Source organism: Sminthopsis crassicaudata, chromosome 5 (genome assembly GCF_048593235.1).
Source record: "Sminthopsis crassicaudata isolate SCR6 chromosome 5, ASM4859323v1, whole genome shotgun sequence".
Taxonomy (NCBI): domain Eukaryota; kingdom Metazoa; phylum Chordata; class Mammalia; order Dasyuromorphia; family Dasyuridae; genus Sminthopsis; species Sminthopsis crassicaudata.
The window spans coordinates 271,731,224-271,994,355 of NC_133621.1; the positions used below are offsets into that span (position 1 = coordinate 271,731,224).

General features: G+C 34.4%; 1 protein-coding gene and 3 long non-coding RNA genes across 14 annotated transcripts; 2 read left to right on the forward strand and 2 right to left on the reverse strand.

Annotated features, from left to right (window-relative positions):
* The first annotated feature begins 1,678 nt into the window (after positions 1 to 1,678).
* Positions 1,679 to 73,114, forward strand: LOC141544660 (uncharacterized). The gene is made up of 3 exons (XR_012482743.1): positions 1,679 to 1,766; positions 68,760 to 68,807; positions 73,030 to 73,114. It is a non-coding gene; the product is annotated as an uncharacterized LOC141544660 (long non-coding RNA).
* A 26,490-nt stretch (positions 73,115 to 99,604) lies between these two features.
* Positions 99,605 to 100,272, reverse strand: LOC141544662 (uncharacterized). The gene is made up of 2 exons (XR_012482744.1): positions 100,054 to 100,272; positions 99,605 to 99,846 (listed from the first exon to the last, which is right to left on the reverse strand). It is a non-coding gene; the product is annotated as an uncharacterized LOC141544662 (long non-coding RNA).
* Positions 100,273 to 100,313: 41 nt separating this feature from the next.
* On the forward strand, positions 100,314 to 170,959 carry LOC141544663 (uncharacterized). Of its 4 annotated transcripts, none has more exons than XR_012482747.1 (6): positions 100,314 to 100,399; positions 106,610 to 106,704; positions 157,332 to 157,565; positions 162,494 to 162,584; positions 166,978 to 167,079; positions 170,786 to 170,959. It is a non-coding gene; the product is annotated as an uncharacterized LOC141544663 (long non-coding RNA). The 4 variants fall into 4 exon arrangements; XR_012482748.1 differs by having other exon boundaries at positions 100,392 to 100,474; positions 170,783 to 170,959; XR_012482745.1 differs by having other exon boundaries at positions 100,392 to 100,474.
* Positions 106,183 to 228,675, reverse strand: LOC141544661 (ankyrin repeat domain-containing protein 26-like). Of its 8 annotated transcripts, XM_074271056.1 has the most exons (29): positions 228,607 to 228,675; positions 227,734 to 227,860; positions 222,351 to 222,465; positions 222,018 to 222,188; positions 220,408 to 220,514; positions 195,204 to 195,341; positions 193,585 to 193,700; positions 193,251 to 193,290; positions 187,364 to 187,433; positions 183,083 to 183,143; positions 182,791 to 182,990; positions 181,851 to 181,998; positions 170,747 to 170,902; positions 169,158 to 169,234; positions 161,255 to 161,466; positions 155,661 to 155,694; positions 154,443 to 154,542; positions 151,832 to 152,045; positions 139,865 to 140,480; positions 137,518 to 137,634; positions 134,976 to 135,092; positions 132,391 to 132,531; positions 130,122 to 130,204; positions 128,365 to 128,458; positions 116,201 to 116,443; positions 114,879 to 114,949; positions 114,255 to 114,393; positions 107,266 to 107,308; positions 106,183 to 106,538 (listed from the first exon to the last, which is right to left on the reverse strand). In XM_074271056.1, exons 2-29 carry the CDS (start codon positions 227,853 to 227,855, stop codon positions 106,411 to 106,413), a joined length of 3,873 nt encoding a protein of 1,290 aa, XP_074127157.1. In that variant the 5' UTR covers positions 227,856 to 227,860; positions 228,607 to 228,675; the 3' UTR covers positions 106,183 to 106,410. The 8 variants fall into 8 exon arrangements, with proteins under 8 accessions (XP_074127157.1, XP_074127156.1, XP_074127163.1 ...); XM_074271055.1 differs by lacking the exon at positions 228,607 to 228,675 and having other exon boundaries at positions 227,734 to 228,591; XM_074271062.1 differs by lacking the exons at positions 227,734 to 227,860; positions 228,607 to 228,675 and adding an exon at positions 227,239 to 227,500.
* Between the last annotated feature and the right edge of the window lie 34,457 nt (positions 228,676 to 263,132).

The window sequence follows — 263,132 nt, forward strand, 5'->3', positions numbered from 1 at the left end:
TCATTCCAGCTCCCAGCTGCCTAACTCTGTCCTGCCTCAGTCTACCCCCTGAGTCTGAGCCACCTCACTATATGTCAGTGAGAACTCATATTATTTGCTGTATTCTTGGAGACAATAGTCGCACTCAGCCCTGGGACCAAATCATGGATTCCTTTGGCCCCAGTAAATCTCTCCCTTCTAAATAAATTATTAAATACTCTCTCATCTCTATCTCAGTTTCTCCAACATTACACCACTTCAGCTTATAAGCATCTGGTTTATACTTGTTTTTCAACATTACTTTTTACTCCCTGAAAACCCCTCACTTTACATTTCCTCAACTTCCTCATTTTATACAGCCTTGAATAGTGATTCAATGCCCTTTGTTGCCTTTGCCCACATACACATGCTGCTAAATAAAGGTAGAGAAAATCATGCAACTGTGCTTACTAGGACCACTACAAATTTGGACTCTCATTGATACAAGACTATTCTTTTATATCTCCCTCATTTACTTTGCCACTTACCACAGAAGCTCTTCAAAACCATTTCATCCCTCCTCAAACCTTCCATGATTCATTTTGAACTTTCTCAACTAAAAATCTTGGTCTCAGGGGCAATTGGAAGGCGAAGAAGATAAAGCACCTGCCCTGGAATTAGGAGGATTTAAGTTCAAATTTGGCTTCAGACCCTTAACACTTCCTTGTTGTGTTACCCTAGGCAAGTCACTTAACTCCAAATGCCAGCCAAAAAAGTAAAAACAAAACAAAGCCAAACAAAAACAGATACTTACAGTTGTGTGAGGCTGGGCAGGTCACTTAAGCCAGTTTACCTCAATTTCCTCTTTTGTGAAAATGAACTTAAGGAAACACAAAGCATTCCACTGACTTTGCCAATTAAATTCTCTTCAAACAGTCGTTTTAGACTGTTCTGTTTTTCAGCAAAACAGAATAGTGTTTGCTCCCATGTTGCCACTGATTTGAGCAGTCAGTTGGGCCCCAGCTAAAAGTAGAAAGGAGTTTCCTGTTCATTAAAAATGAATAGGCAGGAGGGAGAAGTGATGCCAGCTTTCAGGACTTGCTATCTAATATCCAGGAGGCAAAGTCTGACCCTGATCCTGATGCTGAGGGGAATGATTTTCCAAGGGTTAGCTCAGGCCTGGGGGTCAAGGATTTAAAGACGGGGGTGCCTTAGCTTCCTCCTGTGAGGACCTTCCCTTCTCCGCCCCCTCCCCCAAACTTTCTTCTTACGTAATCATTTTTTATAGATCATTCACGTTGTGCTTTCCGAGCAGCAGCAGCTGCTGCTCTTTCGCCATGTCCCCATCGAGTCAGCTTTTACTTCCCGAGATTCTTTTCCTGGATCAGGTATCCTGCCCTGGAGTCGGTCTCCGAGGCTTCTAAGTAACTCCGCAGGGCCGGAGAAGTAAACTGCCCTTTCTTGTCCAAGTTGAAAATCTTCATCCTGGAGGCCGGCTTCAAGACCAGACATGAGACGTCCCGGGGGCAGTCCTCTCCTGGGCCTTCAGCCTACTCGGAAGGGGAATTGAAGCGGAAAATGTCTATAACCCGCAGAGGGAGGTTTAGAGATCTGTGAGGCCCCAGCAGTTAAAACCGATTCCGCCCGATTGTAACCCTGGCAACAACATGAGGGGAACTGAACTGCACGTGCTTTTGTCGGGTCCCTGGCTCCCGCGAATGCTGGAGTCATACACTGATGAGTGCGCAAGTGCTGGCTCCGTTTGACTTTCAGTGCCAGCGGTCCAAGGCTCCAGATCACGAGATTGGGTGAGCTCCAGGACTTTTGTTCACATCTCGGGACCCGCTCTGTTGCTTACCTTTGTGATGTGGGAAAAGTATTTCCTCTCCGAGACTCCATTTCTTCTTTTGTAAACTGAAGATATTCTAATGTAAAGTAGAAACTAGAAACATTTTGATTTATTTTGGATTTAATCCCCAATCCGTAAAGAAAATTCTGCCAACTGAAACAGTACAGGCTATTACCCATCTGCCTTTGTTCTTCACCAGCCTCCCACCAAGTTTTTGTTTTTTGTTTTGTTTTGGTTTGATTTGTTTGTTTGGTTTGGTTTGGTTTGGTTTATTTGATTTGGTTTAGTTTGTTTTGGTTTGGTTTGGTTTGTTTGTTTTGGTTTGTTTGGTTTGGTTTTGTTTGTTTGTTTGGTTTTGGTTTAGTTTGTTTTGTTTTGTTTTGTTTTGTTTGTTTTGTTTTGTTTTGGTTTAGTTTGGTTTGGTTTGGTTTGTTTGTTTTGTTGGTTTTGTTGGTTTGGTTTGGTTTGGTTTGGTTTGGTTTGGTGTAATTTGGTTTGGTTTGTTTTGGTTGGTTTGTTTGGTTTGGTTTGTTTCTTTGTTTGGTTTGGTTTGGTTTGGTTTGTTTGTTTGGTTTTGGTTTAGTTTGTTTTGTTTTGTTTTGGTTTTGTTTGTTTGTTTTGTTTTGGTTTAGTTTGGTTTGGTTTGGTTTGTTTGTTTTGTTGGTTTTGTTGGTTTGGTTTGGTTTGGTTTGGTGTAATTTGGTTTGGTTTGTTTTGGTTGGTTGGTTTGGTTTGGTTTGTTTCTTTGTTTGGTTTGGTTTGGTTTGGTTTGGTTTGGTTTGTTTTGTTTGGTTTGGTTTGTTTTTTCTCCTCTCCTGCTACTCATTCATTCATCACAAGCTCATATGATTTCTTATTTCAGTTCCAGGACCATTGAACTTTAGAATACAGAAATGTATATGCATCCTGATGACCCACTGCTACAACTGCTGCTAGTTTACCCTCCTCATCTTGACCTTCCTCCTTATCTTTTCTGTCCCCCTTTTTCCCTCTTTTCCTCCTCCCTTCTGTTTCTTCTCCATTCCTCCCGTTTACCCCCCTCTTCTTTTTTCTTTTCTTCTAACTTCTCCTCCCTCTTTTGATTGCTCCTGCATTTCCTTCTCCTATCCCTTCTTTCCTTTCCCCTCACCTTCTTTTTCTCTCTTTTCCTCCTTTTGTCCAAATAACCAAAATGTAAGCTGATTCTGTACGGTTTTTGGTCTCAGTCTGTATGTTGTTGGGTATTTTTGTGACATGACTTGTCAATACCTCCGCAAGGGATAGATGTTCTATATTATATCTGCCATGCCTAATGATATCCTGTAAAACTTCAATACTCTCTCTAAATGGCATGAGATGTTATGTAATATGTTTCATTATCTACCACCTAAGATTCAAATACAAGTTCTAAAGGCCTAATACTTGGGCTTCTTGATCTAATAGCTTGAATATATTTAGCTTTTGGCTTGCCTAGTTATGTGTCTTATGGAGCAAATAATATTATACACAGTATTATATATACATATATCCATTATTATATACATATTATATTTGTATTATTTGTGGAGAGTTGATGAATTGTATACTTTTAGAAATACTTGAATTTGAAATATACTTATTAGGAAGAGGATCAGTGTATATAAAGAATAAGTAAATTAAATTTGATAATATTTCATCTACTGAAGCAAATCATTATTTAAAAACCTCATGGCTTAGTTACAGATATTTGGATTTGCCAAAGGTGACCTTGTAAGTCTTAAAAGTTCATGAGGTCCTAGAAGGCCACTAAAGCTGTAGGTTGTAGGGTTTAGTGAAGTAGTCAATAATGCCAAAAACAACTGGCTGGATAAAAAGGAAGAATTCACCCCTTTCCCTTCCTTCTTGCCTCCCTCTTCCCCCCTCCCCTCCTCCCTCTCTCTCTCTCTCTCTCTCTCTCTCTCTCTCTCTCTCTCTCTCTCTCTCTCTCTCTCTCTCTCTCTCTCTCTCTCTCTCTCTCTCTGTCACACTCATAAACAAAACAATGGTTGACTGCAGCTTGCTAATGAAAAATATGAAACTGCTTATTAGATGAATTGTCTAACTGAATTATTTGTCAAGACTTCCTCTTGATCTCCTTGCAGATTAACTTCTGACAAATCGTATTAGTTATTCCTAAAAGTCCTATTAGTTATTCCTAAAAGTTTTTTTTTTAAACATACACTATAATTCACTTATGCTAATTATTGCTTTCTACATGGGAAGAAGCAATTTGTCCTATAATCCAATGTATGGGGTAACATTTTTATTTCCTCTTTTTTGTGAAAATTGTAGTAAAGCAAAAGTGAGTGGGAATTGATAGGTGTTTTAATAGCTAACAAATTTTATTGCTTGATCCTGCTATTTGAAAGTTAGGCTTTACTCAGAACTGAACCATTGGAAAGGGTGGTAGGTAAAGGAAAAAAAATTGTGGAGCTTGAATATCTTTGTAGTTTCAGCCAAGGGGAAAGAAGCTAGCCATTGCACTTAATGTGGGGACTTTGACATCATTTTTGAATCCTTTACATTAATAACTTTATTTTCAAAATGTTTGCAAAGATATTTGTCAACATTCACCCTTGCAAAACCTTGTGTTTCAGATTTTTCAACCTTCCTTCCCTAGACAGCAAGCAATCCAATATATGTTGAACATATACACTTCATATATATATATATATATATATATATATATATATATATATATATACATACATATATATATATATATATATATACATATATATATATGTCCATATTTATCATGCTCCACAAGAAAAATCAAATCAAAAAGGGAAAACCCTGAAAGAATAAAAGAAAATGAAAAAAAAAACATAATGAAAGTACTATGCTGTGATCCACATTCAGTCCACAGAGTCTTTCTGGATATAAATGTCTCTCTTCATCACAAGTCTATTGGAAATGGCCTGAATCACTCATTGTGGAAAAGAGTCACATTCATCACAGTTGGTTATCATATAATCTTTTGTTGCTGTGTATAATGTTCCTTTTTTTAAAAATATTTTAATTTTCAAAATATATGTACAGATCATTTGACAGTGTTGACCCTTGCATAGCCTTCTGTTTCAGATTTTCTCCTCTTCCCACCCCCCATCCCTTCCCCTAGATGACAAGCAATTCAGTATATTTTAAACATGTTAAATCCAATATGTATAAATACATTTATACAATTGTCTTGGTGTACAAGAGAAACCAGATAAAAAAATAAAGTAAATGTGCAGGAAAACAAAATGCAAGTGAACCACAACAAAAAGAGTGAAAATGGTATGTTGTAATCCACATTCAGTTCCTACAGTCCTCTCTCTGGGTGTAGATGGCTCTCTTCATTAGACTATCATTGGAACTGGCATCAGTCATCTAGTTTTTGGAAAGAGTCATCAGAATTGATTATCGTATAACATTGATGTTGTCATGTACAATGATCTCCTTGTTCTGCTCATTTCATTTAGCATCAGTTCATGTAAATCTCTCCAGGCCTTTCTAAAATCATTCTCTCTCTTGATCATTTCTTTTAGAACAATAATATTCCATAGCATTCATATACCATAACATAGTCAACCATTCTCCAACTGATGGGCATCCACCCAATTCCCAGTTTATTGTCACTACAAAAAGGGCTGCCACAAAAATTTTTGCACATGTAGTTCCCTTTCCTATAAAATCTCTTTGGGATATAGGCCCAATGGAAACACTGCTGGGTCAAAAGGTATGCACAGTTTGATAACTTATTGAACATAGTTCCAAATTGCTCTCCAGAATGGCTGGATCTGTTCACAACTCCACCAACATTATATTAATGTACCAGTGTTCCCACATTCCCTCCAACATTCATTCTTGTCTTTTCCTGTCATCTAGTAATATTACTTGCACAGGAAATGTTATTAATGACTGTGTATTAACAATGTCAGTCACTAATTAGCCACATTCTTCAATTGTACTACCTTTCTGTCTTATAGAATAACTTATTCTTCCTTGATAAATTTCACAGAAATCTCATGACCAATGAGATTATTATTATTTTTAATGTCATTTTCTTTTTATTAGCAGTGTTAAAAAAAAAACTAGTAGATAAAGGGAATATTATTGACAAAATTTGCCTAAGTTTTGACAAAGTCTTTGATAATTCTATCTTCATAAAAATAATTGTTTAGCTCAAATTTGTCAGTGTACTACAGAGGTTTGAGAATTGGTTGAAAGAACAGACCTACATTATAGTCATTAATAGTTAAATGATAACTTTTAATGTATATATATGTATATATATATATTGAAGCTATTTATTTTCAAAACATAAAAAATGATAATTTTTCATCATTGATTCTTGCAAAACCTTGTGTTCCAATTTCTCCCCCTTCCCCCATTTCCTCTCCTAAATGGCAAGTAATCTAATATATATTAAATCTGTTAAAATATGTATGTAAATCTAATATAGGGATACATATTTATACAATTATCTTGCTGCACAGAAAAATCAGATCAAAAAGGGAAAAAAAGTAAAAAGAAAATGAAATACTAGCAAACAACAACAAAAAGAGTGAAAATACTATTGTGTGATCCACATTAAGTTCACAGTCTTCTCTCTAAGTATAGATGGCTCTCTTCATTACAAGAGCTGACCTGAATCATCTCATTATTGAGAGGAGCCACATCCGTCAGAACTGATCATTGTATAATTTTGTTGTTCCTGTGTACAATGATCTCTTGGCTCTGCTTATTTAGCATCAGTTCATATAAATCTCTCCAGGCCTCTCTGAAATTATCCTTCTGATTGTTTCTTATAGAACAATATTTCATAATATTCATGTACCGTAACTTATTCAGCCATTCTCCAACTGATGGGAATCCATTCAGTTTCCAGTTTCTTGCCACTACAAAAGAGGCTGCCACAAACTTTTTTGCACATGTGGGTCTCTTTCCCTCCTTCAAGATCTCTTTGTAATATAAGCCCAGTAGAAATATTTCTGTATCAACATTATGCACAGCTCCATAACCCTTTCTTTTATATAACTTTTTTATTAATTTCTATAACTATAACATTTTCTTTGACAGTACATATGCATAGCAAATTTTTTTTACAACATTATCTCTTGTACTCCCTTCTGTTCCAAGTTTTTCCCCTCCTTCCCTCCACCCCCTCCCCTAGATGGCAGGCATTCCCATACATGTTAAATACCTTATAGTATATCCTAGGTATAATATATATGCAGAACCAAATTGTGTTGTTGTTGTTGTTGTTGCAAAGGAAGGATTGTATTCGAAAGGTAAAAATAATCTGGGAAGAAAAATAAAACAAAACAAAACAAAACAAACAAAAATCAAAACAAAACTAAAACAAAACAATACTCAGAATTTACACTCATTTCCCAATGTTCCTTTTCTGGGTGTAGTTGATTTTGTCTATCATTGATCAATTGGAACTGGATTAGCTCTTCTCTATGTTGAAGATATCCACTTCCATCAGAATACATCCTCATACAGTATCATTGTTGAAATGTATAATGATCCCCTAGTTCTACTCGTTTCACTCAGCATCAGTTGATATAAGTCTCTCCAAGCCTCTCTGTATAACTCCAGATGGTCATTTCTTACAGAACAATAATATTCTATAACATTCATATACCATAATTTACCCAACCATTCTCCAATTGATGGACATCCATTCATTTTCCAGTTTCTAGCCACTATAAAAAGGGCTGCCACAAACATTTTGGCACATACAGGTCTCTTTCCCTTCTTTAGTATTTCCTTGGGATATAAGCCCAGTAGTGGCACTGCTGGGTGAAAGGGTATGCACATTTTGATAACTTTTTGGGCATAATTCCAGATTGCTCTCCAGAATGGTTGGATTCTTTCACAATTCCACCAACAATGCATCAGCGTCCCTGTTTTCCCACAGCCCCTCCAACATTTATTGTTATTTGTTTCTGTCGTCTTAGCCAATCTGACAGGTGTGTAATGATATCTCAGAGTTATCTTAATTTGCATTTCTCTGATCAATAGTGATTTGGAACACATTCATATGAGTGGAAATAGTTTTAATTTCATCATCTGAAAATTGTTCATATCCTTTGACCATTTATCACTTGGAGAATGGCTTGATTTCTTATAAATTAAAGTCAATTCTCTGTATATTTTGGAGATGAGGCCTTTATCAGAACCTTTAACTGTAAAAATGTTTTCCCAATTTGTTACTGCCCTTCTAATCTTGTTTGCATTAGTTTTGTTTGTGCAGAAACTTTTTAATTTGGTGTAATCAAAATTTTCTATTTTGTGATCAATAATAGTCTCTAGTTCTCCCTTGGACACAAACTCCTTCCTCCTCCACAAGTCTGAGAGGAAAACCATCCCATGTTCCTCCAATTTATTTATGATTTCGTTCTTTATGCCTAAATCTTGGACCCATTTTGATCTTATCTTAGTAGTTGGTGTTAAAAACGGGTCCATGCCTAGTTTCTGCCATACTAATTTCCAGTTTTCCCAGCAGTTTTTGTCAAATAATGAATTCTTATCCCAAAATTTGGAATCTTTGCATTTATCAAACACTAGATAGCTATTTTTATTCGCTATCTTGCCCTGTGAACCTAACCTATGCCACTGATCACCTAGTCTATTTCTTAGCGAATACCAAATAGTTTTGGTGACTGTTGCTTTATAATACAGTTCTAGATCAGGTATAGCTAGACCACCTTCGTTTATTTTTTTTTTTCATTACTTCCCTTGAAATTCTCGACCTTTTGTTGTTCCATATGAATTCTGTTGTTATTTTTTCTAGGTCATTAAAATAGTTTCTTGGGAGTCTGATTGGTATAGCACTAAATAAATAGATTAGTTTAGGGAGTATTGTCATCTTAATTATATTCGCTAGGCCTATCCAAAAGCACTGAATGTCTTTCCAATTATTTAAATCTGACTTTATTTTTGTGGCAAGTGTTTTGTAATTTTGCTCATATAATTCCTGACTTTCCTTTGGTAGATATATTCCCAAATATTTTATACTATCGACAGTTATTTTGAATGGAATTTTTCTTTGTATCTCTTGCTGTTGGATTGTGTTGGTAATGTATAAAAATGCTGAGGAGTTATGTGGATTTATTTTGTATCCTGCAACTTTGCTAAAATTCTGAATTATTTCTAATAGCTTTTTAGCAGAGTCTTTGGGTTTCTCTAAGTATACCGTCATGCCATCTTGATAACCCTTTCAACGTAGTTCCAAATTGCTCTACAGAATGATTGGATCTGTTCACGATTCCACCAATAATGTATTAGTGTTCCAGTTTTCCCACATTCCCTCCAAATTCTGTAAGGCAATTATTGAGATAATTATTATCTAAGTTGGATTAGGGATTTTAAAATACTGTTTATAATTTTTATGTATGGTTAAAATATTTATTTTATTTTTAAATTATTATTTATAAATATTTTTGACAGTTTATATGCATGAATAAATTTTTTATAACATTATCCTTTGTAATCATTTTTCCAAATTATCCCCTCTCTCCCTCTAATCCCTCCCCTAGATGACAGGCAATCCCATACATTTTACATGTGTTACAATATAACCTAGATACCATATATGTGTGTAAATCCAATTTTTTTGTTGCACATTAAGTATTAGTTTCCGAATGCGTAAGTAACCTGGATAGATAGACAGTAGTGCTAACAATTTACATTCACTTCCCAGTGTTCCTTCTCTGGGTGTAGTTGTTACTGTCTGTATGGTTGAAATATAATAGTAGTTATTGATGAATAGAATTTCATTTTTTCCTCTTTAAATGCTTGTCACAACAAATTTATGTATATAGCTAGGAATATACTACTTTATAAAGTAATAAAATAAGGAAAAGGGAGGATCAGTTGTGAACTGACTAATAGTGCTAATTTATTTATTGGAAAAGGACATTTTTAGGCAGTAGTAAGATATATTAAAAATGCAATACTTTCTTGTGCATTGTATTTTCATTTCTTCTATAAGGAAAGGTTTGCATAACTCAGCTTTTTCTGACATATATTGTAATGCCTGGTAGTTAAAAGTACATGAACTATTTCCTGTAATCATCTAAACTTTCTGCTTCTTACTTTCATCATCATGTCATCATATTCCTCCCATGGTAATGGATTAGTTGTTTTGAAAAAAAATCTTATTAATGTGAGATGAATTTATTGTTACGAGCCCAGGTCATTTAGATTTCAAATGATCCAAGTAGCAGAATAAAATGTTACGAGTTAATGTTAGGAAAAAATGTTCTCTCTTCTAATGTTTAAGTGCCTGAATAAGGAAATTGCAGTTTTCTAAGGTTCATATTGGAGTTCAGCATGTATAAAAATATCTACTGAAAATCTAGAAACATATTCTTTACCTGCTTCTTTGTACTATGGTCCCATTAACTCCTATGAATTTTTCTCTGTCATTAGTATGTGTGAAGAGAAAGCTGTATGACTACTACAAAATTTTGAAAACATTTAAAACTCATTTCCCAAGCTTGAATAAATGATTTACACAGAGTCTATAAAAGGCGGACAAAAAAAAGAAAGAAAAAAAAAAGAATGAGAACTCTGTTCTCATGCTGTTTTATTGTTCTTTCTATCTATCTATCTATCTATCTATCTATCTATCCATCTATCTATCTATCTATCAGTTTTGATCAGTTGATCTGTGGTTGTGAGTGTGCACACATTACATTTACAGGAGACTCGTGTGTGTGTGTGTGTGTGTGTGTGTGTGTGTGTGTGTGTGTAGAGAGAGAGTTTGTTTTTTTCAGATTTAAAAATTAGAAATGAACAAATTTGTTAAATATAATATATATTTATAATTTTTATTTTATTTACTTAATAGTTCCCCAATAATATTGAGTATACTTTTTTTTTACATTTGTTTTTAAAATTTTTGAGTTCTAGGTTTTTTCCCTTATCCCCACCCATAATTAAGAAATCATAGATAAAAGTCCTCAAGAAAAAGTAAAGAAAAGAGAGATAGAGAGAGAGAGAAACAGAGAATGATTCAATTTGTATTAAGAAACAATCAGTTTCTTCTCTGGGACTGGATAGGATTTTTCATCATAAGTCCTTCAGTGTAGCTGGGGATGATTTTACTACTAGAAGAGCAAAGTAATGGACAATTGGTCATTACAGAACATTGCTGTTACTTTGTATGCAGTACATTTCATTTTGCTTCAGTTCATGAAGGACTTTCCTGATTTTTTTTTCCTCTGAGAGCATACTGTTCATCATTTCCCATAGAAAAAACAATATCACATCAATAACATATACCACAGTTTCTTAAGCCATTCCCTAATTTATAGGCATCCCCCCAGTTTTCTTTTTTTTCCCTGAGAAGAGAGATGCTATGAATATATTGTGTACTTATATCCCATTTCCCATTTTTTAAAATCTCTTTTGATATTCATTCCTAGAAGTGGTATTGTTAGGTCAAAGGATATGCATAAATGTATGGCATTTGTGTGCAGATCATATATTTTGATCATTTACCTATAGGGGCATGGATCCTACTTTTTATAAATTTGACTCAGTTCCCTCTATATTTGAGAAATGAGGGCTAATCAGAGAAACTTGCTTGGAAATTCTTTTTACAATTATTATTGCTAACTCTTCTTCTCCAATTTATTCTTTCCTTTCACCCTGTCCCTCCTCAAAAGTATTTTCATATTGACCACTGCTTCCCCTGATATGCCCTCTTTTGTACAACCTTCCCCGCATTTCCCATTCTTCTCCTATTTTCCTGCAAGGTAAGATAGATTTCTATACCCCATGAGTATGTATGTTTTTAACCCTTTTAGCCAATTATGATGACAGTAAGGTTCACTTACTCACTCCTCTTTTTCTCCCTCTCCCCCTCCAATATAAAAGATTTCTCTTGTCTCTTTTTTTATGACAGATAATTTTCACCATTCCACTTCTCCCTTTTCCTTCCTCCCAGGACATTCCTCTCAAAATCCTTAACTTCATAATTTTTTAAAAAAGATACTATCCTTTCATATTCAATTTGTACTTACACAGAGGTGGCATAGTGAAGCAAGTAACAGTTCCAGCTTTCCCAATTTCCCTTAAAAACCCCATGAAACCAAGCCTCTGACCAGAGTCTGATGGAATGAAACCACGTTCCAGTTAGAGATAAATTGGAAAAACTTATAAAAAGCCAACCTTAATGGGATGAAAAAGGGTTCAGCTCAGCTCAGACAGACTCTGAGAAAACAGATGAGATGATCTTAATCACAGCCAATTTGCAAATAAGAGCTTTGGTCTTGGCTCAGTAGAGGAGCATATCAGTGAGGCAACCTCCAGTCCCAGACCAGAAGGCAAATTCAGGGTGTTTTCTGGAAAGAGCTACACATTACACACTCACCAGTGCTCAAAGCCAAGACTCAGCACTGTCCAGAAAGCTTGGGACAGCATCCCTTACCATAGGAGCAGAACTTGATTATAAAAGTAAAAAAAAAAAAAAAAGGAAAAAGTGAGCAAGAAACAGAAAAGAACCTTGACCATTGAAAGCTACTATGGTGATAGACAAGACCAAAGCAACAACTTGGGTGAGGATGAAGAAATCTCAAAGAGTGATATGAATTGGTCTCAAACCCAAAGAGGCTTCTCGGAAGTACTCATGAAAGACTGTACAAAGGAAATAAGAGAGATAGACCACAAAATGAGAAAAGAAATGAGAGGAAGGCATGAGAGAGTCAACAGCTTAGAAAAGGAAGGAAATTCCTTAAAAATATAATTAAATTCAAATACTTACTGGAGAAAACACCACCTTATAAAGTATAACTAACAAAATGGAAAAAGAGATACAAAAGCTAACTGAAGAAAATCATACATTAAAAACTAGTATGTGGCAAATGGAAGCTATTGAAGAATCAGTCAAAAAAATTAAAGACAAATTAAAGAAAATGTGAAATGCATCATTTAAAAAAAAAGCCAGCCTGGAAAATAGACCTAAAAGAGACCTTTAAAATTTATTAGTCTACTTGAAGGCCATGACAAAAAAAAAAAAAGACATTGGATATCATTCTTCAAGAAATCCTCAAGGAAAGCACCCTTAATATTGAAGAAACAGAAGGGAAAATGCTCATTGAAAGAATCATTCAATCAACAGCTTCAAAAAGAGACCCCACAAGGAATACCCCACTTAACTTACAAAACTCCAATACTATAATTTCAAGAAAAATACTTCAAACTCCCAGGCAAAAAATAATCCAGATATCACAGAGCAACAATCAGGATTAACCAGGATCCAAGCAATTTCTACACTAAAGGATCAAAAAGCCTGGAAAACCATACCAGAGAAGGCAAAGTATCTGGGGTTACAATGAAGAATTAACTATCCAGAGAGACTGAGCATCATCTTTCAAGGGAGAGGATGGATTTTCAATGGATTAAGAGATTTTCAGTCATTTCTATTGAACTAAATAGAACTAAACAGGAAATTTAACCTTAAACACAGAACTCAAGAAAATCAAAAAAGGTAAACAGGGGAAATATATGTTATTTCAAGGTTAAACTGTTTAAATCTCTAGATGGAAAAATGATGTCTGTAACTCTTGGCAACTATTTGTTACTGGGGAAGAAAAAGGGGGAATCACATGGATGGAGGGTATGATTGTGGATGGACTCTGATATGATGATATCAAAGATAAAGACATTAAGGGGTGAACAATGTTCTGTACTGAAAGAAGAGGAAAGGGGAGGTAAAATGGGATAAATGAGATCGCATGAAGAGTACAAAATACCTATTACATTAGAGCGAAAAAAGAAGGGATGTGAAAAGTGTCTGAAGCTTGATCCCAGAAATTTTGGCTCTAAGAGATAATAACTTAATCATTCAATTGGGAATAGAAATCTACCTAACCCTACAAAGAAGTAGGTGAAGAAAGAGGACAGAAAAAGGTAGGGCTGAAAAACTGAGGGAAAAAAGAGAAGGGAAGTAATAAAAGATAAGGTCTGGTCAGGGTGGGTTAAAAAATACTACTAAGAAGAGGAAGAGTGGTGATAGAAGATAAGGTAATGGGTAAGGTGTGTCAAAAACACTACTAAAGATTGTGGAAAGAGAAAATGAAAGTATATGCAATGGAGAAAATAGAATGGAAGAAAATACAGAGCTGGTAATCATAACTGTGAATGTGAGTGGGGTTGAACTCTTCCATAAAATGGAAAATGAAAAGGTATCTACCACAACATGGATAAATGACAGATGACCAAAAGATTTATAATGGGTCACATCCATTTGCAAAATTTCATTTGGCCTCAAACCACAAGGATTCTTCCCTGGAGGGAGTGTAGGAGCCTGGAAAGGAAGGCAAGCTGTACAGGCTTTTACTATGCTCTTAGCTTCTTTTGTTATCTCAAATTGCAAATGTAATGCTTGAGCAGCCTGATTATGTCTAGAATTAAATTTTGGGGCTTCTTGAAATAAAGGAGTATTGACCATCATAATCTGCCTTTAAATTACCATCAAAAATAGGACCTGGAATTCCACTATGAGAGTGGACATGAAAGATATAAATCTTATCTGGATGCTTTCTCACTTGCTCTTGAAGTTCCTGATATATATTAGATCTGATATATATTAGAGGCTACACATTTTATACCTACTGAATAGACTGAATCAGATATTATATTAATATATCCTGCATAATAAGAAAGCTAGAATGATTGCATACATAAAATTCATTCTGCTGAGTGGACTGAAAAGGAGTTCTGACTAATCTCTTTATACTTGTCACGAGAATATACAGCACAAATATTATGTTTGGATGCATCTGTAAAGATAGTTGATCCTTTAAGAGGAATTTTAGAAACCTTTTCTTCAAGAATCCATCTCCAGTTATGTAATAGTCTGGTTATCTTTAATGGAGACCCGTGTGTAAAATGTGGAGCTGTGGCCAATAAAATTTGGCACTCTGGGATGGTTTCACAGCATACATTAATTGTTGCAGTAAGTATAAAAGGTGTATATCTTGTCAGGTCTTATCCCAGATAATTATACTGCTCACTTAATGGCCTTTAATAAAATTCTGGCTACAAGTACTGGGTCAGGAGTAAGGCTTTGTTCTGGTTGTGCCGGGAAGTTCACCTACTCTATCACTATCTCCTTGATGGACTGCTGTGGGTGCTTCTTTTGTAGCAAAAACTGATATTTCCAAGGTTTTTTGAGTGGGTCAGCCACATTTAGATGGCCAGTTCAAGTTCTCTCAAAGCCTCTTGAGCTTCTTTTTTATGGTGGCATGGTGGGTTTAAAGCACTACCTTCTCTTAAAATGTCATATAAGTGTTGATAGTAATTGATAGATAATTAAGCCTAACACTGGATGTATCCATTGGATATCACCTATCAGTTTCAGAAAGTAATTTAAGGTGTTTAGCTTCTTTGTTCTTAAGGAAAATTTTTGTACTGTAAGCACTTTAGGATATACTTCATATCCTAAATATTGAAAAGGAGTGTGTATGTATCTTCAAACTTTTTCTGGAGCTATAAATATATATATATATATATATATATATATATATATATATATATATATATATATATATATATATATATATATATATATATATATATATACATAATTTGTACTTCCTTAGTGTTTTTATGGTCTTTTGTAGGTATGCTTCTAACATTTGCTCCTCAGGTGCTTATCTCAATCCGTGTAATGTAATAACATTACTTTTGGAAATGCTTGACAGTAAGAGCAGCAGCAACATACATTTGACATATTGTAGGGCAATTTTTCATTCCCTGTTGCAAAACTGTCCATATCTTTTATAAAGCTTAGCTAAGTTAACAGTGGGCACTGAAAAGGCAAACCTTAGAAATTTTTTCTTCAAAAATCCACTGGCAATTATGTAATAACTAGGTTATTGTTAATGGAGACATATGTGTAAAATTTGGAGCTGTTGCCAGTAAAATTTTCCAGTCTGGGATGGTTTCACAGCATATATTAATGTATGCATTGGTATAATTGTGCATTGAATAAAGCCAGTTCAACTTCTCTCAAAGCCTCTTGAGCTTCTTTTGTAAGCTGGTGTGATGGGCTTAAAGCACTGTCTCCCCTTAAAATGTCATACAATTGTTGCAAATGATAGGTAGTCAAGCCTAACACTGGACACATCCATTGGATGTCTCTATCAATTTCTGAAAGTCATTTAAGGTGTTTAGCTTCTCTGTTCTTAAGGAAAGTAAATACCTTAGGGTATACTTCATATTCTAAATATTGAAAAGTAGCATGTCTTTGAATTTTTTTCTGGAGCTATATGCAATTTGTAGTTCCTTGGTCTTTTATAGTCTTTTGCAGACATGCTTCTAACATTTGCTCCTCAGGTGCACATCACAATATAACATCCATGTAATATAATAATAAGAGCAGCAGCCTCGTACATTTGACACATAGTAAAGCTTTTTCATTCCCTGTGGCAAAACTGTCCATTCCCATCTTTTATAAGGCTCAGCTTAATTTACACTGGGCACTGAAAAGACAAATCTTTTCATATCCTCCTTATCTAGAGGCATAGAATAGAAACAATCCTTAATGTCTCTAACCCAAAGAGGACATTCTCTAGGCAATTGAGTAGGAGATGGAAGGCCCGGCTGAAGAATTCTCATAGTTTCTAATGTATATTTACTTTTCTTAAATCAGTCAACATCTTCCATTTTTCAGATTTATTTCTTGCAACAAATACAGGGGAGTTCCAAGGACTTAGAGAAGGTTATAAGTGTTCTTGTTCAAGTTGTTCCTGTACTGTATCTAATAAGGCCTGCATTTTATTGCTAGCTAAGGAGCACTGTTCTAAGCACACTGGTGTAGTAGTTTACCATTGAATAAGAACAGGTGAAAGTGTTGGCAGGCCTTCAACAGCAACCCTGCCTAAAAACCCCAAAGTACTCATTTTAATTCTAACTGTTGTAAGATGTCTCTTCTTCACAAATTGATGGGGGATTTTTCAAATTTAAAAGAAGAAAATTTCCTGTTTCATCTTCAAATATCCATCTCAAAGGGTAGCACTAACTTCAGCTGCTATTGTTCCTCCAACACCAGACATATTAATTTTTGGCTAATTGGGACCTCTAATGACTATGCAATCTGCGCCTGTGTCTACCAACCCTTCTAATGGTATGCCATTTATAAATAATGAGCTGTTTAGAGTTAAAATCTGGGCATCTATCTCCAGATTGCCTATTAGGAGTCTGTATCAGTAAACCTGATGCTACTACTTCTCCTGGTTGATAAATCATACATTGTCTACCTGTATTAGTGACTGGGATATTATCTACACATTCCCCAGTTTCCCACATCAATGTATGGATGGATACTAAGTACTCTCGGGAGTCAAGCTTACTGTGCCTGGAGGCAAGAGATCCATAGGCTGGGGAGGAACAGATTTCACCTCTCCAGGGGATATCTCAGTAGTGCCAGCTGTGTACAACTCTATTCTCTCCATTTGTAATCCCTTTCTCCCATCAGATAGCTTCTTGGTCTTGGTCATGTCTAAGTACTGAAATTTTAAAGATACTCTTGGTGTAGCATCGGCTGCCAGCATGCCCCAAGTGTTTTTTGCCTTGGGACTGGGAGCTGGCCCTTCATCTCATTTCCCAGAATCAATCTACATTCTGATGCCCAGTGGAAGCTTTTGTTGCATTTTGGACATGGGGTTTGGGGTCTTGTTCTCTCACCCTGTCTTCTCTGTCTTTATGTCAACATTGAGTTTTCAGATGTCCTACTTTACCACATTGAAAGCATTGACGATCTCTTTGGAAGTCCCTTGCCAAAAGGGACCCTGTCTTCCCATGTTGGGATCTTGGGAAGTCTGCATCATAGCCTGGCTATAAAAGGTGTTTGTGCCAACTGTGGCACTGTGTCTTATGATCTCCTCTAAAGGAGCATCCTTGTGTATTCCTAGTATAATCCTTCTACACACTTCATTGGCATTTTCTTTAACAAGTTGCCTTACCAAAGTGTCTGTTACTGTATTTTCACCATTAGTTCATATGACAGCTGTCTGCAAATGTCCCACAAAATCAGCAAAGGGTTCATTTGATCCTTGTACAATTTTTGTGAAGGCCTTGCCTTTGTTGCTTTTATTGGGGAGAGAAGTCCATGCTTTGTTAGCAGCAGCAGCAATTTGCCACAACAAGTTTTGACCAGGTTCTAAGCATATCCTTTCCAGTCCCTAGTCCTAATATAATTCTTCTACAAACTTCATTAGCATTTTCTTTAGCAAGTTGTTTTATCAAAATTTCTGTTGCTGCATTTTCACCAACAGTTTGTATGACAGCTGTCTGCAGATGTCCAATGAACTCAGCAAAGGGTTTATTTGGACCTTGCTCTATTTTCATGAAGGCTTCCTCCCTATCTTGCCTTCCTGGGAAGGTGCCCCAGGTTTGATAGCAGCAGAAGCAATTTACTCATATGATGCTATGGAGTAATTTATCTGTGCTGAAGCGTTTGCATAAGGATCTACACAGGTATATTAACTCCAGTTTGTCTATTTCTTAGGCTTGTATCCTACAGAGTTCACTATACTCAGAAAGACAGACAAGTTTTGTCCAGGTTCTAAACATGTCCTTGCTATAGATTTCCAATCACTAGGGGTTAAAATTTCATGAACCAAATTATCTGATAACATCTTAACAAAAGATGATGTAGACCCATAAAGATTTGTGCAAGCCTTTTTCAGATCTTTGATAATTTCTAGATTGAAAGGAGTGTATCTTCCTGAAGAGTTAAGCTGTTATCAGAGGATAAGTTTCTGTTCTTAAATCAGCTGTATTCTGCCTTTCCTCTTTGGCTTTAAGTATGTCTTTTGCAATGGAGTCATGGGGAGGGGGTTTCTGGGGGGGAGGTGCTGGTGGTATCACTGCTCTTCCCACTCCTCCTCCTCCCTGAAGTTGATGGGGGAGGGTCAAGAGCCTGCTCCAGTGTAGGAGCTGTCAGAGTGAGAATCAGAGTCAGTTTGTCACTCTACATTATACATAGTTATTTCTGTTCTCTTTGTCCACTGAATGCTTCTCTCCCTTTCCAATACTCCTTCTATAATATTTTTTTCATGTTCAGGTAATCCTTTCATGATATTGCTTATAGGTTCTATGAGTAGTACTCGGACTTCATGCAATATCTTCTCTATTATGCATCTGATCACAGACTCTATTCCAGCTCCCAAGACCCATCCCCTATTTCTTCACCTCCTAGATACCATTATTCTTTCTTTCTTTTTTTTTTTTTAACAGAAAACCCACTATCTACATAATATAATCTTACTTTCACATTGTCCTGATGGAATACTGACTTTTATGTTTTGAAATTTGGATACATGTAGAAGTCTTGCAGCTCTTTCCAGGACACTTCCAGGGGCATACAGCCCACTGATGAAAACACCCCAGAATGTTTTCTGATGATAAATTATTATTTCCAAATAATTAGAAATTAAGTGTTCTTCAGATAATAAAATATTTTCATAACATTTTCTTCAAAAAGGAAAACCTCATGCTTACATTTTGCAAGGTTGCTCTTTTTTTTTCTTTACAGAGAGGTAACTCTGGTAAACATAATGTTGCAGCCAGGAGTATACAATTTTCTCTACAGAAATGGCTAAACTTGTAAGTAATGATAAAATTATAACTCAGGGTATTGTCCTTATAATTATCATGATTATATTACATAATATATATTAAATAATACTTTTCAAAATGCTTTTTAAAAATATTTCAAAATAGTATTATACTGAATAAGAAATAACAGTGACTTCCCACACTATCTCTTTTACAAAAAATAATTTATGTTACTATTATAGGTTCTCTGTCATAATACAGTGTTTACATTACTTGCAAGCATCCATACTTTATTCTGCCTATCTTCTTTTTTTTTTAAATTAAAGCTTTTTATTTTCAAAACATATACATGAACAATTTTTTTAAATTTTTTATTATATATATATATATATATATTTTTATAATATTATCCCTTGTATTCATTTTTCCAAATTATCCCCCCCTCCCTCTATTCCCTCCCCCCAATGACAGGCAATCCCATACATTTTACATGTGTTACAATATAGTCTAGGTACAATACATGTGTGTAAATACCATTTTCTTGTTGCACAATAAACATTAGAATCCGAACGTACATGCAACCTGGGCAGACAAATATTAGTGCTAACAATTTACATTCACTTCCCAGTGTTTCTTCTCTGGGTGTAGCTACCTCTGTCCATCATTGATCAACTGGAAGTGAGTTGGATGTTCTTTATGTTGAAGATTTCCACTTCCATCAGAATACATCCTCATACAGTATTGTTGTTGAAGTGTACAGCGATCTTCTGGTTCTGCTCATTTCACTCAGCATCAGTTGGTTTAAGTCTCTCCAGGCCTCTCTGTATTCCTCCTGCTGGTCATTTCTTACAGAGCAATAATATTCCATAACCTTCATATACCACAATTTACCCAACCATTAACCAACTGAAGGACATCCATTCATCTTCCAGTTTCTAGCTACAACAAAAAGAGCTGCCACAAACATTTTGGCACATATATGTCTCTTTCTGCCCTTTAGTATTTCTTTGGGATATAATCCCAGTAGTAGTGCTGCTGGGTCAAAGGGTATGCACAGTTTGATAACTTTTGGGGCATAATTCCAGATTGCTCTCCAGAATGGCTGGATTCTTTCGCAACTCCACCAGCAATGTATTAGTGTCCCAGTTTCCCCACATCCCCTCCAACATTCATCATTATTTGTTCCTGTCATCTTAGCCAATCTGACAGGTGTGTAGTGGTATCTCAGAGTGGTCTTAATTTGCATTTCTCTGATCAGTAGTGATTTGGAACACTCTTTCATGTGAGTGGATATAGTTTCAATTTCTTCCTCTGAGAATTGTCTGTTCATATCCTTTGACCATTTATCAATTGGAGAATGGTTCGGTTTCTTATAAATTAGGGTCAGTTCTCTATATATTTTGGAAATGAGACCTTTGTCAGAACCTTTGTTTTTAAAAATATTTTCCCAATTTTTACTTCCCTTCTAATCTTGTTTGCATTAGTTTTATTTGTACAGACACTTTTTAGTTTGATGTAATCAAAATCTTCTATTTTGTGATCAATAATGATCTCTAGTTCTCCTCTGGTCATAAATTCCTTCCTCCTCCACAAGTCTGAGAGGTAGATTATCCTTTGTTCCTCTAATCTATTTATGATCTCCCTCTTTATGCCTAAATCATGGACCCATTTTGATCTTATCTTGGTATATGGTGTTAAGTGTGGATCCATATCTACTTTCTGCCATACTAATTTCGAGTTTTCCCAACAGTTTTTTCCAAATAATGAATTTTTATCCCTAATGTTGGTATCTTTGGGTTTGTCAAAGATTAGGTTGCTATATATGTATCCTTTTTTGTCCTTTGTATCTAATCTATTCCACTGCTCTACCAGTCTATTTCTTAGCCAATACCAAATGGTTTTGGTGACTGCTGCTATATAATATAGATTTAGATCAGGTACACTTAGACCACCTTCCTCTGAGTTTTTTTTTTTTTTTTTCATTAGTTCCCTTGCAATTCTCGACCTTTTATTCTTCCATATGAATTTTGTTTTTATTTTTTCTAGGTCATTGAAATAGTTTCTTGGGAGTCTGATTGGTATAGCACTAAATAAATAGATTAGTTTGGGGAGTATTGTCATCTTTATTATATTCGCTCGGCCTATCCAAGAGCACTGAATGTCTTTCCAATTATTTAAATCTGATTTTATTTTTGTGGCAAGTGTTTTGTAATTTTGCTCATATAATTCCTGACTTTCCTTTGGTAGATATATTCCCAAATATTTTATACTATCGACCGTTATTTTGAATGGAATTTCTCTTTGTATCTCTTTCTGTTGCATTTTGTTAGTGATATATAAAAATGCCGAGGATTTATGTGGATTTATTTTGTATCCTGCCACTTTGCTGAAATTTTGAATTATTTCTAGTAGCTTTTTAGCAGAGTCTTTGGGGTTCTCTAAGTATACCATCATGTCATCTGCAAAAAGTGATAGTTTAATTTCCTCATTTCCTACTCTAATTCCTTGAATCTCTTTCTCGGCTCTTATTGCCGAGGCTAGCGTTTCTAGTACTATTTTGAATAGTAATGGTGATAGTTGCCTATCTTCTTTCTTGGAAGATTTTCCTCCTTCTTCTTTCATGAAGTCTTTGCTGATTTATAATACATTTTGCAATTTCCCTTTGAATTGGATTCAATCGAGGTGTATACAATTTGAATAGAAAAAATTGATGTACATACTGGGGCAAAATGTTTTCATAGAATGTCTCCTGAGACAATCTACATGTATCTGTTATTGTGCCATAATTTTAATATGATGTGCCTTCCAAAAGGGTAAAAGAATGACAGCACCCTTACTGAGACATAACAGGTCTCTAGCCTATATTGGTATATCATTATGTTTAAATAGGATAATGGAAACGTGCAATTCAGAGGAAATAAGAGACCATAGAGGTAATTTGTGATTCATATCACAGATTGAACTGCTAAGCAAATGGGAGTATCTGGTTTATAAGAAAGATCATATAAGAAAGAAAGATAATAGTTATCAACTAATTAGGGGCTTAAAATGTGGGGCAAGAGCTTGATTTGTTCTACTTCACTCTTTAAGTCAGAATCATTACCTCAGACTATAAATTGTAGAAAGGTAAATTACTAAATAAGAAAATATCTCCAACTATTAGAACCATTCAAATAAAAACTTGGCCACTTTACTTTTGAGTCACAAAAAGTTTTCAAATAAATTTGGGAGAGACTACAGATAAGATTTGTGAAGTGGGATAAAAATAATTTAGATTAACATTGATCATCAATACTAAGATTTTATTATTAGGCATGCTTTGATACCATATAGTAACATTTATATGCAGTGATATTTTTCTAAAATAACAACTATTTCTGGACATTGAAATTTTAGATTATTATTTTACTATTTGTTAATAAAATTTAGACTGCCTTTAAGAAAGAAGACAGGAAAAAGACACTCCTTCACATGAATCTAGATCCCTAATAATTCTGTTATTACAATAATTTTGCCTACTAAGGGGAAAATAATTATATAATCAAGTAACTTATGTTAGCTTTTTTATCCTATTACAAAGGTGTAAAAATGCCAGCATGAACACTCTCAAGGGACTCCTCTATACTATGTTAATACCCAAGAGGAATTGCTTTCTGCAAAGAAAATTTCATCTTCACAAATAAGACAAAAGATGCATTTCTTTTTTTTTTTAGTTAATTTTATAATTATAACATTTTTTGACAGTACATATGCATGTGTAATTTTTTTTACAACATTATCCCTTGTCCTCACTTCTGTTCCGAGTTTTTCCCCTCCTTCTCTCCACCCTCTCCCCTAGATGGCAGGCATTCCCATACATATTAAATAGCTTATAGTATATCCTAGGTACAATATATATGTGCAGAACCGAATTTTGTTGTTGTTGCAAAGGAATAATTCGATTGGCAAGGTAAAAATAATCTGGGAAGAAAAACAAACAAAAAAAAAATGCTCACAGTTTACACTCATTTCCCAGTGTACCTTTTCTGGATGTAGCTGATTCTGTCCATCATTGATCAATTGGAATTGGATTAGCTCTTCTCTATGTTGAAGCTATCCACTTCCATCAGAATACAGCCTCATACAGTATCATTGTTGAAGTGTATAATGATCTCGTAGTTCTGCTCGTTTCACTCAGCATCAGTTGATGTAAGTCTCTCCAAGCTTCTCTGTATTCCTCATTGGTCATTTCTTACAGAATAATAATATTCCACAACATTCACATACCATAATTTACCCAACCATTCTCCAATTGATGGACATGCATTCATTTTCCAGATTTTAGCCACTACAAAAAGGGCTGCCAGAAATATTTTGGCACATACATGTCCCTTTCCCTTCTTTAGTATTTCCTTGGGATATAAGCCCAGTAGTAGCACTGCTGGGTCAAAGGGTATGCACATTTTGATAACTTTTTCGGCATAATTGCAGATTGCTCTCCAGAATGTTTGGGTTCTTTGACAACTCCACCAACAATGCATCAGTGTCCCAGTTTTCACACAGCCCCTCCAACATTCATCATTATTTGTTCCTGTCATGTTAGCCAATCTGACAGGTTTGTAGTGGTATCTCAGAGTTGTTTTAATTTGCATTTCTTTGAAGAATAGTGATTTGGAATACCCTTTCATATGAGTAAAAATAGTTTTAATTTCATCATTTGAAATTGTCTGTTCATATCCCTTGACCATTTATCACTTGGAGAATGGCTTGATTACTTATAAATTAAAGTCAATTCTCTGTATATTTTGGAGATGAGGGCTTTATCAGAACCTTTAACTGTAAAAATGTTTTCCCAATTTGTTACTTCCCTTCTAATCTTGTTTGCATTAATTTTGTTTGTGCAAAACCTTTTTAATTTGATGTAATCAGCATTTTCTATTTTGTGATCAATAATGATCTCTAGTTTTCCTTTGGACACAAATTCCTTCCACCTCCACAAGTCTGAGAGGTAAACTATCCTTTGTTCCTCTAATTTATTTATAATCTCATTTTTTTATGCCTAAATCTTGGACCCATTTTGATCTTATCTTAGTAGTTGGTGTTAAAAACGGGTCCATGCCTAGTTTCTGCCATACTAATTTCCAGTTTTCCCAGCACTTTTTGTCAAAAAATAAATTCTTATCCCAAAAGTTGGGATCTTAGGGTTTGTCAAACACTAGATTGCGATTTTTAATCACTATCTTGCCCAGTGAACCTAACGTATTCCACTGATCAAGTAGTCTGTTTCTTAGTCAATACCAAATGGTTTAGGTGACTGTTGCTTTATAATATAGTTATAGATCGGGTATAGCTATACCACCTTCATTTATTTTTTTTTTCATTAATTCCCTTGAAATTCTCGACCTTTTATCCTTCTATATGAACTTTGTTGTTATTTTTCCTAGGTCACTAAAATAGTTTCTTGGGAGTTTGATTGGTATAACACTAAATACATAGATTAGTTTGGGGAGTATTGTCATCTTTATTCTATTAGCTCGGCCTATCCACGAGCACTGGATGTCTTTCCAATTATTTAAATCTGACTTTATTATTGTGGCAAGTGCCTTGTAATTTTGTTCATAAAATTCCTGACTTTTCTTTGGTAGATGGATTCCCAAATATTGTATGCTCATGACATTTGTTTGGAATGGAATTTCTCTTTGTTATCTCTTGCTGTTGCAATTTATTGGTGATGTATAAAAATGCTGAGGGTTTATGTGGATTTCTTTTGTACCCACAAACTTTGGTAAAGTTGTGAATTATTTGTAATAACTTTTTATTAGAATATCTGGGGTTTTGTAAGTATGCCATCATATCATCTGCAAAGAGTGACAGTTTGATTTCCTCATTACCTACTCTTATTCCTTTTATCTCTTTCTCAACTCTTATTGCCGAGGCTAGCATTTCTAATACAATATTGAATAGTAATGGTGATAGTGGACAAACTTGTTTCACTCCTGATATTAATGAGAAAGATTCCAGTTTATTTCCATTACCTATTATGCTTATTGATGGTCTTAAATATATGCTCCTGACTATTCTAAGGAAAAGTCCATTTATTCCTATACTCTCAAGAGTTTTTAGTAGGAATGGATGTTGTATTTTATCAAATTATTTTTCTGCATCTATGGAGATGATCATATGTTTTCTATTAATTTGATTATTAATTTGGGCAATTATACTAATAGTTTTCCTAATATTAAACCAGTCCTGCATTCCTGGTATAACTCCTACTTGATCATAGTATATTATCCTGGGGGTGATTTTCTGAAGTCTTTTTGCTAATATTTTATTTAAGATTTTAGCATCAATATTAATTAAGGAAATTGGTCTATAGTTTTCTTTCTCAGTTTTCAATCTTCCTGGTTTAGGTATCAGTACTATGTCTGTGTCATAAAAGGAGTTTGGTAGGATTCCTTCATTCCCTATTTTTTCAAATAGTTTATGTAACATTGGGGCTAATTGTTCTTTAAATGTTTGGTATAATTCACATGTAAATCCATCTGGTCCTGGGGATTTTTTCCTGGGAAGCTGATTAATAGCTTGTTCTATTTCTTTTTCTGAAATGGGACTATTTATGCAATTTATCTCTTCCTCTGTTAATCTAGGAAGCCTATATTTTGGAGGTAGTCATCCATTTCACTTAAGTTATCTAATTTATTGGCAAAAAGTTGGGCAGAATAACTCCTTATTATTTCTCTAATTTCCTCTTCATCTGTAGAAAGATCCCCTTTCATTTGTAAGATTAACAATTTGATTTTCCTCTTTTGTTTTTCTGATCAGATTTACCAAAGGTTGATCTATTTTATTGGCTTTTTCATCAAATCAACTCTTGGTTTTATTTACTGATTCAATAGGTTGTTTGTTTGTTTTTTTTTTTTTTTTACGTTCAATATTATTGATTTCTCCTTTTAATTTTAATATTTCAAGTTTAGTTTTTGGTTGGGGGTTTTTAATTGGTTTTTTTCTAGCTTTTTAAGTTGTAGGCCCAATTCATTAAACTTCCCTTTCTCTATTTTGTTCAAATAAGCCTCTAGAAATATACAATTTCCCTTAATTACCACTTTAGCTGCAACCCACAAATTTTGGTATGATGTCTCATCGTTGTCATTATCTTGGGTAAAATTGTTTCTATAATTTGCTGTTTCACCCAGTCATTCTTTGAAATGATATTGTTCAGTTCCCAATTACTTTTTGTTCTATTTACCCCTAACTTCTTACTGAATGTAGTTTTTATTGCATTGTGATCTGAGAAGTAGGCATTTACTATTTTTGCCTTCCTGAATTTAATTTTGAGATCTTTATGTTCTAATATATGGTAAATTTTTGTATAGGCTCCATGAACTGCTGAGAAGAAAGTATACTCCTTTCTATCACCATTCAGTTTTCTCCAAAGGTCTATCATCTCTAGTTTTTCTAATGTTCTATTTACCTTTTTAATTTCTTTATTTGTTTTGTGGTTTGATTTGTCTAATTCTGAGAGTGCACGGTTGAGATCTCCCACTATTATAGTTTTGCTGTCTATTTCTTCTTGCAACTCTCTTAACATTTCCTTTAGGAAGTTAGATGCTATACCACTTGGTGCATATATGTTTAGTATTGATATGGCTTCATTGTCTATGCTACCTTTTAGCAGGATATAGTTTCCTTTCTTATCTCTTTTAATTAGATCAATTTCTGCTTTTGCTTGATCTGAGACAAGGAGGGCAAAGCCTGCTTTTTTGGCTTTACCTGAAGCATAATAGATTCTGCTCCAACCTTTTACCTTTACTCTGTATGTATCTCTCTGCTTTAAGTGTGTTTCCTGTAAACAACATATTGTAGGGTTCTGACTTTTGATCCAGTCTGCTATCCGCCTTCGTTTAATGGGAGAGTTCATCCCATTCACATTTTCAGTTAAAATTAATAATTCTGTATTTCCTGCCATCATATTATCCCCAGATTATGCTTTTTTCCCCTTGACTCCCCTGAACCTCTTCCCCAATATTTACTTTAGAGACCCCACTTGTGACGCACAGCCCTCCCTTTTTAGTATCCCTCCCCCCTCCTTTTAAGTCCCTTCCCCTTTCTTGTACCCTTCCCTTATTACGCTTTTCCTATTCCATTTTCCTCTCCCCCCTTTTAATGAGGTGAGAGAGGATTCTCTGAAAAACAAATATGTCAATTATTTACTTTTTGAGCCTACTCTGATGAAAGTAAGATTCACACAATGTTTCTCCCCCTCTCTAAATTCCCTCAAATGTGGTATATTTTTCTATGCCTCTTCCTGGGATGTAGTTTCCCTCTTTTTATCTTTCCTTCCCCTTTTTCTTATACTATTCCCTTCCCTTTACTACTTCCTTTTTTTTTTTTTAATATTATATCAGTAAAATCAAAATATCCATGCGGACTTTCCATATATCCACAACAGAGACACAGTTCTCAAAATTTCTTTTTACCTTTTTCTGCTTCTCTTCAATCTTGTGCATGCAGATCAAATTTTTTGTTAAGTCTGATTTTTTTCTTAGAAACAAATGGAATTTCTCTGTTTCATTAAATGTCCATCTTCTTCCATGGAAGAAAATGCTGAACTTGGGGGTAGTTTATTCTTGGTTGCAATCCTTGTTCTTTTGCCTTTCGGAATATCAGGTTCCAGGCCCTTCAATCCTTTAATGTGGAGGCAGCCAGATCTTGCATTACCCTTATTGTGGCCCCTTGATATTTGAATTGTTTTTTCCTCGCTACTTGCAATATTTTTTCCTTAGTATGGTAGGTCTGCAGCTTAGCCACAATATTCCATGGAGTTCTTTTTGTAGGTCTTTTTCAAAAGGTGTTTGATGAATTCTTGCAATGCCTATTGTCCATTCTGTTTCTATTATTTCTGGACAGTTTTCTTTGATAATTTCCTGTAACATATAATCAAGCCTCTTTTTTGATCATAGTTTTTGGGAAGTCCAATGATCTTCAGATTATCTCTCCTAGATCTATTTTCCAGATCTATAGATTTTCCCAGTAAGTATTTGATGTTACTCTCCAGCTTTTCACTTTTTTTTTGTTTTGTTTGACTGATTCTTGGTTTCTCAATGAATCTTTCATTTCTATTTGTTCAATCCTGATTTTTAATGAGTTATTTTCTTCATTCACATTTTTAGTTCTTTTTGTATATTCCCAATTGAGTTTTTAAATGAATTATTTTGCTCTGTTGAATTTTTTTCCATTTTGCTAAATGTTTTTTTAGTGAGTTATTTTCTCTTTCCAATTCAGAAATCCTACTTTCTTGAAACATTTTTATCTTTTCCAATTCAGAAATCCTACTTTCCTGTGATTTTTTAACATTTTCTAATTTACAAATTTTGTTTCCCTATACCTCCTGTGAATTCTTTTTTTTTATTTTCCAACTCAAATTTCAGGACTTTGTTATTCTCTATCATATTTTCTCTTTCCTTTCCCCATTTTTCTTCAAACTCTCTTAGCTTTTTAATAGTCTCTTCTAGGAGAGACTCATGTGATGGGGGTCAGGTATAATTCCCCTTTAGAGTATTATCTGCAGACTCTCTGTTGTTAGCTTCTTTGGGGTTGGATACCTGCTCTTTCTCTGTGTAGAAAGTATCCATCATTCTCTTCTGCTTCTTACTCATTGTTAAAAATCTAATGGGGTCTGCCCTTGGGGGGTGGGGTGGGTAGAATGCAACAACCCTGTGCCTGAGGTGAGAGAGAGAGCTCTGGGAGAGAGTTTCCCCCTCCCCAGAAATGCCTCCGAAGTGTTTAGCACGGCTGCACTGTGAGGAGTGCCCAGGGAAGGACCCTGTTGTGTGGCCTAGCAACTGCCCTGAGGATTAAGGCTAATAGTGAGACCGTCACAAACCCCAGCCAATGCCTCCCTTGGGGCCACAGATATCAGCAGCTGACATGAAAAGCCCCTGGGCTCAAACTGGAAATGTCTGCCCAGAAACTGCAGTCCATACTACAAAGGTTCCGCTTCTCTGGGAGTTCAGCTTTTCTGGGAGTTCTGCTGCTGCTAGAATTCCATTGCCTTAGGCTGATCCCCCCACTATGTGGACTAGAGGCTGCCTAGGGCTGTGTCTAGATGCTAAGGCTCTCAACTACCCCAAGGAGTAGCCCCAGGCAGCAGAAGGCGTCTGAACAATCTGCACAGCCATGAGGAGCTCTATTAGGTCACTTCTGGATTGGGGTGGATTTAGGATCTCGCTCTATATTGTAAAGTAGCTTGACTTCTCTTCTGAATTGCTATTTTATAAGCAGAGAAGAGCTTACAGCCTGTGTCAGATTCCTCTATCTCAGTGGCTTCTCTGATCCCAGGGTTCTCCCCAGCCTGATCAGCACCCAGTTCCACCCTTTCTGTGCTGGCCTCTTTTTTCTTTTTTTTTTTTTTCCCCCTCCCCTTGAAACCGACCTTTTTGTTGAAATTCCAGATTCTCTTCAGCTGGTAAGTTGTGCTTCTAATCCTTGTGGTTTTTATCACTCCAGCGTTAATTTTGAGGCTGATTTAATTAATTGGTAATGAGGGAAGAAGGGAGCTTACAAATTCATGTGTATCTTCTCCGCCATCTTGGCTCCGCCCCTGACCCTCTCTTTCTCTATTTTATCCAAGTAGGCCTCTAGAGATATAAAACTTCTCCTTATTACTGCTTTGGCTGTATCCCACACATTTTGGTATAATGACTCATTATTGTCATTTTCTTGGGTGAAGTTATTATTTATGTCTATTTTTTTTCCTTGGAGTTGTTTGCCTTTTCCAGCTCACTAATCCTGTTTTCCTTGGAGTTGTTTACCTTTTCCAATTCATTAATTTTGTTTCTCAATGATTTGATCTCTTTATCCACTCTGGATAACTTCTCCAGACTCTCTTTCCAAGCTTCCCTTTCCTTTTCCAATTTCTCTTCTAGCTCTTTTGAGAGCTTTTTTGATTTCCTCTATGAGATTCTTTTGTATTAAGGAGCAGATCACATCCCCCTTAGGGGGTTCCTCTGGGGAGAGTCTGTTTTTAGTCTCCTCAGTATTTGAAGTCTGCTCTCTCTCCATACAGAAGATGTCAATAGTTAGAGCCCTTTTGAATGTTTCGTTCATTTTGTCAAGAGCAGAATCAAAGAAAACAAATTGACAAGAGAAACAATTGGTCTGTTTTGGGGGGATGGGGCTGGATGGTGTTAATTGGCTTCCTCTACAGACTGGGGGTAGGGCAGCAGAGAGCCACTAACAGGACAGCGATGGCTGCGCTGAGTCTGGGCTCTGAGAACTCCAGGTGGGGGTTGGGGGGGGCTAGGTTCCGAGAGACGCTAGCTTTCTGGGGTTTTAATCTTCACCTCCGGTGTTTACATCCTCTCTGCTGCTCCTAGCTTGCTGCCAAGAGGAATAGCCACACTGGGGTAAAAGTCTTTTTGCAGAAATGGCAGAGATTGTACCCCTCCCTACTCAGGTCTGAGCTGTGTGAGCTGCCTGTCTTGCTCTGGCTTGCCTGCCCTCAGTCTTTGCCCAGTCTGTTCGACCCTCCCCCAAGCAAACACAGACCTTCTATGGAGAATTTCATGGATTTCTTCTGTTGATGATTATTTGTGGGTTTCTTTTCCCGTCAAGCATTAATTCCGAGGCTTGTCATGAAGTAAGTCCTGAGAGAAAACACGGAGCTCAAGCAGCTGTCTGCCTCCATGCCGCCATCTTGGCCAGAACAATGGACCTTTTCAATAATCAAAAACAAACATCTGGTGATTACTGGCCTTAATATCATTTTGGGAAATAAAGAAGAAAAGAATTGGAAAAGTGGGTAAAACACTGAGATAGCTTAGAAAGTGGATAACATCATGAGGATAGGAACAACACAATAGACTGATAGTTGAGCATACAAGGTTAGTAACACGCACTTCTTTCTGTTTTGTGTCTAAGAAATATTCATTTTTTGAATCGTTCTCCAAGGTCAGAGATATTGGACTCGACTTGTTTGGATTACAAGCCAATTAGAACCAAATTATTTCTTAGTATTTTGAAGATCATAGACCATATGTATCCTTCAAGGGCAATAGATTTCCATACACAAGAATAGAAACATAATTAACAAGAGAATTGGATTTCCAAACTTAATTTATGAGTTGACATATGAATTTTTGAAATAAGTTTAGAGACAAAAAATCATGACATAAGCAGAAATAGCAGAAATAGGATAAAATCAAATTGTAAAAGACAGAATGAAACCTATATTTAAAAACACAGAGAACATCATATGAATGGTAACTGTGAAACTGAAATTTCAAATCAAATTCCAAATCCTAAAGCTATCATTCCAAGGCATCCACTGACACTCTTTTTTTATAGAAAATAATCCATGCCTTTTATTAGTAGACCTCTGAAATAGCTAAATCTCAAGATTTGCATAGTTTGCAACCATCCTTACTATCTTCTCTGTCTCTGTGTGTTTCCCCTCTTCCTTTCTGTCAGTCTAAACATGACCTTATCATTATATTCTAATTGTTACCTTTTCATTAAGTCTTTCCTGAATCAACACAACTAACTCTTCCATTTACCTTTGTACTAGCCTTAGCTCTTGTGTATAGAATTTACACAGAAATTTACTAAGAGTTGTTCATAATATCAACTTATATAGATGCCTTTGTCCTGTCCCCTAATTTATGAGCTGATCATGTAGTAGGGAATTAGGTTTCTATTTGTCCAAAGTGTGTTACTTTACTACAATATATCTTAATACTAGAACAGCATAATATACTATGATACTTGTTCATTGAATGACAGACTGAGAGGCACTTTGAAATTGATAAGGTGATAAGGAGTAGAGTAGAAAGCATGAAGTCCTGAAAGTTAGGACCATTGAATCATCTTCTTAACTCCTCACTAAACTAGTAAGTGAATACATAAATAAGTTAGCTGACTTCTCTGGGGTGGGCCTTCCCCACATCTTAAATGGGTAGTTGTACTAGATTATTTCTGAAATCCCTTCCAACTCTAAAATTCACATTCTAATTCCACCCAAGCAATTGCAGAAATTAGTAAATCAGAAATCTAAAATGTAATTAAAAGTAACAATCAAGATTGCAGTTTCAAAATAACTTAATAGAAAATACTTCTGAATCCCAAGGTGACTCTGTATCTTCTTCCTCTTCCAATTATAATGTTGATAATTATGGCAATAAAATGTAGGTAAATATTCATATTAATAACTGAAATATATCTTAGTGAGAAAATGAAAGCTGTTCAAATATGTCTACTCAGAATTGCTTCAGGAAAAAGTAAATGAAAATGAATGGAGACAAAAATTCCAGAACAAAAATAAGATTGAGAGAGGAACAAACATTTGAATTTAGGAATTATGGACAAAGGAGGGTCTTTCAAAGAAAAAACAAAAACAACAACAGAAGTTAGGGACTCAGTGGTAATTTTACGTGAGTATATGGAATATTTTTTTTAAACATCCTTAACATTTAATAGTATATAAAGGCATTTTACCAAAAGAAAAGTTTGTAGCATATTCTACAACTTGAGTCTAAGCATGAGTGCAAGCACTGCCTAAAGACAGTGGATACTTGGTCAGTTTGGCATTAGGAAGCCCTGTGTTCAATTTCCATTGCTGATATTTTGGTTTTATGACCATAGGCAAGACACTGAACTTCTTAGCCCCTCGGCTTCTTTGGAAGACTCTATGCTGTAGAACAGTAGCCAGTAGGAAGCACTAGAAATTTATTCCTTGTGGATTTCCTAAAATGATGAAATCAGGAGCCCTGTCAAAACAATAACTTACCTTTTCTGGCAGCATATTTCTCAGATGGACTGTGAGCCTGTTGCTTATTGGGAATATTTGGAGTTTCAGAAGTTGTTTCTTTACTTTGTTGTCAATTAACATGTCATTTTTCTTTTCTTCCACCTCTGAATCTTTTGGATATTCCTATAATTAATAAGAATGACATGTACAATATCTTCCAATTTTTTACTTTCATATATGGCTTACATAAATAACATGAAACTCCTACCACTCTCTACTTGCCAGAAGGTAAAGAAACTAACAATCAAATCATGCAAAGAATTAGACGTTTTCAATTAGACATTTGGTTTATAGAAAACCTCTTCTTCATAACAAAAAGTATGAATTTACCAGAGCACATAGGCTGATAAATATTTTAATTATTACTTCAATAAATTCAAATACTAGGAATGGAAAAAATAATAGGATACACAGTTGTTATCCTTAAGTGACAATAATGTAGAAGGTAAGATAAAATACCCTCTGACTGGAGGGAAGAGCCATGAATTTCAAAGGAGGGGACTCAGAATAGACAGACTTGTCATTTCTGACTTTACTGCACTCTTTGGGACTTCTCTGACTTTTCCACCATGTTGCAGCAATATGTGGATTCCACGAACCCACAATTTCTTGGTTTCCTTTCATGTTATTTGTTGTTTATATATTTTGCTTTTTGTTTTTCTATCCATTGAATACTGCTTCTTACATAGTAGCTACTTTTTCATTGTTTACTAAGCTACAAGTATGGGAGAATGAAGAATCTGTGAGATGTTTTACGGAATTGCAAAGAATTTTGAGAGTTTAAAAGGAACAATGAAAGCTTTATCTACATGTTATTGTTTGATGTGAGTTTTGAAATAGTTAGAATTTCAGATGGAAAAAAAATGACTCAGGAAGATATTCCAAACACAGTGAACAATATAAGGAAAGGTACTGAAGGAGATAGAAATAAGGAAGTATTCAGAAAATCGTTTACCTGAAATAGAGATGCATGAAAAGGAAATAGATTTAACTGAATTAATAACTTATTATTCATATAAATTTATTCATTCATTTTATTTAGTATTATGTATTGATAAGTAAAAATTAGTATTTACAAATAGTAAAGTCAGTTTTTATCTGACTTTTTCAATAGTTATAAAAAATACATTTTTTTTTGTGGATACCTTAGATTCCAATTAAATTATACAGTACCAGATGGCAGGACCTGAGTCTTCTTTGTTTATGAATGCTATATAACAAAATACTTTGCATATGAGATTTTATGAAGGTGTTATTGAACTGGATTACTAAAAGATGAGAGGCATTCATATGTAATGGAGAAATAGGAAATTATATTTTAAAATCTAAGGTTACCATTCCTTTTTCCCACTTTTATATGAGGTCACAACATAATGTGTACTAATAAAATTTACTGCATGTAACAGAAATTAAAGTTTTAGAAATCAGATATATTTTTATAAAAAGGTTAGGGCACAGAATTACAATAAGGTTATTATTCATATTCTGATTTAAATTCCTCTCTTGTATGTTAATTATACCTTAGCAGGGGTTCTCAAACTATGGCCCAAAGCTATATGTGGGCCCTGAGGATGTTTATGGGGCAGCCGGGTTATAGCAAATGGGCTGAGGGGCCGAGACAGAGTGTGAATTTTTGTTTTTAGTATAGTCTGGCCCTCCAACTGTCTGAGGGACAGTGAACTGGCCCCTTATTTTAAAAGTTTGAGGACCACTGTCTTAAAGAATTAATGTCTATTTGAAGAACAAAGATAGGTGAGCTTAAAATTGGTGAGAAATAAATAGGAAATTTCTTTTGAAATAACATCTTTTGACTATAATGTACCTTAGCTGCAGGTAATCTTTGATAATGATCACAAAAAGCTTTCCTAAAATATGCTTCAATATATTATTAAATTGCCTAAGGAAAGACTTGATGCAAATCAAATCCCAAATCCTAAAATCTATAATCCAGGGTGTCCATTCACACTCTTTTTATGAAAAATAATTTATGCCTTCTATTAGTGGCCCTCTGTAACAGCTAAACCTCAACATTTGCATTTCTTGCAAGCCCCATTACTATCCTCTCTCTCTGCATGTTTTCCTGCTTCCTCTCTGTCAATCCAAACATGATCCTATCATTATGCCCTAATTATTACCTCTTTCATAAAGTCTTTTCTGATTGAACACAACCAACTCTGCCGTTTACCTTTGTGCTGGCCTCAGCAGTTATATAGAAGTTATACAGAAATTTATTAAGCATTGGCCTTAACATCAACTTATATTGGGCCCTTTGTCCTTTCCCTTAATTTATAAGTAAGCTGATCATATAGTGGGGAAGTAGGCTTTTGTTTGTACCAAGTGTATTACTTTACCGGAATATATCTTAATACTTAGAACAGCATAAAGTGCTATGATACTTGTTTGCTGAATGACTAACTGAAAGGCAATTTGAAACTGATAAGGTGTTAAGGAATAGAGTGGAAAGCTTGAGGTCCTGAAAGGTAAGGCCATTGAATTTTCCTCCTGGCTCTTCACTAAACTAGTAGTGAGAACATAAGCGGTCTTCTCTGGGATGTACCTTCCCCACATCTTAAATGGGTAGTTGTACTAGATTATTTCTGAAAGCTCTTCCAGCTCTAAAGTTCACATTCTAATTTGACCTATGTGATTGAAGTAATTAGAAAATAAGTAAATCGAAAATGTAATTTAAAAGTAACAATATCAAGATTGAAGTTTCAAAATAACTTAATAGAAAATACTTCTGAATCCCAAGGTGACTCTATATCTTCTCCGTCTTCCAATCCTTATGTTGATACCATGGCAATAAAATATGAATAAATACAGTAATAATGGGAACATTTGCTAGTGAGAATATGAAAACTGTTCAAATATATCTATTTTGAATTGTTTTGGGAAAAATTAATTGAACATGATAGGAGATAAAAAATTCCAGGAGAGAAAATCAGATAAAGAGTGTACATTTGCATTTAGGGAATATGTACGTTGTACAGCTCTATGTTATAGAACAGTAGCTAATAGGCATCATTAGAAATGTATTCCTTATTCCCAAATTGATGAAATCAGGTTCTCTGTCAAAATAGTAACTTACCTTTTTTCACAGCACATTTCTCTGATGCGTTGTGAACTTGTAACTGATTGGGAATATTTTGAGTTTCATGAGCTGATTTTTTTTTTTACCAGTAATGTTGTCAACCAATACCTATTTTTTTTCCTTCTCTGAGTCTTTTGAATCTTCCTATAATTAATAAGAACGAAATGTACAGTGTCGTCCAAATTTTCTCTCAAATATATGGCTAGCACAAACAATGTGATCCTATCTACCATATTGCACTTGTCAGAAGGGGATGGACCTACCAATCAGAGAAATGTAAAAATCAACATGAGTTTATTATATCCACTAAAAGGTCCAAAATTACAAATAGGGAGGATTCTGGGAAAATGGAAGAGAAGGTTGATACATTTTAAATTCTCCAGATTTTCCCTATAAATAGAACAAATTTGTGCCTCAGGGTGAACAAAGACTGATGATAAATCAAGGAGACTTGGGGTAGAACAGGGATCCTCCTGATACAACCGGAGAAGATCTGAAATACTTTGGTCTGGAGGTTAACCTGTGTGAAGTACCAACACCTCTGGGCTAACTCTACAGAAACATAAGTCAAGACCCTTCAGCCTGAGTATGGCTGGAACCTGAGTAAGAACTACAGAGACTTTCATCTTCAGGACTGATTGTCATAGGGTTTGGATTCTGGGAAGACCAAATGAAATGTGGTTATTTGGGAATGCCAGGTCAAGTTGTGCTGCTGGCCCTGGATGAGGAGTGCAAAAGCAGTAGGATAGTTATGCTGCTGGCACAGGTGGGCACTGGTAGGAAGGTGGAGCTCTTGGTTTGGTGGATCAGAGTGGAGAGCTCAAAATTTGAGGCACAATCCTTCCACCCAATATTAGAGATGCTTATATTAATACTTCTTATTTTAAAAATGAACCAGCAAAGAAGGAACCCCACCATTAAAACATATTATAGTAACAGGAAAGGCCAGGATTCATCTTAAAAGGAGTGTAATTTACTAAGAAAAGTATTGCCCCGCCTAAAAAAAAGCTAATGTAAAATGTAAAATAACTCCCTGCCCAGAACTCAAAAAAGAAGTTAAAAATCAAATGATAGAGTTTGAGGAAAAATAAAACCATCCAAGAAAAACAATGATTTTGAAAACAAAATTAACGAATGAGGAAAGATGGTACACAGTCTCAGAGTTGAAAATAATTTTTTTTGAAAGTTAGAATTGGAGAGAAATGCAAATTAAGACAACTCTGAGATACCACTACACACCTGTCAGATTGGCTAAGATGACAGGAACAAATAATGATGAATGTTGGAGGGGATGTGGGAAAACTGGGACACTAATACATTGTTGGTGGAGTTGTGAAAGAATCCAACCATTCTGGAGAGCAATTTGGAACTATGCCCAAAAAGTTATATCAACTGTGCATACCCTTTGATCCAGCATTGCTGCTATTGGGCTTATATCCCAAAGAAATACTGAGGAGGGGAAAGGGACCTGTATGTGCCAAAATGTTTGTGACAGCTCTTTTTGTAGTGGCTAGAAACTGGAAAATGAATGGATGTCCATCAATTGGAGAATGGTTGGGTAAATTATGGCATATGAAGGTTATGGAATATTATTGCTGTGTAAGAAATGACCAGCAGGAGGAATACAAAGAGGCATGGAGAGACTTACATCAACTGATGCTGAGTGAAATGAACAGAACCAGAAGATCGCTGTACACATCAATGTTGTATGAAGATGTATTCTGATGGAAGTGGATATCTTCAACATAAAGAAGATCCAACTCACTTCCAGTTGATCAATGATGGACAGAAACAACTACACCTAGAGAAGGAACACTGGGAAGTGAATGTAAATTGTTAGCACTACTGTCTATCTACACAGGTTACTTACACCTTCAGAATCTAATACTTAATGTGCAACAAGAAAATGGGATTTACACACATATATTGTATCTAGGTTATATGGTAACACATGTAAAATGTATGGGATTGTAGAGGGAGGGAGGGGATAATTTGGAAAAATGAATACAAGGGATAATGTTATTTTTAAAAAGTACTCATGCATATATACTGTCAAAAATTTATAAATAAAAAAAAGAAAGTTAGAATTGGGCAAGCCAGCAAAGTTATGAGAGACTAATAAGTAACAAAACAGATTATAAATAATGAGAAAATAGAATAAGATGTAAAGCATCCCTTAGGAAAAATGATAGAAGTAGAAATCAGATCTCTCTCTCTCTCTCTCTCTCTCTCTCTCTCTCTCTCTCTCTCTATATATATATATATATATATATATATATATATATATATATATATATATTTAAGAATCATTGGATTGCTAGAATGTTGTGACGAGAAAGACAACCTTGACCCAATAAGCAGGAACCAATCCAAGAAAATTGTCCTGAAATGACAGAAGAGGAAGGGAAAGTAGAAATAGAAAACAACAAAAAAAAATTTCACTGGTCACCACCTGGAAGAGGTTCTCTGTGGAAAACACACATTATTGCCAATTGTTAAAATCTCCAGATCAAAGAGAAAATTTTGCAAGAAGCAAGGGGAAAAAATCAAATATGTTGCAGCTACAATTATCATTGTACAAGATTCATCAATATTTACAGTAAAAGACCACAATTCCTGAACCATATCTAACCAAAAGCAAAAGACCCAACACCTGAGACCAGCAAAATTATCTGCAATTTTGAATGAGAAAAAAATGGACAATTAATGAACTTGCAGATTTCAAAGATCTATCAATCAATCCTGAATTTCACAGAAAATTTAACATACAAGAACCTATATAAAATATCACATGAAGGAATTATACATGTCTATAAGTCCTAGAAAGAGAGTATATGAATAACAATCACACACATTCCTCCTTTAGTAGACAAGAGATAGTCCAAAACCAATCTATTGTCCATTACTTTATGTGTCAGGGAATCCAACAATTCCTGCAGATTTTGAAATCCCGCAGCATTCTTATTGACAATTTTTGTTGTGCATTGGCAAATGTAGTAAGAGATGGAACTATCTATGTTCCTTGGGTGGTCTTCATTTCAAGGGTCTTTTCTTTTTCTGTCTCTCTTCTCAAGGTAAATATGGCTTGTTGGTATCCATCTGATTCCTTCTCTATCTGTAGAGATATAAGCAAAAACCTCTCCCCCAAGCAGTTAACCTATCTGGTCCCTTCCATTCACCACTTTCTGGATGTCTAAACAGGTGATTATTTAAAGATAGTGGAACTGCTCGCTCTAGACACTGTCCTTCTGGTGGGTTATAAAAACTATCTGCATCTTCATCAAAAATTAAAAAAAAATTAATAATATAAAGAGTTCAATTTAAAAGTTCTCTAGGGCTACCTGTGGCTCCCACTTTTTTTTTGTTTTGTTTTTGGAGGAGCAGCTTGATGTCTCTGATTCTCCTCTCTACTATTGCCTGTCCTTGAGGATTAAAAGGTATTCCAGTGGTGTGTAAAACCTGAGAGTTTGCACAAAAGTGTGCAAAATGTTTAGAAGTATGTGCAAGTCCATTATCTCTCTGTATTGCTTGTGGCACACCTATTAATTGCAAAAGCTTGTATAAGGAATTCAATGATCACTTGGGCTGTCTCTTTTGCTGCTGATATCACAAAAGTAAATCCTGAAAAGATGTCTACTACAACATGGATAAAAGACAGACAACTGAAAGATTTATAATGAGTCACATCCATTGCTGAATTTCACTGGGTCTCAAACCATCAGGTTTCTTCCCTGTAGGGAGCATAGGAGCATGGAATGGAAGGAAAGCTGTACAGATTTTTACTATGCTACTAGGTTCCTCTTTGGTTATCCCAAGTTGCAAATGTAAAGCTCGAGCAGCTTGATATTTAGAATGAGATTTTTGGGATACATGAAATAAAGTAGTATTGGTATCATGGTTAGAAGGTGATCTGCCTTTGAATTTCCATAAAAAATAGGACCTGGACATCCACTATGAGAGTGGACATGCAAGATATAAATCTTACCTGGATGTATTCTCATTTGCTCTTGAAGATCCTTAAAGAGCAGATATATATTAGAAGATACAAATTTTATTTGGGCTGTGGCAATTCTTTGTACAACACCTAATGAAAAGGCTAAATCAGATATATTTACATCTCTTGGATAATAAGACTTAGCATAATTGCATACAATTCATTCTGCCGAATGGACTAAAAGGAAGTTTGGACTACTCTCTTTATAATTGTCATGAGAGTATACAGCACAAATATTATGTTTGTATGCATCTGTAAAGAGGACCCTCAGAAACCTTCAAGAATCCATCTTGGCAGGTTATTGTTAATGGAGATCTGTGTGTAAAATTTGGAACTGTGGCCAATAAATTTGCCATCTTCCATTGCAGATTTTTTTTACAACAAATACAGGGGAAATTCAAGGACTTAGAGAAGGTTGTCAGTGACCTTGATCAAGCTGCTCTTATACTATATCTAATAAGGGCTGAATCTTAGCACTTGCCACTGTATAATATCCACATTGGTGTATAAGTTTTCCATTGAAAAGAAATAGGTGAGAGTGTTGGCAGGCTTTCAACAGCAGCCTTACCTAAAAAGCCAAAGTACTCATTTGTAATCCTAACTGTTGTAATATGTCTCTTCCCCTCAGATTGGTGGGGATTTTTCTTTTTCTTTTTTTTTAATAATTTTTTATTAATTTTTATAATTATAACATTTTTTGACAGTACATATGCATGGGTAATTTTTTTACAACATTACCCCTTGTCCTCCCTTCTGTTCTGAGTTTTTCCCCTCCTTTCCTCCACTCCTTCTCCTAGATGGCAGGCATTCCCACACATATTAAATAGCTTATAGTATATCCTAGGTACAATATATATGTGCAGAACCGAATTTTGTTATTGTTGTTGTTGCAAAGGAATAATTGGATTGGCAAGGTAAAAATAATCTGGGAAGAAAAACAAAAAAAATTCTCACAGTTTACACTCATTTCACAGTATTCCTTTTCTTGATGTAGCTGATTCGGTCCATCATTGATCAATTGGAATTGGATTAGCTCTTCTCTATGTTGAAGATATCCACTTCCATCAGAATACATCCTCATACAGTATCATTGTTGAAGTGTATAATGATCTCCTAGTTCTGCTCATTTCACTCAGCATCAGGTGAAGTAAGTCTCTCCAAGCTTTTCTGTATTCCTCATTGGTCATTTCTTACAGAGCAATAATATTCCATAACATTCATATACCATAATTTACTCAACCATTCTCCAATTGATGGACATCCATTCATTTTCCAGATTCTAGCCATTACAAAAAGGGCTGCCACAAACATTTTGGCACATACAGGTCCCTTTCCCTTCTTTAGTATTTCCTTGGGATATAAGCCCAGTAGTAGCACTGCTGGGTCAAAGGATATGCACATTTTGATAACTTTTTGGGCATAATTCCAGATTGCTCTCCAGAATGCTTGGATTCTTTGACAACTCCACCAACAATGCATCAGTGTTCCAGTTTCCCACAGCCCCTCCAACATTCATCATTATTTGTTCCTGTCATCTTAGCTAATCTGACAGGTGTGTAATGATATCTCAGAGTTGTCTTAATTTGCATTTCTCTGATCAATAGTGATTTGGAACACTCTTTTATATGAGTGGAAATAGTTTTAATTTCATCATCTGAAAATTGTCTGTTCATATCGTTTGACCATTTATCAATTGGAGAATGGCTTGATTTCTTATAAATTAAAGTCAATTCTCTGTATATTTTGGAGATGAGGACTTTATCAGAACCTTTAACTGTAAAGATGTTTTCCCAATTTGTTACTTCCCTTCTAATCTTGTTTGCATTTGTTTTGTTTGTGCAGAAACTTTTTAATTTTGGTGTAATCAAAATTTTTTATTTTGTGATCAATAATGGTCTCTAGTTCTCCTTTGGACACAATTCCTTCCTCCTCCACAAGTCTGAGAGGTAAACTATCCTCTGTTCCTCTAATTTATTTATGATTTCGTTCTTTATGCCTAAATATTGGAAATCTTGGACCCATTTTGATCTTATCTTATTATGTGGTGTTAAATGTGAGTCCATGCCTAGTTTCTGCCATGGTGGGTATTTTTTCAACTATAAAAGGAGTAAAAACTACTGTTTCATCTTCAAACGTCCATCTCAAAGGGGTAGCATTAATTTCAGCTGCTATTGATCCTATTACACCAGACATATAGATGTGTGCCTTAATATTTAGCCAATGACTGGGCTAATTGGCACCTCTAATGACTGTATGTTCTGCACCCATTTCTAACAACCATTCCAGTGGTTATGCCATTTACATTGATAATGGGCATAAGTTGGCCAGCTGTAATAGCTGCAGTCCAGAATATTCCTGGATTCTGTTTTTGGGAGTCAAAATCTGGGCAAATATCACCATATTGCCTTTTATCAGTGAACTTTGTGCTTCTTCTCCTGGTTGATAAGTCACCTATATTACTGACTGGGATGTTAACTACACATTCCCCAACATTCCCCAGTTTCCCACATCAGTTTATGAAAAGACATCTGTTGTGAAATTGTCAAGCTTATTATGCCTGAAGGCAAATGATGCATAGATTAGACAGGGACAGTTTTTCTCTTTTTAGGGGATATCTCAGTAGTCCCAGCTGCATACAACTCTATTCTCCTTAATTGTAAACCCTTTCTCCCATCAGATTGCTACTTGGCTCATTGCTCATGTAATCCTTTTCTCCCTTTCTCATCTGATTGATCATGTTGGGGTATTGAACTTCTAAAGATTCTCTGGATGTAACAGCAGCTGCCATCATGCCCCAGGTGTTTTTTTGCCTGGGGCCCTGGAGCTGGGCCATGCTTCCTGTTTCCCTGAGTCATTCTACATTCTGATGCTCAATGGAAGTCTCTGTTGCATTTTGGACATAGGGTTTTGGTTCTTGTTCTCCCACCCTATCTTCTCATTCCAGCTCTATGCCACCAGTGAGCTTTCAAATGCCGTCCTTTGCCACACTGAAAGCATTGCCGAGTCTCTCTGCAAGTCCCTTGCCAATCTTCCTATGTTTAAATCTTGAGAAGTCTGTATCATAGCCTGGGTGTAAAAGGTATTTGTGCCCACTGTTGTACAGCATCTTATAATCTCATCTAAAGAGGAACATCCTTGTGTAGTCCTAGTATAATTCTTCTATAAACTTCATTAGCATTAACTTTAGCAAGTTTTCATTTTCACTAATATTTTTTTCATTTTCACTAACAGTTCATATGACAGCTGTCTGCAGATGTCCCACAAAATCAGTAAAGGGTTCATTTGGACCTTGTGCTGTTTTCATGAAGGCTTCCCTTCTATCTTGCCTTGCTGGGAGGGTCTCCCATGCTATAATAGAAGTAGCAACAATTTGCTCATATGCTGCTATAGGGTAATTAATCTGCACAAAAGTGTATGCATAAAGACATAGACCTGCTAGTTGATCAAAGATGACTGGCATATTAACTCTAGATTGCCTATTTTGTTGGGCCTGTATTCTATAAGAGTTCAATATACTCCAAAAGCCAGAACAAGTTTTATTCCTTGCTATAGATTTCCAATCACCAGGGGTGAAAATTTCAAAAGCCAAATTCTCTAATATCATCTTAAAATAAGATGATATAGACCTATAAGGAGGGCAAGCCTTTTTCAGATATTTGATAATTTCTAGATTAAAAAGAGTGCATCTTCTTTTTTCTTGACCTGAAGAATTAAACTCTTCAATCAAAGGATGCATTTCTATTCTCAAATTAGATGTATCCTGTCCTTCCCCTTGAAGTTTAATTAACACCTTTTGTAATCATGTCATAGGGGGTAGACAAAATTTCTGTATATTTAGTGCTGGTGGTTTCACTGCCCTTCCCACTCCCCTTCCTCCTTCCACCCATGAAGGGGAAATTGAGGGGGGAGAGTCGAAAGATGGGAAATTCCCTAAGGGTGCCTGCTCAAGTGTAGACAGAGGTGAAACTGAACTAGCATGGTACTTGATTTGGTCTAATTGGCTATACCCTCCAGCTACATTGTTAGCCCCATTCTCCCTCTTCCTCTTTATCCTCACACTTCCTTGTCTGGCTGTACTTATCAGCATAGTACTCAAGATCCAACTCTCCATACTTCAGCTGCTTTCTTAGTACCCTCCCCTCTCCTGATCTTTCTTCTTTTTCCTTATTTTAAAACATATGTAACTCCTTAAAGCCAATTGTATTATATTGTTTGTATAGAATGCTTCTTCAGGAATTGGATCAGGATCATTATTTTCATAATATTAAAATAGTTGTTCTCCTACTACTTTCCACTTCTCTTGTTCTAATCCTTCTTCCTTAGAAAACCAAGGAGATGTATACTTTAATGTTTCTAAGAGCCCAATGATCTGCTTCCAAGTTACAATCAAACCTTGTTTTTTTTTTTTTTTTTTTTTTAATTAACTCAACTATGCATGCTACATACTTCCCTTAGAGTGGGGAAGGCTCTTAGTATTTGCTCCATTTCAGCTGAAAAACAAAAGTGACTAGTTTAGCCCTTACCAAAGTTTCCTGCTTGTCTATTTTTATACTCACCCCGTTTTCCTGGTCACAAGGACTACTCTACTGACCTTATAATCTTGTCAGTTGAGCTGCTGAGTATGGGTTCTTAGTCCATGTTGAGCGCCAGAGTGTAACGTCCAGGCTAGCTCTCTGGAAGACCTCAGGATCAGCCTTGTTCTTTAGGTGGAGAAATGAAGGAGGCAGGAGAGAAGCTACCACTTGGCTGGAAATGGAGTCTGAACTCTAGAATCTAGAACCTGAAGTTTTCCCTGATTGAAAGCTGAGAGCCAAGAGAGCTCCATAATCCTCAGTCCTTAAATTCTTCAGTATGATTTCCTCCATACACCACATTGAGCATGCCCAGCCATAAGGGCCATGTTGTGATTCAAGTATACCTTTTCAGAGTTCAAGCCCTCTACAGGTTTTTATTTTCATTAGGGTGAGAGATCTATGTTTTCTTTTGTGGTGTCTTAATTCAATTTGCATGTGAAATTATGCAAAACAATGAGGATAAGGGAGAGAATTAGAACTCAGAAATCTTCAAACCAAATGTAAATAAAGTTTTGAAATTAAAAAAAGAAAATGATAAGCACACACACATGCATGTATATACAAATGTGTGTTATTTGCATATTGTTTTTGTATTGTATATATGCACCAACGTGTATTTGTACATATATGTGTGTATATATAAACATACATGCATATACACACATGCATATTTGGTGTTTAGTAAACCAATTTTTTTGAAAGATAATGAAGCAAAAAAAAAAAGAAAGAATCAATGTGATAGTGGGAATTGGTTAAATTGAAGATATGTCTTTTAGGGGCATGAGAGTCTGCTTTGCCTTGGAGTGAAAAACCTCTTGAAGACTAGACCATGAGCATTAATTAAAAGAAATGTTAACCCGCTATGAAGCCTACCTACCTGCTTATAGACTCTTCTGTAGAACTTTTTTTGGCTACTGTAAAAAAATTAATACAATCAAAACTAAAATCTTAATATCCTTCATTAATATGAAAAGCATATTTTAAAGCATTGCTACAATGATTTTTTTTTTTTAACAATGATAATGTGATTCAATAGAAAGAGGTGGGTAGAAAGAGATGGCCTTAAAGTATTGGATATCTGTTAGTGATTTAGTTACATTAACTTTGCATGAGCAGGCTGCTTCACACTGACAGCTTATCTCTAGCAGATATTGTGGAAGGAACAAGAAGGAACAAGCTTCCATAAGATGATTCATTTGGATTTTTTTTTTTTATGCAAGTAGATTAAGACCACATTTGTTCAAGCCTGAATTTTTGAGTATTGCCACATTCAGTATGACATCACATGTTTTGTTTGGTGTATTCTGTATATCAGGGCAAATTCAGAGAATGCTCTGTTTAATATGACATTACATTTTTAGCTTTTCTCCATGGGCAAGTGGTCCAAAACAATGTACCTTGTCTAGATCTCTACAATCCCTAAAAGGGGCTGATGAGTTGCAAACCAATATAATTTCTCTTTTCAAGCTTTCCTGTGGAGAGAAGCTAAAAACAAAATTAAAATTTATGATGTATAATGCAATCTATTATTTCTTCTTACCTCCTCCAGCAAAACATATTCAAATGGGCAGTGAAATAAGCATTTTTTTTTTCTTTCAACCATCACATTAGTACAAGGGAAGGAAATAAGAGTTAACGATTTGCTGATTTCACTGGGTATATTATTTTATTATTTGATTTATAACCATTCTCCAAAATTTACTTTCTCCAAAGATGCTGCCAGATTTTTTTTGGACTACTTATATTTAACTAGATTTCATTTGTATGAGAATCATAGTGGTAAAAATTATCTCCACTAATAAGGCAGGCAATTTATCTGCAAATTATATTATAAATAAATTAATAACTTGAGGCACTGAGAGTTAAGCAGGATGTGCAGAATCAATCAGCTAGTATATATTAGAAATAGGTTTTAAACCCATGATTTCTTACTGTAAAGGCCAGATCTTCAGTTTTTTCCAACTGGTTAGGACCTACAAGAGTATTCATTGTATCTACTCAAGCTAAAAATTTAGAGTTCCTAATGTATTTTGGAATTATGTAATAATCTTCTCTTAATTATAATCATTTTCTGTGAGCAGGTTTCTTGGGGAGCTTCTGGAGGCAGCCTTTGTTTCAGTTCAATTCAATAATCGCAAATGCAGCCAAGAGTTAAAGTCCAGATCCTTTACTTTCTCTTTCCAAATCTTATCTCCTTCACTTGGGGCTCAGCTAGTTTTCTGGAGGCCTTCTGAATCTTGCATTCAGTGTTCTCCTGCCACCCCTTCTCTTTCTTCCTTCTTTCTGCCCTACTTGTGAATCTCCTCGACTTGTGAATCCTGGCTCTGAATCTCCCAAAGTCCCCAGCCAGCACACAGGTGGAAGTTGGAATGAATCTTGACTCCTCCTCCCAGGCTTGTGGGTTTCTAACTTGTGAATCTCCCAGAAGTCCAAGAGTGTGCTTGTCCTTTAGAGGGTTTGTGAACTCCTCCTTATATATGCTCTCTAAAGGTGTGAATGTGTGAACTAATGTGTGAACTGTTTTAAAGGTATGAACTACTCCTTTAACTAAATACACAAGCATTAGTACTTTGTTTCAAGTTCTGGCGAATAACAGAATTAGGTTTCAGTATAGAGCATAATACATATTGAGTACCTAGTACTGATTTTGTAAGTAACAAAATTGACTCTTACATTCTTCCTCCCCATTTAAACATAAGTAAGTTAAAAATGTTATGCCATATTTTGTAGGATAAAAGGGTATACCTACATACTTTCCCAAAGGGTGGAGAATCAGAAAAAGTCAGCTCAATTCATATAGAACATGCTTTTCCTTACCTTTGTTCAGGAAATATTATTTTTTAAAAGGATAAAAGTTATAAACCCTTCAAAGCTGGTGGCGCATTGTGTCTAGCCTTATTTCAAACCCCAAACATGATTCCAGGAGGCAGTCTTAAGTTAGGTGGCAAAGTAAAATTTACAGAATAAAGCAAAGTAGAAAAATCATACTCTGTGGGCTTGTAACAGTTTCTTGTGAGACAGGATCTCAAGAAGCTTAAGTTCCATGGTTTAGAATCACATTTTTTTAATTAGAATGTATTCAATTGGTACTATAGAATGATTGAAGCAAAATTTTTGTATAGTTGGCAATTACAAGGACACATTGACAACTGAATCAAGATCAGAGTAAGTGGAAGGTTGATATTCCTTCCCTTAATCACATAAGTAATTAAAATGAATTGGATACATAGGCATACAAAAATTATACAGGCTGCAAAACTATCTTATTAGTTTATCTTTTTATGTATAACAGAGTGTATTTATAACAGGAATATGATAATTAATGAATGGAATATCAATGAATAGAATTAAGTCAAACCAATGATGAATAATTAAAAAAAAAACACTACCAACACAAAATAGTTTTAACAATAGGAATTTCAAACAAAAATCTTTATATTTTAGGTAAAAAGTTAAAACAAGATTTTTTTTTTCAAAAAAATTCTAGAAATGCTAAACAGATTCATTTATTACAATTTTTAATCATTGTTAATAAACTGTTTAAGCTTCTCAACTTCAAAAACTGTACACAACTTTCTACTGGCATTCCAGAGAGAAAATATCAACATGGATCCTGTCCTTTTTTGTTCTATGTAATATTTATGCTAAACAAAAAGTCAGACAACATCCCAAATAAAATTTAAACTAGAGCAAAACCTTGACTAGTTTAATTATTATTTGAACAAACATGTTAATTTGGTTATTTCACATATGTTTCCCTGAAATTTTTGTTCCTAATTTCTGCACTGGAGTTTCCTGCATTTTTGTATCCCTCTAGGAATAGACAGAAATGGGATACAATATGAAACAATGAACTCAGAAAAAAAAATGTGAAGACAAGCAACTCTATCCTAAAAGGAATGTAGGAATTGTTTATACAATCTATTTCATTTACTAAAGCATATTTAGAGCTAATTATTAAAATACTAATTATTAAAGTACATTTACTAAAAGAACATTATTAAAACCTTAATGAGACAGAATCAACTGATTTCCCCTTACTAACTGTGCTTAACTTCCTCATTTCCAAAGTTTATATGCCATTCTGCCAAATAGGATTTCTCTTCAAAAACACATAACTATCAGCCATTCAATTAAACCATTACTTATATGGTTCTCTTTATTTACTTCCAATCTTGTTCCTTATCTAATAACACAATACTAAAAACACAGCAAAGTCAATAAATGCTGTTGTATAAAATCATTACATCTGACTACAAAAAGAGCAGGCAAAAAGTGAAAAGCAATTCACCCTTCCAATACAAGTACAATGACCTCCCCCCCTCCCATGACCATGGGGATATGAAATATTGTTAAATTTAATAGAATTTATCTTTGCTAGGAACAAAATAAGTTTTTTTTTTCATCTTGTATGTTTTCCCATTCCATAAAGAATAAATTGTTGTTTTACATGAAATACATGTAAATAATGAGTTGAAATATATATGTATGTATATATATATATATATATATATGTATAAATATATATTATATAAATTACCAATTATCAAAAAAACTAAAATAAATAGTATTTCACTCTAAAAGTACATTCAATAAAATTTAATTTCTAGAGGATTTATAACATCATCATTTTTATAAGTTATCAGGTATATAAATTATCATTATCATATGGAGATATACATACATGCACACATATATGAAACTGAAATTGATAGAAAGCAACTTTTTTGAGAATATCATTTAGAATCTATAAATAAAATCAATTTAACCAATACAATTAAATATTGTTCATTTTGGCTATGAACTTTGATGATAATTGGAGAACATTTTATTTTATTGTCTTCTCCACCCCTCAAAACATGACATTACTTTAAAATGCCTTGAATACCCAGAATCAGTTTTGCAAGCATGTCATATTCATTGAAGAACTGCACATTTCATTGTGTGGGCAGAAAATACATAGATTTTATTCCCATTAATCTCTTTTAAAATGATGTTTCAAATACACATAAATATTAAACTTTAAAACCATCATTTAATGAGCGATCACTGTCTATCAAATTAAACATGATTTCATAGAAGCATACAATTTAGAACTAAATGACTTAGAAGTTGTCTAAAAGAATTTCTTTGCCTTAGAGATAATAACATTAAAGACTAAATGATATTCCTAAGGAACTCCAGGATGTCCTGACTACAAAGCTAGCTTTTTTACCACTGCAAAATGATGTCCCTTAAATCAAACCAAACCAAACCAAAACAAACCCCAGAAGTATGAAAAGTACATATCTTTTCCCAAGACTGAAGGAAAACTACCGTATTTAATAGTAAATTTTCACAAATGATGGCATTGGATGGGATTGCCTATAAAGTAATTTCCATTCCAAATTTCTGAGTCTGTATTTTGATCATTTTTCATTAAAGGTAAAACATTACTTTAAAAAAATTTCTAGAAATGCCCCCTAATGGATAAATTTCAAAGCTTATAAGTTCAAAAGTAATGTGAAACAAAATAATTTGAAAACATTAAAATACTATTTTAATGTGAGTTATTCCTGTTATACATCAGAGAGAATAAAATACAGAAGAATTAAGAATTAAGCAACTACATATAGCTACATTTTGTAATTTCCAAAAATTTCAGAATATTTGAACTTTCATTTTATGGCTTATGTTCTTTTTCTTTCTTCCTTCCTCCTTTCTTCTCTCTCTCTCTCTCTCTCTCTCTCTCTCTCTCTCTCTCTCTCTCTCTCTCTCTCTCTCTCTCTCTCTCTTTTTAGCAATAAAATACTACAATAGCAAAACTTAAGTTAGAAAGGTACTCAGAGGCCATCTACTCCAACCTTATTATTTTAGAGGACAAAACTGTAGGTGAGAAATGCCAAATCATTTGTCCATAAAGGGAATATGAGGGGTGGGATTTGAACCCAGGAGGTCTGACTTGAATCTGTTTGAATCTGTATTCTTGTTACCATATTTTTTCAAGTTCTCTTAATTTAAAATGCTAAGATTAATAGAATATTCCCAAGTGCTAGGCACATAGCACTCTATCTTCAGTCTTACCCAAAACAGACTAGTGAAAGAAAGTACTGGTCATGTAGGTCTGAGTATGAGTTTAGCAGTGATATTTATGACCAAAGGGTGTTACAAATTATGAATCTCATTAAAAGATTTTCAGGCAATTATGGAGACAAGTTAAGAAATGCTTGAAATGATAAAATGCACAATGAAAGGTGGGTTTTTTTTTTGTTTGCTTTTTTAATGCTATAAGCTAGTATTTATGTGGTATAAAATGTTTTCCAAAGAGGCAAAAAACAATGAGCACTACCATACTTACCTAACCATATTATTCATGATATGAATGAAAAAATAATTCAAATGAAAGATATTGAAATTTTAATTAACAGAGAAATATAATGTTTTAGAATTCAAAAAAAAAAAACCCCAAAAGAAAACATATTCAAAAAGGTGAAAAACCTACTTTGTGGTAGAGCCAGGACTAGAGCATAGGGTCCTAGTTGCCTTCTCTTATCTACATTATGCACTGTCTCAGTTGAAAAGAATATTTTTTATTTGTTGGCATTTGTTATTCAGTGGCTCATAGTATTAGACATGGTGACTTACAGAGGAAGTATGAAATTACACAATTAAAATTATGGTTGTGCACAAAAGAAAACAGTATCTGTTTTCAGAGAGCAGAGAAAGAAAAAGAACTTTTGGAATTAAATATTATGGGCAAATTGTGTTTTTTTAATTAATTTATTTATTAATTTCATAATTATAATTTTTTGACAGTACATATGCATGAGTAATTTTTTATAACATTATCCCTTGTATTCATTTTTCCAAATTTTCCCCTCCCTCCCTCTACTCCTTCCCCTAGATGACAGGCAATCCCATATATTTTACATGTGTTACAGTATAACGTAGATACAATATATATATGTGTAAATCCAATTTTCTTGTTGCATGTTAAGAATTGGATTCCGAAGGTATAAGTAACCTGGGTAGAAAGACAGTAGTGCTAACACGTTACATTCAATTCCCTGTGTTCCTTCTCTGGGTGTAGTTGTTTCTGTCCATCATTCATCAACTGGAAGTGAGTTGGATCTTTTTTATGTTAAAGATATCCACTTCCATCAGAATATATCTTCATACAGTATTGTTGGTGAAGTGTATAGTGATCTTCTGGTTCTGCTCATTTCATTCAGCATCAGTTCATGTAAGTCTCTCCAAACCTCTCTGTGTTCCTCCTGCTGGTCATTTCTTACAGAGCAATAATATTCTATAGCCTTCATATGCCATAATTTACCCAACCATTCTCAATTGATGGACATCCATTCATTTTCTAGTTTCTAGCCACTACAAAAAGAGCTGCCACAAACATTTTGGCACATACAGGTCCCTTTCCCCTCTTTAGTATTTCTTTGGGATATAAGCCCAGTAGTAGCACTGCTGGATCAAAGGGTATGCACAGTTCAGTAAAGAAGTTGTAAAACATCCAACACAAATGTGGAAGATGAAGAGTAAACCCCCAATGGCCGGAGTCTCACAGGACCTGGCCGCACACACACACAGTACTGGGCATGATCCCAGAGCAGTGGTTACCACTTCCGGGTGTCTGTAGAGGAAGCTCACTATCTCCTTACCCTAAAAGCAGATCCCACTTTAAAAAAATGAGTAAAAAGGCAAAGGGAGCTCTAACTATAGACAGCTTTTATAGTGAAAGAGAACAGATTTCATACCCCAAGGATACCAAAAGCAGATTGTCTCCAGATGAAGTAGCAAAGGGGGATATATGCTAGTCCCCACCACACAAGGCTCTCCTAGAAGAAATTAAGAAGGATCTTAAAAGAGAGCTAGAAGAAGAATGAGGAAAGAAAAGCAAGACTCTGCAAGAGAGATTAGAAAAGGCATACAACTCCATAAAAGATAGATTTGATAAAGTGGAAAAAAGGGAAAAAACAACTCTGAAATGTGAAATGAAAAAGGTAAAGAACTCACCCCCCCAAAAAAAAAAGAAAACCAGAATTTGTGAATTGAAAAAAAAAAAACTCCTTTAAAAAGTGTGAAATGGAAAAAAAATATATATTCTGTACAACATGACAACTCATTTAGAAACTCAATTGGACAAATACAAAAAAGAAATTAAAAAAATGAAGAAAAATAATTCATTAAAAATCAAATCTGAACAAATGGAAGTGAATGACTTCATAAGTCATCAAGAATCAGTCAAGCAAAATTAAAAAAAAAAATAGAAAAATAGAAAAAAATGCAAAATACCTACTTGAGAAAACAACAGACCTGGAAAATAGATCTAGGAGAGATAAGCTAAGGATTATGACTCTCTGAAAATTATGTTTAAAAAAAGAGTCTAGATACTATGTATAAGGAAGCGATCATCAAAGTAGAACTGCTTGGATGTCATAGTATCAGAAGGTAAAACAACCCATTGAACAGAATATATCCAACACCTCTTGAAAAAGACCCAAAGGAATATTGTTTCTAAAATTTCAGAACTATGAGACCACAGGAAAAAATTTTACAAGCAGCCATAAAAATAAATACATACGATACATACATACATACATACATAACATACATACATACATCAAAAATAAATAATTCAAATACTGAGGAACCACAATAAGAATTAACTCAGGATCTAACAGCATCCACATTAAAGGATCAAAGGGCCTGGAGATATTCCAAAAGGCAAAGGAACTTGGAATGCAGCCAAGAATAAACTACCCAACTAAACTAGCATTTTCTTCCAGGGAAGAAGATGGGGTATTTAATGAAACAGGTGAATTCTTTTTACTCATAATGAAAAAAAACAGCTAAACAAAACAAAACAAAACAAAAAATTGACCTCCAAACATAGGACTCAAGAGAAATGTAAAAAGGAAAAAAAGAACTCTTCAGAATTGTATTTTTGTTATGAGTATACATAGAGAGTGCATGTATAATTTGAGTTTACTGTTATAATATAAAAAAGGAACTAGAGGTGGCAAGGAGATTGTACCAGAAAAAGGTTAAATTAGAGGTAAAAATAGGGATATTAAATCTCACAAAGAAGCAAAGGAAACATTGTATTTGTGGGAAAAAGAGAGGGTGATTCACACATTTTGTGAATCTTAACTCTCATCAGATTTGGCTCAAAGAGAAAATATTAGGCATATTTGGTATACAGAGAAACTTCTCTCACTTCATGGAAACCTGGGAAGGGAAAAGTGAAAAGGAAAGGGGATAGGTTAAATAAAAGGGAATACAGAAATAGTAGGAGGAAGGTATATGAAAGGGGGAAAGCTGCCTGAGGCAAGTAGTGCTCATAAGTTAAATACTGAGGAAGGGGGTAAGGAGGAAGAAAAGAGAAAATTATAATTTGGAAATAAGATAGCAGGAAATACGGAATTAGGGTTTTTGTTTGTTTGTTTGTTTGTTTTTAATAATAGTTTTTATTTACCAGATATATGCATGGGTAAATTTTACAACATTGACAATTGCCAAACCTCTTGTTCCAATTTTTCCCCTCCTTCCTCCGTACCCAGATGGCAGGTTGACCAATACATGTTAAATATGATAGAGTATAAATTAAATACAATACATGTATACATGACCAAACAGTTGTTTTGCTGCACAAAAAGAATCGGACTTTGAAATATTGTACAATTAACCTGTAAAGGAAATCCAAACTGCAGGCAGACAAAATTAGAGGGATTGGAAATTCTATGTACTGCTTCATAATCATCTCCCAGAGTTCCTTTGCTGGGTGCAGCTGGTTCAGTACATTACTTCTCTATTGGAACTGATTTGCTTCATCTCATTGTTGAAAATGGCCACATCCATCAGAATTGATCATCATATAGTATTGTTGTTGAAGCATACGCCGATTTCCCGGTTCTGCTCATTTCACTCAGCATCAGTCCATGTAAGTCTCTCCAGGCCTCTCTGAAATCATCCTGTTGGTCATTTCTTACAGAACAATAATATTCCATAACATTTATATACCACAATTTATTCAGCCAATCACCAATTGATGGGCATCCACGTAGTTTCCAGTTTCTGGCTACACAAAGAGGGCTGCCACAAACATTCTTGCACATACAGGTCCCTTTCACTTCTTTGGGATACACACCCAGTAGCAACACTGCTGGGTCAAAGGGTATGCACAGTTTGATAATTTTTTGAGCATAGTTCCAAATTGCACTCCAGAAAGACTGGATCCACCAACAATGTATCAGTGTCCCTGTTTTCCCACATCCCTTCCAACATTCTGCATTACCTTTACCTGTCATTCTAGCCAATCTGACAGGTGTGTAATGATTTCTCAGAGTTGTCTTAATTTGCATTTCTCTGATTAAAAATGATTTGGAGCATCTTTTCATATGACTAGAAATAGTTTCAATGTCTTTATCCGAGAATTGTTTGTTCATATCCTTTAACCATTTATCAATTGAAGATTGGCTTGATTTCTTATATATTAGAGTCAATTCTCTATATTTTAGAAATGAGGACTTTATCTGAACCTTTGACTGTAAAAATGTTTTTTGCAGTTTATTGTTTCCCTTCTAATCTTATCTGCATTAGTTTTGTTTGTACAACACTTTTTCAATTTGATATAATCAACGTTTTCTATTTTGTGATCAATAATGATTTCTAGTTCTTCTTTGGACATAAATTCATTCCTTTTCCACAGCTCTGAGAGGTAAACTATCCTATGTTCCTCTAATTTATTTATAATCTCATTCTTTAGAATTAGTAGTTTTAACCATAATTGTGAATGGGGTGAACTCTCCCATAAAGCAAAAGCAGATAGTAGACTGGATTAAAAGTCAGAATCCTACAATATGTTGTTGACAGGAAACACATTTAAAACAGGGCCATACATATTGAGTAAAGGTAAAAGACTGGAGAATAATCTGTTATGTTTCAGGTGAAATCAAAAAAGCAGGGATAACCATCCAGATCTCAGATCAAGAAAAATCAATAATTGATCTAATTAAAAGAGATAAGGAAGGGCACTATATCTTGCTAAAGGGCAGCATAGATAATGAAGCAATATCAATACTAAACATATATGCACTAAGTAGAATAGCATCTAAATTCCTAAAAGAGAAGTTACAGCTGTAAGAAGAAATAGACAGCAAAACTATAACAGTGAGAGATCTCAACCTTGCACTATCAGAAATAGATAAAACAAAGCACAAAATAAATAAGAAGTTAAAGAGGTAAATACAATACTAGTAAAGTTAGGTATTTTAGATCTTTGGAGAAAACTAAATGGAGACAGAAAAGAGAACACTTTCTTTCCAGCAGTTCATGGAACCCATACAAAAATTGACCATACATTAGGACATAAAGACCTCAAAATCAAATGCAGAAAGGCAGAAATGTTAAAGGTTCTCAAAACTTTTTGGTATTGGCTAAGAAATAGACTAGTTGATCAGTGGAATAGGTTAGATTGAAAGGACAAAATAGTCCATAACTTTAATAATTTAGTGTTTGACAAACCCAAAGACCTCTGCTTTTGGGATAAGAACTCACTGTTTGACAAAAACTGCTGGGAAAATTGGAAATTAGTATGGCAGAAACTAGGCATTGCTCCATATTTAATAACATACAGCTAGATAAGGTCAAAATGGATTCATGACCTAAGCATAAAGAATGAGATTATAAATAAATTAGAAGAATATAGTATAGTTTACCTCTCAGATGTGTGGAAGAGGAAGACATTTATGACCAAATAAGAGCTAGAGATCATTATTGATCACAAAATAGAAAATTTTGATTATATCAAATTGAAATATTTTGTACAAGCAAAATAATGCAGACAAGATTAGAAGGGAAGCAATAAACTGGGAAAACATTATTCCAGTCACAAATTCTGATAAAGGCCTCATTTCCAAAATATATAGAGAATGATTCTAATTTATAAGAATTCAAGCCATTCTCCAGTTCATAAATGGTCAAAGGATATAAATAGACAAAGAAATTGAAACTAATTGTAGCCATATGAAAAGATGCTCCAAGTCATTATCAGAGAAATGCAAATTAAAACAACTCTGAGATACCACTACATACCTGTCAGATTGGCTAGGATGACAGGGAAAGGTGATGGTGAATGTTGGAGAGGATGAGGGAAAACTGGGACACTGATACATTGTTAGTGGAATTGTGAATACATCTAGCCATCCTGGAGAGCAATTTAGAACTATGCTCAAAAAGTTATCAACTGTGCATACCCTTTGATCCAGCAGTGTTACTACTGGGCTTATATCCCAAAAAGATCTTAAAAAAGGGAAGGGGACTTGTATCTGCAAGAATATTTGTAACAGCCCTTTTTGTAGTGGCTAGAAACTGAAAATTGAGTGGATGCCCATCAATTGGAGAATGGCTGAATAAATTATGGTATATGAATTTTAAAAAATATCATTATTCTGTTAGAAATGACCAGCAGGATGATTTCAGAAAGGCCTGGAGAGACTTATATGAACTAAAGCTGCGTGAAATGAGAAGTACCAGGAGATCATTATATACTTCAACAACAATATTATATGATAGTCATTTTTTGTTAATCTATTTTATTTCTTTTTTTTTAATAGTTTTTATTTACCAGATGTATGCATAGGTAATTTTACAACACTGACAATTGCCAAAACTTTTGTTCTAATTTTTCCCCTCCCCCCCAACACAGATGGCAGGTTGACCAATACATGTTAAATATGTTAAAGCATAAATTAAATACAATATATGTATACATGTCCAAACAGTTGTTTTGCTTACAAAAAGAATTGGACTTTGAAATAGTGTACAATTAGCCTGTGAAGGAAATCAAAATGCAGGCAGACAAAAATATCAGGATTGGGAATTCTATGTAGTGGTTCATAGTCATCTCCCAGAGTTCTTTCACTGGGTGTAGCTGGTTCAGTTCATTACTGCTCTATTGGATTTGTTCATCTCATTTTTGAAGATGGCCACATCCATCAGAATTGATTATCATATAGTATTGTTGTTGAAGTATATAATGATCTCTTGGTTCTGCTCATTTCACTCAGCATTAGTTCATGTAAGTCTCTCTAGGCCTTTCTGAAATATGATGATCAATTTTGATGGATGTGGCTCTCTTCAACAATGAGATAAACCAAATCAGTTCCAATTATTCAGTAATGACTAGAACCAGTTACTTCCAGTGAAAAGAACTCTGGGAAATGAGAGTGAATCACTACATAGCATTCTTAATTCTTCTTTTTTTGTCCACCTCCATTTTTTATTTCTTTCACAAGTTAATTGAACATTATTTCCAAGTCTGATTCTTCTTGTGCAGCAAAATAACTGTATGGATATGTGTATATACAACATATATATTTAACATATTAACATATACTTTAATATATATTCCATGTATTGGTTCACCTGCCATCTGGGCGAGGGGGTTGGGGAAGGAGGGGAAAATTTGGAATAAAAGGTTTTGCAAATATCACTGCTGAAAAATTACCCATGTATTTATCTATAAATAACTAGCTATAATAAAAGAGGAAAAATAGTTGAGATAAAAAATAAAAAAGGAAAATTATTAGCATAATTTTCTGTATCAATAAAAAAATTAACAAAAACCATAACATTTCAATAGATACAGAAAAACATTTGATAAAATGCAACATCCATTCCTATTAAAAGCACTAGCGAGTATAGAAATAAATAGACTTTTCCTCAAAATAGTCAGTAGCAACTATTTAAAACTATCAATAAGCATCATGTGTGTAATAGGGATAAACTGGAACCATTCCCAGTAAGATCAGGACTGGAATGAGGTTGCCCACTATCATCATTACTATTCAATATTGCATTAGAAATGCTAGCTTCGGCAATAAGAGATGAAAAAGAGAGTAATGGAATTAGAGTAGGTAATGAGGAAACACAATCATCACTCTTTGCAGATGATATGGTGGTATATTTAGAGAACCCCAAAGAATCTACTAAAAGGTATTAGAGATAATCCAAAACTTTAGCAAAGTTGCAGGATACAAAATAAATATACAGAAATCCTCAGAATTTTTATGCATCACTAACAAAATTCAATAGCAAGAGATACAAAAAGAAATTCTATTTAAAATAACTGTTGATACTATAAAATATTTGGGAATCTATCTGCCAAGTGAAAGTCAGGAACTGTATAAGCAAAATTACAAAACTCTTTCCACACAAATAAAGTCAGATCTAAACAATTGGAAAAATGTTAAGTACTCTTGGATGGTCCGAGCAAATATAATAAAGATGACAATACTACCTAAATGAATCTGTTTATTTAGTGCTTTATCAATCAAAGTCCCAAAAACTATTTTACTGAGCAAGAAAAAATAAGAAAATTCATCTGGAGACAAAAGGTCAAGAATTTCAAGGGAACTAATGGAAAAAAAAATCAAATGAAATTGTACCAGATTTACAACTACTTATAAAGAAGCTTCATCAAAACTATTTGGTATTGGCTAAGAAATAGAATAGTTGATCAGTGCAATAGTGTTAAGAAACAAGTCAATTGTTCAACAGCCTCCACAGCTGTGACTCATAAAGTCTGAAAGAGTTGCAGGGCAGCCTTTGTTGACACAGGTGTGGTGGATTGGGATTGAGAAAAATTGGAGGCAGAGGGAAGAGGAAAGAGGTGAGACAATGCATTGGCCTCTTAATCAGAGATTTTCCAACCATTCTGGATAGCAGTTTGGAACTATGCTCAAAAAGTAACCAAACTGAAAAAATAGGACCAGGAGATTATTATACATGCTAACAAGAAGATCTTATGATGATCAGCTATGATGGATGTGATTCTCTTCAGCAATGATATGATTCAAACCAGTTCCAATTGTTGAGTAATGCAGAGAATCAGCTACACTCAGAGAGAGGAACTGAGTGTACACCACAATATAGCATATTCACTCTTTCTGTTATTGTTTGCTTGCAGTTTTGTTTTCCTTCTCAAGTTTTTTCTTTCTTTCTAGATTCGATTTTTCTTTTGCAACAAGATAACTATATACATATGTATACATATAATGGATTTAACATATATTTTAACATGTTTAACATATATTGGACTACCTGCCATCTAGAGGAGAGGTTGGGGGGAGGGAGAAGAAAAGTTGGAACAGAAAGTTTTGCAAGGGTCAATGGTGAAAAAATTACCCCTCCATATGTTTTGTAAATAAAAAAGCTATTTTATTTATTTAGTTTTTATTCATTTTTCCAAATTATCCCCTCCCCTCTTCCACTCCCTCCCCCCGATGGCAGGTAATCCCATACATTTTACATGTGTTACAATATAACCTAGATACAATATATGTGTGTAAATAACATTCTCTTGTTGCACATTAATTATTAGCTTCTGAAGGTATAAGTAACCTGGGTAGATAGACAGTAGTGCTAACAATTTACATTTGCTTCCCAGTGTTCCTTCTCTGGGTATAGTTATTTCTGTCCATCATTGATCAACTGGAAGTGAGTTGGATCTTCTTCATGTTGAAGATTTCCAATTCCATCAGAATACATCCTCATACAGTATTGTTGTTGAAGTGTATAGTAATCTTCTGGTTCTGCTGATTTCACTCAGCAACAGTTGATTTAAGTCTCTCCAAGCCTCTCTATATTCCTCCTGCTGGTCATTACTTACAGAGCAATAATATTCCATAACCTTCATATACCACAATTTACCCAACCATTCTCCAATTGATGGACATCCATTCAACTTCCAGTTTCTAGCTACAACAAAAAGAGCTGCCAAAAACATTTTGTCACATACAGGTCCCTTTCCACTCTTTAGTATTTCTTTGGGATATAATCCCAATAACAGCAATGCTGGGTCAAAGGGTATGCACAGTTTGACAACTTTTTGAGCATAGTTCCAAATTGCTCTCCAGAATGGCTGGATTCTTTCACAACTCCACCAACAATGTATCAGTGTCCCAGTTTTCCCACATCCCCTCCAACATTCATCATTATTTGTTCCTGTCATTTTAGCCAATCTGACAGTTGTGTAGTGGTATCTCAGAGTTGTCTTAATTTGCATTTCTCTGATCAATAGTGATTTGGAATACTCTTTCATATGAGTGGAAATAGTTTCAATTTCATCATCTGAGAATTGTCTGTTCATATCCCTTGACCATTTATCAATTGGAGAATGGTTTGGTTTCCTATAAATCAGGGTCAGTTCTCTATATATTTTGGAAATGAGACCTTTGTCAGAACCTTTCCTTTTAAAAATATTTTCCCAATTTGTTACTTCCCTTCTAATCTTGTTTGCATTAGTATTGTTTGTACAGAAACTTTTTAGTTTGATGTAATCAAAATCTTCTATTTTGTGATCAATAATGATCTCTAGTTCTCCTCTAGTCATAAATTCCTTCCTCCTCCACAGGTCTGATAGGTAGACTATTCTCTGTTACTCTATTCTATTTATGATCTCATTCTTTATGCCTAAATCATGGACCCATTTTGATCTTATCTTGGTATATGGTGTTAAGTGTGGGTCCATATCTAATTTCTGCCATACTAATTTCCAGTTTTCCCAACAGTTTCTTCCGAATAATGAATTTTTGTCCCTAATGTTGGTATCTTTGGGTTTGTCAAAGATAAGATTGCTATAGATGTACCCTTTTTTGTCCTTTGTATCTAATCTATTCCACTGATCTACCGGTCTATTTCTTAGCCGGTACCAAATGGTTTTGGTGACTGCTTCTATATAATATAGCTTTAGATCAGGTACACTTAGACCACCTTCCTCTGACTTTTTTTTCATTAGTTCCCTTGCAATTCTCGACTTTTTATTCTTCCATATGAATTTTGTTGTTATTTTTTCTAGGTCAATAAAATAGTTTCTTGGGAGTCTGATTGGTATAGCACTAAATAAATAGATTAGTTTGGGGAGTATTGTCAACTTTATTATATTCGCTCGGCCTTTCCAAGAGCACTGAATGTCTTTCCAATTATTTAAATCTGACTTTATTTTTGTGGCAAGTGTTTTGTAATTTTTCTCATATAATTCCTGACTATTCTTTGGTAGATGGATTCCCAAATACTTTATACTCTCAACATTTGTTGGGAATGGAATTTCTCTTTGTATCTCTTGCTGTTGCATTTTGTTGGTGATGTATAAGAATGCTGAGGATTTATGTGGATGTATTTTGTATCCTGCTACTTTGGTAAAATTCTGAATTTCTAATAGCTTTTTAGCAGAGTCTTTGGGGTTCTCTAAGTATACCATCATGTCATCTGCAAAGAGTGATAGTTTGATTTCCTCATTTCCTACTCTAATTCCTTGAATCTCTTTCTCGGCTCTTATTGGCGAGGCTAGCGTTTCTAGTACTATATTGAATAGTAATGGTGATAGTGGGCAATCTTGTTTCACTCCTGATCTTACTTGGACAGGTTGCAGTTTATTTCTATTGCATATTATGTTTACTGATGGTCTTAAATATATGCTCCTGATTATTCTAAGGAATAATCCATTTATTCCTATACTCTCAAGAGTTTTTAGTAGGAATGGATGTTGGATTTTGTCAAATGCTTTTTCTGCATCTATTGAGATGATCATTTGGTTCTTATTAATTTGATTATTAATACGGTCAATTATACTAATAATTTTCCTAATATTAAACCAGCCCTGCATTCCTGGAATAAATCCTACTTGATCATAGTGTATTATCCTGGAGATGATTTTCTGAAGTTTTTTTGCTAATATCTTATTTAAGATTTTAGCATCAATATTCATTAAGGAAATTGGTGTATAATTTTCTTTCTCAGTTTTCAATTTACCTGGTTTAGTTATCAGTACCATGTCTGTGTCATAAAAGGAGTTTGGTAGGATTCCTTCATTCCCTATTTTTTCAAATAGTTTATATAGCATTGGGACTAATTGTTCTTTAAATGTTTGGTAGAATTCACATGTAAATCCATCTGGTCCTGGGGATTTTTTTTCCATTTGATCAATTTTATTTTTTAGAGATTTATTTTCTTTTTTCCAACACATTAATCCTGTTTTCCTTGGAGTTGTTTACCTTTTCCAATTCACTAATTTTGTTTCTCAATGATTTGATTTCTGTATCCACTCTGTCTTTAAATGTGTGGGATGACTTCTCTAGACTCTCTTGCCAAGCTTCCCTTTCCTTTTCCCATTTCTCTTCTAGCTCTCTTATGAGAGCCTTTTTGATTTCCTCTATGAGAGTTTTGTGTATTGAAGAGCAGATCATATCCCCCTTTTGGGGATTCTTCTGGAGACAGTCTGCTTTTAGTCTCCTTAGGGTTTGAAGTCTGCTTTCTATCCATACCGAAGCTGTCAAGTATTAGAGCCCTTTTAAATTTTTTGTTCATTTTGTCAGAGCAGAATCAAAGAAAACACATTAATAAGGAAAACAACTGATCTGCTTTTTTGGGGGAGGATGGGGCTGGATGGTGTTACTGGGCTCTCGCTACAGACTGCAGGAGACAGCATCGAAGCACTAACAGGACAGCAATGGCTGTGCTGCATCTGGGCTCTGAGACTCTGAGGCTCTAAGAACAAGTTGAGCCACTCAAGGTGGGGGTGGAGGTGGCCAGGTCCCAAGAGATGCTAGGGGTTTTATTCTTTACCTCCTGTGTTCACACCTTCCCTGTGTATCCTGGCTTGCTGCCAAGACAGAATATTCACACTGGGGTAAAGGTCATTCCACTGAAACAGCAGAGATCACATCCATCCCCCCTCTGGTCTGAGCAGTGTGAGCTGCCTGCCTCGCTCTCACTACTTGCCCTCAGGCTTAGCCCAGTCTGTTTGTCCCCTCCCCTAAGCAAACAGAGACCTTTTCTGATAAATTTAAATGATGTCTTCTGTTGGCAATTATTTGTGTGTTTTTTTTTCCCCATCAAATATTAATTCTGAGGCTTGTCATGCAATAAATTTTGAGAGAAAACATGGAGCTCAAGCATCTGTGTGCCTCCTTTCCACCATCTTGGCCAGAAGTCCAACAAACAATAGCTGTAATGGAGATAATCTCAAAGACTTCCCAGTAAAATCAGAGGTGAAGCCAGGATGTCCATTGTCACCACTATTTTTGACATAGTACTAAAAATGTTATAACAATAAAAAAAATAGAAGACATTAGAACAGGCAATAAGGAAACAAAATGATCACTCTTTGAAGATTATGCATAATTGGATACTTAGAGAAACCTAAATCAACTAAAACTATATTGTAGTAGAGGGCTGAAACTCTAAAAAGGTATGCTTGAATCAGAAAACAGAGCACTTAATTACCTATTTGATGTGAGACAATGACTCTATTAGCATATGTTTCCATAAATGGCTTTTCTCACTATTGAATACTTGGGGTTTGGTATTGAGATAATCATAAGCAAGGATTGGAGGTTTGAAGGCCAGAGGTCAGTGTCACTTTGCAGCAGGAGAGGAAGAGAGAGGCTGGTCCAGGAACCTCATGGCAGGTTGTCTGTCTCCTTCACTTCTCCCCCTGAAAGCCAAGGACTTTAATTTATCCTGACTCTGGTTGGCCCCAAGGCCCTACAAGGAACTAGCCTGTACTTCACACTATATAAAATAACAACTTTAGTAAAGTTGAAGATAAATCCACATTTGCATTTCTTTATATGATCAACAAAGTTCAAAAGCAAGAGGTAGAAAGAAAAATTCGGGAAGTCTCCTGCCAAAACAAATTCATGAACTGTCTGAATACAATTACAAAACACTTTTGACAAAAAAAAAAAAAATTGGCAGTTTTTATCCATGATCGATTGATATTATTGCTTGCATGGATATTGCACAACAATAATGAACTGGTCTCAGCATTATTGGGAAAAGAAGATCCAATAGGATCTCATTTGAGAAACTACACAGCACTTTTCTAATAATTACACTGCCACAAAAGCTTATAAACACCAATATTTTTCAGGAGTGATATTTGGCCACAGTAGATTTTTAAAAATCCAAAACAGAAACACATGATCTCTTACAAATCAAAATTGTAGAGAAACCCCAAAATCCATGGACATATATATGGTGAATATACATAGGTGATTTTGATGACTTTGATGCAGTAAAGTATGGCAAAGACAAAAATGAATAGAAAAAGAGGAAGGCTAATCTCGTATTGCAAATGAAAGCTTGCACTGGTTCTCAAGTATTGAAAGAAGCAAGGGAACAATTCAATGTGTTTTCCTGGATCCTTTATGACAAAAGTCCTGTGGGCTGAGATTGGATGGAAGGATTAATATCTGAATCAGTGGCAAGAGTATTCATCATGATAAGCTCAAGGATCCATATAAGTATTTTATCATATCATTCCTTTATTTGCATTTATCAATGTGCATATTCTTAAGGGAAATTGAAACATGGAACAGAAAATACATGCTACAATCCTTATTAAGATTATTTCATAAAGAGAATCAACTGAATTATGAAAGTTCAAAACTTCTATGGGATAATCTTAACTAATTCAAAATCAATAAAAAAAAAAAAACCTGCAAATCGTAATCACCAATACACAATGGTTAATATGCCCACATGAACTGTTTTTTCTCTTGCAGAGTCATAAATAGGGATTTTTTTTTCTTTTCATACCTGATGTGTGTTGACATTTTTCACCCCTTTTCAATGATGTTCAGATTCAATTACTGTTGTTCACTAAGTGTTCCATGATTTAAATTGTTTTTATTGCTTTTTTTTCTTTTAAAGTTTTAATTACTGTACTTTTTATAGTCATCCAAGGCATTAACATTTATTCCATTCTTTAGGAGAAATTGTGCCATTTCACAATTCTTTGTTCTAATTGCAAAAAAAAAAAAAAAAAAAAAAAAAAAAAAAAAAAAAAAAGTGGTGTTAATCCTTCCTGCAAAGTCACAATAAATATATTGTTATATTAAGTAAGCACTTTATATTTAATTTAATTCAACTTATGACATTTTATAAACATCTTGTGAATTTGCTAATGAAGTGGTAAGAAAGCATGGCACAATGAAACATTAGAGAAGACTAGAGCATAAATCTTATTTCTGTTAGTTAATTTCTATGTGATCAGAAAGCAAATTATTTCAGCTCTCTGGACCATAAGTTTCCTTACATGTAAAATGATAGAATGAAACTAGATATCTTTTGGATTCTTTCTAGTTATTAATATGTATTCACAATTTGTAAGAGACCAATTCCTATTATTTGATGAGTATATTTCCTTTCTTGCCATATTATTGTCCAGATGCAGACAAACTTATTTCCTCAAAACTCTATTAAGATAAAGGCTATATCCTGGCTGGCTTTGAAGTTGACTAGTTATTTTTACCCATTCTCCTCAGATGCAAACAAACTCAACAGTAACACCACCAACAGCAGCAGCAAATAAAACACTTTAAAAAAATATTGCCCTAAGCAAGTTAAACTTGGAAGAAAACGATTTACCTAGCACTTTCCCTCTTTTACCAACCTTCCTAATATATTCTTTGTTTTTTTCTCTCCCAAGTGGCAATGACTAAGAATTAAGACTTTACTGAAAAAAATCAGGAATCATTCAGACTAGAAAAAGAAATTTTTAGTCATTAGGATAAAGAAAACATATATTTAATTTTTTCCTGTGAAAATTCTGTCTCTGTGTAGTTAAGACTCAGTAGGAACAAATTTCAAAAGGTTTTTCCTAAAAAATCATGACATTTCTTCATGACAAATTGACATTGCTAAGTTCTATATAGAAAAGCATTGTAGATAATATCTGCTAATACTAGTTTATCATTCTGGGGAGCAGACCTAATATATCAAGCAGAGAAGATTCTGGAGAGATGGATGTGATAGAATAGTCAGCTAACTAGTAACAAAGTCAGTGAGACCTAGATTCAGGGCCTTCAGCTGACACACACATGCTGACTGGGTGACCCAGCAGCACTCCAGGACTCTCCCTAACATTGGATTTCTTAACATTTTGTTTGTCATGCACTCCTTTTCAAAATAATATTTTTAAATACCTAAAATACATAGAAAACAAACAAAACCAATTACATTGAAATAAGCATAAACATAATGTAGTTTTTTTTTTTTTTAAGTTAATGAATCTCAGTTGAATCCACACTCTAAGATTAAAACATAGAGCAAGCCCTGAGCTAAATCAATAGAGGGAATTTCCTTCTTAGGAATTCCACTGTGAATGAAATCTCTTCCAGTGTCATGTGTACTCTCCCTGACTTCTTCACCCCTCCATCCTACATTAGAAAATTTCAAAGACTAATGAACTTTGATTACAGGATAATTTTAAAGTATTTTCACTAAAGAAATGCTTCCAATTAAAAAATATGTGCATTGGACACTATGATTTTTTTAGCTGATAATCGACTTTATTATACAAGATTGTTAGTTTCTACCTTGTTTTTTGCTTCAATATCAGCTTTATATTGAAGCAGTTTTGCTGCCATGTCTATGCCCTGAAAAAAAGGCAACATAGTGAAGAGCATTGTTACTGCCATCCCTAAGATTAGGATTTGCACCATGTTCAAGCAAGATAGTAGCACACTCCTCCTGCTCACACTGTATTGCCTGTCAGTATAATATATGCAAAGAAATAATAACATAATGTAAAGTTGAGTATATTCAAAAATTATTAGTGTTATATATATAAGTTACTAATTTTTGATTTTCTTAAAGGCAGAAATCTAATTCCTTTTCAATGAACAGCATGGTTAACTAATGCATACCTTCATTAAAGGTGTTTGACTGTCTCTGTCCAACAAATCCAGTTCACATTTTCTCTCTACTAAGAGAGACACAACATCTGGATGTCCATTAGCACAGGCCAGATGAAGAGATGTTCTATAGAAATGAGAGAGCAATGTGATTGTTTGATAATATACTACAGCAATCAATATTGTGCCATTGTTAACTTAATTAAATTAATAATGTATTATTCTTATGCCTAAATTGTAAATCATTTCTAAAGTAAATGGCCACTAATGTCACCCAAATAAATACAAAATATGCATTAACTCTCATAGTTGGACAAAAAATCGCTAGAGCAGGAAAAATATATCTAGCAAATAGATGTAGATTTCACTACAGAATAGCAGGGGAACTTTGCTCAGGTTCTGACCTGGGCTGCTTCACCTCATGAGTTCAAGAGATCTGCTAGCCTCAGCCTCCCTGTAACTGGGATTATAGGTGGACTTCACCATGCCTGGTGGTTAAGTCTATATTTTTTTCCATTAAGATATCCATCCGCAACTACAAAATATTTAGTGAAGCAGCTGCCTCATCAAAATCCCTTACATAGTTACACATTGGATCTTTATACTAGCACATGCACACATGTGTGCATTCTCTACCAATACTTACTGAAATGCACCATTGTAGAGTTGAAATGGCTCTAGGTTGCCACAGGCTATTCTAGCAGGGTAAACATTTTGGCAGTTCTGCCATGGTGGGAAGGGTTTGTAGTAAGGGCCTGGTTTGTCTGTTGTCTGCAGACCAACCTAACTCAGGTCATAAAGATTGGTCAAAGGAGGATGGATTTTTTATGGATGATATATTTCAAAGTACATCTTTGTTGTTTAGTCATCTCAGTCCTGTTTGACTTTATGTCTCCTCATGTTGAGTTTTCTTGCTAAAGATACTGGAATGGTTTGCCATTTCCTTCTCCCAGCTCATTTTACATATGAGGAAACTGAAGCAAACGAGATTGAGAGTCTTGTCCAGAGCCACACAGCTAGTATCTGATACCAGACTTGAGCTCCACAAAGATAAGTCTTCCTGACTCCAAGCCCAGCATTCTATTCATTGAAAACCTTCTGCTCATAGCTGACCTTCTACACCAAGTTGTAAAGAGGTTGTGTTATGTGTTGGTGGAGGAAATATCCATAACAACAAAATCATGCATTACTGAAGTAATGAATGTTCATATAAATTTTCATATAGATATATTTTAATTTTTTCTTGTTTTTCAGAACTCCCTTTTTGCCTTTTCCTTCTGGCCTTCTCTCAGAGCGTCTAAGGTAATCAGAAGGGAAGAGATTTCTTCCTCCCCCATCCTCCCAGCTGCAATGGTGACATGCTTGGATGTATCTTGATAAGAAGGAAAACTAACATGTATTATGTGTCTACTATGGTCCAGAGACTATGTTCAGCATTTTTCAAATATTTTATCATTTGATCTTTGGGAAGTAGGTATTATTATCATCCTCATGCTTGAGGACCCTGAAGAAGCTGATAAACAAATTTGCTCAGGGTCATATAACTAGAAAGTATATATAAATCCAGGTCTTTCTAGTAATTAGTATTTAGCAATAGTACGAACTAGTTCTTAAATCAGTAATCAAACAAAACAGAAAAAATAACACATAAGATATTTGCATCTCTTAAAAAGTTAACTGCTAATGATTTTCAAGCTTATTTAGAAAAGGGAGAGATGAAGCCTTTTATTATTGAGAATATGAAGGGGACTTTTAAAAAATTGAAATTTTTAAAAAAAAATTATTCATTCAGTTTACACTACAAATTTTAACTTTCTTAATCCAGATGTACTCCTTGTTTTACTCAGAAAAGGGATAAGCAAAATTAAAGGAAGACAAGATAAAATGATATTCCAGGGAAGGAGTTGGCAGAAAGGATAATGGAATTATAAAAAGGTGTTTATATTTGTGAAATTGCTTAAGTAGGAAACTAAGTAATGAGTAGTGAAAGAAAGGAAGTAAAGCAGAAAAAAAATTCTCATAATAGAGGAAAAGAGGGTGAAAAAGAAAGATGCTTGGTAAACAGTCATGCTGAGTGGCACCGTGATGGGAGGGCAATTTGATTGCTGTGCATTTTCAGGGGAGAATATAACCATGAAATACAGGGGAAAAGGGAAGACTCTGAGTCAGTTTTCAATGAATTCATAAGCAGCTGATGGTTAGAAATTCAATGTTCATCATTTTGAGGATGTCTCCAGATTAAGTATAGTCAAAACTTCAAACTGGTGGATAATTAAATAGTGACATTCTGTTTAGGCTCATTTGGCAGTGGTTCTCTGACCACTATTGAACAAATTTAAAAGTATCTCAACCTTGAAAAAGGGATTAACATTTTCTTTGAATTGTTATACTGTGTGGCTAAAGGATGTTCATTTTTCTTTAGTTTTAGAAAAAAAAAACATATTAAGCCAAGAGTTACTTATAATAATTTCCATGAACATTACTGTATTTAAATAAAATTTAATAACCACATCAAAAAAGTATGCATGATAATTATTTTATCTATCTATTAATATATTCTGAAAGTAATTCAACTACAAATCAGTATATCCATTAGAAGAAAATAAGTAAGGATAGTCAGCCAATTATTAAGTCAGTCATTTCAGGGAGCCAATACCTCTGTTGCTTTAGCCTATGGATATATTCTCACTTATCCACACTTACTTGTGGCTTTGTAAATGTTAAGCCAGGCACACTGATGTACGGCTGTGCATGCACAAGTACCATGCCAGTACCTTTAGGATACTTGGCTTTTAGGATAAGGGAAAATATTAAGAAAAAAAATCAAAATATAGCCTGTCATTTTTAATTTTTCAAGCTAATGAATAACTGATATTGGAAATGACATGAAAAAATAAGTTTAAATCAGGACAAGACTTTATTGTTTCTAAGAATGCATTTAATTACTTGCATATTTTTACCAATTAAGAAGCAATATAAAATACAATTTGGACAAGTGAATAATGTACTTTGAACCATCAAGTTTCTAGAAAGGACTCCACAAATTTTCAGTATTTAATAAACAACAAAGTCCTTTGAAAAATACATAAGAAATTTAATTTCCCTATGTATGATTTTTGTGATTCGTGGTTAAAGATTCTCTTGCATACATTGTTTCATAAAATCAAGAGTGGTAGCACAGTATGGTGGACAGAAAACTATCCTGGAAGTTTGCAAGACCTACTAGGTGTTATATTTTACATACACTTCCTATATAGGACCTGTGCAGATCAGTTAACCTCTCACTGACCAATACAATTTTCTAAATTCAAAGTTGCAGAAAAGATACTGTCAAGGGAATTCCTTTTTATCAGTAAAACTACTTAAACAGTCCTCATCCCATGAGACACTCTAACATACACTTTTCATTGGAAAGCTATATGAGGTATGCTGAGAGAGTAATAAAGCTGTTTCTATAAACTACACATGAAAAAAGTCTCCTTACATTAGTCATAACTTAAAGCCATTATATTTCTTCAGCATACAGGTTATCACTCCCTCAAACATACTCACTTCATAGTTGCTCAACTTCCGCATTTCATATGATCTACTTCATCTTATCTCAGCCAGATAAAGACAGACCTTTGACCACCCACAAATGCAGCACTGCTGTCCTTTCAAATCCTGTTTCTTTTATCTGATCACAATCTATTGTCAGACCATGTCTTCCTTTGCTTTGCAAACTTGAATTCTGTTTTTCAGCCAGACCATGATTTCTAATCCAAGGCCATCACCCCTGCATTAGCTATACTCTTCTCCTTTCTTTATCTTGACTCCTTAGTGAACCATTCAATATGGCTGTTCAACTCTCCCTTGTCTTCCTTTAAATCTATTGCTCATGTATTATATTGCCAACAATGTTCTTCTAGGCCTCGATCTTTCTATGAAGATGTCAAATAAGGCTGGAAAAAAAATCATGCACCTGTGCTTACTAGGGCCACTGAAAATTTGTCCCATGAGCTCAATTGGGTTCTCCAAGGCAATCCTTTCATATTATACTTCCCTAATTAATTCATTATGCCATTTACCACAATAGCTCTTCCAAACCTTTTCATCTCAAACCTTTCATAGTACACACACACTCTGCTGCATCTTTTCAGCTAAAAATCTTGGCTTATATTTACTGGGGAAAAACAAAACAAAACAGGTCATTCCCCGAAATCTCCCCCTTTTGCCCTCCTCACCTAATTCATCTGGAAATGCCTCCTATGAATATTTTTCCTTCACCTATCTCATTTGAAGAGGTAGCCCTTTCCTCGCCAATGAATTATTCCTCTTCTCACTTATCTCACTCTTTCACTATATCCTATTTCCCTGCTTGCCTACAAACATGCCCTTGTCTTCTCCCCCAATCCTCAAAGAAATTGCCTTTGATCTATCCATCCCTACTATCATTCCACATCTCTCCTGTCTTTTGTAGCTAAATGCCATGAGAGAGGTGTCTCCATTTCCTCTCCTCTCATTTTCTTTTAACACTCACGCTTTCTTCTAAATTCTTCACATGTTAATGGATCTCTTAATTGCCAAATCTAATCGTCTTTTCTCAATTCTCTTTTTGCCTCTCTGAAGCCTTTCAAACTGTAGCCTTTTTCTCCTTGATATTCCCTTCTCCCTAGGTTTTGTGATATTCCCTCCTCTCTAGTTTTTTAATACTACTCTGTCTCCTGGTTCCCAAACATCCTTTCCTCTGCTTCAGAGGCTGCCTTTTTGATTAGCTCCCTTACCTGACTGACCTCCTAGAATGGAGGGGCAATCCATGCTCCCCCATTCCTTTGTATCTGTTGCTGTGAGCCTTGTGCCTGATATACAGAATAGATCTTAATAAAAGCAGCAGTTTTCTGCCTTGAAATTTTTACTCTTCACATATTGCATCCATCTTGGGGCATTTAAGTGGCACAATGAATAAGAGTTCTGGGTTTGGAGTCAGGAAGACATCTTCCTGAGTTCAAATCTGATGTCAAATACTTACAGTTGCGTGATCCTGGGCAGGTTGTTTAACTCTGATTGCCTCAATGTCCTCATCTGTCAAAATGAGCTGCAAGAAGGAAATGGCAAACCATTCCAGTAGCTTTGCCAAGAAAATCCCTCACATATCCTTATGGACAGTCACAGTCGTTTTGGACCTGTCAACATTTCAGCAGAAAAGATTAGTATTTTTTCCCATGTTACTATGATTAAAAATATGCCAGTTGGACCCTGGCTAAAGGCAAAGGAAGGAGTTTCCAATTCATTAAACATGGACAGGCCGGAGGGAGGAGGTGGCCCAGCTTCTGGGACTTGCTATCCAATCTCTAGAGAAGCAAAGTGCTGAGGAGGTTTGATTTCCAGGGGGTTAATTGGGGGGGGGGGTGGCACGGACTCAAGTGGAGGGATGGGGGGCATATCTTAGGTTCCTCGGGTGGGATCTTCTCCTCCCCCCTCCCCCAACCTTTGCTCTTACCGTTTCTCTCTATCCGGATCATTTACATTGTTTTTTTCCGAACAGCAACAGATGCTGCACTGTGGCCACATCCCCTAACAAGGCAGCTTTGTGGATCTTCCGAAGGTCCTTGCTCTGGATCACGTATCCTGGGACGTAGCTGGACGTTTGGACCCCAAAGAAAATCGGCAGCTTGATGGAGGGGCCAGGTGGGAATTGCTCTTTCTTGCCGAAATCAAACATCATCTTCATGCTGGAAGCAGGCTTCAGGGCGGGGAGGGAGAACCCACGGGGGAGTTCTCTCCCGGCCCCTCAGCCTGCTCCGAGGGGGGATTAAAGGGGAATTTGAAGGGGGAATTAAAATGGGAATTAAAGGGGAAAGAAAAGGGAGAAATAACCCGAGGACAGAAGTTTAGAGACCGCTGAGGCCGCAGCAGTTAGAACAGATTTGCCTCTAGAGAGCAACCCTGGCAACCACAAGAGGGGACCTGAACAGCCCGGCTCCTCGCTCACGGGGATGCGATAGTCAAGTCACGCACTGGTGAGTGCTCGGGTGCTGGGTCCCTTAACTCTCAGCTCGAGGAATCCAGAGCTCGAGGCGCTCGAGGGTGGGTGAGCTCCTGGTCTCCCATTCGAATCTCGGCACCTGCTCTGTTGCTTACTTTTGTATTAGGCAAAACTCGTCCTCTCTGAGCGTCGGTTTCTTCTGTAAAATCAGATTCTACTCGGTAATCTGCCAATAATGTCTCTAAATTGCATATGATGTTCTATAATATTTTCTAACATTTAGCACTGATATGTTTTGAAAAGATCTGGACAATGGTTTGGCTAGTTCAAAGCCCCATTGAGCAAGTAACAGACTCCATCATCCTATATGTATTTTAGTGCGTATGGGTTATAAACAGAAAATTGCTCATGGATTAAAAATTATTTGAAAATATATATATACTTCTTATTGGGGAAAAGACCAATGTATATGAAGAATAAACAAGTAAATCTAATTTGTTAATACTCAAAGAGGCAAATCATTAACATTTAATGACTTACAGATACTTGGCTGTAATCTAATATGAAATTTGTGGAAGGTGAAAAGCATTTTCTTGAATTTTTTATAAATACAGATGAACATAAACTAGATGAAAATGGACAATAATTCCTCTTACACTTATTGGTAATCCTAATAACTCCCACATACCTAATATTTTATGATTCATACAGCACTTTATTTCTCTCTATTTTTGATGAACATTTATAAGAAATAGTTGTACTTAAAATAGTTTAAGTACTGTTATCATTTCTGGCTAGGGACACAGTTGATAAATGAAAAGGACAAGATTCGAACCCAGTTCTATTTATGACAGATTTAACAAAGCCATTCTTTTGAAGTTTCTCCTTGAATTTCCTACTTATGGCACACATTTGCATTGTGTGCCCTTCTCTCCAGCTGTTTCTGAGAAGATTATGAAAGATTATGTAGATTATGCCTTCATTTGATTGAGTCTATATATGTAAAATCTTCCCATTGTTTCTCCAGACAGAGCAAAGTTTGGTTCCAATTAATGCAAATACTGAATCTTGTGAATTGGTCACATACATCAGTTGAATTTGCACTAAGTGATTGGATTGGATTAATACCAATACCAATAAGTTTAACTTCAAATAGTGTGATTAAGTGGGCCAATTTTAGAGAAGTCATTATTTGAACTAATTAAGAGTTATCTCTATATCCACAGTAGTAGCTGAAGAACCAATAGAGAGGTTCAATACCCTGTCCCTCTAAACAAATGTTCTTTTTTCCATATGGTTTCTGAACATGAGGCCTCTTCAAAAAGATTCATGGGAAAGTAGAGTGAGGAAACTGTGGAAAATTTATCTTTTCCAAAGTCACTAGGTCACTGAGTCAAAACCTTAAGATGGATGAGCCCAGATCATCTTGTACATTTCAGAAGGTCATGAGGCCCTAGAAGGCCACTAAATCTGTGGCTGCTGTGTTTACTGATGGTCAATTGTAGTGGTAGCAGCAGGCTAGAACAAAAGGAAGAATTGACATTTGAGAAAGAGGAGCCACTGGAAAAAGAAACACACACACACACATACACACAATATTTGATTGATCCTTGTTAATTTGAACAATTTTCAAACTGAATTATGGATGAAGACTTGCATGAAGCCACCTGGAAAATAACTCCACTTACAACTTGGTTACGAATGGAATTACAAGTCGTATTCAAAGTGTTCTTTAAATGCACACTTTAATTCCCCTATGCTCATCATTGTTTTCTATATGGAAAGAAAATACATTGTTCCTATTACCTAAGTCATGGGATAGCATTTTTAATTTCTTTCCATTAGAGAAGACCTAGATTCCCAAAACAAAACTGATGTAAATAGCCATTTTACCTCTGAAGCAGGGTGGCAGTGAGGAGAAGGGGTGGCCGGGAGGAAACAATAAATTTTCTAACTGTTTCCAATTTCATTGCTTTTTTCTGCTGTTTGAATGTCAGGCTTCTCCCAAAATTCAACCTTGGGTAAAGAATGAAGGTAGGTTAAAAACAAAAGTTAATGGAGGTTGAGGTACTTTGTGGCTTTTGCCAAGAGGCATGTAGCTAAACATTGCACTTGATGTGAGAACTTCAGCATACTTTTGAAGCCCTTTGTATTTATAGGACTCAGTGCATTGAGTGCAAGACAGGGAGTGAGAGCAACCTCCAATACTTACTACATATATGATCCTGGACAAGACATTTACCTTCTGCTTGCCTCAGTTTCCTTATCTGTAAAATGGGAAGAATAATAGCAACCACATCCCAAGCATTGCTATGAGGATCAAATCAGATATCATTCACAAAGTGCTTAGCACAAGACCTGACATGTAATAAGCACTATGTAAATGTTAATCATGATGATGATGATGGTGATGATGATGATGATGATGATGATGATGATGATGATGAGGATAATTATTGGAGGGATGCTCCATAGAGAATTCTTGTGAATTTGATGGGAGGCTTACCATATAGAGTCAAGCACAGGCTCCATTGGCTAGATTTCTGGTTGGTCCTCTAGATTTCCTTTGACTTTCTTTGGTATTTGTTTTCTCTAGCACTGACCTTGAGAATATTTTAAAGTGATAGAGATAATGGGTATTGTACTTCGTTTTCAAAGAGGACCAAAATGACATTACTGTCTTCATGTCAAGTTAGCATGTTCAACTGTAGCTCATCAGACCAATATGACCATGGAATCCTGTGACAAAGGGTTAGACCCAAATAGTCCTTATGAACATTTGGGGTGGTTTCTCTAATTGTGTTCATCTTCTGCTTCTTTTGAGCTAATGCAATCCTATTTTGCTCATAGAGCACACATCCAGTGCTGGATGATGCTATGCAAATATCTCCTTTGTCATGCAATTAAATCTAAAGTTTTTAGGAGAAATCTTGAGTGTGTCTCTGTTTTGCTTTTTCTGACCACCTTGTGAGTGCTTACTCTGTATGAGTTTTCCATAAAATAGTCTTTTTGGCAAGTGTCTGTAAGGCATTCAAAATAATGTGATCTTGGCTCCACAGAGCTACACTCTCTGCAGAAGTTTGGGTGTTTGGTAGTTTACTTTGAGAAAGTAAATATCAGTGTCTGATATTTTGTCCTACTTAATGGGAGCTTCAGCATATTTCTAAGACAATTCACATGCAAGTGATTCCATTTCCTGGCATGGTGCTGGTATATTGTCCAAGTTTCACAGACATAGAGCAACGAGGCAAGTGTAACAGCTCTGTAGCCCTTCAATTTGCTATTCAGTACTCATCATCACAGCTCATCTCCCAAGCTTTCCCAAACACTGAGCTAGCCCTGGCAAAGAGTGTGTCAACCTCATAATGGCAAGATAAGAGAATTTATCCATAGCATTCAAAGCTTCTCCATTTGCTGGAACGATGTTTCTCCATATGGATGGTGTGATGCTGGCTGATGGAGCAACTATGTTTTCTTCTTGTTAATTGTTAGGCCAGAAGTTATCAGACCCAGCAGAGAATTGATCCACACTTGGCTGCATTTCAGCTTCACAGACTATATTGAGTGCACAATTATCTGTGAACAAAATAAAAACAAATGCTTATGCCAAGGTGATTGCAAGTACAGCAGCAGTTGTGAGCTGGTACCAATGGAATAGTTTTCATGGAGAGAAGAGGAGAGATGGAAACTATATGGGACAGTGACTCTTACCAAGATGAAAATCAGAGCCTTTCAAGGTCAAAAACTACAAGGATTTATTTAATCTCATGAGAAAAGGCAAGTCCTGCCAAGAACAAGCTGCAAATGCAGTAGTATATGGATCCTAATGCAGAAGCCTCCACCCCTTCTGAACTTTTCTCCCATTGGAAAAGTCTGGGGGAGCCCAGACTTGTATACTAATGTGGAAACCTACCCAGAGCCTAAAACATCTACTCCAGAAATAAAGAAGACTAGCCAGTGACACACTCTTAATGCAAATGAAAAAGAGAGGATAGGAGGCAACAGTAAGAGAATGTAAATTCATTGAAGATAAGCAAACACCTGCAGTTTTTAGCTGTAGCTCAATTCGTTAATCTTCTTTCTCTATTTTCTTCAAATAAACCTCTAAAGACATAAAATTTCCCGTTATTACTGCTTTATCTGCATCCCACAGATTTTGGTATGATGTCTCATCATTGTCATTATATTGGGGGAAATTATTAATTGTTTCTATAATTTGCTGTTTCACCCAGTCATTCTTTAAGATGAGATTGTTCATTTTCCAATTACTTTTTGGTCTATTTACCACTAACTTTTTACTGAATGTAGTTTTTATTGCATTGTGATCTGAGAAGAAGGCATTTATTATTTCTGCCTTCCTACATTTAATTTTGAGATTTTTATGTCCTAATATATGGTCTATTTTTGTATAGGATCCATGAACTGCTGAGAAGAAGGTATATTCCTTTCTATTGCCATTCAGTTTTCTCCAAAGGTCTATCATACCCAGTTTTTCTAATGTTCTATTTACTTTTTTAATTTCTTTCTTGTTTGTTTTGTGGTTTGATTTGTCTAAATCTGAGAGTGCAAGGTTGAGATCTCCCACTATTATAGTTTTACTGTCTATTTCTTCTTGCAATTCTCTTAACTTTTCCTTTAGAAAGTTAGATGCTGGCATTTCTCAAGACTTGAACCAGGGGGGCTGGGCCAAGATGGTGGAGAAGAAACACACGACTCTGTGAACGTCCTCACTCCCTCACAACCAATTAGATAAATTAAGCCTCAGAATAAGCCCAGGACTGATAGATACCACAAGGACTGGAAGCATGACTTACCAGCTGAAGAGAATCTGGAGTTTCAACAGAAAAGGTCAGTTCCCAGGGGAGGAAGAAGAGAGGCCAGCACAGACGGCTGGGTGCTAGCATACTCTGCCAAGCACGCTGGGAAGGGCTCTGGGATCAGAGAAGCCACTGAGATAAAGGAATCTGGCACAGGCTATTAGCTCTTCTCTGCTAATTATTTAGCAGTTCAGAAGAGAAAGCTAAAATACCTTAAAAACTCAGATAGGATCCTGGAGGTGACTCAGCAGATCTCAGCACCAGGGGGTGTGGCCTCAGCTACCACCTGAGAATAGTTAAGAGATTGACAAGTGGGTGGATACGGCCCAAGGCAACACACACTGCCTAGCTTAGCTGGAGGGAGTGGAACTCAGCTCCAGGAAGTCCCAGAGAAGCGGAACCTTTGAACTAGGGACCGAGGTTTCTAGCAGACATTTCCAGTTTGAGCACAGGGGCTTTTCATGTCACCTGCTGCAGACATCCACGCCCCACCGGGATGCATAGGCTGGGCTTTGTGCTGCCTTTACTATTCAGTCTCAACCTCAGGGAAGCCGCTAAAACACAGTGCCCTCGGGGCACAGCAGTGCTAATCACCTCTGAGGCACTTCCAGTGACAGGGGTGGGGAACTCTCTCCCAGAGCTCTATCTTAGCTCAGGCGCAGGAGCCACTGCATCCATCCGGTCTGGGAGGAAGCTGGTAAAGAAGTAAATAAATAATTTCCTACCCCAGGGACAGACCACAAAAGATTTTTTAAATATGAGCTAAAAAGCCAAAAAAAACATAGATTCCTTCTACACAGACAAAGAGCGGGTATCCAACCCCGAGGAAGTTAACAGCAGAGAGACAGCAGATAACAACCTAAAGGGGAACGATTCCTGCCCCCCATCACATAACTCTCTCCTGGAAGACACTTTTAAAAAATTAAGGGAGTTTGAAGAAAATGGGGAAAGGAAAGGGAAGCTATATAGAGAATAACAACGTCCTGAAATTGGAGTTGGGAAAAATAAAGAATTCACAGGAGATGCAGGGAAACAAAATTTATGAATTAGAAAAGGTTAAAAAAACACAGGAAAGTAGGATTTCTGAATTGGAAAAGATAAAAAGTCTCAAGAAAATAGAATTTCTGAATTGGAAAAAGAAAATAATTCTCAAAAAAAAATTAGGGAAATGGAAAAAATTCAATAGAGCAAAATAATTCATTTAAAAACGAAATTGGGCATTTACAAAAAGAACTAAAAACTGTGAAAGAAGAAAATAACTCCTTAAAAGTCAGGATGGAACAAATAGAAATGAATGATTCACAGAGAACCCAAAAATCAGTCAAAAAAAACAAAAAAAAATGAGAAGATGGAGAACAACGTCAAATACTTACTGGGAAAATCTATAGACCTGGAAAATAGATCTAGGAGAGATAATCTGCGGATCATTGGACTTCCAGAAAACTATGACCAAAAAAAGAGCCTAGATTCTATTTTACAGGAAATTATCAAAGAGAACTGTCCAGAGATAATAGAAACAGAGGGGAAAGTAGATGTGGAAAGAATTCATCGAACTCCTTCTGAAATAGACCCTAAAAAAAGAACACCACGGAATATTGTGGCTAAGCTGCAGAATTACCACACAAAGGAGAAAATCTTGCAAGGAGCTAGAAAAAAAAAACAATTTAAATACCAAGGTGCCACAATAAGGGTCACCCAAGATCTGGCTGCCTCCACATTAAAAGATAGAAGGGCCTGGAACCTGATATTCTGTAAGGCAAAAGATCAAGGACTGCAACCAAGAATGAACTACCCAGCTAAGTTTAGCATCTTTTTCCATGGAAGAAGATGGTCATTCAATGAAACAGAGGACTTCTATGTTTCTAAGAAAAAAACCAGATTTAAACAAAAAATTTGATCTACATCCACAAGACTGAAGAGAAACAGAAAAAGGTACACAGAACCCTTGAGAACTGTAACTCTGTTGTGGGTATATAAAAAGTACTCAAGGATAATTTGATTTTACTGATATAAAAGAAAAAAAAGGGGGGTGTAGTAAAGGGAAGGAGGTCAGTTCAGAAAAAGGGGAAGGAATGATAAAAAAGAGGGAAACTACATCCCAGGAAGAGGCATAGAAAATACACCATATCTGAGGGAACTTAGAAAGGGGGAGAATCATTGTGTGAATCTTACTCTCATCAGGAGAGGCTCAAAGAGTAAATAATTAACATATTTGTTTTTCAGAGAATTTTCTCTCACCTCATTAAAAGGGGGGAAGAGGAAAAGGGAAAAGGAAAAGGAGAATAAGTGAAGGGACTTGGAGGGAGGGGGGAGGGATACTAAAAAAAAAAGGGAGGGTTGCGCGTCACAAGGGGGGACTGTAAATTAAATATCAGGGAGGGGGACCAGGGGGGTCAAGGGAAAAAGCATAATCTGGATATAATATGATGGCAGGAAATACAGAATTAGTAATTTTAACTGTAAATGTAAATGGGATGAACGATCCCATCAAATGGAGACGGATAGCAGATTGGATCAAAAAGCAGAACCCTACACATATGTTGTCTACAGGAAACACACTTAAAGCAGGGAGATACATACAGAGTAAAGGTAAAAGGTTGGAACAGAGCCTATTATGCTTCAGGTAAACCAAAAAAGCAGGGGTAGCTATCCTTATCTCAGATCAAGCAAAAGCAGAAGTAGATCTCGTTAAAAAAGATAAGGAAGGAAACTATATCCTGCTGAAAGGTAGCATAAATAATGAAGCCATATCAATACTAAACATATATGCACCAAGTGGTATAGCATCTAACTTTCTAAAGGAAAAGTTAAGAGAGTTGCAAGAAGAAATAGACAGTAAAACTATAATAGTGGGAGATCTCAACCTTGCACTCTCAGATTTAGAGAAATCAAAACACAAAACAAACAAGAAAGAAATTAAAAAAGTAAATAGAACATTAGAAAAACTAGGTATGATAGACCTTTGGAGAAAACTGAATGGCAATAGAAAGGAATATACTTTCTTCTCAGCAGTTCATGGATCCTATACAAAAATAGACCATATATTAGGACATAAAGATCTCAAAATTAAATGTAGGAAGGCAGAAATAATAAATGCCTTCTTCTCAGATCACAATGCAATAAAAGCTACATTCAGTAAAAAGTTAGGGGTAAATAGACCAAAAAGTAATTGGAAACTGAATAATCTCATCTTAAAGAATGACTGGGTGAAAGAGCAAATTATAGAAACAATTAACAATTTCACCCAAGATAATGACAATGATGAGATATCATACCAAAATCTTTGGGATGCAGCTAAAGCAGTAATAAGGGGAAATTTTATATTTTTAGAGACTTATTTGAAGAAAATAGAGAAATAGAAGGTTAATGAATTGGGCTTACAACTTAAAAGGCTAGAAAATGACCAAATAATAAACCCCCAACCAAAAATTAAACTTGAAATACAAAAATTAAAAGGAGAAATCAATAATATTGAAAGTAAAAAAAAACTATCAAATTAATAAGTAAAACCAAGAGTTGGTTTTATGAAAAAGCCAATAAAATAGATAAACCTTTGGTAAATTTGATCAGAAAAATGAAAGAGGAAAATCAAATTGTTAGTCTTACAAATGAAAAGGGGGATCTTTCCACCAATGAAGAGGAAATTAGAGAAATAATGAGTTACTTTGCCCACCTTTATGCCAATAAATTTGATAACTTAAGTGAAATGGATGGCTTCCTCCAAAAATATAGGCTCCCTAGACTAACAGAGGAGGAGATAAATTGCTTAAATAGTCCCATTTCATTAAAAGAAATAGAACAAGCTATTAATCAACTCCCCAGGAAAAAATCCAAAGGACCAGATGGATTTACATGTGAATTCTACCAAACATTTAAAGAACAATTAGCCCCAATGCTATATAAACTATTTGAAAAAATAGGGAATGAAGGAGTCCTACCAAACTCCTTTTATGACACACACATGGTACTGATACCTAAACCAGGTAGATTGAAAACTGAGAAAGAAAATTATAGACCAATTTCCTTAATGAATATTGATGCTAAAATCTTAAATAAGATATTAGCAAAAAGACTTCAGAAAATCATCTCCAGGATAATACACTATGATCAAGTAGGATTTATTCCAGGAATGCAGGGCTGGTTTAATATTAGGAAAACTATTAATATAATTGACCATATTAATAATCAAATTAATAAGAACCATATGATCATCTCAATAGATGCAGAAAAAGCATTTGACAAAATCCAACATCCATTCCTACTAAAAACTCTTGAGAGTATAGGAATAAATGAACTATTCCTTAGAATAATCAGGAGCATATATTTAAGATCTTCAGTAAGCATAATATGCAATAGAAATAAACTGCAACCTTTCCCAGTAAGATCAGGAGTGAAACAAGGTTGCCCACTATCACCATTACTATTCAATATAGTACTAGAAACGCTAGCCTCGGCAATAAGAGCCGAGAAAGAGATTCAAGGAATTAGAGTAGGAAATGAGGAAATTAAACTATCACTTTTTGCAGATGACATGATGGTATACTTAGAGAACCCCAAAGACTCTGCTAAAAAGATAATAGAAATAATTCAAAATTTCAGCAAAGTGGCAGTATACAAAATAAATCCACATAAATCCTCGGCATTTTTATATATCACTAACAAAATGCAACAGCAAGAGATACAAAGAGAAATTCCATTCCAAACAAATGTTGAGAGTATAAAGTATTTGGGAATCCATCTACCAAAGAAAAGTCAGGAATTATATAAGAAAAATTACAAAACACTTGCCACAAAAATAAAATCAGATTTAAATAATTGGAAAGACTTCAGTGTTCTTGGATAGGCCGAGCGAATATAATAAAGATGACAATACTCCCCAAACTAATCTATTTATTTAGTGCTATACCAATCAGACTCCCAAGAAACTATTTCAATGACCTAGAAAAAATAACAACAAAATTCATATGGAAGAATAAAAGGTCGAGAATTGCAAGGGAACTAATGAAAAAAAAGTCAGAGGAAGGTGGTCTAAGTGCACCTGATCTAAAGTTATATTATATAGCAGCAGTCACCAAAACCATTTGGTATTGGCTAAGAAATAGACCGGTAGATTAGTGGAACAGATTAGATAAAAAGGACAAAAAAGGGTACATCTATAGCAATCTAATCTTTGACAAACCCAAAGATACCAGCATTAGGGATAAAAATTCATTATTTGGAAAAAAAAAACTGTTGGGAAAACTGTAAATTAATATGGCAGAAATTAGATATGGATCCACACTTGACACCATATACCAAGATAAGTTCAAAAAGGGTCCATGCTTTAGGCATAAAGAGTGAGATAATAAATAGATTAGAGGAACAGAGGATAGTCTACCTTTCAGACTTGTGGAGGATGAAGAAATTTATGACCAGAGGAGAACTAGAGATCATTAATGATCACAATATAGAAGATTTTGATTACATCAAACTAAAAAGTTTTTGTACAAACAATACTAATGCAAACAAGATTCGAAGGGAAGTACCAAATTGGGAAAATATTTTTAAAAGCAAAGGTTCTGACAAAGGTCTCATTTCCAAAATATATAGAGAACTGACCCTAATTTATAAGAAACCGAACCATTCTCCAATTAATAAATGGTCAAAGGATATGAACAGACCATTCTCAGATGAAGAAATTGAAACTATATCCACTCATATGAAAGTGTTCCAAATCACTACTGATCAGAGAAATGCAAATTAATACAACTCTGAGATACCACTCACTACACACCTTTCAGATTGGCTAAGATGACAGGAACAAATAATGATGAATGTTGGAGGGGATGTGGGAAAACTGGGACAGTGATATATTGCTGGTGGAGTTGTTAAAGAATCCAGCCATTCTGGAGAGCAATTTGGAACTATGCCCAAAAAGTTATCAAACTGTGCATACCCTTTGACCCAGCAGTGCTACTACTGGGCTTATATCCCAAAGAAATACTAAAGAGTGGAAAGAGACCTGTGTGCCAAAATGTTTGTTGCAGCTCTTTTTGTTGTAGCTAGAAACTGGAAGATGAATGGATGTCCATCAGTTGGAGAATGGTTGGGTAAATTATGGTATATGAAGGTTATGGAATATTATTGCTCTGTAAGAAATGACCAGCAGGAGGAATACAGAGAGGCCTGGAGAGATTTACATCAACTGATGCTGAGTGAAATGAGCAGAACTAGAAGATCACTGTACACTTCAACAACAACACTGTATGAGGATGTATTCTGATGGAAGTGGAAATCTTCAACATAAAGAAGAGCCAACTCACTTCCAGTTGATCAATGATGGACAGAGGTAGCTACACCCAGAGAAGAAACACTGGGAAGTGAATGAAAATTGTTAGCACTAATATCTGTCTGCCCAGGTTACATGTACCTTTGGAATCTAATGCTTATTGCGCAACAAGAAAATGGTATTTACATACATGTATTGTATCTACGTTATATTGTAACACATGTAAAATGTATGGGACTGCCTGTCATCAGGGGGAGGGAATAGAGGGAGGGGGGCATAATTTGGAAAAATGAATACAAGGGATAATATTATAAAAATATATAATAAATAAAAAATTATACTTTGATATGTTTAACATGTTTTGGTCAACCTTCCATCTTTGGTGTGGGGAGGGAAAATATACAACAAAAGGTTTGGCAATTGAAAATGTTGTAAAATTACCCATGCATATATCTGGTAAATAAAAACCATTTAAAAAAAAAAGAAAAAGAAAGGTCTGCTAAAAAAGGAAACACTTGAGCTGAGATTTTTAAGGAGCTAGAATTTCTACAAGATAAAAGAGAGTAAGGAATATATTCTAAGATTCCAGAATGAAATAGAACCTTTGGAAAGGTATAATAATGGGAGATCAAATAATATGTACCATGAATAAAAAGAATGAAAATAAAAACAAAAACAAACAAAAAAAAAAAAAAAACAAAACAAACAAAAAAAGAAATCCCTTTTTATGTCACCCAAGAGAAGATCCATTGCTATGCTGTGCAATGGTACAATTTGATGCTGGCTAACACATTTATATCAGGGATGTCATCTAGAACACCAAATACCATCTTTCAAGAGCCAACACATTCTGCCACAAATGGGTTTTAAATGGTTCTCTTACATTTGCTTCCTTCAAGACAGTCATTTCTACCCACACTTCAGTGGAATTCAAAAAAGTTTGAGATAATTTCTGAATCATCATATTTTTTGTTTATAATGCCAGCATTTAAATACAAGAATGGCCTTTCAATCATCCCTCTTAGAACAAATGACCATTCTCACAGAGGTGTGCTAATTTATATGCTCTTGGAAGAGTTGTTTCTGAGGACGGCAATCCACTCTGATTGCTTAACAACTGATGAGAAAATGATTATTACAATGAGAGGCTGGGCAATATCACAGTGAAGATGTTCAGTTACATGATGTGGGTCACTTGACTCCTTGGTCAAAAAGACTTATCAATTTCCCTATCACCTGAATGACAAAAAGGAGAATTAACACAATGTGTAGGAAAACATCCATTACCCTAAATATAGGACTTCTTTTACTGTCTGTCTAGATCTTAGCCTGGGTAACATCTTGGAAAGATTTCTTACAGTACTTGATTTCCGTAAAATGTAAAAGAAAAGGAAAAACAAAAACAAAAACAACCCCCCCAAAACTTTGTTCTGACTAAGTAGTTAATACATGAAATAATTGCTTACAATGTAGTCTAATAGATGATAAAGGTCTCCAGTTTTAATCTATTATGTGCAAATAGAGTCAAAAGAGCCTGCTGCCTTCATTAAGACTCTGGGCAGATGTTGGGTTTTCACACTTTGACTATTGTAACATTATGAGTTTGTGTGTTCTCCTTTGAATCTTTGCCTCAAGCAATAGTCCTACTTTAGAGTTTTGGGGACAATAAAGATCCTTGGTGGGGCCCAGGTTTATTTGTCAATCTTTATTTAGATTCTCTCCACGAGATGCAGGAGGGATTTCCGGAGAATTGTTCAAATTCATTAACTTTTGAGGGTGGCCAGTTCCATTGTAGCAAGCATCATGCCTTACTTATCTCTAAGATCAAGGAAGATCACCTGGAGATGAATCTGTTGTCTCTCCACTTAGTCGAGCTTTAAGTAAATTCATCTTCCAGATACAATGCAAGGGAAAAAATGCATGATACCTTTGGGGATAATATGGTTTTAAACAATTTCTCCCTAGGCATGAATGCAATGAGTGGAAAGACCTGTAAATGTTATCATTTGAAAGAACAGTTGACATCAAATTATATTTGGTAGAGGTTCTCGAACATTTAAATTGGATAAAAATTAAATTGTACTAGTTAAATAGAGCTAGCCTCACTAATAACTATAACACATTGTGGAATATAACACATTCCTTCTCTAGGAATTCTTACTTTATTTAGAGATGGGTTTCAGTTGGTGAGATCTTACTAATCTGGGGCTAATATTTATAAGTATTTTATAAATTTTGCCTGATGGATTAAGGATAGAACATTTGAGTATAGATTAATAGCTCTCTCTTAAATCCAGATAACTCCTTCAGAGGCCTCACTTTTTGTTGACAAGATAATATGGTGAGTAGACAAATAAATGGACTTGGACTCAGGAAGTCTTAAGTTCAAATCATATTTCAATGCTTACTACCTGTGTGATTCTGGACAGATCACTTAACCTTTCTGTGCCTTGGTTTCTCCATCTGTTAACCAAGGAGAGGTAAGACTCAATTAACACCACACTTTGAATTTTCATAAACATTTATTTCAATCTCACCATTGCAAGCACTTTAACATAATTAATTGAATGTATGAATTGGAAGGGACCTCTGTGGCCTTCTAATGGCTTCCTCCCATACCAAAAACGTAAACCCCATTATGATACATTTGATAATTGACTCTCCTGCCTTTGCCCAAACACCATTAATGAAAGAAAATGGACCACCAATTCAATCTAATTTTGCAAAAGTCTCAAGTTAGGAAGAATTTCTTGACATCAAAATTAATTGATTTCATTTCAGCTTAAACTCTTATTCTTGTTTCTGAACTCTTAGGAGTAAACAGATCAAGTTGAAATTCTTCTCCAAATACTTGAATGCAGCTATTCCCCACTGAAACTCATCTTTAGTCATCCTAAACAATTCAAACAATTCAATGAAATGGAATCAAGAAGTTTTTATCATTTTGTTGGATACTTTTTTGGTGGATACTTTCAAGCTTATCAAAATTAGAATAAACTAATACATCAAAAGCCAATAAACAGTCAAAAATGTCTATGATATGATGCACATTCTACTTAATTCTGGGCATCCAACAAATAAAAAGAAAGCCCCTTTCCTCAATGAGCTTACAATCTAAAAGAGGAGACAAGGCAAAAGTCTAGACACGAAAATTAGGAATAAGCAGGGAAAAAATGGGACATGAGGGATGCCACTTTGTGTTCCTGGGAACTGAAATCAGTTAGGCCATCAGATGCAAATATGAGTTATGTGAGAGCCCAGGGCTGCCTTCCCTAAAGAAACGAAGTAGGAAGTGTGGTATTGCATCCTCCGATGCTGCTTTCAGTGGAGAGAGGAGGCTGAAGGCAGAAGCTCGGTGGTGAATTTGGAAGTCATATACTTGTTCTTGTTCTATGGGGTTCAATCCAGGCAGGGCAGCCTATGTAACGATTTTAAAATGTCATCCAGTACTGATTACAAAATGTCAGGTATGAACTGAGTAGGGAAGCATAGAGATGAATGATGCTATTTTTATATTTGTGCTTCCTTACATGAACGTTTTGTTGTGGTGCCATTTTACACAGTTGGCTATTTTGAACCTACTTCAAGTAAATTCTTAGATATTTAAAAACAACTTGCTCTCTTATTATCCTTCTGATCTGACATTTATCACTGGTACATTTCAACTTATCTTTGGTCTAATGTTTTGACCTGTTAAGGATCCCGCCCTTATGAAGTGTGTTAGCTACTCCTCTCAGCTTTGTGTCATATGCAAATTTGATAAGGATGCCATTTCTGCCTTCTCAAGTAGCCAAACACTGATCCACATCCCAATCCAGAATGCAATGAAAATACCACACAACTAATCTGAATGCAGTAAAAATACCACACAACTAATCTCTATGCAGGGCTTTAAGTTTTCAAATACTTGACAGATTTTCTCTCATTTTCTAATCTCAACTTGAGAGGCAGGTCCAAGTGATAACCCTGTTTTACAGGTGAGGCAAAAGAGGAGTAACTGAGGAAGAAGGAGATTAAATGGGTTATCCCACAGCCACTAAGCTCTTGAAGCTAAATGTGAACTTGAGTTTTACTGATTGTAGGTTTATTCTTCTATTCATTATGCCCCCAATTATAAGTATACATTAAATCTTAATGGAAAATACTAACTATATCCCAATCCAACAGATCAATTAATTCAGATACTTGGTTTAATGTTCTTTTTTAAAAAGTAAGTACATTCTGGGATAAGACCTCACTAATTAGTATGGCAGAGACTGGGCACTGACCCACATGAAACACTCCATACCAAGAAAAGGTCTAAACGGGTTCATGATTTAGACATAGTGATATTATAAGCAAATCAGAACAACGAAGGATAGTTGACTCTCCAGACCTGTGGAGATGGAAAGAATTGGTGACCAAAGAAGAATTGTAGTCCATTATGAAATGAAAATAGTCAATTTTGATTACATTAAGTTGAAAAGATTTGTTACAAAGAATATAAGGGAAGCAAGAAAGTGGCAAAGGTGGGGGGATTATATTCAAAGATTCTGATAAAGGCTTCATTTCTAAAATATATGCAGAACTGCCTCACATTTATAAGAATTCAAATAATTCTGCAAATGATAAATGGTTAAAGGATATGAAAAGACAATTTTCTGATGATGATATTGAAACCATTTCTGTTCATATGAAATGGTACTCTATATCAGTATTGTTTAGAAAATTGCAAGTTAAGAGAACTCTGAGCTATCACTACCAATGTGTCAGATTGGTTAAGGGCAGAACAAGATAATAGTGAATGGTGGAAGGGATGTGAGAAAATAAAGACATTCATACATTTTTGGTGGAATTGTGAATTGATTCAGCCATTCTGGAGAAAAATTTGAATCTATGCCCAAAGGATTATCCCACTGTGCATACCATTTGACCCAGAAGTGTCTGTACTGGATCTGTATCTCAAAGAGATCATTAAAAAAGGAAATGGAACTACATGTGTAAAAATCTTTATGACAGCCCTTTTTGTAGTGGCAAGAAACGGGAAATGGAGTGGATGACTATGAGCTGAAGAATGGCTGAAAGGCTGAATAAGTTGTGGTTATATGAATGTTATAGAATATTGGTTTCTATAATAAGTGATCAGCAGAACTTGAACTAATGGTAAGTGAAATGAGTGTACACAGCAACAGCAAGATCTGATGCATGTGGCTTTTGGCTCTTCTCAACAATGAGATGATTCAAACCAGTCGACTGATAATGAAGAAAATCAAAAACACTCAGGGTGAAGACTGTGAGGACTGAGGGCAGACCAAAATTTAGTATTTTTACTCTTTTTCGTTGTTGTTTTCATGCATTTTCTTTTCTTTTTTTCTTTTTCATTTTGATTTTTCTTGTGTAACATGATAATTATGAAAACACACACACACAAACACATGGAAGAATTCTACATCTTTAACATTTATTGGATCGCTTGACATCTAAAGAGGAGTTTGGGTGAAGGGAAAGAGAAAAATGTGTAACACAAGGTTTTGGAAGGATGAATATTGGGAGGTGGAGCCAAGATGGTAGAGAGCAAATCCAACTTTCTGTGACCACCTCTGACTTTCAAACCAACAATAGATTGAACTTCTAAACAGGTCTTGGAATCAAAGAATCTACAAACAATTGGAGTACAACACATTCCCAGAAGAAGATACCTTGGAAGAACTTCAGAACAGGTCTGTTTCAAATGGGCAGGGGGACAGTCTGCCCACCCCAGACTACAGTAAAAGGAGACTGGAGAAAGGAACTGCAGTGGGAAGTCAGAGCTTTGAAGCTTCCACACAACTGGGAATTCTCCTACCAACCTCTTAAGCTACTCTGTCCCAGTTGCAAGCAAGTGGTTTGGTAGATTTGCCAAATTTGGCAAATTTTAAACCAAAGAGCCCTGGAAGAATGCTGGACCTAGCCATCATTACCTAACACTGGAAATCAGCAGAATGGCCCATGGCAAATTAAAGTACCTGCTGCTCTTTTGCATTGAACAGACTTCAAGCCTTAAAAAAATGACTAAAAAATCACAAAGAACTCTCACCATAGACAGCAATTATGGAGAGAGAGAACAGGCTTCAAATCCTGAGGTTCCTAATGGCAAACCAACTCCAGATGAAACCCCAAATGGAGAAATGAGATGGTCTTCATTTCATAAAAGAGAAACTAGAGATGTAAAGGGGATAAAACTGGGAAACGAGGAAAAAGGCAGGTACAATAAAGAAAATTACATCTTCTGAAGAGGCAAAGAAAACCTATTATAATTGAGGGAAAGAAGGGAGGGGGATGAGCATTGTGTAAATGTTATTCTCATCAGGTTTAGCTCTAAGAGAACCAGGTTTAGCTCTAAGAGAACATATTCGACATATTTGATTTCACAGAGAAACTTGTCTCACCTTGCAGGGAAGTGGAAGGGAAAGGGGGGAAAGAAAGGAAAAGACTAATAGAATGGAAAACAGGAATATTAGGGGGAAAGTGTAAAAAAGAGGCACTCTAAAGGGGGAGGACTTTGAGGGAGGTAGCCATCAAAAGGAAAATACGGGGTATGAGGAAAGAAAAGAGAAAAGCATTATAGGGTAAATAAGGTGGCAGGAAATACAGAATGTTATTTTAACTGTGAATGGGAATGGGATTGAATGAGATGAGGTGAGATCATTCAAGACAGTTGTGAAAATCGAGTAACACTTCATCTACTTCAGAGTTTGAGTAGGCCTGAAGGATTTTGAGCATCGATTCAAGGGCATAATTGAGTCCCCTTCCTGCCATCCTCCCATGACACAATTTCCTCCCTATTTCAGTCAAATATGGGCAACTATATACTTATTGGTCAAGTTCAATTTCATGGGTAGATCTTGTGTTTAGAATGTAAGAGTCTCAGCCAATGAGGATGAGGGTCAGTGGTGGGAGGGGGTGTTTTGCATTAGGGATTAAAAGTGCCATCCTGCCCATAGGAGGCACTTCCTCTCTGCTATTGTCTGCTCCAAGGGTGGGACCTTTCCTGAGAATATACAATACACTTTGCTTTATTCTAGAGATCTCTCCAGCTTTTTTTTTTTTAATTAAATGGTGACCCCTCACCATTTCTGTACCACACAGGGTGAACTTCCCCATAAAATGGAAGTGGATAGCAGACTGGATTACAAGCCAGAATTTTACAATATGCTCACAAGAAACACATTTAAAGCAGAACAATTCATATAGAGTGAAGGTAATGGGCTGCACCAGAATCTATTGTGCTTAGGTGAAGTTAAACAAACAAACCAAAAAAAAAAAAAAAAAAAAAAAAAAAACCAAACAAAAAAAACAGGGGTAGGAATCCTAATATCAGATCAAGCAAAAGCAAAGATAGATCTATTTAAAACAGATAAGGAAGGAAACTATATCTTACTAAAGGGTACCATAGATAATGAAGCTACATCAATACTAAATATATAAGCATCAAGAGGTATAGCATTCAAATTCTAGAGAAAAAGTTAAGGAAGATGCAAGAAGAAATAGATAACAAAACTATACTAGTGGGGGATATCGGGGGATTCTCAACCTTACTCTCTCAGAACTAGATAAACTAAATGACAAAATAAATAAGAAAGACATTAAGGAAGTAAACAAAATGTTAGCAATGTTAGGTATGACAGACCATTGATTGGAGACAATTGAATGGAGTCAGAGAGAAATTGACTTTTGCTTCAGTGATTCATGGATCTTTTGCAAAAACTGACCACGTGTTAGGGGATAAAGACCTCAAAATCAAATGCAGAAGGCAGAAATAATAAATTCATTTTTTTCAGATCATGAGGCAGTAACAATCACATGCAACAAAAGGCCAAGGCAAAATAGGCCAAAAATTAATTTGAAACTAAATAATGTAAGCCTAAAGAATGAATGGGTGAAAAAACAAATCATAGGCACAATCACTAACTTCATCCAAGAGAATGACAATAATGTGACAACATACCAAAATTCGTGGGATGCAGCCAAAGCAGAAATTTTATATCTCTAGAGGCTTACTTGCAAAAAAATAGAAAAAGAGAAGATGAATAATTTGGGCTAACAACTAAAAAAAAAAAAACCTCAATTAAATACCAAATTTGAAATTCAAAAGATACAAGGGTGATTAATAAAACTGAAAATTAGAAAACTATTGAATTAAGAAATAAAATGAGGACTTGGTTTTATGGGGAAAAAAACAAAATAAACCTTTAATTTGATTAGAAAAGGGAAAGAAGAAATCAAATTGTTAGCTTCAAAATGAAAAGCTAAAACTTTCCACGAATGAAGAGGAAATTAGAGCAATAATTGGGAGTTATTTTGCCCAACTATATGCAGATAAATTTGATAATGTAAGTAAAATGGAAAAAGACCTGCAAAAGCAAAGATTGCCCAGGATAACAGAAGAGAGAATTATTCAAGTAGTCCCATTTTAGAAAAAGAAATAGAACAAGTTATTAATCAACTCCCTTACAAAAAAATCTCCAGAGGCAGATGGATTTACATGTGAATAGTACCAAATCTTCAAAGGACAATTGATTCCAATACTATATAAACTATTTGAAAAAAATGGGGAAAGAAGAATGCCTAGTAAATTCCTTTTATGACACTGATATGGTGCTGACTGTTAAACCAGGCAAGAAAGAAATAAAATTGTAGACCAATTTTCCTAATGAATATTGATGCAAAAATCTTAAATCAAATATTAGCAATGAGATTATAGAAAATCATCCCCAGGATAATACACTAAGATGAAGTAGGATTTAAACTAGGAATATAAGACTGATTCAATATTAGGAAAACCATCAGCATAATCAAGTAAATCAATAACCAAACTAACAAAAATCGTATGATCATGCAGAAAAAGCATTTCATAAAATCCAACACCCATTCCTATTCAAAACACTGGAGAGTATAGGAATGAATGGACTTTTCCCTGAAATGATCAGTAGATATATTTAAAACCATCAGCAAGAATCCTATGTAATGGGGACAAACTAGAACCATTCCCAATAAGATCAGGAGTTAAATAAGGATGCCACTATCACCATTACTATTTAATATTGTATTAGAAATGTTAACTTTGGCAATAAGAGAAGAAAAAGAAATTACAGTAGGTAATGAGGAAACCAAAGTATCACTCTCTGCAGATGATATGATGGCATACTAGAACCCTAGAGAATCAACTAAAAATGACTAGAAATAATTCACAACTTTAGCAAAACTGCAGGATACAGAATAAACCTACATCAATCATCAGCATTTTTATATATTACCAACAAAGCCCAGAAGCAAGAAATTCCATTCAAAATAATTGCTGATAGTATGAAATAAAACTATACAAACACAACTACAAAACACTTTCCACACAAATGAAGTCATACCTAATCTGTTTGAAAAATATCCAGTGCTCATGGGTAGGTTGAGCAAATATAATAAAAATGACAATGCTACTTAAATTAATCTACTTATTAAGTGCCATAGCAATCAAACTCCCCCAAAATTATTTTACATAACTAGTAAAAATAGTAACACAGTTCATCTGGAAAAACAAAAGGTGAAGAATTTCAAGGGAATTAATGAAAACAATGCTAATGAAGGCCTAGCTATACCAGACCTAAAACTATATTACAAAGCAGTGGTTATCAAAACCGTTTGGTACTGGGTAAGAAATAGACTAGTTGCTCAGTGGAATAGGTTAGGATCACAGGATAAAATAGGTAGTAAGTATAGCAATCTAGTGTTTGACAAACACAAAGACCTCAGCTTTTTGGATAAAAACTCAATATTTCACAAAACTACTGGGAAATTTTAAAACTAGTATGGAAGAAATTAGGTCTTGACCCACACCTGATACTACATATCAAGATAACATCTAAATGGGTTCATGTTTAGACATAAAGAGTGATATAAGTCAATTGGAGGAACATAGGATAATTTGCTTCTCAGATCTGTGAAGAAGGAAAGAATTTGTGTCCAAAGGAGAACTAAAAGTCATAATTAAACACCAGATAGGCAATTTTGATTATATTACATTAACAAGTTTTCTATAAACAAAATTAATACAGACAAGATCAGAAGGGAGGCAGTAAATTGGGAAATCATTTTCACATTTATGTGTTCTGATTAAGGCCTCATTTTTAAATGAGGCCTTAAAAGTGAAACTGATTTTCAAATCATTTTGTCACAGTGGCAACCCTCGTCATAGTGGCAAGAAACCGGAAACTGAGTGGATACCCAATCAGTTGGTGAATGACTAATTAAGTTATGAATGTTATCAAATATTATTGTTATATAAGAAATGATCAAGAGCATGATTTTAGAAAGTACTGGAGGGACTTACATGAACCGATGCTAAATGAAATTAGCAGAACCAGGAGATTACTGTATACAACACATCAATATTATATCACAATCAATTCTAATAAACGTGACTCTTTCCAACAGTGAGATGATTGACGCCAGTTCCAATGATTTTGTGATAAAGAGAACCATTTATACCCAGAGACAAGACCCTAGAACCTGAATGAGCATCACAACTTAACATTCTCACTCTTTTTGTTATTCACTTGCATTTTCTTTTCCTACTCATTTGCTTTCTTTTTGATCTGATTTCTTTTGCACAGCAAGAAAGTTGTATCAATATGTTTATACATATTGAATTGAAAATGTTTAACATATTGAACATGTTTAACATATTTAATTGCTTGCCATCTTGGCGAGAAGATAGGGAAAGGAGAAGAAAATCTGAAACACAAGGTCATGCAAGGGTCAGTGTTGTCAAATTATCTGTGCATATGTTTTGAAAATAAAAAGCTTAAAAAAGATGAATATTAAAAACTATTTTGCATATATTTTAACATAAAAAGTATTATCAAAAACAATTGGTTTAGGACAAATTTCTTAAAAGTTTCTTGTTCTGCTCTCATTTTTTTCATCAGAAATAAATGAAACTAATCTGTTTCAATTAATGTCCATTTTCTTCCCTGAAAGATAAAGCTCAATTTAGCTGGATAATTGATTCTTAGCTACAATATAAATTATTATGTCATTTGGAACAGCAGGTTCCAGGCTCTTTGATCCTTTAAAGTGGAAGCTTCTTTCTGGCTGTTTGCAGTATTTTTTCCTTGGTCCAATAATTCCAAAATTTAGCTAAAATGTTCCTTGTAGTTTTCATTTTGGAGTTTCTTTCAGGTGATTGGTGAATTCTTTCAATGGCTATTTTACCTTCTGATACTAGGACATTAGGGCAGTTTTCCTTGATGATTTTCTACAATATGATGTTTAGGATTTTTTTTTTCATCATAGTTTTTAGGAAATCCAATAATCTTAGATTATCTCTCCTAGATCTATTATACAGGTCAGATGTTTTTTCAATTAGGAAATTTTCTTTTTTTTTTTTTTTTCTTTTTCTATTTTTTGACTGATATTTGATATCTCATTCATTCCCATTTGTTCATTTGTCATTTTTAGTGAATTATTTTCTTCAGTTACTTTTTTAGCTCCTTCTGTATTTGGGTAATTGAATTTTAAAATTTTATTCTATATATTTTTTAAATTTCCATTTTCTCCATTTCCATTTCTCTTTTTTCAAGGAACTGTTTTCTTTTTCTATGCTATAAGATCTATTTTCTAAAGAATGATATGCTTTTTCCATTTCTTTAAATCTATTTTATAAGGAGTTTTCTTCAAATAATTTCTATTTCTTTTCCCAAACCCTCTTGGAAAGTTTTCATTTCCTTTCCTCATTTTTCTTGTTTGAAGATTCTTATTGAATTCTTCCAGGATATCCCTGGGAGATGGGGGCCAATTCACATAAGCCTTTGAGGCTTCATCTGGAGATGCTCTGCTTTTAGTGTCCTCAGGGTTTAAAAATGTATACTCTTTCTCCATAAACTATAGAGTTCTTTTTGCTTTTTTACTCATTTTTTAAAAGGTCAAAGTCTGCTTTTAGGGCAAAGGGGAGATTTTCCAAGCTTCTTCTATAGGCAACAGTCACTGCCTCAGTCAGTGCTGACTAACTTCTGGTGCTGGGTGGGTATGGCCAAGTCTTGATCTTCTGGGGTTTAGGGACTTGGTATTTGACTTTGGAATTTGTGTTGAATGTTTTACAGCTAATCTGCTGATCTACTAGCTTACAATCAGGACAGAGTAGCCAACACTGCCATAGATTCCTCCTGGTAGATTGCTGGAGCACAAAGCTCACACTACTCTAGGTTTTTTGCATTGCCCATACTCAGGTTTCTATGTGACTGCTTGTGCTTGGCCTGCCTTCCTTCATGCCCAATTGAAACAGACCTTCTCTGAAAATTTTCTAAATTATATTTGGCTGGAAATTTGCTTCACTCCAAATATTTGTGGGTTCTGTCACTCCAAAACATGTGCAAAGGCTTAATGTGCTGTTAACTTGAGGGATATGGGAAGATCTCAGAAAAATTCATGTCTTCTCCCACCTTCTTGGCTTAGGGAACATTATTGTTCTATAAGACACAATCAGCAGGATGATTTCAGAGACTTGTTGAGGCCTACAGGAACTGATACTAAGTCAAATGAGTAGAAACAGGAAATTATTGTACATGGCAACAACAATATTATAGGATGATCAATTCTGATGGCTATGACTCTTCTCAACAATGAGATAATTCAGGCCAGTTCCAATGATCTTGTGATAATGAGAGCCATCTGAACCCAGAGAGAGGACTGCTGGAACTGAATGTGGATCATAGCATGGCATTTTCCCTTTTGTTGTTGTTTGCTTGAATTTTATTTTCCTTCTGGTTTTTCTTCCTTTTTGATTGTGTGTGTGTGTGTGTGTGTGTGTGTGTGTGTGTGTGTGTGTGTGTGTGTGCATGTGTGTGGACAGCAAGATAATTGTATAAATATGTATGACTATATGTGATATACATATCTTGTTACCATGTTTAATATATACTGGATTACTTTCCATCTAAGGAAGAGGGACGGGGGGAAGGGGAGAAAAATTGGAATGCAAGGTTTTGCAAAAAGCAATGTTTAAAAACTATCCTTGCATATATTTTGAATATAAAAAGCTGATATATTTTAATATAAAAGAAAAAAATGTTTTTTATAAGAACACAACAAACAAAAATGTTTTATATATCCTTTCTTGCCTTACTTCCCAACAAAATGAGAACTACATATGAAATTTCTTACTGGACCACACATTAACCCTACCAAAGTTTGGTTCCATTAAGTCAAAAGTTAAAATCTGGTTTAAAATGTCTAAAGTTTTCTAAGATGAGACTGAAGAAAAGTCAGAGCTGATTGCTGGTAGAATAAAGGAAGACTGATAGAAAAGCAGTTGGGAAATATGGAATTAAATTGAGTATTTATGGAATGTGTACAAACAGGAAGAATTGAGGAAAAATGGAAGAACTTAGCAAAAAAGTACTTGCTTTTCTTAAATCCTCTTACAAATAATGGCTGAGATTAAATTTTAGAGCAGTGGAAATAAAGTTGCATTAAAATCATAGGGCAGTCTGAGATAACTTTGGAGGACATTAGCAATGATATGACCTACTGGGATAATGATTTGATCTGATTGAAGTGCAGACAGCCAAGAATAGTGACTGCCTATTCAACAAGAACAAGACTTCAAGGAAATTAAATCTGTTGCAATTTTAGTTTAGAAAGGTTGATCCCACAGATAGTGTGGGGATTGGGTGGCTGATGTGGAGAAGATTTTGGAGGCCCTCAAATTCAAAGCCCAGAGTGCTGACAGTTGGAGCTCTCTGCAATGAAGGAACAATAGGATGAGGCCCTGCTATTTGTCATTTGCAAAAGAGTAAAGTTTTAGTTTGAAGGCAGGGGAATTGTAAGGGTTAAAAAGCCTCTAGAAGCAAAGAATGCAGTTCAAGTCATGTGGGAGGACCTGAGGGATGAGAGGTTCTGAGGCACAGGCCAGTCCTATGTGGAGGAGGGGCATAGCCCCAAGAGACAGTGTCTGACTCCAGGTACCACGCCTCCCTCTTTAGTGCTCTCAAAGCCTAGCACGCCTCCTTCCTTCTTCTTGGGCCAATCCCATTATGCCAGGTTCCTAGAAGACCTCCTCCTTTCCCCCATATCATCAGTGGGGTATAAATATGTACTATCTCAGAATAAAATTCTCTTTTGCTTCACCCCTACCTTTTGGTGGTCTGTCTCTGTGGGATCCGGGTTGGGGCCCAAAGACGGGTAAGTGTGGCCTAGCCGTGCCGCCGATGGACGGGCATTAAGAGTAGCTCTACGGGAGCTACCAGGTTAGAGTAATCCATAGGGGTGTAACAGAAATAAATTGGCTCTTCCAGTTGCCTGAGACACTGCAGGGGTACCAGAGTGCTTGGATATTAATGCTGGGTTATCCTCCTCAATGTCAGGAGTGGAGGGGAGTACCTCAGACCACTTATAGAACAAAGCATGAACTGGAAGAGCACTGATCACAGCTGGTCTCAGATTATAAAAAAAGTGGAAGGAATAGTAGGCCCCCTTAAATTCATAAAACAACAACATAGAAAAAAAGGAGTCTGAGATATACCTTACTCTGTGTGGTAAAACCCAGGTATAACATAGTCAACAGCCAGAATACAGATTATCAAAAATGAGTAAAACTAGAGAAATAATCTGGCCATGGAAAACTACTATGATGTTGGAAAAAAAAATCAGGGTACAAACCAAAGTAGTTTTCCAGAAAGCTACAAAGAAAAATTTTAAAAATTAAAAAAGTTCTTGGAAGAGGTTTAAAAAGACTTTAAAAATCAATTAAGCTTCAAATAGTGTGAATCCTGCTCTCTTCTCCCCTGCTACTACTTTGTCTTTTGTGTCTCTTCATGTGATTAAATTCATTTCACTTTACCCCCCTTTTATTCTTCTCCCAGCATCCCTTAATGGTGGAATTGTTTTATTTATCTATTTCTAAAAATATTATTGATTTAAACTAACTTATACCCACACACTGTTTCTAACTGCCCTAATAAAAAATACAATTCTCAAAAGTTAAAAAGTATCATTTTCCCATATAGGAATGTAAACCTTTTAATAAAATGAGATAATATTTTCCCCAATTTATCCTTTAATGCTTTTTTGAAAGTTATGTTTATAGGTCAAAATTGTTTAGTTGTGATCTTTTCAAGAGAAATGATTGAAAAGTCCCTTATTTCATTGGAGGTCCATCTTTGAGCTTGAGAGGTAATGCTGAGTCCCAGTGGGGAGTTGAATCTTTGTTGTACTTCAAGGTCCTTTTTTTACATTTTTTTACAATCCTTATTCTTTTCATTGAATGTTTTCTTTGCAGGTCTAAAAGGCAAGTGATTCTTTTTAGTATGAATAGTACTTTCAATTTTAAGTAAAATACATATAAAATCAGTTATTGGATCTGTTTAACACATATATGTATATACAGTTATATAACAATCATATACTTTTCATATTTCTAATCAATCAAAAAAGATACAGAATACAACAGCAATTAATTTCTTAACCATAATTTGAATAAATGATTACCTTTGCCTCTTGACAAGGTTTAAAAAGAAATTATTAATCTTTATCTTTTTTTGGCCGCATCTTTTTTTTACACTTGCTGTGGTTATCTGCTTTCAGGGATTTTCAACTCCACATTTGTCAATTCACTAGGAATGAAGATGTCAGGTTGATCTGAAATTCAAGAAGTGTGAGGTTTAAGACTTGTAAATGATTAGTGCAGGGAACTTATGGAAAAGATGTGTATCAGAGAGTTGCTAAGAGACACAAGAATTGGCTGACTGCTTGGGGTCATAAATCAATTATGTCATAAAGGGGAACTCAAACCCAGTGTATCTTTATTCTCAGACACACTCCCTGCGCAGTAATGGTAAAGCCCTTCTCTTCTCACCTCTTTAGATTCTATTAGCATGGAGGCACCTTTTTAGTCCTAATTCTGTGATAAGTATGTCCAATTGAGTTACTTTAATTACCTATTCTTTTTTGTTTGTTTAAGTAAGTTTATTTTAAATACATATTGCTTTAAGGATTGTGTTGGGGGAGAGAAATCACAGTGAAAGGGGAAAAAAAACAAAACAAACAACCATGGGAGAGATAAAAAAAAAAGTGAACAAAGCATGGATTGGTTTTCTTTGGATCACTGAACTACTGAAAAGAACCTAGTCTTTCATAGTTAATCATCCCATATTCTTGCTGTTATTGTGTACAATGTATTCCTGGTTCTGCTTGTTTCACTCAGCATTAGTTCCTGTTAATCTTTCTAGGCCTTTCTATAATCAGGTTGTTCATCATTTTTATAGGACAATAATATTCATTACCTTCATGTACCACAACTTGTTCAGCCATTCACCAACTGATGAGCATCCAATTCTTTTCCAATTATTTGCTACCACAAGAAGAGCTGCTAAAAATATTTGTGCTTCTGGCTCCTGCCCGCTCCTTTATGATTTCCTGGGGATATGATTTCCTTCTCAATAATGACATTTCTGGGTCAAAGAATATGTATTTTATAGCCCATTGTCCATAGTTCCAGATTGTTCTCCTGCATGGTTGAACCATTTCACAACTTCACCGATGATGCTTCAGTGTCCCAGTTTTCCCACATGCCCTCCAACATTTCTCATATATTCCTGTCATCTTAGCCAAACTGAGAGGTGTGAGGTGGTACCTCAGAGTTTTAATTTTCATTTCTCTAATCAATAGTGATTTAGAGCATTTTTTCATAGAACTATAAATGCTTTAATTTTGTCATCTGAAAATTTTCTGTTCATAATCTTTGACCACTTATCAATTGGGGAATGACTTGTATTTTTATAAATGTGACACAATTCTTTTTATAATTTGAGAAATGAGATCTTTATTAGAAATACTGTCTGAAAGATTTGTTTCTGTTTGTTTTGTTTGGGCAAAACATTTTTATTTAATGTAATCAATGTAATGTATCTCATGTTCTCCTAATTTGTATATGGTATCATCCTTTATGCCCAAACCATGTTTCCATTTTGACTTTATTTTGTTTTGAGGTGGGTGATGTTGGTTAAATACCTGTTCTTTTAACATGTCTTCTCCTCTTTCATTTGGATTCCATCTCTTCTTCCTCCTTATGTCTACTTTCAATTCTTCCAATACTACTCTTTGGGCTCACTTTCTTTTCCTACTAAAGATGGAATCTTTCTCCTCCAGCTCAAGTCAAATCAATTTCTTAAAGCTTCCTGAATTTCTTTATTATTACCTTTCAAACTTTTCAAAATTCTTTAGAATTTAGACTTCCAAATTTTCTTCACATTTCATTAGCTTCTCCTCCTTGAGTTCATATCCTTCTCCTGCTCCCCTTTTCCCACAATCTTCTAGAGCAAACTTTAAAACAGCTCCAAAAGGGGAATAATAAAAGTAATAAAAATTATCAGGAATACTGTAAATGCTGAAACAAGACCATCAAGTTCTCATTATTAAGCGTAACCTCATGCAAAAAAAGAGGTTCTTTTTTTATGACTGAATTTTTAGCATATCTAAGACAAGAAATCAAGGCATTATGCCTCATGCAACAACTCTTGTAGGCACACGTATGTTTTTTTCCACCTAGGCATCTTCCTGATCCTTCCCTTCATCTTCCTTCGTTCCTCCCTTACTCCATCATTCCAATTTACAGCTAATGCTTTGCAATGTCTAGAAGCTCAAGAAACATTGTGCCCTTTTAATAGACTTGCCACCCCTTCCCAGAGACCTCTAAGACCTCTAATTGGGAACTAGAATACTTCTGTACAAGTCTCAAAGTGACAAGCAGTTTTCTACCACTCTTGTCCACAAGAATTCTAAGAAGAAATCACTCCGCAAAGGCTTTTGTATTTTTTTCTATTGCTGCTCTCCTTGCTGAGAAATTTCCAATACCATTTCCTAGCTATATTGAGGATCCTGGTTCCAGTAACTTATCCCTACCTCGTGTTGATAACTCCTTTGCCTAGTCACTTAGATGAATTTCCACAATTATGAGAGGATACATATTTGCACTGTAGATGTGCCTTAAAAGGCTTTGCAGGAATCTATCTCAGGGTAGCTAATACATGGTGTGGCCATATGGAAGGACATAGCTTGTTCATTCTTCATTCATCTAATAAACATTTCTTAATAATTATATTAAGGTATTATATAGAATAGGTTTTGTAGTAAAAATAAAACATTCAAATTTTACCATTTTCACATACTGGTTTTGTGAGCCCAAGCAAGATTCTTGATCTTTCATAGTTAATAGGCAACTCCCTAAAGCAGAAAAGTTGCTAATCTGCTAAAAACTTCATAAACACACACACATGCATACTTATACATGTGTGCATATATATATACATGTGCATTTATATATATATACATGTGCGTATATATATATATATATATATATATATGTGCATATATATATATATATATATATAATATTGTATACAGTTATTTGCAGATTTATTTTGGATAGCATATATGCTCATAAAATTACATACCTACCTGTGTTTATGTTTCTATATATGTTTATTTATTTGTACAATTTTTACTTTGTATTTGTAATTTGCTTTGATTGTGTATTTCTACACATGTATGTATATAAGCATCATGTATGTTTTAATACACACACATTACTTAAGCTAATTCTGTGCATTGAAGATATGTCTTTTGAGGGGCACAAGAATAGTGTTAGCCTTGGGCAGAAAAAAGTATGGACCATGAGGATTAATTACTTAAAATATTATCCTCCTATGAAGCCTACCTATTTATAGATTCTTTTGAGGAATTTTCTTCCACTATTTCATAAAAATGTAAAACACAATTAAAACACAAATATTAATACATGATGTGCATGTATTAATTATGAAAGTATTATTTATGAAATTTTGCTACACTGTTTTTTTTGAGACCTGACTCGCTTTACATGGAAGTATGCTATAGATAAATGTCTTAAGTATCACATTTCTGATGGTAGAAAAAAAGTTTTTTGTAAAGTCTTAGATATCTGTTAGTGATTCGGTTAAATTAACCTTTTCATTAGCAGGTTGCTTCACACTAACAGAGCACAATCTCTCTTGCAGTTATTATAAAAAGAAAGAACAACCTGACATAACATAATTACTCTGAGTTTTTTATGTAAGTAGATTGAGAAAAAACACATTTCTTTTACATTCCTCAACACACTCTTCCCAGTGCAAATGTTTGTAGGTATAATCCTGCCACATTCAGCATGACATGGTATGAGCTGTTTAGTCCATTTTGTAAATCAGGGCATATCTAAGACTGTTCTGTTTAGGATGAGATAGTTGTAGTTCTCCATGGGCAAGAGGTCCCAAAATAATGTCCCTTTTATACAGATTCTACCGTCCCTAGAAGAAAAAGGCTGATGCAAGCCAGTGTGTTTTCTCTTTTCAAGACTTCCTGGGGAGAAAAGCTGAAAACAAAAACAAAAACAAATTAAGAAGTACAATGCATATCTATTATTTCTTCTGACATTCTCCCCTAAAATATAGTCTAAAGACAATGAGATGAGCAGTGAATTTAGCACTTTTTTCTATCCCATTTCACTGAATACATTATTGTATTATTTGATTCATAACCATTCTCCAAAATTTATTTTCTCCAATCCGTCCAATAACATGTTGCTAGATTTCTTTTGAACTAGGTACATTCAAGTAAGTATGAGATTTCATTTGCCTGGAACTGATAATGCTACAAATCACCTCCCCTGATAGGAAATTTCTTTGCAAATTATATTCTTAGTGAGTTAGACTCTTGAAGCACTAAAGGTTAAGTTCCCTCTATAAAACCTATTAGCCAATGTGTATCAGAAATTGGTTTTAAGTACATGATTTCTTATTATAACGTTCAATTCTGTATCCAGCTTTTTCAACTGTCTAGGACCAGAAAGACTATTCATTTTGATAAACAAACTAAGAATTTGGAGTTCCCTCTATCCCCTGATAAATTTTAAAATAAGACTTAGATATAGAGCACAATGTATACTGCATACCTATTAATAATTTTATGAGTGACAAATATGATTCTTAAAATTTTATCCCCATTAAAATGTAACTAAACTAAAAATGTCATGCCATATTGTGAAGGATAAAACGGTATTCTGTGACACGTTTTCAAAAAGTGGAGGGTCAGAAAAAGTTAACTAAATTCTTACAGAATAAATTATCTACTCCTCCACCTAAGGTGGATAGAGAGAGTCAGGAACGATTTTGCTATGGGGCATTTAAAAAGGCAGAAAAACATTCAATCCCTCAATGCTGAAGAGGTGGCACATTGGCTCCAGTCTCATTTTATATCATAAACATAATTCAAAGAACTTGCCTTATATTATGTGGCAATGGGATCTGTATAGAATAAGACATTGTGGGCTTGTACATTACTACTTGTCCAGTCACTTCTGGGACAGGATCTCAAGCAACATTATATTTCAGGGTTTAGAATCTATTTCTTTTTCTTAAAAATATGAAAAACCATTTAAACTGCACTATGGAATCATTGTAGCAAAACTTCACTACAGTTTTCAATTACATGGCCACATTGAAAATTGAGTCAAGATCAGAGCAGGTTGATATTCCTTCCCTTTTTGTAGCACATAAGTAATTAAGTAGACAGAAAAGCAAAATAGGATAATAGGCAAAATTATCCGTTTAATTTATCTTTTTATAGTAACAAGAAGTGTATTTATAATAGGAATAGGAGGTATTTATTCTGATGAGAAGAATAATTACTTCTTGTCAAATAAATTTAAAGGTAAAAAAAATAATTTTAACCCTACCAACACAAAGTTTCAAAATTAGCTAGCTGGCTGAAAATGAAGAACTGGCAATTCCATTATTGAATATCTCCCCAGACGTAGGAAAATAAAGGGAAAAAAAAGTAGAGTAAAATAACCAATAGTGCACATTTAAAAATTTAAAACGAGGGCCATATAATATTTATAAAAATAGAATGTGAGTGGTCCAAAGGTTATGAATTGAGACAAATAAGGAGCCTTATTAAAAGAAAATGAATTTAGGGTTATTCAAGGGAGACTCTATAATCTGGATGAGACTTACCTCAGGCGCAGAAAATATATGTGCAGATATCAAGGGGTCAGTGCCCATGGACGATCCTTGCATGAAAATGCCACTTTGTGAACATTTCCTTTTTGAGTCCTTGCAGGGATTGGTCAAAAAAGGCTGTGACCCATGCATCACTATCCCACCAGAGGAGCTATCACTATGGAAATTGAGAATATCCCATCTCCACACAAGAACCTAAGATCGAGCTCTGAGCAAAGGAAGTGACTCTGAGCAAAGGAAGGATCCACAGTTCTCTGTGATGAAGAGGATCTCAGCTCTTTCCCACCATCTGAGATTCATCCTCTTTCTAGGGCCAGATTTTTATAAGGCTAGATGTCTAGACATTCAAGAACAGCTATAATAGATATTGAATAATTCCACTGATTGACATGTGATAGTTGAGTGACATCATATGTCAGCAGGGTCGCAAGGTGGGTGAAGTAAGAAATATTCCACAAATGGACAGGCTTCTCCTTAGTGTAGGTGTGAGGAAATGGTGCAAGTCATGAATTGGATGATCTAAGTGGTCATAAGATGATTACCTGTTGCTATTAAACCAGTGATTAATTCAGAGGTACAAGAATTTTGGGGGGGACTTTGCATTTAATTATTAACTCTGTCACACTGAGCTTGATCACTATGAGAAGGAAAAAGAATGGCGGAAGGATGCTAAATTTCTATAATTAAGCTAGTTAGATTGTGCAGGTCAAAGCTCTTGTGTCTTACATACAGAGCTTTGATATCAAATTGATGAATAGTGATGTTAGTAGAGTTCTCGATGTACTTTATTTTTTCCTTTTTTTAAAGTTCATTAATATTTTTTAAAATTTCTTGAGTAATGCTGAGTTGGTCTGGAAACTGGATCCCAATTCAGATTTGGCCTTCTACTGTATACTACTGGTGAAGCCCAGCGAGATGTAGATGGAAGCTCAGAAATATCTGTGGAAAAAAAAAGAAGAAGAAAAAGCAATTTATACATGTGTGTGTATATGCATTTTTTGTATTGGCAGTAATGGTTCATCATATCAAGGAATTTTGGGTGCGAGAATCATGGAAATGGTCATTGGTCCAAGTGAGTCTTAAGAGTTTGCTGAGCATTTTGAAGGTAAGTGACTTGTTCATGGTTTTAAGAACTATATTTCATAGAGAGAACTTCAAGATTTTCTGGAAGTCATCTACCATACAGGATTGTTTGGAATTTCAAATCAGCTAATATATTCAAAATGCAAAGTTTAAGATCCTGAATAAATGTCCATTTCTATTATTGGAGCAACTCATCAGATTGTTCACCTAATATTATCATTTTACCTTCTGAAGTAGCAATCGGTACAGGAACTGCAATTAAAATTATGTTCATAGTAGTCTATTTGCTTGTGTTGTCTATCTGCTCATGCTTATGTTCGAGCTCTATTTCCTATTTATAATATTATTGCCTTCGGGCTCAAAATGAAATGAACTGTGACAATTATTTTATTTGCCTATCAGAAGAAATACAAACCACACTTTGATTTCACTATTACAACAACATCCTCCTCCTCCTCCTCCTCCTCCTCCTCCTTCTTCTTCTTCCCATTGAAATAGCACTTTAGGGGGATTTTAAAGGTATATTCACAAATCAGATAGAGCATAAACGGTGACATTTTACTTATGAATCATTTGAACATACCATCATCACTTTTAGCTACAGAGTTTTCCATCGCCTGCTGAATCTGAAATAACATTAAAATAATATTTCAAAAAAATGAAGTAAATGAAGAATAAGGAACTACAGATAATCCAAACAACTCACAAAATTTGTTTTTATAAATTGCAGGTATCCAAAGAAATTATTAATAAATGTACACATTAATTAAGTTTGACTATTGGTCATTCATCAGAAAATATATAGCTATAAAATAGGGCTTAAATTTTTTCCACTCACAAATCCCTTTTTAATAAAGACTCATTTTTTATCTTACTCCAGATATATAGATATGTGAAACATATACAAATCAGATATTTACCCTTAACAAATTATAACTTTGTGACCCCCCACACTCAGAAATGAGGGCCCATATAGAAGGTGGGATCTAATAAAAGATGATACTATTATTAAGAGCATCAAGAGTTTATCACTATTAATTATATACCAAAAAATATGAACTTTGTTAGCATAGTAGTTATGTCTCAGGTTTGATATATATATATATGCCTTCTACTCTAGGCAAATGTTACCCTTGTTATTATTACTATTATTTTTTTTTTTTGCTGAATATATCATTTTTCTTTAAAAAGAAAATCAACAATGAGCCTATACTTTAAAACAATTGTAAATATTAATACTTCACTAAGCTACAGACAGTCCACATATAAAATGTATATCAATTTACATGGAGCAAAACAGAAAATTAAATACTTGGAAAAAATTAAATATAAATATACACACATATGTACATCCATAACACATAGAAGGGGTGATGAAGAAAAGCCTAATTCACTTGACATGGCAGAAATATAAAGATTTTGTTTTGAATTTGAAGATATCTCCAATATATATGGAGTAAATTTGACCAAAGAGACTGGGTTGAGCATTTTGATCCTACCCTTTTGATAGGCTTGACTAGGTACTTGTTTTATGTGTCCTCTGACACCACAAGGGGGAATCCCAAAGTTTCTGTTTCCCTTTAAAGGCCGAATTCAAGAGAATGGCTCAGATATATACCAGCCACATCTGAAGCAATAATCAATGTGGCAACATCATAAATATCCAGGAAAAAGGAATTCATTACTTGTGAGATATGACTAATGTCCCAAATACGGTATCAGTGAGCACATTCATGCTCTCTGTAGAGGCCAAGTTTCAAAGTCAGAATAAGTATCTAACTCTAAATTTTCTTCTCTATAAGACCTTCTTTTTATACACACACACACACACACACACACGGGTATCATATTTACATACATGTATATGAATGTCTACCTATGCAAATATGTTCAGAGTCATTTGGTGTACAGAGAGTGAGATTTGAATCCAAGTTTTCCTGCTTTTAAATGTAGCAACGATATATTCTTTCAAGGTGGAGCTAAGATGGCAAAATAAAAGCCAGAATTCAGCCAACTCATTCCCCAAATGCTCCAAATTACTTTAAAGAAGGAATCTAAACAAAGTTTAGAGCATCAGAACATCCCCAAAGACAGAGTAGAATATTTTCCAGCTGAAGACAACTTAGAAGAGCAGCAGAAAACATCTGTGACACCAGAATGGAAATTCTGTGCAGCCCTAAACCCAGCCCCAGCATCCACAAGGTGGGCCTTCTCAATCCACAGCACTACTGGTAGCTTCCAGATATCCCAGGACAAAAACACCAAAGAGGACTTAGACGTTCAGCAGAAAAGGGCTGGGGCTCCAGGGTGTAGGAGGCTAGTCACTGGGCCTGCCCTAGCCCTAGTCCTGGCCCTGACAACATCATCACAAGGTGGAAACAGCAGCAGTGCTGGGAGCTCCTGGACATCTCTGCCTGGGTACAACAGGAAGGACATGTTAGTTCACAGAAGAGTGTCTGTGCTACCAGGGGTGGGAGTAGGGCAAGTCGTCCCAGCATAGGTAGTGCTACTGTGACCCCAGTCGCAAACATGGTAACCACAGCATCAGCAAAATAGGACTCTGTTGCTTGAACGCACTAAATCTTACAGCTACAGTGGAGCAAGGACAGTCCAAAAAGCTCCAAGGCAGAAAAGAGTGTTTGTGGTCAGGTTCCTTGAAGAATCTCTGAAAACAGATGCACCAAATCCCTGAAAGTTGGGTCAGAGCACCCTCCACTCTGAAAACAGAACCCTACATTATCAAAGAGGTAAAAGCTGAGCAATAAGTAGCCTAGAGAAATGAGCAGAGAACATAAAAGCTTCTGACCACTGAAAGTTATAGTGGTGGTAAGGAAGATCAAAACACACTCAGAAAATAAAAACGTCAAAGCTCCTACATCCAAAGCCTCCGAGAAAAGTAAGAATTAGACTCAGGACATGGAAGAGCTGAAAAGCTTGAAAATTAAGTAAGAGACTTAGAGAAAAAATTAGGACATGAATTGAGAAAAATACCTAAAAAGGAAATACAAACGGCTAAGGAGGAAAAGAATGCCTTTAGCTTTTTAGCTCAATTGGCCAGTAGGGACAGAAGGTACAAAAACTCACAAAGGAAAAGAATTCCATATAAAAGAGAATTGCACAATGGAAGCTTATGACTTTATGATAAGTCAACATATAATAACGCTTAAACAAGAAAAATAAAAAAAATATGAAATATCTCATTGGAAAAACAACTAACCTGCAAACTAGATTCAGGAGAGATAATTTAAAAATTATTGGTCTACCTGAAAGTCATGACCAAAAATAGAGTCTGGATATCATCTTTCAAGAAAATTATTAAGGAAAACTGTCCTGATATTCTAGTACCCAAGAGTAAAACTGAAATTTAAAAATCCACTGATTACCTCCTGAAAGGAATTCCAAAATGAAAACTCTCTGGAATATTACAGCTAAATTACAGAATTCCAAAGCCAAGGTAAAAATACTTGCAAGCATCCAGAAAAAAACAATTCAAGGACAGGGGAATCACAGTTAGAATAACACACTATTTAGCAACTTCTACCTTTAAGGATTCTACCTTAAGAATATGATATTCTTGATAGCAATGGAGGGAGGATTATAACCAAAATTCACATTTCCAGAATAAGTAACTTATATTAATGTTTCAGAGCAAACAAACAAACAAAAACAAAATAATGGGGGAAAAAAGAAAATGAAAACAACTTGGAAAATAAATCTGGGTAAGGTGTTTTAAAAATTATTGGTGTACCTGAAAGTCATAATGGGAAAAAAAGAGCCTAGAAAAATTTCAAAAATACTACCAAGGAAAACTGTTAGGATATTCTAAAATGAGAAGGCAAAATAAAAATGGAAAGAAACCTCCTAAAACAGATCCCAAAATGAAAACTCCCAGGAATAATAAAAGAAATTTCAAAACTCCCAAATCAAGGAGAAAATATTGCAAGCATCCAGAAAGAAACAATTTATGTATAGTTGAGCCAAAGTCAGATTAATACAAGATTTAGCAGCATCTATATTAAAGGACTGGGGACTTGTAATATGATAATCTCCAGAGTAAAGCACTTAGGATTACAAGAAAGAATTACCTATTCAGCAAAACTAATAATAAGAGGACTTTCAAGAATTCATGACAAAAAGGCTAGAGCTGAATAGAAGATTTGACTTTCAAATACAGGTTTCAGAAAAAGTCCAAGGGCATATTCAATCAAGTAAAATCATAAGAGACTTTGTAAGGTTATTATCTTGTTATTTTTCTACATGGGAAGTTGATTCAGACAGTTTGAAGGAGTTTCTATAGTTAAAGGGCAGAGATATGAGTTGAATATGAAGGGATAATATTTTGAAAACTAAAACTATAAGGAGAAGAGAGGAATACACTAGGGAAAAAGGGAAAGAGAGAGGTGAATGACATAAATTATCTGCCTGAAAAGAGGAAATTAAAAACCTGATTTTACAATGGAGAGGAAGAGAGGAAGAGAACTATCAGAATTGGTTCAAAGAAAAAATACCATACTCGCTCAGGTATAGAAATCTATATTACAGGAAAGGAGGTAGGGAACGGGGTATGAGAAGGATGGAGAGTGATAGAAAGGAGGACATACTAAGGGAGGGGAGGTTAAAAGGCACAACCTTTTAAGGAGGGACAGGGTGATAAGAGAGAGAACAGAATAAACTGAGTGGGGAATAAAATTAGCAATTGTAATTGTGCAACGAATTTTGAGGCAAGTTTATCTGATGAAAGCTTCACTTCTCAAATGTAAGAGTTATAGCCAAATTAAAGAAAAAATAGGAGCCATATTCCTATCTGATAAATCATAAAGATATGAACAGTTTTCAGATGAACTAATCAAGCTATTTATAGTCATATAAAATTTTTCTAACAGTAGATCGGAGAAATTAGACATAAACAACTCTGAGGTACAGTCTTTTAAATTGGCTAATGGGGTAGAAAAGGAAAATGACAAATATTGGAATGAATGTGTGGGGGGGAAGGAGATATTTATGCATTGTTAATGGAATTGTGAGCTTATTCAAACATTCTGTAAAGCAAACTGGAAGTATGTTCTAAGGTTCCTAAAAATCTTATTTACCTTTTGACCTATACCAATATATGGCATGTCTCCTAAATAGAATTATTTTTAAGAAGGGAAAGGAGGCCTATATATTCAAAAATGTTTTATAGCAGTTCATTTTTCAGGACAAAGAATTAGAAATGAAGGGGATGCTCTTCAATTGGGAATGACAGAATACATCATGCTACATATCACTGTTGAAATAATAATTTTATAAGAACATTATATATATATATATATATATATATATATATATATATATATATATATATATATATATATATATTTTATAAAATAACCTATTAGTAGGATGTTTTCAGTGAGATAAGTTCTCTGTGAGATTATGCAAAGTGAAATGTCCTGTGTATAAAGTAGTAGCAAGTTCTCATCAATGCAATGATTGTGCAGGACTTATGATGAAAAATGTTATTCACATCCAGAGAAAGAATTGATTGTGTCATAATACAGATTGAAGCATAAATTTTTATTTTCTTTTTTTTTTTTTTTTTGAGAGGGGAGGGAGAAGATCTGTTTTCTATTGTAGCAACATGACTTTGATAGAAGGTTTTTGCATCACTTCACATGTAGTTTCACTGTGGGGGGCGCTAAGGAAGGGTTATAGTAAGGAGAGAGGAAGGGGGAGAATCTGGAACTCCCAATTATATACATAAATGTAAAGATGACTGACCTGTAATTTTAAAAATATTAAATTTGAAATGGGAAAAATGAGATATATTTTACATAAAACCTTAATGTTGTAGATGAAAATATTATAACCAGAAAAATTAAGTATAATAATCAATGAAAACAAAAGGACATTCAAAACACTATTTTAATTTCAGAATTTTATCTCAAGGAAACCTGGACTTAATAGAAAATTTAACATATAAGAACAATATGAAAAATGAATTTGTGTGTCTCTTATACACGTACAATATGTGTATGTATGTGTGTGTGTGTTATTCTTTCTTGGTATATACACATCAGAAAGGGTACAATATCCTTCAAAATCTCTAAAGAAAATAAGATTGGAAGGAATAGGATAAGGTGGGGTACAGTAGTGTGGGTAATTGAACGGCACTGGGGTAAGGTGTGTAGATTAATATGAATGGGATAAAGAGGAAAGTATGGGATTGGGGGAAAAGATAAAAAAACATATCCATGGTGGTTGGGTAGAGGAGGGGACAGCTGGTAAAGCCTAAGTCAAAAAGAAGAATAAGCAGGGATGGGAAAAATAAGCAATAAATACTAATATAATACCAATGTCCTAAGTAAAATTTATTAGGAAAAAATATAGAAGTAATAATCCCCAAATTCCGATAAAGTCAAAGATTTAATCAAGAAACAAATCTACATTGTTTTTCAGTCATAATAATCTTTTAGAAGTATATGTAAATATGTATATGTGCATGTACTTATATATTTTGTATACATGAATATGTATGTATATAGGTATATATGTACATTATATTCATATATATCAGTAAATATATATATATATATATATATATATATATATATATATATATATATATATATATATATATATATATATATATATATATGATATATGTGTGTATATGTGTACACACACATATATGTATATCTGCAAGCCTCCCTGGAGACATGAGGAAAAGAGTGAAAAGTACCAAGAAAAAAAAAAAAAAAACATAGCAGAGAACAAAAGTAAACCTAGAAGAAATAAAAGAAAAAATGGACTGTTAGGAATATAATGCCTTCTATTATTAAATATGTTTTCTTGAAATTGAAATTTATTCCTGCATATTTTGAATCCTTCACAATGTTTTACTTGGCACATGAAAAGATTCTGCTTTATTTTATTTTACTTGTTTTTATTTTCTTATTTTATGTTTATGTTTTAAGTGACTATATATATATAATACATATATATATATATGTATATATATATATATATGTATGTATAGGAAAGAAAACTATTTTAAGATGCTAAATTATTGAACCCATTGAAAAAGAAAAAATATGTTAAATTGGTTTTCCCAATTCCATTCATCCTAATCCTTTAATTATGGAAACTACAGGATTTTTCTTCCCATCAGCTTTGTGTCATTAGAATAAAAAATGATTACAAAAAAAAAAAAGGCACTAATATGAGGTTACTTTAAAAACAATTAGATTTTGACTAAAGTGTTCCAGGTTACAAAGAGAGAGTCAAAGAGAAGATTAAGCCATGTTGGCTACACACCTTTTCACCATTGAATTATCATTAATTTAAAGGAATGATACTTGTGGATTAAAACAAAACAAAACAAAACAAAACAAACAAACAAAAAAAACAACTTTAATACACAGCCTTTAAACTTTAAAGAACACAAAACTTTAAAAATATCGACATTTTTTATTTATTATTAGGCAAAAAAAATCTTTTTTTTTGAAAAATAAATCCCAAAAATAAATAAGCATGAAATTTTACATTATAACTTTAGGATAAAGAACAAGAAGGTGGGAAAAAATGACTAACCTTTGAAAAGCAGTCTTCAGTAGAACTTTCTGAAGACTCTGTATTTTCAGTAAAATATATTGATCTTCTTCTAGGAAGTACCACAGAAGTATCAACAAATTCATTATTCATTGGCTCCAGAAAGGGACGTGTAGTAAATCTGTTGAGTAAAATTTTATACTTTACTTTTTCATTCATTAGTCTGCAATAAGTAGCCTCTCATTACTTCTGTGAACATTTTACAACACATAAATGGGTAGTAATTTTCTTAATGTTTGGATTTTTTAAAAATACTGTCATAATTGTGATTTTTCCTTAAAAAGTTTCTTGACTCTGAAAACAATGAGATTATGTTATAAAAGTTTTTTATAATTATATGTTATAAAAGTGTTTTTTACATAATTGAATTATTTCTAGTTGACTAGTCTTCTAGTTGACATTAATATATGTATATGTATTTATATATATTTATATATGTATAATCACCCAGTTAACCCACATTTTCCATTGAGGTCATAGATATGATCCTTAATGCTTTGTTATATTCCAAATGGAAATCTTCAAAAGCAATGTAAATTTATATGATTTTTTCTTCCTGTCTGTGTTTAGGTGTACCTGTATTCTTGAGAAAATAATTTTCTGTACCTCTCTTGCTCTGCCTCCAACTCTTCATGTACGGTGTTTCTTTTGCAGAATTTAGCTTTCAGTTGTTGAATCTAAACCAAATGGAAAACAAAGAATAAAGTTCACAAATATGTTTGACTCCATCCTGAAAATTATAAGACTTTTGTTGTCATATTCTGTTAGCTTTCATTTTAATTTCAGACAGTGATTAAGAGGGCACTTCTAAATTGCAAAAAAGTAGATTCTAACTTTGAAATGAGTCATGATCAATATCAGCTGAATTGCATTTCAATTGGAGAAAAACAAATAAAAACAACAACAATAAAAAAAACAACTCTATTTCAATTGGAGATTAGTTCACTAGTTCTCATCCTTCAGTTTTGTCTTCTTAGATTATTATAAACATATCAAATAAAATTTTGAAAAAAATTACCTCCAGACCCTTTCAAAATGTTTTCTTCCAATTCAAATTTTGGTTGAAAAACACACAAAAACTAAAACGACTCACCTTTTTTTTTAATTGAATATTGTACCAATTATTAAAAAAAACACTTGAGAGTATATATGGTTATTTTTGCTTATGATTTCAAAAATGTTATATAGGCACCTTGAGTGGTAAACAGAATAGATTTGGGAGAGAGAGTTGAAACATGAATGATTATATGAAAACTTTAAAATAAAAGTTTTGTTTATTACATAGAGCAACCATGGCTGGACATCCTTCATAGTTTCCAATATTATGCTATTTATTGTATTAATTAACAAGGGGAAATATAATTTTTCTATTAAAAATCACACTTACGTAGGAGGAAAGAACCAATAGAGGGAAGATGCTATGAGGTAGAGAGTACCTCATATGTAGTTTAGTTCAGGAAAGGATTCAGGTTCACATCACATCAGGGAAAGAGGGAACATAAAGGCAGAAACTTTATGGTGTGGAGATTGACTTGAACATAGTAGAAAAGACAGTCTGAGAAAGATTGGGTTCCTATCATAGGTATCTTAAAGATACTAACAAAGTAATCTAAGCACATTATGGTTGCCTTAACTATGGTCATAAAACTATCTGGGAAACAAAAAAACTTTGACATTTTTCTGACAAGGGAAGAGAATAATCTATTTTCAGAATTCACATCAGAAGGCAATATTTTCTTTTCCTCTTTTTCTTTTCTTTTTTTTTTTTTTGTTTTGTTTTGTTTTGTTTTTTAAGTTGATACCAAGCTTAAGGAGAGTAAAAGGCAGAGGGGAAAATTCTAAAGAAAAAGATTCTGAATTTAGAATAGGGGGAAATCTGCATTTACATGTTAATATTTTAAAAATATAAAAGTGATAAATTAAATAACCTTTAATAATGGATTTATTTTTTTCACTTGTTCTTCAGTCTCTTTCTTCACTTTTTCTTTAATCTTTGGTCCATATTGTATTTGTTCCATAGGTATTTCTAAATGATGCTCAAGATCCAGCCTGTCATCATTCTGTTTCAAAGTTTCTATTATTTCTTCTTGAAGATATCTATTTATAGATTCTATATGTCTATTTATTGAATTTTGTGCATCCAATTGTTGGTGAAGCTCTTCCTCATATTTCTATAAAGTATAAGTTTAGCAAAATATAGAAGTAAAAATCTTTCAACTTAAATAATAATTTAACATTAAAATTAAATTATTTTAATTGTAAGCTGTAAGAAAATGTTTCATTATTGTTATCTTACAACTATAAAATATATTTCCTAAAATGATTATTAAAGCAAATTAAGAAATTCAAAACAAAAATAGGATTGAAAGAAGAAACCACAAAATTACATTACTAGCTTTTGTATAAAGTTGGAATAATCCACATTTACTACTTTATTCTATAGTTTTTTTTCTGAGTTATATGTCTTTTCTCTCCAGCTGTAAGTACAGTGAGTAGATACCAAGCCAATTCACAGAAGGTGGATATCAACAAATCCTTTTTAAGTTATCTTAGGCCTAAAGCTACATTAGATCTTAAAAGGAATCTGCAAAGAAATGTCATTCCTTTTTTATTATTCTAACAAGAAGACTGATTCTAAGGGTTATAGACTTGATTGGAAAAGCAAATAAATTTAGACTAATTAGAATGACACCAACATCAGATGTGCAACTGCAGTACCTGAGAAAATAGTTTCATCTAGAAAACTCTTGTAATAGTGCTATCTATATCTATATCTATATCTATATCTATATCTATATCTATATCTATATCTATATGGGTTTTAGTGTGGAGCTGCCCTCTTCATTTTCCTCAAGTGGCTCAAGAATGTAAAGCAATAAACTTAGCAGGATAGCTACCTGTTTTGCTTGAGTCCCAGGGATTACAGGACTGACTGAAATATGTATACAAAAAAAGCATGACATTACTGAGTTCTAAAGAGGCCAATCTATGCATGTTAAGAAGCCAATTCTGTTTGATAAATATTGATGAAAGCTGCAGGATAGTAAATGAATGACAGTAAAATAAAATGTTTTTAGTCACTTGTCATTTTTTAAAACATGATGGGGTGAGTGTAGCAACTCTTAATTTTACATACAAAATCCAAGATACATGTGAAAAATGCATAAGGGCATTCTCTTTGCCAAAAGGTATCTTTATTTATGAGGAGAATTTAAAGATAGAATGAAGTCCTAAAATAGGCACCAAGCGGGGTAAATCTAAATAAATTAGGGAGAGCAATAGAGTTAGTAAAAAAAAAGTTTAGTATTTGGAAGAAACCATTAAAGGAATATTCTAGGAGCCTTCAGTAGACCATTGAATGGCAGGCTAACTCCATAGAGGAATTTAGCAGTCTAACCAGAGTCAGCTATATTAAGGAGAAAGATCAGTAAAAGGAAGTTGCAAAGAGGGAGGGAGAGCCTATCTCCTAGCTGGCTTACTCCTAAAAAGGACTTAGCAGAAATCTTTATAAGTGTTGAGGGCCATGGAATGTTAAGGTATAAGACCCTTTTCTCCATGGAGTACTTTTGGGAATCTAGTCTTGATGAGGAGTAAACTGAGGGTCCAAACCGAGATGGGTCATTTTTTTTCAGGAGGTCTAATAATCTCTTTCTCCTTCCCAAAGTCCCAACAGGCGGTCCGTTAGCAAATGACTTTTGCTACTCAAGGCTGTGTAGAAACAAAGTCTTTATTTATTAAAATAGAAACACCGGAGAGTCGGTGGGCAAAATGGCTGCAAGGTACAAGGCCAGTTTGCAAAGAATAGATTTTTGGGTTCCCTTTTTTATACAAAGCATAATTATTCAAATGTATTGATCTAAGGAGGTTCAGGAGAGTGATGTAGATAAGATAAGGATTCTCTTGTAATCTTTTGAGTAGAGACAGAAGTCTCTTCCCCTGCTGTGACATTTGGTCTGTTTGAGCAGATTAGAATGGGGGGGGCTATAAAACTCCAACCAGTTCAGATAGCCCAAACTGGTTTGACCACATCAAAGTCCAAGTTCCAAATGGAGTTGGAGATCAAACAAAGAATACCAAAGGGGCTACCGCCCTCAACAGTCTGGCTCAGCTTCTCTATCCCTCCTGCTGGTGGATAGAGAGAAGTCAGGAGACATGTCTAACCTTGCTGATTACTAGTATCAGGAATCTTTGGAGGAAGGCATGATTACAGACTTCTAAGAAATTTGTCTGGAGGACATCAGCCAGACATTCTATTATCTGTTACCTGCTATCTGAATACTTTTGTACATGATGCCTTGATTACTGTTCTAATTTAGATGTAGCAAGAATCTAACTGAACACTTAGGCATTTGTAACGGAATAGGTAAACTTTAGGTATATTAACCCTGATGTAATCCTGAATAGATTAAACTCTGCTGAGTCCCTCCTATCCCCTCCTTGTTTATGAATCAGGACAGGGGGCTGACACCTGTAGCTCTCCTATGAGCAGATCTGGACAATAAGCACAACTTTCAAAGAGTAAATATAAACTTGGGTTTTCTCAGGGAAGGAGGACAAGTAATACAGAAGAGTTGGGAAGATAAAAGTTATATATTGAGATATTGGGACTCTTAAAGATATTCTGGGAAAACATGATTCCCATCAGGGCTTTATCAAACTGTCTGGCAAGTTTCCATCATAGGTATCTTAAAGATACTAATTAAAGCAGTCTGGGCCCAACCAAGCTGCCTTAACTATCATAAACAAGACAGTCTGAGAATCTAAGGTCCTAAATTGAGCATTTTAACATTTCCTGAGAAGGAAAGAGTTTCAGAATTCACATGTATAGCATTACTACTATATAATACATACATAGCACCAATTTGCAAATGTTAGCTCATTTCACCACTTATATTTTTCAAAAGCTCTTTAGGTCTTTCCTCCATCTTCTGGTGATGTAAAATATCAGAGTTGGGGAAATGTTTCAATATTATCAAAATCTAGCATCTTAAAAAAAAGCAGTATCTCTACATGTATTCATTTATTTGTTATTCTTTCAGCAGGAGGAAAATCTTTCCTTCCCTAAAATAGAAAAGCAATATATGCAGAATACTATATTGGAAAGATTTTAAACCATTTATTGGTGAAATGAAATAAGAATCTTCCAAGTAGGTCAGCCCTTCCGTCTGAAATAAATTAACATAGTGTTTTCATACAATAAGTTGTTAACTCTAAAATCTATGTAAAGTAATGAAGTTTCTTACTCTTAGTAGTAATCACCCTGCAATCAAACTGTTGCTTTATTTGTTCTATATTCTTTTAAAAATCTCTTAAAGCAATGCTCTTTTCAAATTTTTGGGGGGAGCATTCTGGGAAGATGGCAAAGTAGGATGGTCAATTTCAAGGCCTAATTTACCCCACAAATAAGACAAATCTTTGCCTCAGAGCAAACATAGACTTGTGAAAACCCAAGCTGACTTGGGGACAGAACAGAGTTCCTCTCTTGATACAACAGGACAAGATCTAAAGGAGGACTTTGGGCCAGGATTAACATATCAGAAGTGCAACCATCTCAAGGCTAAATACTCAGGAACATCCAGTGGGGATCCCTCAGGCTAGCAGCTTGTGTGGCTAATGTCTCAGCTGGAACTATGGTCACTTTCACCTGCCCCACTGTTTTGACCTGCCCAAATGTATTGACTCCTCTTGTGGAGTGGGGGTTGGAGTTCAGGAGTGATCCTCGAATGTTTAGGAATACAAGGCCCAGCTGTGCAGCTGAGATGCAGCCCTGGGCGAGAAGGAACCAACATCTGGTGAGTGCAGAAGCAGGTGTGTAGGGGCACTGCTGACTGTAGGCACTTGCAGGAGGGTGGAGTTCTTGATTTTAGGTTCCTGGTCAGAGTGGAGAGCTGAAGGGAAGCTTGAGGCACTATCCCCCACCCAGTGATTGGAGGTACTTAAATTAATACCTACTATTAAAATATGTCTTATTAAAAAAAAAGACAAGAAGAAGTGGCAAAGAAGAAAAAAAAACACCATTGAAATACATTATGGGACACAGTGGATAGAGCACCAGCCTTGAATTCAGGAGGACCCAAGTTCAAATCTGGTCTCAGACACTTAACACTTCCTAGCTGTGTGACTCTGGGCAAGTCACTTAACCCCAGCCTCAGGGAAAAAATATACATATACATATATATATATATATATATATATATATATATATATATATATATATATATATAAAAAATGGGAACAAGGAAGACTGGAATTCATTTTTTAAATGCCTTCCTGCCTAAACAGAATTTATGGAAGAACTCAAAAAAGAATTCAAAACTCAAATGACAGGCATTGAGGAAAAACTTAAAAAAAATAAAAAATAAAAAACTGAAAAGCATCCAAGAAAAACAAGGAGATTATGAAAAAAAAACAGTTAACCGGTTAACAAAGGAGGTACATTGTCTCAAAGATTAAAGAAATTTTTTTAAAAATTATAATTGGGCAACAGGAAACCAATGAAGCTATGAGGGACTAAGAAACAGTACAACAATATAAAGTATGAGATAATAGAACACAATGGGAAACATCTCATAAGAAACATAACAACAAGATCTCATAACAACAGATCCCAAGAATAGATTAAGAAGTGAAAGTATAAAAATAATTGGACTGCCAGAAAGTTGTGATGAAAAAGAGAACCTTGACACAATATAATGCAGTAAATAATCCTAGAAAATTTTCTTGGAGTGATGAAAACATGAGGGGAAAGTAGAAATAGAAAAAAATCCACTCATCACCACCTCAAAGAAATCCTTTGTGGATAATAAGTAGGAATATAATTGCCAGTTTTTAATACTGCCAAATCAAAAAGCAAATTTTGCAAGAAATGAGAAAAAAATAACAAAAATCTGGATCAAAAATTAGAATTGTACAAAATTTATCTATGGCTATAATAAAAGACCACAGGTACTGGAAACATATCTACAGAAAACCAAAAATACCACATCCAGCAATTTACAATTTTTTTATTTACAATTTTCAATTTAAAAAGACCCAGAATTTGAAGGAACTTGCAAATTTTCAGAACTTTTTATCAACTTCATTTGAACTTAATAGAAAATTTAACATGAAAGAGCCAATATCAAAGTGTAATTTTAAGGAAGTTGACATAGACAAACTATTTAAACATGAACAATTTGCTTATGTTTTTTTACACAGACAATGTATACTTTATTTTTAAGATTTCCATCAGTAGCTCAAAAGAAAAATTGGCAGAGTAAGGGTAAAAAGAGTAACCATATTATACAAGTGAGATGCAGAAGATGGCATTAGAGGGACAAGGGCTCATAGTTCTGAAAATCTATTCACCTAGGGAATGGATTCAATTGTTAATACTACATATATACCATGAAGGATATAGTACCTCCAAAAACTATAAGTAAATAAGCAGGGAGGAGTAGGTGAATGGGGAAGCAAAACTCCAGGAAAGAAAACAAAAAAGGAATCCCTGGGTGGGGGGAGTTAAATTATAATAAGCCAACTTATGGAGCAGAATTTAATGAAGGAATCAGCAGTGATAGGAAAGATATGTGGGTATGTGGGATATATGTGTGGGGAGATTACATATCTATATATCTATATCTATATCTATATCTATATCTATATCTATATATGTATATATAGAGAGAAATATAGAAATAAATATATCTTTTTTTAAACTATAGCTTACTTGTTGTCAGGAGAGGGATGAAAGGAAGGTATGTGTTTGTGTCTATTAGTGTGTATGTATTTGTATGATTATATCTACATATGTATATATATAGATATAGATATAGATATAGATATAGATATAGATATAGATATATACACATATATAGATAGATAGATAGATATATACATATACATATATATATATGTATCTCTCTCTCTCTCTCTCTCTCTGTATATATATATATATATAATATAACCTGTTTGGTGTTTGGTGTAGGGTTGGGACTGAAAAAAGATAAAAAAGATAAACGAGGAAAAGTCAAGTTGTTTCTGTCTGTTAATAATTCTTTTCAGGGACATTTTTCATCTTTAGGATTATAGAAGCAGAGTGTCATAAGCTCTGTGGTTCTGAGAGCCTCTGTAAATACTGCCCCTAAATGTTTCAACACTCTGAAAAAAAGTTCTTTGAAACCATCTATTTCTCTTTGGGATCTCTCTGTTAGATTTTTTTTCTTTCTGTCAAAGTTAACTTTGTGTCTTTATTACTTTCATTCATGAAAAAAAATGTCTAATATTTTTGCCACCTGTGAATGCTTTCAAATACTTGAAAAAGTCTATTTAATAGAATATAATCACACACACACAAACACAATAGATTCTTTTTATATGAATTCTATTATGTAAAAGAAGACATTTTTCTAATAGAGAAACCTTTATAGAAAATCTTTGGAGACCAGAATTTTCTGGGAGATGTAAAGTCCTTAAGTGATGAAGTCCTGGGCAGCTAGTTGTGGTAACAGAGAAGTTTGAAGCTAAAATTGTAATATTCATTGAATGTTAGGGAAGATCATTGATGGAGGTCTTTGCAAACTTGAATTTACTGTATTCAATCAGGAAGCCAAGTTATGATGTCAAACCCTCAAGGTTAAATTTCCCCTATAAAAGATGCTCTCGTGGTGTAGAGTTTCTTTCCCTAAATTCTTTTCCGTTAGCCTGCCATGCTTCACCTCATGGTATCTTTCTTTTCAAACCTCACTCATGCATGCTTCATGGAATCTTTCTCCTTCTCATAGGATGCTAAATCCCTTCTGGGGACACTGAATTGCTTCCATTTGAATTGCCTTAAGAAGATTCTGGGAATCACCTAGAAGGATAAAATACCCTACACTGAGGTCCTTTCTCAAAATAACCTGCCAAGCATTCTAACTCTCCTGTAGAAAGCAGAACTCCTTTGGGATGGCTACATTGCTTGAATGCCAAATGAATGCTTACAAAAATTTTTATTTCATGGAGAACTCACATAGGAGAAGTGCTCACAAGGTAGACAGAAATATCAATATAAGAACACTCTTAAGGTGTCTCTTAAGGACTTTAAAATTGATTGTATGACATGGGAGAGACTGGCACAGAACTGCACAGCAAGGCATGCCTTCATCAGTGAAGGTGCTATGTTTTATGAACAAAGTTGAATTGCGTTAGCCCAGAAAACACGGGAGATGCACAAAGGTAGAGATGCCACCCCAAATATTCACAGGGAATATTTGTATCTAAATTGTGGCAGAGTATTCTAAGTTTGTATTTGTCTGATCAGCCACAGACAGACACACTGTACCTTGACTCTTAACATAGTGATGCAGTCTGGGTACTTTTTGAAAATGAAGGACAATACATACTTACATACTTCCTCTAACAAGGGTATAACCCTTTCCCTAACCACTTTCAGTCTCCTAAACTCTTCTGTGGATTTAGCCTGCCAGCCAATCGATTCTCACCTCATAGTATATTCCCATTGCCCTGGTAAATTAAAATTCTACAGGAACTTGTCTTTTTCATTGTTCATTGTTCAAACCCCTTTCCTTGCTAACTATAATATTCTATCTACTGCACTCCTGATCCCATTTCCTGAATATTTTCCACACTTCTCATATCTATTTTACTTCATTTGGTATCTTGCCACAACAATTTCTGCATTCATACATTCTATTTTACTTTTGCCTGTGGCATATGTGGAGCAGACCATTCTAGTTAGTTTTTAATTTTTGTATCATCACCCACTTTAGTACTTTATGATATACTGTACAGAGACATATCTATGATGATAAACTGGACAGGGACATAACAAGCACATATTAAGTATTTTGTAATATTAGATTTGGGAACGATGACTTGATTAGACATTAATAAGAAGAGATTAAAAGATGAGGAAATAAAATACTTTTACATAGTCCCGTTTTAGAAAAAAAGAAGTTGAATAAACCAACAATGGACTCCCCAAGGAAAAATCTCTAGGTCCAGATGGATTTACAAGTAAATTCTACCAAACATTTCAAGAACAATTAATTCCAATACTCCACAAACTATGTGGGAAAATAGGGAAAGTAAGAGTTCTATCACTTTCTTGCCATGACACAAATATGTTACTGAAATCTAAAGTGAGAAGAACCAAAGCAGAAAAAGAAAATTACAGAAGTTTCCCTAATAAATGTTGAAGCAAAAAGATTAATAGAACTTATCATCAGGATAATACACTATCACCAACTGGGCTTTATACCAGAAAGGCTGAGCTGGTTCTGTACTAGGAAAATTACCAGCATAATTGATCTTATTGATGGTTATCTCAATAGATGTTAAAAAACAAAAACAAACAAAAAAACCTTGAGCAAAGTACACCACCCATCCCTATGTGGAGAGCAGAAAAATAAATGGAGTTTTCTTTAAAATGGTTAAATCAGTTAAAGTATTAGATATAATTCAACAAGGTAGAAGCATTCCCAATAAGATCAGTGGTGAAATGAGGTTGCCCATTTTCATCATTATTATTAATATTGTGTTAGAAATGTTAGCTTTAACAGTAAGAAAAGAAATTGAAGGAATTAGAGTAGTTCACAAGGAAACAAAATCATCAGTCTTTGCAGATAATATGATGGTACATTTAGAGAATCCTAGAAAATCAACTAAAAAACCACTAGGAACAATTAACAATTTTAGCAAAGTTGCAGGGTATAAAATAAACCCCTATAAATCATCAGCACTTTTGTATGTCACCAACAAAGCCCAACAGCAAGAGATAGACAGATTTTATATACAAAATGTTTGGGAGCAAAGTAAGCCAGGACACAATTACAAAATACATTTCATGCAAATAAAACTAGATCTAAACAACCGAAAAATATTAAGTGCTCATGAGTAGGCCAATCTAATATCATAAAAATGACAATTCTGCTTAAAATAATTTACTTAGACAGTCTCATACACACTGCCTAGAAATTATACAGCTAGAAAAATAAAAACATAACTTACCTGGTAGAACAAAACATCAAGAATTTCAAAGAACATAGTGAAAGTGAAAAAAAAATGCAAAGAAATGTGGCCTTGCTGTATCAATCACACCTAAAACTATGTTTTAAAGCAGTAATCTTCAAAATCATCTACTACAGGCTAAGCAATAGAGTAGTAGATCAGAGTAAGAGGTTAAATTCACAAGACAAAATAGTCAGTGATTAAGAACACACTATTTGACACAAATTGCTGGCAAAATTGGAAATTAATATGGCAGAACCTAGGTTTTCACCAATATTTAACACTCTATATCAAGGAATCTGAAATGTATTCATGATTTAGATAAAAAGGGTGATAATATAAGCAAATGAGGAGAATAGGGAATAGTCAGCTCTGTGGAGAAAGATGGACAAAGAGAAGTGGAGAACACATTTTGAAACGCAAATTGGATAATTTTGATTATGTTAAGTTTTTTTAAAATCTGCACAACCTTGATAAATGTGGAAATATGTAGAGAAGAATTGTACATGCTTGCATATATTGGAATACTTGCTGTCTAAGTTAGCTAATGAAGAAAGGGAGGGAGAAAAATTTGAACACAAGGTTTTTTATGAGCGAATGTTGGAACCTATCTTTGCATATTTTAATTTTTCTCCAGTTGCATTGTATACAGCTTTTTTTACATTTGTTTTTAATATTTTTGAGTTCAAGGTTCTCTCGATTATCCCCACTTACAATAAAGAAACCACATGTGTATTTATGCAAAACCTTTCCATAAGATTCAGGTTGTGGAAAAAAAAAACATAGATCTCCCACCCTAATGAAAATAAAAATCCTCAAGAAAAATATAGTTACAAAAAGAGAGAGAGATAAAGAGAGTAATAAAGAATGCTTCAATATATAAATAGACTCCATCAGTTCCTTCTCTGAGTATGGATAAGAGTTTGATCATAAGTCCTTCAGGGAAGATGTGGATGATTGTACCACTGAGGAAAATAACATTATCATTAGTTGATCATCCTAGAATATTTACATATAGTATTAATTTGCATACTTTGATTTTGTTCATGGTGAACTTTCCAGGATTGTTTTTTTTTTTATTTGTTTTTTTGTTCGTTTGTTTTGTTTTGTTTTGTTTTGTTTTTTGTTTTTTTTTTTTTTCCTGAGAGCATCCTGCTCATCATTTTCTAGAGAATATTATTTCATCATAGAAGCTTGCTTCAATTTTTTCCAATTGCTGTTTCTATTTTCTCCCATTTATTTACGTTTAATTTATTTACCTTAGCCTTTACCATGTCCCTCATCAAAAGCATCCTGCTACTGACCATTCCCTCCCCCAACATGCCTTCTCTTTTATCATCCTCCCCCTTTCCCATATCCCATTTTCCCTTCTATTTTCCTGTAGGGTAAAATAGATTTCTATACTCTTATTGATATGTTATTTCCTATTTGAATGAATTCTGATGGAAGTAAGGTTCACTCACTCACCTTTTCTTCCCTCACCTCCCTTTCACTATAAAAGCTTTTACTTGGTTCCTTTTTATGGCAGATAATTGGCAGCATTCCATTTCTCCATTCCCTTTTCTCCCTCTACATTTATCATTTTTTCAAAAAGATAGTATCCCTTAGTTTTCAACTCACATCCATATTTTCTGTCTGTATATGCTCTTTGTAACTGCCATAATAATTAGAATAATCTATAGGACTCCCACCCTGGTATCACAGACCTTTTGTACTGAGCTTGCTTCTAAGTTGGATTTGGCTGGAAAATGTTCTACTTTTTGGGTAGTCTAATCCTTTAAGATTTGTTTACAGTCATTATTCAAAGGAGTTTGGAAAAGTCTGGGGAAGCGATTGGACAAATTCCTGCCTTTATTCTGCCATTAAAAAAAAGAAAATAATGTTTTTTCCACACACAAAGCCAATGTAGCCAAGTTTAGGAGGCAAAAAAAGCTGAGAAACAATTTTTCTATCCAGTGTTTTTGATAAAAGCTTCATTTCTAAAATATATAGAGATGAATTCAAATTTATAAGGATATAAAGCATTCCCCAATTGATAAATGATCAAAGGATATGAACAATTTTCAGTTGAACAAATACAAGCCATTTCTAATCATATAAAAAAATGCTGTATTTCACTACTGATTAGAGAAATACAATTAAGGCAATGCTGATGTATCATTTCATAGTGCTTGGTTAAGATTGATTAAGATGTCAGGAAAAGATGATAAATGATGAAGAGGATGTGGGAAAACTAGAATACTATTGCATTGTTTGTGGGGTTTTGAAATGATCTGACCATTCTTGAGAGTAATTTGTAACGATGCCCAAAGAATGATCAAACTCTAAATTCCCTTTTATTCAGCAGTGTCTCTGCTGGGATCTGTAGCCCAAAGAGATCATAAAAGAGGGGAAAGGATCTGCTTGTGCAAAAAAAAATGGTAGCAGCCCTTTTTCTAATTTTGTAGAAACTAGAAATTGGGTAGATGCCCATCATTTGGGGAATGGGTGAATAAATTATGCTATATGAATATAATGGAGTATTATTCTATAAATAAATAATGAACAGGTTGATTTTAGAAAAGCCTGGAAAGATTTATATGAACAGATGTTGAGTGAAGCAAGAACCCCCCAGGGAAAATTGTACACACTAACAAGAAAATTATGTGATGATCAACTGTGATGGACTAGGTTCTTTTTAACAATGAAGAGATTCAAGAAATTGTCAATAGGCTTGTGATGGAAAGTGATATACAAGCACAAAAAGAAAACTGTGGACACTGAATGTAGATGAAACCGTAATATTTTCACCTCTTTTTGGTTGATTTTTATTATTTCTCATATTTTTCCCTTTTGATTTGATTTACTTGCTTAACATGAAGACTATGGAAATATGTTTACAAAGATTGCATGTGTTTCACTTATATTGGATTGCTTGATGTATTAGAGGAGAGGAGGAAGAAAAATGTAGAAGATTATGCAAAGGTGAAAAAGCTATTAAAGGAAAAAAAAGAACAATAGGAAACTCTATTTCCCTCAACTTAGAATTGTTGAAGCAGTGTAATCTACCACTTAAAGAAATTATTTTTCAAATGAGAAAAATTAAATCCCAGAGCTGACTTACGATAAGAAATTCCAAAAACTGTTTGGGAAGTTTTCCAGTTTTGTTCATTTGCTGCTTTATTGCATCTTCAAATGTGGCACTTTTCATTTTAAGCCTATAAAAAAGTTAATATATTGTCAACAATTCAAAGCTTTGAAGAACTTTTTTATAGTTAATTGAATTTAACAGTTTCTTATAAGTTTCAATGCCTTACTTGCAAAGACTGGAAGTTAGATTTAAAGAGAAAAGTAAAAAAAAAAAATTGGCTTCTAAAATATTTCATTTTATTCCAATGAGAACATCATGCACAGGTAAATAAATGAATACAGGATACTGGGAATAAATATAAAGTAATTGAAGAAAGGAATTAAAAAAAGAACACACAGAAAGTCTTATGGGAGACTTATGGGCTTTTTTTGGGGTGAGCTTTTTGACTGGGTGAGCTAGAGATTTCAAGAGGTGTATGTAAATTCCACATTATGGATTATGCAAAGGCATAGGGATCAAAAACAGATACTATTTCGAATCTGGGACACAGTTATGAGGAAAACTTTTAAGAAATCCTTCTAAGATACTTATATTTGCATATAATTACTCCTATCTCCTATCATACAATGATATTATCTAGACAAGTATATCTTTTTTTTTTTTTTTTTTTTTTTTTTAGGATAACTCTCAAACAAACATGATCATGATCTGAAATCGTGTGATTGGGAGTAGTGATTTCCTTGTTGTAGGTAGATATTGTCCACCTATTCAAACTTGCAAGCTTATGCCTTCCAAAGTGTCCTACCAGCACTGAGAGGTTCAGATTTTGACTCAGAGTCACAGACTCAAGGTTTGAACTCTTCTCACTTGACTTAGTTCGCTTACGATTGTTTCTAGAGATCAAAAAGTCGGCCAATTTTCTTTCTTTTTTTTTTTAAAGAAAATCTGTGTTTTGATAATTCTTCAGAAAGAGTTTAACATAAGTATATGCTATATTAGCAACTGGATATGAAAAAAAAAGCTAATTATATAATTCTGGGGAAAAATCCTCATAAGACACAATTAGTCAAGATGCTTTTTGAAGGGACATTTTGTTGGGGGGGTGTAATAAGGGGTGTAATATTTTGACTGAAATAGGGAAATCTTCATGAAGAAACTGCTTCTCTCAGTGTGTACCTGTGGCAGTTCTTCAATGTATACTTTGAGAGTATTTTGTGGGAAACAAAGTGACTGGCCCATGATACACAGCAAATAAGAAGTCAGATATTCAAACCTAACAAAAATTTCCATGATTTGGAAGCAGGTTGTGGATACATTAGATTACACTGCTTCAAGCCTAGATCTTGATGGGAAAAATAATTATTTTCTAGCAGTAATTTATATGGCTTATCCATTGAAATTCTGCTGATGATTTCCATTATGGTTAAAGTGCAACACTTGAATAAAGTGCCAAGATGAACACCAGTATTTTTTGGAACATGTCATCCAATCTACTTTCCTACATTTCTCATCCCGAAAACTCTCAGGACCAAAGTGTCAGTTACTTTATAAAAGGTACATTTTACTTGAAGTCCAAGATACTTTTGATATTTATATTCCCAGTGCTGAGTACAATTTATTTATTTATTCATCTCAAAATAAATTCTACTTAAGCAGATTATTCCTCTTTTCCATTAGAAAAAAGTAGATTTGCATTATGTTCTATTACAAATATATTTTGTCAATTTATTATTTTGATTTGCTCTGCAACGAGACATAACACTAAATTATAAAAATGCTTTGACTCTTACTTTTGTAAAGAATCTTTCCTCTCCTTAAGATACTGAAGATACTCCTTAAAATTCTGCTTATCCTCCTCTCGAGATTTCTGGAACTATAAAAATCCCAAACAAAATGTTTCAAAATTTTCAACTTTAAAAATTAAATCACAATCTTATCCTTAACTCTGAATTAGTGATGCCTGTACATAAGTATTAAAATTTCACAAAATTTTACTAGTCCATCAAGCAGTAGCCCATTGCATAGACACAAAGTTATGTATTCTTATATTCCAAGTGTGACTATATTTAATCCACTTTTTGGCATATACACCCAATATGTAAAATGCACTAAAATGTAGCACAGGGCACTTCATAAATATAGATCACAGCCATCTAGAATAGAAACCCTAAAGAGTTGTCTGAGGTAAATGACCTTAAGAAAGTTTTTAAGGGTATTCTAGCTAGACAATTACAGAGAATGAATTTTCTAATTTTCTCAGTTCCAAACCAATACACTACACCAGAGATGTCTTGTGTAAAATGATCAAGGTTATGCTTGTTGATTATCAAGCTACATAGTGAAATTGCTGCTCAAAGGACAAATACATGTTTTAGAGAAAAAATAATCTTTGGAAAAGTAACTTTCTGATGTAGATTTTTGACAAATTATATTTATGCAATTATCTAAAATATGTTATTAAATTGAGCTATTTGGCAATTGCTCTTTCACCAGAGGTGCTAACTTAGAAATTTTGTGATGGCTATTTTTTTTTCATGTTGGGAAGAAGATTAGATTAAGTGTCACCTGATCTAAGGTAAAAGCACAGTGATCTTTCTTTCTGCCTCTCTGTCTGCCTCCCTCTCTCCTGCCCTCCATTCCTCCTTCTCCCCCTCCACCTTTCCTCTTTCTCTCTCTCTCTCTCTCTCTGTGTCCTTCACTCTTGCTCTCTTAAATAATGCTTACTTTACTTATAACACAAGTCCTTTGGTGCTTTGTTCCATGATACCTTGTATTGTAATGAAATTTTCCCTATTTTGCATTGCCTTCTCAGTGAAACTGCAAATTCTTCAAAGACAAGAGAGCATGGCTTTCCATATTCTTGTGAACCTAATCAGAACCTGTCATAGTATAATTCACAGAACTGACATTCATTAATTAAAGAAAAAAGAAACACAAATTTTACCCAGTTCTAATATAGCTTAGTTACTACCCTAATCAGGGAAAGAAGAAAGGGAAGAAAAGGTGCCAGTTTGCTCTGAATGCATTTTACTGAGTTCATTCATATAGACACAGATTGATGGCTTCCCTGTGATTCCTTATCAAGTTCAGTGCACATCTAGCTCCTTGATGTCATTTCTCAACACAAAGGCTTTTTAAAAAGTTAATATTTGAATCAATATGGTCCAAACAGAATGGGAGGGAAATAAAAGGAATTGAGTGATAGAGGAAAAAATTGATTTGGGAAACAAAATTTATTCCATTCCAATGTTGATTTCTGAAAACCAGAAATATATCTCTAGCATACAAATACGAATGAATAAGTTTTGAAAAAAAAGAAACTAGCAATAAACCAGTTCTTAGTAAAAACCGTTATACTGAAGTTAAGCAAGTAAGGGAACTGGTTCACAACATTCAGAGATGTTACTCAAAATATAAGAGACAATGATTACTTTTATATATAACTGAAAATATTGACTTTTATGTTTCTGGAGCAGAGAAACAAGCATTCCCTAAGTATCTACTATGCATCAGGCACTGTGCTAAGAGCTTTAGAATTCTTTTCTCATTGGATTCTCACAACTATTCTGGGAGGTAGATGCTATGATTATACACATTGTACAGTTAAAGAAGCTAAGAAAGATAAAGTAACTTCCCTATATTGTCTGAGGCCACTTTTGAACCTAGATCTTTCCAACTTTAGATGCAAAGTTCTATTCATATTTCCACCAAGTAGCCTGTGTGTGTGTGTGTGTGTGTGTGTGTGTATAGATCCACTTATCTATACACACACACAAACATACATACATAAGAACATAGTTAAAGTATGATATACTTAATACTCAGGAAAAAAAAACACACCATATCATTCCTTCTGTAAGGATATTATGATTAAATATAATTATCCCAATATAAAATGATATTAAGGGGTACAAAAGGTAGGTGTTATAGATCTCGTTCTGTTAGTTTAAATGACAGGCACAATTATCAAAAAATGTATTATACTATTGGTTAAAAAAAGTATTATAGTGAAAACGTTCCATTAATCAATGACAAATTATGGATTTTTTGCATACATACTTTATGCATGTCTTCATCAATCTTTTCCTGTAGTTTTTGCTTCAAGAATAAAAATCTTTGATGTGACTGAATCTCTTCTAAAGACGTGAGTTGGTTTTTTTGGGAATCTGCAATTTTTTCTCGTAGCTTTCTTGTTGTATCCTGATAGAAATATGTATGTAAAATTTCTATTACTGATTTTATATAGCACCATTAGCTTCTATGAAATAAATATGCTTTTACTTGCCTGAATATATTTATGATTATGATAGCATGGTTTTAGGAAAAGTCTTAGGGACTTTTAATGCAATCACCTCATTTTGCAGTTTGAGGAAAGTTAAGACCCAAGTTAAGTAAGCTGTCATAAAAATAGTCATCAAGAAAAGGATTGGAACTTGGTTCGTAGAACAAAAAATTATTTTCCCTATATCACACATCTTTCATTCAAGCATGGGCCAAATGTTATCCTCTTCCTTGCTCATCACAAACCATTACTTTCATTCTGTCTTCAGAAATAAAACACCTCCAAAGCCATGTAGGAGATAAACTTTTTCATGTGCAATTCACATGGAAGGTGGGGGAATGGTAAAGGTAGACTATATAATTTCTTATATCTGATAGAAACATTAGGTTTTTTACTTTCTATTTTTCAGAAAAAGTGCTTTGCACCTGCCCTTATATGAATAAGAACATTTATGATAAGAAGATGAATTTTCTTTCCTCTCATAGTTTCCCCTGGAGAAAGTTTTTAAGGGTCTTCTAGCTAGAAAATTACAGAGAATGAATTTTCTAATTTTCTCAGTTCCAAACCAATACACTACACCAGAGATTTCTTGTGTAAAATGATCAAGGTTATGCTTGTTGATTATAAAGCTACATAGTGAAATTGCTGCTCAAAGGACAAATACATGTTTTAGAGAAAAATAATCTTTGGAAAAGTAACTTTCTGATGTAGATTTTTGACAAATTATATTTATGCAATTATCTAAAATATGTTATTAAATTGAGCTATTTGGCAATTGCTCTTTCACCAGAGGTGCTAACTTAGAAATTTTGTGATGGCTATTTTTTTTTCATGTTGGGAAAAAGACTAGATTAAGTGTCACCTGATCTAAGGTAAAAGCACAGTGATCTTTCTTTCTGCCTCTCTGTCTGCCTCCCTCTCTCCTGCCCTCCATTCTTCCTTCTCCCCCTCCACCTTCTCTTTCTCTCTCTCTCTCTCTCTGTGTCCTTCACTCTTGCTCTCTTAAATAAATGCTTACTTTACTTATAACACAAGTCCTTTGGTGCTTGTTTCCATGATACCTTGTATTGTAATGAAATTTTCCCTATTTTGCATTGCCTTCTCAGTGAAACTGCAAATTCTTCAAAGACAAGAGAGCATGGCTTTCCCATATTCTTGTTAATCTAATCAGATCCTGTCATAGTATAATTCACAGAACTGACATTCATTAATTAAAGAAAAAAGAAACACAAATTTTACCCAGTTCTAATATAGCTTAGTTACTACCCTAATCAGGGAAAGAAGAAAGGGAAGAGAAGGTGCCAGTTTGCTCTGAATGCATTTTACTGAGTTCATTCATATAGACACAGATTGATTGCTTCCCTGGGATTCCTTATCAAGTTCAGTGCACATCTAGCTCCTTGATGACAGTCTCAACAGAAAAGCTTTTTAAAAAGTTAATATTTGCATCAATATGGTCCAAATAGAATGGGAGGGAAATAAAGGGAATTGAGTGATAGAGGAAAAAATTGATTTGGGAAACAAAATTTATTCCATTCCAATGTTGATTTCTGAAAACCAGAAATATATCTCTAGCATACAAATACGAAAGAATAAGTTTTGAAAAAAAAGAAACTAGCAATAAACCAGTTCTTAGTAAAAACCGTTATACTGAAGTTAAGCAAGTAAGGGAACTGGTTCTCAACATTAAGAGATGTTACTCAAAATATAAGAGACAATGATTACTTTTATATATAACTGAAAATATTGACTTTTATGTTTCTGGAGCAGAGAAACAAGCATTCCCTAAGTATCCACTATGCATCAGGCACTGTGCTAAGAGCTTTAGAATTCTTTTCTCATTGGATTCTCACAACTATTCTGCGAGGTAGATGCTATGATTATACACATTGTACAGTTAAAGAAGCTAAGAAAGATAAAGTAACTTCCCTATATTGTCTGAGGCCACTTTTGAACCTAGATCTTTCCAACTTTAGATGCAAAGTTCTATTCATATTTCCACCAAGTAGCCTGTGTGTGTGTGTGTGTGTGTGAGTGTGTGTGTGTGTATAAATCCACTTATCTATACACACACACAAACATACATACATAAGAACATAGTTAAATTATGATATACTTAATACTCAGGAAAAAAAAAACACAACATATCATTCCTTCTGTAAGGATATTATGAGTAAATATAATTATCCCAATATAAAATGATATTAAGGGGCACAAAAGGTAGGTGTTATAGATCTCGTTCTGTTAGTTTAAATGACAGGCGCAATTATCAGAAAATGTATTATACTATTGGTTAAAAAAAGTATTATACTGAAAACGTTCCATTAATCAATGAGAAATTATGGATTTGTTGCATACATACTTTATGTTGTTTTTGCATCAAGAATAAATCTCTTTGATGTGACTGAATCTCTTGTGAAATCCTGAGTGGGTTTTTTTCGCAATCTGCAATTTTTTCTCGTAGCTTTCTTGTTGTATCCTGATAGAAATATGTATGTAGAATTTCTATTACTGATTTTATATAGCACCATTAGCTTCTATGAAATAAATATGCTTTTACTTGCCTGAATATATTTATGATTATCATAGCATGGTTTTAGGAAATGTCTTGGGACTTTTAATGCAATCACCTCATTATGCAGTTTGAGGAAAGTTAAGACCCAAAGAGGTTAAGTAAGCTGTCATAAAAATAGTCATCAAGAAAAGGATTGGAACTTGGTTCGTAGAACAAAAAATTATTTTCCCTATATCACACATCTTTCATTCAAGCATGGGCCAAATGCTATCCTCTTCCTTGCTCATCACAAACCATTACTTTCATTCTGTCTTCAGAAATAAAACACCTCCAAAGCCATGTAAGAGATAAGCTTTTTCATGTGCAATTCACATGGAAGGTCGGAGAATGGTAAAGGTAGACTATATAATTTCTTATAACTGATAGAAACATTAGGTTTTTTACTTTCTATTTTTCAGAAAAAGTTCTTTACACCTGCCCTTATATGAATAAGAACATTTATGAGAAGAATGTGAATTTTCTTTCCTCTCATAGTTTCCCCTGGAGAAAGTTTTTAAGGGTCTTCTAGCTAGAAAATTACAGAGAATGAATTTTCTAATTTTCTCAGTTCCAAACCAATACACTACACCAGAGATGTCTTGTGTAAAATGATCAAGGTTATGCTTGTTGATTATCAAGCTACATAGTGAAATTGCTGCTCAAAAGACAAATACATGTTTTAGACAAAAATAATCTTTGGAAAAGTAACTTTATGATGTAAATTTTTGACAAATTATATTTATGCAATTATCTAAAATATGTTATTAAATTGAGCTATTTGGCAATTGCTCTTTCACCAGAGGTGCTAACTTAGAAATTTTGTAATGGCTACTTTTTTTTTCATGTTGGGAAGAAGACTAGATTAAGTATCACCTGATCTAAGGTAAAAGCACAGTGATCTTTCTTTCTGCCTCTCTGCCTCCCTCTCTCCTGCCCTCCATTCCTCCTTCTCCCCCTCCACCTTCTCTTTCTCTCTCTCTCTCTCTGTGTGTCCTTCACTCTTGCTCTCTTAAATAAATGCTTACTTTACTTATAACACAAGTCCTTTGGTGCTTGTTTCCATGATACCTTGTATTGTAATGAAATTTTCCCTATTTTGCATTGACTTCTCAGTGAAACTGCAAATTCTTCAAAGACAAGAGAGCATGGCTTTCCCATATACTTGTTAACCTAATCAGATCCTTTCATAGTATAATTCACAGAACTGACATTCATTAATTAAAGAAAAAAGAAACACAATTTTTACCCAGTTCTAATATAGCTTAGTCACTACCCTAATCAGGGAAAGAAGAAAGGGAAGAGAAGGTGCCAGTTTGCTCTGAATGCATTTTACTGAGTTCATTCATATAGACACAGATTGATGGCTTCCCTGGGATTCTTTATCAAGTTCAGTGCACATCTAGCTCCTTGATGTCAGTCTCAACACAAAGGCTTTTTAAAAAGTTAATATTTGCATCAATATGGTCCAAACAGAATGGGAGGGAAATAAAGAGAATTGAGTGATAGAGGAAAAAATTGATTTGGGAAACAAAATTTATTCCATTCCAATGTTGATTTCTGAAAACCAGAAATATTTCTCTAGCATACAAATACGAATGAATAAGTTTTGAAAAAAAAGAAACTAGCAATAAACCAGTTCTTAGTAAAAACCGTTATACTGAAGTTAAGCAAGTAAGGGAACTGGTTCACAACATTCAGAGATGTTACTCAAAATATAAGAGACAATGATTACTTTTATATATAACTGAAAATATTGACTTTTATGTTTCTGGAGCAGAGAAACAAGCATTCCCTAAGTATCCACTATGCATCAGGCACTGTGCTAAGAGCTTTAGAATTCTTTTCTCATTGGATTCTCACAACTATTCTGGGAGGTAGATGCTTTGATTATACACATTGTACAGTTAAAGAAGCTAAGAAAGATAAAGTAACTTCCCTATATTGTCTCAGGCCACTTTTGAACCTAGATCTTTCCAACTTTAGATGCAAAGTTCTATTCATATTTCCACCAAGTAGCCTGTGTATGTGTGTCTGTGTATAGATCCACTTATCTATACACACACACAAACATACATACATAAGAACATAGTTAAAGTATGATATACTTAATACTCAGGAAAAAACACACAACATATCATTCCTTCTGTAAGGATATTATGAGTAAATATAATTATCCCAATATAAAAATGGTATTAAGGGGTACAAATGGTAGATGTTATAGGTCTCGTTCTGTTAGTTTAAATGACAGGCACAATTATCAGAAAATGTATTATACTATTGGTTAAAAAAAGTATTATACTGAAAATGTTCCATTAAACAATGAGAAATTATGGATTTGTTGCATACATACTTTATGTTGTTTTTGCATCAAGAATAAATCTCTTTGTTGTGACTGAATCTCTTGTGAAGTCGTGAGTTGGTTTTTTTGGGAATCTGCCATTTTTTCTCGTAGCTTTCTTATTGTATCCTGATAGAAATATGTATGTAGAATTTCTATTACTGATTTTATATAGCACCTTTATCTTCTATGAAATTAATATGCTTTTACTTGCCTGAATATATTTATGATTATCATAGCATGGTTTTAGTAAATGTCTTAGGGACTTTTAATGCAATCACCTCATTTTGCAGTTTGAGGAAAGTTAAGACCCAAAGAGGTTAAGTAAGCTGTCATAAAAATAGTCATCAAGAAAAGGATTGGAACTTGGTTCGTAGAACAAAAAATTATTTTCCCTATATCACACATCTTTCATTCAGGCATGGGCCAAATGCTATCCTCTTTTCTTGCTCATCATAAACCATTACTTTCATTCTGTCTTCAGAAATAAAACACCTCCAAAGCCATGTAGGAGATAAACTTTTTCATATGCAATTCACATGGAAGGTGGGGGAATGGTAGAGGTAGACTATATAATTTCTTATATCTGATAGAAACATTAGGTTTTTTCCTTTCTCTTTTTCAAAAAAAAGTTCTTTGCACGTGCCCTTATATGAATAAGAACATTTATGATAAGAAGATGAATTTTCTTTCCTCGCATAGTTTCCCCTGGAGAATTATCATCTGATCACTGTTAGGCTTCTCAGGCATGACAAAATTACTTGAAGGGATTGATCTGATTTGATGAAAGCAGAAACAAAAAAAAAAAAAGGGAGGGGGGAAGAAGGAACGGGACAGAGGGGCTGCTGCCCCTGTTAAGTCTTTAAAGCAGTTCCTTTTTATACAAGGTTATAAATTATACTCCTGATTCCAATCTTCCAGTCAATGGACAGAAAATGGGGAAAATTAGAGAAAATATGGTAGCTCTTTCACTTATAGATATACAGTATGGTGCAAGATTACAAAAAAAGGGAAATAAATTCATTTCATTCTCTAACCTAGTAGAAGACCAACATACAAACATATATAAATATACATATACACACAAAATACAAGAATATATATGTGTGTATTAATATTCATGCATTATAAAAAGCCTGTGTAGTTTCATTATAAAGAAAACTATTGCATTTGTGACAATAGTAAGTGTAACTAAAAAGTAAAATGCATTTAACATTTTTATCTCATTAGATACGATTAATTATCTTGTAAAAAGTCAACTAAATTCTAGTAATATTTCAAAAGGAAATAAGGAAGAGATACAAATGTAAAATTGTCTAAAGATAATTGACAAAAATAACTGAATCAGTACAAAAACATTAAATTCCACTATGAAATGAATCTATATCCAACTACCTGATCATAAAAACTAAATATAAAATATAATTTTTTTCATCTGAAATTGCTGCACAGTGCTATAGTTGGTAGTATTCCACTTATTGCAAACGTGATAAGCATCAGAGAAAATGAGACCTGCTATTAGACAGTAAAAAAGCTAAATTTTCAGTAAATGAAAGGCACTGACTGATGCCATAAACTGCAATTCTGGAAATCATGCAAGAAGTATTAGTAAAAACAGTGAAAAAATACTGACATAAACAATAAATATGTAGTAGGGAATCAAAAGCAAACTTTAAAAAATGGCTCTATTACCACACACCAAAATTAATTCTTAATGCACAATCACAGTCTCTTTGAAGAGAACTGTTGTCCTAAATTCTAAAGAAACATAGTTAGTAATCTTTATGATTTTATTAAAAATATGATCAGCTTTTTAATATTTAAAAAATCAGTTCATATTAGTTTGAATTAAAACTATTCAGATTGATAAACATGTTTCAATGGTTATGAATGGTAATGTCCAACAGTATCTCAGTTTAGATGCCTCATTTGAATTGTTACATTATGCCTAGAATATTTTTTCAGGATTTATCTTGTTTCCGTGAGTCAAATGATTTATTCCATTGCAGCATTACATGGAATGCTAGGCAAATTATTAGAACTACAAGTTGATCAGTATCTACTTAAAAGTGCTTAACTCCATCTACACTCACTAACTGCTATAATGCATTTAAAATTTCATGGGCTAACGCACACAATATTTTTTAATCAAAATTAGTCATCTTATCTAAAAAATGGATATTGGCTTGTTTTTTTTTTATCATGAATGCTTTTTCATCGTCCTTTTTTGCATATCAGAAATTTTACATTGAAAGTTACTAATATCAGAAAATCAAATTCCTAATTTATCTTGATCAAAATAACTTTGAAATTCATTTCAAAATATTAAATGTTTGTCAGACAATATTTAAAGACTTACCTTGTTTTTTGAGTTCTCATTTTCAAGTTTACCTAGTTTGTCTCTTAAAGAAATACATCTCTCATCAACTGACTCTTTATTTCTCTCTTCTAGCACAGGATCTTTTTTTGCAGTATCAGCACAAAAAGTCATGGGGCTATCCTTAAACTGCACCTGGACACCCTTTGATATGAAGACCCCTTTGTTTTGGGAATCTTCAAAAGGTTTCTGAAGCAGCTGAATTTTCTTCTGCATTTGGGCTAATCTTTCTTGCAGGGACTCTTCTTTGAAAATTAATTTATTCAAGTTTTTCTGTTGTATAGATTTTTCGTTTTTGAGTTGCTTTAATTTATCTTTGAACTCTTTTAATTGTCTCTGAGTTTGTTCTAAAAGTAATGTCTTCATTCTATGGTCATTATTTACTTGGTAGATCTCATTTTCGAGTTTAGAAAGCTCAATTGTCAGGATGTCAATCTTATCTATTAGGCTGTCCTTTAAAAGAAGCCATTTATCTCGTTTTCGCTGAAGGTTTAGTTTTGATGTCTGACTTTCCTCTTCAAGCACAGCAGAACTTGCACAAGAAGGGTAATGCATTTGTGTCTGTAGTTTTTCTCTGTTTTGTTTTTCACCTTCCAATCTAGAGTTCAGTATTGCATTTGGAAAAAAAATAATTGTAAGTAATTGTGTTATATAGTCTTGAAAAATTACTAAAATGGATAAAATTTTAAAATAATCAAAAGGAAATTTTGCATTGAACTTTGTGAGAGAAACTTTCATTCTAATTTTCAGGATTCCTTTTTATTTAATATTGTTCTATTGTATTGCATTTTTAAATACGTTTTTGTTTCCAAAATACATGCAAAGATAATGCAAAATCTTGTTTCTGAAATTTTTTCTCCCTTCTGTGCCCCCACCCCTTCCCCTAGATGGCAAGTAATACAATATATGTTAAACATGTGCAATTATTCCGTACATATTTCCATATGTATGATGCTGCACAAGAAAAATCAGATCAAACAGGGAAAAATGGGAAGTAAAGAAAACAAGCAAACATCAACAACTAAAAATACAGGTAATATGATGTTGAGACCTACATTCAGTCTCTACACTGTTCTTTTGCATGCAGATGGCTCTCTCTCTCTCTCTCACGTTTCTACTGGAATTGATCTGAAAAACTTCATTTTTGTTGAAAAGAGACAAATCCATCAAGATTCTTTTTGTAATTTTTCAGATATCCACCAGTATTTCAAATCCAATACTAGTCAAAACATCGGCTTACAGTCTGCTTGTACCACTATTTTAAGGTTTGAAGATGTAGACTGCATGCTAAATGGAGGTGTCTGAGCCACTGAGAAGTCAAGAACCCTGCCTATACTATTTATATTGATGAAGACAATTGTCTGGAGTGGTAATCAGAATTTGAAATGAAAACTAAGAAGACCTACTTTGATTAGACTCGTGCTAAGGTGTTCCTATTGTTGCCTAATTACTTTCAGTATTTCACAACCCTCCATGATGGAGGTATTGAGACAATGTTTTCACATATTTCAATGATGAATGAGAGAATAAACTAAGTATAATTAAAAATAAGGAGATTAACCTTCAAAAGTGTTAGATTAGAATCACATGGAATGACTATCCTACTGAAAATATAAAGGATCATTTATATTGTGAGGAAGAAATAATTCTCAAATACTCCCATAAGAAAGTCAATGGAGATTATGCATGCTGTTTATAAACTTTTATTGTATAGCATAGAACTCTTAATAAGTCAGTTATTTTCAGTAAACAAGCATTCATTCCTATATACCAAGCACTGGGGATAAAAGTCAAAAGTCAAAAAAAAAGTCAAAAACACTAATCCCTCCCTTCTAGGTGCTTATATTCTAAGTCCTCAAAACATATCAATAACATTCATGAAAGCAAGTTACATATTGAATATTTGAGAGGTAACATCAGAAAAGAAGGCACATCATTACTAAAGGCACTAAAAATTTGACAGGCAGTGAAATTTCAGAAAAACCTGGAAAGACTTATATGAAATGATAAAAGGTTAAGTGATCAGAATTACCACCCTGTACATCAATATTGGGTCATGATCATCTATCAATAACTCAGCTCTTTTCAGCAATACAATGATCTAAGATAATCTCAAAGGATTCATGATGAAAAATGCTATCCATATCAAGAGAAAGAACTGATGAAGCCTGAATGAAGGTCATATTATATGATTTTCACTTTAGATGTTTCATGTTTTTTTTTGTTTGTTTGTTTTGTTTTTCCATTTAAATTGTTCTTCTCTCACATCATGCCTAATATGAAAATATGTTTTACATGACAACATCTAAAAAAATCAACATCAAATCGGTTAATATTTTACGGGGGGGGGGGGAGGAGGAAAAAGAGAGAAAATTTGGAACTCAATATGTATTAAAAAATAAATATTCAAACAAATGTTTGTGTACCATAGGGGAATGTGGTCTTACAATGAAGAAAAAGAATAGCAGGTGAGCCAGTAGATCTGGATCTCAGAGTTAGGAAGAGGAGTAAAATGTGAGAAAACTGGAAAAGGGCGGAGCTAAGATGGTGGCGAAGACACATGCAACTTTCTAAGCTCCTCTCATAGCGTCCCGACCAATTATTCAATTGAGCCTCAAAAATAGCACTTGACTGGTAAAATTCACTAAGAGTAGAAGTACAACAACTTGCCAGCCAAAGATAATTTGGAAGAACACCAGAAAAGGTTTGTTCTGAGCAGTGGGAACAGACCAGCGCAAACAGGGATAGAACTAGAGGTTGGCATATTGAGCAGACTGGAGGGGGTGGCCTCTGTGGTTAGAAAATTTACAGAAACGACTCTGCCATAGGCTTACTGCTCTGCCTTGATTACAAAGTAGTAGAACAATAGAGACATTAAAGCCAAAGGTAGAGGATACTGTAAAAAATGCCAGAACCTAACAAGATCTGTCTATACCCACCCAAAACTGGAAGTGATTCAGCACCTACCACAGCTCAACTGGGAAGCTACATTCTGCAGCACAGGCTGGGGCAGTCACAAATTTGTATGGCAGAGGGGTGCAGCCCGGGGATAGCCTCTTATCTGCAAAGTGGCAAGTTCGGTGGCCTGGGGCAATAGAACTTCTGAAGCATGACTGTGCATCCCTGGGCAGAGACACTTCCAGTCACTGAGAGGCTATTCACTGGTCAACTGCTAATAGCCACAGCCCCACAGCAGGGCTTTGGCTTGGGATCGTGACACTTTCACTGCTCAGCCTCTAGCCCCTGGGCAGTCACTAATCCATACCATGGGGCTCTTCACTGGGCACTTCCCCTGCTCAGCCCCAAAATACCTAGGCCTGAGTCACTTCTGGTGGGGAACTTTTTTCAGAGCACTCCCATGCCTCGACACTCCTTGCAGCCCATTTGCAGGACAGCTACTGTCTATATATCGATCCCTGCTCTGCAGAGGAAGCTGGTAACCTCTTTGCCCTGAAGGCAGACCATACAGGCTTTAAAAAAATGAGTAAAAAAAATCACAAGAATGATTGATAACTTCTATACAGAAAGAGAATAGGTTTTCCATCCTGAGGAGACTAATACCAGACAGTCTCCAGACAATACGCCAAAGGGGCATCTAACCTGGTCCCATTACAAAAGGCTCTCCTAGAAGAAACATTTAAAGATCTTAAAAGAGAGATAGAAGAAAAATGGGGAAAGGAAAAGTAGCTATGTAAGAGAGTAACAACTTCCTGAAATGTGAATTGGAAAATAAAGAACTCCCAAGAATTGCAAAGAAACAGAATTTGTGAATTAGAAATGGTAAAGAACTCTCAGGAAAGTAGAATTTGTGAAATGGAAAGAGAAAATAACTCACTAAAAAAAGAAATAAAATTAGTGAAATGGAAAAAATTTCCATAGAGCAAAACAACTCATTTACAATCTCGATTGGACACATACATTAAGAAGTTTAAAAAGCTAATGAAGTAAATAACTCATTAAAAATCATAACTGAACAAATAGAAATGAATAATTCATTGAGATATCAAGAATTATTCAAGTAAAACCAAAAAAAATGAAAAATTATTTGGTAAACATTAAACCTGAAAAATAAATCTGGGAGAGATAATCTGAGTATTATTGGCCTTCTCAAAAATTATGATGAAAAAATAGCCTAGATACTATTTTACAGGAAATCATCAAAGAGAACTGCCCAGATGTAATAGAATCAGAAGGTAAACTAGGCATTGAAAGAATTCATCGAGCACCTTCTGGAAAAGACCTTAAAATAAAAACATCAAGGAATATTGTGGCCAAATTTCAGAACTATCAGACTAAGGAAAATATATTACAAGCAGCCAGGAAAAAAAAACAATTCAGATACTGAGGTGCCACAATCAGGATCACTCATATCTGGCTGCCTCCACATTAAAGGATCTTAGGACCTGCAATCTGATATTCCAAGAGGCAAAAGAACTTGGAATGAAGCCAAAAATAAACGACCCAACTAAGCTGAGCATTTTTTCCATGGAAGAAAATGGACATTTATTGAAACAGATGAATTCCATTTGTTTCTAAGGAAAAACCAGATGACTCAAGAAAAGCAGAAAAAGGTAAAAGGAACTCTCTTGAGAACTGTATTTCTCTCATGGATATACACAAAGACTACATATATAATTTGAATTTACTGATATAACATAAAAAAGGGAATTCTAAATGGAAAGGGGATTGTGTCAGAAAAAGGGAAAAGGGGAGATAAAAAGAGGGAAACTGCATTCCACGAAGAAGCAAAGGAAACCTATCAGGTCTGAGGGAATTTAGAGAGGGGAGGAACATTGTGTGAGTCTTACTCTCATCAGAGTTCGCTCAAAGAGAAAATAATTGACCTATTTATTTTAGAGTAAATCTTCTTTTACCATTTTAAAAACTGGGAGAGGAAAAGGGAAAAAGAAAAGCATAATAAGGGAAGGGTACAAGAAAGGGGAAGGGATTCAAAGGGGGAAGGGAGGGATCCTAAATTGCATGATGAAAATGGGGCCCATAAGTTTTATACTGGGAAAGGGGGTAAAGGAGGGCAAGAAAAAGAAAAGCATAATCTGGGGATAATAAGATGGCAGGAAATACAGAATTAGTAATTTTAACTGTAAATGTGAATAGGATGAACACTCCCATAAAGCAAAGGTGGATAGCAGACTGGATCAAAAGTCAGAATCCTAAAATATCTTGCTTATAGGAAACACATTTAAAGAAGGGAGAAAGTAAGAAAGTAAACGACTGGAGCAGAATCTATTATGTTTCATTTGAAGTAAAAAAAAAAAGCGGGGTAACCATCCTTATCTCAGATCAAGCAAAAGCAAAAATTGATTTAATTAAAAGAGCTAAGGAAGGAAATTATTTCTTGCTAAAGGGTAGCATAGACAATGAAGCAATATCAATAAAAAACATATATCCACCAAGTGGTATAGTATCTACAGTCTTGAAGAAGTGAAGAGAGCTGCAAGAAGAAACAGACAGCAAAACTATAACAGTGGGAGATCTCAAACTTGTACTCTCAGAATTAGATAAATAAAAGCACAAAACAAATAAGAAATTAAAGAGGTAAATAGGATATTATAAAAGTTAGGTATGACAGATCTTTAAAGAAAACTGAATGGTGATAGAAAAGAGTATACTTGCTTCTTAACAGTTCATGGAACCTATACAAAAATTGACCATATGTTAGGACATAAAGATCTCAAAATTAAATGCCGGAAGGCAGAAATAGTAAATGTTTTTTTTTTTTTGTTTGTTTGTTTTTTTTTTTTTTTCAGATCATGATGCAATAAAAACTACATTCAACAAAAAGTTAGGGGTAAATAGACTAAAAATTATTGGAAATTAAGTAATCTCATCTCAAAGAATGATTGGATGAAACAGCAAATTATAGACAAAATTAATAATTTCACTCAAGATAATGACAACAATGAGACATCATAACAAAATTTGTGGGATGCAGCCAGAGTGGTAATAAGGGGAAATTTTATATCCTTAGAGGCGTACTTGAATAAAATAGAGAAAGAGAAGATCAATGAATTGGGCTGCAACTTAAAAAGCTAGAAAAAGACAAAATTAAAAAATTCCAATCAAAAATAAGCTGGAAATTCTAAAATTAATACTCAAAAGTGAAAAAAAAAAAACTATTGAATTAATAAATAAAACTAAGAGTTGGTTTTATTAAAAAAAAAAAAAACAATGAAATAGACAAACCTTTGGTAAATCTGATGAGAAAAGGAAAGAGGAAAATCAAATTATTATTCTTAAAATGAAAAGGGGGAAGGGGGCGGGACAAGCAAGCAGGCAAATCTGTAGCCTCCATGTAGCCCGAGGGGACCGTTAAGAAGCTAGAGGAGTTTCAAACCACCGTACCGGGCTCTGCGGGCTGAGAGAGGGGTTGCCCCGGCCTCAGGAGGCACGGGCCCAGCTTCTCCCCTATGGAATAGGAAAGGGTCTTGGCACTTCTGAGAGCAGAAGTGGAACGGTTATCCAGCGAGCTGCAGGAGACAACCCAGGAGAAAGTCCAGGCTGCAACATATGGCCTGGCAGTGCTCGAGGAAATGCTGACTTGAACAGAAATATGGGGACTTGGAAACAGAACTAGAGTCCCATAGGCTGGAACTGCATCAATTGAAACAGGCATTAGCAGAATGTCACAGCAACCATAAGCGGGTCACATATGATGGAGAGAACAGAGAAGAATGCTTACTGCTAGAAACTGCTTCCAAGGAGGCAAAGCTGATGGAGAGAATTGAAGAGCTGTAGAATGACATTAAACAAATGAGATTTCTTGTGACTAATACATCCGCTGAAAATGATCGCCTTTCTTCCATAATCTAGGAGCTGAGAAAGAACTATGTAGAGCATGGCCTTTGCACAAAGTCCCAATTCAGGAAGTAAGTTTGCAATGAGTAAACAAACAAAAACTCATTCTAAAGAGCCGTTATGGAGCCAGAGCCACCCAAGACACCAACTCAAGACAAGAGACGAACACCACAACATATGTAAGCCAAAGCCTCAAAGAAAAATTCAGCTTTGCCCCCAACTAAGCAATAAAGTAATAATTTTGAAAATTAAAAAAATAGATTAATAAAAAAAAATGAAAAGGGAGAACTTTCTACCAATGAAGAGGAAATTAGAGAAATAATAAGATTTACCCAACTTTATGCCAATAAAATTGATAACCTAAGTGAAATGGATGACTACATCCAAAAAAATAAGCTTCCCATATTAACAAATGAGAAAGTAAATCCCTTAAATATTCCCATTTCAGAAAAAAAGAAATAGAACGAGCTATTAATAAATTCCCTAAAAAAATCTCAAGGACAAGATGGATTTTCATGTGAATTCTCTCAACCGTTCAAAGAACAATTAGCCTCAATGCTATATAAAATATTTGAAAAAATAGGGAATAAAGGATTCCTACCAAATTCCTTTTATGACAGAGACATGGTACTGACACCCAAACCAAGTAGGTTGAAAAGAAAGAAAGAAAATTATAGACCAATCTCCCTAATGAATATTGATACAAAAATCTTAAATAAGATATTAGCAAAAAGACTATAGAAAATCATCCCCAGGATAATACAAATCAAGTAGGATTTATACCAGGAATGCATGGCTGTTTCACTATTAGGAAAATTATCAGTATAATTGGCCATATTAATAACCAAATTGACAGAAACCATATGATCATTTCAATAGATGCAGAAAAAATTTGATAAAATCCAACATCCATTCCTACTAAAAACACTTGAGAATATAGGAATAAAAGGACTTTTCTTTAAAATAATCAATAGCATCTATTTAAAATCATCAGTAAGCATCATATGTAATGGCGATAAACTGGAAACATTCCCACTAAGATCAGGAGTGAAACAAGGTTGCCCACTATAGCCATTACTATTCAGTATTGTAGTAGAAATGCTAGCTTTGGCAATAAGAGTTGAGAAAAAGATTAAAGGAATTAGAGTAGGTAAGGAGGAAACCAAATTTTCATGCTTTACTGATGATATGACAGTATACCTAGAGAACCCCAAAGTTTCTACTAAAAAGCTATTAGAAATAATCCATTCCTTTAGCAAAGTTGCAGGATACAACATAAACCCACATAAGTCATAAGCATTCATATATATATATATATATATATATGTATATATATGTATATATACACACATATAGATACATATATATATGTATATGTATATATATATACACATATAGATACATACATATATATATATATATATATATACACATATAGATACATATATATATATATATATATATATATATATTCTTATATATCACTAACAAAATCCAACAGTTAGAGTTTTATAAGAGAAATTCCATTTAAAGTAACTATGGATAGTACAAATTGCTTAGGAATCTACCTGCCAAGGGAAACTCAGGGGTGGAGGGAAAGAGGGGAAAAGTTGGAACAAAAGGCTTTGCAATTGTCAATGCTGAAAAATTACCAATGCATATATCTTGAAAATAAGAAGGTATAATTTTTTTAAATTTTTAAATTAATTTTATATTTATAACATTTTTGACAGTACATATGCATAGGTAATTTTTTTTTACAACATTATCCCTTGTACTCCCTTCTGTTCCGAATTTTCCCCTACATCCCTCCACACCTTCCCCTAGATGGCAGGCATTCCCATACATATTAAGTATGTTATAGTATATCCTAGGTACAATATATATGTGCAGAATCGAATTTTATTGTTGTTATTTTTGTTGCAAAGGAAGAATTGGATTCTGCAAAGAGTTTACACTCACTTCCCAGTGTTCCTTCTCTGGCTATAACTGATTCTGTCCATCATTGATCAATTGGAATTGGATTAGTTCTTCTCTATGTTACAGATATCCACTTCCATCAGAATACATCCTCATACAGTATCCTTGTTGAAGTGTATAATGATCTCCTAGTTCTGCTCATTTCACTCAGCATCAGTTGATGTAAGTCTCTGCAAGCCTCTCTATATTGATCCTGCTGGTCATTTCTTACAGAGCAATAATATTCCATAACATTCATATACCATAATTTACCCAACCATTCTCCAATTGATGAGCATCCATTCATTTTCCAGTTTCTAGCCACTACAAAAAGGGCTGCCACAAACATTTTGGCACATACATGTCCCTTTCCCTTCTTTAGTATTTCCTTGGGATATAAGCCCAGTAGCAGCACCGCTGGATCAAAGGGTATGCACAGTTTGATAACTTTTGGGGCATAATTCCAGATTGCTCTCCAGAATGGTTGGATTCTTTCACAACTCCACCAACAATGCATCAGTGTCCCAGTTTTCCCACTTCCCTTCCAATGTTAATTATTATTTATTCCTGTCATCTTAGACAATCTGAGAGGTGTGTAGTGGTATCTCAGAGTTGTCTTAATTTGCATTTCTCTCATCAATAGTGATTTGGAACACTCTTTCATATGAGTGGAAATAGTTTCACTTTCATCATCTGAAAATTGTCTGTTCATATCCTTTGACCATTTATCAATTGCAGAATGGCTGGATTTCTTATAAATTAGAGTCAATTCTCCGTATATTTTGGAGATGAGGTCTTTATCAGAACTTTTAACTGTAAAAATGTTTTCCCAATTTGTTACTTCCCTTCTAATCTTGTTTGCATTAGTTCCTAAATCATGGATCCATTTTGATCTTATATTAGTATGTGGTGTTATGTGTGGGTCCATGGCTAGTTTCTGTCATACTAATTTCCAGTTTTCCCAGCAGTTTTTGTCAAGTAATGAATTCTTATCCAAAGTTGGGATCTTTGGGTTTGTCAAACACTAGATAGCTCTTTTTATTCACTATCTTGTCCTGTGAGCCTAACCTATTCCACTGATCAACTAGTCTATTTCTTAGCCAATAACAAATGGTTTTGGTGACTGCTGCTTTATAATATAGTTCTAGATCAGGTACAGCTAGGCCACCTTCATTTTTTTTTCATTAATTCCCTTGAAATTTCCGGCCTTTTGTTCTTCCATATGAATTATGTCGGTACTTTTTCTAGGTCATTAAAATAGTTTCTTGGGAGTCTAATTGGTATTGCACTATTAGTTTAGGGAGTATTGTCAACTTAATTATATTTGCTCAGCCTATCCAAAAACACTTAATGTCTTTCCAATTATTTAAATCTGACTTTATTTTTGTGGCAAGAGTATTGTAATTTTGCTCATACAATTCCTGACTTTCCTTTGGTAGATATATTGCCAAATATTTTATACTATGGACCGTTATTTGGAATGTAATTTCTCTTTGTATCTCTTGCTGTTGGATTGTGTTGGTAATGTATAAAACTGCTGAGGATTTATGTGGATTTATTTTGTATCCTGCAACTTTGCTAAAGTTATGAATTATTTCTAATAGCTTTTTAGCAGTCTTTGGGGTTTTCTAAGTATACCATCATATCATCTGCAAAAAGTGATAGTTTGATTTCCCCATTAAAAAGGTATAATTTTTTAAAAATCTGGAAAAGCAGGAAAGGGCTAGTTATAATGGCCTTTCAGAGGCAAGAAAAGGGATTTTTATTTGATCTTGGAGATGATAGGGTGCCAATACTCCTAGAAGAGGATGAGTAATGACATGGTAACATTTATGCTTGAGGAAAATCACTTTGGCTTCTTTGAAGAATGGATTAGTGTGTGGAAGGTCTTTATTCAGAGAAAGAAAGAGAAAGGCAAGTGCAATAATATAAGCAAGATGCAAAGAATGCCTGCATTGTACTGATGATTGTTATTAGACAGAAATGCACGTTATGAGAGATGCTCAAAAAGCAGAAAATTTGTCATTACCAAAAAGAGAAGATAAGGCTGTTATTAAGGTTGCAGTCCTAGGTGAATCGGAGGGAGGTGCTGTCACTGATTATAGAGACATTCAGAAGAGAAGAGGGCTTAGGGAGAAAAGATAATTCTGTTAAGGCCAAGATGCATATGGCACATCCCATTTGAGATGTCCAAAAAACCTTACTGACGTATGGAAGGGGCTCAAGAGAAAGACTACCACTGAGTATATATCACTGTGGAAACCATTCCTCCACAAGGGTATTAAAGGAACTCATGAGGAGCTGATGAGATAACCAAGAGAAACAGTACCATTTCCAAGGGTGTAAGCTCCTTGACAGCTCAGGCCAGGTCATATTTTTCTCTTATCTGCCCTAAAGTTTCACAAAGTATTCTGCATATAACAGGGCACTAGGACATTTGCAGAGGAATTTGAATATGCAGATATTTATAGCATATCAGAAACAGAAACTACCTTCCTAACTTTATTATACATTACTCCCCTTCTTGCAGTCTACAATCCAGTCAAAGTGTCCTTCTTTTACTTCTACACAGGACAACACAAAACTCTTCTTTCCCAAAGCCACATCTTTGTGAAGCGTGTCTTCTCAGCCTGGAGTGCACTGTTGCTTTTCTAACCTCCCCCTCCATTAGAATTTCTTGTTTCTTTTGAAATTCTTTTGAAATTCTGTTTCCCTACCTTCTTCTACATGAAGTTGCTGCTACTCCTTTCCTTTGAAAACCAGGCCCTGCTTCCTGCTCCAGATTTCTATGACTTTATTGTGTTTACATTTGTATTTACATCCTATATTCTTGTATGGATTGTAAAATTCCCCGTGGCACTTTATTTTTGTCTTTGAGCCTCAGTGCCCACAACAGTGCTTGGTGCACACAAGATACTTGTTAAATATATGTTGATTAGGGGCAATCTGTGCTTCAAAAATAACATGATGAAATAAGGGTGGAAACCTATTGGAAAGTATTCCAAACAGGAAGATGGATTATACCACATTAAGTTAAAGGGATTCATTGTAGGGCTCATTACATTATTTTAAAGAATTTTCATTTTTCATTTCTTAACCTCAAATTTTCTGTCACAATGTTTCATTGTAAGTGTAATGCTTTCAAACCTTGATTTAAACTTATGCCATCCATACCTGCTTCTATAGAGTTTTCTATCACATTCTGCTTTTCGATTCTTTAACTGGTATTTAGTTTCCATTCTCTCTGACAATTCTTCCCGTAGTCCAATAATCATCTTTTCTAAAAGCTTAACTTTTCTTCTGACTTGGGTCCATTTTGAATTTTTAAATTCTACTGCTGGTTCATATATAGGAAGTACTTTCTTTTTTTCCCAAATGTAATCTGAATCTGTATAGAGAAAAACACAAGTAAAGAAACATATTAGGATTTTAAAATCTGTGGGGCAGTAGGAGAATATTTAGAATGCAGATTCTTTGGCACTGATAAAACAGTCTCCACATATGTATCCTAAGATTATATCAAAATATCATTTTGTCAATAAATTTAAACTGAATTTAAAGTAACCTCCTTTGGGTTATTGTAGACAGCTAAACAGAATCTCTTAGGTTACACATTATTTTATTTAAAAAAAAACACTATTTGAAACCTCAGGATTCCTCTTTATATAAGAAAATATGTGGGAAAATTAAACTTCCTGATGTATACTGTGAATGGCAACAATAAGATGAATAAAATACATTATATAATTAAATTGTAATTTATGATTATGAATTAAAATATGCTAAATTACTTTTAAAATATCATAAATGTGTTTTACCTCAAATAGTTACATGTAAACACTGCTTGTCCTTTAGAAGTTTATAATATAAATCATTCATATACAGTAAAATCCTTCCCTCATTTATTCCTTAGCCAGAGTTCTGGTAACTTTAACCAACATTTAACTGAAACACCAGAAGAAAATTTTTTAAAAATTTAGACCAAATCCAGAATTAGAAAAATGGGTCATATCAAGTTCCAGATTTAACAGACTTGTTTATTGGGTTTTCCATGGCAACATTCAATTCTTCATATGATTCACTGTTCAACAGAACTAAAACAGCAAGGATGTAGGGGAGAACAATGTTGTTCTGGGCTCTGCTTGTAATGTGTACCGAAGTTGACATTGACAGTAGGGGAAATCTAATATGCAATATTTTTTGTCATTTTAAAAATTAATTTTATAATTATAACTTTTTTACAGTACATATGCATAGGTAATTTTTTACAACATTATCCCTTGTACTCCCTTCTGTTCCAAATTTTTCCCCTCCTTCCCTCCACCCCCTCCCCTAGATGGCAGGCATTCCAATACATATTAAATATGTTATAGTATATCCTAGGTACAACATATATATATATATATATATATATGTTCAGAACTGAATTTTGTTGTTATTGTTGCAAAGGAAGAATTGGATTCGGAAGGTAAAATAATCTGGGGAGAAAAAGAAAAAAAAATGCTAATAGTTTACAATCATTTCCCAGTGTTCCTTTTCTGTGTGTAGCTGATTCTGTCCATCACTGATCAATTGGAATTGGATTAGCTATTTTCGCTGTTGAAGATATCCACTTCCATGAGATGCAAGATTTAAAGCAAAAGAAGAAACCATCACAGACAAGCTAGAGAACTTGGTGCGATTCACAGTTAATAGGTAGATAAGGCAGAATTTGTACTTAAATATTCATGATAACATGTCTAGTGCAATATCCTGTATGACATGCTGATAGAAGAATTATAAAAACTAGGCAGAAAATCTGTAACATTCTTACGACTTTTGGTCACGTAGAGAAAGATTCTACTATTTTACCCATTGTTTCCATGAACGAGATCACTTTAATCACCTAATGTCAATTTCTTCAATGCTTTTCTATTATCAACAAGGTAAAATTCATATACTGTATGCTGGCATTCAGTATGTATAATAAACATTAAATAATATAGCACATATAGGTTTCAAAATAATTTCTCTGAAATTATCCTGTGAAGTTAGTCTTTTACAGATTAAGAAAATGAAGCTCCAATATTAAGTGATTTGTTTATACACACAAAACTAATCGTCCTACATTCCTAATACCTATCTTTTCATATTTACTTCTTTTTGCTATATACTGTCTTGTAAAACTGGATTTTCAGTGTTATTTTCGTTTCTCCTTGCTCACAGTTTCCATGTTTGAGATTTTCATTCCAGTTCTCCTGGACTCCCACGACCTAATGAATTCATATTCATTTTTAAAACCTTCAGAAAGTTGTTTTTATTCTTGCTAGCTGACATTCTTTCCCACTTTATACCTCACATATAATTATGACTATACTTTTTATTTACTTGTTAGTATATATTATTTGTTTATTTTTCCCATTAGAGTTATTTATGTAAGCTCTTTCTGCCTAGTACATTGCACACTCTCTGAGGACAAGGATTTTGTTTTTCTAAAATTTGTGTATTTGGCACACAGTAGGTACATAATTCTTTTGGCACTGAAACACATAGTAACTCCTCTATGAGAACTTCTGTAGCTGAAAAATCATCACCCTGAAGCCAAAATGATCCTTTTTAGCTTGGCAAACTCTGCCAGACATTACACATTAGACGCCAATGCCAGAGCCTCCCAGAGAACACAAAGTTACCTCTACTCTACTATGGGTCAGTGGAATAGAACTCGTGTTATCTTCTTGGATATAAGTGCAGACTTAGTTTCTGTTTAACACCGGTATTCCATTAGAAAATTTAAAACAATTCTTACCCTTGGTATAAATTGAGGGAGGTAAATTAGAATTCACTGTATCTGTTTCAAGTGATTCAGTGATGTCATCAAGAGTATCTGCAGACATCTCTCCTTTATCCTATAGAAGACATAAAGTTAAGGTAATAAGTTTATGTAAAATTATTGTAAAACAAACTTGAAAACGATAGCAATGGCTAACATTTCTATAGTTTTTCTATATGTCTATAGCTTTTCACAGCAGCTATCCTCACAAAAATTTCTTGAGAAAAGCACTACCCATAATTATTTTACAAATGAGTAAACAGGCTATAATAGAGGTCAGGTGATTTGTCCATAATTATATAGTTACTGAAGAGCCCAGGAACAGATTCAAATTCAGGTGATCTTGATTATTCACTAAGCCACATCTCTACCTAGAAGCTGATTTAGCAATCTCATGAGGAGTTACACAAATTAGTCACGATATCTGCAACATGCTATAATTGCATTTGCTATTGCTAGTCTCTCCTAATTCCCAGGCTGTCAGAGAAATCTCTGGTAAACATTAATATCAAGCTTAGCTCTTCCTGAAGCCTTCAGAAATCCTCTGTCTGCTATCTCACATGGATGCAGTGGAGGTACAACAGAGCACCCGGGAGTTTATTCAGGCAAGCTTAAGAACTTTACTCACATGGTTTACATCCTACTCTAAGACTTCCTGCACTCTCTTAGCTCCTTCTGCTTGGCAGAGCTCCAGTTGAAAAGGGTTGGGTTCCTCCCCCATTGAGCCTATATCAGATCCCTGAGGTCATAGGCACAGCCAGTCAGAGATGGAGAAACTTCCCATTCCTGATGCAATTTTAGAGTGTTCAGGGTTCCCGCAGAGGCGGGACATGCCACCCAGGAAGGTAGTCCCTATGTAGCCATAGCCATTCATGTCAGGGCATCTCCAGGCCATAGGCCTGGGTTATATCCTAACTGTGCTTGCCTGGCCTCTCTTATGGACCCTTCCAGATATCTCTTACAGATAGCAAATAATCTTCATTTTATCTATGGGGGAAATGAAAGAAAAGCCAGAAATATAATTAGTTTTCTGGCATTCACAATGGACACGTTCACTTGAAGATTGTTTCCAAACATATCCTTTTTATGATTAAATATTCCTGTGCTTCAAAATGCAGAAGAGGGATCCTATTTGTTCATTGAAAATAGTATCATTTTCTAAATTAAGATCTATTTTAGCAGTTTTTACAATACCTTATTATTTTCATTGAATGTTCTCTTGGCATGCCTAAAAGACAAATAATTTACTTTACTATAAATATAAATAAAAGTGTGTCATTGTAATTATTTGATTTTCAATACATTTTTATTTCAAAATCATATGATTTTTCATATTTCTATTTAATCTTATAGCCATAATTTTTAATAAATGCCTATTTTTGCCTCTTGAAAAGTATTTTTGATGTGCTTTGTAAATTTTTTTTAAAAAATGTTTATATTTAATTGCTCAAAATCTACTTTTTCACCCTTCTATCGGAACCCTTTACAACTGGGAATAACAAATAATCCATTACAAATATTCATAGTAAAACGACAAATTTTTGCATTGTCTGTGTCCCCCCAAAAAGAAATCTGTCTCCTTCTATACTTTGAATCCCTTAGCTATCTAGGTGAGTAGCACGTTTCATCATTTGTCATCTGAAATTATGGTGGCTCATTATGGTGGCAAGAGTGATGAGTTCCTAATTATTTCAAAATTGTCTTTACCATATTGTTGTCATTATAATATTATTCCATCATATTTCTATACCTCTATTGTTCCTTCTGTCAAAAAGTTTTTAAAAGAAATAAAAAAATTCTGAATTAACATCTGAATGTTTTATTAAAATTTATTATTAAATTTATTAAATTAATTTATTTAAATTGATTTAAAAATTAATAACTAGTTGAGAATACTCTCAAAATAAAGGTGAGTCAGAAAATCTTAACTTGCAATAGAATACTAATGAATTATTTAGTCAATTGTTTGTCCCAAACTGCTTGTCATCAAGATTCTAAAAGGACAAGAATATGAGCAGAAAACTATGACTGTCAGTATAAAATGATTCTTCCAAAAATACTATGCCTAGTACCTTGTACTCTATTCTAAGTTTTATAAAATATTAAGCATGGTAATCAATATAATCATATGTTGGTCATTCAAATTATATGTACCTTGGCTTCTTTTTATTATATTGAAATATAGAGGTCAGATATTAATCTCATTCACCGTTTTGTTTTTCCCAGAGCCTAGCATAAGGCTCTTCACATTTTATGTAACTAATGCTTTTTAAACAAGTTATACCAGGATATTAGTGGACACCTTGTGGAATAAAGCATGTGGAAACTACTCAGAAAACCATGATATTCCCCTCTAGAGAAAGTACTCCTGCTGATAACACTATCCACAAATTCTCTTTAATACTCGAGTATGAAGCTTAAATGTGATTATATAAAATTATAAACTTTAAAGACACAAATGCTGTGAAAAAACGACTGGCTCTTTCTAGATGTTTAAAAAATAACAAGATATGTCCTACAAATTAGAGGGAGAAAACTAAGTTCGAAAGAAGTAAATTATGGTTAAAGTGTAGATGAGGAAAATGGCTTCTCTCTCTTTCCAGTGATTTTAATCAACTGTTGCATTAACAATAATGTAAGTTGAATAGAGTATATACCCAGCCATATCCCCCATCATTGTCCCTATATCTACTGTTAAGTCCAGATAGGGAAGGCTATTGTAATAAAAGCAATAAAAGCAGAATACTCATGCACAAGAAACATAATATATTCATTGGATGAATAATGACAGTTCATGTTTCTATAGCACAAGAAATTTCCTTACAACAATCCCTATTTTACAAATGTGTGTGTGATATGTCCTAGAGTCTACCGCTAACATTGGCCTTGTGGTGCAGTGGAAAGTGAATTGAATCTGGAGTTCAAACCCCAACTCTTCCTCTTTTTCACTGGTATGACTGAGACTAAACCGCTTAGGAGCCTGGACTACATGACCCCTGCACTGCCTTCCAGTTCTCAATCCATGCTAGAACATTAGGAGACTGAAGACTTGAGCCTTAATCTTCTCACTACAAGACTGGGATTATTACTAATGCTTGGGTATGTATGGTGAAGATATACTTTTCATAGACCCATGTCAATTCTGCTGTGCCCTGTCACCACAATGAGTCAATTAAAGTGTATTATCACTGGGGCAGGTTCATAATAACTGAGAAAAGGAGAATTTCAACCACCAAACAGTGGCAAGTAATGTAGCATGAGCATATTTAAGGGAAGTCTGGGCCCTCTAGCTTTGCCAGGAATAATTAGCTTTCCTGTCATTCCTTCAGTGCATGTCCCATACCAAAAGAATACTTAGAAAGAACATTCAACTGGCAGAACAAAGGACATCAGGACAACAGTCTTCTACAATGAGAAAAAGCACACATTGCTAATATTTTTCTATGAGTTTGTCCAGTACTAGTTTACCTTAATGCATAAGGATTTATTTGTCTTATTTAAGGTGCTCTCATCACGACTATGGAGTAGGATACCAGATGAAGAATTGCAGGGAAAAAACAAAAAAAAAAAACAAAAACAAGAAGCAAAAACCAACAATAAGTTGATCTTTAAATAATTCTTTATTGAAAACTTCTAAGAAAACAGTGGGAGACATATTTTTTTCTATTTTAAAATATGTGACATTTTACTTCCAGACTAAGTTTCCTTAACTAAGATGCTGATCTTATCATTCCCTAGAACAGAAACTTTTAATGGTCCCCTTCTTTAGTAGTGCATTAAATTGCACTGTGTACCTGTGAAGCTTCTTCATCTTCAGGCGTACAGTCTTAATCCAACAAAGTTTCTCACACTCCTCAAAATACAAGGCCCATTCTAGTCAGATATGTGCTTCTCTAGTCTAGGAATATGTGCTTCTTAACCAACCTTTTCTTCACCTACAATGGTTCCCATTTCCTGCCTATATTTGGGCTAAGAAAACTTCAGCCGCATAAAAGCAGATCCTTGCGATTACACAATTTGTGTGCAAAATATCAGGGAGTTATCAAAGCAGGCTTGATATGTGCCAACAATACCAAAAGAAAGTCTTAATGTGATTGTAGGTGGAATTCTAAGTATTCATAGAATCCAGGAGGAGGGAAGTGATTCTTTCCATATACTATGCCCTGATCAGAACCTGTTTGAGGAAGATATTCATTCCTGGGTGATATATTTTAGAAAAGACAATTAGCACTGAGAATATTTCCAGAGGAGAAATCAGGATGGTGAAAAAAATGGCAACTGATGATGTTTGCTGCAGATGTTTACCATAAGTAAGAGAAGAGGAAGAACTGGCATGATGAGAAGTAGTATTTGTGATCAAATGTACAATAAAACATAATGTTTAATTGACCCTCTAAAAGCTAGGACTAGGCACAGATAAACAAATTTGGGATCAACACATGAAAAACAAAGAACACAAAAAGCAACCAACTTCCAAACAACTAAGACTTATTTAAAAAAGGAATGGGCTGCCTAAAGAATTAATGCATTCCTCTGTGTGTGTGTGTATGTGTGTGTGTGTGTGTGTGTGTGTGTGTGTGTGTTTGTGTGTGAAAGAGAGACACAGAGACAGAGAGATAGAGAGATTGTGCATTCTAGTTAAAACAGTGAGCAACTAACAATCACAATGGTAGGAAGATTATTCTTTGATTCAACTCGAATGACTTCACAAACTTACCTATTCCTCTGTACATGTAACTTTTAGTAACTTCATTTTCCCACTCTGATAAGGTATCAAAGAAGGAATTTAGTGTGGAAAAGCACATTTTGTAATCATTTTTGACATCAATTTATTCCAGCATCTTATTCACAAATTTCACAGAACTTAAATAGAATGTTCACTTGAAACTTACCCTCTTTTGCTTCCCTTTCCAGCAAACTTCTCCAAAGAATACTAATTTCTCTGGTACTTTACCATTATTTCTCTCTCCAACTGCTAAACATATACCCCAATGAGTTAGTTTTACTCACTGTCAAGAAAAGTTTTAAAAACCAAAATATTCACAGCAACAACTTTTTGTAGTAGCAGATAACTGCAAATAAAGTAGCTGAGGCATCCTTGACTGAAGAATGGCAAAAAAAAAATTAGGCTTTCTTGATGTAATAGAACATCATTTCTATGGTGAGAAATAACAATTACATAAGAGGAAGAGAATATTTAGATGAACTAATGCAAAATGAAGTAAGGACAACCAGGACAACAATATAAATTATAACTGCGATAATATAATTATTAAGGACAATAAAATAACCACAACTGAATACTGTGAAATTATAATGTCCAGGTTTGAGATGAGAGGGTGCCACTTCCTATTTATATGTCAAGTGGAGCATTATCAATGTGGAACACTGCATGCAATACTGAGGTAGGGATGAAGAATGTTTCAGTAGATGGCTGAGGAGTGAGATCTTGGGAAAAGAGGCTTATATAAAAGTAAAAGATGACAATTTTTAGAAAAGGAAACTTTCTCTCAATTGTCCATGGCTTTACTGTTTCTCACTAATATGTCTAATATGGTTATGTCCCACTAATCAAAGAACAGTAAATATGTTTCTGTCTGCATGCAACTGAAGTCACAATATGTAAGTACTGCCATTGAGGTAGGGAATGATGCCTTTTTCAGTGACTCTTAAAGAGAATTATAAATTTTTGTCTTCCTGAATTTATGTTTATTTAATTAATTAATTAATTAATTTATTTATTTTTAGTCTTGAAATTAATTGAGCTAGTTAAAGTTATTTTTAAATCTATTAAATTAGTTTTCAAGTAAATCTGGGCTTTTAAAAAAACATTCTCTACTTTCTAACTGTCAATCCAGAGCACTTCCACATTCCAACTCTCATCAGTTGGAATTTTAGAGGTGGTCTAGTAAATACAGTCCCAACATGAATTGTGAACCCTCTTTACCATATTCCTGTGTCTCATCTATCACCTTATGGTCCCCTAAGACTTTTCTAGATGGGGCAGCAGGTAGAAGTTATCTACCTTTTGCTCTTCCTCAGCCTGTCCAGAAGGCATATGAGCACTAGAAGGACTTATACAACAAGGACTATGTGAGTACTTCTCTTTACATTTCTGTCAATTCCCTTTTTTTATTCTGCCATCCTGAAAGGACAATACCTTTTCTCTCCTCAGGCTTATCTTACATGGTAGTGGGTGGGTGACTGGATCTTTTTAATGATTTGCATGTCTGCAATTAAAAGTGTGAACCCTTTCTTAAGAATCTAGGTTCTCTGCCTTGGTATCCCCAATGCTTGGCCCATGATAACATTTTAAAAATTAATTCATTCTTGAATATTTCTTCTGATGGGAAACTTCCTAATGAGTAAGAGAACACATTTAATTTTTGGAGTAGCTGTAAGATTATTTTCATGTCTCATTGGTACTTATTATTTATACCTCTTCAAAGTTTCCAAACTGAATTGCTTTGCTCCTTGCCACCTGCATATTACATTCTATGCTATTTTTTTGGATCTCATCAAAGCCTACCTACCTTCTTTCAATAAACACTAATGTAACAAAAACAATAATAATAATAATAATAATAATAATAATAATAATAACAATATAGTATAAATATACTTACAGCCATAGAATAATATGCATTCATGTGACCTTAATTTCTTTCTTGGCAAAAAACAAGTGGATGCAGAGTGAATCTGAATCTAGATTTGTAGAGCAAACTGAATACACCATAAATGATAATATTTAATAATAATTCTCCAGTTAAATATGTTGACAAACTTACCCCTTTAAAACATGGTGCACAGGTGTTACATTTTCCTTAGAAGAGATGCTCATTTTTGGTCTTTCTTCCCCAGGAATTTTATTTTCCTCATCTTTACCATTTTGATAGCTCTCCATAGAAAACTGTTTATTAATTTTGCCAGTTGTTGTTCTTTCACTTAACTTATCACCATCTGTTCTCTCCAATATTTCCATTTTCTTTTCCCCTTCCATCTAAAAGGAAAGCTTAGTATCATTCTTACTTTATTGTTGTGTGTCTTTGTGTGTAAATGCATATATGTGTGTGTGCACGCGTGTGTGCATGTGTAAATATGCACACTTTTATACATATATACTTATATGCTTACTTACGTACAAGTACTAGTACAAGGAGCTACCTGAAGAGAAAATTTCCCCTACCAATGTTATCAAAATCTAGAAGACAAGTATTGTCTACATATGTCAGAGATGGGACTTGAACTAGTTCCCTATCAAATATGCCACATTACCTTTAATTTTTCAATTTTATTTTGAAATACATATTATCCTCTATCTTATCTTCACTTTTTATTTTGGATATATAATGGTCATGGTTTTATAAATTTTGTTGGAAAGTAGAAACATGGACTCCTATTTCAAAATGACAGCTCAATTACAATCTCATTTTGTTTTCTCATTCTACTTTCAAGATCTCTCAGCTCTCTCCTTTCAAAAGGAGACAGGATTGAAATACAATATCTGATTTATGCTTGCCCTTTTCCACCATGTTCTCATGTTCTCACAATGAAAATATAGATCAAGTTTATTTCCAAACCCATGATGGCTGTTTCCCACTCAATTTCTCATTTCTTATTTCTTACTATCAAGTTCAAAAAGTAAACCAATAAAACAAAGCAAAAAAAAAAACAAAAAAAAACTTGATTAACAGCATAGGAAATCGATTAAAGTGAGATTTAGATATTGTGACTGCTATATTAAGGAAAATTGATGCTATTCCCTGTGTATTTCCAGAAGCACGATCTTTCAGAAAAGAAAAAAAAATAGGAAAAAATAATATTAGTGTAATGCTATCATTTTGTAGATTTGTACATTAAGTAATCCAATTGACCATTTTGCAAAGTCATTTATATTTCCTGAGCTTCTATTGCCTTGTCCACAATTATTTGTCCACACCCTTTTATAGGAATAGTAATGAAGATCACATGAGATTGCTTTGTAATTTGAGAGTCATTCAAATACTATTCTCATTATTTTTGGACAGGACCTATGAATTCATCAGTATGAGTAACTACAAGTGAGGAAATTCCCTCCATAAATTCAGATCACCCTCTGCTCCAAGTCTCAGTTGCCTGGTAAGGTCGATGGATTTGCCCAGGCTAACATAACTACAAGAAGCACTTAAATCTAACTCTAACTGAATGTGTTTGGGTTTGTATACACTGTGTTATATGTTCAGCTATTATTGTGAAAATATAATGAAAAGACGGACATGTGAAGGTATAGATAAGCCAAGAGACCTTGGCCAGGCAATCTAACATCCCTGAGCCTAACCTTTCCTCATTGATAAGATAATGGTGTTTGATTCAATGACTGCCAATGCTCCTTCTCAAAAATAAAATTCAATGAATTAACAGTGCTAGTACAATAGCATCTAAAGCCAGCCAATTATGCAAATATCTATAGTGAATAAAAATATATTTTGAAAAACTAAATACAAAAAGAGGAGCATTGAACTTGAAAGTAGAAGATCAAAGTTTAAAACTCAATCCTATAATTTATAACTAGTGGGATAAATAGAGAAATAGTATATTAATGCCCTATGAAAACTGATTTTAGATGATTAGCATAATTGTGTTTCATTTTCTTTTGAAATGCAAAAATGTAATGACTTTAGTAAAATCAATAAAGATGAAGTATCAGATTACCATAAAAGTATTATTTGTATCAGGTACCTTTGTTAGAAATTTCCCAAATTTAGCTTATGTTTTCAGTATTTTAAGAAAATAAAAAATGCCCATAGAAAGGAAAAGTCTTTAAAATATCCAATATTACAAGGATTTGCAAAAAAGAGAATCTGAGTTCATTATGTTCCTTTTAGGTCTGTATCCTAATTGTCTTTAGGCTTGTCCTTGTTCTTTTGGTTACCTAGTCTAATATTCCAATTTGTATGTCTGATTTAGACAGTTTCTTGTTTACATGGCAAATACTTTGAAAATTGATGGAGCAATTTAGATAATCAAAATAAAAAGTATAAAAAAGACTTTCTGGATATTTTCCTTAATGCAGTTTTCAATACATGTTGTACAAATACCAAGCATTTGAAGTGAAAAATCAGTTTCACAGGATGAATGTAGAGTGACAGAAGGTGAATCTACCTGTTTTTGTGGTGATATTTTTTCTTTCTCCAAAGTCAGGGATTTTGTTTGCATTATTTCCAACTCAATTGTCAATCTTTGTGTATGTTGGTTTAATTCTGCATCCAGGTAGTTTTTAGACATTTTGTCCCTATATGGAAGGGAGTGTTTCAAACATCTTGGCTCATCTATAGAGTTACTGTCATTGTGATGACTATTCTTGAATAAGGTTTCTTTATGTTTGGTTTTTCTCCTTACATTTTCTTGCAGTCATTTCAGGCTTTTTTCCTGGATGATTAATTTTATATCACCAGAGTGAGTAAAATGCCTTCCTGGAGCACTTGATTGCAGGAAACCTCCTGAATGTGGTCCCAAATTCCCGATACTTCTTGGCAGACTTACAACCATTTCTGTATCAAATGATGTATCTTCCTTCATTTTATTTATAGATATTTTGGAACCGGCTCTTTTTCTATTTTTCGCAACATAAGCAATATCCTCTTCATTTACTTTGCAAGTATGTTCCATTTCTGGCTCATTGTCATTCTTACATTGTAGGGTGCTATTTTGTGAGCACTGAAGAATATTTTCTTGGAAATTCATCTCTAAATTGCATGAAAGAGCATATGGCCGATCTTGTTCCGTTTGCCCTGAAAATGTCTGAAGAACTTTTACCCTTAGAGGGCCTTTACGTTTTACCTTTTCCACAAAATCAATTAAGTTATTGTTTTTGAATTCCTTTTCCTCCTCAATCCATGTTTTTTGACAACTTTCTTTTGAAGTCGTTTCACTATCAGATTTCCTATTGGATTCTGGTCCTTCAGACCTTATTTCCTTCTTCAAAAATGGAGCACAAAGAGACTGAACTTGTTTTTTAGGTACTGTTTCTTCTGGTATGCAGGTTGTTTCTAAAGTAACTTTATCCTTGGATAATGAAATAAGACAAAGATCAATTTAAAAATAGACAAACCATAGTTAAACTTAATCGTTAGTCCCAAATCGTTGTGTTTCAAATTTCAAAAATATTTAAATTTACCCTAAAAATGAAATTGGAAAGTAAATTTTATCCAAGATATTATCCAGGATATTATATCCAAGGTATTAGGTAAATTATTATGTTTGTGCCATACTATAATTCCTATCAAAATAAAGGAAAATTTCCTATTTCATATCAATCTTTTTTCCTGCTCTAAAAGGACAATTTTTTTTTTCCAAAAAAGGTATTTTATTTTTCATTGGTAATTTTACATGATCAAAATTATAATACAGATATGTTTCAAATCTAAAAAACAAGTAAAATATAAAGTTGGGATGGGACAAAAAATTAAACTCATTACTCTTTTAATTCATAAGATTCTTTACTACTTTTATATGTTTCTCTAGTGCTCACTTTTACATTTCTTTAAATCAAAGATCAAAATAAGTGTAAAAATAGGAACTCTAAATTACGACTTAAGTTGGAGAGAAAAATAAATGTGATTTAAAACAACTGTATTTTCTTTTTTTTAAAATTTTTTATTATATATATATATATATATATATATATATATATATATATATATATATATTTTATAATATTATCCCTTGTATTTATTTTTCCAAATTATCCCCCCTTCCCTCTACTCCCTCCCCCTGATGACAGGCAATCCCATACATTTTTACATATGTTACAATATAACCTAGATACAATAAATTCCATTTTCTTGTTGCACAATAAGCATTAGATTCCGAAGGTACATGTAACCTGGGCAGACAGACATTAGTGCTAACAATTTACATTCACTTCCCAGTATTCCTTCTCTGGGTGTAGTTATTTCTGTCCATCATTGATAACTGGAAGTAAGTTGGATCTTCTTTATGTTGAAGATTTCCACTTCCTTCAGAATACATCCTCATACAATATTGTTGTTGAAGTGTATAGTGATCTTCTGGTTCTGCTCATTTCACTCAGCATTAGTTCATGTAAGTCTCTCGAAGCCTCTCTGTATTCCTGCTGCTGGTCATTTCTTACAGAGCAATAATATTCCATAATCTTCATATACCACAATTTACCCAACCATTCTCCAACTGATGGACCTCCATTCATCTTCCAGTTTCTAGCTACAACAAAAAGAGCTGCCACAAACATTTTGGCACATACATGTCCCTTTCAGCTCTTTAGTATTTCTTTGGGATATAAGCCCAGTAGTAGTACTGCTGGGTCAAAGGGTATGCACAGTAAAATAACTGTATTTTCAAAAAATAGACCTGCATAGATTGTCCCTTTCTGAGTTTGGTTCCAGTCCAAAGTCTCTATACAAATCAGAGAATAGGAATGGGCAAGAGAAGGCCGATGATTTTTATATATAATTCAGAAAAAGAAATAAGAAATTATTCCGATATATATCTTAAGCACATCAACAGAATTATTGGGTACCAATAGAGTAGGAAGTGATGACTTTAAAATAGTTAAGGAAGACCTGATTCCCTGATCCAGTACAATTTTTCAAATGTTCAGATGAGTTGGGATTATAGTTCCATAATTACATGGAACAAACCACAATTATGATGCATACCTATAGGTATTTTGGAATAAATTATATTTTAAAAATTGTTTACATGACAGAGTCATATTCTATCATTTAATTTTTTTATGGTTGTTCAGTTATCTCTGACTTTTTATGACTCTATTTGAGGTTTTCCTGGCAAAGAGACGTGAATATTTTGCATTTTGTCTTCCAGCTCACTTTACTCATAAGGAAACTAGGGCAAAAAAAGGTTTAAGTAACTTCTTCGCGGTTATATAATTAACAATTATTTGAAATCATATTTGAACTCATGAAGATGAATCTTCATGACTCCAGGCCTGCAACTCTATCCACTATGCCTCTTAGCTGTTTATACCAAAATAACCTACTTTAAATTACCTTGAATATCATTTCCCCAAAATTGGACATTTTAAGCCATGATTTAAATGAGATGGCAACACTTTATTTGCCTGATTTTCACTATATTCTAAATATACAGATCTATCAAGAAAATGAATGCATTACATGTGGACAGGAATCTCATCCACAATAACCCTAACAAGTTGACAGTGAACTTCTAACTACAGACATTCATTATTAGGGTCCATAAAGCCTTCTAAAGCAGTTGTGTTCTTTATTGCTCTTTTCATGATAGAATTCTCTTTATTCTCTTTAATGAAGACAGAGGAAAGAATAGAATCTTTTCATGTCAAAGTAAGGGCTCAATTCAATTCACTGACTTGTTGATGAGTAGGGTACTATTTGGGAAATATTCAGATTGAAGTTCTATAATCAGTTAATGAGGATAAGTTATATGGTATATAATTTTTGATTGTTAAGATATCACATTGGAATGGTCATTTCCATTCTTGTTTCTTGGGCAGAGATATTCACCCAAATGATCAAAATGTGTCGGCCAGAAAGAAATAGGACTGAAGGCCCAGGTTGTGAACTGGAAACTAGTTGTGGAAAGATGCTGTGGGAAGGTAAGGCTGTATGACCTGATTTGTGTTTCCAGCCTCTCTTGTCCCTTGATTGTGCAGGTTGTGCCAACTAAGTGAACATGATAAAAAGACTCGCGATCAGATTCTATCTTACAGAAAGCATCTGAAACATGGGCTTTAGGACTCTTTTAATTTCTGTTAAGGAAGACATTACAGGGAGACTAGAGCATGAGGTATCATGAGACCATCTCGATTGAGATCAAGCTATGCCGTTAGAATTAGCACCATAAGCCCCTCCAGCTAATTAGCACATTGAACTGAAGAATCTCACCTGAAATCTTTGAGTAATTACAGTTTACCAGGGAGTTGCTGTGGGCTTAGGAAAGCTGAATGGTATTGACTCCTGGGAAATACTGGCCCCAGTTATATTTCCCATATTTCCCATAAAAGGATGTAAGGGGGGATAATGAAGAATTGATGTGTTCATTGAAAGAAGTTATACTAGACCCTCCTAAGTTTCCTCTTCAATAAAATTGTCATCACTGCAGAGAATAGAAGACTAGGTTCCAGGAATGTTAAAACCCAGCGTGCCTGGATTTCAACAAGTATTTGAAAACATTTCTCACAAGATCTTTGTTGACTAGGACAAAAATGTGAATTGTAATAAAGAAACATTTAGCCTTTTTCATTGGGCAGATCTAAAGAATACTCATCCCCCTGGAAAGCAACAGATAGCTTCATCCTCAATATTTACTCTGTTCAACATTTTACATTGATAATCAGGATGAAGTGATAGATCAAATACTTATTAGTTGATTGTAAATGGCATGGGATTAGTAAAGGCTACAGATGAAATAAATCACAGAACTGATATTACAATGGATCTTTACAGATTAAAACAAAATCTTTACAATTACAAGAAGAAACATTTCAAAGGGGATAAATTTAAGATACTGGAATAAGACTTTTAAACATCAGCTGCATATGTACACACTGGGGTAAAACAATTTTCCATAGAAATTCTCAGAGAAAGACATAGAATTATTCGCTAATGGGCCATAAGTTTAATGATGAGGTTATCAAAAGGGCTAATGTGATCTTTGCAGCAAAAGTAAGAGAATATTCTTCATGAGACATAACAGGCCTTGATTCTGTCTTCATAATTCCACATTATTATGCTTAGATAGGATAAGGGAAAGTGTAGTCCAGAGGAAGTACAAGAGATCTCAGAAGTCAGCCATGCCATATCACAGGAAGGTCTGCTCAACAAGTGGGGCTGTCTAGTTTATCGAAAATATGATTTAAATGATTCCAGGATAAAAATCACCAAAATATTAGCAATTAGAATGCAGGTCTTGATTACTTCAACTCGATTCTTAAAGTCAGAACCATTAGCCCTTGTTGCACAATATAGAAAGGCAAATTATTGATCAATAGAAGAAAACATCCCACACTATTAGAGCTGTTCAAATATACAGTGGGCTGCTTTATTTGGGTAGTAATTTTTCAGTCACAGAAAGCGATCAACTACTTTTGGGGGATACTATAGACAGGATTGGTTATTTAGGACTAAGATAAAGTACAATAACTTCGATTATTAATACTAAGATATTATTATTATAGCATTTTAATGCCATGCATTAACATTTTTGAGCAATAATAGAATTTAGTATAGTTTTCTAAAATGACATACATTTCTAGATATTGACATTCTGGATTCTTTCCTTGCCATCAGTGACAATAAATTTTAGCTTGTGTATAAGAAAGAAATCAGGACTAAGATGCTCTTTCACACGCATCCAGATCTATGATAATTCTGTTACCACAATTATTTTGTTGAATAAGGCAAAAACAATGAAATAATCAAATCATTTAAATTAGCTTCTTTGTCATTTAAGAAATGTACAAAATGCACTATTTTGGGACTGTTCCTTCACACTGTTATTACATAGCTAGGATTGGAGTTTTCATATTAGTCCCTATAATTCCAAAGAAAATCTTTTCAATAAGACATAAATACATTTAAAATTACACTAACTTTTGAAAATATGCTTCTAGAAAAATTAATATGAAAGGCACTTTTACTAAAATAAAATATCAAAAATATCACTTTTCCATACCTGTTTCTGGTCACTATTACTGAAATCTTCCTGTCCTCCATTGGATAGTCCTTTAAGTTTCAATTCTCCTTTAACATCTAAAGTAATATTTAATTGAAATTTTATTTTATTTAGAATTACTTTTCTTCTATGAATGAAATTCTCCCACCCCCTCCCCATTAACAGTAATGCTAGTTATGACAGATATAATTTTGTCTATTTCAATCTATATTGAGATAAGACATAAAATATAAAAAAATTCAATCTTATTAATTACGAATGGATCTGATTATTTTGCAATTTCAATCTACTGCAGGATTTGAAGTTTCTTGTGAGATGCTGTTTCCCATGAGCAAAGCATAGGAAGCTGTAAAGATTGATTTACATATTTACTTTAGCAAAAATTGTTGCCATTGAAATATAAACTGGAAGAAATTTATGTGTGTATGATCAATTTATTAGTTAGGCTAGAAGTAAAAAACAAATAGAATCAATGGATTTTCTCAATAACCAAAGGACATGAGGCTGGCCTTACTAACCTTAACTGAGTTTACAAGAACTTAACTGAGTAAGTAGGAGAGAACAAAAAATGGAGTCAGGAAGGTGAAGAAAAAAATGAGATAAGTTAGAGAATGGACAACATGACCAACTGGAAACTGTGAAGGAGGGATTAGCAAGAAAGCTTTCCTTCCCATTAGGGACTAAGAAATGTTCATTTTTTGAGATTGCAGAATTGCTTTGGGTTATGAAGATCACAGACCATATGCATCCTTCAAAAGTCATAGATTTACATACACAAAAAAAGAAATATAATTAACTGGATTTCTAAAGTTAATTCATGATAGCACTTTTTGACATAAGTTCAGAGACAAAACCTCAAGACATAATCAGAAAGAGGACAAAATCAAAAAGACAGAACCAAAATGATATTTAACAAAACTGAGAGAAACAAATATAAATGGTAACTGTAAAATCACTGGCAGGACTATCTCATGCAAAAATGGAAATAAAGTAAATGACACCTAATTCTTCCAGTAAGTCTAGAAGCTACTCTGATTAAATCAAGGAAACATAAAACAAGACACATTCCAGGAGTTAATTTGAAATTCATTTTAAGAATTAGTTAACCTAGAAACAGTTTGAATATGACAAAATGGAGAGTGATTCAGTAGTGAAAAGATGAACTTAACAAAAGTTTCAGAAAATTGTATGTGTCAAGGATGCTAGTGATAATAAGTTACAATGACAGAAAAAAAGGAAACAATCATTTATATATAGATTTTATATGGGAATATTCATACCTCAAGATTTTAAACTTTGAAAAAAAAGAGGTAGGAATTAACAATTAAATACAAAGACCATTAAGGCACAATAAAGATACAAATCTAATCTAGTCTCTTTCAGCTTTTGTGGAAATTGCTACACTGATTAAAGGAGAAAATCAGAACATCTTGTAGATTCTGGTCTACTGAGAAGATTAAACACTGACAATCAATTTTGTTATTGCATGATTTTACTATTTATGTTGCTTACTAATTCTAAGAGGATTGGCATGTAACAAATTAAGCAAATAATCTATTTTTAGTAAATCCAGAATATTAAGCCTCTACCTTTCTTTCTTTGTTTGACTTCCACATTTTGTTCAGCAGATTTACATGGCTTCTTAAGGACACCTTTATCAACTCTTCTTTGTTTGACTTCCACATTTTGTTCAACGGATTTACATGGCTTCTTAAGGACACCTTTATCAACTCTTTTGACGCTTCCTAGATTAACATAGGAAGAAATAAATTGCTTAAATAGTCCCATTTCAGAAAAAGAAATAGAACAAGCTATTAATCAACTCCCCAGGAAAAAATCCCCAGGACCAGATGGATTTACATGTGATTTCTACCAAACATTTAAAGAACAATTAGCCCCAATGCTATATAAACTATTTGAAAAAATAGGGAATGAAGGAGTCCTACCAAACTCCTTTTATGACACAGACATGGTACTGATACCAAACCAGGTCGATCGAAAACTGAGAAAGAAAATTATAGACCAATTTCCTTAATGAATATTGATGCTAAAATCTTAAATAAGATATTAGCAAAAAGACTTCAGAAAATCATCCCCAGGATAATACACTATGATCAGGTAGGATTCATACCAGGAATGCAGGGCTGGTTTAATATTAGGAAAACTATGAGTATAATTGACCATATTAATAATCAACTTAATAAGAACCATATGATCATCTCAATAGATGCAGAAAAAGCATTTGACAAAATCCAACATCCATTCCTACTAAAAACTCTTGAGAGTATAGGAATAAATGGATTATTCCTTAGAATAATCAGGAGCATATATTTAAGACCGTCAGTAAACATAATATGCAATAGAAATAAACTGCAACCTGTCCAAGTAAGATCAGGAGTGAAACAAGGTTGCCCAAAATCACCGTTACTATTCAATATAGTACTAGAAACACTAGCCTCGGCAATAAGAGCCGAGAAAGATTCAAGAAATTAGAGTAGGAAATGAGGAAATCAAACTATCACTCTTTGCAGATGACATGATGGTATACTTAGAGAACCCCAAAGACTCTGCTAAAAAGCTATTAGAAATAATTCAGAATTTTAGCAAAGTGGCAAGATACAAAATAAATCCACATAAATCCTCAGCATTCTTATATATCACCAACAAAATGCAACAGCAAGAGATACAAAGAGAAATTCCATTCCAAACAAATGTTGAGAGTATAAAGTATTTGGGAATCCATCTACCAAAGAATAGTCAGGAATTATATGAGAAAAATTAAAAAACACTTGCCACAAAAATAAAGTCAGATTTAAATAATTGGAAAGACATTCAGTGCTCTTGGATAGGCCGAGCGAATATAATAAAGATGACAATACTCCCCAAACTAATCTATTTATTTAGTGCTATACCGATCAGACTCCCAAGAAACTATTTTAATAACCTAGAAAAAATAATTACAAAATTCATATGGAAGAATAAAAGGTCGAGAATTGCAAGGGAACTAATGAAAAAAAAAGTCAGAGGAAGGTGGTCTAAGTGTACCTGATCTAAAGCTATACTATATAGCAGCAGTCACCAAAACCATTTGGTACTGGCTAAGAAATAGAACGGTAGATCAGTGGAACAGATTAGATACAAAGGACAAAACACGGTACATCTACAGCAATCTAATCTTTGACAAACCCAAAGATACCAACCTTAGGGACAAAAATTCATTATTCGGAAGAAACTGTTGGGAAAACTGGAAATTAGTATGGCAGAAATTAGATATGGACCCACACTTAACACCATATACCAAGATAAGATCAAAATGGGTCCATGATTTAGGCATAAAGAATGAGATCATAAATAGATTAGAGGAACAGAGGATAGTCTACCTCTCAGACTTGTGGAGGAGGAAGGAATTTATGACCAAAGGAGAATTAGAGATCATTATTGATCACAAAATAGAAGATTTTGATTACATCAAACTAAAAAGTTTCTGTACAAACAATACTAATGCAAACAAGATTAGAAGGGAAGTGTTAGGATTACTAAGTGAGAACTGAGGTTTTCTGGACAATTACAAGGTGAGAACTCAGGTTGACTTGATAGAGGGGGCAAGCTCATTGGCTGGGGTGGTTCTTCCCAGAAGCCCTTGCATTATCCCACGCCCATTCTCTGGGAGAATAAAAGAGAGGACTCCCAGAGACAAGAAGAAGACTCTGAATTGCATCAGGCTTGACGGGGCTCTCTGCAGGAAGGGAAGTCACTTCTTTGGACAAGAGTTAACAGCAACTGCCTGGAGACAACGGTTCATTACAGGAAGAAGAATCTGTCTGAGAGATTTGAGTAGACACAGCAGTTCTCTTCCCAGAGAGTAATCCGGCAGCTTCTAGAGACGACAGCTCGTTACAATTGGCGTCCACACGTGGGGCAAGGACATTTGCTTATCCTGACAAGAGGAGCTAGACCAGACCTTCGCAATTTAGCGCCCAAACAGGGACAGACACGGTCCTGATTCCAGTGGAAAAGCTTCTGATCTAGATCTCAGTCTCTCTGACCCAGAACCGTGAGTAACGAGGAAACTTTGTTAAAGATTAAGTGAGCGTGCTAATAGATAAATAAGGAACTTAACTTGTTAAGGGCTAAACCAGGAATCTCTTATAGCTGAAATGGGGCACATGTTAGCTAAATTCAATCCCTGGACCTCAGCCGACTCATCCCCAGCCCCAGAAGTAACCTCAGCTCCACCCCCATTCAGGAGTGGTACTATAGAGAGTATAATCAAGATAATTGAGGAGCAGAGTTTACTTGTAACCTGGGTACAGATTGCTAAACTCTTGGCTGCATTAAGATGCACATCCCCTTGGTTCTTAGAGGAAGAAAAGATAGATGTAGATAAATGGAAGCTAGTGGGATATGAAATGAAAGAATTTCAAGCAAAAAATGGGCCTCGTTCAATTTCTGCAGAAGTATTTTATATCTACAACATAGTTCAATTAGCCTTAAACTATCAAGCAAGTTGTAGGAGAAGGAAAAGTTCTAAAAATGAACAGAGGAGGAAGTGTGAGGAAAAAAAGGAAAGATCAAGATCTTTCCCTAGAGCAAGAGGATTTAAATGAGGAATTATGGTATGATTCTCTTGAAGAAGCTTCAACCCTGCCTAGAGAACAGATTATTGACAGGCCCACATCAACCCCACCTTCAGAGATGGAGGAAGAAAGAGGGGAAGAGGCAGAAACACAAACAGAATTGCCTGTGAAGAAGCCTAAGCCTATGACAAGATTAGAAAAAGCATTGGTTAAAGCTAAGAGAGAAGGACAGGATATAAGTGATTTTATACATGCATATCCTGTGATTGAAAATACTGACTCTGTAGGTAAAAAAAAGAGAAGATATGCACCTTTAGATTTGAATACAATTAAGGATTTGAAAAAAGGTTGTACACTTTATGGGGCTACATCAGCTTATGTCAAAATGTTACTAGATGGTTTGTCTTATGAAGTCCTAACCCCGAATGATTGGAAATCCATAGCAAGGACATGTCTGGAACCTGGAGAAAATTTATTATGGCTTGCGGAATTTCATGAATTATGTAAAATTCAAGTCAGATGCAATTTGGAAATAGGAGTTAACACACAATTCACTTTTGAGCACTTAGCTGGTGAAGGTCAATATGGAGAGAATTCGGAACAGATTAATTATACCATGACAATATATGAACAAATTGCTAAGGCTGCAATAAAAGCTTGGGGTGTCCTCCCTGGACAGAAAGATCGTGGAGAGGCTTTCACTAAAATACAGCAAGGTCCCAATGAACCTTTTGCAGATTTTGTGGGACGTTTGCAAACTGCTGTCAAAAGAACTATTGGAGAAAATTCAGCTACAGAAATAATGACCAGACATCTGGCTAAGGAAAATGCCAATGAGATTTGCAAAAGAATTATATGGGGATTAGACAAAGATGCTCCTTTAGAGGAGATCATAAGACGCTGTGCTACAGTGGGAACAAATGCTTTTTACACCCGGACAATGATGAATGTGGAAAGACAGGGTCCCTCCTGGCAAGGGCCTTCTAGAGAAACTCGGCGATGTTTTCAATGTGGAAAAATTGGGCATCTAAGAGCTCAGTGTAGATATGGAGATACAGTGAGAAGACAGGGTGAGAGAAGACCTAAAACTCCATGTCCAAAATGTCACAAGGGCCTCCACTGGGCCTCCGAATGTAGATTGACACAGGGAAATGACAGGTGGGGCCCAGCTTCAGCCCCCCAAGTGGGGCATGATGGCAGCCGAGGTTACATCCAGAGAATTTTAAGACACGATCAATCAGCCAAAAGGCAATCAGATGGAAGAAAGGGATTGAAATTAGGAAAAATAGAGTTGTGTGCAGTAGAGACTACCGAGATACTCCCTGGAGAAGTGAAATCTGTTCCTGTTGAGCCTATGGATCCTTTGCCTCCAGGCACAGTAGGCTTGACCATTTCACCTTCTGAGAGTGCCTACAAAACAGTGTCCATCCATACACTGATGTGGGAGACTGGAGAATGTGTATCTAATATCCCAGTCACTAGCACAGGCAGACAACGTGTGATTTATCAACCAGGAGAAGTAGTAGCATCAGGCTTATTGTTACGGACCCCTAATAAGCAACCTAGTGATAGTCGCCTAGATTTTGACTCCAATGAACAAAATCCAGGAATATATTGGACAGCAGCTGTGACAGCTGACCGACCTATGCTTACTATTTATATAAACGGAATACCATTTGAAGGATTGGTAGACACGGGTGCAGATCGTACAGTTATTAGAGGTGCCAATTGGCCCGGTCACTGGCCAAAGATTAAAGCAGACACCTATATGTCTGGGGTGGGAGGATCAATAGCAGCAGAAGTTAGTGCTAGGCCTTTGAGATGGGTATTTGAAGGAGAAACAGGAGCTTTTACTCCTTTTGTGGTTGAAAAAATCCCCATCAATCTGTGGGGAAGAGACATTTTACAGCAGATAGGATTACAAATAAGCACTTCGGCTTTTTAGGCAGGGCTGCTGTTGAAGGCCTACCTGCACTTTCACCAGTTCCTATTCAGTGGAAGACTGATTCACCAGTGTGGGTAGAACAGTGGCCCTTAAGAAGTGATAAAATTCAGGCCTTATTAGACATAGTGCAAGAACAACTTGACCAAGGACACTTGCGGCCTTCTCTAAGTCCTTGGAATTCCCCAGTATTTGTGGTGAAAAAGAAATCTGGAAAATGGAGGATGATAACTGATCTAAGAAGAGTAAATGAACAGATGGAAACTATGGGAACTCTTCAGCCTGGACTTCCATCTCCTACTCAGTTGCCAAGAGAATGGCCTCTATGGGTTATAGACATTAAGGATTGTTTCTATTCTATTCCTCTAGATAAGGAGGATATGAAAAGATTTGCTTTTTCAGTGCCTAGTGTTAATTTGGCTGAGCCTTATAAAAGATATGAATGGACAGTTTTGCCACAGGGAATGAAAAACAGCCCTACTATGTGCCAAATGTATGTTGCAGCTGCTCTTGCTCCAGTAAGAAAAGCCTTTCCAAAAGTAATATTGTTACATTATATGGATGATATTTTGGGATGTGCACCTGAGGAACAAATGTTAGAGGCATGTCTACAAAGGACCATGGAAACATTAAAGTACTACAAACTGCATATAGCTACAGAAAAAATTCAAAGACATGCTCCTTTTCAATATTTAGGATATGAAGTATATCCTAAGACACTCACAGTACAAAAGCTTTCTTTAAGAACAGAGAAGTTGAACACCTTAAATGACTTTCAAAAATTAATAGGAGATATCCAATGGATGCGTCCAGTGTTAGGCTTAACTACCAATCAACTACAACCTCTCTATGACATTTTAAGGGGAGACAGTGCTTTAAATTCACCACGCCAGCTTACAAAAGAAGCACAAAAGGCTTTGAGAGAAGTTGAACTGGCTTTATCCAATGTGGTTGAAAGAGTCACTCAAAAACCCTTGGAAATATCAGTTTTTGCTACAAAAGAGGCACCCACAGCAGTCCTTCATCAAGGAGACAGAGTGATTGAGTGGGTGAACCTCCCAGCACAACCAGAACAAAGCCTTACACCTTACCCAGTGCTTGTGGCTAGGATTTTATTAAAGGCTATTAAGAGAGTAACACAATTATCTGGGATAAGTCCTGAAAAAATATACACATTCTATACTAACGCACAGATTAATGTATGCTGTGAGAACATCCCAGAATGGCAAATTTTATTGGCCACCGCTCCAAATTTTGCACATGGATCTCCATTAAAGATTACCCGGCTACTACATAATTGGCGATGGAATTTTGAAGAAAAGGTTTCTAAGGTTCCTCTTAAAGGACCAACAATCTTTACAGATGCCTCCAAAGAAAATATTTGTGCCATATACTCTCATGATTTAACCATAAAGAGAGTAATCAGGACTCCTTTTCAATCCACTCAACAGAATGAATTATTTGCTATCATGCTAGCTCTCACTTATTACCCAGGAGACGTAAATATAATTACTGATTCAGCCTATTCAGTAGGTGTAGTACAAAGAATTGCCACAGCCCAAATAAAATTTGCAGCCTCCAATATTTATCAGCTCTTTAAGGAACTTCAAGAGCAAGTGAGAAAACATCCAGGCAAGATTTATATTTTGCATGTCCACTCACATAGTGGACTCCCAGGTCCTATTTTTGATGGAAATTCAAAGGCAGATAGCCTTCTAACCATGTTAGCCAGTAGTCCTTTATTTCAGGAAGCACAAGAATCTCATTCTAAATATCATCAGGCTGCTCGAGCTTTACATTTACAATTTGGAATCACAAGAGAGGAAGCTAGGAGCATAGTAAAAAGCTGTACAGCTTGTCTTCCTTTCCACGCTCCTACACTCCCTCCAGGGAAGAATCCTCGTGGTTTGAGACCCAATGAAATCTGGCAAATGGATGTGACCCATTATAAATCTTTTGGTCGTCTATCTTTTATTTATGTCGTGGTAGACACCTTTTCAGGATTCACATTTGCAATGCCAGCAGCAAAAGAGACAGCCCGAGTGGTCACTGAATTCCTTATACAGGCTTTTGCAATTATGGGTGTGCCACAAGCAATAAAAACAGACAATGGACCTGCATATACGTCCAAACATTTTACACACTTTTGTGCACAGTATAAGATTTTACATACCACGGGCATACCCTTTAATCCTCAAGGGCAGGCAATAGTAGAGAGAAGAAACAGAGATATTAAGACACTCCTCCAAAAACAAAAGAAAGGGGGAGCCACAGGTAGCCCTAGGGAACTTCTAAATTTAGTTCTCTATACCATTAATTTTCTAATTTTTGACAAAGATGCACTGGCTCCAGCAGACAGGTTTTATAACCCACCAGAAGGGCAGTGTCCAGTGAGAGCATCTCCACTGTCCTTAGATAATCGCCAGGTGATGTGGAGAGATCCAGAAAGTGGTGAATGGAAGGGACCAGATAGGTTAACTGCCTGGGGGAGAGGGTTTGCTTGTATTTCTTCAGCAGGAGAAGGAATCAGATGGGTGCCAACGAGTCATATTCGCCTTGTCCATCAGAGAGAGACAGAAAAAGAGAAAGGCCTCAAAATAAAGGAGAAGATCTAAGAAACATCTGACACTGAAAGAGCATGGATAATAAGAAGACTGTTAAAGAACTTTAAAAACCAGCAGTAATCATTGGACTTCCTCACACAAGATGAGACTAATGGACAATGGACTTATGGACATTTATAAATTTTCAATTTATTATTATGTTATATACTTCTAGCATGTGTTACGTTACTATGTTACTATGTGCTTATGTAATTTATGTAATTATCTGTAATACTTCCCATATTGATGGATTTATGTTTCAAGGTCATGACTGTCCTATGTTCTAAATCAAAAGAAAGGGGGAGATGTTAGGATTACTAAGTGAGAACTGAGATTTTCTGGACAATTACAAGGTGAGAACTCAGGTTGACTTGATAGAGGGGGCAAGCTCATTGGCTGGGGTGGTTCTTCCCAGAAGCCCTTGCATTATCCCACGCCCATTCTCTGGGAGAATAAAAGAGAGGACTCCCAGAGACAAGAAGAAGACTCTGAATTGCATCAGGCTTGACGGGGCTCTCTGCAGGAAGGGAAGTCACTTCTTTGGACAAGAGTTAACAGCAACTGCCTGGAGACAACGGTTCATTACAGGAAGAAGAATCTGTCTGAGAGATTTGAGTAGACACAGCAGTTCTCTTCCCAGAGAGTAATCCGGCAGCTTCTAGAGACGACAGCTCGTTACAGGGAAGTAACAAATTGGGAAAATAAATTTAAAAGGAAAGGTTCTGACAAAGGTCTCATTTCCAAAATATATAGAGAACTGACCCTGATTTATAGGAAACCAAACCATTCTCCAATTGATAAATGGTCAAGGGATATGAACAGACAATTCTCAGAGGAAGAAATTGAAACTATATCCACTCATATGAAAGAGTGTTCCAAATCACTACTCATCAAAGAAATGCAAATTAAGACAACTCTGAGATACCACTACACACCTGTCAGATTGGCTAAGATGACAGGAACAAATAATGATGAATGTTGGAGGGGATGTGGGAAAACTGGGACACTGATACATTGTTTTTGGAGTTGTGAAAGAATCCAGCCATTCTGGAGAGCAATTTGGAACTATGCTCAAAAAGTTGTCAAACTGTGCATACCCTTTGACCCAGCATTGCTGTTATTGGGATTATATCCCAAAGAAATACTAAAGAGTGGAAAGGGACCTGTATGTGCCAAAATGATTGTGGCAGCTCTTTTTGTTGTTGCTAGAAACTGGAAGTTGAATGGATCTCCATCAATTGGAGAATGGTTGGGTAAATTGTGGTATATGAAGGTTATGGAATATTATTGCTCTGTAAGAAATGACCAGCAGGAGGAATGCAGAGAGGCTTGGAGAGACTTAAATCAACTGTTGCTGAGTGAAATGAGCAGAACCAGAAGATCACTATACACTTCAACAACAATACTGTATGAGGATGTATTTTGATGGAAGTGGAAATCTTCAACATAAAGAAGAGCCAACTCACTTCCAGTTGATCAATGATGGACAGAAATAACTATACCCAGAGAAGGAACACTGGGAAGTGAATGTAAATTGTTAGCACTACTGTCTATGTACCCAGGTTAATTATACCTTCAGAAGCTAATAATTAATGTGCAACAAGAAAATGGTATTTACACACATATATTTTATCTAGGTTATATTGTAACACATGTAAAATGTATGGGATTACTTGCCATCGGGGGGGAGGGAGTGGAGGGAAGGAGGGGATAAGTTGGAAAAATGAATAAAAAAAAAAAAAAAAAAACGCTGAACTGATAAAAACCACAAGGAGTAGAAGCACAACTTATCAGCTGAAGAGAATCAGGAATTTCACCAGAAAAGGTCGGTTCCAAGTGGAGGAAGAAAAAAGGCCAGCACAGACAGGGTTGGACTTGGTCCTAGCATACTGTGCTGATCAGGCTGGGGAGAACTCAGGAATCAGAGAAGCCACTGAGATAGAGGAATCTGACACAGGCTGTTAATTCTTCTCTGCTTATAAAACAGCAGTTCAGAAGAGAAATCGAGCCACTTTAAAACATAAAGCCAGATTCTAGAACCACCCCAATCCAGAAGTGACCTAAAAGATCTAGGCACTGCTGTGCAGCAGCCTTCTGCTGCCTGGGGCTTTTCCTTGGGGTAGTTAAGATCCTGAAAAGCTGGGACACACCCTGAGGCAGCCTCTAATCCACATAGTGCTGGGCTCAGCCTGAGGCAGTGGAATTCTAGTGGCAGAGGAATTCCCAGAGAAGTGGAACCTTTGAAATAGGGACCCCGGTTTCCGGACAGACACTTCCGGTCTGAGCACAGGGGCTTTTCATGTTAGCTGCTGATATCCATACCCCAAGGGAGCCTTAAACCTCAGGACAGTCAGTAGGCCACACTGCAGGGTCCTTCACTGAGCAATCCTCACAAGGCAGTAGTGCTAATCACCTCTGAGGCATTTCTGGGGGGGGGAGGGGAACTGTCTCCCAGAGCTCTCTCTTAGGCAAGTCACAGGGTTATTGCATTCTACCTCCCATCTGGGAGGAAGCTGGTAAATAAATAAATAAACTTCTTACCCCAAGGGCAGACCCCAACAGATTTTTAACAATGAGTACAAGCTGAAGAGAAGGAATGACACCTTCTACACAGAGAAAGAGCAAAAATATTCTAATATTCTACAACTTGAGTAGTACATTGTATAGTGGATAGAGGACCAGTTTGAACTTAGGCAGCTGTTCTATATATATATATATATATATATATATATATATATATATATATATATATATATATAATATATATATATATATATATATATATATATATATTATATATATATATATATACATATATATATATATATATATATATATATATATATATATACTACTGTTCTATGCTATTGAACAGTAGTCAATGCACATCACTAAAAATTTATTTCTTATGGATTTCCTAAATTGATGAAATCAGGAGATCTGTCAAAACCATGATTCACTTTTTCTTACAGCACAATTGTCTGATGTACCATAAGCTTGTAGCTGATTTGGAATGTTTATTCCAGTCTATCTTGCACATAGAAAATCAATGAAAAAATGGACTCAAGTTTAGAGAGCAAAAGAGTAACCTTTATCAGGTATTTGCAAGTTCCCTTCAGACACTAACCTTAAACTCTAACCCTTTTGGCATCAATTTAAACCGAATCCCTAATTGGGTTTCTTAAAAAAATTTGAAACTTCCTTTTCTCAGTGAGTCTTTGTCCTTATTTTCTAATTCAGTCATTTCTACCAGTAGCTGCTATTCCAGATTAATTCCAAAAGCTTTCCTTTTCTCTTGTCAGCTCCTCAAAGAGTCTTCACTAGATCGTACTCTTTCCTAAGATTATCTTGTCTCAAGTTCTGGCCCATAACATCTTTAAGAATCCGAACAAATTTCTATTGCTGATATTTTGGTTGTGTGACCATTAGAAAGATCCTGAACTTCTTTGTCTCCAGGCTACCCTCAGACTCTGTGCTATAGATCAGTAGCCAATAGGCATCACTAGAAATTTATTCCTTGTGGCTTTCCTAAATTGATGAAATCAGGAGCCCTGTCAAAATAGTAACATACCTTTTCTCCCAGCACTTTTCTCTGATGTAATGTGAGCCTGTAGATCTTTGGGAATATTTGGAGTTTCACCAGCTGATCGTTTACCAGTAAAGTTGTTAACCAATACATCCTTTTTCTTTACTTCCTCCTCTGAATCTGTTGAATCGTCCTACAATTAATGACAATGAAATATAAAATGTCCTCCAAAATTTTTCTTTAGTCTATGGTCTGAATTTATCTATCAAAACAGAACAACTGAATTTTAAAACATAATTAAGGAATAAATGAACTAGATAATCTCTAAGGTTCAATCTACATCGAAATTGTGTACTTATTAGAAAGGTGAAGAGTTTCTTAAACAAAATATTCTGCATTTTTATTTTAAGGGAAATAGCATCGAAGTTTCTTCAAATATCAATTATCACTGGCACAGGAAATTCTGTAGAAATGTTCAGTGTTTGCTCTTCTTAATTTCATTCTAATCATATTTCACAACAAACACAGATTCTGATGATTACTCAAACTCTCTTTTTCCTTCATGTTTTCAAAACTGTCATCTTGACTTTCTTCTTCATCCTTTGCATCTACATATTTTGATTCTTCTTTGTTTTATAGCATCCTAACCATCTTTTATCCCTTTCTCTTTCTTCCTCTTCATCACTTTTTTCTTCCTCTGCTACTTTTTCTTTATAATCTTTTAACTGCCATTCATCTTGCCTGCTTTCTCATTGTTCTTCTTTCTGAGAGTTGTATTGTATTGTATTGTCATGTATTGTCTGGACTCATCAATGTTTTATCTTCAATATATAAAATTCCCTGAATTTTCTTGTGATGTGACTTTTGAGGATTTGCATTTCCAGAATCCTTCCCATTTCCATGAAGTGGCTGTGAGCATCGGATAAAAGGATAGAGGGCAAACACACATGATAAGAATGTTAAGAACCAGAGCAAATATAATTACATTAAGAAGGTCCAGAAGAGTAGACTTCATAAGGGAAGATTTTGAAAAGTAAGCAGGAGGGGTATGGACAGGATGAGAGCAGCCCTGGGCTTGGGATGAAGATTTAGGAAAAGAATCTGTTTTCTCTTCTTCATCACTCGATTCATTGTTCCCAAGGAAAGGTGTAACTTCTGTATAGTTGATGCTAGTCTGTTCTTCTCCTACATAAAAACAAATAAAAGAGTACATGAAGAAATCTATCATTTCAAGGCAAGCAATACTAATATGAGTGGAAATTTTTCAAGAAGCTTACTGATATTTCTTATTTGCTGAGTAGCATTCAAAATTTTACTCAAGTTCAATTTTGGTTGTTTCTGCCAAAAAAAAATGATGAGAACAATGACTATCAATACTAACATTTAATAGTTCACATTTCTTTGAGACCTGTTATTGTGATAAATTTAATCTGATCGTTATATAGAAATAAACTCTTCTGGACTATTTTGTTCACCAAAAAAATTGATCCACTAACATTGTATATATTATAAAATTGAAAATACATTTTAGAAATTTATTCTTAATATAAATCATTGCTGATAAGGAATTTTATTTTAGTATTGTGTTTTAGATTGTTTATATGTTTTGGAACAGTAAAAATTAGTCTGAGTTACTTCTTTCCTGAAAATTAAAAGAGAACTAGGGAAATGTTGATGTCAGACTCCCTTTTGCTAGGCCTGCCTATTGGGTTAACTCATTCTGCTTGACACATTCAGCAGGAAAAAAACAAAGGTTTCTGACAGTAAGAGGCCACTAAATTGAAAAATACAGGCTATAAGAACTTTAGTCACAGGATCCTGAATGCCTTCATTACATCAATTGCATTGTTTGAATTTTTTTGCCCTCAATGTATGCAGTTGAAAGAAGTGCATACTCTAAAAATTTTCTGGGTCCAGAAAAAGCTGTGAAGATGCACGTTAATGATGGATATTTTATTATTTGCTGTTCATTGCTTTTACATCAATGTCAAAAATCAAGCATTATAGACACCTGATTTAAAAAAATCCACTTAAAACAAATGTCTTTTACTTTGTAGGTGCATGTCAAACCTTAACAAAATTTTAAGGAAGTGATCCACCTGTCAGACAATTAGTACAAAGATTAGGAGCTAAACTGGGTGAGAAATGGTATGATCAGCCATCTCCAGTGGAAGTTACAAACTTTGGTAACACTCCTCTTTCCCATATGTTCAATGTATAGTTTGAGCTTGAAGGTTACACAAAAACTGAAGATTGGCTGTACCTGATATATATATAAATCTAATATAATACATCAAAATGATGAAATGACTGAATAAAAACAGCATTGACTTCCTGAAAAATGTTCCAATTTCCCAACAGTCAGAGACGTGTAAAAATCAGCACAAGTTTATTATTTCAACTAGAAGGTTCAACATTACAAATAGGGAGGATTCTGGAAGGATAGGTTGGTAAATTTTATTTTTATTTCTTTAGATTTTCCCATAAATAGAACAAACTTGTGCCTTGGGGTGAACAGAGACTAGTGAAAATCTAGAAAGCTTGGGACAGAACAGGGATCCTCCTGATACAACCCAAAAAGATCTGAAAAGACCTCAGCCTGGGAATTAACCTGTCTCAAGTGCCAATACCTCTGGGCTAACTCTACAAAAGCATCAAATGGAGACATGTCAGCTACCTGGGTGTGGCTGAAGCCTCAGAAGAAATCACAGAGACTTTCACCTTCAAGACTGTCAACTTAAGGTTGAGTCTGGGAAGACCGAATAACACTTGCCTGAATGGGAATGCCAGGCCCAGCTCTGCTGCTGACCCAGGTGAGAAGGAACCAGCACTAGCTAAGTGCAGAAGCAGTAGGACAGATATGCTGCTAGCTGTGGGCACTTGCAGGAGGATGGAGCTCTTGGTTTGGCATTCCTGATCAAAGTGGAGAACTCAAAGGAAGCTTGAGGCACCATCCCTCCACCCAAAGATTAGAGATGCTTACACTAATACCTCTTTTTTTTGAACTGGCAAAGATGAAACCCTGCCACTGAAACATAGAATAAAAACAGGAAAGATCTGGATTCATCTTCAAAGGTGGACACTTAAGTCACAAAAGTTTACCCCAAAGAATAACATGAAATAGCTCCTTGCCCAGAATTTATAGAACTCAAAACAGAATTTAAAAATCAAATGAGAAACATGATGAAAAATAAATAACCATCCAAGAAAAACAAGATTATGAATAAAAAAGTTATCAACCAGAAAAGAGGTACAGAGTCTCAAAGATGAAAATAATTCTTTGAAAATAAGAACTGGGCAAGCCAATTAAGCTATGAGAGACCAAGATATAACAAAACAGATTATAAAGAATGAGAAAATAGAACAGAATGTTGAACATACCTTAAGAAAAAATGATAGCTCTTGAGATCAGATAAAGAAAAAAAATTTTTGCAAGAAACATGAAAAAAAATTCAAGTATGCTGATGCTATAGTTAGAATTGCACAAGATTTATCAGTTGTTACAGTAAAAAAAAAAAAAACACAACTCCTGGAATCATATCTATCTACCCAAAATCAAAAGACCTGAGCAACCTAAGGACAGCAAAATTATCTGTAATTTTTGAATGAGAAAAAAATGGATATTTAATTAAATTGTAGATTTTCAGGACTTTCCATCAACAAAACCTGAATTAAAAAAAAATAGCCAATATCAAAGATCACGATTAAAATACTCAACTTGGACAAATTGTTGAAATGATCAATAAATTATTTTTCTTTATTATGGCAAATGGCATACTATATGTTTAATATTCACATGAATAAAAGAGCTCAAAAGAAAGATTGCAGAGTTAAGGTAAAAATAGTAATCCTGTTATACAAAAGTAGTGCAGAAGAAGAATGGATTCAATAAGGAACACTATATATATATATATATATATATATATATGATATAGTCCCTACAAAATCTAATCCAAAAGAAATAATGGGGAGGGATAGGTGCATAGGGAAACAAAGGGTTAAGGAATTAGAAAAGGGAAGGACCCTTGGGCAAGTTAGCCAGCAAAATTTATTTAAAGAGTCAGCAGGGATAGGAAAGATATGTGACTGTGTGTATGTATGTATGTATATATCTACCTATGTATACAAGATACATATGTATCTTTTCTTAATTGTAGTTTACATTAGAGTAATGGAGGAGGAAGATTAAAAAGGGAAAAAAAGAAAAAATTAAATTAGGTATGCAGTAGAGAACCAAGGAACAATTTACAAGGAAGTAAAGAAAAAATGGACATCATGAATATAATTTCTTCTACAAATATATATATATATATACTTTCTTGATCTAATAATTTATGTTTTAGATTTTGAATCCTCCCCGATGATCTGCTGGGTACATGACTATGTTCTCTTTTGTTTTGCTGTATTTTGTTTTTTTTTTTATTTCTTTTCTGTTTTCTTTTTTTCTTAATTTGATTTTTCAAATAAAATGTATTTTAAAAATAAAATGCCACAGAAAAATAAAAGAAAAGTACAAATAATGGGAAATACATACTAGCAATATGTAACACCAATATACTACTAATAGAACTGCACATTGGTCAAGATGGTTTAGAGAACAACATAATAGAGTCATAAAATTGATCATATATTCTGACTCCATTGTTATGGAATTCTAATACTGAGAACACAGGAAGGAAAAATAGGATCTAGGTATACAAAAATATTCATAGCTGTTCTAGCCATATTTAACAAGAAAAAAAATGGAAGCAATTTATACAACCAACATTTGGAGAAAAGCAATATTATGGAATAGCTCATAGACTGGAAACTAGAAGGGATCTAAAGTATCATTTAGAATACAAAACAAAACAAAAAAACAAACTATCATATATATTTAAGAGTGGCAGTCACGGTACATGAAGCCTGATCCTCTGTTCCAAATCTAATACACTTTTCAGTGCACAGATAAATACAAAGGTACAAGGGAATACTTATCAGAACTACTTATCAGAATGTTTGGTGCTTCCCCCCATTCTGTCATTGTTCTTGATCCCAATTTATTAGAATGTCTGGTGCTCCCCCGACCCTGTCAGAACCAGATTGATTAGTCCATTCACGCTCTCAGTGCTCTGACTCTGCCCCTGCTTTAGTGTACCCTGATAGCTGGGAGCCATGGACATATACATACTTCATGGGAAACACACATTAGCTGCTGACTGCTTTGAGACATCAGCCCTGGGAGAAACATGCCCCCAGCACAATTTATTTTCAAATAAAATATTAAAAACTCTCCAATCTCTATCTTGCCTCAGGTTCTCTGGCATTACACATCTCGTTTTTCAGAAAGCACACACATACACCAACAAAACAAAAATTAAAAGAAAGCTTGACACAAGACTAAAACTTATTTGCTTTTACCTTATTTGAGGTAAAATCTCAATCTATTAAAGTTCATTTGGGTCTTTAATGTGTTAAACACTAAAGAGATTATATTTACTATATAGTTTTTAACAAATCAAAGCACCCTCCAAACTGAAATTTAAAAGTAGGAAAAAAATTCAATAAAGAAATCTTACCTCCTTTTCAGAACTAATTTTGTCATCCACACTTGGCCAGCAATCATCAGCTCCTGGTTTTTCAGGGAGTCTTTTAAAAAGAAACCAAAAATTAGTAGTTTTATTCCCAGAAGACAATCAACAAGGAAGGCCTCTTAGGTGTTTGTTACAAGGTGCTTTACCACCAAATGACACATTACAAAGAATGACTTAATATTTCAATCATTCCTATTCCAAGACTCATTTTTGCCAAGAAGATATCAGTGTAGAGGCTATCAGTGGATATTTCCTCCAGGATAATCTCTTCCTATTTTTACACTTCTCTAAAGTTGACAAATGAACATAAAGGGTCATTATACATCACAGAATCAAAACCCTACAATCTATTTGTAATAGGTCCCTGTTTACTGTGCCTTTGTTATTAGCTTCTGACAAACATTTTCACCGAGTTATTTTTTCTTAAAGTTACCCTCCCCAAGTTTCAACCCTACATATGAGTTGTATCTGTTGCTGTTCAATAATTTCAGTGGTGTCTTGACTCTTTGTGACCCCATTTGGCATTTTATTGGCAAAGGTACCAAAGAGGTTTGTCCTTTCTTTTCCCAGCATTGTTTCATAGATGAGGAAACTGAGGCAAACAGGATTAATTGCCTTGCCCTGGAGTCACAAACTAATAAGTATCTGATCCAGATTAGAACTCATAAAGATGAGTCTTGTGAATTCCAAGGCCAGGACTCTACTTACTGCTTTCCCTTTTTGCCCTTTAGATACATGAATTGCTCATACATTCCAGGCTCAGAAATGTATTTAATATAAGGGCAACCATTCCTAGGTATAATATAATCATTGATGAACCTGGTGTAATCTATGATAGAATATCAACCATTTGTATAATAAATTAAGACATATGCTTTTTGGTTTGGAATGTCCATTTCCTACCCACCACTAATCCAAGTGCACCATTTTCTTCAGGACCTAATCGAAGACATCTCCTTACAGAAGATTTCCATGAACCATTGAATCCGAAAAATCAATTCAGTAAAAAATTTACCTGGTTCTTTATATGTACATGCAATAAAATTATTAGTCTATCTTCCTTGCTAGAAATATTTGGTACATTTGCTGTGGTAATCTGCTTTCAGGGAATTTCAACTCTACATTTATCAATTTATTTGGGGAGGAGGGGCAGGAGAGTTGGGTTCAGAATTCAAGAGACTGGGGTATATATGACTTGTGATGGCTTGATGCAGGGAACTTCCAGAGAGGAAATAATGCAGATTGGCAACTGTTGTTTGTCAGAGAGTTGCTGGGAACACTTGCTGAGGGAAATTGAACCCAGTTTTTCTTTACTCCCAGATTCGCTCCCTTGCCCAGCAAACCCAAGGTCTTTCTCTTTTCAGTTCCTTAGGATCTGTTACTATCAAGACAGTTTTCTTTTTATAATTCTAATCCTTTATAGACACCCCCAATTTCCTTTTTCTTCTCCTTAACCTTGCCAACTGACTTTCCATATTTGATTTTGTTTTTTTTTTTTTAAACATCCTCCTTTTCAGCTGAAATCCATCTCCAACCCCTCCTCATAGCCTTCACGTTATCCTCTTATGTCCTCCTCTGTCTTTTCAAATCCTTCTCCTTGGGCACACTTTCTTTACTTCCTTTAGATAGAATCTTCAGCTCAAGTCACTTCAATTTTTCAAGGTCTCCTGAATTTCTTTATTTATTTATCTTTCAATTTTATCTTTTTTTCTAAATTCTCAAGACTAAAAAATTATATTTACATTTCCTTCTCCTTAAATTTAGATCTAAAAGAATTCATTCTGTCCCCATTCATAAATAATGCAACAAGTCTGTCAACCATAATCCCATACCATAGAAGATCTGTTTCCTGGGACTGTTTTATCAGCATATCTAAGACTAACTCAATCATCTCATTAAGGATCCTGCAACTACAAATAGACACAATCTACATAAGAGTTTGTTCTTACTAAGTCCCTCTCTGTCCTCTCCCAACTTCTCCCTAATTGCCTCCTTACTCTCTAGATCAACATGCTACTTCCCTCACCCACTTTCTTCTAACTTTAAAAAGCTAAATCACTGGAAGCATCTTGCTCATTCATACATGATTTAACCCATGAGTTTCTCATATTTATAAATGCCATCCTTTGTGGTTGTGATAAATCTCTCTGGTGAATTGATTACACTACAAATTGCTCTTTCAACTGATGCCTGGGTACTTCATATATCTGATATTTCTTTTTTATACAAGTAGAAAAAAAAGTATCAAATATTCAGCTTTTCTGCATGACAGTATTCTTCCCACTGACCTTCTGACACAATCACTCCCTTTTTTGCCTCTTGTATTTTCTCTTTTTGATTTATTTTTTTCAAAAACTTCTAGGAATAATCCATTCTACTTGATCATCTAGAACTAGAAAGGCTTTTCTCCTTAAACTTCTTCTCTATTAAGACTTCTATATAAAGCTTGTAACTGGAATCAACAAAGAGAATAGAATCTGTGGGTCACTGAAAAATAACATTCTATACTGTGGGAAAATGAGGTCCCTAACAACTAATGCTTTGCCACATCAGCTTCTAGGAATTTCAGAGATTTTTTTAAAGACTATCCACTTCTCAAAATGCAATGCCAGATTCCCCACGTCTCTAATTGGGAACAATTGCCAAAGGTTCAAAGTGAGAAGCAGCTTTCCACTATTGTTGTCCATGAGGGGTCCCAGCAGAAACCATTCACCAGAATGGCCCCTCTTCTTTTTTATTACTTCTCTCCTTGCTGAGAAATTTCCAATTCTATTTATTGTTTTGACTTAGGACCTTGGTCCCAGTGACATTCCCTCCCCATGTTGATAACTCCTTTCCCTGAGCACTTGGATAAATTACCACAAGTATAAGATGATACCTATTTGCACTGCAGATGTGCCTAAAAAAGCTTATGAGAAATGCATCTCAGGTGATTAATACATAGTACAGCCATATAAAAGAACATAGCTGGTTCATTCTTCATCCAAATAGAATTATTTTTAATAGCTATATTGGGATATTGTGGCTAGGAATTAGATATGGGATAAAAATGTAATGGATTCAAGTTCTTCATCACATACTAATTTTGTAAACCCAAGCCAGTACCTTAATCCTTCAGTGTTCCCAAACAAAATTCTTAATACAGTTGCCAATCCAATAGATAAATCAGCACACACAAAAGTGGTGGGAGTCTGGTGTTCAGTCCCAGCACAGCCTAGACCAGCAGAGTCCAGCCCCTGTCAGCACAATTGATCAACTAGAGCTTCATTGGGGCGGGACACAACTAACAGCTCCAGGGTTGAAAAGAGTGCCTGGGGTCAGATTCCTATCAAGATTTTTGAAAACAGCTGCACAAAATTGTTGAAGTATGGGAGGATGCATCCTCCATCCTGGAGACAAAGCTCTACTTTAACAAACTGTCAAAAGCCTAGCAATAGATTAGGAAGATGAGCAGAAAATAAGAGTTTCTGACATCTGAAAGTTATAATGGTGACAAGGAGGATCAAAACACACCAGAAGATGATAAAGTCAAAGCTCCTACATCCAAAGCTCAAAGAAAAGTAGCAATTGGATTCAGGCCATGGAAGAGCTCAAAAGGGACTTTGAAAATCAAGGAAGAGAGATAGAGGAAAAATTAGGGCAAGAATTGAGAGAGTGCAAAAGGAAATACAAAAATCTAATGAGGAAAAGAATGCATTAAAAAGCAAAACTGGTCAACTAGAGGGAGGAGGTAAAATCTCACTGAAGACAACAATTCCTTAAAAAAACAGAATTGAGCAAATGGAAGCACATGGACTTTATGAGGCATCAAGATGCCATGAAACAAAACCAAAAAAAAGTGAAATAACTTATTGGACAAACAACTGACCTGGAAAATAGATTCAGGAGAGAGAATTTGTAAAGTATTAGTCTAAGCTGAAAGTCATGATCAAAAAAAGATACTGGAATCATATTTCAAGAAATTATCAAGGAAAACTGTCCTGATATTCTAGAAGCTGAAGGTAAAATAAAAATTGAAAGAATCAACTGATGACCTCCTGAAAAAGATTCCAAAATAAAACTCCCATGAATATTACAGCCAAATTCTAGAACTCCCAGGTCAAGGAGAAAATATTGCAAGCATCCTGAAAGAAACAATTCAAGATTAGTGAAGCCACACTCAGAACACACATTTTAGCAGCTTCTACTTTAAAAGCACTGGAGGGCTTATAATGATATGCTGGAGACCAATAAAGCTAGGATAGCAACCAAGAATCACCTACCCAGCAAAACTGAGTATAATCCTTCAGAGGAAGAAGCCATTCAAGCAAGATTTTCACACTTTTGTGATAAGACCAGAGCTGAAAGGAAAATGTGATTTTCAAATACAGAACTCTGCAGAAGCATAAGGAGATAATCAGGAAAGTGAAATCATAAAAGGACTTGAGGTTCATCTGTTTATATTCCTACATGGGAGGAATAATACTTGTAACTCATTAGAACATTTTCTTTTTTATGGAAGTTAAAAGGAGTATATCTAAATAGAAGGCCCAGGTATGAGTTGAATCTGGAGGGATAATATCTTTTTAAAAATTAATGAACTTAAGAGATGAAAGGGGAATGTACTGACTAAAGTGGAATGGTGAAAAGTATCTGCCATTTAAAAAAAAAGAGGAAAAACTTTTATAATAAAGTACATGAGGGGAAGGAGAGGGTGCGTGAGTGCACCTTTCTCTAATCAGATTGTCTCAAATAGAAGTAACATACATACTCAATAGGGGTATAAAATCTATCTTACCCTGCAAGAAAACAGCAGCAGAATGAGATGTGGGCAGAGGCAGGAGAGAGATAAAAACGAGGGCATTTTAGGGGAGAAATGGTCAGTAGCAAAACACTTTTGAAAAGGAAGAGGATGAAAAGAGAGAGAGAATAAATGGGTGAAAATACAATTAGCAATAGTAATTGTAAAAAACAAATTCCAAGCAAGAATCTCTGATAGAATATTATGTTTTCTGAAAAATGATGAGCAGGAGGATACTCTCAGGAAAAAAAAAAAAAGAATCGAAAAGTTTTCTATGAAGAAAGTGAAATGTACTACATACAAAGAAATAGCTCTGTTCTGGAATAAATAGATGTAAATGACTTTGTTATTCTCAGAAGTAGAATATTCCCCATGCACTCTAAAGAACTTATGAAGAAAAATCCCATCCATAACGAGAGAAGGAACTGATGGTGTCTGAATATGGATCAAGGCATTCTCTATTACTCTATATCTTTATTTTTTTCTTAATTTTTATTGAGGGTTTTTATTTTCATTAGGGTGGAAGATCTATGCTTTCTTTCATAACTTGACTTTTATGGAAAAGTTTTGCATAATTTTACATGTGGTTACTTAATTGTGTGTGGGCGTAAAGGAGAGAATTAGAACTCAAAAAATCTTAAAAACAAATATAAAAAAGTTTTGAATGTAACTGGGGAAAATATTTAAGAAATTAAAGGAAAAAATAAAAAAAAAAGCAGGCACGTGTGCATGCACACATGCATATATATATATATATATATATATATATATATATATATATATATATATATATATATATATATATATATATATATATATAGTGTACATACATACATGTGTATGTTTATTAGTGTGTTTTGCAAATTTTTTAGTACTATATATTTATACACGTAACATATATACATATTACCTATTAGATGTGTAGTAAACCTCATTTTTTGAAAGATAATGAAGATAAAATATGGGAATTGGTTAAATTGAAGATACACCTTTTGGGGACATGAGAGTCTGCTTTGCTTTGGATTGAAAAACCTGTTGAAGATGGATCATGAGGATTAACTAAAAGAAATGTTAACTTGCTGTAAAACCTACCTTTGTATAGAGGCTTCTGAAGAATTTTCTTCTGATATAACTAAAATACAATAAAAACTTAAATATTAAAACATGAAATTAATATGAAAAGCATAATTTTAGAGCATTTCTACAAAATTTTTTGAGCAATGACAATATGATTTAAACAGAACACAAACACTGTTTTTGTCATTTCAGGGTAGTAGGTGGGTAGGTAGGTAATTAGGTAACCAAAAATAAATCAGTGCTATGCTTTTAAAATATAAAGTGGAAATAGAAAAAATAGAGAACATATGAATTTTAAAATTGTTCTACATTATTTTTAATATTATTTATTTGGATCAATAAATTCTACCTTTTTTATCCATGGAAGGGGTACCCAAAACAAATCCGGTATTGGAAGCCTTCTCTAAATTGCTGGCTTGGAGAGGAGGGAGTATATATTGTTCAATTTGTTTGTGATAAATATGTCTAAAATAAAAGATAAAATATAATAAGTCTATAGAAATCAAGATAAAATTATATATGACAAGTGTATATTTCAAATCAGATCACCAAATTTTTATTGTTTTAACAAAGTCTGAAGAACAAAATTAATCATTCACACTAGATGCAATAAACATCTTCAGAATCAGTATTATAGTCATTAATTAATCAGTATTAGGTCATTACATCTAATGTCTCTATTTTATCAATTAAATAACTCCATTCTATAAAGATTACTCTTGTCTAAGGTCACACAGAGGGTGAGAGGCATGATCTCTCCCCAGATCTCCTGACTCCAAATTGAGGATCCATTTATGATCCTTTTTAGTTAGCACTCATGTGAAGGCATCCAAGACATAACGTGATTTTACCTAAAACTAACTTTAGGTCTCGTACAATTAAGAGAGGTAAGCAAGAGATTAAAATAGAAACAAACACAAACAAACAAAAAACCCTACAGTTTCTATAAATGTGCATTATTATTAAATGATATAACTTTTGTGAAGATGTATATAAAACATTGGACATCCTTAAAAAACTACAAAAATGGCAGTTATTTTCTTTTTTTTTTTTTTTTTTTTTAGACAATTTGCTTTATAAATACAAAAATATAAAGAAAAACAATTTTGAACAACTTAAGAACCCTAGTCAATGTAATAACTAGCTATTTCACCAGGGGACTGATGATAAAGCTTCTCCCCACCACTTTATAAAAAATCATTCATTCATTCATTTTTTTTTATTATATATATCCTGGGGAGACAGATATTAGTGCTAACAATTTTCATTCCCCTCCCAGTGTTTCTTCACTGGGTGTAGCTACCCCTGTCCATCATTGATCAACTGGAAGTGAGTTGGATCTTCTTTATGTTGAAGATTTCCACTTCCATCAGAATACATCCTCATACAGTATTGTTGAAGTGTACAGTGATCTTCTGGTTCTGCTCATTTCACTCAGCATCAGTTGATTTAAGTCTCTCCAGGCCTCTCTATATTCCTCCTGCTGGTCATTTCTTACCAAGCAATAATATTCCATAACCTTCATATACCACAATTTACCCAACCATTCTCCAACTGATGGACATCCATTCATCTTCCAGTTTCTAGCTACAACAAAAAGAGCTGAATGGCAGCTATTTTCATTATTACCTCTGAAAATTCTAATCTGATTCTGTGACTCTACCTTGTATCCTTTCTCTTACTTATTCCCTCCTGAACTTTGATAACTTAAATTTGCCATTTGATCAATTTCTTCTTAGTACCCTTAAATATGAAACAGGTAGAGGTCTGTCTGCTAGAGGCTGCCCGTTTTCGTGGGGCTATGCTGAAGCATGCGGCAGTTCTCAAGAACTGGAGTTCGCCAGGGTATTTTCCAGACAATTATTATAATATGCAACTATGAAAGCCAGATTCACTCTCAATTTTATGGAGGAAAAATTCTTTTAGATGCAGTTATATAAAGACAATTAGAATTATGTTAGCTCTTACTGAGGATAATTATAGATCCTAGCATATGTCTCAGCTGTCCGTCCCAATTGATCTTTGATAGTGAGATCAGCATTATGTTGAAGAAGAACACTGACCATTTCTGTGAATTCCGAACTGAGGGCAAGCATAAGGGTTGTTCTAAAATAACAAAGAAACAATTTGCCTTTAAAAATTCAATAATACCATTTAACCATTTTTGGATATGCTTCAATAGAAAGATTTCATATTCTTCAGTAATAATACATATGTGGAACATAAACACATAGTGATAGGAGTACTTTGATTGTTCAAGCACAACATTATGAGTAGCACTGAAAACTAGAAAAAAAGAGCTTTTTTGGTCCCCTTTCAATTTTAGTAGAGATTGTCAAATTTAAGGGTACATAACAGAAAAAAAGCTATGTCAACATTTCTAGTGTGAAACACTTAAGGATTTTCAGGCGGTTTATTGGCCTTAGAAGTAAAGTGGAGGCTCTTTGAAAATGATTAGAAATAATCTCCAAAGTTCCAACACATTGTAGAGATGTCTATTGGTTGTGTAAAGGGAAACCATCACAAGCTATTTTGTGTCTTAACAAACTTTCTGAAAGTCTCTGAACATGACCACTACATAGAATTCCCAATCCCTCTATTTTTGTCTGCCTGCATTTTGGATTTCCTTCACAGGCTAATTGTACTCTATTTCAAAGTCCGATTTTTTTTTTTTTTTTGTACAGCAAAACAACTGTTTAGACATGTATACATATATTGAGTTTAATTTATACTCTAATATATTTAACATATATTGGTCAACCTGCCATCTTGAGCGGGGGCAGAAGGAGGGGAAAAATGAGAACAAAAGGTTTGGCAATTGTCATGTTGTAAAATAACCCATGTATATATCTTATAAATAAAAAACTATTTAAAAAAACTATCAGATGGTAAATAACATTTTCCTATGATTTTCAGATTTGGAAAATTAAAGAAGAGAGAATTGTGTATTGAATTTGCAAAGGCATTAATTGTATTTTTAGAAGTTTAAAGGGCATGTTTTATTGATTTTCTCCTTTATAATATGGAATAAGGTTTAATTATTGTTAGTCTAAAGGTTAAATGCTTCATTGCCAATAAATAAAATATTTTTTAAAAAAGAGATTTATTTTGAACCATTTAGTTTTTTATCCCATAGAAATGTTAACTCTCTTTAAACCTATTTTCTCTGATTCTAACTCTCTAATATCACACCTAATAGAGCACCAAAGGGAATTAAGAAGTCTATTTGTGTGGGAATTAAAGAATGATTTGAGATATTGAAATAATGGAATCATAAACTGGTTATCAGTAGTTAATGTTATCATATATCTATAAAGATATATGATAACATTTTTCAACAAGTTAACATTCAGTCAAGATAATCAAGATAGCAGAGTAAACAGTAAATCACTTTTACCTCTCCCATATTCACCTCCACAAAACATGATACAATACAAATCCTATAACAGTAGAAACATCAGTCTGTGAGACCAAGAATAAAGGAAGATTGGCAGGAAAGGTCTCACTTGAATCAAAGGGAAGTGCAGTCCAGAACAGGAAGCATCCCAGCAAACCAGGAGTGAGCCCCACCTCAGTAAACCAGCAGTAGATCTTTAGAGTACCAGCTCACTGATCCAACATCTGGGTTCACCATATACTTTGGCACAGTCAGGGTAACAGGCAAATTACAGCTATGAGAACTGCCACATGCTTCAGCATAGCCCCAGGCAAATTGGCAACCTCCAGAAGCCAGACCTCCATGTGCTTCAATGTAGCCCTGGGCAAGCAGGTAGACCCAAACCTATAGGTACCTAAGCAAACAGGCAGCCACCAGTGGTCCCTGGAAAAATGCAGAAACACTTCAACAGCCTCAGCAGATGGCAGATGCAAACACTAGGACACTGGCTCAGTACCCAGATCCCTAAAGCCTCCAACAGTATCCAGCCACCCTACCCCATCCTACAGAAAAAGGGGAAGTGGTTTCAAGCACAGAAAGGACTCCTAGGTGAGCTCAGAAGGGAACTCAGGAAAAGTAGAAGAAAAAAATCAGGAAAAAAAAATTAACTTTTCTTTGGGGTTTTGCCTATGCATGTTTTGACTTTGCTATCCTTTTCTGAGTTTATATCTTGATCTTTTCCCCACAATAACTTTCTATGCTCAGATTCTTTTTGTGATCTTTTTTGCTCATCTTTTGGCACTGCTGCAATTTTCATAGCATACTTGGTACTGGCTGAGGCTATAAGTGGTGGTGTCTGGTGTGTACTCAGGTCCCTGAAGGGCTTCTGCATCCTCAGTCCCATACACCAAAAGATGTGGTGATCCAGTCACTGGCAGCTGCCTGTTGTTTAGGCACTTGAAGATCTGGGATCTACTTTACCTGGGGGCTGCCCTGAAAGGAGGAGTGGCCTCTGGAGACTTCCTGTTTATCTGGGGCTACACTGTAACACTTCTCAAAGCTACAGTCTCTCTGTTCCCCTGACCATACTGAGGTATTTGGGGGGTCCTAGTGTTGCCATTTGCCCATACCACCATACAGGTGCTCAGGTTCTACCTATGGCTGCTGAGCTAGGGCTTGCTGCTGCCTTATTTGCTGCCTTGGACTGTCCTCTCTTTTTCTCTCACATATTTCCTGCTGATCTGCCAAGTTTCTTGGACTCACAGATTGCTTCTTCCCATCTTTTTGATGATTATACTGTACCCAGATTGGTTTCGGAGGCAAATATGGGAGAGTTACAATGATTTCCTGCTTATTCCTCTAGCTGGACTCCCAGAGTCATTCAAGATTATTAAACGTAGTCTTTTCAGATCCCAATGCAGTAAGATTAAATTCAACAAAGGGCAGTAGAAACAGAGATTAAAAATTTATCGAAAACTAAATAATCAAATCCTAAATTATAAGTGGGTCAAAGAACAAATCCTCCGAATCAATGCTAGATCAAGCTTCTGAATGGAATCTGGAGCAACAGAACCCACAAACATTCAGAGTGTAATAATTTTCCAATTTAAGATATCTTGGAAGGTCTTCAGCAAAGATCTGGCTCAATTGGGCAGTGTTGGCTACTCTTTTCTTGTTCAAAAGGCCAGTTTATCAGCAAACCATATGTGAAACCTTCAACACAACTACAATAAATAAATAAATAAACAGACAAACAAAGAAATGACAAATGGGACTTAGCCAGGCTCACTCAGCCCAATGATTTTTTTTTCAGCCCAATATTTAAATCTGCAATATCACTGGCCCCAGCAGAATCAGTGAGAGGCCCTTGTTCCCTTGCAAAAAAGAAGATTGGGACAATCCTCTCTGTTCTGTACTTTTAAAAAGGAGCAAAAAGTAACAAGATGTCTGACCATAGAAAGCTACTATAGAAATAGGGAAAATCAGAATACATAACCAGGAGAGGCAACATGCCTTCAGGTAAAGCTCAAAGGGGTATGTGAACTGATCTCAAGAACTCAATATCAAAAAGCTTTTTATCAAGAGTTGGAAATGAATCTTAAAGGAAAAATGGAAGAAAAATAGGGAAAATAAGTGAGAGCTATGCAGGAGAAAAGCTATGTAAGAGAAAAGTTGGGAAAAGGCAACAGGCTGGAAAAGAAAGCACAGAAAATGACTGAAGAAAACAAATCCTTAAAAAATAAAATTGGAAAAATGGAAAAATATATGGAATAAAACAATTTCTTAAAAAATAAAATTGGCAAAATGGAAAATGAAAATAATTCTTAAAAACAAACAAACCAAAAAACTGTTGAAATGGGAAAAAAATCCACTGGACAAAAATCCCTTTTCAAAGTACAACTGGTCAAATATAAAAGGAATGCTAACTGAAGAAAATAAGTCAATAAAAATTAGAATTGGACAAACAGAAGTGAATGATTCATTGAGATATCAGGAATCAGTCAAATAAAAGCAAAAATAAAAAGAATAAAATAAAGAAAAATAGAAGAAAAATTAAAATGCCTCATTTGAAAAAAGTTCCAGGAAAGTCAATCTAAAAATTATTGGACTACCTGAAAGACATGATAAAAAAAAAGAGTCTGGATAACCTTTCAAAAAAATCATTGAGGAAAACTGCTCTTATATCCTACAACCAGAGGGTAAAATGACTCATTGAAAGAATCGATGGATCACTTCCTGAAAGAGACCCCCAATATAAAAACTGAAAGGAATATTGTAGCTAATTTCTAGAATTAAATTAATTTCTAAAGTTATCAGATCAAAGAGAAAATATTATAACCAGTCAGAATTAAACAATTCAATTATACTGCAGCCATAGTCAGGTTAATACAAGATTTAGCAGCCAATCACTTCTTGGAAGAGATCCCAAAATGAAAACTCGTAGGAATATTAAAGTAAAATTCTGCAACTCTCAAATCAAGGAGAAAATATTGCAAACCTGCAGGAAGAAACAATTCGGTTAGAGTGTAGCCACAGTCAGGATAATCCAAGATTTAGCAGCTTCTACATTAAAAGGCTAGAGTGTTTGGAATGTTATTCTAGAGAGCAATGGAGCTGGGTAGGATTGCAACCACAAATCACCAATCCAGCAAAAGTGAGTATAATCCTTCAGGGGAAAAGGTGATCATACAATGAAATAGAGGATTATCAAACATTTGTAATGAAAAGACCAGAGCTGAATAGAAAATTTGATTTTCAAATACAGGCTTTTTGCAAACATAAGGAGGTGAGGACTTCCGGCCAAGAAGGCAGCACAGAGGCAGACAGCTGCTTGAGCTCTGCGTTTTCTCTCAGAACTTACTTCATGACAAGCCTAAGAATTAATGATTGACTGGAAAAGAAACTCACAAGTAATCACCAACAGAAGACATCCTTGAAATTCGCCAGAAAAGGTCTGTGATTGCTCTGGGGAAGGGACAAACAAGCTAGGTGCAGACTGAGGGCAAGCAGTGAGAGCCAGCCAGGCAGTTCACACAGCTCAGACCAGAGGGAGGATGGGTACGATCTCTCCCGTTTCTGAGAAAAAGACTTTTACCCCAGTGTGAATGTTCCATCTTGGCAGCAAGCCAGGAGCAGCAGAGAAGTTGTAAACACCGGAGGTAAAGAATAAAACCCCCATAAACCTAGCTTCTCTAAACCCGGCCACCCCCAAACCCCACCCAGAGTGACTCAGCGCCTTCTTAGAGCCTCAGAGCCCAGATGCAGCACAGCCATCACTGTCCATCTAGTGCCTCGCTGCTGACTCCCGCAGCCTGTAACTACTATTAGGCTTCAGGTGAAGCCAATAAAGCAAGGGTAGCCATCCTCATCTCAGAGCAAGCAAAAACAAAAATTGATCTAATTAAAAGAGATAAGGAAGGGCATTATATCCTGCTAAAGAGTAGTATAGATAATGAAGCAGTATCAGTATTAAACATATGCTCACCAAGTGGTGCAACATCTAAATTCTTAAAAGAGAAATTAAGAGAGCTGCAAGGAGAAATAGACAGCAAAACTATAATAGTGGGAGATTTCAACCTTGCACTCTCAGAATTAGATAAATCAAACAACAAAATGAATAAGAAAGAAGTCAAAGAGGTAAATAGAATACTAGAAAAGTTTGATATGATAGATCTTTGGCAAAAGCTAAATGGAGACAGAAAGGAGTACACTTTCTTCTCAGCAGTTCATGGAACCTATATAAAAATTGATCATATACTAGGACATAAAAACCTCAAAATCAAATGAGTAAGAAATAGTAAATGCATCCTCTTCAGACCACAATGCAATTAAAATTACATTTAATAAAAAGCCAGGGGAAAATAGACCAAAAAATAATTGGAAACTAAATAATCTTATACTAAAGACCGATTGGGTAAAACAGCAGATCATAGACATAATTAATAACTTCACCCAAGAAAATGACAATAATGAGACATCATAACAAAATGTGTGGGATACAGCCAAAGCAGTAAAAAGGTGAAGTTTTATATCTCTAGAGGCCTACTTGCATAAAATAGAAAAATAGAAGGTCAATGAATTGAGTTTACAACTAAAAATGCTAGAAAAGGAACAAATTTAAAAACCCCAGACAAACACGAAACTTGAAATTCTAAAAATAGAAAGTGAGATTAATGAAATTGAAAGTAAAAAAAACAAAAAAACAAAAAAACACTATTGAATTAATTAATATAAGAGTTGTTTCTATGAAAAAAAAACCAACAAAATAGACAAACACTTAGTGAATATGATTTAAAAAAGGAAAGAGGAAAAGCAAATTGTAAGTCTTAAAAATGAAAAGGGAGGGGAAGCAGAGCCAAGATGCCAGAGAAGATACACGTGATTTTGTGACCTCCCTTCTTCCCTCAATACCAGTTAGTTAAATCAGCCTCAAAAATAACGCTGGACTGATAGAAACCACAAGGACTGGAAGCACGACTTACCAGCTGAAGAGAATCTGGATTTTCAATAGAAAAGGTCAGTTCCCAGGGGAGGAAGAAAAAAGGCCAGCACAGACAGGGTGAGGTACTAGCTCACTGCGCCGATTTGGGCTCGGGAGAACTCAGGGATCAGAGAAGCCACTGAGATAGAAGAATCTGGCACAGCCTGTTAGCTCTTCTCTGCTTATAAAACAGCAGCTCAGAAGAGAAATCAAGGCACTTTAAAATATAAAGCCAGATACTAGAACCACCCCAATCCAGAAGTGACTCAACAGATCTCAGCACTGCAGGTGTGGCTAACTTGGGCTGTCCGGGGCTTCACCTGGGAGTAGTTAAGAGCTTTAAAAGCAGGGACACACCACAAGGCAACATCTAATTCACATAGTGCCTGGCTCAGCTGGAGGCTGTGGAACTCAGCCACTGAAGTCCCAGAGAAGAGGAACCTTTGAAATAGGTACTGGAGTTTCTGGGCAGACAACTTCCAGTTTGAGCGCAGGGGCTTTTTCACATCAGCTGCTGACATCCACACCCCAGGGGAAGCATTGGCTGGGCTTTGTGTCACCTTTACTATTCAGTCTTAAACCTCAGGGAAGTCTCTGGGACACACAGCAGGGGGTCCTTCACTGGGAAACCCTCATAGTGCAGAAACAGCAGTACTAATCACTCCTGAGGCGCTTCCAGGGAGGGGGAGGGAAACTCTGTCCCAGAGCTCTCAGGAGCCTGGCATCCATCCAGTCTGGGAGGAAGCTGGTAAAGAAATAAATAAATAAATTCTTACCCAAAGGACAGACCCCAAAAGATTTTTTAGATATGAGTAAAAAGCAAAAAAGAAGTATTGATTCCTTCTACACAGAGAAAGAGTGGGTATCCAACCCCAAGGAAGTTAAGAGAAGAGAGTCTGCAGATAACAGCCTAAAGGGGAATGATACCTGCCCCCATCACATAACTCTCTCCTAGAAGAGAAAATTAAAATTTTAAGAGAGTTTGAAGAAAAATGGGGAAAGGAAAGAGAAGTTATGATAAAGAATAACAACGTTCTGAAATTTGAGTTGGAAAAAATAAAGGATTCACAGGAGATTCAGGGAAACAAAATTTGTGAATTAGAAAAGGTTAAAAAATCACAGGAAGGTAGGATTTCTGAATTGGAAAAGATAAAAAATTCTCAAGAAACGATTTCTGAATTGGAAAAGATAAAAAAGTCTCAAGAAAATAGGATTTCTGAATTGGAAAAAGAAAATAATTCTATAAAAAAATTATGGAAATGGAAAAAAAATTCAATAGAGCAAAATAATTCATTTAAAAACTAAATTTGGCATCTACGAAAAGAACTAAAAACTGTGAATGAAGAAAATAACTCCTTAAAAATCAGGATGGAACAAATAGACATGAATGATTCATTGAGAACCCAAGAATCAGTCAAACAAAACAAAACAAAACAAAAAAAATTAAAAGCTGGAGAATAACATCAAATACTTACTGGGAAAATCTATAGAAATGGAAAATACATCTAGGAGAGATAATCTGAGGATCATTGGACTTCCCAAAAACTATGACCAAAAAGAGAGCCTAGATTCTATTTTACAAGAAAGCATCAAAGAGAACTGTCCAGAGATAATAGAAACAGAAGGGAAAATAGGCATGGAAAGAATTCATCAAACACCTTCTGAAAAAGACCCTTAAAAAAAATTCCACAGAATATTGTGGCTAAGCCACAGAATTACCACACAAAGGAAAGAATATTGCAAGCATCTAGAAAAAATCAATTCATATATCAAGGGGCCACAATAAGGGTCACTCAAGATCTGGCTGCCTCCACATTAAAAGATCGAAGGGCCTGGAACCTGATATTCAGAAAGTCAAAAGATCAAGGATTGCAACCAAGAATAAACTACCCAGCTAAGTTTAGCATTTTCTTCCATGGAAGAAGATGGTCATTCAAGCAAATAGAGGAATTCCATATGTTTCTAAGAAAAAAAAAAAACAGACAAACAAAAAATTTGATCTACATCCACAAGACTGAAGAGAAACAGGAAAAGGTACACAGAACCCTTGAGAACTGTATCTCTGTTGTGGATATATTGAAAGTCCACATAGATAATTTGATTTTACTGATGTTAAAAAAAAGGGGGGAGTAGTAAAGGGAAGGGGGTAGTATAAGAAAAAGGGGAAGGAGTGATAAAAAGTAGGAAACTACATCCCAGGAAGAGGCATAGAAAATATACCATATCTGAGGGAATTTAGAGAGGGGGAGGAACATTGCATGAATATTACTCTCATCAGAAGAGTCTCAAAGAGTAAATAATTGACATATTTGTTTTTCAGAGAATTCTCTCTCACCTCATTAAAAGGGGGGAGAGGAAAAGGGAAAAGGAAAAGGGGAATAAGGGAAAGGACTTGGAAGGAGGGGAAGGGATACAAAAAAAAAAGGGAGGGCTGCGTGGCACAAGTGGGGTCTACAAATTAAATATAAGGGAAGGGGTTCAGGGGGGTCAAGGGAAAAAGCATAATCTGGAGATAATATGATGGCAGGAAATACAGAATTAGTCATTTTAACTATAAATGTGAATGGGATGAACGCTCCCATCAAACTGAGATGGATAGCAGACTGGATCAAAAGTCAGAACCCTACAATATGTTGTTTACAGGAAACACACTTAAAGTAGGCAGATACATGCAGAGTAAAGGTAAAAAGTTGGAGCAGAATCTATTATGCTTCAGGTAAAGCCAAAAAAGCAGGGGTAGCCATCCTTATCTCAGATCAAGCAAAAGCAGAAATTGATCTAATTAAAAGCGATAAGGATGGAAACTATATCCTGCTAAAAGGTAGCTTAAACAATGAAGCCATATCAATACTAAACATATATGCACAAAGTGGTATAGCATCTAAATTTCTAAAGGAAAAGTTAAGAGAATTGCAAGAATAAATGGACAGTAAAACTATAATAATGGGACATCTAAACCTCGCACTCGCAGATTTAGACAAATCACTCACAGATGTAGACAAATCAAACCACAAAACAAATAAGAAAAATATTTAAAAAGTAAATAGAACATTAGAAAAACTAGGTATGATAGACCTTTGGAGAAAACTGAATGGCGATAGAAAGGAATATACTTTCTTCTCAGCAGTTCATGGATCCCATACAAAAATTGACCATATATTCGGACATAAAGATCTCAAAATTAAATGTAGGAAGGCAGAAATAATAAATGCCTTCTTCTCAGATTACAATGCAATAAAAGCTATATTCAGTAAGAAGTTAGGGGTAAAAAGACCAAAAAGTAATTGGAAATTGAATAATTTCATCTTATAGAATGACTGGGTAAAACAGCAAATTATAGAAACAATTAATAATTTCACATAAGATAATGACAATGATGAGACATAATACCAAAATCTGTGGGATGCAGCTAAAGCGGTAATAAGGGGGAATTTTATATCTTTAGAGGCTTATTTGAAAGAGAAAGAGAAAGATTTGAAAGAGAAGATTAACAAATTGGGCCTGAAACTTAAAAACCTAGAAAAGACCAAATTAACCCCCCTCAACCAAAAATCAAACTTGAAATACAAAAATTAAAAGGAGAAATCAATAATATTGAAAGTAAAAAAAAAAAACAAACAAACAAACTATTGACTTAAATAAATAAAACCAAGAGTTGGTTTTATGAAAAAGCCAATAAAATAGATAAAACTTTGGTAAATCTGATCAGAAAAAGGAAAGAGGAAAATCAAACTGTTAGTCTTACAAATGAAAAGGGGGATCTTTCCACCAATGAAGAGGAAATTAGAGAAATAATAAGGAATTACTTTGCCCAACTTTATGCCAATAAATTTGATAACTTAAGTGAAAAGGATGACTTCCTCCTAAAATATACGCTTCCTAGATTAACAGAGGAGGAGGTAAATTGCTTAAATAGTCCCATTTCAGAAAAAAGAAATAGAACAAGCTATTAATCAACTCCCCAGGAAAAAATCCCCAGGGTCAGATGGATTCACATGTGAATTCTACCAAACATTTAAAGAACAACTAACTCCAATGCTATATAAACTATTTGAAAAAATAGGGGATGAAGGAGTCCTACCAAACTCCTTTTCTGACACAGACATGGTACTGATACCTAAACCAGATCTATCGAAAACTAAGAAAGAAAACTACAGACCAATATACATTGATGCTAAAATCTTAAAGAAGATATTAGCAAAAAGACTTCAGAAAATCATCCCCAGGATAATACATATGATCAAGTAGGATTTATAAGAGGAATGCAGGGTTGGCTTAATATTAGGAAAACTATTAGTATAATTGACCATATTAATAATCAAATTAATAAAAACCACATGATCATCTCAATAGATGCAGAAAAATCATTTGATAAAATCCAACATCCATTCCTACTAAAAATGCTTGAGAGTATAGGAATAAATGGACTATTCCTTAGAATAATCAGGAGCATATATTTAAGACCATCAGTAAACACAATATGCAATGGAGTCAAACTGGAACCATTCCCAGTAAAATCAGGAGTGAAACAAGGTTGCCCACTATCACCATTACAATTCAATATAATACTAGAAATGCTAGCCTCGGCAATAAGAGCCGAGAAAGAGATTCAAGGAATTAGAGTAGGAAATGAAGAAATCAAACTATCACTCTTTGCAGATGACATGATGGTATACTTAGAGAACCCCAAAGACTCTGCTAAAAAGCTACTAGAAATAATTCAAAATTTCAGCAAAGTGGGAGGATACAAAATAAATCCACATAAATCCTCAGCATTTTTATATATCACCAACAAAATGCAACAGCAAGAGATACAAAGAGGAATTCCATTCCAAACAAATGTTAAGAGTATAAAATATTTGGGAATATATCTACCAAAGAAAAGTCAGGAATTATATGAGCAAAATTATGAAACACTTGCCACAAAAATAAAGTCATATTTAAATAATTGGAAAGATATTCAGTGCTCTTGGATAGGAAGATGACAATACTCCCCAAACTCATCTATTTATTTAGTGCTATACCAATCAGACTCCCAAGAAACTATTTTAATGACCTAGAAAAAATAACAACAAAATTCATATGGGAGAATAAAAGGTCAAGAATTGCAATTGAACTAATGAAAAAAAAGTCAGATGAAGGTGGTCAAAGTGTAAGTGATCTAAAGCTACATTATATAACAGCAGTTACCAAAACCATTTGGTATTGGCTAAGAAATAGACCGGTAGATCAGTGGAACAGATTAGATACAAAGGACAAAAAAGGGTACATCTATAGCAATCTAGTCGTTGACAAACCCAAAGATACCAACATTAGGGATAAAAATTCATTATTTGGAAAAAACTGTTGGGAAAACTGGAAATTAGTATGGCAGAAATTAGATATGGATCCACACTTAACACCAAATACCAAGATAATATCAAAATGGGTCCATGACTTAGACATAAATAATGAGATCATACATAGATTAGAGGAACAGAGGATAGTCTACCTCTCAGACTTGTGGAGGAGGAAGGAATTGATGACCAGAGAACTAGAGATCATTATTGATCACAAAATAGAAGATTTTGTTTACATCAAACTAAAAAGTTTCTGTACAAACAATACTAATGCAAACACGATTAGAAGGGAAGTAACAAATTGGGAAAATATTTTTAAAGTTAAAGGTTCTGATAAAGGTCTCATTTCCAATATATATAGAGAACTGACTCTAATTTATAAGAAATAAAGCCATTCTCCAATTGATAAATGGTCAAAGATATGAACAGACAATTCTCAGATGATGAAATTGAAATTATATCCACTCATATGAAAGAGGGTTCCAAATCACTACTGATCAGAAAAATGCAAATTAAGACAACTCTCAGATACCACTACACACCTGTCCGATTGGCTAAGATGACAGGAACAAATAATGATGAATGTTGGAGGGGATGTGGGAAAACTGGGACACTGATGCATTGTTGGTGGAGTTATGAAAGAATCCAACCATTCTGGAGTACAATCTGTAATTATGCCCAAAAAATTATCAAACTGTGCATACCCTTTGATCCAGCATTGCTGCTATTGGGCTTATATCCCAAAGAAATACTGAGGAAGGGAAAGGAACCTTTATGTGCCAAAATGTTTGTGGCAGCTCCTTTCATAGTGGCTAGAAACTGGAAGATAAATGGATGTCCATCAATTGGAGAATGGTTGGGTAAATTATAGTATATGAAGGTTATGGAATATTATTGCTCTGTAAAAAAAATGACCAGCAGGAGGAATACAGAGAGGCTTGGAGAGACTTACATGAATGATGCTGAGTGAAATGAATAGAACCCGAAGATCGCTGTATGTTGTATGGAGATGTATTCTGATGGAAGTGGATATCTTCAACATAAAGAAGATCCAACTCACTTCCAGTTGATCAATGATGGACAGAAACAACTACACCCAGAGAAGGAACACTGGGAATTGAATGTAAACTGTTAGCACTACTGTCTATCTACCCAGGTTACTTATACCTTCAGAATCTAATACTTAATGTGCAACAAGAAAATGGTATTTACACACATATGTTGTATCTAGGTTATAATGTAACATATGTAAAATGTTTGAGACTGCCTGTCATCAAGGGGAGGGAGTAGACAGAGGGAGGGGATAATTTGGAAAAATGAATACAAGGGATAATGTTTAAAAAAATACTTATGCATATATACTGTCAAAAAACTATAAATAAATAAAATTTAAAAAAAAATGAAAAGGGAGAACTCACCACTAATGAAGAGGAAATTAGAACAATAGGTAGGAGCTACTTTGCTCAACTTTATGCCAATAAATTCGATAACATAAATGAAATGGAAGAATACCTTCACAAATATAGCTTGCCCAGATTAAGAGAGGAAGAAGTAAATAATCTAAATAGTCCCATTTCAGAAAAAGAAACAGAACAAGCTATTAACCAACTCCCTAAGTAAAAGTTCCCAGGTCCACATGGATTTACATGTGAATTCTACCAAGCAATTAAAGAACAACGAACTCCAATGCTATATAAACTATTTGAAAAAATAAGGATTGAAGGAGTCCTACCAAATTCCTTTTATGACACAGACAAGGTAATGATACCTGAACCAAGTAGGCTGAAAACAGAGAAAGAAAATTATAGGCCAATCTCCCTAATGAATATTGATGATAAAATCTTAAATAAAATATTAGCAAAAAGACTACAGAAAATCGTCCCCAGGATAATACACTATGACCAAGTGGGATTTATACCAGGAATATAAGGTTGGTTCAATATTAGGAAAACTATTAGCATAATTGACCATATCAATAACCAAAATAACAAAAATATGATCATCTCAATAGATGCAGAAAAAGCATTTGATAAAATCCAACATCCATTCCTCCTAAAAATACTGGAGAGTTTAGGAATAAATGGACCATTCCTTAAACTAGTAAGGAACATATATTTAAAACCGTCAGTAAACATTAAATGTAATGGCGAAAAGCTGGAACCTTTCCCAGCAAGATCAGGAGTGAAACAAGGTTGCCCACTATCACCATTACTATTCAATATAGAACTAGAAACTCTAGCTTCAGCAATAAGAGCCGAGAAAGACCTTCAAGGATTTAGAGTAGGTATTGAGGAAATCAAACTATCACTCTTTACAGATGACATGATGGTATACTTAGAGAACCCCAAAGATTCTGCTAAAAATCTATTAGAAATAATTCAGAACTTTAGCAAAATTGCAGGATACAAAATAAATCCACATAACTCCTCAGCATTTTTATACATTACCAATGCAATCCAACAACAATAGATACAAAGAGAAATTCCATTCAAAATAACGGTCGATAGTATAAAATATTTGGGAATATATCTACCAAAGGAAAGTCAGGAATTATATGAGCAAAATTACAAAACACTTGCCACAAAAATAAAATCAGATTTAAATAATTGGAAAGACATTAAGTGCTCTTGGATAGACCAAGCGAATATAATCAAGATGACAATACTCCCTACACTAATCTATTTATTTAGTGCTATACTAATCAGACTCCCAAGAAACTATTTTAATCACCTAGAAAAAATAACAACAAAATTCATATGGAAGAACAAAAGGTCGAGAACTTCAAGGGAAGTAATGAAAAAAAAATCAAATGATGATGGCCTAGTTGTGCCTGATCTAAAACTAATATTATAAAGCAGCAAAATCATTTGGTATTGGCTAAGAAATAAACTAGTTGATCAGTGCAATAGGTTAGGTTCACGGGGCAAGATAGTGAATAAAAATAGCAATCTCGTGTTTGACAAACCCAAAGATCCCAACTTTTGGGACAAGAATTCATTATTTGACAAAAACTGTTGGGAAAACTGGAAATTAGTATGGCAGAAACAAGTCATGAACCCACATTTAAAGGCCACATACTAAGATAAGATTAAAATGGGTCCATGATTTAGGCATAAAGAATGAGATCATAAATAAATTAAAGGAACATAGGATAATTTACCTCTCAGACTCGTGGAGGAGGAAGGAATTTGTGAGCAAAGGAGAACTAGTGATCATTATTGATCACAAAATCGAAAATTTTGATTACATCAAATTAAAAAGCTTTTGTACAAACAAAAGCTTATGCAAACAAGATTAGAAGCAAAGTAACATATTGGGAAAACATTTTTACAGTTAAAGTACTGATAAAGGCCTCATCTCCAAAATATACAGAGAATTGACTCTTAATTTATAAGAAATCAAGCCATTCTCCAATTGATAAATGGTCAAAGGATATGAACAGACAATTTTCAGATGATGAAATTGAAACTATTCCCACTCATATGAAAGTGTTCCAAATCACTATTGATCAGAGAAATGCAAATTAAGACAACTCTCAGATACCACTACACACCTGTCCGATTGGCTAAGATGACAGGAATAAATAATGATGAGTGTTGAAGGGGATGTGGGAAAACTGGGTCACTGATGCATTGTTGGTGGAGTTGTGAAAGAATCCAACCATTCTGGAGTACAATCTGGAATTATGCCCAAAAAGTTATCAAACTGTGCATACCCTTTGATCCAGCATTGCTGCTATTGGGCTTATATCCCAAAGAAATACTGAGGAGGGGAATGGAACCTTTATGTGCCAAAATGTTTGTGGCAGCCCTTTTTGTAGTGGCTAGAAATGGGGAAATGAATGGATGCCTATCAATTGGAGAATAGTGGGGTAAATTATGGTATATGAATGTTATAGACTATTATTGTTCTGTAAGAAATGACCAACAGGATCAATATAGAGAGGCTTGAAGAGAATTACATCAACTGATGCTGTGCAAAATGAGCAGAACTAGGAGATCATTACACAGTTCAACAAGGATACTGTATGAGGATGTATTCTAATGGAAGTGGATATCTTCAACATAGACAAGAGATAATATCATTCCAATTGATCAATGATGGACAGAATCAGCTACACCCAGGAAAGGAACACTGGGAAATGAGTGTAAACTGTTAGCATTTTTTGTTTTTCTCTCCGTTATTTGTACCTTCCCAATCCAATTCTTCCTTTGCAACAACAACAACAACAACAAAAATTGGTTCTGCACATATATATGTTTTACCTAGGATATACTATAACATATTAAATATGGATGGGAATGCCTGCCATCTAGGGGAGGGGGTGGAGGGAAGGAGGAGAAAAATTTGGAACAGACGGGAGTACAAGGGATAATGTTGTAAAAAATTACCTATGCATATGTACTGTCTAAAAATGTTTTAATTATAAAATTAATTTAAAAAAATGAGAAAAAATAAACATAAGGAGGTAACAAGGAAAATGATATCATAAGGCCTATCTGTTTACATTCCTAGAACGTTCTCATTATTAAGAAGGTAAGAGGAGTATATGTAAACAAAGGACACAAGTTTAAGTTGAATACAAAGGGATAAAATTTAAAAAAAATAATGAAATTGGGGCAGCCAGGTGGCACAGTGGATAGAGCATCAGCCCTGAAGTCAGGAGAACCTGATTTCAAATGTGGTCTCAGACACTTAACACTTCCTAGCTGTGTGACCCTGTGTAATGTTCTGTTATCTCCAGAGACTGCTGATTGCTATCTGGGAGGAGATCTGCTGTCTCAACTCAATCTCTCAGCTGCCAACTCTGACCTAGAGTAGAGACTCTTCTTTCCTCCAGAGAGCCACCCCAGATCTAGCCCAGACAAGACTCTCAATCTCTTGAGTGATGCCTTCTTTTATCCTCCAAGAGAATGGGCATGGGATAATGCAAGGGCTTCTGGGAAAAATACTTCAACCAATGAACTTGCCCCTCCTAAGCATGCAAGCTCCTCCCCAGGAGTTCAAAGGGGTAAAACTCCCCCCAAAGGCCAGAACTAGAGAATTGTTAAATGCCGATTTAGCACCTACTAAGAACCTAATATCTCATTATCTCATTAGCACTTAGTAAGAACCTAACCACCCTGGGCAAGTCACTTAATCCAGATTGCCTCAAAAAATAATAATAATAATAATGAAGTTGGGGCTAGGTGGCACTGTGCATAGAGCACCAGCCCTGAAGTCAGGAGGACCTGAATTCAAATCTGGTCTCAGACACTTAACACTTCCTGGCTGTGTGACCCTGGGCAAGTCAACACTTAATTCCAATTGCCTCAACAGCAAAAAAAAAAAAAAAGTAAAGAAAGGAAAAAAAAAAAAAAAAAGAAATTTAGTGGTGAGAGGGATCTACTGGGTAAAAGGGAAAAGAAGTAGAATTGTGAAAATTATCTATCAAAAAAAAAAAGAGTCAAGAAAAAAAACTTATAGTGAAGGTTGTAGAGGACTGGAACTCTGGAGAAGTATACTTGAAATAAGCTGTCAACTCAGAGGAAAAGATGAGATGATGGTTCTCCAGTTCACATATATACATAGTATGGTGATGTAATGATTCTCTAAGTTGACACACAATTAGTATCCTGTAATGATCTAATTACAATAAGGCATATAAGGGCTAAGGAGGACTGAAAGACAGACAGTCTTTGACCAGCCTACTGGTGGCTTTCATGCCTTTTGCACTAAGGTCAAGACTGGGCTAGAATAAAGAAATCTAGTCTCTATTCTTGACCATTCTAGTGGTGTCTATCCTGCTGAGACCAAGACCCTTCTGGAGGACCTCCAGAAAGCTAGCCTGCACATTACAAATGGGAAGAAGGAGACGAGACTATGAGAATGTGAATCTTAACTCTTTTAATAATAATAATATGTATTGAATAATATATAGTCAATAAGATATGTAGAAACATATCTTATTCTGCAGGGAAATAGGAGGGAAATGGGGGTGAAGTGAAAAGAAAAAGGCATATTGGGGGAGGTCCCAGAACCAAAACATTTTTGAGGAGAGAGAGGGTGAAAGGAGGGAGAGAATAAATTGGGAGGGAGGAGGGGGAATTATAGTTAGCAATAGTAATTGCAAAAAGAATTTCAAAGCAAGTTTCTCTGATAAGTCATCATTTCTCAAACATGAAGAGAAATGAATTAAATTTATAAAAGTTAAATCATTCACCAATTGATAAATGATCAAAATATATGATCTGCAACTGAAGAGCTACAAATTCATGCATATCCTTCGACCTAACACTACCACTACTTGGCATGAATACCAAAAAAGTTTAGGAAAAAAAAGAAAGGAAAAATGTCCTTTACATATAAAATATATTCACAGCAACTCTCAGGGCAAAAAAGCTTGGGAAATTAGGAGATGCCTATCAATTGGGTAATGGATCAATAAACTGAAGTGTGTGTTTACTTTGGAATATTATCGTTCTTTGGGAAATGTTGAGTAGAATGTTTTCAGAAAAAAAGAAAACAACAAAACAAAACTCAGAAAATCCTCCACAAACACAAGCAAAGTGAAATGGATTGGATACAAAGTAATAGCAGTGTTTTGCAATGACCAGATGTAAATGGCTTTGCTATTCTCCATAGTATAATCATCCACAACTACTCTGAAGGACTTATGAAGAAAGTACCCATCCTTACCCACAGAAGGAACTGATTGTGTCTGAACTCAGATTAAAACATTCTCTATTTCTCTGTTTTTTTTTTATTTAATTTTTCTTGAGTGTTTTTCCTTTCATTAGATTTGGACATCTATGTTTATTTTTCTAGAACTTGACTTTTATGGAAATGGTTTGCCTAGCTTCACAAGTGGTTTCTTAATTGTGGGAGGAAATAAGGGGAAAGTATCTAGAACTCAAAAATTGTAAAAACAAATGTAAAAAACCTTTTTGAACATAGTTGGTAAACATAATAATAAAATAAGACAGACAAAATAAAAATGATGAAATTATGAGGTGATAGATGAATGCACTAGGAGAAAAGGAAAGAGAACAGTGGAATGGTGTAAATTATCTGCCATAAAAAGAGAGGCAAGAAAAAGGTTCTATACTAGTGTGGAAAAGGAGATGAGAGTGGAAGTAAATGAACCTCATTCTCATTAGAACTGGTTCAAAAAGAAAATAATGTACAATATACAGGTATAGAAATATCTTCTTTTAAAGGAAAATAGGACAGTAATGGAATATTGGAAGAAGAAGGAGTGATAAATGAAGAGAGCATATTGGGGTAGGGTTTGGTCAATAATAAAACATTTTTTGTGGAGTGTTAGTGTGAAAGGAGAGAGAATAGAACAAGGGGGAATATGATTACAATGGTAATTATAAACAGAATTTTGGAGCAAGTTTCACTGATAACGCCTTATTTCTCAAACATAGAGGAAACTGAGTAATTTTTTTTAAAAAATAATGAGTTATGGCCCAAATGATAAATGATCAGAAGATATGATCTATGCCCAAAGAGCTAGAAATTCAGGTATATCCTTTGACCTAATAATACCACTACTAACTTTAAATATGAAAAGAGATTTTTTAAAGTAAACACAACTATAAGTACAAAAATATTTGTAAAAGTTCTCTTCTCAGGGCAAAAAAAAAATGGAAATCGAGGAGAAGCCCACCAATTGGGAAATGGCTGAATAATATGGCATATGATTGCCATGGGATATTATTCTTTGTTAAATGTTAAGCTCAGAAAAAAAATTATGGAAAGTCATCCATGAATTCAAGCAAAGTGACATATACTGTGTACTAATTAATAGCAATGGTTTGAGATGACCAACTTTGAATGACTTTGCTACTCTAAGCAATAAAATATTTTATGACTATTCTGAAGGACTGATTTAAGAAACTGTGACTGAATACAGAATGAACCATACTTTCTCTTCCCTCTCCTTTTCAATCTTTTTCTCCTTCTTCCTCTCCATCTCTCTGCCTCCTTCCCTTCCTCTTCGCCTTCTTCATGCCTCCATCCTTCCCTGTCTTGTCTCTCTCCTTCCCTCTATTCCTTCCTTTCTCTCTCTCCTTCCCTCTGTCCCTACCTATACTTCAAGCTTTTTTCTTCTTCTTTTTTTTATGATGGGACATCTATGTTTTCTTTCTCAATGTGACTTCTATGGAAATGTTTTGCATAACTTCACTTGTGGTTTCTTAATCGGAGCTGTGGACAGGCACAAGAGAAAGAATATGGAACTCAAAACTTTTAAAAACAAATGTTAAAATACATTTTAAATTTAACTGGGAAATAATAAGAAACAAATAAAATTTTAGAAGAGATTATAGGAATTTATCACAAGAATAATACAAAATGACCAAATGATATTTATACCAGGAATACAAAGATGTCTTAATATCAGAAAATTTATCAGCATTGATTGACTATATTAATAAGCAAACTAACAGAAATCATATGATTATCTCAATAGACAAAATAAAACACCCATTCCTATTACAAACAACAACAGCAACAAGAGAGCATAGGAATAAATTGAGTTTTTCATAAAATGATAAATATCACCTATCTAAAGCCATCATCAAGCATTATATTCAATGGAGATAAGATAGAAACATTCCCAATAAAATTAGGGTTAAAACAAGGTTGCCCCTTATAACCACTGCTATTTAATATTGTACTAGAAATGTTAGCTTTATCAGCAAAAGAAAAAAAAAGAAATTGAAGAATTTAAAGTAGGTAATGAGAAAACAAAACTATCCCTCTTTGCAGTGATATGGAATATTTAGAGAAACAACTAAAATACTAGAATGAATTAACAACTTTAGCAAAGTTGTAGGACATAAAAGAGAATGACAATAATGAGATAACATACCAAAATGTATGAGATGCAGCCAAAATAGTAGTTAGGGTAAAATCTGCTTCTCTAAATTCTTATTTCAGTGAAATAGACAAAGAATAGATCAATGAACTGGGTATGAAACTCAAAACAAATACAAAACAAAACAAAACAAACCAAAAAAAAAAAACCTAATAAGAGAATAAATTTTTAAAATCCTCAACTGAGTACCAAATTAGAATTCCTCACAACCAAATATGAGATTCAAAATATTTAAAGTAAACAAAAAAATTAAGAAAAGTATTAGACTAGTAAATAAATCTACTAGCTGTTTTAATGAAAAATCAATGAAATAAGCCATTGGTTAATGTGTTTTTAAAAAATGGTGAAAACCATGTGTCCACTGTCAAAAAGAAAATGAATGAAATTATCACCAATGAAGAAATAAAAACAATCATTAGGTTAAAAATTGTCCAATTCTATGCCAATAAATCTCACCATATAAGGAAAAATCAATGAATATTTAGGAAAATATCAATTACCTAGATTAATAATAGATCAGGAAAATGGGATGCTTGCTTAAATAACGATACCTTAAAAAAAAGTAATTGAGAAAGTCATTAAGGAAAAAAAAAGTCCCTGTGCCAAATGGGTTCACTTGGGAATTCTAATCATCATTCAAAGAAAACTTAATTCTAATACTATATAAATTATTTGGGAAAATAGGCAAAGAAAGAGTTCTACTATTCCTTTTCTGGCACCAATTTGACACCATACCTAAATCAGAAAGACCTAGACAGAGAAAGGAAATTATAGACTAATTTCCCAAAGGAATATCAATGGAAAAAAATTCTTACTCAACAGCAATGATTTTGCAGCAATGTATCACAAGGATTATAAACTATGGCCAGATCGACTTTAGACCAGAAATGCAAGACTGGATTAATATCAGGTAAACTGTCAATAGAGTTATCTATATCAATAACAAAAGCAATAGAAACCATATGATTATCTCAAAAGATGCTTTAAAAAGCTTTTGATAAAATACAGCACCTATTCCTATAACAAGCACTAGAGAGTAAAAAGAAAAGCAACATTTTATATTCCTTAAAATGATAAGCAGTATTTACCTAACAATATCAGCAAGCATTATATGTAATGGAGATAATCTAGAAGACTTCCCAGTAAAATCAGGAGTGAAGCAAGGATGTCAATTGTCATGATTATTTTTTGACATAATACTAAAAATGTTAGCTATAGTAACAAAAGTAGAAAAAGAAATAGAATAAATTAAAATAGGCAATGAGAAACAAAATGATCACTCTTTCAGATGATATATAATGGTATACTGAAAGTATCCTAAATCAACTAAATATTGAACTATAATAATTAACAACTTTAGTAAAGTTGTAGTCCAACACACATAAATCATTTCCATTTCTTTATATGACCAACAGGGCCCATAATCAAGAGGCAGGAAGAAAAACTCCATGCAAAATAGATATAAACAAAATAAATTTCTTGGGAGTCTACTGCCAAAACAAACCCAGGAACTGTCTGAATACAATTATAAAATTCTTTTGACAAAAATAAGATATAAACAATAATATAAAAAATGATCATTTTACCTACATTAATTTATTTACTCAGTGTCATGGAACAAACTATCAAAAATCATTAGATAGAGCTAGAAAATCATAAAACAAAAACAAAATTCATTTCCTTGAAGAAAACATCAAGAATATCAAGGGCATTAATGAAAAGAAAATATAAAAGAAGATAGTCTAGCAATACCAGATCTCAAACTACATTATCAAGCAGTAATCATCAAAATTTTCTGGTACTGTCCATAAAAGAGTAGCGGAAAAGTGGAACAGAGAATAGTCAATGATCATAGCAACCTAGTGTTTGATAAACCCAAAGACCCTACCCCTTGGGTTAAGAATTACTCACTATTTGACAAAAATTGCTGCAAAAACTAGAAAACAATAGGACCCAAACTAGGTATAGACCAACATTTCACATTGTATACTAAGATAAGGTCAAAGCATGACTTAAACAAGAAGCATGATATCATAAGCAAAAGCTTTTATAAAAACAAAAATTTTTATACAACCAAAATTAGAATGAAAGCTGGGAAATAACTTATGTAACAAGTATTTATGATATAGGCCTCATTTCCCAAATATATAAAGGACTATGTCAAATTTATAAGAATACAAACCACTCCCCAGTTAATAAATGAGCAAGAATTTTTCAGATGAAGAAACCCAATTTCTCTAAAAGTTTAGAAAGAAGTCAAACAAGTCTGAAGTATCTCACAACCATTATATTAACTAATACTATAAGAAAGGAAAAAGTTATAAGTTGAAGAATATGTAAGAAAATTGGGACACTAGTGCATTGTTGGTAGAGTTGTGAACTGATCCAACTATGCTGGAGAGCGATTTGAACTATCTGCAACAGGCAAGTAAACCTCGAAGAACAGATATATTAGGTCTGTATTCTCATGAGATTATAAAAAAGGGAAAAGGACCTCCATAACAAAAATATTTATAGTAGTCCTTTTTGTGTTCACCAAATATTGAACATTGAAGGAATGCCCAGCAATTAGAGAAAAGTGAAACAAATTCTCTCTTTAATGGTTTTTCATTTCTTTGTGAAGCAACACTAATCTTCATCTATATTCCTCCTCATTATTTTTAACAAATTGTGTTGTATTCTAAGCTCGAGTTAATATAATGGCTCTCTTGTTGGGAGAGATGTCATTTCCCAACTGATGCAATTTCTGGGCTATTTTGCCTTTTTTATTGGAACAATGGTTTAGTATTTGCTTGATTTTCTCATTGGGAAGAGTTGATAGCATTTTTAATTACAGCAGATTACATTTCTCTATTCCTTCTTTATGCTTTATTCTCATTTGTATTTGTACTTTTAATTCCGGCCAGTCTATGATCTGAATGACCATAATCAACTAATTCTGAAATCATTCCAACAATAGTAACCAATCATTTTTATCTATTAGGATAACATCAGTTTTGTGATTGGGATTGGTCTGTCATTGGGTTTTGTTTTGGATTTTTTTGGTGATATCCAAAAATTTTCTTTCATGCAATGTTAAAAGAACACAAGATTTGATAACACATTCCACTAAAGGGATATTTTGGCTTTTGCCAATGCTATGTAGGATGCTTTGCACAAAGTCCAAAAAGAATAGATTGTATATGACAGAAATATTTCCAAATGCTCCTATTTGGGGATGACATTTTCCTAATTGCAGCAAGCTTTTTGATGTGGAAAAGACCCACATATATGGTGACATAGAATCCATATTAAAAAACTACATGAAAAGTAAGAATTTTCCAGATTCCATGTAGTTTAATGGGCAGCCCCATTTAATTTAGTTGGTTTACCTATATCTTTGTACATGTGTTTATACATATAGACATATACACGCAAAAAGTCTGCATGGGCATTGAAAAACAACAATGAACTGGTTTCAAAATTATTGAGAAAACAAAATCCAGTAGGATCTCATTTGAGAAACCATACAGCATTTCTCTAATGCTCACACTGCCACAAAAGCTCATTTTATAAACATCAGTATTCTTTCAGGAATGATATTTGGCCACAGTAAATTTTACAAAATACTTAACAGAAACACATGATTTCAGAAGAATCAAAATTTAAATAATCCCCAAAATCCATGGACATATGTATGGAGAGTACAAGTAGGTGATTTTGATGAGTCTGATGTAGTAAGTGATGTCACAAACATACATGAATAGAAAAAGAGGTGGCCTAATCTTGAATTGAAAACAAAAGCTTGCACTGGTCCTCAAATATTAAAAGAACAAAGGGAAGAATTCAGGGAGTTTCCTAGGTTCTTAATGACAAAAGTCCTGTAGGATGAGATTGGATGGAAGGATTAAAATTTGAATCCGTGGCATGAGTATTCACAATGTATAAGATAAAGGGTCCATCAAAATATGTCATCATATCATTCTATTTATTTATTTGCATTTAACAATGTGCATATTCTTAAGAGAAAATTGAAACAAGAAGCAGCAGGAAAATACAAGGTATAATCCTCATGGGTGACATTAAACTTACTTCATAAAGAGAATCAACTGAATTATGAGAGTTCAAAACTTCTATGGAATAATCTTAACTAATTTAAACTGAATAAAGAAAACTGCAAATAATAATCACCAATAAATGATAGTTAGTATGCCCACATGAACTGTTTTTTCTCTTGCAGAGTCATAAATAGGGATTTTTTTCCCTTTTCATAGATGATGCTCCATGCTATAATCCCCATGCAAATGATTTTAAGATTATTTCATAAAGAGAATCAGCTGAATTATGAGAGTTCAAAAGTTCTATGGAATAATCGTAGCTGATTTAAAATCAATAAAGAAAACTGCAAATAGTAAACAATGGTTAGTATGCCCAAATAAACTTGTTTTTCCTTCTTGCATTCATAAATATAAGGATATTTTCTTTTCATAACTGATGTTGACATTTTTCAATGCTTTGCAATGATATTCAATTTCAATTATTGTTGTTCACTAAGTGTTCCATTATTTAAGTTGTTTTTATTCCTCAAAAAACATTGGGGTTTCATGTTTTTTAAGCTTTAATTATCATACCTCTGAAAGATATCCAAGGCATTCACATTTGCTCCATTCTTTAACAGAAAATCTGCCATATCACACTTATTTGCTCTAACTGCAAAAAAAAGTGGTGTAAGGCCTTCCTGCAAAGTTAGAATAAAGATATCGTTATATTAAGTAAGCATTCTATATTTATTTCAGTTCAATTTATGACATTTTGCAAATATTTTGTGAATTTGCTAATGACATGTTCAGAAAATATGGTACAATGGAACACTCGAGTGAGAAGACTAGAGCATTAATCTTGCTTCTGTTAGTTAATCCCTATGTGACCATAAAGCAAATTATTTCATCTGTCTGGGCTGTAAGTTTCCTTATATGTAAAATGATAGAGTAAAAGTAGATATCAAATCACAAAACAGAAATTCAAATTTTCTAAGGGAATCTTTCATATTATTTCATGAGTATCTTCTCTCTTTTTTCATTTCATAAGCAATTATTGTCCAAATGGAGCCAAACTTATTTCATCGGAACTCTACTAAGGTAAAGTTATATGCTGGCTGAGATTAACGTTGAAAACTACTTGTTTTTACCCATTCTCCTGAGGTGTACAACAGACTCAACAACAAGAAATTTAAAAAATTAAAAACCAGTCTTGTTTTGAGAGGGCTAAACCTGAAACAAAGTCATTCACCTAGCATTTTCCCTTTCTTATCAACCCTCCTAATATATTTATTGTTTTTTTTTTCTCTTTCAAGTGACAATGACTAAGAATTAGGTCTTAGCAAATCAGGAATCATTCAGCAGTTCTAAAAAAGAAAATGCGTAGTCATTAGGATAAAGAAAGCATGTACTTAAGAATTTTTCCTGTAAAAACTCTGTCTGTGTAGCTATATCTAGTAGGAACAAACTTCAAAAGGTTTTTCCTAAAAGCCTTATGGCATTTCCTCATGACAAAGTCACATTGTAAAGGTCTATATGTAGAAAACAATACAGGTAATATCTGCTAGAACTAATGCATTCTGAGAAGCAGACCTAATAGACCATGCGAAGAAGATTCTGGAGAGACAGATTTGATGGAACAGCTAGCTGGCATCAAAGTTAGTAAGACCTAGATTTAGGGCCTGCAGCTGACACATGTACTGAGTGGGAGACCATGTAGTACCTCCAGGACTCTCCCTAACACTGGGTTTCTTAACTTTTTCTTTGTCATGAACCACTTTTCAGAATCATGTTTTTAAATGTCCAAAATAGATACAAAACAACAAAACCAATTACATTGAAATAACTATAAACTTATTGTAGCATTTTCAAAGTTAATGGATCCCAGTTGAAAAATCCATATTCTAAAGATTAAATCATAAAGCAATCCATGGTCTAAATCAGTAGAGGGAATTTCCTTCTTAGGAGTTCCACTGTGAATGAAATCTCTCCAGTGTAATATGTGCTCCCTGACTTCCTCACCCCTCCATCCTACATTAGAAATTCTGAAGACTAATGAACTTCAGAATTATGACAGAATGATTTTAAATTATTTTCATTAAAGAAATACTTCCATAAATAAATGAATTATAAAATGTGTACATTGGATACTATGATTTTTTAGATGATAATCTACTTTATTTTACAAGATTGTTAGTTTCCACCTTGTTTTTTGCTTCAATATCAGCTTTATAGCGAAGCAGTTTTGCTGCGATGTCTATGTTCTGAAAATACGCAACATAATGAAGAGCATTGTTGTTGTTGTCTCCAATATTAGGGTCTGCACCATGTTCAAGCAAGATAGTTGCACACTCCTCCTGCTGACATTGGATTGCCTGTCAATAGTATACAAAGAAATAATACTGTAAGATAAAATTTAGTATATTCAAGCAACATTGGTGATATTTAAATGAGCTATGTACTAATAGTTCATTTTCTTAATCAAAAACAGAAATCCAAATTCATTTCATTGAACAGCATGGTTAACTAATGCATACCTTCATTAAGGGTGTTCGACGATCTTGATCCAACAAATCCAGTTTACATTTTCTTTCTACTAATAGGGACACAACATCTAAATGTCCAGTAACACAGGCCAGATGAAGACATGTTCTACAGAAATGAAAGAGCAATGTGATTCTTTGATATTATACTGCAGCAATCAATATTGCAATATTGTTAGGATAATTTTTAATATACCATGCATTATTATTTTTATGCCTAAACTGTAAATCATTTCCAAAATAAATGGCCACTTATCTCACATAAATAAATACAAAATGTGGGTTAACTCTCATTGCTGGATGTGATACACAAAATTGCTAGAGCAGGAGAAATATATCTAGCAGATCGATGTAGATTTCACTACAGATTATCAAGGGAACTTTGCTCAGGTTCTGATCTGGGTTGCTTCACCTCTCCTGAGGTAACTTGCTGGCCCATTGTACTTTGCAATTAACCATTCTAATACCAAATAGAGCAGAGATCCTATAGGCATGGCCCACTGCAACCCAGAACTCATGAATTCCAGAGATCTGCCAGCCTTGGCCTCCCTGTAACTGGGATTATAAGTGAGCTTCACTGTGCCTGGTGGTTAAGTCTAATAACTTTTATCACAAAGATATTTGTCCACAATTACAAAATATTTGATGAAGCAGCTGCTTCATAAAAATCCCTTATACATTTACATATTGTATCTTTGTACAAGCACATGTGCATGTGTGTGCACTGTCTACAAACACGCACTGAAATGCAGCTCTAGGTGGCCATAGGCTATTCCAGCAGGGTAAACATTTTAGCAGTTCGGCCATGGAGGATAGGATTTGAAGTAAGGGTCTGGTATGTCTGCTGTCCATGGCCCAATCGAACTAAGGTCATAAAGATATTACCAGGTTGCTCAAAGGAGGATGAATGTTTTCATTGATGGTATATTTGTTAAATACATGTCAGTCTCTGTCTAGTCATTTTAATCCTGTTCCACTTTTGTCTCCTCATGTTGAGTTTTCTTGGTAAAGATACTGGAGTAGTTTGCCATTTCATTCTCCAACTCATTTGACAGATGATGAAACTGAGACAAACAAGACTGAGAGATTTGCCCAGAGCCACACAGCTAGTATCTGACACCAGATTTGAACTCCACAAAGATGAGTCTGACCCCAAGCCCAGCATTCTATCCATTGAAAACCACCTGCTCCTAGCTAATTATCTACACCAAGTTGTAAAGAGGTTTTGTTATGTATTGGTGGAGGAAATATTCATAACAATAAATTCATGTATTACTGATGTAATGAATATTCATATAAATATTCATATTGGTATATTTTATTTTTTTCTTGTTTTTTCAGAACTCTCCTTTTGCCTTTTCCTTCTGGCCTTCTTCCAGTGTCTGAGTTAGAGGGGAAGAGAATTTTTCCTCCCCCTTCTTGGATGTACCTTAATAAAGAGGAAAGCTAGCATCTCTTATGTGTCTACTATGACTCAGAGACTGTGCTCCGCATTTTACCAATATTACCTCACTTGAGCTTTGGGAAGTAGGTATTATCATCCTCATACTTGAGGAAATTGAAGAAACTGAGAAATAAATTTGCTCAGGGTCCAACAACAAGAAAGTACATAAGGTTCAATATAATTCAGGTCTTTCTGGGTCATTAGGGGGAATACAAATTAGTGATTAAATTAGTAAACAAAACAGAAAAACAACCCATAAGACTTTTATGTCTCTTACAAAAGTTAACTGCTAATGTTTTTAAAAATTCAATTAGAAAAAGAGGAGATGAAATGAAGCCTTTGATTATTGAGATTATGAAGGGAACTTTATAGAAACTGAAATTTGTTCATTCAGTTCACGCTACTAATTCTTTCTTAATCCAGGCATACTCCTTGTTTATCAGCTATGATATAAACATAGGCTTTTTTTATTCAGGAAAGAAGACAAGATAAAAGAATGATATTTCTGGGAAGGAACTGGCAAAAAGGAAAAAGGAATTTTTTAAAAGGTGTTTGTCTATATTTGTGAAATTACTTAAGCAGGAAACTGAGTTATGAGTAGTGAAAGGAAGGAAGCAAAGCGGCATAAAATTCTCAAAATACAGGAAAAGAGGGTGAAAAAGAAAGTAAACCATCATGCTGAGTGAAAGCAGGATGGGAGGGCAACTTGGTTTCTGTGCATTTTAGGGGAGAATATATCCATAAAAGTAGAGGGGAGACGGGAAGAATCTGAGACCATTTTCAATGAATTCACAAGTTCCATATTCACTTACAAATTCCATATTCACCTTTTTGAGTATGTCTCTACATCAAGTATACTCTAACTTAAAACTGGTGGTGGAAAATTAAATAGTGACATTCTGTTTAGACTCAATAACCAAGAGTTCTCTGATCATATTTAAAAGTATCTCAACCTTGAAAAAGGGACTAACATTTTCTTTGAACTGACATACTGCTTAGGTATAGGATTTTCATTTTTCTTTAGTTTTAGAAAAAAAAATATTTTAAAGCAAGAGTTACTTCCAATCATTTGCATTTATGTTTATTTTTGTATTTTAACAAATATATATTATATGTGTTTATATTAAATACAATACCCCATATTTTCAAGAAATTAGGATTGTTGGGTTGTAGGGGGAATACTTGTGGAAATTATTTAAAGAAAAATAAAGTGAAGACATGACAAGCCTTTGAATATATGTCATAGATATAAAAACTTTGAGCAAGTTCTAGGTTGAGTTCTATTTTCTATGACAACTAGAGTCTCTTCTGCTCTATACAGCATGCAGCCAATTGGCCCATTGTAACCGGTAGTTTGGTTGAGAGAGTAAGCATGGAGTGAGCAGATACTGTCCACTGTAGCACAAAACACACCCACTTCCTGACTCCAGTCATTTTTACCATGAAATTCTCTTCTCTTGCCTTCATCTCTTGCCCTAGCCTGGCTAAAATACTAACTTCTAAAAGAAGCTTTTCCCAACCCCCCTTAAAACTGATGTCATTGATCATTCCTAGTTTATCCTGTATGGAGAATCATGTTTGTACTTTTATGTTTTCATGTTATCTGCTTTATTGAAACGTGAGTGCTCTGACAGCAGGGTTTGTCTTTGACAATTGTGTGTATTCCAAAATCTTAGCAAAGTGTAAGTTACGTAGTAAACATTTAATAAATTTTTGTCCACTGTCCTTTCCCCACTCATAGCACTCCATCTTCTGACACTAAGTAACTTTACTTGCTGTCCCCATGACTGGAATGCTCCACACTTCCACCTCCTGATTTCAGCAAAAGTCTTGCCTTCTATCAGGAGGCTTTAGTTATCTCCTTTAAAATTAATGCTGTCCCTCTGTGAGAATACTCCCATTTCTGCTTGTATGTATCTAGTTTATACATAGTGATTTGCACCCATGTGTTATCTTCAACAACATACAGGTTAGACATACTCCTTAGACATACTCACTTCACTCAACTTCATTTCCTATGATCTACTTCACCTATCCCAGCCGACCATCTACAAATTCAGCACTGCCATGCTTTCAAATCCCGTTTCTCTCATCTGATCACAATCTGTTGTCATTCTGTCTATTCCTTTGCTTTGCAAAATTAAATTCTGTTTTTCATCCAGACCATGATTTCTAATCCAAGGCCATCACTACCGAACTAGCTACATTCTTCTCCTTTCTTCATCTTGACTCTTTGGAGAACTATGCAATATGGCTGTTCAACCCTCCACTGACTTCCCTTATGGCTGTTCAACTCTCCATTGCCTTCCTTTAAATCTATTGCTCATGTATCATATTGCCAACACTGTCCTTCTAAGCCTCAGGCTTCCTGTGTATATGTTTTCAAATAAGGCTGGAGAAAATCATGCAACTGTGCTTACTAGGGCCACTATAAATTTATGTTACGTGACCTCAATTGAGCTCTCACTGATCCAAGGCAATCCTTTGATATTATACTTCCCTAAACAATTCATTATGCCACATACCATGGCAGGTCTTTTGAAATTTTTTCAATTCTTCTCAAACCTCCCATGGTACACTCTTCTGCACTTTTTGAGCTAAAAATCTTGGCTCATATTTACTGAGCAAAATTTGAGGCCATTCCCTGAAATCTCTTTTACCCTTCTCATCTATTTCATCTATAAATACCTCCTACCAATATTTTCCCTTCACCTCACATGAAGTAGCAGCCCTTTTCCTTGCCAATGAAAATGTTTCTACAAATACAAGAGATAGCATTCTATCTTACCTATCATGCGTCTACTCACTTATCTTCAATCTTTCACTACATTCTGGCTATTTCCCTGCTTGCCTCCAAACTTACCCATGTCTTCTCCCCCAATCACCAAAGAAACTTTACTTGATCAATCCATCCCCACTATCATACCACGCCTCTATCTTTTGTAGCTAAACACCACGAGAGGAATCTCTACAAGAGGTATCTCCAATTCCTCTCCTGTCATTTTCTGTTGATACTCATGTTCTTTCTTCTAATGGATCTCTTAGTTGCCAAATCTAATTGTCTTTTCTCCATTCTCCTTCTTTTTGACCCTCCTTTAAAACTACATCCTTTCTCTTGCTATTCCCTTCTCTCTAGGTGTTGTAACACTAGTCTCTCCTGGTTCCTCTGTTTCTCAGGCTGCCTTGCTCATTAAATCCCTTACCTGACTGAGCTCCTACAATGTAGGAACAATCCCTGTTCCCCAATCCTTTGTATCTGTTGCTATTAACCCTGTGCCTGATATATAGAGTAGATCTTAAAAGCAGTTTTCTGCCTTTAAATTTTTACTCTTCACATATCTTGTCCAAATTGGGGCAGCTAAGTGACACAGTAATGTGTTCTGGGTTTGGAATCAGGAAGACATCTACCCGAGTTCAAATTTGATGTCAGATACTTACAGTTGTGTGATCCTAAGCAGGTTACTGAACTCTGGTTGCCGCAATTTCCTTATCTGTCAAAATGAGCTTTAGAAGGAAATGGTAAAACATTCCAGTAACTTTACCAAGAAAATCCCTCAAATATCCTCATGGATACTGTGACACAGTCCTTTTAAAGCATGTCAATATTTCAGCAGAGTATTAGCTCTCACGTTGTACTGATTTAAGAATATGCCAGTTGTACCCGGGTTAAAAGCCAAAGGAAGGAGTTTCCAGTTCACTGAAAATGGACAGGCAGGAGGGAGGAGGCATCACCAGTTTTTGTGACTCGTTATCCAATCTCTAGGAGTCAAAGCCTGACTTTAACCCTGTCTCAGGTACTCAGGTGTTTTGATTTTGAGGAGGTTAATTGGGGCAGGGGACAAACATTCAGGGGGAGGGATGGGGGTAGGATGTCTGAGGTTCCGTCGGTGGGGGCTTTCGCTTCTCTCCCCCTCTCCCAAGCTTTGCTCTTACCGCTTCTTTTTATCCTGATCGTTTACACTGTTTTTTCCTAACAGCAGCCGATACTGCACTTTTGCCACTTTGCCTGCCAAGGCAGCTTTGTGAATCTTCCGGAGGTCCTTGCTCTGGATCATGTATCCTGGGATGTAGAGGGATTTTTGGAACCCAAAGAACATCGGCAGCTTGATGGAGGGACCAGGTGGAAACTGCTTTTTCTTGCCGAAATGAAAAAGCTTCATTTTGGAAGCAGGCTTCAGGGCCGGGAGGGAGTTCTCCCTCCCGGCCCCTCAGCCTGATACGAGGAGGAATTAAAGGAGAAATTGAAGGGTGAGTTAAAGGGAAAGATAAAGCAGAAATTAAAGAGAAAAAATAAAGGGGGAATTAAAGGGAAAAATAAAGGGAGAATTAAAGGGAAAAAATAAAGGGAAAAATAAAGGGAGAATTAAAGGGAAAAATAAAGGAGGAATTAAAGGGAAAAATAAAGAGAGAATTAAAGGGAAAAATAAAGGAGGAATTAAAGGGAAAAATAAAGGGTGAGTTAAAGGGAAAAATAAAGGGCGAATTAAAGGGAAAAATAAGAAATTAAAGGGAAAAATAAAGTGGGAATTAAAGGGGAAAAATAAAGGGGGAATTAAAAGGTAAAAATAAAGGGGGGATTAAAGAACTAAAAGGGGAAATGTCAATAACCCAAGCCAGAGGTTTAGAAACCTGTGAGCCCGCAACAGCAAGAAACAATTCAGCCCTAGAGCCGACTGCAACTCTGGCAATGGCAGGAGGGGAACTGAACTGCGCGTGCTTTTATCAGGTCCGCAGCTCACGCGGATGCGATACAGGATCAAAACACAGCACTGGTGAGTGCGTGAGTGCGGATCCGTTAGCTCTCACCTTGGAGAGTCGAGATCGAGATCGCGAGGGTGGATGAGCTTTAGGTCTCGCGGTCGAATCTCGGGAGCTGCTCTGTTGCTTACTTTCGTAATCATGGGCAAAGCACTTCCTCTTGGAGTTTCGGTTTATATTTTAAAATGAAATCCTAATGCTAGATGAGATCCAGATTGGGTTTTTAAAGGTGTTACTTTCTAGGAGGTTCACTGATGAATTCAGAGACAAGAGATACGGATATGATAGAAAAGAGTAAGAAAACATGGCTATTTTCAAATATTCTACGGGGATACTTTGATTCTCTGTATTACTTTATATCCCAGTGTTGCACGCTTCCACTAGGAGAGATCATCAAAGTCTGCTTTGTTTTTAAGTCACATTATTGTGGAGTAGAAGGTATCAGTATTTTGTTGCTACTTTCTACTGACTTGGGTTCAACGTCCAATCTGTAAGGACATTTCTGCAACTTTCCCGATCCTGCTTTTTTTCCCTGCTACCTTTCTCTATTCCATTCATGATGTGAAATGTATTCTTTGCATCACCAACTCACATTTCTTTCAGCTCCAAATTCACTGAACCTAAGAATACAGAAACAATGTATACCCACTCCGATGACCCTCACTCCCAACACGCTCCCCCAACTGTTCCTGTTGCCAATTTTGGTTCTCCTTGGTCTTCTTTGTTTCCCCCTCCCTTCCTCCCTCCTCATCAGTATTCTCTTGTCCCCTATTTCTTTCCCTTACCCCTTTTTCATTTTCCTTTTTTTTTCTTTTCTTCTTTTCCTTCTCCTAGTTCCCCTTCCCCTTCCCCTAATACTCTAATAATTTTCCCTTGCTTTTCCAACAAATCCAAATGTCAGTTCACCTTGTAGGTCTTTTGGTTTCAGTAGGGATTGTCTGTGATCCAGTTTGTAAATCTGGTGGTCAACATGTTGGTTATACTTGTGACATCGCAAGATCTAATCAAGAGATACATTCTCTCCATTGTTTGTTCCTTACCTGATGATATCCTGTAGAACTTCTATAACATTCTCTAACATTTAGCACCGCAATATATTTTGAAGAGATTTGGACAATGGTTTGGCTAATTCAAAGCCCCACTGAGCAAGTAATAACTCCATCATCATATATGTATTATACTGTGTATATATTGTGGACAGCAAATTGGTCATCATTGATACAATTATTTGAAAAAGCATGTACTTCTTGGAGAGAAGGCCAATGTATATATGAAGAATAAACAAGTAAATCTAGTTTGTCAATACTCAAATACAGAGACAAATCATTAAAATTTAATGACCTATAGGTATTTGGCTGAAACCCAGTATGAAATCTGTGGCAGTTCAAACACATTTTCATGAACTTTTAATGAATACAGATGAAAATAGACTAGATAAAAAATGGACAAATCATTCCTCTTACAATTATTGGTGATATGAATAGCTCCCAAATACCTAATATCTTTGTGGTTTATATACTTTTATCTCTGTTTTTGCTGCAAATTTACAACAAACAGTTGTACTTAAAATACTTTAAGTATTATCATTCCTGGCTAGGGAACACAGCTAATAAATGAAAAGGACTAGATTTGAACTCTGTTGTATAGATGGCAGATTTATTAAAGCCATTCTTTTGAAGTTTCTCCCTGGTTTTCCTACTTATGGGACACATTTGTATTATATGCCCTTTTCTCCAGTTGTTTTTGAGAAAATATAGATTATGTCTCCATCTGATTGAATCTATTTTTGTTAAGTCTTCCCATTGTTTCTGGAGGCAGAGCTTAGTTTGATTCCAATTTTTTCAAATACTGAAGCTTATGAATTGTTCACATGCATCAATTGGATTTGCTAGACTACATGGTTGAATATGGCTAGAACCAATGGCCATATTTGACCTACATATAACTTCAAATAGTGTAAAAATGCGGACCAACTTCAGAGAAGTCATTATTTGTACTATTTAAGAGTTATCTGTATACCAATAGTACTGGCTGAAGAATCCTCTGTCCCCCTCCTTAAATGTTCTTTTTCCTTTGTGTTGTCCAATCATAAGGACTCCTCAAAAGATTCATGGGAAAGTAGAGTAAGGGAATTGTGAAAGATTTATCTTTTCCAAAGTCATTAGGTGGGACTGAGTCCAAACCTCAAAATGGATGAGCCCAGGTGATCTTGTAAATTTCAGAAGGTCATGAGACTCTGGAAGGCCACTAGATCTTTGGCTCTAGTGTTTACTGGAGTGGACAGTTGTGGTGGTAGCAGCAGGCTGGAAGAAAAAGAAGAATTAGCATTTAAGAAAAAGGAGACACTGGAAAAAAAGATCTGCATTGGAAATACACACACACACACATACACACACAGCGTTTGCTTGAACCTTGTTAATGAAAAATGTGAACTCATTAATTTGAACAATTGTTGAACTGAGTTATGTGTGAAGACTTACTTTAAGCCTCCTGAAAGATAGTTATAATTTACAACTTGGCTTACAATTGAATTTACAAGTCCTATTTAAATTGTTCTTTTAATGCACACTCGAGTTCCCTTATGCTCATCCTTGTTTTCTAGGGGGGAAGAAAATAAATTATCCTATTATCTAAGGCATGGAATAGCAGTTTTAATTTCTTTCCATAGAGGAAAATTTAGATTCTCCAAAGTAACACTTGTGTAAACACTAGCTATTTTCCCTTTGAAGCAGGGTAACAGTGAGGAGAAGGGAGAGGGGGAAGCCAATGCATGTTCTAAAGCTTCCAATTTTATTGCTTTTTCCTGCTATTTCAATGTCAGACTTTTCCCAAAATTGAATCTTGGGAAAAGGGTGAAGGCAGGTGAAAGGGAAAAAAAATTAGTGAAGGTTCAGATTCTTTGTGGCTTTTGCCAAGGGGCATGTAGCTAACCATTTCAATTGATGTGGGGATGTTAGCACAATTTTGGAACCTTTGCATTTGTAGGGCTCAGTGGATTGAGTCCAAGACAGGGAGTGAGAAAGATCATAATTGTTTACTATGTATATGACAATAGACAAGACGCTTACCTTCAGTTTGCCTCAGTTTCCTCAACTGTAAAATGTGGAGAATAATAGCAACTACCTCCCAGCATTGCTGTAAGGATCAAATGAGCTAATATTCACAAAGTGCTTAGCACAGAACCTGGCATGTAGCACTATGTTAGTCATGATGATGATGATGATGATGATGATAATTATTAGAGAAGATGTTCCTTAGAGGATTCTTGTGAAGTTGTGGGAGGCTTTCTATATACCGTCGAGTGCAGACTTCATTAGCTAGATTTCTGGTAGGTCCTCTCGATTTCCTTTGACTTTTTTGGGTATTTCCTCTAGCACTAACCTTAAGGATATTGTAAGGTGCCAGAAGTAATGGATATTATCCTTTATTTTATAAAAGATCATAATTGTTTACTATGTATATGACAACAGACAAGACGCTTACCTTCAGTTTGCCTCAGTTTCCTCAACTGTAAAATGTGGAGAATAATAGCAACTACCTCCCAGCATTGCTGTGAGGATCAAATGAGCTAATATTCACAAAGTGCTTAGCAAGAACCTGGCATGTAGCACTATGTTAGTCATGATGATGATGATGATGATGATGATGATGATGATAATTATTAGAGAAGATGTTCCTTAGAGGATTCTTGTGAAGTTGTGGGAGGATTTCTATATACCGTCGAGTGCAGACTTCATTAGCTAGATTTCTGGTAGGTCCTCTCGATTTCCTTTGACTTTTTTGGGTATTTCCTCTAGCACTAACCTTAAGAATATTGTAAGGTGCCAGAAGTAATGGATATTATCCTTTATTTTCAAAAAGAACATAATTGTTTACTATGTATATGACAACAGGCAAGACGCTTACCTTCAGTTTGCCTCAGTTTCCTCAACTGTAAAATGTGGAGAATAATAGCAACTACCTCCCAGCATTGCTGTGAGGATCAAATGAGCTAATATTCACAAAGTGCTTAGCACAGAATCTGGCATGTAGCACTATGTTAGTCATGATGATGATGATGATGATGATGATGATGATGATGATAATTATTAGAGAAGATGTTCCTTAGAGGATTCTTGTGAAGTTGTGGGAGGCTTTCTATATACCGTCGAGTGCAGACTTCATTAGCTAGATTTCTGGTAGGTCCTCTAGATTTCCTTTGACTTTTTTGGGTATTTCCTCTAGCACTAACCTTAAGAATATTGTAAGGTGCCAGAAGTAATGGATATCATCCTTTATTTTCAAAGAAGACTAAAATGACATTACTGTCTTCACATCAGCTTAGCATATCCAACTGTGGCTGATGAGACCAATACAACCTTGGAATCCTGTGCCACAGGCCAGACACAAATAATCCTCATGAACATTTGAGGTGGCTTCTTTGGGGCTAATTCAATCCTGTTTTGCTCATAGAGCACATTTTTCTGATGTGAGTACACCATGCTAAGTGGTACTATGCCAGTGTCTCCCATGACGTGCAATTAATTCTAAAGGTCTTGAGAGTATCTCTGTATTGCTTTTTCTGGCCACCTTGTGAGTGCTTATCCTGTTCCCCAATAAAAAAAATATTTTGGCAAGTGTCCATAAGGCATTCAAAACAATGTGGTCAGCTCAAAAGAGTTGTACTCTCTCTAGTAGTTTGGATGATTGGCAGGTTAGTTCAAGAAAGGCCCTCAGTGTCTAATATTTTATGCTATTTGATAGGAGCCTCAAATTCTTCTTAAGACTATTCTAATGGAAGTAATTCCATTTTTTGGCATGGTGCTGATATACTGTTCAACTTTCACAGACATACAGCAACAAGGCAAGCACAACAGCTCTGTAGCCCTTTGGTTTGATTGTCAGTCTAATATGTCTTATCTGCCAAACTTTCCCTCAGAGCCTCTCAAACAGTGAGCTAGCTCTGGCAAAGAATGTTCCAATTCCATAATCAATGGCAAGATAAGAGAATTTATCCACAGCATTCAAAGCTTCTCTATTTGCTGGAACAATGTTTCCACATATGGATGATGTGGTGCTGGCTGATGGAGCAACTATGCATTAGAGAATCGATCCATACTTGGTTGCATCTCAGTTTCACAGACTATACTGAGTGCACAATTATCTGCAACAAAATAGAAACAAATGTTTATACCAAAATGGTTGTAATTACAGTAGCAGTTGTGAGCTATTGCTGAGGGAAATAGTTTTCATGGGGAGAGGAGGAGAGATGGAAACTATGAAGGAAGTGGCCCTACCCAAATCAAAATCAGAGACTCTCCAGGTAAAAAGCAAAAAGATATTATGATCTCATAAGAAATGGGAAATCCCAACAGATTTTTCAACCAACACCTTTACTGCCTGCTGTGCTAGACCTTATGCTGAGTGAATAGAGAGTATCATTGACTGATTGGGCTTCTGTGGAGCCAGGAGAAATTAGCAAAGTTCATTTTCTCTTAGGCAGAATAGTAACAAGTTTAGGGAAACTAGTTTTATACTCAGTACCACTATTAATATTTCTCATGGATTTGAATTCTTGTTCCTATTGCCATCTCTCCAGACAGAGAATGGTTTGTAGTCTGGAGATGTTTAACAGAATGACTCTCTTGCTTTGATTTTGTAAAGCTATTGTCCAGTGCTTTATCCACTGAGAGCAAAAGGATGAATGGGCTTCAAGAAAAAGTTGTATTCTTCTCTGTTTTGGCCACTTTAAAGTTAATTTTCAAGGAGAAGAATGTCTTAGAAATAAAATCTGGGGAAAATTAATACAAAGAAAGAAGTGATAATAGCAAGTCTAGAAAGGAACAAAAAATCTGAAGACTTATCAATTGGTACAAGATAAAGTGAATAGAACCAGGAAAGCAATTTATACAACAGCAAAATGTTTTGTTTTGTTTTTTTAATCTTCATTTTATTTTGTTTTTCTGTTAACAAGCATTAATTTTCTTTCCCTCCCAGGACTTTCCCCTTTTGAAAGAAAAACAAAAGCAGAAACAAAACCAGGGTATTAAACATGAATACTCAAACCAAACTCATCCCCACATTGTCCCTGCCCATAAATGTATCTATTTTTTTTGTGGTGATAAAAATTTGCAATAAAGGAAAACTGAAGCCCATGATTTTAATCTTAAGCATGTTCAATTTGTTATCAAAACTAATATTGCCAATGAAGAATGATCAATGGCTTCTCAGTAGCCAAAGAAATTGATCAAACATTCAGAGTAGTTATTTATGCAAATGATTACATAGGGTGCAATGATGCAAATTAAATTAAAACTGTGATTGTTTTAAAGCAGGGTTGTATGGTGGACTTAAATGTTATTAAACCATGCTGACTTGCAAGATCCCAATCTAAGGATTTATAGCAATGGGGAAAATTGAGTTGAACCACATCCTTTGGAAAGTCCCATACCAGATACCATTTGACAACAGAGACACCCAAATTATTAGGCAAATTATCTCCTCATCAGATTGATTCATCTACCACTTGTTTTCCTTATTTCCCTCCCTCCCAATGTACAACGCAACTTTCATCAAAGCAGATTATGATTATGCTTTCTTTATATATCATTGTTCAGCTGTCATCCAATTGATGAATACATTGATATCTTTGACCTCCTGTTTCCCCCGCGCCTCCCCCCCCGCCAAAAAAAAGCGTTTCTTATTTTTATTTTTATATTCGTGGGTCCTTTTTCTCATTTTCCATCTCTTTCACATATAGGCTTAATGTGTCACTAAGTGAAAGGTATTCATGATTTAAGTATATACATACACAAAGTATACTTTGGGGCATAAGTCTGAAATTGCTCTGCATAATTTCTATACTAGCTCACAATTCAGCCAACAATACATTAATATAAGTAATTCTACATTTTCTCCTCCAGAATTTTTTTCTTTTTTATCTTTTCCCATTTAGTAGTTATAAGCTATGACATCAGACATATTCCAGTTTTTCATTTCTCTAATTACTAATGACACAGGACATTTTCTATATGGCTATAACTTGTTTTTTTTTCTCCATGGAAATTTATGTCATATATTTTTCTTTTTAAAAACAAATATGATACTTTAATGTTTATTGAGCATTTTATGTTCTTATGATTATGCACATGCATTCATTTTATTTTATTATTTTTATGAACTGCTGCCAAAGCAGTGCCTACAGGAAAAAAAATATTTCTTTTTAATTTTTTAAATTAAGACTTCTTTTATTTATAAAACATATGCATGAGTAATTTTTCAACAGGGAGCCTTGCAAAGCCTTCTGTACCAAATCATCCCCTCCTTCCACCCATCCCCTCCCCTAGATAGCATGTATTCTAAAACATGTTAATACGTTAAAATATAAGTTAAATTCAATATATTTATACAGTTATCTTGTTGAACAAGAAAAATCAGAACAAAAAGGAAAAAAATACTAGGAAAGTAATCAAAATGCAAGCAAACAACAACTGAAAGAGTGAGAATGCTATATGCATTCATTTTACATAAATTTCTATGTGCATTTTGTTGGGAGAAAAAAAAACAGAAAAAAACGAGAAAATCATGAGAAAAAAACAGAAGACAGAAACAAGGTGAAAATAGTATATGTTAGTCCACATTTAGTCTCTATAGTTCTTTCTTTAGATGTGGATGCCATTTTCTATCTAAACTATACTGAGATTACCTTGGATCTGTGAATTCCTGAGAAGAACCAAGTCTATTATAGTTAATCATGGAATAATTTTATTGCTGTGTGCAGTGATTTTCTGGTTTTCTTTGATTTACTCAGCATTAGTTCATGTAAATCTTTCCAGATTTTTAATAAACAAGCCTGGGCAGCATTTTTTAAAGAACAATAATATGCAATCACTTCTATATAGCAAAAGTTATTCAGCCATTAGTTAATTGATAGATATCTACTCTTTTTTTCCCCCAATTATTTATTACCACAAAAAGAGCTATTATAAACATCTTAAGCATCTAGGTAATTTGTATTCTTTTGTGATTTTTTTTTGAGACACAAACCCAGTAATGGCTCTGTTCAATCAAAGATTATGCACAATTTGAATGTCTTTTGGACATAGTTCCAAATTGCTCTCCAGAATGGTAATATCAAATCAGAACTCCACCATCAATGCATTAGTGTACCTATTTACCCATATCCCTTCTAATCTTTATCATCATATTTTTCTGTAATCTTAGCCAATCAGATAGGAATAAGATGGTACCTCAGGATGGTTTTAATTTGCATTTCTCCAATCAATAGATATTTAGAACATTTTCCATAAGTCTATATTTGGATTTAAATTCTTCATATACCAATTGTCTGCGCATATATTTTGACTATTGTTCAATAGGTGAATAGCTTGCATACTTATGATTTGAGTCAATTCTCTATATATTTTATAAATGAGGCCTTGAACAGAAAAACTGGATGTAAAAATTATTTCCCAGCTTTCTACTTCTCTTATAACCTTGGCTGCACAGCTTCTATTAAAAAGTTTTTTAATTTAATGTCAAAAATGATCCACTTTACATTTTATAATGTTCTTTGCATCTTATTTGGTCATGAAATTTCCCTTTTCCAAATGAATTAATGGTAAATTATCTCTTGCTCTCCTGATTTGCTTTTAACTATCAAGCCTTATGCTTAACTCATGCACCCATTTTGATCAACATAGGATCAAGAAGTGCGATGTTGAGTTTTTGGCATACTATATTCCAGTTTTTTTTTTCAGCAATTTGGACAAAGAGTAAGTTCTTATTCCAGAAGCTAGAGTCTTACAGGGGTGGAGCTAAGATGACAGAGAGGACACACATTTCTTTCTGACCTTCTCTCACAACCCTCAGACTAATTCACAAATCCAGCTTCTGAATTACTTCTGGATAGCAGAATCCACAAATATTGGGAGTGCAACAAATTACCAGCAGAAGATAATTTCAAAGATAACCAGAAAAGGTCAGTTTCAATCCCACACAGAGGTAAGTGGGCCAATTGCAAGCAGGTGGAACACAGACACCAGGGCAGACAGCACAGATGGGGGTGGTGCAGACTCTGTGCTGTAGAAAATCTACAGGAAGGGATCTACAGCAGTGTTAGCCACTCTGCCCTGGTTGCAAGCTAGTAGATCAGCAGAAAAGTTAGAAAACATCCAACACAAACACAAAAAGGTAAATAGTAAATCTTAAAACTCCAGAATCTCATGGGACCTGGCCATGCCCACCCAGCACTGGGAGTGAGTCAGCACAGTCTCAGTGCAGCTGCAGCTGTTGCTGCTTGTAGAGAAAGCTTGGAAAACCTCCCCTGCCCTAAAAACAAACATTATTTTTAAAAATGAGTTTAAAAAGCAGAGAACTCTCGCTATAGACAGTTTTATGGTGAAAGAGAAGAACAGATTAAAAATCTTGAGAAGACTAAAAGCAGATCATCTCCAGATGAAGCCTGACATAAATTGGTCGCCATCACACAAGCCTCTCCTAAAAGAAAAGAAAAAGTATCTTTAAAAAGAGCTGGAAGCAAAATAGGAAGGGAAATGAAAACTTGGCAAGAGGATTTGGAAAAAGCTTATAATTCATTAAAAAATAGATTTAATAAAATAGACAAACTCCCAGAAAAACAGAATTTGTGAAATGGAAAAAAAATCCCATAAACAAAACAACTCATTTAAAAATTCAATTGAAAAAATACAAAAAGTAGGGGGGAAAAGTAAACGAAGAAAATAATTCATTAAAAATAAATTCAGAACTGAGCAAATGGAAATGAATGACTGAATGGACTATCAAGAATCAGTCAAGTAAAACAAAAACAAAAAAAATGTAAAAAACCTTGGGAAAATGATTGATCTGGAAAATAGGTCTAAGGATTATTGGGCTTCTGGAAAACCATGATTTAAAAAAAAAAGAGCCTAGACACTTTTTCAGGAAATCATCAAAGAGAATTGCCCAGATGTCATAGTTATCAAAAGGTAAAGTAACCATTGAAAGAATTCACCAAATACCTCCTGAGACTCCAAAATTAAAATTCCAAGGAATACTGTAGCTAAATTTCAGAACAATCAGACCAAGGGAAAATATATTACAAGCAGCCAGAAAGAAACAATTCAAATGCCAAGGAGCCACAATAAGGATTACTTAGGATCTAGCAGCTTCCACCTTAAAAGAGTGAAGGACTTGGAATATCATATTCTGAAGGGGAAAGTAACTTGGAATGCAGCCAAGAATAAATTACCCTACCAAACTGAGCATTTTCTTTCAGGGAAGAAGATGAACATTAAATGAAACAGTTGAATTCCATTTATTTCTCATGAAAAGACCAGAGCTGAACAGCAAATCTGACTTCCAAATATAGAACTCAAGAGAAACATAAAAAGGTAAAAAGAAAAGAACTCTTGAGAACTGTATTTCTGTTATGGATAGACATAGTGTTGTATAATTTGATTTTACTGTTATAAAAATAGAGGTGGAAAGGTGATTGTACTACAAAAACACGGAAATGAGGGGAATCATACCTTCATAAGTGGCAAAGAAGCTTGAGTTTTCCCGTTTAATCAAATAGCACCTTCCTATAGCCATAGACTATTGTGTCTTGTATACCCAACCTATTCTATTGCTCTACCAGTCTATTTCTCAAGCAGTATCAAATACTTTTGATGACTGCTCCTTTTATAATAGAGTTTTAGGTTTGGTATTGGTAGACTACCATCCTTTGAATTTTTTCCCATTAATTCTCTTAATATCCTTGAATTTTCTGTTTCCAGATTCATTTTGTCATGCCTTATAAAATAATTTTTAGGCAGTTTGATTTGTATGGCCATAAAGTGAATTAATTTAGACATAATTGTCATTTTTATTATGTTAACTTGGCCTAACAAAGAGCAACTTTCTTTGTGTGAAAAGTGTTTGGAAATTGTGTTCTTATAGACACCCAGGAAATTTATTTTCTCTAAAGTCATTTTAAATGGAATTTATCTATCTCTTGTTACTCAGCATTTTTGCCAACATGTAGAAATAGTGATGATTTATTTCAGCTTATTTTGTATCCTACAACTTTGCTAAAGTTATTTCAAGTCATTTTTGGTGGATTATCTAAGTAGACCATCATTTCAAGTGCAAAAAGTGATGAGTTTCTTTCTTCATTGCCTATTCTAATTCCTTCTAGTTCTGTTTTCTTATTGCTAGAGGCTATATTTCTAGTACAAAATTGAATGTAATAAATGGGATCTTTGTTTCATCACTGATGCAATCGGGAATGCATGCACCTTTTTACATTAGAAACAATACTTGCTAATAGTTTAAGAAAGAAGATGCTTATAATTTTAAGAAAAAATTCCATTTATTCATATAGCCTGAAGTGATTTTAATATTAATGGATGCTGTATTTTGTCAAAAGTTTTTTTTCTGCATCTATTGAAATTATATGATTTCTGTTACCTTTCTTACTGATATGGTCAATTATGGCAATAATTTTCTTTATATTAAACCAGCTCTGCAGTCTAGGCATAATTCATATTTGGTCACAGTGTATTGTCCTGTTAATAAATTGTTGTAATGTTTTTGGTGACATTTTGGTGACAAATTATATGTATATATATATATATATATATATATATATATATATATATATATATATATATATATATATATATATATATATATATATATATATATATATTGTATATATAGATATATATAATATCTATATATACATATATATTATATATATACATATATTATATATATACATATATATGTTATATATGTATATATGTATATATATGTATATATATATATATATATATATATATATATATATATATATATATATATATATATATATATATATATACATATATATTTGTTTTGGCTTGTCTTGTGTCTTGGTTTAGGTATCAGCACCATATTTTTGTATAAAAGGAAGTTGGAGTTGTTTTATGAATGATTGGTGTAATTGATTTGTAAATGCATCTGGGCCTCGGGAATTTTTTTTTCCTTAGGGAATTAACTGATGGCTTGTTCAATACCTCTTTCAAAAACAGGAATATTTAATGCTGCTTCTTTTGTTAATGTGGGCACTTAATATTTTTGTTAATATTCAACCATTTCAATTTGTCAGATTTATTAGACAAAATAGATCCTAATTAGTGCTTTAATTTCTTCTTCAATGGTAAGTTAAAACTTTTCATTTTTCATGGTAGTAATTTTTTTTTTCTTTTTCTCATTAAATTAACCAAAATTTATGTATTTGGTTGACTTTTTCATAAAACCAATTATTAATTTTATTAACTAGTTTAATAATTAGTTCAATTGTTTTATTCCTTTCAATTTTATTCATCTCTTCTTTGATTTTCAGTACTTCTAATTTGGTATTTGATTTTTTTTAAATTATTCTTTTCTCAGCTCTTCTACTTGCATGATTCTCTTTCTCAATTTTGTTCATGCAAGCATTTATAAATATAAAATTTCCCCTAAGAACTATTTGACTATCTCACAATATTATGTAATTGTCTCATTGTCATTCTCTTGAATGAAATTTTTGTTTCATTCATTCATTCTTTAGGATTAGTTAATTTGTAATTATTTTTAGTCTATCTTTCCCTGGACCTTTACTGAATTTAATTTTTATTGCATTTTATCAGAAGAGGATGTATTTACTATTTCTACCTTTTTGCATTTCTTTATGAGATTTTTTGGTGCTATAGAACATCTTATCAAGACTTTTTTCCCCTTTATTAGGTCTGTTTTAGCTTTTTGCTAAAACTGGATGCAGATGGCATTTTCTGTCCAGAGACTATTGGAATTGCTTTGGATCACTGAACCTCTGAGAAGAACCAAGTCTTTCATAGTTGATAATTGTGAATTCTTGCTGTTACTTTATAAAACTTATTTCTGGTTCTTCTGGTTTGGCTCAGCATCAGTTCATGTAAATTTTTTCAGGCCTTACGAAAATCACCTTATTCCTCATTTTTTACGCAACAATAATATCCCATTATCTTCATATGCCACAATTTGTTCAGCCATTCCCCAACTAGTGGGTAGATACTCATCTTTCATTTCTTTGCTATTACAAAAAGATATATCACAAACTTTTAAAAAATATAAATGCGGGTCATTTTCCTTCTTTTATGATTTTCTTAGGATACAGACCCAATAATGGCACTGTTGGGTAAAATATATGCAAGTTTAATAGTCCTTTAGTTCCAGATTGCTCTCCAGAATGATTGGATCATTTCAACATTCCACCACCAACAGTTTTTCCACATCCCATCCAACATATATCATTATCTTTTCCTGTCATCTCAAGTCAATCTGAGAGGTTTGAGATGGCATTTCAGAGTTGTTTTAATGTGCATTTCTCTAATCAATAATCATTTAGAGCATTTTAATATGAATTTAGATGAATTTAATTTCTTTTTTTTTACATTTTGTTTTTTTAATTAAAGCTTTTTTATTTTTTATTATTATTGTAGCTTTTTATTGACAAAACATATGCATGGGTAATTTTTCAACAGTGACCCTTGCAAAAACTTCTATTCCAACTTTTTCCCTCCTTTCTACCCCCTCCCCTAAATGGCAGGTAATCCTATACATGTTAAAGATGTTAAAGTATATGTTAAATTCAATGTATACATATGTATACATATTTATACAGTTATTTTGTTGCACAAGAAAAATCGGATTTAGAAAGAAGGTAAAAATAACCTGTGTTTTTTCGCTGGGTGTAGCTGGTTCTGTTCATTGCTGATCAACTGGAACTGATCTGGATCATCTCATTGCCGAAGATAGCCACTTCCATCAGAACTGATCCTCGTATCGTTGAAATGTATAATGATCTCCTTGTTTTGCTCATTTCACTTAGCATCAGTTCCTGTCTCTCCAAGAGATGGCTTTAATTTCATCATCTCTTCATATCCTTTGACCATTCATAAATTGAAGAATGACTTCTATTCTTATAAATTTGACACAGTTCTTTATATCATTTAGAAATAAGTCTTTTATCAGAAACACTGGCTGTGAGATTTCCCCAACTTTGTAATTTTCTTTTAATCTTGTTTCTGTTGGTTTTGTTTGTGCTGAAACAATATAATGTAATGTAATAAAAATGGTCTATTTTGCATTTCATAAGGTTCTCTAGTTCTCTACTTTTAAATTCCTCCTTTCTTCAAAGATTTCATAGGCAAACTATCCCTTGAGCTTCTAATGTGTCTATGGTATCGATCTTTATGCCCAAATCATGTACCCATTTTCACTTCTAAGCCACCATTCTTTGTCTTTTTTTCATTAATTCACTTGATATTCTTCCCCTTTTGTTTAGGTGATTTTTTAAAAAAAATTCTAGCTCTACAGAATAAATTTGGCAGTTTTATTGGTATAACACTTAACAGAAAGATCAATTTTAGGTAGAATTTTCATTTTTCTCATAATAGCTTGGCCTAACTATGAACAATTGATATTTTCCCAATTGTTTAGACTTTACTTCATTTGTGTATGAAGTGTTATGTAATTGTGTTCATATAGTTCCTGGGTTTGTCTTGACAGAAAGACACCCAAATATTTTATTTGGTCTACAGTTATTTTAAATCAAATTTCTATTTATTGCTACTGGACTTTGTCAGTGATATTTAGAAATAATGATTTGTATGGGTTCATTTTATATCCTGCAACTTTGCTAAACTATTAACTTTTCAAGTAGGTATTAGGCAATTTTCTAATATTCTCTAAGTATATGATCATTTCATCTTCAAAGAGTGATAGTTTTATCCCCTCATTGCTTATAGGAATTATCCTTTCATTTATTTTTCTTTTCTTAGTTAAAGTCAATATTTTTAGTACAATGCCAAATAAAAGTGATGATAATAGGCATCCTTATTTTGTCCCTGATCTTATTGGGAATATGTCCAGCTTCACTCCATTACAAACGAAACATCCTGTGGGTTTTAGATACTGCATATTATTTTAAGAAAAAAATTATTCCACGCTCTCATGTTTTTAATAGAAATAGGTGTTGTCCTTTATCAGAAGATTTGTTGGCATCTGTTGAGATTATCATATGATTTCTCTTAGTTTTGTTATTGATATTTTTGATTATGGCAATAGTTTTGTTGATTATGGCAATAGTTTTCCTGATACTGAACCATCCCTGCATTCCTGCTATAAATCCCACTTGGTCCTAATGGTTATCCTGCTGATATGTTGCTGTAAACTCATTAATTTATTTAAAATGTTTTATTCATTAGGGAGATTGGTCTGCAATTGTCTCTCTCTGTTTTGGCTCTTCCTGATTTAGATTATCAGTTCCATATTTGTATCATAGAAGGAATTTAGCAGGAATCCTTCTTTGCCTGTTTTTTCCAAACAGTTTATTTAGTATTAAAATTGTTCTTTAAATGTTTGGTAGAATTCATCTGTAAATCCATATGAACCTGAAGATTTTTTTTTCTTAGGGAGTTCATTGATAGCTTGTTCAATTTCTTTTTTTCTAAAAGGAGACTATAATAATAATTAATTTCCTCTTCTATTAATCTGGAAAATTTATATTTTTTGTAAATATTCATCCATGTCAGTTAAATTGTCAGGTTTTCTGGCATAAAGGTGAGCAAAATAGCTCCTTTATTTTTGGTCTGTTCACCCTTTTCATTTGTGATTAAAAAAAAAAAAAAAACCCTATCACTATTTTTCTGATCAATTTAACCAAATGTTTTATTCATTTTATTATTTTTTTCCATAAAACCAGCTCTTACAATAGTTTTCTTAATTTCAATTAAGCTCTTTGCATTCCAGAATATCTAATTTGGTATTTAATTGGGACTTTTAAATGTTGTGCCTTTTTTAGTTGCATGCCCAATTACACTGAAATTTACTCATTGCCATGACAGGACACAGCAGGATTGGCATTGCTCTATGAAAAGTAGTTTTTACCATATATGTCCAAGCATTAGTAATAATCCCAGTCTTAGAGTGAGAAGATTTAAGGTTCAAGTCTCCAGTCTCCTACTGTTATAGCGCAGATTGAGAACTGGAAGGCACTGCAGGGACCCAGGCCTAAGCCTCTAATATGTCTGTAAGAGATGTGTTAATTTTCATAAAGTTGCTAAATCACCTTCTAGGTAGGGATGTGGCTTAGTGAATAGTCAAGACCACCTGAATTTGAATCTGTTCTTGGGCTCTTGGCTAACTGTCCAAATGATCTAGACAAATCACCTAACCTCTTTTATAGCTTGTTTACTCATTTGCAAAATAATTATGAGTAGTGCTTTTCTCACAAAATTTTTGTGAGCAGGTTGTGAGATAATGTATGACAGATAACTGCTATGAAAACGTAACATGCTACATAAATATTAGCCATTGTTATTTTATGATAATTTTACTTAAACTTACTACTTTACTTTTATGTATTTTGTAGGACAAAGGAAAGATAGCAGTAGATACTCTTGATGGCCTCACTCAGTCACCTGAGACACACAGAGAGGATTGTAATTTACCTTCCTCAAATTATACTAAGGGTAGGAATAGTTTTAAATTTTCTAATGGAATACCAGTGTTAAACAGAAATGGAATCTGTATTAATATGCAAGAAAACAACACAAGTTCTATTCCATTGACCCATAGTATAATAGAGGTGACTTTGTGTTCTCTTGGAGGCTCTGGCATTGGTGTCTAATATCTGACAGGCTTTACCAAGCTAAAAAGGATGATTTTGGCTTCAGGGTGATGATTTTTCAGCTACAGAAGTTCTCAAAGATGAGTTACTACTTGTTTCAATGAAAAAAGAATTACATACCTATTGTGTACCAAATACACAAACTTTAGATTAGAGAAAGTCCTTGTTCTCAGAGAGTCCTTGTTCTCTGCTAGGGAGATAGAGCCTACACAGATAACTTAACACAGATAATAGGAAACAATAGATACTTAATAGTTTAATATTTATTTATTTAACAGTATTAACAATTTTAAGTATTTATTGTTTAACAGTTTATATTTACTTGGGATTGTATTATTTAAGTCATATTGCTATGTGAGGTATAAAATGGAAAAGAAAATAAATTATCAAGATTTTAAAAAAATTTATGAAGGTAGCATTTATGCTGTGTTTTAAAGGATGGACATGAATTCATTAGGTCACGGAAGTCCAAGAGGACTGGAATGAAAATGTCAAAGATGGAAATTGTGAGCAAAGAGGCAGGAAAATGACGGTGAAAAATCAAGTTTTACTGGACATAATATAGCAAAAATAAGTAAATATTAAAAGATAAGTTATTAAAATTGTAGGAGGACTAGCTTTGTATGTATAACCAAATCACTTAATCTTGAGTTCATTTTCTTAATCTGTAAAAGACTTACTTCACAGGATAATTTTGGGGAAATTATATTGTAAACCTAAATGTTCTACATTACTTAATGTGTATTATACATATTGAATTCAAGCATAAGGTGTATGAATTTTACTTTGTTTATAATAGAAAAGCACTGAAGAGACTGACATGATTAGGTGATTAAAGCGATCTCTTTCATGGAAAGAATAAGTAAAATAGTAGAATCTTTCTCTAAGTGACCAAAAATATTAACAATCTCACCAAATTTCTGCCTACTTTTTATAATTCTTCTATCAATCAGCATGGCATATATGATAGTGAACTAGACATGATGTCATAAATACTTAAGTGCAAATTCTGCCTTATCTACCCACTAACTGTGATTCTCAAAGAGTCGTCTAATTTCTCTGTGCCTGCTTGTGGCTTCTTTTGCTTTAAATCTTGCATCTTAGATATTCTTTACTGTCATATTCACTACCAAATATAATCAGTTCCTTTAACAACCCTGTTCTCCCTACATCCTTGCTGCTTCAATTCTGTTGAATATTGAAACATATAGAGAATTGAAAGTTGCCAAGGAAAACCCAATAACCAAATCTGTTAAATTTGTAACTCGATCAGGTATACTTTTCTAGTTCTGAGTTAGGTCTAAATTTAGCTATTGTTCCTTCTGCAGAATAATGTACCTGGGTTTTGTAACAGTTATTTTCCTAATGCACAGATGTTTTTGTTTTTTGTTTTTTGTTTTTTGTTGTTGTTGTTGTTGTTGTTGTTTTCTTACTTTGTTGTGGCATTTCTGTTATCTTTTGGTTTAAGGTACCAGAAATCTGGCTAATGATTAAATGAGGAAGGATATTGCTGTGTATGAATAATTTATAGTATAAATCTCTAAAAGACAAGCATTATTTCCATGTAACTATTTGAGGTTAAACACATTTATGATACTTTTAAAGTAATTTACCATATTTGTAATTTATAGATATAAATTATAAATTAAATATATAACATATTAATCTTATTGTTCCCATTCACAGTATACATGTTTACTTTTCACTTATTTTTCTTATATTAAAAGGACTTCTAAGGTTTCAAATAGTGGTATTTAATAGCTTTTTTTAAAATAATGTGTAACATAGAGATTCTCTTTAGTGGTCTACACTAACCCAAAATAGGTTTTTTAAAATCTATTGAGAAAATGACCTTTTGGTATAATCTTAGAGTCTATTTTATCAGAGCCAAAGGATCTGAATTCTAAATATACTGCTACTGCTGCACAGATTTAAACTCCTAATGTGTTTCTTTACCTTTGGGAAAATAAAGTATTTCTGACATATAAACTATCAGTACAATTTAAACATTCACAATGAACATGATTCAAAAGAGAATTTAAGCATTTGGTAAAGATAGTTATTGGACTACAGGACAAATTCTCAGAAAGGAGGAAAACCAGTTAAAGAATCAAAAAGCAGAATGTGATTGAGAACTCTATGAAGGCAGAAATAATTTCTAATTAGTGCCCATTCTTATTTCATCTTATTTTTGAAGCACAGATAGTCTTTAATTGACATATTTATCAAGTGCCTTGTATGAGATTATCATTGTTGTTGGGTACTGAAGCTCTAAAAGAGTGTTATCAGGAAGTTTATATTCTGAATGAGAATACAGGATGTAAATACAAAAGTAAATACAATAATGTCATGGAAATTTTGAGCACTAAATGAGGCATGGTTTTCAGGGGAAAACAGTAGCAGCAACTTCATAAGATACTGAAGCAGAATTTCAAAGAAACAAGAAATTCTAATGGAGGGGAGGTTAGGAAAGCAGCAGTGCAGTCCAGGCTGAGAAGACAACCAACACTAGGAGGTGGCTTTAGGAAATAGATTTCTCTGTTGTCCTGTGTAGAAGCAAAAGTAGGACAACTTGATTAGATTGTAGACTGCAAGGAGGTGAATAATGTATAATAAGGTCAGAAAGGTAGTTTCTGTTGCTGATATGCCGTAAATATCAGCTTTCTTCCAAATCCTCAGTAAATGTCCTAGTCCCCTGCTATACACAAAATACTTTGTGAAACTTTAGGGCAGATAAGAGAAGAATGTGACATGGCCTGAGCTGTTATAGAGCTTACACCCTTGGAAATGATACTGTTTTTCTTGGTGATCTCATCGGCTGCTCATGACTTACATTAATACCCTTGTGGAGGAAAGATTTCCACAGTGATATATACTCAGCCCTAGAGAGACACTAGAGCTCCTTCCATATGTCACAAATGTTTTGGTTATTCATTTTTTTTAAATTATTATAGAATTTATCTATTTACAAGATATATGCAAGGTAATTTTTCAGTATTGACAATTGCAAAACCTTTTGTTCCAACTTTTCCTCTCCTTCACCCCACCCCTTCCCCCAGATGGCATCTTGACCAATATATGTTAAATATGTTAAAGTATAAGTTAAATACAATGTGTGCATACATGTCCAAGCAGTTATTTTGCTTTATAAAAAGAATTGGACTTTGAAATAGTGTACAATTAGCCTGTGAAGGAAATAAAAAATGCAGGCAGACAAAAATAGAGGGACTGGGAATTCTATGTAATGGTTCATAGTCATTTCCCAGAGTTCTTTCATTGGGTGTAGCTGGTTCAATTCATTACTGCTCTATTGGAACTGATTTGGTTCATCTCATTGTTGAAGAGGGCCATCTACATCAGAATTGATCATCATATAGTATTGTTGTTGAAATATATAATGATCTCCTGGTCCTGCTCATTTCACTCAGCATCAGTTCATTTAAGTCTCTCCAGGCCTCTCTGAAATCATCCTATTGGTCATTTCCATAATATTCATATACCACAATTTATTCACTCATTCTCCAATTCATGGGCATCCACTTAATTTCCAGTTTCTGGCCTCTACAAAGAGGGCTGCCACAAACATTCTTGCTCATACAGGTCCCTTTCTCTTCTTTAAAATCTCTTTGGTATCCCAAAGCTCAGTAATAACATTGCCAAATCAAAGGGTATGTACAGTTTGATAACTTTTTGAGCATAGTTCCAAATTGCTCTCCAGAGTGGCTGGATGTATTCACAAATACCAACAATGTGTCAGTGTCCCAGTTTTCCCACATCCTCTCCAACATTGTGTATTATCTTTCCCTATCATTCTAACCAATCTGACAGGTGTGTAGTGGTATCTCAGAGTTGTCTTAATTTGCATTTCTCTGATTAATAATGACTTGGAACATCTTTTCATATGAGTAGAAATAATTTCAATTTCCTCATCTGAGAATTGTCCATTTATCAATTGGAGAATGGTTTGATTTCTTATAAATTAAGAGTAAATTCCCTATATACTTTTGAAATGAGGCCTTTATTAGAAACTTTGACTGCAAAAATGTTTTCCCAGTTTATTGCTTCCCTTTGAATCTTATCTGCATTAGTTTTGTTTGTACAAATTTTTTTCAATTTGATATAATTAAAATTTTCTATTTTGTGATCAATAATGATCTCTAGTTCTTCTTTGGTCATAAATTCCTTCCTCTTCCACAGGTCTGAGAGGTAAACTATCCAATGATCTTTTAATTTATTTATAGTCTCATTCTTTATTCCTAGGTCATGAAACCATTTTGACCTTATCTTGGTGTATGGTGTTAAGTGTGGGTCAATGCCTAGTTTCTGCCATACTAATTTCCAATTTTCCCAGCAATTTTTGTCAAACAGTGAGTTCTTATCCCAAAAGCTGAGGTCTTTGAGTCTGTCAAATACTATTATAAGAAATTGACTACTTGATCAGCAAAATAGGTTAGGTTCAAAGGACATTGTCTTGTCCTTTGAACCTAACCTATTTTGCTGATCAAGTAGTCTATTTCTTAACCAACACCAAATGGTTTTGGTAACCACTGCTTTAAAATATAATTTTAGATCTCGTACATGTAGCTTGGACACCTTCATCTGATTTATTTTTGATATAATTGCATTGAAGTTCATGAACTTTTGTTTTTCCATATGGACTTAATTTTTTTCTAGGTCATTAAAATAGTTTTTTGGGAGTCTGATTGGGATAGTGCTAAATAAATGGATTAGTCTAGGTAGTAATGTCATCTTCATTATATTTGCTTGCCCTATCCAAGGGCATTTAATTGTTAATTATTTAAATTTAAAATTTAAGTATTTTTCCAATTGGTTAGATCCGACATTGTTTGTTTGGAATATGTTTTGTAGTTTTGCTCATATAGTTTCTGATTTTCCCTTGGCAGATAAGATTTCTAAATATTTAATACTTTCGATAGTTACTTTAAATGGAATTTGTTATTCTAAAGTATTGGATTTTGTTAGTGATATATAAGAATGCTGATGATGGTTTATTTTTTATCCTGCAACTTTGATAAAGGTGTGGATTATTTCTAATACCTTTAGATATTCTACTAGAATCTAGGGTTCTCTAAGTATACCATCATATCATCTGCAAAGAGTAATTTGGTTTCCTCATTACCTATTCTAATTGCTTTAATCTCTTTCTAGACTCATTACAAAGCTAGCATTTCTAATACAATATTGAATAGTAATGGTGATAGTGCACAACCTTGTTTCCATCCTGATCTTATTGAGAATGGTTCCAGTTTATCTCCATTAAATATGATGCTTACTGATGGTTTTCAACAGATACTACTGATTATTTTAAATAAAAGTCCATTTCTTCCTATACTCTTAAGTGTTTTTTAATAGGAATGGATGTTGGATTTTATCGAATGCTTTTTCTGCATCTATTGAGATGATCATATAGTTTTTGTTAATGTGGTTATTAATATGGTCAATTAATACTTTTTCTAATATTCAACCAGCACTGTATGCCTGGTATAAATCCTACTTGATCATGGTGTATTATTCTGGGGATGATTTTCTGTACTCTTTTTACTGATATCTTATTCAAGATTTTAGCTTCAATATTCATTAGGGAGATTTGTCTATAATTTTCATTCTCTGTTTTCAACCTACCTTTTTTAGGCATCAGTACCATGTCTGTGTCATAAATGGAATTTGGTAGGACTCCTTCATTCCCTATTTTTTTTCAAATAGTTTATATAGCACTGAGGCTAATTTTTCTTTAAATGTTTGGTAGAATTCACAAGTAAATCTATCTGGTCCTGGGAATTTTTTCTTAGGGAGTTGATTAATAGCTTGTTCTATTTCTTTTTCTGAAATGGGGCTATTTAAGCAATTACTTCCTCCTCTGTTAATCTGGGAAGCCTATATTTTTGGAAGTAGTCATCCATTTCACTTAGGTTATCAAATTTATTGGCATAATGTTGGGCAAAGTAACTCATTATTACTCCAAGTTTCTCTACATTAGTGGAAAGTTCTTTTTCGTTTTTAAGAATAACAATTTGATTTTTCTCTTTCCTTTTTCTAATCAGATTTATCAATGGTTTATCTATTTCATTGGATTTTTCATAAAACCAACTCATTTTATTTATTAGTTCAATAGTTTTTTATTTATTTTTTTTACTTTCAATATTATCAATTTTTCCTTTTAATTTTAGAATTTCAAATTTGGTATTTAATTGTGGGTTTTTAAATTTGGTCTTTTTCTAGCTTTTTAAATTGCAAGCCCAATTCATTGATATTCTCTTTCTCTATTTTATTCAAGTAATCCTCTAAAGGTATAAAATTTCCTCTTATTACCACTTGGGTGCATTCCACAATTTTTTTTTGCATGATATCTCATTGTTGTCATCAATTGTGTCTATAGTTTGCTGTCTCGCCCAATCATTCTTTAAGATGAGATTATTTAGTATCCATTTACGTTTTGGTCTATTTACACCTAACTTTTTGTTGAATGTGGTTTTTATTGCTTTGTGATCTGAAAAGAAAGCATTTATTATTTCTGCCTTCCTGCATTTAATTTTGAGGTCTTTATGTCCTAATATATAGTCAATTTTTTATAGGTTCCATGAATTGCTGAGAAGAAAGTATACTCCTTTCTGTCACTGTTTAGTTTTCTCCAAACATCTATCATACCGAATTTTTCTAATATTCTATTTACCTCTTTCTTTGTTTTGTAGTTTGACTTATCTGATTCTGAGAGTGCAAGGTTGAGTTCTCCCACTATTATAGTTTTGCTATCTATTTCTTCTTCCAACTCTCTTAACTTCTCCTTTAGGGAGTTAGATCCTATACCACTTGGTGCATATATATTTAGTATTGATATGGCTTCATTGTCTATGTTATCCTTTAGCAAGATATACTTCCCTTCCTTATCTCTTTTAATTAGATCAATGTTTGCTTTTACTTGATATAAGGATGGCTACTGCTGCTTTTTTTTTTTTTTTTACTTAACCTGAAGCATAATAGATTCTGCTCCAGCCTTTTATCTTTACTCTGTATAAATCTTCTTGCTTTAAATGTGTTTCCTGTAAACAACATATTTTAGGGTTTTGATTTTTGATCCAGTCTGCAATCCGCCTCTGCTTAATGGGAGAGTTCATCCCATTCACATTTATGGCTAAAATGACTAATTCTGTATTTCCTGCTATCTTATTATCCCCAGAGTATACGTATACTTTTATTTTAGCCCCCCACCCTTATGCCCTTTCCCAGTATTAAACTTATCAGCCCCACTTGCATCACACAGATCTCCCTCTTTAGGATCCCTTCCTCCCCACTTTGTTTGAATCCTTTCCCCTGTCTTGTACCCTTCCCTTATTACTCATTTCCTTTTCCCTTTCCCTCTCCCACTTTTTAATGAGGTTAGTGAAGAATCTTTATAAAACAAATATGTCAATTATTTTCTCTTTGAACCAACTCTGATGAGAGTAAGATTCATACAATGTTCCTCCCCCTCTCTAAGTTCGCTCAGATATAACCCATCATATATATATATATATATATATATATATATATATATATATATATATATCCCCTTTTCCCTTTTTCTGACACTATCCCTTTTCCATTTCTACTTCCCTTTTTTATGTTATATCAGTAAATTTACATTATATATGTAGTCTTGATGTATATCCAAAAACAGAAATAGAGTTCTCAAGAGTTCCTTTTACCTTTTTCTGCTTCTCTTGAGTCCTTTGGTTGGAGATCAAATTTTTTGTTTAGATCTGCTTTTTCCTTAGAAACAATTGGAATTCATCTGTTTCATTAAATGTCCATCTTCTTCCTGAAGACTGCTATTAGTCTCTTCAGGATTGATAATCTGCTCTCCTTCTGTATAGAAGCTATTGATTGTCCTTTTGATTTTTTTTTACTCATTTTTCTTTAAAGCCTGTAGGGTCTGCATTCAGGGCAAAGAGGTTACCAGCTTCCTCTGCAGAGCAGGGATAGCTGTATGGACAATAGCTGTCCTGCCAACAAGCTGCAAAGTGCGGAGAAGTGCAGGAGTGCTCTGGGATAAAGTTCTCCACCAGAAGTGACTCAGGCCTGCAAGGCCAAGCTGCAGAAGTGCCCAATGAAGAAGCCGACTGTGAGGATTAGCAACTGCCCTGCGCCTAGAGTTTGAGCAAAAGTGTCACTAGCCCAAACCAAAACCCGCTGTAGGACTGTGGGTATTAGCAGTTGACCAGCAAATAGCCCCACACAGGCCAGAAGTGTCTCTGGCCAGGGAAGCAGAGTTGCTCTGTGGAACTTCTATTGCCCCAGGCTGAGCCCGGCACTGTGCAGATTAAAGGCTACCCCAGGCTGCAGGAAAGCCTGCTGTGCAGATTTGTGACTGCCCTGGTTTATGCTGCAGAATGCAGCTGCACAGTTGTGCAGTGGTCTGTGTTGAGTCACTTCTGGTTTTGGGTGGGTATTGGTCCTGGCATTTTTTAAGAGTATCTTCTACTTTTGGCTTTAATTTCTCTGGTGGTCTACTGCTTTGCAAAGAAGACAGAGCAGAGCTGTCAGCCTACAGCAGAGTCATCTCTGTAAATTTTCTAACCACAGAAGTCACCCCCACATGGTGTGCTCAATATGCCAGTCTCTAGTTCAATTCATGTTTGCGCTGATCTGTTCCTACTGCTCAGGGTAAACCTTTTCTGGCAATTCTTCAGATTATCTTTGGCTGGTAAATTGTCTTGTCGTACTTCTAATCTTCCTGGATTTTACCAGTCATGCGATATTTTTGAGGCTGAATTTAATAATTGGTCATGAGGGTATGAGAGAGCTTAGAAAGTCACGTGTGTCTTCTCCACCATCTTGGTTCCGCACCCATGCCACATACATCTTGACCTTAACAGAATTTTTTTTTTCTTCCTAAGGCCTCCCCTCTTCAGAATGTCCCTATTATCAGTGACAGCATCTTCCTCTGATTCACCCAGGACTGTAATCTTAACTGTACCTTAACATCCTTAACTTTTTTTTTTTTTTATAATTACAAATTTTCTGCCTATGTAGAATCTCTCATAACTGTCCTTTCTGTCCAATAACCATCATCAATAAAATGCAGGCATTCATTGCTTCTTGCTTTTATTACAGCACTTGCCTTCCTCTTTCATTCTCTGAATGAAGACCTTCCACACACTAATCCATTCTTCCAATCTGCCAAAGTGATTTTCCTCAAGCATAAACCTTACCATATCATTTCTCTTCCTCCCTATCACCAGTTTTTTCACACTTTACTCCTCTTTCTAATTCTCCAATTCAGCTATACTGGCCTACCTGCTATTCTTTTTCTTTGATTTAAGAGTATTTTCCCCTATAGTACATAAAGACTTCTTTGGACATTCATTTTTTAAACATTTTGACTTCCAAATTTCTTCTCTTCTTCTTCCTCTTCCCCTTCCTCTCTGTAAAACAATACCAATTTTATATTGATTATTTAGATGCTGTCATGAAAAATGTATTTTCATGTTAGTCATGGTGTGAGAGAACAAACAATTTAAACGCAAAAAAATCCATGAAAAATCTAAAGTGAAAATCGTATACCTTGACCTGCATCAAGGCTTCATCAGTTCTTTCTCTGGATGTGGGTAACATTTTTCATCATGAGTCCTTTGAGATTATCTTAGATCATTGTAGTGCTTAAAAGAGATAAATTACTGATAGATGATCATCACTCAATAGTGATGTTATAGGGTGCTAATTCTGCTTATTTAACTTTCCAGATTTTTTTCTGAAATTTGACTGCTTGTCAATTTTCAGTCCCTTTAGTAACTAAGTGACCTTTCTTATATTATAATCCAGATATTCAATATGTAACTTGCTTTCATGAATTTTATTTATATGTTTTACCCATTTAGAATATAATTCCTTGAAAGAAGGGATTTGTGTTTTTGACTTTGTTAATATCCCCAATGTTTTACACAGTACTTGGTACATAGGGAGCATTTAATGAATGCTTGTTTATTAATAATGGCTAACTTATTGGGGAGCTCTATAATATACAATAATAATTTGTACACATCATGCATAATCTCTCTTGACTTTCCTATGGAAGTATTTGAGAATGTCCTACTGAAAATATAAAGGATAGGGAGAAATCAATCATTCCATATGGTTCTAATGCAACATTATTAAAGGAGTATTTACTAATTATAATTATTTTATTTTCTCATTCATCATTGAAATTTATGAAAACATTGCCTCAATACCTCAATCATGGAGGGTTGTGAAATATTGAATATAATAAGTGAAAAATAGAAACAATATAACACATCTCTAATGAAACTTAGTCACCTTAGTTTTCATTTCAAATTCTGATTACCACTCTACAGAATTGTCTTTTTCAGTATGAATAGTATAGGCAGGATTCTTGATTCCTCAGACACCTCCATTTAGCATGCCGTCTGCATCTTCAAACTTTAAAATACTGGTAAAAGCAGACTGTAAGCAGATGCTTTGACTAGTATTGGACTTGAAATACTGATATCAAAGAATCTTGATGGATTTGGCTCTTTTCAACAACATGAAGTTATTCAGACTAATTCCAGTTTTCTTGTGATGGAGAGAGCCATCTGCATCCCAAAAGAGCACTGTGGGGAATGAATGTAAATCTCAACATATTATTACTTTTTTTTTTTTTTTGTTATTGTTGTTTGCTTGTATGTCTTTCTCTTTTTTCTTACAAAGCATGATATCTATGGAAATATGTACAGAACAATTGTACAAATTTAACATCAAAGTACTTAAAATAGATTGGATTACTGTCTAGGGGAATGGGTGGGGGAAGAGAAGGGAGAAAAAAATGTCAAAAACAAGGTTTTGCATGGATAAGTGTTACACTATCTTTGCATGTATTGTGAAAATAAAAATGTATTTAAAAATGCAGTACAATAGGAAAAATATTAAATAAAAAAGATTTCTTAAAATTAAAATGAAAGTATCTTTCACAAAGTTCCCTGCAAAATTTCCTCTTGACTACTTTTTAATAATTTTTCAAGACTATATAAAATAATTATTTGCAATTATTTTTTTCCAAGTGCAATACTAAACTATAGATTGGAAAATAAAAACAAATCAGAGAAAAACTACAGACAGAAATGTATTACCCTTCTTGTGAAAGTTCTGCTCCACTTGATCAGGATCATCAGACATCAAAACTAAACCTTCAGCACGAATGAAATGGCTTCTTTGAAAGGACCAACCAATAGATAAGATTGACATCATGTGAATTCAGCTTTCTAAAGCTGAAGATGAGATCTACCAACTACTTGATTCCCTTAACATTACCACAGGAAAAACACAGAGAGAATTTAAAGCAACCCAACAATGAATTAAATGAACTCAAAAATGAAAATCATATAGAAAAGATAAAAATTAAATGGATCATTTCTCATAAAAGAGTCCATGCAAGAAGGATTAACCCAAATGCAGAGGGAAATGGAGCTGTTTCCAAAACCATTTAAAGATGCCCAAAACAAAGCCCATCTTCAAAGGAGTGATATTGAATGGTGTCAAGATACATTTTAAGGACAGTTCCATTATCCTTTATGCTGGGGGAAATAAAAAAGATTGTAAATATAAAGTCGATTGATAAAAGATAAGTATTGATTTAAGAGAGCAACTACATAAATTTGAGAATGAGAAGGCAAAAAGAAAGATGTCTATAAACAATACTGTCTGATAAATATTTAACATTTTGAAATGCAATTTAAAGCTATTTTGATCAAAATAAATTAGGAATTTGAATTTTCAGCAGGTTTCTGATATTAGTTACTTTCAATGTAAAAATTCTGACATTCAAAAAAAAAGAATGAGGAAGCATTCATGAAGAAAATCAACCCATTATACGTTTTTTTAGACAAGATGACCCATTTTGTTTAAAAATATTGTGTAGGTAGCCCATGAAAATTTAAATGCATAGTATTTTGGTTAATGAATGTAGATGGAGTTAAGAATTTGTAAATAAATATTGTTCAATGTGTAGTTCTAATAATTTGCCTAGTATTACATGAAATGCTTTAGTGGAATAAATCATTAGAAATGCTGAAACAAGATAAATCCTGAAACAATATGCTAGGCATAATATAACAATTCAAATTACTCATCCAAATTGAGATGATGTAGGACATTATAGTTACCCTTTTCATAACTACTGAAACATGTTTATCAATCTGACTAGTTTTAATTCAATCAAATGTAAACTGATTTTGGAAATATTAAACAATTGATCATATTTTAATGAAATCATAAAGGTTATTAACTACTTTTATTTAAATTTTAGGACAATAATTCCCTTCAAAGAGATGGTGATTATGCATTAAGAATGAGTTTTGGTTGTGTGGTAGTAAGGCCATTTTTTTTTTAAAATGTGCTTTTGATTCCTTACTACATATTATTTATGCCAGTATTTTTTTTTCTGTTCTTACTACTAATACTTACATAATGTACAGAATTGCAGTTTCTGGCATCAGTGTCTTTTATTTAATGAAATTTGTTAGTTTTTTTTTTTTTTTTACTGTCTAATAGCAGGTCTCGTTTTCTGTGTTGCTATTCACTTTTACAGTGAGCGGAAGAAGACCAACTATTGCAATATGTAGCAATTTCAGGTGAAAAAAATTAGATTTTTATATTTAGTCTTTATGATCAGGTGTGTGAATCTATTAGTTTCTTAGTGGAATTTACTGTTTTTGTAGTAATTCGGTAAATTTTGCCAAATGTCTTTAGACAATGTTACATTGCCTTTTAACTTGTTTAATCCTTTTGAAAGATTACTAGACTTTAGTTGATTTTTACAAGTTAATGTTATCTTAGATAAAATTTTAAATGCTTTTTTTTTACTTTTTAACTAACTTACTATTAATCAAAAATGCAATAACTTTCTTTACATTTTAGTGAACATACCCAGAATTTTATATAAGAATATTAATACATATGCACATATATGATTATATTTGTGTAGATGGTGGTCTTCCTACTCAGAGAATGAAATGAAATTATTTCCCTTTTTTAGTGACCTTGCCCCATACTATATATCCATAACTGGAAGAGCTACCATATTTTCTATAATTTTCCTTATTTTCTGTCCATTAATTGGAACACTGTAACCAGTAGTATAATTTAATCCCCTTTCATAATAAGGATCTACTCTGAAGACTTAACAAGGACAGCAACCCCTCTATTCACACCCCCCCCTTTTTTTTTCTCTCAAAAATTCAGATCAATCCCTTCAAGTAATTTTACGAGGCCTGACAAGCCTACCAGTGCATATTATCATGCTCCAGGGGAAACTATGAGAGGAAATAAAATTCATCGTTTTCTTATATATCCTTATTCATATAAGGGCAAATGATGCAAAGAACTTTTTTCTGAAAAATAGAAGGTTAAAAACCCTCATGTTTCTATCAGATATAAGAAACTATATATTCTATCCTCCACTATTCCCCCATTTTCTATGTGAATTGTACATAAAAAGCTTTATCTCTTAAATGGCTTTCTTGCTATTATAATTCTGAAGATGGGATGAGGAAATCAGACTGAAATTAATGGTTTAATGGAAGAGGTGTAGTATAGGGAAAAGAACTTTGCATTAACTTTGGCCCTAAGAACTAAGTTCCAATCCTTTTCTCGATGACTTCTTTTATGATTTAACTTATTTTCTTTGAGTCTTACTTTCTTCAACTGCAAAGTGAGGTAGTTGCATTAAACAGTTCCTAAGACTTTTTCCAGTTCTAAATTCATGATAATCATAAATATGTTCATGCTAGTAAGCTATATATGAAATCATTTATATCAATTAACTATGAAAATATATTTATTTCATATAAGCCAATTCTGATATATGAAATTAGTAGTAAAATTTTTACACACATATTTCTATCAGGATACAATAGGAAAGCTTCAACAAGAACTTGCAGATTCGCAAAAAGAACAATCCATGACTTTACAAGAGGTTCTGTCACCTTATCAAACAGTTTTGTAAATGACCCAAAAACTATAGGAGAAAGAATATCAAACTAAAAATAAAGTATGTATGCAAAAATATCACTAATTTCTCATTAATGAAAAGTTTTCACAATAATACTTTTTTTCACCTATGTTTTCTGATAATTGTGCCTGTCATTTAAACTGACAGAACAAGACCTCTACCATCTACCATTTGTACCCATTAGGTTAGATCAGCTAGTACTTAATGTAGTCCTCTTCTTCCCAACATGAAAAAAATACCCATTGCAAAATTTCTAAGTTAGCACCTCTGTTGAAGACGCAATTGCCAATTAGATAAATTTAATAACATATATTTTAGATAATTGCATAAATATAATTCGTCAAAAATCTACATCGCAAGGTTACTTTTCCAAAGATTACTTTTCTTTGAAACATGTATTTTGTACTTTAGAGGGAAGTTTTATTATGTAGCTTTATAATCAACAAGCATTTTACACAAGATATCTCTGGTTTAGTGTGTTGTTTTGGAATTAAGAAAATTAAGTTCAATCATTCTTTATAATTTACTTGCTAGAAGACCCCAAGAAACTTTCTTAAAGCTATTTACTTCAGACAACTCTTTAGGGTTTCTATTCTAGATGATTTGATCTACACTAATGAAGTGTCTTGTACTACATTTTAGTGCATTTTACTTATGTAATGTTGGGTGTATATGTCTATCTAAAATAATAAAAGTGGATTGAATATGGTCACATTTAGAGTATAATTATTCCTAACTTTGTCTATGCAATGGGCTACTACTTGATGGATTAGTACATATTTTGTGAAATTTTAATATGCATGTACACGCCTCACTAATTCAGAGTTAAGGAAAATATTGTGATTTAATTTTTTAAGATGAAAAATTTGAAACATTTTGTTTAGAATTTTTGTAGCTGCCAAAATGTCAAGAAAAGAATAAGCAGAAATTGCAATATGTTAAGGAGAAGGAAAATTATATACAAAAGTTAGAGTTAAAGCATTTTTATAATTTAGTGTTATGACTAGTTGTAGAGCAAATCAAAATGATAAATTATCAAAATGTATTTAATAGAACATGATGCAAATCTACTTTTTCCAATGGAAAAGAGGAATAATCTACTAAATAATAATAAATAATAAATATTTAATAAACACGAATAAATACTAAATAATAATAACTTACTTAAGTATAACTTATTTTAAGATGAATAAATACATTGTACTCATCACTAGGAATGTAAATATCAAAAGTGTTTTGGGCTTCAAGCATAACTTACCTCCTTTAAAGTGACTCATACTTTGATCCTAAGACTTCCAGAGATGAAAAATAAATTGGATGAAATGTTCCAAAAACTATTGGTGTTCATGTTGGCACTTTATTCAAGACTTGCACTTTGACCATAATGAAATCATTGGCATAATTTCAAAGGATAAGAGAGGGAAGGACTGATATACTTAGATTTTCATTTCATTCCACCAGTAAATGGGTTAAATAATTCCAGTACAGTATTCCCCAAATGGGAAGGAAAGATTTTCCTCATGCTGAAAGAATAACAAATAAGTGAATACTGTTGTTTTTTTAAAAGATACTAGAATTTGACATTACTGAAACATTCTGATAGCTTACATCACTAAAGTTAGGGGAAAGACTTAAAGACCTTTTGAAAAATATAAATGCTTAAATGAGAAAACACTTGCAAATTTGTGCTATGTTGTTAACTAGTAGTAGTACTATACATGTGAATTCTGAAACTCCTTGTCAGGAAATGTTAAAATGCTCTTTTTACCAGTTAAGACAACTTTGATGGGCCCAGACTGCCTTACTTAGTACCTACGATGGAAGTCTCCCAGTTTGGTAAAACCCTGATGGGAATTATGTTTTCCCAGAATATCTTTAAGATAGGCTCAATATTTCAATATATAACTTTTTATCTTCCCAACTCTTCTGTGCCATTTCTCTTCCTCTCCTAAGAAACACCAAATTTATATTTACTCTCTAAAAGGTATGCTTATTGTCCAGATCCGCTCATAGGAGAACTACTGGTGCCAGCCCTGTGTCCTGATTCAAAGACAAGGAGTGAAAAAGTGGGACTCAGCAGAGTTTAATCTATTCAGAATTACACCAGGGTTAATATACCTAAATTTTCCTAATCAGTTACAAATGCCTAAGTATTCGGTTAGATTATTAGTACATCTATATTCGAACAATATTCAAAACATCATACACAAAAGTATTCAGATAGTAGGTGAGATAATAGAATGTCTGGCAGATGTCCTCCACATTAGCAGTCTGTAATCAATCATGCCTTCCTCCAAAGATCCTTGGGACTAGTAATCATCAAGGTTAGTCATGTCCCCCAACTTCTCAGAAGTCCTGCCATTTGTAAAAGGGATGGAGAAGCTGAGTCAGATGTGATTGGCAAAGTTCTCCAAGGGCAAAAGGGCCATGTACCTTTTCCAGGGATCCCTTTACATTCCGTGGTCCTCACAATTATAATTTTTGCTAAGTCCTTTTTAGGACTAAGCCAGCTGTGAGGTATGCTCTCACTCCCCCATCACATCTTCCTTTTAATGATGTCTTTCTCCTGACTCTGGTTAGACTGCTAAACTCCTCTATGGATTTAGCCTGCCATTCAATGTCAATGTCCTACTGATAGCTTCTGGCATATTTCTGTAATGGTTCCTTCCAAATACCTTTCTTTGCTAACTCTACTGCTCTCCTGAATCTATTTCTTTTTACCCCTTCTGGTACCTATTTTACATCTTCATTCTGTCTGTAAATTCTTCTCATTAATAAAGGTATGTGTAGAGGACCACAGATAGCGGGAAACTCTGGGAAAGGTTTACTTGAAGCAAGGATACTCACAGGAGGGTGTTTACTCAGTGTGACTGATGAGACAATGGATCTCTGGTTCAATATATTTATGTGATGTATTGATATAATTAGTCTAGTTAGCATATACTTAAGTGTGATATGGTGAGGTAATGGTTCTATATTTGGCACATGCCCAGTGTGTTGCAGTGATGTAATTGTACTAAGGTATTTAAGGCCTGAGAGGACTTGAAATAGACTCAAGACTCCATCCTTGACCATTTTCATGGTATCTCTCCTGTCTTCATCACTTCTCTTCTCCACCTAAGAACACGGCCTATCCAGAGATCCTCCAGAAAGCTAGTTCACTCATTGCAGGTATGTTTTGGCAAAGAGAATGTCTTTATGAATTTTCATATGTATCTTAGATTTTGTATTTAAAAGTAGGAGTGGCTACTCTCACCTCATCATTTCTTTAAACAATGACAAGTGACTAGAAACGTTTTATTTTACTGTCATTAATTTGCTGTCCTGCAGTTTTCATCAATATTTATCAAATAGAATTGACATCTTAACATGTATTGAATTTGGGCTCTTTAGAACTCAATAATGTCAATGTTTATGTGTCACATATTTCAGTCAGTCCTCCAATCCCTGGGGTTGAAGGAAAACAGGTAGCTATCCTGCTAAGCTTATTGGTTTGTTGAGCCTCATGGGGAGCATGAGAAGGGCACTTTCATGTAGTATATTCCCTGGGTACGATTACCAGAATTTTGTAGATGAGAAACACATTATTTTCTCTGGTTCTGCAATTGCACATATCACCTTGGTGACATTGTAATTAATCTAAATTTATTTGCTTTTTCAGTCAAGGCTATTACCTTAGAATCTTCTTAGAATGATAAAAAGGAATCACATTTCTTTGCAAATTCCTTTTAAGATCTATTGTTGCTTTATTTTTATTTATTGTTGCTTTTATTTTTTTGAGAGGTTTACCTCTCAGACTTGTGGAGGAGGAAGGAGTTTGTGTCCAAGGGAGAACTAGAGACCATTATTGATCACAAAATAGAACATTTTGATTACACCAAATTAAAAAGTTTCTGCACAAACAAAACTAATGCA

Coding starts and splice junctions, on each gene's coding strand:
- LOC141544661 (XM_074271055.1), bottom strand. CDS start 227,960: ATGAAGCTTTTTCATTTCGGCAAGAAAAAGCAGTTTCCACCTGGTCCC. Junction 195,342..220,407: donor GCCTTGGATATCTTTCAGAG/GTATGATAATTA, acceptor TTGTTATTTTAG/AACAACCCTTATGCTTGCCC. Junction 137,635..139,864: donor ATGAGAACTCAAAAAACAAG/GTAAGTCTTTAA, acceptor TATTTCTATCAG/GATACAATAAGAAAGCTACG.